Source organism: Periophthalmus magnuspinnatus, chromosome 24 (assembly GCF_009829125.3).
Source record: "Periophthalmus magnuspinnatus isolate fPerMag1 chromosome 24, fPerMag1.2.pri, whole genome shotgun sequence".
Lineage (NCBI taxonomy): Eukaryota > Metazoa > Chordata > Actinopteri > Gobiiformes > Gobiidae > Periophthalmus > Periophthalmus magnuspinnatus.
Genome location: NC_047149.1, coordinates 16,765,092 through 16,999,064, shown reverse-complemented (window position 1 = coordinate 16,999,064; position 233,973 = coordinate 16,765,092). Strand labels below are relative to the sequence as shown.

Genomic DNA, 233,973 nt, shown 5'->3' with positions numbered 1-233,973 from the left:
ATTAGCTTGAGCCGCACTGGTGAAAATGGGTTTTTAATGCTTTAAGGAGATTTACTTTGGGTTACAATTACATTAGTCAGACATAATGCTTTTAAGGCTCTTTTGTCAAAATGTTTAGGTAAAGTTTGGGGGTGGACTACAGTGCCACATTCAACAACAACAAATTAAGGTAAAGATACACCACGTAACTTTTCTGCTGGGGGATCTGACATGCTTGGTTCCGTAGAGATACTATCGCTTTGCCTGGAATGTTATACAGTATGGCTTATCTGTCTTGCATTTATTCATTTACAGGTTTTTATTGCTCAAAAAAACTTGGAAAACATGCATTTAATTACTGTGAGAATCTCAACATTGTGCAGATCTGACTTGTAACTTTGCTTAGTACCCCCTGTTGATTTCTATGGACATACCTGAGTTTATTGCCATATTATAAAACAGACTGTGGAGACAAGCAGGTGACAGACCCTCTGCCAGAAAACTGACACAGGGCCCCTTTAAGAAACAAATTAATGGTTTTAGCTGAAAAATAAAGAAAAATCTGTTAATATACAATTTACACCCAAATTATAGGACTTCAAATTATGTAATAAATCATTTCTACAATGGAGGTCACTCATTTTTCCTAGGGTCTATTTTAGTGGCAGATACACATCGGTATAGAGGACTTGAATTACATAAATTATGAATGAATACTACGCTCATTTTAGGAAGTTCAACGGAATCTCACCACCTTGTTGCTTTGCTGTTCACTCTGATCAGTTGCCCATCCAGTTGCCTTCAGTGTTAATTATATGTCTGTAGCATCTTGCCCTTTGGAAAATCTAACTTGAATCTGTGGGGACCAGGCCAATTTACAGCGGTATTGGATTGGCTGTCCAGCCAACCCCTGCCTTTCACTCAATTGATGTAGGTGACTATCCTGCCAAAATGTTGCCACCAGCTGTCCTGTAGATTGCTTGTTACAGCACCTACACTTTGATTCCAAAAAACTCAATGCTAAGGTACATGACTTTATTCTTGTAAATGAGTAAATGTTTTGTTTCTCGCGTACATTATTGCAACATCTCAAACTGTTTACAGCAATTGTAAAAAAAAAAAAATCGAGAAATTGAAAAAATAAAATAAAAAATATGAATCATTCGCTCAATACTGTATTTGCCTGTAGTGACACAGCAGCTTTTTTGGGTTACTTCGGTGGTCTTCCGTTTACTTTATGACCTTGTTTTCAATAGTATATTTAAGTTTTGCACTATTGCCAGAAACAAGGCTAATTTCAAAGCTCTTTTTAGACATTTCCTGAACTCTATTATGGGTTGAAAATCATCTTTGAGATTAATAATATCTTGATAGATTTATCTATTTAGATATCTCTACCTCTATGTGTGTGTGTGTGTGTGTGTGTGTGTGTGTGTATGTATGTGTATATATACAAACATACATACCCCCCCCCCACACACACACACACACACACCCCACACACACATATGTTTATTACTAAAAGTTAATGAGTGCCTGACACAAATGTCAGAGTGCTGGCCTGTGTATTTTAGATGTAAAGCCAGAGTGGTTTGGGAGCAGAGCCAGGAGGGATGGTGCTGCAGCCCAGTGGAGAAGACTAAAGCATGAAAGTCAAGTCCCACATCAGGAGAGAGGCTGCAGTGTCGCTACACGCTCCACAATATCAGCTGTTCTGCACTTTATTATGGGCTTGTCGCAGATGGAGAATACACAATAAGTTTGCCTGAGAATGTGTGGTTGGGTTTACTCACACCTCCCTGTGACTAAAAGCTTCTCTCCTTTGTAGCATATTTTTCATTTTATTGTGACAGCGACCATGTTGAGGTTAGTAGCAGAATGAATATATATGATTGACAAGAGAGATGAATAATAATGTAATGAGGAGGAGAGTTACAGAAGATTGTTTGCCTTTCCACAGATTTGACCTGTAACTTGGCCGTAGTCAGTATATGGTGGTATACATACTATACTGTGGTACATTCTAGGCAAAACAGCAACATCTCTGTGAAATAAACATGTATTACATCTTTTAATACAAAAAGTAATGATAAGTTAATGTTGGCTCTTATAATACCACTACTACTACTACTGCTGCTGCTACTACTACCATTACTACTACTAGTACTACTATTTCTACTACTACTACTGCTACTACTGTATTACTATGCACGGCGTTTAGACTTTATTGTTCTTGTGGGAAAATTTATCTTCATTTGGATGGGACTCGGAGGATCTTTCAGAGCAATGCCAAGGGACCCATAGATCTTGAGCCAGGATTCTAGCCAGAACTATAGCTAGAGGAAATGCTGACTGTGTAAGTTTGTGGCTTGGTGGGGAAACTACCCAGAGAAAGCCCATCCAGATCTACCCAGTCAAAGAGAACAAGCAAAAGTGTTCAAGAGTCTATCCTACAGTGTCCACCACATCAAACAGCATGACATAATGTGCTCTAGCTACTTTAACTGCTGTTTATTCAGGTCCATATGCTGCATTGTACATGACCACAGTCACAACCACTTACTGAAGTTTTGTAGCCTTATAGCTTTACTCTGCTGGTACAGTGTAGTGTTAGACTCTATGTCTACTGTTAAGTCCTTATCTTGATTTTGATTGTATGCTCTTATTCCCCTGCTGTTCTTAAACTTTTTGTTGAAACACTGTAATTTCCCCATTGTGGGACAAATAAAGGTTTATCTTAAACTATTGAAAAAGAGAGACGCTGTGATGGGATATGAAGAGACAGAATCAGGAAATTTCAGATCATAGATAACTGATTGATTGAACTGCAATAACACCACATGATTCTCACTTTTTATCAGTCGTAGTAGGCACCAACATATTACAACCCTGACCTCATGTTTTCTATGTAATTTTTTTTTTTTTACAGCTCATGCGGCATCAATGAAAAAGTGTGGCATACTCGTATATAAATAGATGTGACGAGGGATGGGGGATAAAGGTTGTGCAGGACAAACAAAGCAGTGAATGGTCAACTCATAATTATATAACCAACAGGCAGATGGAAAGAGTTTCAACAAGAATAACAAAAAAGATGTGGCCAGTATTGTATCTAAAATGAGTCAGAGCAGAGGGACAGCTCATAGATGTTTTTACACCCTCCTCCTCTCATACTGTGAATAAAACCTTCCCACCTTCTCACGATGTCATTTGTGCAACCATATGGAAGCCACAGTCTGATCTAAACTCACTGGCTGAAAATTCATCTTAAAGTGTTACAATCCCTCTTAGCAAACATCTCATAGTGGTAGTATTAGCCGTGGGTTGGGACTACAGCATTGTATTTTCTTTCAGTAATTGCGTGGGAGTGTTGCGGTGATCACTTAACTCTGTGCCTTTTGTGGTTGTATATGTCCATTCTTACATTCCCTCCTTCTCCGCATGATCCGAGCTTCTTAAAGGGAGTACACATGACATCAATCGGCAGGCAGATGTGCTTTGTGTGCTGTGACAGTAAGTCTCGCCTTGTGCCCGCTGGTAGGGGGCGCTGCGTGGGCTGTTGTTGCAGGATAGTGCCTTTGATCACTGCAGAGCCATGGAGAAGCAGATTACCTTTCAGAGCGACTGTGACAGAGGAGGAGAGCAAAACAGGTTCAGGTCCACAAACAGTGAATGGAATAACTGCCACGCAAGCTTCAGGAAGCCAGAGCAGCCATATTGGATTTGTTTGGGAATATTTGACAGTATTGATCCTGATGTTGTGGTTTATGGTTTTACATGTGGATCAAATCTAACAAAAAGAAGTAACGCTTTATAATAACTGCACTTGTAACAGTCATAATAAAGCATGAATGAGTCAGTCCTTAATCAACAAATTGTTTTTTAAGACAAGCTTAATAACAGCGTAATTAAGTAGGTTCTAAGCGTTAATAAGCAACTTTTTTTAATGAATTAAGTCTAAATAATAAAGTATATACAGTTTTCTTCTTCCCACTCCTTTTCGAGCTTAAACAGGAAATATATGTGAAATGTGCATTAGTGTACTGAATACATGTATACTGACTTCTTGTGTTCATTAATCTGCTCGAAATAAATAACTGATTAAAATGAAATCATAAAATGGTACTGTTTATCGTAGAGCGCTGATAAGGAAGCATTTGGATGGATCTTGTTACCATATCAATGGGAATTACCTTGACCAGCATGAAGGCATTTTTGCAATCATAACATACTGACTGTGACCTATTATATGGTCAGTGTTTTATTGTATGAGATTTTTTATTTTTATTTTTATTTTTATTTTATTTTACTTATTTATTTTATCCCTCATTTTATTGCATTTATAGTAATCCCAAATGAAATTTGCCCAATATGCATGGTCCAGATCCACTACAGCCATTTGAAGATCTACTCACAACAAAGTCACAATAATGCGTATAGTCACCGCACATTTTAAGTATGTTTCAAACTTCAACCTTACAAGTGAAACTAGAACAAAACTTATCAAACTTGAGAAACCAAATCCCCAAATAACGACAGCAGATTTCCAAAAGTTGCTGCTACAAACTGTAACCTTTATTTTCTGTTCTTTTAAAATCTTCCCAAACACCTGCTGCGACTGGAATAATGGACTACCTTTGTGCTAGACAGTACTGCACATATAATCCTTTTCTAGTGCTATATTCCTTGAGTTGAGTGCACTACTTGTACCCAACAGAAGTATATGCAGGCTGCTTTCATCAAGTGTAAACATGAGCAAATAGCTAGGACATGAAAGCCACAGCACTCGCAGTGATCTGGGCTTAAGGCGACTGAGATGTGTGTCTTTGGAGGGGTTGCTGTCTCCACTCTCTGAATTAAACATCCACACATGCAGCGGGCTCCGGGCTGGTAATGGGACACACAAATACGCCTTATACTGAAGGGAAGATCTCAATAACAAAAGATGAACTCCAAAACGTGTTGCATCAGAAATCTAACTTCAGATTGTGGCTCATTAGTGGGTTGGAAAAACAAGTCTTACGCTGCGATTTTCTATTGACTGCTTGAACACATGAAATACATACTCCACTACTGAAGGCAAGGAATGTGGAGTGTCTTGCCCAAGGACACAACAATAGGCCGTGTTAGGAGTAGGGATCAAACCAATAACCTTTGGGTTAAATGACACTTTACCATCTGAGCTACTGCTGCCCCATCAATCCATAATGTTGAGTGCTTTAACATTTGAGTGAGTGATTTAAGATGTATTTTTGGGTGGAGGGTACAGTACTTGCTTGTCTTATGGAGATGTTTTTACTTTGCCTGGAATGTTCCACAGTATGGCATTAAACTTCTATCTTGCATTATATTATATAGGTGTTTTTTATTAGTTACAAATAGCTTAACAAACATCATTCTTACTGTCTCTTTGCAAATTTAACCAGTAACTTGGCTTAGTGACATCTTCTCTTGGTTTCCTTGGAGATAGATAAGTCAAATGCCTTATTGTGAAACATTCAAGGCAAAGCAATAGCATCTCCATGGAGACAAGAAAACTCTGGACCCTTCATTACCAAAGTTACATAGTGCACTTTTAAGAGAGCTAATACAAAAGTCAGTATTTTGTTCAAACTCTTGTTCAATCCTTGAAGTAAAAAAGCTCCGTCCTATGTTCAGTGTGAATCAAGCATCACAGGAAGAAGCAGCTTGTCCATGGCTTTATCACTGCATATTTAATGCTTTCTTTGTCACTATGTGAGAAGAACACTGTGGTATTTGCATAAAAACATATGAGCATAAATATTTTCACTTTAGACTCCATGTCCCTCACTGACTTCTTGCTGTCAGTCCCAGTTTATAAAAGTGTGCATCTCTTCGTAAACCATTCACCTCTGTACAGCCCTCCTTGCCCCAGGGCCGAGATTGCCAGGTTGTGTAAATAAATTAAAGCAACAAATTATGTGTAAAAGCTTCTTCCCCAGGCTAGGAAAAACGACAATGCATTATTCATGGCTTTCACTTCTGGGAATCTTGATCCAGGTATGTGTTTGTGCGTCAGTTTTTTTCTATTTGCCAATTACTCAAAGATTAAGCGCACAATTCAATCGCATTAGGCTCTTGATGAATTTGAATGCCATTTCCATCTCCAGCGTTAATGAAATCTACAACAATGGAGGCTGACTGTACTGTGGTTTGAAATGGAGAGATAGAAACTGTAACTACAAACAGAAGTCCTTGAGAGTAAAATTAAGCAAAATAAATGAAAAATCTAGGTTTCACAAATTTCTGTTTGTGTTTTCATCTGTTTTTTTTCTGCAAGAACATGTTATCCACCGATATTTTCTGCTAAACAAAACAAGGATTGTACACCACTGTAATTACAAGCTGTGACCTTAAATATAATGCTTAAAATGAAAAAAAAGATCTTGCATTGTAACATCGACAAAGCTAAGAAGGTATAAGTTCCATGAGCCTGGAGTTCAATGCTGTGCAGTCATTGTGCAGTCTATTCAGAGATCACAATTATAGCTTATACACTTTTGCTTTCTGCTTTACTTTACTTTCATGCAGTCTCTTGACCTGTACGGTTTATTCAAGTTAACATTTCCTTCATCGACCGCAACTGGGTTACAAAACAAAACCACTTAGCAACTATTAAATGATTTACGTCCCTGTTTACCCTTTCCCCGTTGAACAATTGGTGCTACTTCATATGCAGCAGCAGGTATTTTCTGGGTCAGTTGAAGTGCATATGACACCCATTTCACTAACAACGTAATTACATTTAAGATATTGCTTGCTAGGTGTTCTTGAGTTTGACAGCTTTGATGAAGTTTATAATTTCACTTCCTGGTTGAACGTGGGCAGCAGATGTGACATAGAGGTAATTTCATCACTGTAACTAACTAATACAGTAAACAGGGGCCAAAGCTAATTTAATTTACGTAATGGTTATGATTTGACAAATGAAAATCTGTAACGACATATTTATTTTCTTAACTGCATGTTTAAACTGCCTGAAAATGTGTTTTTGGGTGTTGTCCCTGCATTTTGGATGGACTTTTTTCATCTTTTGGGTGGGTCTGACCTCTCAACCATTGATGTTTATGTTGAGAGCGGGATTCGAACCACCGACCTTCAGTGAACAAACACTCTACCATCTAAGCTACTGTCCCCCCGCTATCGCATACTGCTTAATCAAACAAAATCATAACTGCAAAAACATGGAAACTGTCATACGCACTTATAAATCACAGTTCTAAATCTGACCACTAGAAGGGCCCGTCCCGCTGCTTGAGAAACTAATTCCATCTTCATCTATATCACTAATGGAAAAATTCACATTCACTTTAACCACGTCCAGTACTTAAGCTCAATTTCATAATATCATATCAAGTTATTAAGGATTTCCGCTCCTCTGCTGGTTAGCTCCTGTGTGTCCATTAGCGCTGTAATAAAGTTATGATTTCATTTTAATTCCATTACTGCGTACCCTGGAAGCAGATCGCGGGACAGGCCATTTTAATTAAACATGAATGTAACCTTATTTATATTTGCACTAATGTCGGCGTCAGACAATGAGCTCCAATGAAGATGCTTTCATGTGCCGTGGGAAATTGCATGGCTGAATAATGTAATAGCCGTAATGAGATAAGAGTGATGAGAACGCCGCCCTATGCTGGAAAAGTATGACCCTTAATGACATAAAGAATTCTGGGCATGTGCGGAAAATAATGAATGCATAAATTGTTTGTTAAAGACCATTGATTTTATAATTTCATGCGCACCAGTAAAGCGAGGTCTTAAAGGGCTTTAATGACAATCTGCTATGCTGGAAAATGTAAGGTAAACAAAGCAGAACTGTTTGTACAGAAGCCTGGAAGGACAACTCAAAAACACATAGCAAGGTTGTTATAGCAGGTGACACAACCCATCAGAACAGTATACACTTTGAATTTTAATCAAGGACAATAATGAATAGTAATACATTTTCTGCATGTATTGACACTGTCTTGTCACCTTATAAGTCTACATTTACAAAAATAAATCCAGAATATGGCTTATTTTATGACTTGGTGTTGAAATTGTCTGCAAAATATTTCTTAAAATGTATGTGTTTTTTGTTTGAGTTAATTAGTAATGGGTAATGATTGGATTATGTGGAGCATGAAGTCCTAAAAATAGGTTGCAGGTTTGAATCTTTCTTTCCTGCTGTTTATAATTACAATATATGCAAGATACTTCTGCCACCTTCTATTTTCAGTTACATTGCTGCACAGGAGTGTAACAGTGGGTGTGCTTGCATAGCCTAAAAAAAACCTGCTATATTTTTTACTGTTATTACTCAAACATACACAATGTAACTTTTCTGGCATAGTTTTCCACCTGCATTAATGCTTTTCCAAGAGTGACCCCCAGTACGGCATTAAAAGTACATTGCATTTATTTCATTACGGGTGTTTTTATTGCCAATGCGCATAAAAATACCTTGAAAAAAAATGCTTTCTTACCATGACCTAGGTTGCTTCTCTCCGTTAACCTTTAATGCCGTACTGTGGAACATGCCGGCAAAGCTATAACATCTCCATGGAGACAAGCAACAAGCAGGTGAGGGACTTTTCTTCAGCAAAGTTGCATAGTGTGCCTTCAATTGGTACCGTAGTGTGGTAACTTTTTACGCAGCTGTCAGAACAGAAAGTAGCTCAAAGAGTATAATTCTTGCCTTTACAAAATTGGACCAAAGTATGTTTTTTTTCTCATAGCATGTACTGTACGCAAGATAGTACTTAAATGTGTCTTATGACGTGCGCCGTTTGGTTCATATTCCCTATTCTCAAATGTATCCAGGGCTGTTTTTTTCTTTAACCGAACGCCGGGTCCTCTTTATCTCCAACAGTATGATGAATTTTCAGATTTGGTATTTTCTCCTTGTCTCCTCCACACTCAGGGTCCCTCTGGAGTCACGCGGCAGGCTGATATGAGACAGACTTGCCGTGGGGTATCGTTTCTTATCTGCGTAATGTCTGCATCCTCCGGGCATCAATGTTCATCTTTTCTACAAGATACCTGTTATTACTTTATAACTCTGCAAATGTCAGGGTGAGCGGTCACGTTAGCAAAAAAACACATTCTACAAGGACGGATGAGAAATATGACTTCAGAATGAGCAGGTGAGTTTGCTTAAAAGAAAGTGAAATTTGGAATCAAAAGGCTTCAGATTAAAATACTTTTTAAGCTTTATAAAATATTTTCGGCCTTGGCAGCATCACACGTCCCTTAACATTTTATATTACGCCCACTATTTTCGCAAACTGTTTTACTTCCATGCTTTCCTATGGTTTTTCAATGCTGCTTTAAAGGTACACGATGTAACTTTTCTGATGGCGGTTCGCTACCTGCTTGTCTCTACGGGCATGTTTTTACTTTGCCAGGTTTTTACAAAAATTGACTTTGAAAAACATGCATTGTGTCAGCGGGCCGGGAGATCTGACCTTTAACTTTGCCTGCTGCTTGTCACCATGGGGATAGATAAGGTTAATGCCATACTGTGGAAAGTGATAACATCATGGAGACAAGCAAGTGGTGGACCCTGAACACAAAAGTTACATATTGTACCTACTGCGGTTGTGGTTAAAACTGGAGTATCCAACTTTTTTGTATACGAGTCTTTTTTGTGGTTTCCCCCAGAGTATGTTGTTAAAGCAGCACTTTTGACAAATGAGACGGCTGTGCGCTGTCTGCAGCTAATAATAAAGGATTTTTATTTCTTGTCAAGCCGGAAGTAATGGCATTGTTGACATTTTTAGACTCTTTTATGGTTTAGTAGTTTAAATGTGACAGTTGCCAAAAACAGGCACAGTATAAATAAACCTCGTAGTCCATTTTTTATTTTATTTTCACATAGTTTAATCAACAAAAGTTACATACATAGATTTTTCACAGTGTCCTATTGGCTTTCAAAATGGCTCTTTATTCAAAACAGACACAGAAACATAGCGGTCATATAAACTACAGTACATCATTTCTTTTGTCTCCTGTCACCTATGTCCTTGTCCACTCTTCTCCTTCTCTCCTTCTCTCCTTCTCTCTTTCTCCGCTTCCCTCTCTTTTTCTTCCCTCTCAGAGCTCCTCGCTGTGAAAAGCTGAACAAGAACATTGCCGTGTTTATTGGATTCCCTTTTACAATAGTGTTTTGCAGCAAAGGCTATATTATTCAAATTGCAAAAGCAGCTCTGTAGCGCATAACGACTGGAGTTTTTCAATATATTTCTAAGATGTACCAGGCCTGAACTTTCATCTGTTCATGTTTATCTAATTACCTCAATCATTACTCTAATAATCGCCGTGGGTGTATTGCTAAATAGGATGCACAGTCGGTTATGCAAAGATCTATGGTTTGAATCTGGAAGTTTTTAGTTTTACTTAGGACTTTGACAAAAAAAAGAAGAAAAAAAAAAGATAATTTCTGATTGGCACTAAAATGTCTGAATATTGATAAGACAAGACAATAACCCTTTTAAGTGTAATTATGCAAATGGAGACTTTGGAATATGAGGCATTACAGGCCAAATGCATTAGTGTCAGATATGTGGGTGACACTGAGAACCTGAATCTAAATCTAATTGAGAGTCTATTTTGCAAGACTGAAGAATAAACCGACCAAAGCATCATGTCATTCATTTGACATGTTTAAGCGTTATCTGGCATCAGTGTAAACACAGAACATGTTAGCTTTGACATTAGCACTATGTATATACAGTGTAGACAGACAGATATAGATACGAGGGTCATTCAATAAATAAGGTGAATTTTTCGGTATAAGGACTTTTAATACACATAGAAGTTTACTTTTTTTTTTTTTTTTTTTTTTTTTAATTTTTTTTTTTTCACATGGATTTAATTTCTTTTGCAGATAAAAAAAAACAAAACACTTTGAGAGTTTTGGCAATTAACAAAGATGGCCAACCAAGTAGCATGCTCCAGGATTGAACAGCAATCAGTTATCAAGTTTTTGGTTGCTGTAGGGTGCAAACCCATTGAAATTCATAAGAGAATGTCACTGTGTATGGTTTGATCACCTCAGGAGACCTCACTTCTGTAGGCCTCCCAGGCCTGCCTTCATCCTCAACACTGCTCTGTCCTTCTTTAAACAATTTAGCCCACTTGTAGACATTTTTTTGTCTGAAACATGTGGCACCATACACAGTTGACATTCTCCTATGAATATGGGTTTGCACCCTTCCGCAACCAAAAACTTGATAACTGACCGCTGTTTAATCCTGGAGCATGTTTCTTGGTCAGCCATCTTTGTTAATCGCCAAAACTCTGAAAGTTTTTTTTTTATCTGTAAAAGAAATTAAATCCATGTGAAAAACAAGTAAAACAAATAAAAAAAATTTAAAAAGTAAGTTTCTATGTATATTAAAAGTCCTTATACCGAAAAATTCACCTTATTTATTGAATGACCCTCGTAGATATACAACTGAATCAATATATCTAAAAATGAATGAAAGAAAAAATAAATAAATCTCTCCACAAGTGATATTGTTCAAAAGGTGTTTAAGTAATTAGGAGATCTATTGTTAGGCCATATTTCATTTATTTTAGAGCAAAAACATGTCATGTGCTGCTAACTCTTACAATGACTCCTTTGGCCATCATCGCAGTGGTGTTATAGATCAGTGAGTTCTAGTGTTTAGAGCTATGAGGGATGCTGTCTTACATGTGAAGGGGTCAGTTAGCTGGTGAATACCTTCCTCCTCATCTTCAGGAGCTACCAGCCTGGCCACCAGCGACCACAGACTCTGCAGCCAATCAGAGCTCTCCTCGGATGCCACCGCACTCGCCGCTGCCGCCGCCACTGCAGCTTTCAGTGGACGAGCAGCTAAATACAGAAGAGAGTCATGTAAGGGTGCAATTACAATCTCCAAGTGACAGTATGAAAGACCTTTTTATTTATGTACAGTAGTAAATGAGGTTTTCTTCCACAGGGCCACTGTAGAGGTACAATAGGTTAGAGGGACAGTGTGGTGTGCTGACATCGAGTCTGATACAAACCAATTAAATGGAGCATTGACATTGTTGCCATAGCAGACACAATTTATAGACAATGGTAGCCTGTGACCTTAAGCTTATTATTATACTAGTGTGCTTAGAAAGCAATGAAAAGGTAATTAATTGCAAATGGCGAGTGGCTTTGTTGGATAATGTAACTTTTCAGATGGAGGGTCAGCCACCTTGTCTCCATGGAGATGTTACTGCTGCACTTCCAGTGTAGAGCACTGAATTAATGTACCAAGTAGCATCACAGGCCAGATAAATGGTAAGAACTGTGGAGAGGGGAGCCTGCTCAAAACAATAATGCATGTTTTTGAGAAATAAAAACACCTGCTGTGAATAAATCCCAGATGGAAAGGTGAAATGCCATATTGTGGAACATCAGGAAAAGCACAACATGTTCAAAGAGATGAGCAAGTGACACAACCCCCCCAGACAAGTTAAACAGAGCACCTTTAACCAAGCACTTTTCTTCTATAACTGAAATGGATGAGTTCAAGTTATGAAGCCTGAGAGAGCAGTAAACTTTAACAACAGGCGTAATATTTAATAGCTGTTTGAATGAGAAGAGAGAGAGAGCACTTGCCTCGAGCCTTCATTCCTCTTTTTCCGATGGACGAGGGAGGGGGCAGACCTGCACCACATAAAACATCATATCAATACAGGGACAACATGTAGGGTTCAAATGGACCAGACAGGATCAGAGAGGGTGGGCGAATGGAGCACACAGGTTTTCAGAAAAGACAAAAATCATGCAATCACCCGTAATCACCACACATTCGGAGGTCAATTTGCAACTCAAAAGAAGGCCGTAACAAAGCCAGCATCACTGCAGTCATAATCACACAGGTCATGCACAGGACATGCAGATCCAAAACAGCCCACAAAACACAAGCTTTCAGCCAATCTTCTGTCCAATCATGAAAATTATCTCATGCAGTAATTTCAGTCAGATGAAATGTTTAAAATTCAAAGTATAAGAAAGAAGAAACATCAACATCAGCTTCGGGCCTGTTTATAGTTATTTTTAGTTATGGAGTAAATGCTCTGTCCTTTTGCTGTCACATATAATCTTTGCAAATGCAGATACGTGGACTCAAACTGTGTCATTTCTAAGGATGTAGCTGTCGTTGAGGAAATTCTTGGTTGACTGAAGACATGTCCCGTGCATCAATTAATCATAGCATGCATGGCCCTGGCAAAAGGTCTCTAGGATCCTGCACAAAAACGATTATGTGAAGAGGCAAAGATTACGCTGTCAAGTTACTCCCAAAAACTCTAGCTAACTCTCCATGTTTTCTCCCTTCTGCTGTGGTATTTATCAACCTGTATGCTATTAAATCTTAAGTATACGTTCGGAAGATGACTACAATATGGCACCAGAGCAAATCTAAAATTATGTAACACATGTAATGTCTGTGTAATCTCTCAGTCGAGCCATAGCAACGAAAATGAAACCCTGTCAACTGGACTAGACAGCAGTGAAACGAGCCACACATATCTTCACTTTAAAACTTTTGCCCAGTCAAGAGAATTGAATTTTTCTTTTGCTAATCCATATTTGCCTCCAACTAAAGCAGAAATGAGTTCTTTATGCTGCAATGGATCAATCATAGACGGGCCACTTAGCGCTAACTGTGGCTGTTACAGAGAGAAGGGACCTATCAAAGAATCTGTGGATGTCTTTCCAATTAACGCTGACAAGAGAGCAGAGAACTAAAACCAATAATGTTTTAAGATGATGCTAAAACACTAATTGCTGTCATACACCGAGACATAATATAACCTGAGAAAACCCCAATAATGACTTCAAATCTGCACTATTCAAGTTTATTTGATGATTTGCAAACAATTCCACCTAAATTTTAAGCTTTTTCCTCAAAGTTCTCGCTCTGCCACTATCAAAATTAGTTGGTATCTCATATTTTACTACATTTTTTCTTTTGTTTTTATATTTTCTGATGTTTTTCAGAATAGCTCAGACATAGAGGTAAGGCTGGGAGATTGCTAGTCGAGTTTGCTGTATGTGATCGCACCAAGATACAAGAGGAAAAAAAATAATAATACACGGTGCATTATGGGCTGGCACCTTTTTGTTTCCATTAGATGCTGTTACTTTGCCTGAAAGGTTCCACTCTATGGCATTAAACTGAAGGCACCAGGCAAGATAACAAGACAAATCTGTGGAGATTGACCTTAAAAATAGATGAAAGATTGGACTTTTTCAACCATCCTAAACAGAGGGATGGGTCAAATGCACACAAAATTTTTCAGAGGACAATTAAGTGCACCTTAACCTAGAACTACACTTTACATTTAGTCTGCAATATAGGCAAGGCAAAGTAGAAATAAATGCATTTAAATGACAACTCCAGACACATTGTACTTCAATCTAGTCCATTATAATGGGGTCTATTTTTCTCTTTTATATCACATTAGATGTTCTTTCAGTTTATGATGTATGCAGTCACCATGGTAACATAATTAATGCTGTTCATTCACTATTATAATGGTTTGTCTGATGTGAGTGTTGAAGACATAGCCTATACAACTCAGCATCATAATGTTACATTTACACCAAACTGTTGCCAAGGTAATATGAATACGAGCCAATTGTGTCAGAATCAATATAGTTTAGAAGACATTTTTTGGCCTTTGTTGCTTTTTTAATTTATTTGCTATTTATAACATCGCACTGAAGAAATTTCTGTATTTCTGAAACAAAACAAAATCAAAATTCTTGTTCTTTCTGGCTTTTCTGGAACAAATAATTGGGCACAAGGTCTACAGTGTCTCTGCCGAATTTGAAATGTGAATGTAATAAGTGACAAAACCGGTAGTGCTATTTTGGTTTGACCCTCTCTGACTCAAGCTCCCACTATCTTCATACTCACCTACTGGTATTAAAAATGACAAACAGAAGTCATAGGGACAAGTACATGGACAACCAGTTCTCCTGCACTCAGAGCCAGTTGGCAAACGCTTGGGTGATAAGACTTGAATCTAATGTCTAAGTAATTCCCCTTGAGTCTGCATTTAGGATATGATCTGCATTTAGGATATGACCTGCATTTAGGATATGATTTGTGATGTTTTTCATCTTTTTTTTTTTTCTATATCAGACAATTATAGGTAAAATATTTATCAATTACAGGCACACTGTCTGATAAATATTATGAACAGCAAAAATATAATCTCAAAATGAATATCCCTACACTATTGGTTGGTTAAATGTTTATTTATCATTATACTGTGTACACAAGCTGTAAAGCAATTTGAAACAATCAGATGGATGTTTTCATGGATGCTTTTGGAGATAGTGGACAGGAAGACACACGAAGAAAATGCAAACTCCACACAGAAATGCCTCATCCAATCTGGGAATTAAACCTATGATCTTGTTGCTATAGGGATTAACTGCTATGCTACACAGAGCTTCTCATTTCTTAGTCAAATGATTACAATGATTGGTGACTATAATGTTTTGCAAAGGTTCTCATTCAATTCACAATTGCATTGACACTTGTTTTGGTTTTTGGACCTTGTTGCATTCATACTTTCTCTGATTTGGACCTGTTTCATACTGGTTTAGTCCTGATACACACATTTTTTTGTCTAACGCAGGTCCAACTCCCAATTTAGTCCCAATTTGTATTTGTTTTAATGCAAACCAGCCTTACAGAGCAATTGTTTATCAAAGTGAAAGGCTGGCTGGCATTAAAATGTAGAAATAATTAACAAATGCCATGAAAATTCGTTGTGTTTTCCAGAAATGCCTGTGTAATCCTCCTCTCCTCTCATTATTTACACTCTCTGTCATTTGTCTCCATAGGCTGCAGCGTGCGTCAGATCTTCCCGCTCTCTGTGTTCCAGCGCAGGTGTCTCTGGTCTCTCTGAGGAGCGTGTGAATTAGCACATGGATGGGCGTGTTGTGAGAAAGGTGGGCTCAAAAGTGCTAAAACCATTGTTCTGCTCCATCTCTCCGGATCTCTCTAATTTGGCCTCCCCTGAGCTGCGCGGGTGTGAGTCTATGGGATGCTATCATACATCCTAGTCGTAAACGGCTCATTAATACTTTGACATTTCTGTGATTGGCAGTACACAAGGAGCGCCAAAAATGCCAGAAATAGACAGGTTAGACTATTCATTTCATTAAAACATGGTTAACGAGAATAGGTTTAAGATTTTACTAAAAAGTCTGCCTTGTTTTGTTTGATACTTTTAGATATGTTTAGAACTGTACCTCCTGGTTGGACATTAGCAGATATGAAATATATAGAAATAATATATACTATAGCAATCATACTGTAAGCAAAAATATTTGACATCTGCTCGAAGAATGACTTCCTTGTGCATAAAATGTCCCTGTATTTTGGATGGAATTCTCAGTGTTGTTGACATAGGTCACTGGTGGAAGAAGGGCTCATATTTGTTACTCAAGTAAAAGTACAGCGATACCGGAGGAAAAAAATTGTAAAAAAGTAAAGTATCAAATGAAAACATCGACTTAAGTCAAAATATTAAAGTACCCATTTAAAAATATACTTCAAGAGTAAAAAAGAAAAAGTATTTTGCACAGAGTTTGAGATTTAATAAAGCTTCAAATGTATTGATTTTGATAAAGATTTGTTCTGAGTTTGGTTCAACTTAAACAATTGAATCAATTGTTCTTTCCTAACAGTTTTGATTTCTATATTTTTGATTGCTCAAATTATAAACTTGGTGAAAAGTCCAGTTAAAAAAATGTAGTGGAGTAGAATGTATAGATGTCTGCTCTCAAATGTAGTGAAGTAAAAGTAAAAAGCACCCACTTTAATACATACTGAAGTAAAGTACAGATACCTAAAATGTGTGCTAAAGTACACTCCTTTAATACTTTTACTTTGTTAAGTTCCTCCATTGACATAGGCAGAGGTATTCTGTTTTAGAACTCAGTGGGATCTCCTGTATTTTTGTACTTTTTCTCTCAACTTTTCCACATACTGCCAATTAACTGATGTAAAAGTACGATAAATATTTACCACAGGCACTATCCCACCAAACCTGACTAGAAAAACATTAAAACCAGTCATATGTAGCTTCTCAAAACTATTCTCTATTCCTCCATAAAACATATTTCAATTCTTCAAATCTCTTTTAAGTTTTAAGTTGTCTTCTCTTCTTCTGACTAGCTCTCTTAACATTTTTGAGGTTGTTTTTCGAGTGTGTAGCGTATAGCAGACACATCAAAATGACAAAGCACAAAGGACACAGATGAAAAATCCAAATTTCGCAGCTGGGATGAAACGGAGAAGCCCATGGGATTGTGGGTAAGCTCTGGGCGGAACAGAAGGCAAACAAGTGGATAGAGACGGATCTGAGCTGGAGAGCCATGATAACAGGCAGATGCTATTTCCTACCCTCAACCCATCTCGCTTTCTTTTTTCTCATTTTCATCACTTTGTTTAGATTCGTTCTATTCTTTCATCTAGATTTCTACTGTATCTCTGTAAAAAAAAAAAAAACACTCACAAAAAAGATTCCGTTATTTAGCTTAAGTATGATTTTACTACCTAAATTGAGGTATCATTATATAAAAAGATCTAAATATAAGTACAACCAATTACTGCCTCTTCAATCTGCTATTTCATTCTTCCATAAAAAATCCACAAACCTTGAACATGATAACAACAAAAGTACTTCACTCGCATTTCAATTAATTATACGTCAATATATAGATGTTGTGATATCATTTAAACCCAGCAGCACATTAACTCATTTCTACCCAGCTAATTAGATTTATAAGTTTATCATTTGCATTTGAAGTTCAGCATGAATATTTAAAAAAAAAAAAGAAGATTTCTTGGCAACTGAAAAGAGGAAACATAGCTGGGTGTTGCGTTAACTTTACCAAATTAATTCCTGAGAGTTCAAGAGCTGTTTTTATAAGACATAATACAATGTAATTGTAATTGTAAATACATTCTCCTCCTTGTTTTCATAGTCTTTGCTTCCTTAAGTAGCCGTCTATTCTAGTGTTTATCTCCTCCTATTTATAGTATCTGTATCTGCACATTGTCAGCCAACACAAAGGGAAAATCCACACCAGTATTCTTCTTTTGTACACAACCACTTCTTTCTGCTCATTTACAAATATTACCCTTTATTGAAATGTCACCGTTTGAGAAAAGCTTGTGATTAAAAATTCAGTCTGGCTTTCTGTCATTGTCAGTTTGGAAATATTTACTCCACCAAATGACCCATAATTCCATCGCACAAGTCTTTCCATGGACTTCCGACGTAAATTTAGTGAGATGCTGCTGCTGCTGCTCTCTCCACTCAGGAAATTGACTGGTAATGTGTCCTGCAGACTGCGATAGAAATGATAAATTTGTTTCATATGGCTTTTGATTCTGTTAAAATGTTTCCGAGTAGATCGCGTTAACAAAATATGCTATCGTTCAATGTCAATAGTCTTAGCTTATATAAAACGATACTGCTTTTTCACACTCTTACTGTGGTAGCCTTCGTCCCACAAACTTCTCAGTAATACAGTATTTTCTTCTGCAGTGGAATGCTCCTCAAAGAATGTGGTCCCATACAACCATTGGGTAAACACTTGAAATACACTAGAGCCACTTCAGCTCATTAAACAGTGAAAGCCTCAGAGCTGTACAGAGATCAGCTCTACAAACACGAAGTCAAGTTAACTATTACTCCGGGTTTACTCACTCTGCTGCTAAAAGGCATTCAAATTACGGATGGGAGTATCAATATTCACGTATCGATATATTGATACTGAGTCAGCGCAAATGTGGGGATCGATATTGTTGCTCAAATATCGCTGCTAACAAAATTTTCTGTCAGTGTTTTGGGTCAAAACACCTCCAGCAGCATTTTGGACTGATCCGTCTGTGTCAGGTATTGTGCTTGTCCTTCAGAGTCTATTTGAAACCCTTTTTTAATACATGTAATCACCCATAAAGTTAGACCAGTATCGAATATCTGTATCAAAAAATTACTCCCAAAGAATTTCGTATTGTATCAAAATTACACGCTGGTATCACCGCCTCCCAAATTCAAATAGGTCTCCAACGATATAAGCAGTAACATTGAAAGGACCTAGGGCTTTTAGACCATGTTATATAATGAATTCTCATCAAAGGAACAGTTGAATTGGAATTTTCTTATGGAGGTATTACAGTCCCAGAAATGTGAGTGTGTGTAAAATGAATTTCTCTGTTATGAGACATGGTCATGTCAAGTTGTCCCAAGTCTGTCTTTATGTAAAATTTGAAATGGAAATTTAAAAACTTGTGGTGAACTTGCATGCATCAGTTTGTCTCATTAATATCCATTTCACTACATTATATCAGCCTGTTTTACGGTTTGGTAATACAACCAAAAATGAACAAAAAACAGCCTTTTTGCCCTAATAATCTATAGCCTTTTCAACAATGTCAAAATGGAAGCAAAAGCAAAACAACACAGACTTAATTTGAATGAAATGGATTTTAAAAACTTAAGACAATTTGATTTCATGCTTGCAAATGATTCTTAATTTTGTCAGCTTCTTGAACAGGACATCAGATCACAAGCATGAATTAATTGACAAGATTACAAATGTTCGTTATAACTTCAAACCAAAAGCAAATGACAAACAATGAAACAACAATGCTATGACAAGTCAGGCCTGATTCACAGCATGTCACACATGCTAATGAGCTAATGCTAGTAACCATTTTAGTCAAGGAGCAGGTGGTATTTGTGTTCCCAAATCCTCAAACACAGTCGTCGCCCACCGAGTGACAGGGAGTCATTTGTTCTTTTGACAACCACATCATCAGCCCGCTGCGATCATACTAATTGCATTATCGAGCTTAGTCATTTTCTCATTTCAGGTAATTCAGTCTCGACAAAATAAGCTGCGTTCACATTTGGGAAATAGATGTCATAATTTTAGATACAGGACAAATGGATGGAGTGACGCTGTTGCTCTGTTAGCATGCTAGTTGTTGTTAGCAATGCGATGACAATAAAAATATACTTTTCTGAAAGTTGTGAAAACATGTATGAATAAATGCAGTGAATAACTAGGAATGCGAGTACAAATTGAGGAATACATTTGGAACACTTTGCAAACTGTTTAAAATCAATTAGTTCTGTTTTTCACATTTTTCAGGTTTTAAAATATAACTTTATGCGAGATTGGCTATTTTTTGTGAATTTTGTGGAATTTTTTTTATTTATTATTTTTTTGTTTTTTTAATTACATAGACATTAACCATAAACCAGGACAACAAATTTGCAATTTGACAGTTAAACAGCAAATTTTACCATATTTTGACCTTCCCTCCAGCTCAGTTTTAAACAATAAGACATAACAAGACACATGCACTTTTGAAATCATGCTAAAAATATATATTTATGTTAGAAGTAGTTGATTTTTTACCAGGCGATAAACATTTTGGGTCGTCACAGTATGAAGTATACTCTTTGGATGGGATGGTTGATGGTTGGAGATGAAGGAAAAGAAGTATGGGTAGAGGAGGGAGGACAGGAGTTAGCAGATGAGTGAGAAAAATGGCCTATCCGTGTAATAGAGGAGGATAGACCAGAGATGTGGCGATGTGAGGGTTGTGGTGACAGTTGGTATATGGCTGTGATAAAGGTCATCATTATATAAAATCAACTAATGCTATGCTGCAGAAAACGCCAATAGTGTAAAAGTCACACCGACAGCTTTCCCCGCAGTGGTTCATTAGTAAGGGATCTTTGTGTCCAGACTGATGCATTTTACAAGCGCATCTAGGGTGACAATACTTCAGTCTGGGAAACTTAAAGTGGCTGTTCCCGATAGAGTAAATCTGTTTTGCCCCAATACACATAGGCAATATTAAAAGCGGCTCTTAGGGTAAAAATGAGACCACTGTGGACTGTCTGCGTCTAAGCATTTATCCACGTAAAAGCATGCTGTAAAGCTGTTGTGCTGTTACCATGTTAGTTGTTTTTAGCAGTGCCACGACAATGAAATCTGCTTTTCTGAAAGTTGTGAAAAGCATGTATAACTAATTACACTGAATAATTAGGATGCTGGGAATGCGAGTACAAATTGAGGAATACATTTGGAACAGTGCAAAACTGTTTAAAATGAACTAGTTCTGTATTTTGCATTTTTTCCATGTTTTAAAATCTGGAACAGCTCCTTTAAATAATGCATGAACGTATGAATTATTATATTGTATGGCCACAGTGCATTTGAAGAATCAGACACAACTCACTTCAACCCATTTGATTGTCTAAAATCTGCTATAAATTAGATTACAGATTACATCTTTATTATTGTTAGCATCCATCAATGAGAATTTTCCTTATTATATTGTAAGAAGAAATCAGTTGATCTTGGTGCTTCTTTGAGTCATGCAAAATATTATTTTATATTTTTGCTCTAGATACTTAAGCACATGTTGCAATGAAAGCAAGTCTTGTGACAAAAATGCCATCTGTGCCGGTTTTAATGTGTCAACCTGCCAACTATTGTGATAAAACACTGTTTTAAATTTCAAGGCGTGCTGTTCTTTTGCTAGTGGGAGTTTAAATTTAGAATATTTGAATAACATTGTGTAAGTGAGACAAAAGGCTAACAGTATAATCAATAAGATCAGTGCAATCACATTAAGAGTATAACCATTTTCGTACTGCAAAGATTCACAGTTTAACACAGGTCAAAACTGCAGAATTTCTGGCACTATGTTGAATTTGAGGAATATCTGTGTGTCTTTGACCAAGGTCATCTTTCAAGTTAACTTTTACTCAGGAACATTTTATCCTTCCCACTAGCATGAAATAAAACTAGGTGTGCCTCAAAGGCTACATCATTTGTAAGGTTAGTAAAATGTGCTCAGGCTAACTGTTGAAATTATCTTAACACGCTACACCTAAATTTGACTAAAAATATCAATAATTTCCTTCATATCTGCATTTAACAAGTCCCACAAAGCTGTTACAATGACACAAATGCACTAAGGCTAATAGCTATAACATTCAAGTTGCATTTGAGTCATTTCAATCAATAATACCCCTTTCATCAAATGTCAACAAAAACAACAGGGTCAGAATTGAACCAATCAGTTCATACGCAAAATATTGATCAGGACTCACTTATGGCTGTAATCCAATTTGACTGCCTGAAATCTGATAGAAATGTGATTATAGCATGTTTATTGTTGGTATTTATTGAAGTAGATTTGGTTTACAGACTAATCCAATTTACAAAGCTGAAGAAGCAGTGTTTATTTCTGTGACAAAATCAAAACAAATTTAGTTACACCAAAATAAATTAGTGGCGGTTTAGCACCGGGGAATCTGTTGATCATGTTATGCAGAAAGCAAAAAGGCATGGCTTGTCTTAACATTCAGATGAGCGAGTTGTCAATCATAATTGGAACTGCTAGATTGAAAAACAAGGGTGTTTGATGGGAGATCTACACACACTTCAATCAGTGATATACGGCTGTAATCTTGAGAAAAAAATAATTTCCTCTTATCTTATGACAATGAAGTAATTAAACTCTGATCACACAAAATGAAATTTGATCAGTGAAGCCAATTAAGTCGTGAGCTGCAGATAAGCGGATTGGGCTGTAAGACGAAATGGATAGGCTATAAGTTTCTGTAGAGTCTGGCTGCATTTAGGAGAATGATATAATTATAGGATAAAAAGACAAAATTTCAAGTGTTTTGTCTAATTAGCTACTGAAGTGTGTGGACCTATATTATCTTGTGTATGATCCAAAGAGGAGATCTCACAAGGTGAATGCATGCGGCTTTCAGCAGACTCTGCATCCAAATCAGGAAGTCATTTGATGTAACATGATTGGCTTTTAACTAAGGCAGAGTGATGATCAGTGCAGGTTATCGAGGTCTTCTTCAGCTTAAAGGTTTATTATGTAACTTTTCTGGTGGAGGGACTGCAATTTTTCGTCAGCATAGCATTAAACTTTACTATTTCGACCACCAGACCAAGTTACAAGTCAGATCTGTGAATTAGCAACCCTACTCCCAGTAAAAATGTTGCATGTTTTTAAGGTATTTGTAGCAATTTCGAGTAATTCAAAACTTACAATTGAATTAAAATAGTTATGTTTAAGGCCATACTGTGAGACATTCCAGGAAAAGCAATAACATCTTAATAGAAACAGAATAGTGGCAGATCCTCCGCTAGAAAAGTTACAAAGTGCTTCTCTAAGTTTTTCTGACATGTAGTTGGTAAGTATAGGCTAGATGGGAATTTGATTAAATGCATGCAAAATCATATCTGGAGGTGTCTGTAAATGTTTTAAATTTAAATTACTTCATACTATATAGTTTCTAAATGATATTAACTACTGGTCTAAAGTGCAGTTAGCAACAATGCATTCTGAACAGTTTTGTCAGCATTGCCTTCTACAGAAATTTGAGCTATATTAGATTGGATGTTTGGGGCCAGATTTTACTCAACCCAACAAAAGCTGTGCTTCTGACACATTTATTTTTAATACTTTTTTCTTGCGTCTAAGTGTCAACTTTAAGCACAAAATGTTCACTTGCACCTATAAAATATATCCATCAAAACAGGATGAGAATGGGAATATAAAATGTCTCACTCAGTTGTCCAGGTATGATCCATAGTAAAAGAAAAATACAAAATCTGTCAACTGGACAAAAATTGTAGGAGTTTTGCTGCTCATCCAAGCCACTTCTTCAGTTTGGGTCAGATTACTGGTGGATAGACACTGCCTTATGTCTCCACTGAAGCTAAAACACCTATTGTTTACAGTTCAAAACCACCAAATATGAGGCACAGTGCACACTTGGTGTAGCTCAGCAGACCGAGCCTACAAACAGAAACTATAAACAATGTATGTTTTTATTTTCAGTGTTATTAGTTCCTCCCCTCAGACATATATAAGGCAGTGTCCAGCAGTAATCTGACCAGAACTGAAGAAATGGCTTGGATGAGCAGCGAAACGTCTCCACTCCTATAACTTTTTATCCAGTTGACAGATTTTATTTTACATTTTTTACGATGGGAATATAACCAAATGCAAATGCGCAGTTGGCCACATATTCCTTTAATGTGTTGTTACATAATATATTTTAATAAGTCTGAAGGGAGATAAGTTTGAAACCCCTGGGACTGATCCAGACAAGAAGACGACCATAGTTACTGACCAATGAAGCACCAAGGACCATAATGAACCATCTGAATGGTTCTATCTTCTGCATAGCTGGCATTGCATACTGAAATGATGACCTTCACAAGATACTGTCACTTGTAAATTATGAGCCATAAATGTTGGATGTGAAATGGTGTTTAAATATGAATGATGTATAGATGTCTGGAGTAAAGAATGAAAAACTGGTAATGCATAAGTGAAGAGTCAACAATGTTATAATCACAATACAATGGGAACTTCAGTTATGTCATTACTGAATGGTAGAATTATGAAATGAATTGTAAAGTAACAGATATATGAATCTAACTCACTGCTTGTACCTGCCAGAGTAGTGTAGTCGAGGAGGTCAAAGAGGACGATGGCGACCCCGGCCCATGTGATGATGAGAGCGATCATGAGGAGCCAGGCCATGGGGGAGCTGAAGGTAACAATCAAGTCCTCCATGAAGGTCCTCTGAGGGCTTTGGGGGGCGGAGTCTGAGTCTTTGGTCTGGCTGCCCATTGGTACAGTAATCTGGAAATCAAAATACATGTTCAAAACAGGGAGAGGCAAACAGTTATATCAGTTGCTATCAAACCTTTTACATTAAGTACCGCCAAAGAAAAGATTTGGCTCTCTGAGTACCACCAGATCTAAATCAAGTGTATAACAGGACTATTCCAGGTCTAATTTAAGGCTAAACCAGGTCTAAAAGTGGACTACATCATTTTTACTGTAGTTCTAAACAAGAAATTATATTAAAAATGAGCTCTAAATTAAGCAAACCCACTAGAGGTATCCAAGTACCAACGAAGGAGCTTGCACCACCACAGTTTGAGAAGCACTGCATTATATCATATATTGTCTTTGTTATAATATTGTAGAGTGTGAGCTACTGTGTCCAGTAATCCCTGTGGATCAATAAAGTTTGTGAAGTGTAAGTCTAAACAAGGCAATAGGAGGTTTTGAAAATACAGGCCTGAAAACATAAATGCATTTATGCTAGGCACTATTTCCTCTTATAAACTGCCAAAGCACAAATGACTTGTTAGGATCACATACTAAAAATACATGTAGGTGTCATAGGATGAGTATGCATGGTGCACTTTGTAGTGATTTGCACGTTTGTATTTGTACTGCATGCTTTTATTTTACTGTGTGGAGTGCTGTGTGTTGTACTTCCTGTTTTAAATCACTGTATACCTAGCATTGTTTTACCCATAGATTGTATAAAGAAATGGGCTAAATGAGTGTGACGTCACTCATAGTGCTCGGCTCCAGCCAAATGAAGCTGGTCAAGGCTGGCAGTTGGAGCCAATTTGGAGACACGTTCCATATTTGATATTCCAACTGCAAGAAGCATAGCAACCAAAGAGCCAATCCGGAGCAAGGGTGTTGAAGTTAATGCTCTTTCCCGTCTGCACCACTAGTTTAGCTGGGAGTGGGTGCTTAGCAATGCTGTCAATCAAACCTGTTGCTAACTCTAGGGGGTGCAACCTTGGGGAAGAAGGTGCTGCGTTGGCCTTGATTTAGGGACAAAATAGCTAAATGAAAACACCAGTAGCACAGATTAATACAAACATTTTAAGACCATAATGATGAGCCTGACAGCACCAGTTACAAAAGAAATTACAAACAGTCATAGAGGACGGGTGTCAACATGTATGAAGACATAGACATAGACAAACCAAACAACTTTTACAACAATTTCTGTGGAACAATCTAAATTGTCCATATAAAATAAAATGTGAGAAATCTTGAATGTAGGGATTCTCATTTTTAGATGTAGCCAACTTATGACATCTGAACAAAAAACCTGGGAGTGAGAACATTCAAAACAAATTATCTCAGTTCATCTTGTGCTGCCAAAAATACAAAATTCAACCTCAAATTGAAATCTTCTTTTAAGAAGCAGGTCTACAGGGTAGATATTGTTTATCATTTTAAAATCTCCTTTAGAAGAGAGAAGTAACTTAACAAATGTAGAGTATATCTTCATGTTCACAGAATGATCTGGGCATGTCCTTAAAAGAAGTTCTACTAAAGTCCTTAAAAATTGTTTGTCTCATACCCTCATTAAAAAACTTATTGTTACATTTAAAATCAATTAAGTTACAATCACCTTCAGAATGGGTAAGGGTATCCTAACAGATGAATACTGAAGTGTACTATTAATAAATTAATCAATGGTGTTGTGATTGCTTTGCAGACTTTATAGAAAACTTTCTACTCACATGTAAAAGTATATTTTTCTCCAAATGATGAGAAGTTTAGAATATTACCATCACAATACATTAGATCCTTAACAAACATAATGCTTTTGTCAAACCTATCAAATTTGAACATTGACTTTGTTCCTCTCAGTGTTGCTCTGTTATTCCATAAAGTTGACCCATGGTGAGAAAAATTACAGTTAAATATAATTTTCCAAAACTGAAAGTTCTGCCTGTGAAACCTAAGCAATATAATTGGAATTTTGTTGATCTCATAATCACCACAAAATAGAAATTCAATTCCTCCAAGTTGCCTAAAAATTATCTTTGGAATATGGTACCACATAGAAGTTTGTCATGACAAGAAGGTTTTTAACCATTTTATTTTAAAAGTACAGATCACTGCCTCCCTTCCCGCATTAATCCACCTTTATCATACACTTTAACAAGTTGGGACCTTTTAACATAATGATTTTGTTTTTCCACAAAAATTGAAAAATGATTGAGTTGGCTTTTTTAGTGTTATGTGGTGATGTACACATGGAACCTTCTGTTTTAGTCAAAAGGTTTCACCTAAAAATAGTCAGGTTTTCTCTTAACCAATGACTAAGACTTTTTTATATATATATACATGCGTTGATCATTTTGAAATGTTGACATCTTCTCTTTTGATTGTGTTTTTAAAGATCGACATTCCCAAATATTTAACTTCATTTTCAATTCTAATTGATCAGATTTTTTGTTTTTATGTTGACACGAATGAAGCAGAAGAATTTCACATTTATTCATATTTAATTTTAAGAATAATGCTGTTTCATCAACAAATTCACTTATTTTATATTGTCTGTCAAAAACACATATTCCATGTAAATCTGGATAGCCCTAATGCCATACTGTGCCTTGAATCTGGAAGTGAGACCTGGGTTTAAGGACACAGAACTATAAATATTGTTATGCAATATTACAAATAAATAAATAAATAAAACAAATAATAAATCCAAAACCAAACATCTTGAAGGCTTCAAAAAGGAGTGTTATAGTGTATCAGATACCTAGTAGAAATCTAAAAATAACACTCACTGTCAATATACTGTTATAATCCAACATGTCAAGTATCAATGTAATGTGACTTCTAGTTCTACCTTTAACAAAGCCAGACTGACTCATTACATGATAAGGTAATTGGTCTCCAATTATCCAACTGTAGAGGATCTTTTTTGGTTTTGGGATTAAGGTAATAATTCCTTGTTTCATTGTGTTACCTGTTGAAACCCAATCCAAGAGAGCTCAATGGAGCAACCCTCTAATATCTTTCTAAAAGAACTGATACAACTCGGAGGTTAATATATGGCATTATTTAATTCTTCAATTTGTGACATCTCCTTCATACATTTTTTGAAACATAAGTAAATTGGGGTGATAAATGTCCTTAAAGCATTAAGTTAAACTTGGTAGTCTGATTCAGAATGCTGTAATTGGATTTGTATGATTTGGAGTAAAAGTGATGTATTTCACTATAAACTAAATTGGGGGTCCTCAGTGACAGTTCCATCTATGGATAATTTGATCATTTTCTTTTTTATTTGCCTTTGTTTTACAAGGTTGAAGAAATAAGAGGTATTTTTTCCCCTTCTTCTATCCAGCAGCTCGAGAGCTCACAAATGCACTTTTCACTTTATCCATATAGAGAGCATCCAATTCACACTGCAGTTTATGTAATCCATCAGTTTCATCATTTGATCATTGTGTCTTTTCACATAAAAAGTTCATATTATCAACAAGGCCTAGTTGCTTTTGTCTTTTCAAATTTGAACTTGCTTGTCTAGATGGAAAGCTCTCTTACTTTGTTTTTCAGCCATCCCCATTTACTTACAGCAGCCATTTTTAAAGAATCAGTTTCTAAAATTACTTGCTTAACATTTTTACCTATCATTGTGCCCATCAACACAAACCAGAACATTTACATAATTGAATTCAGTATTATTATGACCCAGTGACCATTAGAATAATTTATTTGGTTGATAATTTTACCTGGAAATCTATTAATCAGGATCATTACCCCAGCAGAGTGTGAAGTCCCAATGGCTAAAATAAACAGAATCTCCCCATTGTAGCTTTAACAATTTCACATCGTCCTGATTAGAATGACTTTCCTGTAAACAGACAAAATTAGCTTTTTACTCCTTACTAAATAAGAAAATTAGCATAGCGTTCAATAAAATAAAATAAAAAACATCATACATGATGCATTAAAAGCTTCTCAAACAAATAACAAGACAAAGGAGAACGTGTTGGGCTGTGCCTAGTCCAGATCCACGTGTTGGTTTTATCAGGAGCGCTCTCTGCCCTCTTCTTGCATCCTGGACAAGTGGCCACTGCTTTGCGCATGCTGCTCTATCGTCCCAGGAGAAATCTTCTTTAAAGTGGATGCACATGTCCTTACACACCCGGGCATCTCTGGATCATTTCCACACGTCGTCTTGGACAGTCCTCGACATGAACTGCATAATGATTGACCACAGTGCTGTTTGAAGTTGCCGCACTGCCAGTTTTGCCAAGTCGATGAACCGTATCCACTGTCTCACAAAGCCGCTCCACAGACAGGGGCACTACTCTGGTCAGGATGCCAATGACAAGCTCTCTGTTGTCGTCACCCTCCTTCTTGGGCAGACCGTTTATCTTCAAGTTCCAAAGCCGTTTATAATGGGCTTGTTCAGGGACCGCTTCCCTGAGATTCTTGTTTTCCCTTTAGAGCTTACTCATTTTCTGCTGCAAAATGTCGACGTTCTGTTTGTTCTCCTGGATCTTAACAGTGTTGGCTTCCAATTTGGCCTCTTTTTTCAAGAACTCAGTTTGAGAATCCAACTTTCCCGATGTTTGTCGAGAGTTGCCTTTACCTTGATCACAACTTTCAAAATAGACTCGACTGCGTTGTTTTCATAGGTTGTGTGTCTTCTTTTCTTTTTTGGGGTTGGGTGCTTTCAGAGGAGTGTGTTCCAGGTTAATGGGCTTTTCTTGGGGGAGCTAAGTCATCAATCTCCATGTTAGTATCAAGAACTTGTTCATCGCACACTTCTTTGAAGATCAGATTGTAGTGTAGATTGTGTCTTCCACTGTGGTTAGTTTAGCTAGTATAACTTTTGATTACAGAAAAGGGAGCTCAATTGACTATAGACTCAGTTTACAACTGTAACTTGCCACAGGCGTCTTGTTCTGATTCATTAACTACACAGAAATCACATTCAAGAACAAAAATTATAAATTTTAACGCTGAAATCTGCAAAGTGCAACAACACACTCCACCATCTTGGTTCCTCCAGCAAAGAGAGACAAGGAGTGATACGACTATATGACTGAGCCAGTTATATCTAACTGTGAAGAATGTTTGACTGCCTCTGCTTCCCTTGTTTTAGAGAACTGACTGCACCCCTGGAACCCCCACCATTTTAATGCACTTTTAGTATTTTATTGCTGGGCCCAACTGTTTTATTTATTCTATTCTACCTTTTGTAATTATTTTTTAGGCATTCTGGTGTTAGTCTCTTAGTTGTTTTTTTTTACACTGTTCACCTTGTTTTAGACCTTTAAGCCTTTTAATTGGTTTTATTCCACTGTATTTTAATAGTTTCTAGTCTATTTTAACCAAAAATTAGGTGGCGTTGCTCATTATAATAATAATAATTTAATCTCGCTCGGCCACACAGGAATGCCCCCAGACTCCCTATGGTTTCTTAAAATGAAAAATGAAGGATTGCAAGTACTTTAAATAAAGTTTATCAAACAGGGCAACAAACTCCAAATTTAAAATACCAGTTATGTCCAAAACACTTAGGATAAACTGAAAACTGAAGTAAACTGAACTACGTTCCAAAAGCTGATCCAAAATTAATGTGGATGCAATCAACCGACAAAAAGTAAAAGCTTTTGCTGTTTTCATTTTCTGTTATTGTGTCTCTGGGCAAGACATTTCACACATGTTGCCAGCTCCAGTTCTGTTTAAAGTTGACCCCGTAACAATGAAAATAGTACATAAAAATTACAGACCAAGCCATGTGTAAAAACATAGATTTTTGCATTTGTGCATAGCTATACAATCAAGAATCATGGGATACTACAGCACATAACAAATTGCCTTGTTCAAAACCACTACAGAGCAAAAATGTAGATGTATAGCAACCTAGCCACTTCAACTCTGAGCTAATAAAGCGATCTTTAAATGTCCTTTTTATTCTAAGTGCCAGTGCCCTGTAACCATTTTCCTAGCGTGTGCCCTTTTGATTAGTGACATAATGATATAGATCCCTGTGTGCACAGTTATTGCTGATCATGCAAGATTTGTGCAGCCTCAGAACTGCTGACCTCACCTTTTTAAAAACCCATGAGGTGAAAAAAAATAGATATTAAAATCTATCCGTTAAACACATTACCATCAAGAGTGATTACGTGGGAGTATGGTCTTTTAATTGCAAAGACTGATGCAAACACAGCAGGCTAAGATGCTGAATTAAATGGACACGCTATAAGATGCTAGTCCATTTAGCTCACCATATTGGATTGTATTGAGAGAGCCTCCCACTATGCGACGCATGTGATTCGAATCTCTACTTGACAGAGAGTAATTGCCAAAACAGCATGAAAGTGGCACATCTTTGAGCGCGTATATGGCTTGAAAAATGACTGCATGCATGTAAGCTACTGTTCTGATTAATACACACAGCGTTTTATGCACTCGGTGAATAATTCAGGTTTGTGTGCAGAAAAAAAAAAAAAAAAAAAAACAAGACGGAGAGGAGACGAGCAAACCCAGATTACCCCAGGTGATGAGGAGATTAAATTCCATCAAAGTTTGAAAAATCCATTCAACAAGACAAATGGCTTCTCTAAAGAAATTCCTCATTGTTGTATGGCTGCGGTGAAGGGGTGCAGTAATGTCATTATAGTCGGTGTTGGGTTGTTTGTGTTCATTATGCACGATGAGAGTGCAAAAGAAGATTTATTTTCACGTGTACATCTCCAAAGTGATAGCCACAACAGGATGATAGACAGACCTGTTATTTATGAGCCCCAGTGGAATACGCCCCAAACCCACTTTACAATACATTCCTAACAAGCTGTGATTTAGACCGACACATTATAATCAACACATTATATATTACAGAGTAATGCGGCCAAGATGATGCTGATAAATGGACTGGGGTTTTATATGGACATGCCATGAAATACCATTATTACCATTGCACTACAAATGTGCATATTCATTTAAAGGTGCACTATGTAACTTTTCTGCTAGGGGTCTGCCACTTGCTTGTCGCTATGGAAATGTTTTTGCTTTGCCAGGGAATGTTTCACAGCAAGGCATTAAGCTCATCTGTCAGATCAGACCTGTAACTTGGATTGATGATGTCACCTGCTTATCTCGAGACAAATATTTTTAATGCCATATTGTTGAACATTTTATTTTTTATTTTATTGTTTATTTGAATAGAGACAACTCAATAACATGTGCACAGAGACAATCAGATGGCAGACGCTCCACTAGAGTTACAAAGTACACCTTTAAAAGAAAATATATATATTTTTAGTAATTTATTTAGGAACACTTCTAGCAGGAAGCATATGTTTTTATGTGTTTACATGTCCTCAGATGCAGGTACAGTACTTGCAAACACTCAGTCTGTCAGCGTGTCTGCTTCAATGCAAAGCATCATTCAAACCAACCATCAGAGCAGATAACTGGATATGATTGGTCAGTACCAAAGGACCAGAATATCATCCTTTATTGGTTCAGGTCATTGCCATCAACAGCGTCTGCGTCACCCATCACACTTTTAACAGTTATTTCGAGTTGTCAGTAATACAAATATTTCTATGGGTCTGGAGTCATATAACGAACAGCATTGACGTGTTTTGATTCAGGAGCAGGTCTCAGGCTGACCTTTCTGTTGTAGCATTCAGATAACAAACTACAAAATCAATTTAACATAATTCTACCCACTCAGTGCACTATTGTGTGTTTGTATTGGCGTGCACACAACTCACCATTGATTTGGCGGAGCTGGCGTAAGTATCATTGTACTGAATTGTTGTGTGTGGAGGGAAAGAAAGAGCGTGATATAAAACCTGACCATTGATCTACTGAAGGCCTGACAACAAGCGAGCTGAGCCGACATATTGATCCAAAGCAGGTAAAACAGTCACCATTTTACAATGACAGAGTTCAAATGTCCTCAGGCGCACTGAGGGGAAAACCATCCTCTTCACTACTGGTAAATTTAAAACAAATTCTGAAAGTGTTTGCACAATGTGTGATAATGACCGAAAAATACAATCCAATGACTAGCAAATCTCATTGTCAATGCAGTGAGGGACAGACCAGTGTCATCCAGTATAACTGGCATCATTGGCAGCCATGAGCAAGGAATATCTCTTTGCAAAAGGCATGGCAATATATTACAAAAATTTTGGATGGATATTTGTATTGTTGTCTATATTTTTGTAATAATGTGCTATCCAAAGGACATTACCACCAAATACCTGTTTTGAATCAGGACAGAAAAGGCCATGCCAATCTTAGGAGCTTGTTCTAGTGTTCCATCTCTTTGGACCGCAGCAGGTCCTGGGGGTCATAAAGTCTATACAAAACAAAGTTATCTTCACTTCCAGAAATGTTATTATAGGTGCCAGAGTCAAAGTCATTTTGGCCAAAGGAATATCTTGTTTTTCTCACTCAAGATTTGATTTATTGATACTTTGCAGTTGATGTCATCAACATTCTCTTGGGGAGTGAAGCCAACTAAGGGCAATGCTCTGTCTGAAGATCTGTTACTAAAGTTAGACTTCAATCTGAGCTTTGTTTTAACACAAACTGACCATTAAGTACTGATTTAGCTGAACTATAACAGGTGAGCTGATGCTGTACTGTTACACAAGACCCTCTTAAATGTCACAAGCTAGGCTTTATGAGCCAGCAGTTTTTCAGTAAGTTACTCTTTTTTTGTGAAAAATCAAACATGGGCCATAAACACCCATAGTGATCACAGGCTCCAGAAAATTTGTTGTTTAAATCCTTTTTTTTTTTTTTTTTTTCTTTTTTGGAGTTTTTAGACAATCTAAAAACGTATTAGGCTATGTTTGCTAATGTGTGCATTGTGTTCCTCATAGGCACACATGCAAAAGTGATGTCGCTGCAGTATCAATACATAAGGTTTAGTTGAATGAGCTTTTTAGACTCTCCAAACTCTGTTCAGCATTAGTTACTCTATTCTATGACTCATGAAGTTTGCATATGTACCTTATGCTTGTGTGCTGTTTTGAAAACCTAGTGACCTGCCCACCTGTTGTTAGATTCAAGTGCTGAACTTCACACGGCACAAAAGGACACCAACTGCGCCTGCACTCTCCACCTCTGCGCTCAAGGAATGAACAGAATTAGAACCATGTGGGCTGCGGGCCGCTAACTGCACCGAAGGGCAAATGAAAGGCGACAACAGCACGGGGAAGCTGAAGTGAGTCATTAAATGCAGCTTTTAGTACAGGAATGACAATTAGGCTAAACATATTATTGTGTAGAGTTATATAGAATAATAGAAAATGTGGTAGGTTTTGAAATATGTTTTTTATGTTTATTTGAAATCCTAGAAAACATTTGATGAGTCACAATTGTTAGTAGAAGCCAACGGATACAAGCTCTCATATCATATTACATAAACACTGTGTAAGCTAGCTAGCTAACAAAATTACCCAAGCATTTCAACAGCCCCATTAAATAACGTTACAGTAATAGTTTACAGTTTGAACTCTGCTGCCACTACAGCTTTATGCAAGTTTTAGATTTTGTATGCTATGTTGAAACAGAAATAGAGTTTTGATAATAGTTTCTTTTTTAACTTTTTCGTTATCGCCTTAGGTTACGGTATAAGTAATACATTTAAAAAATAGTACATCAGGGGTGTTCATTACGTTGATCGCGATCTACCAGTCGATCGCGGAGGCATTTTGGGTAGATCACGTCCCGTCATCCATCCAGTCACACGACTAATATACAGGACAACCAGTCAGATTACACCTTACCCTAGGTCACATCATGGGCGCTGCACACGCATAAACAAGCACGAGTTAGCTTAACCCTATAGCGTCGGATCCTATCGTCACCGATAGGATTCAAATGGTGACATCTAAATATTTTACCGTCATTACGGTAATCTGCCTCTGTTGTCCCTCGAAGGTGACGAATGAGAGCGCGGGTGCTGCGGGGATTTTCCCAGTCATTTATTCGATGCATCAAAGAAAAAATACGGATGGATGTGTAAAATAGAAGTAGTTGTGTGAAAAAATGCAGTAAATTCTAATACTTCGTTTAACATGATTTTTATGGCTATAAAAAAGACAAAACCGTAATCAGCAAGATTAGCTCTGTTATCGCTTTCAAACGAAAAATGCAATTTTACTCCTGGCTGGCTGTCAGAAGCTACTGCCCGAACTATGCATCCCTCACTGATTCCATTCAGAGCAGTAATCATCATACAAGTAATTACGAACATGTAAGAAGTTCAGTTGTGTTGTACTGTATTATCTCATGACGTTGTGCAAGGTACATCAAAATGCACTGTACATGTAAGAATTCATAATACATTTACAAATAAATATATGTTTAACATTTTTGTATTAGGTGGTAGATCTTTCAGACACGATCATTTTAAAAGTAGCTCACATACTGACAAAGTCTGAGCACCCCTGTAGTACATGCTTTTTCCTTTCCAATTGCTTTTCTCTTAACATGACACAACATGACACTTGAACCACATGGCGTCACTGTCTTCTCTGAGCTCAAATGTAACAATTACAGAAGCATAAATAAATCCGACAATGACTCAAATCTAAAAATGAAAAAAGGGAATCAAATAAGAAATGTTACTGTACCTTGACCTCTGAGTTTGCTCCGAGCTTTCACAACCTTCAGCCCTTTACTGCTAAAAAGCTTTGTAACCCTAGGAACCTGTGTTTAACTTTTATGTGTAAAGAAATCTGAAGAAAGAAAATCTTGAGTGAAGCAAAACTCAAATCCAGCAACAAAAAAAAGTCCTTGTGCCTTGCTGTAGTTCACACCAAGTCTAAAAATAGTCTTCACAGGAGGAAAAATAGACCACTAATCCATGTATTTTTATGACTACTCCCCTGGGTTTTAACTTGTATCCAATAAATAAAAAAAATCTTCTTTAACTTTTGTTGCTGGAAGTTACAGTCCAAAGGCAGCCAGACTGACAGCAAGAGACATACGGTACGGCGGCCAAAAGGGGGCTGACCTGATCCCTCTAACCCTGCCCCCAATGAGGACTCAGATAAAACTGAAGAGGCAGGACAAACTAAGGGGATGGCTTAAATTAAGATGAGGTTGTGAGAGAGGAACAGAGGTGAGGCCAGTCAGAAGGAGAAAAAGGACAACCGTGTCTACAGCGCATCACAGCAAATTAATCATGTTATAAAGACTAACGCAAGGGTCTAGGGCTCTTGACGTATGTCCAATGTTTGCTCCTCCGAGAGCCTATTACGGTTAACTGTTGTCAGCCCCGGCGCTCTTTGTACCACTTCACTACATTTGTGTAAGATTCAATATCCATCCAATGCTACCAGCTGGAGATTTGAAAGCCTCCCATGAGCTTCACCCAACGTAAAAAGTAAATAATTGAATTGTCGCTTCACCCCCATGTGAGTTTTTTAACGTTTGGTCATAAGTTCTTTCCAAAGAGCCACTTTCAAACCGTGTGCAAGCTGGAAGGAAGGAGTAACCTGACCCCCAGCCCTGCCCTGGGAGCCCGCTGCCGTGGCTATAATTAGAGGTAGACACAGCAGCTGGTGTTAACGCAGGGCTGGTCTGCTTTATGTAGGGCAGTCCGACACACCACTTACACACATACCCATGCAAAAGTCCAGGAAAGCTCTAGAGACCCGGTGCCAGTTTAAATACTTCAACATCCAATCATTACTTGATTGGTACAGTTGACCTTATGCAAATGAAACACAAAGTCAGGCGTGATTTATGCAAAGGTAATCTTGAGCTAACACATCTTCAATTGATTTGTAAGAGTAACCTTCAAGATAGTTGTGGTATTTTACATTTTTTGTGTGTTAAAAAGGTTTTTTTAACAGCCATTTTAAATATGGGGAAACAAATCCTAAGTTCTTCTATTTATTTTGCTATTAGAGTTTTACAATTTCATACAAAACTAAAACATTTGGAAGCATAATGATTACACAACTATCATTTGCTGTCAAACATAACTCATGACATACAGAAGCATCCCCCCCAATGGTGTAATCAAAATTAGGCTACGCTCCACAGTTTATTGAGTTTTTAAAGACCAATTCAAGGTTTTTAGTGTATTATAATGTTGTAAAAATTATTACACAGTTTGAAATTTTACTTCTGCATTTCATCTCATACAACAGGTAAAAAGTCCATCTGTCTCACATAACAGGAATTCAACAACAGGTGTCAGCTGTTAACAACACTCTCCCATCACAGCCACCTTTTCAGAGTCAGCGTACTCACTTCTGCACAGATTTTCACTCCAAAACTAAAGGTAAAGTGGATTTCAGTTCACAAGACATCTACCTGAACATGTGCACTTTGGTTTCTAATTAGATACTTGCTACTAGTCTTTTCTATTATCATCTGCCTTATCTTAGAGGAAGGGAATAGGCAGCAATGGTCAAATTTACACTCACCTGAAGGATTATTAGGAACACCATACTAATACGGTGTTTGACCCCCTTTCGCCTTCAGAACTGCCTTAATTCTATGTGGCATTGATTCAACAAGGTGCTGAAAGCACTCTTTAGAAATGTTGGCCCATATTGATAGGACCATCTTGCAGTTGATGGAGATTTGTGGGATGCACATCCAGGGCACGAAGCTCCCGTTCCACCACATCCCAAAGATGCTCTATCGGGTTGAGATCTGGTGACTGTGGGGGCCATTGTAGTACAGTGAACTCATTGTCATGTTCAAGAAACCCATTTGAAATGATTCGAGCTTTATGACATGGTGTATTATCTTGCTGGAAGTAGCCATCAGAGGATGGGTACATGGTGGTCATGAAGGGATGGACATAGTCAGAAACAATGTTCAGGTAGCCCGTGGCATTTAAACGATGCCCAATTGGCACTAAGGGACCTAAAGAAAAAAATCAAAGGTTTACTGTCAAAACCAGACTTAGACAGACTTATCCATGCATTTGTCTCCAGTAGGTTAGACTACTGTAATGGCCTGCTCACTGGCCTCTCCAAACGAGCCTTAACACAGCTGCAGTACATCCAGAACGCTGCTGCTCGGGTCCTGACTAGAACCAGGACGTACGAGCACATAAGTCCTGTTCTCAAGTCTCTGCACTGGCTTCCTGTAGCTCAAAGAATATACTTTAAAACAGCTCTGCTTGTGTATAAGTCTCTCATGGCCTAGGTCCAAAGTATATCTTCAACATGTTAGTGCCATATGAACCATCTCGCAATTTGGGGACTTCAGGGACCAGCCTCCTGCTGGTGCCCAGAGTCAGGACTAAACATGGGGAATCAGCGTTCCAGTTTTATGCAGCTAAAACTTGGAACAGTCTTCCTGAAGATGTGAGACAGGCCTCTACTTTGACAATATTAAAATGCAGACTCAAAACGGTTCTGTTTAGCTGTGCATACGACTGAAAGGTTTTTATTCTGCACTCTTCTCCTTTAATGGTAATTTTATGATGACAAAAGAAACATGGACTGATGGACTTTTATTAGACATAGTAAAATGACAGGAAAGTATTTGAGAAGTGACAGGAAAGTTTTTTTGCAAAGTAATGGGAAAGTTCTTAAACTGAGCAAGACAGTGTTTAAAGAGTCCTAGAGAGAGTTTTTAAAGGGTGCAAATGATGAGAGAGGGTGAGAGAGTTGCAGATTGGATGATTATTTATGTTTTGATTTATGTGATTTTAATGTCTTTCTTATTCTGTAAAGCACTTTGAATTACCTTGTGTACGAATTGTGCTATACAAATAAACTTGCCTTGCCGTGTTCCAAGAAAACATCCCCCACACCATTACACCACCACCACCAGCCTGCACAGTGGTATCAAGGCATGACGGATCCATGTTCTCATTCTGTTTACGCCAAATTCTGGCTCTACCATTTGAATGTCTCAACAGAAATCGAGACTCATCAGACCAGGCAACATTTTTCCAGTCTTCAACTGTCCAATTTTGGTGAGCTTGTGCAAATTGTAGCCTCTTTTTCCCATTTGTAGTGGAGATGAGTGGTACCCGGTGGGGTCTTCTTCTGTTGTAGCCCATCCGCCTCAAGGTTGTGCGTGTTGTGGCTTCACAAATGCTTTGCTGCATTCCTCGGTTGTAACGAGTGGTTATTTCAGTCAACGTTGCTCTTCTATCGGCTTGAATCACTCGGCCCATTCTCCTCTGACCTCTAGCATCAACAAGGCATTTTCGCCCACAGGACTGCCGCATACTGGATGTTTTTCCCTTTTCACGCCATTCTTTGTAAACCCTAGAAATGGTTGTGCGTGAAAATCCCAGTAACTGAGCAGATTGTGAAATACTCAGACTGGCCCGTCTGGCACCAACAACCATGCCACGCTCAAAATTGCTTAAATCACCTTTCTTTCCCATTCTGACATTCAGTTTGGAGTTCAGGAGATTGTCTTGACCAGAACCACGCCCCTAAATGCAGTGAAGCAACTGCCATGTGATTGGTTGATTAGATAATTGCATTAAGGAGAAATTGAACAGGTGTTCCTAATAATCCTTTAGGTGAGTGTATACTGCAATATTAACCTATGCGAGAATGGACTTTTTTTTCTTTATTGTAAGGTGGTAAGCTTCCATTTATTTTACAATATTATACCAAGATTTTCTAAATTGGGCTAAGCAAAAGATTGAAAAACCTTCTCCTTCAAATATGACTGTACTTTCCACTAAGGACTAAGGTGTTAAATAATTTCTTGCCGTTAGCAACATTAGCATTTCAGCCTGGCCGGTTCTGGCTGCAAAGGTCAAAAGAAAGTGCTTGAGGTTATGAGTTATGAGAACAGTTCAAATCCCAATGAAGAATGTGGGTGGAAGACAAAACTTTTATGTTTAAAAATGTGTTAAGTCTTACTACTTCACATTTGAAGAGCATATATTCAACATGCATCTGCAACATTCTAACCACAAAAAAAGGAAACGGACAGCACATAGAGAGACAGACCAGTGTGTCCATTCAAATAAACAATAATGCTTGCTTTGGTATAGGTGTGAAAATGCATAGATGATTGCTATTTGTTGCCCACGGGGCTACATCAGCCAGTGCATAAAATTACCACCACCAAGAAGAGGAAGGTGGTCACATGTTATGCCTGGCAGCGCAATCCCATAGAGCTTCCTTCATAGTAACAGCACCTCTGTCGCCTTAACCGTATTTACATGGCTTCATTGCCACACCTAATAAATGTTTATGTTTAGCCTCGTTTGGTTGGTTTGGCTTTTAGTTATTTATCTGTCATTTCATTTATTTCTGTTAGATCAGTGCACGGTGCACGCTCGCAGCTCGCACCCATGAGAAATGCTGTGATGAAATCAGCCATCCAAAGTAATTCTGATGAAACTAAACGCAATGAACAAGAACAACGCTCATGTCTCTCTGTATCGGGAAAGACACAGTGCTGTTGCCTGGGAAATAAAAATGATCTGAAATAAGCCTCCTTTCACTTGATATTAAACATAATCGACTGCTGCAGACTGCCCATTTGGAAGTGAAAAAGTGAAGGACAAGTACAAGGAGAGATTTGCTTGTTTGCTCCCGGTGCTGGCCTTAGTTCAGAGCATCTGTGAGGAGCAGTGACTCCGGAGACAGTGCCTTGGCCGATGGAGAAACCCAACATGCACCTGTGGCTGCTGGAGCGTTCTCTTGTGTGGGGCTATGACCAGGGCAACTCCACAGACTGCTGCGCAACTCCCTCATCTGCACAAACAAACTTGATTTTATGTTACTAACAGAGGGACTCTCAGGCATTATTGCTCTGTCAAATATTCTTGTACAGCATAACATCATATTACTTTTATGGTGCACTATGGGACTTTAATGGAGAAGGTACATAGCCCACATGTTAGTACCATATAAACCATCTCGCACTCTGAGGACTTCAGGGACCGGCCTCCTGCAGGTGCCCAGAGTCAGGACTAAACATGGGGAATCAGCGTTTTAATGTCTTTCTTATTCCGTAAAGCATTTGAATTACTTTGAGTACAAATTGTGCTATACAAGTAAACCTGCCATGCCTTGCCTTGAGGTTATGCCACCTGCTTATCTCCATGAAGATGTTATTATTTTGCCTGGAGTGTTTCACAGTATGATATTAAACTTGTCTATCTCTATAAAGACTCATTGCACAAAGGTAATCTATGTGGAGTTTGCATGTTCTCCTGATGTCTGAGTGGGTTTCCTCAGTACTCCAGTTTCCAACATCGACCAAAACACATGCAAAAGTCAAATCTTCCATATTGGTATTCCTAATCTAAATCTTGGCTCGCAATCTCGAGATGGGTAGCCGGATGCTGCACTGCGGTCACACACTGCTCCTGGCATACCATACCACCTGCCACTTTCAACTCAGTATTCAAACCGTGTTAATTAACTTTATTTTACAACATGGGTGAGATCCACTTTGCCATTGGTTTTGAAACTGAAAGCTGACATTGTTCCATCATTTGTACGTGCATCACTATTCCTGTTGCTTTAATCTCAAAATATGTGCAGCGATTACATTTACGGATTTGGAAAAACAAGTGTAGCAAGTTGTGGATGACCCAAACTTTGACAGCCAGCTGATGAGTGGTATTGGTCGGAAATACATCTTCGTAGTTGAACTAGTGCTGTGTTCATACAATTATTTTTATTGTGATCTATCTCTTTGAAAAACATCTTAGGACATATTATTCAGAGATCAACAAGCACCTTTAAAAATCATGAAAGCTCTCCTCTGGGTAAGTGCGTCCTTTATTATTAATGAGTGTCAGCGAACCTTACTAAATTATTACCATATTTTTCATGGTCGCAAGCTGTGTAGCTGCATTTAGGGTGATTTAAATTTCAAATCAGTCACAACAAAAACAGGTCCCTCTTATTTCTAACTTTGAAACATGTTTTCCCTTGTGTCTATTGTGCATTGGGGAGTAAAATGTATGTGGGCTGCTCTTTGGTACAATTAGGTAATTAGCCGGCGGTAACCTTAAGAATAGACCGAGTTTGTGCTGGGCTGTATATGGCTGTATAAGATATCCATTAGAAGAAAAGGGGCATGTAGGGTCAGAGCTGACTGCAGTGGGCTTTATCACCTGCAGACTTCACAGAATCAGGTTGGAATCAACTAAAAGCCCTATTCTGAGCAAGCAATATGTCTTTGTAAGGGATATATATGGTCCAAGTAAAAAACGAAGATTTTCTCACATATTGCCTAACTATACGTCTATTTATGGTATTAATATGTGTTTTAGGGAAATGTTTTGATGTCTGTAGCACTCATAGGCTTGATTAGACAGCAGCAGAATAAGCAGTATGAAATTGGGGTAAAGAGTGGGGAGAGACATCCACAATGCTACATATTCAGAATTTGGGTCAGAAATGGATGGACTCCTGGTGGCTATTTTAAAGGAACGTTATGTAACTTTTCAGGTAGATGGTCCATCATCCTCCTGTCGTCATGGAGATACAGTATTATTGCTTTGTCAGGAAATTTCCATGGACCAAAAGTGGGTCCAAAGTATTGTTTTAGCATTAGGAACACCTGTAATTATAAATGCAGGATTTAATGGCATACTGTGGAATATTTCAAACAAACTAATAGCATCTATGGAGACAAGCAGGTGGTGGACCCCCTCATCAGAAAAGATTGCATGAAATAGATTTGCGGAATACGCTGCAATGCATTCTGGGTACTTTCTGCACATGCACATTCTCTATCTAAAAAGCATATCACCACTCTCCCATCACAGGCCCATGCATAGCTGATACCGGAAAACCCATTAAACTTTTTTTTTCTCTGTACACTGCATTTAACATTTGAACATTTCCATAGAGTGCGTAGCATAGATATATCTGAAGGCATAGATATATATCCATTTACATTTGCTAGCCCGTGTATGGCTGCAGGGCTGTAGCAAGAGGACACTGAGGAAGCTGTGATTAAAACACAAGTGAACATCTCTCATCAGCCATGCATTTTGTGTCGCCATGGTATCACACCTTCTGCACCACTTCTTCACTTTTCATTTCACACACACGCACTCGCTTACACGCACGCGCAAAAGTTCTGTCTTTTAAACTTCATGTCCTCCGATCACCTTTACCCCCTTGTTTACCACCATATACCATTCCTGCCTTGTCTGTTCTTATATCACACTTTGGCTACCTTTTGATCCCCCCATCCATCTTGGTTTGGTGTCTCCATGCACGCACCCAAGCTTCTTATTAAATTAGTAATAATGTTGCCATGCACGCTCCAGGGAGGCTGCTGTTATTGACTTCATTATGCAAATGTAAACCAGCCTAAGGATACCACTGATGGGATAACACTTAGACACACAGTTTGGAGGAGGGTTTGGAAACATATCTGGTGCTGTTTTGAAATAATTATGTCAAACTAGTAGAGATGAAATGTGTATTAAGTATAAATGATAAATCAACAGCTGTATAGTTTTAATCAGAAATGCACATGTTATTTTAGGTGCCCCTTTAACAGATGGTGAAAAAGTAATATTGGTAATGATAATAACGCTAAACAGAAAATACCCTCATCATAATTTTTCAAAATAAATGCGAGCTTTGTAATAGTTTAGAGCGATGGTTGACTAACTTTTCACACCAAGTACCAGATCTAGGTTAGGTCTAAACCAGGGGTAAAATAGAAAGAAATTCAGATTAGATTCAAAAGTATAGTTTTAAACAAACGCCAGACCAGCAAGGTTGAAAAGTTTAGTCAAAATTAACATGTAAACCTGTGTACAACCAGTTACAAGTGCCACAAGAGGTCGCAGCTCGTTCTGGATCAATATGCTGAATGTCTCTCCTCCCTCTTCTCTCCATTTCACTCTTATCTATGAGGCTAGAGAGAGATTAAAAGATACTGTAACTTTTGTATGCAGAGTATATGTTCCTAGACTTTTGTTTGGTTTGTTTTCAAGAAGCAAATACAGCTTGTTTATTTTTGGTAATTGTGTTTTTAACTACGACAACGCATACTCTGGAGGTGGCAAGATTTTGTTGGCCAATAAATCCTGCCTGTTGCATTTTTAAATAGATCATGAAAATGGTGTACACATAATCTCATACTGGGAAAACTCACTTGTTTATTGCCAACAGATTTTTCTTTTCACCTTGAGAAGCAAATTTTAACACTTAAAAATCTCACCCAATGATGTTACATCTGCCACAAGTAAAACACTGAAATTTGTCTGTTACTATTTTGACTAGGGATGGTCTGATAACTAAATCAGATTTTTTTTTTTTTTGTCTTGCTGTTGTGGCTGATAACCGTTATTACTTCCTGATCCCAATATTAAGCTTTTTAAATGTGTCATCCATAGACTGGATCAAACATTTATGCTAAGTTAAAAAAATTCACATTTCTTAAAAAAAGTATTTATCTGTGAAATAATAAAATAATTTGTTGCATGATTGTGTACATACAGCTATATTTACTCATTAGTTTGATCAAAAATGCAAAGGACAAACTAAGAATGACAAATGAGCACTGACAGACTGGGGTAATGCAGAAAAAATTATCAGTGCCAAAAATGTTCAATATTGGCCCAATACCAATACTACAGATAAACTATTCCTAATTTTAACTCTTGGTCTAGGTGGTTGTCCAAAGGCAGCAGCGCAAGCACCGCTCTCTAAGCTTCAGGTCGTGTAGTGCACTTTTAAAGTTTAAGTTTCAACATCAAAAGTCCAATCCGCTTTTGTGTTTTGAATTTGTTTTCATCTTCTTGGGACCTCGCTCCGTTTTGACCAGCCAAAGCATGCTGCGCCTTGTTACGAGTTCACAGGCCTGGATGAGTTGTGGCAGATCAGAGGAGCATGTACGTACACACAAACCAATCGTACTGTTGGCAGGGACAGCACACAGATGGAGACGCGGCGGAGAGCAAGAGGCATGGAGAAATTAAAGTCACAGTGTCGAGAATTACAATTAATGATCAGGGACTAATGTCATCCTCTATTGGGGTAATGAAGGACACATCCACACGTAAACAGGCTGATTGGACACACAAGGCTGCCCACTAAACTAAAGTCTGACAGTGCTATTTTAAGAGCGTCACAGTGGTAGGTGTTAGTGAAGGTGGATCAGCATGGGGTGTGTTTGTGGATAGTGTTTCAATCATTGTCCTTGAGGCAAGAAATAAAGGCTTTTCTCAGCCAATGACCCCAAAGACAAATGCTTGCAGTTGAATTGTCTTAAAGTACAGGAGTTTAGTGTCATACTGTGGAACATTCCAGGCTAAGTATAAACTTCTCCATGGAGACAAGTTCCGGGCAATCAGAAAAGTTATATAATGCACCTTTAAGAGTAAAAAAATCGTAAATTAGAAGTATTTTGCGCAGATCTTGAGCACTATAAAGAGTCATTTGTAATGATCTCGATAAAGAATTGTGCTGATTTTGGTCAATGCCTTTTTTTTTTCTAGTTCACAGTGTTGCAGAAATTACAGATAGCTGCTCTTACAAGTAGTGTAGAAAAATCTGCAACATCTGCATTGTAAAAGGTCCTGTATTTCACAAAACTAAATCTTTTGAGGTGTGTTTTGTTTCATTCACACATGTTTGAGTAACCCCTTATTTTTAGTCTGTCTACATCTCCAGAGCTCAAAATGCTCTGTTCCACCTTGTGATGTCATGAAGTGGTAGTTTTCAAGTTAACAGCTACCTTTTACCATAAGTTCAATAGAGATAGGCATTTCCAGGGCTGAAATAATTCAAATAATTCTAGTGAAGGTGCATGGAGTTTAACAACACAGCTGCTCACTTCCTGTATTACCACAGGACATTAAAAGGGGGAAAGGAGTGTTTTCTGTTTGAGAGAAGAACACAGCCTAAATATACAGGGTTTGAGGGTTAAACATGTGTGAATGAAACAAAACACAACTCCAGGTATGTTTGTGATAAGGAAACAGCATTATAACATAAACTAGAAAATAGCCTAATGTGGGCCTTGAGAATAGTAAATAATAATTCTACAATGTGAACAGAGGGATTAATTCATCTGTTAATTAACCAAATAAGATTCCAATCCTTCCAAGGAGGTGGACTGAACCCTGCCTAAGGCTCATAGTTGTCCCCGTGGGCCACGTGCAGCTCAAATTATCAGAAGAGAGAAATCAGTATATATATTTTTTCAAACTGTAATTACTTCTCTCACATTTCTAAAAGGTTAAACGGTTACAAGATGTTGTTCACTAACCCCAAACAACCTCCGTGCTGTTGGCTGCTTTACAAGACTCTCTCAGTTTGAAAAGATGAATCCAGTCTTAATATGCACACTTTTATATGGACTATACAAAGTGAATGATCCCAGATTGTGCACCACTTTTGCTGCAGTCTGAGGAGCAGCTTCCTAATTAACATGTAGCTTGTTACTGTGCTGCCTGTGCATAAAATGCTCCTTTAAAGCCCCATTACAGAGAGTTAACTATCGTGTTCGGATCGCTCTCTCTCAGCTTTTTGCACAAAGCTTTTTTGTATTTATTCCCTAAAGAAAGCAAATGTGCTAATAATGCATTTAAATAGTAAACACTGGCCCAAAGCTGTATCTTCATTTAAGCCTCAGGCGCCGGAAACCTTACTAAGCCCACAGACAGTACTTCTCTCTGTCTGATGAACACTACAGTCAAAGTGATGTAATGAATATTTTTGGGGTCAGTGGATTTGCGTCAACAAGCATTTAAATTTTAAGACTGTATAAAGAAGTGAAGTACAGGAGTGTGACGTCATCTGTAGCGTTTGGCTCCAGTCAAATGAAGCTCATCAAGATTAGCAGTTATAGGGCGAATTTGGAGCCGGGTTCCAAAGAGTCAATCCGGAGCGAGGCTGTTGACCACCGCACCACTGGTTTAACAGGGAACGGACGCTTAGCAACTCTATCAAACCTGTTGCTAACGCTAGCAGCAGCGACTTGGGGGAAAGAAGGCGCCCGATTTGTCTGTTATTAATGTTCATATCTTGATTTATGGACCCAATAGGCAAATAAAACTACCAGGATTATGTAGAGCGGGTTAATACGAACATTTTAAGACCAAAATGACGAGCCTGACAACAGCAGTTATGGGAGAGGGATGACAGTTTATCAATACAAAGTGAATTGGAGCCAGAGTCAATGGAGCAGGAAGCGTGCATATGCTCACTTCCTATTTGGAAGCAGGTTAGCTATGTCATTTATATATACAGTCTATGATTTCAATATATTATATTTTATGCTGAGATAAGATCCAACAAGACACTGCAGTAAAGGCGCACCAAGAAACTTTTTCTGGAGGGTTGGGTCTGGGTCTGCTCTTCTCCATGGAGAGGTTATTGCTTTGCCATATTTATCCCACAGTATGTCATTAAACTCATCTATCTGTCATTTATTCAAGTTGAGGCTCTAGTTGTGTTATTATTGTTTAAAAATACCTTGAAAAACATGCACTTTTACCGTCAGCAGATCCTTTCTCCACAGATCTAAGCTATAACTTGACCTGGTGACTCCACCTAGTAAAAAAATACATTTAATGGCATACTGGGGAACAATCTATTCTAAGCAATAAGAAGCAGGTGGAGAACCCATCACCAGAAAAGCTGCATAGTACACCTGTTACTTACTTAACGCGATATGAATCTTTGTTTAGAGAAATGGACATCTCAAGAATAGCCCAAGTGTTAAATAATAATAACAAATACATCTTCTCACCAGACAGCTCTCCCCAAAGACTCTATTCTCTCAAAGTTACAATCCAGACACCATACTTTTTCATCTGCTTCCCTCTCACATCAACCCCAAAAAAGCTCTTTAGCACATCGGGAACTAACCACCATTTATTTTTACATCTAAAAATACCAGATAAGTACACTAAATTGCTTATTGCCTGTCTGACTATGTATTCCACTCAAATCACATTATGTCTGTTTTAGCACGCACACACACACACACAAACACACACAAACGTCCATGTGGATTCCAGCCCCAGACAGTTCATGTATTTTTAAACAATCAATGCCCTCTATTCAAAGTCCTCTTTCACTTCGATCCACCCACCGTCAATCTACTTCGTTAAGTCCTTAATAAGTACAGCTAATAGCCTCGTCCCATTTGCCAAACTTTGGGAACATTTTGGCCTGGTTTAATTTAGTCTTAATTAGATAAACTGGAATCATTTGTGGTTCATGCACTGTTGTTATGAATAGGAAAACTCATATATTACCAAACATATTCATTTTGTGAAGCCATGCAGATATGAGATATGAGCTGGTGATAGCGTTGTTATTAGCACAATAAACAGCAGCCGGGTGTCATTTTCTTTTTGTATTGGAAAATAGGACAACATTGTGTATTATTTGTTGTGTTCTTTCGATATTAAGATAAACAAGTTTTGCAGAAATAGTCCCATTGTTAAGTTTAGAACAAGTCGGTGCTTTGAAATAGAGAAAATGAAATGAGGAACCAAACCATAAATTATAATGTGTCATGTGTTACTAGCTGCTATTTTTCAACATATTAATAACTAGCTCCCATTCTGTCACCAAAATTACATTACATTCTTGGCACCTTAACTTAGTAACTAAAACTGAAAACAGCTTTTGGAATTTTATGTGGTATAATTATATGTTGTAACTGTTTCTGAAAAATATAATCTGAAGCCAAGGTTATTCTTTTATTTAATGTCAGGTGAATGGGACAGTGCTGCTAGATTTCATTTCTGATATATTTCATTATAAGCTATGGCACAGGTATGTTTGTGGTGTGATGTGAATAGTCCTCTAAAAAAACATTGCCTTTTATAGTGTGTATAAAAATTCTAAAAGCTTATTTGGTGTAGAATGTGTGGGAGTAAACAGGTTTAGAAATGTGTGTAATTCATCATATATTGTCCCACCAATTATTAGCACACATATAAAAAGTTTATTACCTAGTCTGCATTGGCAAATGTTTGATTAGAGGACATGGTTCTTATACATGGAGGACGGTGGAAGCTCAGTCAGGAAAGAAATAAAAATAAAAAGATTGCAAAGTTCATTGGCAAGCTTGCCCTCCAAAGCTCGTGATGTATTTATACCATACTTAAATCACCACAATAAATCACTTTTCCCTCGCCTGGCAAGGAGGTTATCAGTCTGGTCACTCGTTCCGACGCGCCTCGAACCACGCTCATGAACAGTTATGCAATCCAATTTGTTTATTTCAATGATGCATGTGAAACAAAGGAACTCATTGGTCACTCATCACTTTGAATAAAAAGACATTTCTCTCACCTAACAGTATTTAGTGCTATGTTCATTGATTCTGCAGAAATCCATGATGTTTTTTAGTCCCTTGTAATAGTTTTTTCCTTGTATTTGTTTTGATGTGGACAGATCATGCATGTCTCTGATTGGCTAATCCCCCTGTCAATAGTGGCCATCTGAAAACAGGGAGATTCATCATTGACCAGACTGACATATTTGTAAAGTATTGAAGAAGTGTGTATTCTAGATCCCAGACAACCTTTTCCCAGAGTTTGGCTTAGTGTTAATCAATGCCAACTTACAAAGAGCGTCTAACATTTAGTGGTAGCATTGTGTCTTGGTCCATTTTCATAGTTGTATTCTTGTATTGAAGGTCGGTAGTACGAAAAATACATAGTGATATTAAAGAAGTTCACAGTGATTCAGAAAGAGGCTAATATCAGCACTGCCTGATTTGTAATCATCAGCGACTCCAGTTTTACATAAACAATTTGACAGCGATCTATGGCCTATGAAAGTAATACAAGTGTTTTTACAAATTAGAAAACCAGCAATCATCGCGGCCTCGCATTCCATCTGATTGCACAGGCAGAGATCAATGTGTGGTTTGAAATGAATGCTCAGAAGTGCTGAGTTGCATATATTGAATAGAAACTGACCCAGAGCGAGATCCAATAATGGGGATTAAAGCTCACTGTGATTTACATTACGTGTTTAAGCCACGCACTTGATAAAAATGACGCATTGAATTGTATTGAGCCCCGTGAGCTACTGCTGCAATCTCCGCGTCTAATAGCACTCAGTGAAAAGCCTGCGGGCCCTTACCCATGACTGACTACATGCACTTGTACAAGCCAGGCCCCGCACACCAATACAGTATTATAAGAGCATCGCTTCTGCAGACAAGGATCACAAATAAAAGTGAATTAGCCTCTGTTTCATGACGTAAACCCTATTTCTACACACCACCATAAATCATTTTCTTTGTACCTACGGACTGGTTCTACAGTATCATATTTCACGCCTGCCCAGGAAAAGGACCCATATTGAACTCTATGGCTATACAAAAATAATAGTAGCGCTCAGTTGGTGGTTGGATGGTTTTATTCTGTTAGTTCTGTTAATGACTACCGCCACTGCAGGGAGGAAGAATCTAAGAGACTCAGTGCCAGTCCCGAAGGTTAAAAAATCTACTTACAATGACCTACGGAAAAATTTAAATTCAGAGTTCAGTTACATACTAAAAAACAAGACAAAAAAATTGGGCATTCTGTGTTTTGTTTTTACACTGGTATTTTTAGCTGCAACATGGCACTGGTGAAGACAGGTGGACATGACCACACTTGCTGGACACCTGATTTAATTGAATACAGTGACCAAAACAACACTGGGTACATGCCCTCAAAACAATGTTATTTAAGACCTTACCTTAAGTGAAAATCTGAAAATCATACAACATTTAATTGAGCAAAACAGTACAAGTACAGATCAGTTACCTCACCCTCAGGTTAGAATTCACTTGTAACTTGTATTAACTTGTATTTCCATTTGCAGCATTGGCCTTATTGTTTATCAATTTTACTACTATTGCAAACACCGCGAGAATTGTGCCACGGAAAAGGATGAACAATCTCTAATTGCAAAACTAATGACAACCATTAGTCAAAGCCTGCAGCCTCCGATAAGATTTGAAAAAGTTTCAAACAAGGTCAATTAGCTCCTGTTTCAAGTGTAAAACAAGAAGGGACTGTTTATGTCTATAGTTTCAGTTTACAGTGCAGTTAAATGCGCTACTCTCACACACCATACACACAAAGTTACCTGAAGATAAGGCATTGTGAAGTATTTTACTGTCAGCCACTAAAGATTTGGCTCTAAATCTTACATTACATTACACTAGGACAGATATAGCTCTGGTTAGAACTACATGCATTGATCGTGACAGTTTTATCCAAAGCTGCGGGCCACACGCAAGCTAACGGTGATTGTAGTGTCCTGTTTGAAGAGCTTTGTAAGTGATTTGTAACAGCTTAAAGTGCAATAGTTCAATTTCAAAAAGCAATTAGGTTTGGACAACTCGAGTCGGGGTAATTATTTTATTCACCTTGAGTTATTACTCCAATCAAAAAAAAGCCTTGAGGTTTGCAACTAAGGTTTTTATGTTTTATCCACAATGATTATCTAAGACTTAATGGGTATTATTGTGTTCTCAGAATGCCGGAGCCTAAAGTTTTGTCCTTGTGAAGTTGACCCAAACTATAACAAATGAGACTAATATTAGGCAAGCCCTGCACACACAGATTAGACTAATTGTTTACTGTACCGGATCATACCAAGACGATCCTACCTGTGCCAAACTACTTTTCTGTTTGTCCATATTCCAAAAAATAAATGAAACATGTACACACTTCAAGGTACTGTGAAACTTTTGCTTGCTGTTTTTGCTTTGAATCTTCCATGGCATGAACTACCTTAAAAGAGAGATATACTGGGACTACGACTGAGGAGACTAAAGATTCAGACTCGGGTAAAAAGTTTGAGTAAAGTTTATTTACAGACACGGAAATGTAAATGAAGGTTGACAGAGCAGACAGTTGAGAGCGGTGTCGTATGCCGTAGTCTTTGAGCAGGTCGTGGGTAGCTGGGTCGGAGGCTGAGGTGTTCGTACCGATCGTGGAGAGCTGGGTCGGAGGCGGAGGTACAGAGTAATTCCAAGGAGCAGGATCTGGCAAAGAATGAAAAATAACCAACTGAGTATCAGGATCATACATGCAAAAACTAGACTGAGCCAAGCTGAACAGTACCATGGAGGATACGCGGACGATCTGGCGTTGAGTGTCGGATCCTCAGCCCTTTTGTCCTCACAGGTGCAGCTTGATTGATGATGAGTTGCAGGTGGTGTGGGAGGAACCAGAATCTCCGCCCAGCTCCAGGCGAGACACAGAAGGGAGGGGGAAGGACAGCACAAACACACAGGGCAGACTGGGATCTAAACATACTTACTTTGAACAGGGGTCACCACGCATATCTGACCTGCAACTTTGCCTAATCGTGCAGGTTTTCATTGAAATAAGTAAATGCCATACTTTGGACACTACAGGTAAAGCAACATCTCCATTGACCTTATTCCACCCCGCCCACTTTTCCCGTGAATGCGACTAAACCGCACTTCCTTTGTGGCGGCACTTCCAATTAAGTGGGAGTCCTGTTTCTTTCAATGGAGAACTTGGGAAAAGTTTTGCCGCTGAAGTGTGATATAAAATAGGTTGATTTGTGTCAAATGCTCAATGTTTATGTACAGCAACAAGTCAACACTGCACCGATTCTCTGGGAAGCTTCAAAGTGGCTCTGTAGTCAGTATAGAACTTATTTATTGTCAAGATCAGCAGCCCCATGCAAAATAATACAAACCGAATGACGATGGCGGCGCCCATGGCAACTTCCAGAATAAAGTGAATTGAAACAAAAGCCTGACGCACTCTCTGCCAGAAAAGTCCCATACTGCAGCTTTAAACGCACTTTTATGGTTAAATACAAAGAAAATTCCAATGGTCTAGAGTCAAAATATGCAATGTGTTAAACCGTATTTGTGGTATTCAGCGCTTAAACACTGAAACCATACAATACTGTCAGAAGTCAAGTGTGTCCAATACTGCAAGATCAACAAGTGCATTATATAGCAATGCCTTGTACTCTATATAATAAAAAGTAGTTTTTCATTACAAGTGTGTTCATATTCCTGCAGAACAGCCAAGGTCAGTTTTCAGTGTGCTAGAGATCCTGCGTGTGATTGGATAAAAAGTGCTACCTTGAAAACGGCTGGAGCACATCACAGATTATGAGATGTTATCCTCAGCCTTGTTAAAACTGGACCTGTACCTCTGCGCCGCTGGCACCCAGATACAACCAAGATAAAGTCCAACAGCTAAATGAGCTAAAGGGACATACCTGTGCTGTTTCATCTGTGTGTGAAGGCATGTTTAAGAATATTTTTAGTGAATATTGACATCTTTTTCTTTGATTTGTGTACGGTTACATGCCTAAAATGTACTTTAAGCATGTATGTTCCATCACAAGTGCTCAGGAGAGATTCCATAAAAAGGCTATAAAATTGCGTATGAGAAAAAAATGAAACATAAATGAATATATGCTAGTATTTGAGCCATATAAAGTTTTAGTGGAGTGCCGCGGGCCAAATTATCCTCCAGATTTGCTTTGAGTTGTTTATTCCGCCAAATGACACACTAATGGGAGGCATAATCTCCCAAATTCACATAAACGATATTGTATATGTAAATGCGTGTAATTCTTGGTGTAACAATCACTCTAATGATTTTGATATTAAGCGATTATTGTTTTTTAAGAAGGTTTGGGACTGTAAGTGTATATTCTGGATCCTAGGCACTATACAATACCTTTTTTTTTTGCTACTAATATACTGTAGGCGTTAGTGGTGAAGTATACATACAAGTCAATTGTGTAAATGGTAAATGGTCACATATTTATAAAGCACTAGTATGTGTAGATACTGAACCACCAACCTTAAGATCCTTGGACAAACAGTAGATCAGTGGACAAACCGATCTATAAATATTTCAGTTGTTGTTTAGATGGGGTCCAGTCAGCCAAGTTCGGTCAAGCTGAATTTTTATAGTATGTTGCGGTGAATTTCCTTCTCTAATACTAATAATTGGTCCAAGTATTGTTGAAGTGACTTGTGGCAGTATGCAAAACTTGGGATCTGTAATAATATTCAAAAGTATTCATTCTCAGTGGTGACCTTTGAAATCAGCGACTGCCTTCAGATGGAGTTTTCATTCCATTTCCTTGAAGTTACTGATGACTGAGCATGACAAATAAAGACACTATTTCAACGTCGAGTCTTTCTCACAGCCTAACAAGTGCATCCACCCATGTGTGCAAACTTCCTGTGCGTGTCAAAATACATTTCTATTTATATGAATTCACTGTAAAATCCTGTCAAGATGTGCACAGCAAATCAGGTTCACTTCTACAATCTGTTGCTCTATTTCCATCGAACTTGATTTCAGCGTGACGGAGGTACTTCTGCCGACACTTACGTTAATTTGCCTTTCCTTGTCTGTTCATGCTTTAATTTGCACTCATCTTATAACCACCTCTCATATCAATCCGTTTTTAGATTTCACTTATTTGATCCCAATTTAACTTCTTCTTTTTGTTCTGCCATCTGGCTCCTGTCTTTGCTTCTCCTCCATCTCGCCCCCAACGTCAAAATAAATCGGAATTCTGCCCATCTCAATATCTCAAGGTGTAAACAGCGGATAGAACTTTTAGTGGTTTGAAAATGTTTTATAATTCGCCTCTCGCAGAAGTATTGCTTCAGTTATACAGAAGGATGAAAAGGATGAACATTGTGTTAGTTTTAATATCAAAATCAGCTGATATGTGGGATTTATAATGTTCTGTTCGATGTGGTATCCTTGATGATAAGCACATTTTTTTCCTACGGTGTCCCTAACTGTGTGTTCCAATGGGCCATTCCTGGATTATCCTTAGTACATCATATGTGTTTTAGATTTGAATAAACATAGAAATAGGAGAAGTTAAAGGGGTAGCTATATGTTTACCCAGTCCTAAACATACAACAAAGTTCTTAAATATTGCAATTATGAAAAGTGAAAAGTTAATTTGTGAACTTTTTACAATTTGTGGACCTTGCTTTATAAATTTTAAAGCAACGATATCAGCTTCAATATATCAACAAGATAACCATCAGTGGTGGATGGTAAGGTAAGTACTGTACTTTAACAGATTTTTTAGGTATCTGTATTGTAGTTAAGTGCAATTTACAGTGCATACTTTTTACTTCTACTTCACTATATTTGAGAACAGGTATCTGTACTTTCTACTCCACTACATTTTGGAACAGGATTGAAAAGTAAAAAGTAGTTTTCATATGATTTGAGGGTTTATTTTGACTATGTTCATGGTAACATCCTGACTAAAGTTTTTGAGTTCAAGCTTCAGCTCTGTGCAAACAAAAATAAATACACAAAATTCACAAGAAAAATTAAGAAATAAATTCGTATTGTTACGGGTGACCAAAATATGAATCATTTTTAATCTATATCACTACATTTACACTTTAACAAATTAACAAGACTTGGGTGAAATATTTTTACTTTTTACTCTTAAAGCACATTTTTAAACGGGTACTTACATACTTTTATTTAAATAGATTTTTTTCGTGACAATTTTACTTTTACTAGACTAACTTTTTACCTCTGTATCTGTACATTTTACTTAAGTTGAGTACTTCATCCACCACTGCTATCAGATGTAAAAATCTATTTCACGACCATCTATAATAACTTTAAAATAGAAAATAACATTATTGTCACTTTTATTACTCTTTTTATTGGTTTAGGTAGGCTATACTTTTCTTCTTAGCTCAACGTCAAATTAAATCTTAACTCTGCCCGTTTCCATTTCCCTCACCGCCTTCGCCACTATACCACTGATATTTCACATTTACGCTCCATATTTTCCGGTGTGCTCTTAGATGATGGCGAGATAGGCCGTGGTGTGGGAGGTGCGCCGTGTCACAGTGTTGTCGTGCCACATGTTTTTGTGTATATGCACGCGGATGTGTGTGTGAGTGGGCAGACGACGCTGACATCTGCTTCCGACAGATAAAGTCATACTCACCTACTATCTCCATATCTGAAGGCGCTGCTGCTGCTGCCGAGCCCGCGCCTATCTCTGTGGCTGTGCGTCTGTCACTTCAGCTCCCGTCAAAATCACATTCAAATGGGCCCTATTGATCCTAAAGCACGAGGCGGCTGAGTGGAGTCAGGCAGTCCATTGGTGCGAGCGGGAAAGCAAGCAGTCTGTAACAGAGAACATGGATGTTACTACATTACTGACAGCATGGTAATATTTGATTTGTATGTTCAGTTTTTCTGCTGTGATTGGTTATTTTTAAGACACACAGCAATTTTGATGGTTTTGAAAATAATGCTCTACAGGCTAGGGCTATTCAAGACACTCGAAGTGCTGTACATTGCATTATTCATTCAACTCATACTTAGTGGTTGTAAGTTATTACTGCCTCAGCCGCCCCGGGGTAAGACGGCAGCGACTTGGACAGTCCGCACCTTCGGCCCGCTCAGATTTGACCTGTGTGGCCTTATAAACATATATAGTGACCAAACATATATAGTGGGCTACAGTTTGAAAGCTGGGAGCTCCTTATATGTCCCGTAGTCATTCAATCAACCAAACATTTTAAGAATATGTGTATACTCTGTTAATTTCTATGTAAAGTTTTAGGTTTTGTGGTCATTAGTTACAACATAGCTGATTATCCTCGAGCAAGTTTTTGAATTTTCAGTATACATTTTTTTGGAAAGTCCATGAGAAAAATGAATGGGAAATTTAGTTCCCGGACAGTCACTATTGAGCTCTACAGCCCACACATTCTCGCGTTCTCGTGTAAGATATGGTTGATCAGCCTGTAGTCTTTTTCTTTTTTTTTCAAATTTACATACACACATTTATTACGCATTTGTAGGAAACTCTCTTCTATATCCATCTACTATCGTCTACTTTTGGAAGCCTCGACTATGCTGAGAGACAAGTAATCAATGCCACCCTCACCCTCAGGTCTATACTTATTGTACCAGTCAGGCCTATTGGACAAGGCTTGATCTTTATATCCATCACTGTCACTTTTGTTCAATTCCCAATATTCACCTGCAAAGGCACAGAGCAATTTCAAGACTGAACTAAAGTCTAGCAAAAAGGGTCACTGTAACTGAGAGTGGCATAATAAAAAGTTACTTCAAATAGTTTAGTTAGTTTTGTATGTATGTGGGTGGGTTTTTTCCTGGTGTAGGCTACCCTTACGAGCCGAATGCATGGACAGTTGGCTAATCCTCCAGCTATTTCTTAACAAGATCCAAGCTCCAGATCTGAAGCTGTTCCCTAGCCTCAGGCACTGCACTGTGGTTGCGCTCTGATCCTGACAGGTTACCACAGTTTGTTTTTTTTCTTCTTTTGGTTAATTATTATGGCTTGGTCTAAAATTTGATATTTCTTCAACTAAATTTTATACATATTTTTGTCTTATCTTAGCCTTGAATCAATCTGACCTCATTTATAAATCCAGTGAATAATCAGAAAACTTTGAGCATGATGTGTGTTTCTCGTTACATTTGTTTACATTAGCAATTAGAACCAGTATGGCAGCAGAAGGTGTTTTTGTCACGTGTCAAAAAACGATCAGTTGACAGTTTTGATTTTTTGTAGATACCAACTGAACCGGCGAATGCTCTTACCTTGCTGCCAGTTTATATGAAGCGCTATTAAATGTAACAATCAAAACTTACAATGTTGTTAGATCTTTCAAAAACATATTCTTCTAGATCACTTCCTGCAAAACGGTGGAGACAGACGGGTTATTTGAGCTCTGCAAGTCGGTGAACTAGACAGGTGGCTATTCTGGTATCTAATTCTACAAAGTTTGATTTGGAAAAAGAGATGAAGTAAAATAACAGGTGATGCATTAGAGTAGTAGGAAGGTTGGAGAATTACAGTAATTAATGTGTATGCGCCTCCTCAAAGTGACACTTCTTCAAGTCTTTCTTCAGTGTAATTGCAAAAGAGGGTCTGTTTGGGAGGGGGGGCATTTTAATGTAGTCTTGAATCATAGATTGAACACAACCAGTGTCCATAAAAACAAAAAGAGTGTAACTAAATTTGTCAAACTATCCCTTGAGGAACTATGAATTCCTTCGAGAAAGAATTTACGCCATATTCTGCAGGTCATAAAGTACATTCATGGATAGATTATTTCTTTACTAATAAATTGAAAGGACATAGAGTTGAAGAATGGAAAATTGGATGTGCAGATGTATTTGACCATAATGCTTTACACATGAAAATCAATACTTCTAATAAAAAACAGACTTTGTGGAGAATGAATGTGGGCATTCTGAATAATGAAGCAATTGTGGAGGACATAAAAAGGAAAGTAAAACGATACATCGAGGAGAACGACAATGCAGAGTTAGACCCAACAGTGGTGTGGGACGCCCTGAAAGCAGTTGTTCAGTGAAAGCTAATAGCTACAAAAGTAGAAAGTAGTAAGTAGAAAAGAAGAAATGAAGTATGTTCTGGAAGACTCAAAGAACTTGAAGTACAGTTTGTGTAAACAAACATAACAGAAATTTGTCAACAGATCCAAGATACAAAAGACAAATTAACGCTATTCTAATAGAAATGAAAACAATAAAATAATACAAATTTAAACCAAGCTATTACGAAATGGGTCCTAGATCTACCAAATTGTCAGCCAAAAGAAAAAAAAAACAGCAAGCATTAAATATAATTTATGAAATCAAAGATCCAGATCACTACAAATTGTCTCATACACAGGGTCATATAGGGACGGCACACACAACATTAGGAGAACCCCACATGTAACAGAAAGAGCCCAAAGACCACAACAGTACTGTTGAACATAGATGCAGAAAAGGCCTTTGACTCTGTCTGTTGGAATTTTTTATACGTGACTCTGGAGAGAAAGAGATTCAACATCAAATCTGTAGAAATTATAGATAAATAGAAATCTGAATGGAAGAATCCATTTAGAAAGGTCAACAAGACAGGGATGTGGGCTCTGTCCATCCCTTTTCGCTCTTTTTATCGAAGCCTTGGCACAGACTGTGAGGCCAAATCCTGTCATAAGATAAATAATTCAGAGAGTCAGATTTTAATATTCAATTACACTTCCTCCTAACATAAAAAAAAGCATTTGAATTTAACTGGAAAATGCAATCCATTCAGTATTTAGGGCTGAAATAAAGTGAGATTTTATAGATCTGAATTCTAATTATTTGCAAGTGCAGGAAAAGATACTGAAAGATGCTTTACGCTTCATTTAGACTAGCTCTAGAATGGATATTGTAAAAACAAACGTCTTGCCCAGGTTTTTAATTTTTATTTAAGGCCCTACCAGTAGAGGTCACTAATATGCAACTCACAACTTGAAATAGGATTGTGTCTAGATTTACTTAGGATAACAACGAGACACCCAGAGTAAGATCTAAAACTTTATAACTGCCCAAAGAAAAGGGTGAGATGGGTTTACCTAAGTTAAATACAATTTTACCTCACAAAAGACACTTGTACTGCTGGTGTAATACATATTATACTGTGAAATTGAAAGGTATTGAAAGTGGTAGTCTGGAGGGGCCAATTCAAAATAAGAATGGAGATAAAGAGTTATATGAAGAAAATGAATCATATTTAGATGTTATAACAAATCATACATTAAATATATGGTTCAAAATACTTTAAATACACCAGATTCAAAAGTGTGCAACAAAATTAAAACTGATATCATATGACAGTCAATTCAAACCAGCCAAATATAACTAAAATGATAAATACTGGACAAAAAATGACTGCCCGGTGTGTTTTGGAGAAGCTGGAGAGCTTTTAAAATTTCACAAAGCAATATCAACTTGGAAAACATGATTTATTCAGGTATCTGCAAATGAGAGATTTTCACACAACAGAAATACAAAGGAACTCCTCCATAGAAGAGAAGGGTGTGATTCAAACAATAACTAAAGCCTATAAAGATAGTAATCTCAGAATAATTACAGCATTATATAAAGCTCTGACAAGTAATGATTAAAAACACTCTAAAGGTGAAGGGGAATTGGGAAAAAGAATTGAACATAAAAATTGATGACAAAGCCTGGTTGACTATGTGGAGGTATCATCACTCCACCACTAGCTCTTGGGCATGAGGGGAGTTTGCCTGGAAGAACCTAATTAGATTTTTTATTACACCTAAACTAAAGAGTAAACAATTAAAAATGCATCAGATTTATTGGTGGGAATGCAGAGAAATTGATGTGGACCATTCTCATATATTTTGGAAATGTTCATGGTTTGTGATGTACTGGGGCAGGTGCTATACACTATACAGTATATACACTTTGAACAAATATATATTTTGTTGTCATTAACTGACCAAAAACTCAACTTGCCCTCAAAGGATCAGTGGACATCAACAATAAAGGACATCTATCTAATAAAAAACTAAAAACTAAAAACTAACAGACTGAGATTACAAGATGCACAAATGAAAAAAAAATGTACACTGATATTATATGCAAAAGTAGAATATCCAAGTGTCACAGAGGCTTCTGTTTTTTGCTTTAGCTTTTGTTATATTCTTATTATGCCTGTACAATTGACAAGATCCTATAAAAGTGACAAAAATAGTTTTCTAACAATATTCTTTAAAATGCTTTTCTCAAAAGGCTGCACACTGCAGATCCAATGCTTTAACGGACATATATCAAATCATCCAAGCATCATTTTCACTGATGACTGCCTGTGTCCACCGGGGATCTTCGCCTGAGGAGGACCATTTCCATGCCTGCTTGGTCCGAGCCCTCTGGACGCTGGTCAATAACTCTTATTAAAAAGCATGTGATGGATGACAGCAAAACAATGAAGAGGGGGAGAAATTGCCAGGAGGACAGTAGAAAATAGTGGAATATGACGGCGATATTACGATAGGAGAAGGTCTAGGAGAGATGGGCGGATGCATTGACACGTAGCCCATGGGAGTCTACCATTATACATGCTTCTGTCAGTCAAGATTAGCGGTATAATTAAACTCCTGTTGTGTTGTGTGTCTTTTTGTGTGTCCTGGTGTGTGTTGTTTTCCTGCGTGTGTGTGGGAGGGGTCCGTGGTGACAGAGATTGATGTAGAAGGGAAAGCGGGCCATTATGGGGTAGAGCCAAAGCACTGATAGCCTCCACACCTCTCTATGTCTTCAAAGTACTAGCCATTTCATAGGCGTGGCAACATGGACCCCCAACATTCATGCATATAGTAGTCTATAAATGCACCATATTGGTATTTGTTTATTTGGACAGAAACATCGACATATGAAATTATAGCCAACTTAAATATTTGTGGAAATGAAGTAAAAAGTCCTCAAAATGTTGTATAAAACAGCTGAAATGCATGACTAAACAGAAAGGCTAACCCCATTTGTTTTGAGTGACAATGGTCTTTTTAAAAATAAATTCCCATTAAATTTATCTTACCGTACTTCTACCTTTAGGCCTACTTGTTCAATACAATACACATTTTATCTGGCGTATAGTAATGAAGATTTGAGACATCCAGGTATTTTCAGTCACCCACCTAATTTTCCATGTTTTGTTCTTGTGCATTGTCTAATATTGTGTTGCCCTAAAGTGGTTTTAATTGGTCGGAAACATTGTGGTGGACTAATTTGCCTGAGCCCAGCCCCAGTCACAGTGGGATCAACAGAGAGTGAGGCTAAATTACGTGTCACTCATAAAAGGGGCCAATCACCTCTGAAGCGTTTGACTCCAGGACTTTTTTTATTTTTAATTTTTATTCTGCCTCGTAATTGACGGATAGTTGAAAGAAATGTTTAAAACGCTACATGATTTTTTAAACGCACTCTGTCCACTTTCAAATTACTCTGACTTAATAGCGAGCCCGCAGCTTTTAATTAATCAATGGGAATATAATGATTATCTTGACAAGTCAGACAGGCTCCCGCTGTGAATGGAGAGTGAGAGAGGAGAAGGCAGAACAGAGAGGAGAGAGTGACACTGATGATTACCGATGGTTAAAGGCCACGGTCTGGAGCAGCTGCCGCACATCGACCTTCTGCCGCTGTTTGTGCGCCGCTCTCAGTGAAAAGAGCCTCGCCGCTCCCCTGCCGAGCACCGCACCAGCGACGTCAAGGCGCACGCACGCAGCCACGACGGCCCCGGAGACTCCAACTGAGTACTTTCAAGATAAGACCAATACAATCAGATAACTACGAACGTAAATTGTATCAGCATCTCATCTCCACGCTGTTTTGAGTGACTTCACATGCTGATGCTGATGCGCAATTACATCCTTGTGTCTGTTATATTGAAAGTAACGACTAATATGTCTGGTTTGAACTAGCCATTTGAGTAGTTTTAACATTAATTAAATGATCAGGTTCAACATTTGTCACTTGTCCCCCATCTGAGGGTGTAACTCATCTGAAAACCACCACTGTTTCAGATTTTTATCACTATTGTCTGATTATTTGAGGACAGGGCAGACAAATTCAGATGATAAAATGTTGCAGGCTATTACATGATGAAAGATCCTTGCTTTGAAAAGACAAAAAGAGCTGAAATTCTGAATAATTACTTACCAGACCCCAATAGCGTTCCCATCTCTGTGCGTAATTTGTCCTATGCCTTCCCATCTCTGCGCGTAATTTGTCCTGTGGCTTATTAGCACAGTTATTATTAGTACCCACACAAGCTCCCAACACCAGCCCTCAGAGACTTCACAATCCAGCTTCAAAATCGCAGCATTTCACGTGGCTTTTATATTGAAGAGTCCGTCCGGAAAGGGCGCTGCGCACTGTCCCGTTTGACTTGACAGCTGGCAGGCGGGAGACGCTCCTCTCGGCTGTCTCTCTCGGTCCGTTGGTCCATCCCGGTTCCCATTGTCTTTCCTCGTCTCTCCTTCTCCACTCCCTTGAAGACACAACACGGGGAGCACTCAGTCAACTTCACCGCTGTTTTTCCTCTCATTTCGCTTTTCCGGACATTTACTTTGAGTTATATTTCCACCCTGACCCCGTCTCCTCCATCCCGCAGAGTGGACTAAGCCTCCGAGTGTTTACCCCCGACTGTGGTGGAGGTTTTACCCGGGGAAAAGGAGGCAGTGGATGGGGCTGGGAAGCTGAACGAAGACGGGCGTGTGTCGTGGAGCTAATTTAAGAAGGATGAGCTGAGAAGGACTTAAAAGAGGGGGAACAGTGTGCCAGTTTTTCTCCGGAGAGTGCGCATTCAAACAATTTTACGCGCGGTATTACACGTGGAGAAACGTAGCATAAAATGACCGAAATACAACTTTAAAGTGTGGCTTAAAACAGCTCTTTTTGTCACTGAATTGTCGTGGATGTACCCCAAAAGGATGCCACTGTGACTTCCCCTGAGAGAAGAGGGAAAAAAGGAAAAAGAGGAGGCGAGAGGAGCCAGCTTATGAAAGAACGAAGCAACACTTACACTCTTGTTTTTTCGCGTTCATTTCAAAATTAATCCCTTTAAAATAGCTGGTGAATAACATTTATAGCGTGATTTAAGTTAGTGGGCATGTACAACAAAACGTGATCATCCAAACTCCTCTGTTTTAAGTTATCTGTTTCAGAACGTGCTGTCAAGGATGCAAGTGGACATGAAGTGGACTTTAAGTGACAATTAAGGCTTTGTAGAAGGTAACAGAGGTGGGATTTTTGCTCCAGAGTGCAGTTCATGCTTTTGTGTGTTGCAGAGTTAATCAAAATGCACACCACTTGATCAAATTGGATTGCCTGGGAAGCCAACCAAGTCTGATTTTGGACCACAATCATCCCCTTAGTCCATTTTTGATCTCCGACTTTTTGCCAGCGGGAAACCAGGTGCCCACCTACCAAGCGTTTTACCTGTCACAGTCCCTTGAATTTGGAGGAGTTTTTCTCTAGACAGGAGCAGTGCTGTGTCTTCTGTATTTGTGCTCCAAGTCCCCCTCACTGGGCTGACAGCCAAGCAGACATCCCTTTGGGGGGTGCCTCTCTTTGTTTTGTTTTTTTTTCCTGCCTATCTTTTTTGGGATTCAAGGGTCCAGCTGGAGATCGGGGAGTTAGTTTCGACCGCGCCTGAACCACTGGGGAGAAGGAGGCGGACGCCATGGGGTGCTGTAGTGGCAGGTGTACTCTCGCCTTCATCTGTGGAATGCAGCTGGTAAGTGCAAGATCAATCACACCGAAAAAAAAAAAAAATTCAAAAATGTCAAATTGCTGACTTTTTTTGCTGCCAACATGAAAGCAAGTTATCATGGTAAATCAGTTCTGAAGCACGGACTCTTGAGTGATTAAAAGCTTGTTATTCTCGGTTCTATGACTTGGAACAAAAGTGGATTGATAGTTTGGTGGAGAAGGAAAGATGAATTGTCTGCAGGTCTTGTATTAGAAGTTAACAGATGCGTAAAAGGTCATGATACAAGGTCTGATGTGGTTTTAGTGATGTATAGCTATTGGCTGGAGACTGTAGCCGCGAAACTGGTTCAAAGGATTGATGGAAGGAGCAGAGGACAACCTGGGGCAGATGGATGAAAGGACGGAGCAGGTACATCATGTGATTTATGGAGATACGTGAAAGGAGACGAGACGCCGATTTGACAGAAAACTAACGGAGCCACTCCCCTCCCAGTCTGCCTTTGTATGCCTCTTCCCTTCATCACCATCTGTGTCAATGCAAACCAGTGCCAGGCCAGACAACAGGGTGGCTCTGCTCATGTCTGCTAATAATTTCACTTGTCTGTAAGGTTGACTAGTGCTATGGAAAGTTGCTATGAAGTCCCAGCATGAATAAATGATAAAGCTGGTGGGTTTGTTCCAAGAATTGTCTTGGAATGTATGATGTTGTTTTTCTGTGGCATTGTTCAGATGATGATTAAAGCAGCATAGCTTTTAGGCAAAAGTTGATGATGTCTTAGTAGATGAAATATTTTATTTCTTTAGTCCACTACACCCTCATTGTTCAGATACCGGTATTGAAAAACAATCAGGTCTCATACAGATTTTTTTCAGCGACCCCCATCTCTACAGACTATTCTTCCCCTCAAATTGCATTCAAGTTTATTGTAGTTACAGGCAAAGTAAGGATAGAGGTTTCAGATCAAAAAGTCAGTTTTGTTCCAGTCATGCCTTGTTTCTCAACTCTACTTTAACATTGCCTGAATGGACTTTAAGGATGAAATTGCGATGGTCATTTGCTCCCAATTTGAAGCTGAATAACAGGGTTATCAGCTGCATTTCAGAGAAAAAGTCCACTCCGTATTTGTTTTTTCAGTCACAGTGCAAAATTGCCTCAGCTCTGGCTTCAATAATCCAATTTATTTTTAGATATTTTAGAGGAGTTTTTAGTGAAGTTCAACAAGGCTATTCGTTTATCGGTAATCTCTATTTCTAACACTACCACTGATGGAACTAGAACAACTAGGTGTACTAGAAAAATATATAGTTGAGGTTCTAACTAGTGTGATTATTGACATTATGTGGTCATTCAGATGTCAGTTAGATACATTTTCTTACTTCCAACATTATTTATTTTCTCAGATTGACAGATTTTTGCTTCAACCAATATGTCGTAATTTCCTCAGATTAAAAACTAAATTTCAAGTAGATATAAACACGTTGCTTGATAGTGATTGGTTTTGATGAAATGCCATTGGATTTTGCTATTTTTAAACCCTCCAAAAATTGTCAAAATGGGTCTATTTTTGTCTTTAAAAGTTGTATTTGTTCTAGTGTCTTCAAGGAAATTTTGTCCTGACCCGCACTGACAGCATGAGTCAGGCTTTGTCCAGACAGCCAATCAGCATTGAGAATCTCTGCACTATGGTCACTTCTTCAAGGATGTGATTGGATTAGTGTCCGCACATTAAGGACCTATTTGTATCATGATCTGTAATTATAGATGTGCCGCTGCCGTATAATGGTCAGCTTTGTATACTTTGCTTGTGTGTGCATGTTTTAGCTCTAGATCAGTACTAAAGATAATGTATTCTACTGTTCAGATCCACTGAATGATCCTAATGTTGTCCCCAGAGTATTCTTAATGGGCAGTGTGGGCTTTATGGATTTGACTTTGTTTACACATTGCCAACATTTTGAACAGTGACAGAGATTCCTTCTTTTAAAGTTGTTCGCAAAGAATAAGTCAGATGAATATTTTGTTTCTTTAATATAACATGCACTAAACATCATTTGACATTTGCCTTTATTGACTATGTAGTAATTATATCTGGCAAAGATGTGCTATCAGAGCATTGGGGTTGTTTGTTTTAGAAGAAAGTGTACATTTTAGGTTTAAATGTACACTTTCTTCTAAAACAAACAACAACCCCAATGCTGTGATAGAAGAAGAAAGTGTACATTTTAGGTTTAAATGTGCAAAAAGTAAGATAATAGTAGTATTATCTCTTTGAAAAAAGATAGTTTTGGATTAGCATCATGTAAAAGATTGTGTTTTATTGTGAGATAAGGAAAAAACAAGTTTGGCTCAAGGTGTAGTTTTAGTGCATTCTTTACCATTTTGAGATAAGGCACAGTGAATGAATGACTACTAATTCTGCCGTCACAATGAGAAGGTCTTGGGTTTAATTCCCAGGCCAGGTTGGGTATTTCTGTGCACCTGCATGCTCTGCGTAGATTTTTTTTTTTTTTTTTTTTGCCCCCATTAACCTAAAATGTTCACAATTGGCAAATCCTCCAGCCAGGTACTCCTTACCATTAACTGAGATCTGAGTGACATTGAAGGATGTGTCAAATTTACAGGACAAATTTCCCCATGCCTGTAGGGACCGTAGCCTAACCTAGAAACTTGACTAGAAATATAGAGCATTTATCAATTAGCTTCTGTTACAAGAGTCAAGGCTTTTGTAAAACTGAGTTCTTCTGGTGTTTTTAATTAATTAAATTCTACTCTATTTCTGTGATGGGAACTATTTTGTAATTTTTTATAAAAACAAATCTGGAATCTCTGAATCGCTGAAAAAGTCAAAGCCAGTAGTCAATGTGTTTTCTTTATCAGCTTGGGAAATATCTTTAGTCTTAGATCATTTTGGCTTTGTGAATAGCATTTTTCCCTTTCAGCACATATGTCACATAGAGAATCTTTTGTGATCTACTGTACAGCATTGTATTGTTCACTCCCGTGCCCTTGTGGATTAAACTTGCGATGGGAAATTCTTGTCTCACGGTTTTGTCTACCGGTCTTGTACAGTGAATATGTGTAACTAAAGTCCTATTGTTACGGTAGCTGTTACCATTGAGCTGTTTGTGTTGACACATCAAGTGCATAAAAGAAAGTAATTTTCTACGCCATATTAACGTACATGACCCTTGTTTGTGGCCTTGCTATGAATGATCTATTGTAGTACACGCTCGTATCAAAAGAGGAATGACGGCTGGCATATAGAAGACAGTGAAGCGTTGCATTGTGGGACAAATGAGTGCTGTGTCTGTCGGAGGTGAGGGAGAGAGAGTGGAGATGCTGTCACAGTGATAGTCATTGTCTCTAATGCGCTGGAACTAATGCTATGCCATAGTCAACAACATGTTTTGCTCTGTTAACCCTTGTAATAGGGATGCCAGCTGATAGTACCACAAGCAGCGCTGGAAGTTCTTAAAACTCCACTCTCCCAAAACTTACACGTCTGTCCAGGAACTAGTGCATGTTGAACAAAAATAGTCTGACTGTAAACGAAAAGACATTTTGAAGTGCGATATATTGCTAAATTAAATATAGACAACAAACAATAATATGGAAACTAATTTATGCCACTGAAGCAATAACCCAAGAGCAGATTTAAACCACCAAACTATTCTACATCTACAGTATTGTTAAAAAATTCAAGAGCTGCAATATATAAATAAACAGGTGAATTAAACACTTCAGTACTTTGTTTGCATCTGTAATGGGTCAGAGAAGTTATTAATTCAACTTTGCACTTCTTAAATCTTATTGTATCACCAAAAAATAACCACAGATTTTCCAATAGCACAAAGAAATTGAACGATAAGTTTATAGCAATTATAGTGATAAGGCTATAAATTTAAATATTTGTTTTAAAGTATTTGTATGTGGCTTATAGGGATGGTATGAGAGATAACATGTCTGTTGTCTGTAATGTAGTGACCAAAAAAAAGAAAAAAAAAAAAATGAGAACATTATTCTCAAAGGAATATCTTGTGGCTGTTTTATTTTGCAGTGGCTTGTGTCATCAAATGTAATGATTTATTTGCTTAATTAAATAATATGTAATGTTAGTAAGTGGTTGAAGTTGTAGAAATTATAACTGACACCAGAATAACACCTATAGTCCCAGTATAGGAGTAATCATAATATTAGTCGCACTATACATACTGGTGTTAAATAGGTTACTGTATTAAGTGGTGCTATTTCTATTTTCAACACCATTTTTTAAATGTAACATATAATCTAACACAAATGCATTAGTTTTAGTGGGTCAGAATACAGCAAGATTTCCTCAGCATGCATAGGCGTTGTAATTTATAGACAGAGCATTTCCCTTAGGACTATGGGTATATTCTGTTGCCATATATTTTCCTTTTAATACCACAAGCTGATAGCATCACCAACCTCAAAACCGTACTCTGCAAACTCCCAAGTTCAGCCACGCTTAGTTAGCTCTGGAACAAAAGCATCCTGACAGTAAAATCCATGTTTGTTCATGCGGAGAAGTGGATTTTTTCCTGTTTTAGGAGTTTTAATAATCTAGCAGCTTGTGTCAGGACTGCGGTTACCCACGGCTACAACCGCACTGCAAACAGCCCCTTTTATTTAAGTGAGCTAATTGACCACAAATTAAAAGACAACCCCATTTCCACTCTTCACTTCGCCCCATCGAGGGGTAATTGCTTTTGGTTATGTTTGCATCTACTTAATACTTGACCTCGCGGGCAAGTAAAAACAATGCAGGGCGAAGTGTGCTTTATGCGCTGGAACGGATGTCTTTGTTGAATTGCTAATGACAGTTTCTTCATTAGCAGGGTAATTAGTAAGAGAAGTCGCCCTACTACAGATGAGCAGAAAAGCAATGGTGCGTTTCACAGTTTTGACATCTTTGGAGCTGAACTGTGGAGACATGGATCAGCATCAGTCACACTAGAGGAATTTTGTCAGCATGTAGTTAAGATTTACAGTAGATTCAACATTAAAATGGTAAGAGGTTGCCAGTTTAGGGAATAAATTGTGGTTATTAAAATATTTGTCATTTTACTATAAGGGAGAAAAAACTTGTATACATATGATTCACTTTGATACAAGCTGTATCTGTAATACTTCACAGAATATTCCTTTTGTTCAGTAGGAGATAAGGAGATTTGAAACTAATCCATAGTGTTTCTCTATTTTCTTCTATCAGGAGTATATACAGAAATAATTATTCAGTAGAGAATTAATTCAAGCTAATCATTTTTTCTGGCAAAGGGTCTGCCACTTTCTTGTCTCTATGGAGATGTTCTTGCTCTGCCATGAATGGTGCACAGTGTATATATATATATATATATATATATATATATATATATATATATATATATATATATATATATATATATATATATATATATATATATATATATATATATATATATATATATATATATATATATATATATATATATATATATATATATATATATATATATATATATATATATATATATATATATATATATATATATATATATATATGTAAAATACTATTTAACAAATAATGTTTCCTCTTTCCTCTTTGATGTGTAATCAAATTGAGTTGCCTTAGATTTCTATTCTCGAAGCCATTATTAAAACTCTCTAGCTACGAATATTGCAAGTACATGTATTTCAGTTTTCCATTCTGCCTTTCTCTGTGTAGTGCTGTTGAAAAAGTTTGAAGTAAAGAAGATAAAAGTCGAAAAAGACACCCAAGAGGTTCCAAACTGTCTCCCTCAAAACAGGTTTGAGGATAAAACATTTGAACAAATCAATATAAAGCTGACGTCGGCAAGGCTTTACTAACATATTTATGTTATTTTTTTTGTTTTTTTTCTTTCATTTTTTTCCATTGTGTTTTGGCATTAGCAAATCCATCCAGGGAAGATTTGATATGCTACTCCAGATGCCCTTCCACAACGACATATATTTAATTTATGCAGCCTTAGGTTGGGCAAAGGGTCACCAGCATCCTGACTGGATTGACATTTAGCATTTTTACAAAAGCTGTAATCAGAAATTTGTCATAAACATTCAACAATGGAATGATTCTGGTCGAGTGGCTGCTTCTTATCACTTCTGCTTTCTAGCCCAGTAATGAAAAGTAAAAACACAACCAAATAATAGTAATATTTTTTTGTGCATTTTCACAATATTAATATGAGGTGGCATTGTTGGTATAAGTATTGTCCTGGATTGAATTTGTAGTTTTTACGGAGCATATCTACACTCTAGTCCAATACTTTTTCACAAAGCTAAGTCAGTTGTACATTGTTGTGACACACAATTACACTTTAGTCTAGTAACTATTATTTCCTGTCATGGCACAGTTTCCATCTGTGAAACGTGGTTATACTAGTTATACATAGTTTCACATTTTATCTCGTCTTAACAAGGAGGATGACCTTTAGATGACAAAGCGGCCTTTAGGTCCAATTTTTCTAAAGTTTGCAGCGATCATAGACACAAGAGCCTTGTCTGGAGGAAATGAAAATAAGATATGAATGGAGCTGCACAGTTTTGGAAAATTTTGATTAGATTTGTGATATATGCTTAAAAAATAGGATTCTTTTCAGAGTGGACATTGTAAACAACTCCAGGAGCAATAACATTTGAGAGAAGAAATATGAACCTGTAAACTAACACAAGTATCACGTGCAATTCAGAAGGTTTGTAGAGGCCAAACCTACAGGTAGAACAATATTTTTCTATGCAAAGACAGGATATTTTTTGTTTTCTATTATCTATATTGTGTGACCATAATATGAAATTAAACTTATAAAGAGGCTAGAACAACAAATGCCATCATGTTTACCGGTAGCCTCGTGTACACTCATGCAGACAAGGCCACATATGTTACTGGTGACTCACTGTGGGATGCTCTCATTGCTACTATATCTGTCCAGGCCACCCACCAGCTGCTGTCACATACATGATGACTAAATCGGCCAATGGCGTGATAGGTTTCGGGAATGCTGCCACCGCCCTCGCGTGATTGGACGATCCGTTGGAGCGTGTTGCTAGTGATTGGTGGGTGTTTGTGTTGATAGACCCTTAATTGTGTTGGCGGTGTGTGTAATTGAATGGAGTGATGGGAATTACAGCTTTTGCAATCAGATGTAGTGTACAATTAAAATAGGATAGTGATTTACGGGCTGATGCACTGGGGAGGCTGTCAACAATGATACAGACTGTGGGTAATCTATACAGTCTTCCCTTGTAAATAACAACGTGGAGAAGAGTAGATTTTGGAGCGGGTGGGGGGGCACAGTAAGGCTTATTGTACGGTGGCTATAGAGGCCATAGTGACATAGTGTTTGTCTGTCTGTGGCAGTCCATTATGGTGACATTTCCACCACTGAAAGACAAAATGAATAATTTACCACCTGGAAGATCCAACGTGAATACAGAACACTGTTGTCACTGTGCCTCAGCCCTGTGTGTAACCCAATGGTAGAATGTTGAATTTACTTTTCCATACTTTTTCATACATATGTTATTTTGTGTTTAAATATATGTATGTGCTGTATAGGTAAATAACAGTTTTTAGAGGGTTAGGATTGGTGTAGAAATCCTGAATTCTCTTCTTACGAATGCATTGCGAGTGGTTTGTTCTCCAAGTGATGCATGTAAATTTGCCCATTGTTAACCTTTCCATGCCATCTTCGTGTCTCCATGCAAATGTTATTGATTTCCCTGAATAATCTGCAATATAGCATTAAACATATGTACCTTTCACTTTTATTTATCATTGAGGAAATAAAAATGAAAAAACACGCAGATACAGTATGATTTATTACTTAGTCTCGTGTCGTCGGCATCTTGTCTCCGAGATGTCTCCCAAGTCTCAAGTTTAATGTCATACTGTGGAACATTTCAAAGTAGTAACATCTCCACGGAGACAAGCAGGTGGCAGAACCTCTACCAGAAAAGTTACTTAGAAAGTTTTTACAAAGAAAGTTAGTAAAATATGACATATGACAATGCTTCATCACTCCAGTTTCTTTCCATTTCTTATATTTAAACAAAGATCATTAGACCGTGACACATTTTTTATTTTTCACACTTATCTCCACCACAATTATGTAAAAACAGATTTCCTTCACTTCCAATAGAACCCCCATTTCCTGGCTATTCAATTATTCCAAATGCTGTGGGGGAAATTGCTTGCTAAATAGAGATAAATTGTTCATGTAGAAATAAACATACTTTTGCTCAGTCAGCGTCCAGTCCAGTTCATCTCAATTTTCAATGTATTATTAGAGCTTTCACTGGGCTGCCGCCTCCATAAGCACCTAACTCTTCAGTATATGCTGTGTTTTATTTGAAATCCACTGAGGACAAGTCATCACATTGATAAAAATAGTTCCTCTGTGTCTATTCACTGGACCCCACACCATCTCTCTTCATGGCCTATAGATTTTCTGTCGTAAAGCAGGATTCTGAGTCTCTTTATGTATGCCCACACTTATATCTGACCTCCTTTCTCTCTATCCTTTTTCTCTCCCATCTCTAAAGCCATCATCGCACCTTGGCCTTTGGCAGTGACACCAATATGAAATAGGCACACGCAATAAGGTTTTAGCCCGCGGCCCTCTTAAGTTCGTCCCATTGAGGCCAAGTCTTTTAAAGTTGCAGACATCAATGCTGGGGTCAGTGCGGGGTGCAGTGGTCGTGCAGGTGAATCTGACAGTGTGCTCCAAGCTGCTGTAAAAGTACTATTAGTGTTATGTGATAGAAGGGAGTTCATTTCTGTCTCGGATTATCGTAGGTTGAAAACGGGAATATCTTTATGACTGCAACCATAAATTCAGGGAAGTCAATTACTATGCTTGCATAACAAATTCAACTCTGAAATGGGGTGGTCGATATTGCAAAAACAAACAAATGGAACAAGCTAAGAAATCGAACCTTTGCTAAATCCAGTCTAGAGTAAGTTCACAAATGTGCAAAACACTTCCCTCTGCACATTTTTTATAAACAAAATAGTCCTCCTGCTAAAATTGGCACAAGAGTGTCCGTTGGCGTTGCTGCATGTTTGTTTTGGTTCGTTTGGATGCTTAACCTTTGACCTCTGCCCAAACCGCAATGCTGCCCTGTGATTGGTGTGAACCGCTGATCGCACTTGCGGGAGCCTGACCTGATATCACAAGCATTCATCTTGCTGCCAAGGTTACAGGGCAATCACTCCATACCTCTATTTGAAAGACCACATTGCAGGTTTGTTTTATTTTTATTTTCTCAATACAGCTGAAATATACTGAGGGACAATCAGTGAAGACAAAGAGTGCGGATTGTGAGCAGTTCTGCAGAAGTAATATCAGCAGCAGGTGAGGTTTGTGAGCCTCTCCCAGAGCAATTACTGTGTTATTGACAGTCAACTGAACACTTTAGTTAGCTGTGGGCTCTGCTGCCTTCTACGTGCACTTTGTCATAGCTATAAAATGGATAGCTCTGGTCGTAATGTTAATAAGTCTACTTTGAATTTTCAGTAAGAGCAAACTCAGCCAAGTCCTGCTCAATATTTATTAATAGGAGAGCAACAGCGAGCCAGCGTGTGATAATGTGTGATTAATAATGAAGTGTTTTGGACTCAGATGATCTCAGAGAAAATGTTGTACCACTTTATTACCTGGAATTTTAAGTGAAGCGCCCAACCTCCACTCTGGATTTATACATCAGCTTATTATCACACTAAAAAGATTCAATCAAGTCTTGGCACTTTAAAGTCTAACCAAAGTCAGAGGTGTACTATTACTTTTTAATGCCATTATTCTTGTAAGCCCGATGCAGTTACCTTGGTGTTCCTTTTATCTTAAATAGATCAGATAGACAGAAGTTATTCGAAAAATCTGGATGCTCATTTAAACATGTATTGATTTGTGAAAAAAGACATTATTTTACCTTTCCTGAATAGATTTAGAACAGTTTTCAAACTAGAAAACGACCACATGATAGTATTAAAGAAAAAGCAATATTGTTTTTTGTTGAAAAGCCTTTTAATTTTCACTGTGGCATCAAAATCTGTAATGATTATTCAGTCTTTTCCTAAGTAGCAAAATTGGGTTTTAAGTTTAGGTCTCATGACAAAAACAGAATCAGACTTGCACCATTTTGTTTTCTCCAGAGTTTCAAAAAGCGTCAAAATGTATTCAAAGCAAAGTGTGTAGTTACTTTTATTTTGTATTACCGCAGTGTTTTTTTGAAAGAAGTGTTGAAGGATTTAAATTATATGTGAAGCAGTCCACATGTCACCATATTGCTTGTAGACTGATTGAAATGCAATATCTGAAGGGTACTTGTGATGAAACCAAGTCTGAAAATTGCCAACACTGATGCATGTCCAAAATAGCTTTCCCCTGCTTTTAACACAGGCTAAATGTCTAAATATCCGCTGGTTTGTTGACATGGCAAACCATTATCCCTAGAGTCACCCGGAATCCCAGTTTGATGAAAAGTGTCTGCGAATTTCACATCTAAATAGAATCACTAATGAAATCTCCCAACATTATTTACAAGCACCCTCCAGATGTTCCTGTGTTGCATCTAATTTGATTTGAAGCTGTCAGAGATAACCAATTTTACACTGGGAACATCTGCTAGACCACGCACAAATCACTATATGCAAGTCCCTACTATAGCGCAAAAAAATCTGGTTTATTATGATGGTAAACGTGGTGTTGGCTGCTCAGGAAAGCCAGAGATGCCAGGTCCAAAAGTGTCAGCATAAAGTACATAATTCTGCACAGCGCAGTCAATACATTAGGGCTTGGAACGGACCCAAGCGGTGAAATGGAAAATGGTTGGGAACGTGTTTTTTTTAAATGTTGGAATGTGTCCAGAGGGCGAGAGGAAAGCAGTTTGAATCTGGCAGCCTGACGGTCGTGGTGCGTCACAGAACTACAGGAGGTGGCAGGCTCACATCTACCCATGATACTCGGCGCATTGATCTTTTAAAACCTTGGTATTTTGCGAAGAGGGGAAGAAATTGCAACCTGTTTTCCTAGTTAACCTGTCTTCCACACTAAATCAGTCTGGGTTTTTCTTCTCTAAATGAAGCAAAGACGTAAAAACACCCAATCACTTGGTTATATAAACAGCCCATATTGCGCATAACATTAGCAGAGTGTGTATTATGGTAACAGAAGATAAGCCGTGTGCAGTATATTTTCTAAAAGGGCAAAGGCCTCGCTGAATGTGGGAAATGGGATGTGCATAAACAAGATGATTTTTGGGAAATTGTAATTGACCTGCTGTGCTGTCAGTGTGTAGGTAGAAAACAAGTCTGTTTATCTGTAATCAAGGTAAATGCAGGGGTTATCATCCATTACTTACATAAAGGCACAATGCAGGTAGGGAGTCATAATACTAATGGTTTATTCATAAATAAATAATTCAATATATTCAATAGAGAAGTTACATAACACGTAAAAAATTGCCTTTGCTTTAGTGACAACAGGCACATTATAGGGGGCAGATGCATTTGCCATAAGATTGCGCACACATGAGGGATTTTATTTATTATTTATCCTTGTGTTTCTATATAACTAAAAAAAAAGTTATGCACTGAGTGTGTTGAGTGCTTATCCACTGATGCAAAGGTTGGCGGATCAAATCCCGCTCTTGACATAAACATTATTGGTAGAGTGGTCAGATCCACTGACCCACAAGTTGATGGTGCGATTCAAGCTCCCACAGATGAACGCTGTTGTTGTGTCCTTGGGCAAGACACATAACCTGTCTCAACCCCAGTCTCTAAGGTACACTGGCGTATGAATGTGTGTGTGAATGGGTGAGTGATACCTTAATGTGAGACACTTTGAGTGCCTTGAAAGCTGAAAAAGCTCTTTATAAAAATATGACCATTTACCATTAGTTCCTTAATCGATTAATTGGTCAATGGTGCCTTAATCGTCCAAAAAATGTTTCAGTTGGCTTAGATTATAAGGGTTTATATGGAACAACAGTGAGTTGGTTGTTATTTATATGCATTAATTGATTCACAAGTTTAATCTATTTTTATATAAATATGTTGTTTCTTAGTATTTTTTTCTCTCCGTCTGCTTGTGAGTGCAGTTTGGGTCAAACACATAGAGATTTTGTCACATTCCCTTTTTAGTTGTCTACAGCCCTGAAGTGTGGTGTTTTGTGAAGCTGTTTCAAAAAACCTGAAAGAATTACAGAAAAGACAAAATAAAAAAGCAAGGCCATATTTGTCAACTGTATTGTATTATTTATCATCAAAATCTTGTTTCTTGTTTTCTCTTGCAGAAAATGTTTCATCCAACCCCTACTTCCAGCATTATATTTACCTGAATACTCTGCTGTTCAGTGTTATACAAACTAAATATCTCCACTGCCAGTATAAAACGTATTCTGCTGGTATGTTGACCTAAGACTTGATAAATATTAGCAGTTTTATTACCATTTTCAACACAATGCAGCCAATCCATACAATAGAAGTGAACTGAACCTTTGCGAAGAGCCTAATTTAATGTCTTTAACGTTGTGCCCATAAATTTGAATGATCACTGCTTTTGTTGCTGATGGCACGGCCTGTAAAACGCTCTATAGACGCTGACCTTTCATGATGCCTTCCGTGTGTATATTACATTGACGCTCTGCTTACTGCACCTACCGCGTCTCGCTTCCTTACTTTGGAAAGCTTTCCCATAAACCACAATTTTCCACAAGGCTTGTTTTTATTGTAACAAAACTACATGGCTTCTTCTCTGCAGCCAGGATCCTGCCTCGTCTTGTAAAAGCGTCCCGACACTCATATACAGGGAGTAAATCCGTGATACAGAATCAAAATACGCTGTCATCACAAAAACAGAGTCTGGAAGTGCGGAAGGAGTGGAACGAGAAGGTTAAAAAACGTATTCTTTCTGTAGGCTCGGAAAAGCTGACTCAATCTATATTCCTGCACAGCTCAGTGGAGGCTTTAAATTGAACTCTTACACAGTCGGATTATTTGTTCTAAAGTCTCAGTGATTCTGACACCTATACTATGAAATCACATCCACTGCCTGTACTACTGTGGCACCCTTTCAATGCAGCAGTGTACTACCAGGGGCGCTCTGTTTAGTGCACCAATGGAACTTAATGGTTGGTGGTGGTAACATTGTCTGTTATTTAACCTGTTTTTATCAGTTTAAATCAACCTGTTAATTAGTAGAAATGTATGAACAACAATTAACAAGTGCATAATTAGGCCTGTCACAATAAATACTATATCGATTAATATAATAATATTTTTTGGGGGTCAATATTTATCGTGTGCACATTTTCTTTGCACTACCGAAATTTTTGGTTATTTTTTTGGCTATTTAAGACATAAAAAGTTGAATTAATAACTTCTATGACCCATTACAGATGCAAACTAAGTACTGAACTGTTTCATTCACCTATTTATTTATTGCAGCTCAGGGTTTTTTAACAGTATTGTAGATTTAGAATAGTTTTTGTGGTTTAAATCTGCTCTTGGGTTATTGCATCAGTGGCATACATTTTTTCCAATATTATCATTTATTATCTATATTTTCTTCAGCAATAAATCACACTTCAAAATGTGTTATCGTGGCAGGTCTATGGATATTTCAAAACATCAAGTTGAGCTCCAATTTTTCATATTTGTTTGTTGCAGGGCTTGGTGATATGGCAAAAAAGTATGCAAAATCACAATATTAATCCTTTTATTGATTGACAATTTCCCATGTAATTTGATTGGTTTTCATAAAAAAAAAGAAAAAAAAGGGCTTTAAATATTTCTTTCAGTTTTAATTTCATGAACATAAACTTGACTTTTGCTCATTGCCATTTAACCTAAAATAGTCTAATTTATTCCTCCAAAGTGTGACCTCTGCTCCTCACATGCTTTTGCTTAACGGAGAATTAGCTCTAGACTTCTCGAATAAAAAAATCTCATAGCATATTATTGAAATGTTCAAATCGTATTAGATCATGATTTCATTAAAAAGTGTTTAATTGCACAGAAACAAACAGAACTTTCCTCAACGCCCCTGGTGCTATTGATACTTTATCTGATCAGTGTCACTATATTTTTCACAACCAACTCCAACTGTTATATTTGTTATATTAGAGGACAATCTGCATTTTCTGTCTTATCATGCCAGTAAATTAGGTACCACTGCAAGTATCGTTGAAGCCAGGACCTACAAGATATTTGTCTATTAACTTGAAACTGGATTGTTTGACTTGACCTTGTCTGTTGGATGTTCCTGCAGGGCTATTGTAGGTGTTCAAATAAGAGTTGGTGCCAAGTTTGTCTGGAAAAATAGTGTCTAAAGCTTACCTGTGGATTAATTTTATTAGATGTCACTCATAAACATTAAACTGGAGAAGAAGCCGACATGTCTTTAATACCAAAGAAAGAATTTATGACCTGTAAGATGTAGGTTTAGACTTAAATTTAAATCGGCTTATTGGTATATAAAAGTTTTTGAGGCTGTCAATCTTGGGAATCTTCACTGAATTAAATTTGTATATCTACTAAGACTGAATAAAAAACAATCCAAACAAAAACATTTAAGCAGTACAGTTGTGATTATTTACTTGTTTAATAGAAGGCTCCTTTTCAAAGTTCGCATTTAAACACAACAAGCGTCAGTCCCTCCTACTTTCTGTTTGAATGCAGGTGGGTCTGGAACCAGATAAGGTGCAGCAAACAACCGTCCTAACTTGGGACGTGACAATCACAGCTAATTTGTGCCACATGTCTCTCAAATGAGGTCAAAGGTCTCCTCTGAATATTCTTGTATAATTCGAAATGAAATATTTAACTTTTTACAGTTACTTCTTCAGATTAACAGATGTCTGTGTAATCCCTCAGTCATCCAAGTATGATCCATAGTAAAAGAAAAAATCTGTTTTGTCAACTGGACAAAAACATTGTAGGAGCTTCTTCAATTCTGTTCACTCCTACAATCTTTAGTTCAGTTGACAAAATTGAACTTTGAACAGATTAACAGAGTTTAATGCTTTGTTTGTTGATTCTGCAGAAGCATGCTGTTTCTGTCCTCTGTGTTATTTTGTTCTTACTTACTCACTCGTAAGCCACTAGACAGGATGTGGTTCCAGTATATTGTAAAAGCGTGTGGTCTTGGCTGGCTGAAGGTAACTAAACTACAAGGTTAACACTAGTTCTTAACATTATAGGACAGGACATTTGGTTGTTGGCAAATTAAATTAGGTATGCTCATTGTGACCCTTAAAATTGCATTTTTTATTAGACTTTGATATATCTTGCAGCCTCATTTCTACCATGGTGAAATCATACCCCTGCTTGGCCAAATGAGTACAAATTTGAGAGTTTTGCCTGTAACTCACACACACTCCATCGACAAACAGCAGATGGGAGTGAGGCAAATGACCCAGACTGGCTTTTGAACCCAGGCCACTTCATCCAAGACTGCTCCTCCAGATGTGCTGTCGTTTGGAAGATCCCTAGCGCATCTTAAACTTGAAATCATGGATAGAATGTTAAATAGAAATTCTGAATACCATACATTTTGAAAGCTTCTCATCACAAATGCTGGTATTTACCAAATAAACAGATTTATATCAGTTTAAATGCCAAGACATTTCTAAGCCTTGCACAGTAATCCCCATTTACTGATGCAGCCTTTCCAAGAAATGTTCCACCGTTTTGCAAAAGGGTCATGATCAAAAGCCAGCACCAGTTCATTTTGGTTTTAATCACATCAACCTTTAACATTTAGGGTAATCTCCAAGCCATCATATTATCCCACATACTTTTCCCTGTGTTTAACATTCAATTAGTTAAACTGAAAAAGCTACTCTGACTGCATTATTTTGCTATTGCATAATTTGAACAATCCATAAATAATTTCCAGACTCGAAACCGTGCATTCTCCCCCACTGCAGAATTTTATGTTTGTTTGTTTATGTGCTATGTTGGTTCATTGCTACATTATAGGCGTGCCATGATTATTACTATATCCACTCGTTCAGCACATGAAAGATTATTATTTTTGAGGGTCTGTATTTATCGCGGGTACTTTTCCTGGTACTAGTGGGGAACGTTTTGTTATTTTTCTGTACTACAATGAAATTTGAGCTGTAGAGGGTTGAATAAATGACTCATTAAGTGTTTCATTTAACCATTAATTTTTTTCTGCTTATCCGGGGCTGGGTCACGGAGGCAGTAGTCTAAGCAGGGACTCCCAGACTTCCCCCACCGCAGACACTCCGGTGGGACCCCGAGGTGTTCCCAGGCCATTTATTTATCGTCTATATTTTCTTCAGCAATATATCATACTTCAAAATGTGTTACCGTGACAGGCCTACTGCTTGATAGACCTGTATCATGGTTGTGCATTTGAGATAGAAGTGTCTGAGCTGTCATTCACTTACCTGTCATAATAACTTTGATTCAACTGAGGGAAAAATGTGAACTATGCAGGCTATTTTTATCATATGTTCAAAAAAATGAGCTACAGTCAGTTCATCTGGTTTTATCTTGAAATACTTGAGTGTTACCCATTCTCTATAATTATTATGGAACCCAAGAGTCTTTACGGTTTTTACTGAGATTCGTTTGGCAGCCTACTTTGTTTGAGTGACAAGATAATGATGGCTAGCTTAGTCTCAATTTGTCTTTTCAGTGATATTCTTTAACCAAATACCTTAGTACTACCTTAGTCACTTACAGAGAATTATCTACACAAAATTACAACTTTCTGTTTAAATTCTCCAAGGCATTTGGATTAGTGCTTCTAATCTGCACCTTACAAGATAATCACTGCTTTTCCCAACTGTTTCCGACAGCAGCTTGTGGCTAAACACAAACTTTGGCGTCAATGGGCTCAATGAGTTTATTCGGTAATGCAGTTAGCGCAACAGTTCATGCTTAAAAATAAGTTATCATCTCTTTTTTTCATCCTATGTAATACGTTTTTCTGTTTGGTTAGTTAGAATAATATTGTCTTCTAAAAGTAGATTCGATTTTTTTTATTTCTTTCATTACTTCCTTTTCTTGGGTGGAAGTTTGCTACAAAGTTTTTTCATCTGATGCAATTAAAGTGGGACTGAACACTTAAACTAAACTGGCGAGTACCCTGAGGACTAAAGGGATGAGTGAGGGGTTAGGGTTAGGAGGGGCGGGGTCTGTACATATGAAGAACAGTGCGATTGGTCTAGGTATCCACACTTCAAACTCCAGCCCTACAGGTGCCAGGTGTTTTTAATCAGAAACACCTGGCTGTAATCAGGGCAGCCTTGCATGATGTCACATAGTACTTGGTTGTAATGGCCACTGGAGGCACTGAAATTGCTCAAAATGGCTAGAAACTGTAGATAGTGCTATTAAAACACCATATACACAGTTAAGTAGGGAAAAGTGGATTAAGTGGATTCTGTTGCTTTACATTTTTGTCTAAACCTATACTTTTTTGGGACGATTGGCAGCTACACATTCTCATGCCTGAAAAGTAACTGGTCTTTGGTAAAACTATTTGTCTTTCTAAACTTGTTTCTAACATTGTTCTGTTCATCCCCACATTCCCTGACCCCAGCTCCAAAATGTCTGCTAGTTTGTGCCTCCGCTCCCGTAGGACGAGCCAGCAGGGGGAGCTGTTGGAGGGAAAGGTCAGTGGGTGTATTTGGGGCAGATTTGGTGCAGTGTCTGAGATGTGTATCGAGCTCTCCCAGGACGACCTTGGTCCTGCTGGCAGATGTGGTGAAATGTTTGGGCCAAATCATGCTGCCTCAGTAAGTACTGCGGCTGCTCGCTCCTCATTAGAAATACATGCCATTGATTTCAAGAAGACACTTACGCCAAGCTAACCTGTAAAGTGATGTTGTGTGATTTTCAAAGCCGCTGTAGATTAGACAAGAGGCTTTGCTCCACATTTTGAGTGAGCGCATATAATTATGAATAGAATTTAATTACATTTTCAAATTCAACATTTTTGTAATCAATCGTGATTATAAATTAGATGAATCACACAGCCCTACCCCAATGTTCAAAGTTACAGATGGCCAGTGATGTCAGGAAAATTGATTTTGAACAGGTTTGACAAGAAACTGAATAGGTCTAAAGATCTCTGAAACTACAGCTCTTGCAGGGTCTGTAGTGGTGAATATCTGTCAAAAGTAGAATGAAGAAATGACAGGTGATGTATGTGATGAGTGGTGGTCCTGGTTCAATACAGGCAGTATCTGTATCAGTACCATTGAGAGGTAACTTCTGTTCACACAACTGGGATAGTTTAAATCCACAAGTTACTCACCATGAGTCAATCTGACTGAAAGCACTGAATCACATAATATCACCAAAATAGCTTATTATCACAGGGACTAGATCACGACTAGATTTTTGTTGCTTTATTTCCATATCACCCAGCCCTACCATCAGTAATACAGGCTGAACTACCAAAACTAACTCTAACCTATCAGACAAATGTGTTACAGCTTTTACAAAAGATTGCTGTTATAGGTGAGCATTTGTTTGATATAGTCTGCACTTAAATCACATCTGCAGTGACTTTGCTGTGAATAAGTCACCCACCCACTCCTGCTTTCTGAAAGTAAGTAGGGGCTTGCTTTCTATAGGCTGCCAATAATAGTTAATCATGACATTATTCCAGACTGCTGCATTCTGTCTGATGGATAAAAACATTGTAACACTTAATGTTGGTGGTCAATTCTAAGTCATACATTTGCCCTATACTTCAGAAGCCTCCATAGAGCACAGAATCATCTTCACACTTCTAAAACTCTTGTTCTCTCCGTCCTCTCCTCCTCGCGTTGTTATTTACCCCTGAAGCTGCAGCTCTCCTCCATTGTTCTGGGAGAGTGACTTCCTGTTTATGCGCGTGTTTCTATTGTTGTTTGTGCACTTGGATCCTGATCATGCCGCCTGCGCACTGGTTTTGATCTTATTACATCAAAGAGGAGCTGAAATTATAACTGCACGGGCCTGGTAAGCGTCGCCCGCAGCGTCATTTCAGATCATTATAAGACAGAGATGTGACTTTGGATGCGTTTGTGAAGCACTATTTGGTAATGAGGCTTAGATTGGGTGTAATAGATATTAGCTAATAAGAGATCAGGTGTGGAAGGTAGATAGAAATGGAGATAAAAAATGAGAGGAGAGATTAAATGTGTGCACCAATTAGGAGTTTTGTGCATAATCCTTTTCACAAGCTGCTCTGTATATAGTGAGAGTTGAATGAGTTTACAAGTTAGTTACAGTTTTAGGTGCCAGATTTAACCAAGCTTCTGTATGATCTTTTGTATAACATAATGACATAAATTGTGAAATTTCTGTACTGACTTTTATGTCTACAATTATTTTTATATCCAAGGAATACCAATTAGTTCAGATCTCTTTGAATTCAGCCAAGCTTCAATAAAACGTGGTAGCGGAACTTTATTATTTCTTACAGTTTCGATTTGAATAATATCTTGTCTCATTTAATTTATGGTGAATACATGTTAACGATGTATTTTCTGAGCTGTCGTGGCATGATGGGTAATTCTCTTGAGACAGCGATATCAAGTAATGATTGTACTACATTTTAAAACCACCGATTATACCAGAGAGAAATCTGAAGTGATAGCGATGTATATCTGTAAATGACTCTGTTCTGTTTCTAGGCACATCATAACAATAATAACTATGCTTTAATAGCCTTAGCAGAGCATAAACGACTTAGTAACTACATGAAAACATAAAACACAGAAGTACTTCAGTGTTAGATGTCTAATCCCTCAATCGTTCAGGTATGATCCATAGTAAAAGAAAAATTCAAATCTGTCAACTGGACAAAAAATTGTAGGAGTGAAGACGTTTCTCTGCTCATCCAAGCCGCTTCTTCAGTTCTCGTCAGATTACTGGGGGGCACTGCCTTATATTTGTCTGAAGGGAGGAGCTAACTACACTGAAACTAGCACACCTTTTTGCAGTTTCTGTTTGTAGGCTTTTTTCTTTTACAAAATGATTCCTTATACATTTTGAGCATCTAATTATTCACTGCAATGAATTTATAAGCACTTTTCACAACTTACAACAGGGACCAATGTGGAGTTGATAGTAAACAACTAGCATGCTAATGTGCGACTAGGATGTGCGCTTCCAGAATATATCTGTACTGGGGCAAGACAAATTTTGCTTAAATGCAGGTGCAGGACCTTCAATTAGGTCATTACTAAACCTGGATTATTAACTATTTGTGATTTATTGAGGCTAATTAAGGCACAGTTTTTATAAAATGCTTGATCTTGACCCACTGATATGCGCATTTATACTTTTTTACAATTTAAAAGTGATTCTATTCAGATGTATTATCCTCTTTGTCACTTTGTACTGAACTGTATGTATGCCATTTTCGTGTATCATTGTTACTTGAATCACTACCATTTCTCTCTCTTCTCCTGCCACAGCCTGCCCAGCTCTGCTCCATCTCTCCCCTGTCATTTGTACCGTTCGGGGAGCTGTGAAAACCATGTCTTTGAGCTTTGATTCCCTATCCTGTGGGGATTGCTGTTGTGTGGGCACGGAGGAGGGAGCAGAGCATGTACACTGGCTGGGGAAAGAGAAGAAAGAATATGGTTTAGGTACATTTAGGGTGGATGGATATGTTTGGATCGATAACAGAATGGAAGATTGGAGATTTGGAAAAGCAGACGGGGGCAGGAGGAGGGCTGGAGGATAACGAGAGGGGAGCGGTCGATGACGGAAAGATAGTGAGATGAATAGTGGGACAGATGATAAATGGGTGAATCAGTTGTTTAACACAGCTGAGGTTTGTGTAATGACTGGAAATGGCAGCCAAATATGATGGGCGGTAACTCAGTCAGGCAAATGGAAATCTGAAGGAATCACTTTTGACTCTATAGCAAGTATTTTTTGGTAGCATAAAATCCTTGTTGCCCAACTTGCAAATCAAATCATCAAGTTATAAAAAATAAGCAATGAAGCAACGTGTTGTAAACGTGATTAATTATAAAAAATAGTTTATAGCTGCCATGTGTGACCTGTTTCTGTGCATAGATGTTATTGCTCTGCCTAGTATGTTCCACAGTATGGCATTAATTTTTATCTCAATGAAGACAAGCAGGTGACTCCAAAAGTTACACATCAGATCTGTGGAGAGGCGGGCATACTTGCTTCTTTGTTTGTTTTTGTGGTATTTCTGAGCAATGAAATCACCCTCATGAAATACAGTGGTTACGGAAAGTGTTCAGACCCCTTAAATTTTTCACCCTTTGTTATATTGCAGCCATTTGCTAAAATCATTTAAGTTATTTTTTTCCCCTCATTAATGTACACACGGCACCTCCATTGACAGAGAAACATGAAATAGTTGAATTTTTTGCACATTTATTAAAAAAAGAAAAACTGAAATGCCACACTGCCATAAGTATTCAGACCCTTTGCTGTGGCCCACATGTATTTAACTCGGGTGCTGTCCATTTCTTCTGATGTTCTTGAGATGGTTCTACACCTTCATTGGAGTCCAGCTGTGTTTGATTATACTGATTGGACTTGATTAGGAAAGCCACACACCTGTCAGAGCAAATGAGAATCATGACGTCAAAGGAACTTCCTGAAGAGCTCAGAGACAGAATTGTGGCAAGGCGCAGATCTGGCCAAGACCAAATAAAGGGGGGTCTGAATACTTTCCGTACCCACTGTAAATGCTATATATTTAAAGGCATGCCGTTGAACAGAAACATCGTGCACCTCCAATTATAAAATAATATAACCATTGGATAATTGATTTCACAATATGGGGGCTTGTTCTGCCAGGTTAAATTTAGAAAAAAAATACCAGCTTTACTTTCATACTTTCTCTACACGCAAACCTTTGACAATACATTATCTCTTCAGTTATGTGAATCTAGTGCAGTATGAGTGGATGTGACACAGAGTGTGTATTGACGCATTCAGTGGACCCCTAATGATGTCAATAGTTGCTAGGAGATAGGCTTGAGCGACTGAAAACTCTTTATAGAAATGACAAGAACGGAGAAATGATTGCTGCCAAGTTAGGTTAAATTGAATGACTCAATGTCTTGTTTCCTAAAACACTATAGTTATGTCTTTTTTTTTCGGAAATACAGTTTCATTCAAAGCTTAATCCAATGACTTTCAAAGGTTAAGTACCACCAAAGAAAAGATTCTGCTTTTGGAGTACTACCAGATCTAAACCAAGTCTATAACAAGACTAGGACTAACTCCGGGGCTAATTTAAAGGTTAAACCAGGTCTTTAAACAGGACTAAACCATTGTCACAGTAATTCTAATTAATTCTAATCTAATTAATTAAGAAATAACCAGAAGAAGAGCAAACATTAGGATATAAAATGTAATTATACTGCTATAGTTCTACTAGATTAATCAGAATGTCAATGGGTGCGATTAGCAAATAGAAAAGGCTGCAGTTTTCAAAGCAACATTTCCTCCACATACAACAAAATATCCTGTCTTATTCTGCCTAAAAATGCCTAACCCTGTAGTTTAGATCTATACAAACATGTTCTGAAATGTGATTCTTGCATTTGTCTTGTGTTGTATTATTAATCTATTCTTCTCGATGTGTTTAATATGTGAACTTTGAACAGAATCTTAGTATTAAAACATAACTAGCTAATCTTTATTGCAATGTTTGTCAGTTTTATAATTTTATTTTATTTTTTCACAAATCACCCTACTATAACTAAAGAGGTGTGTGTGTACCTCTGGAAGATGTTTGACTGGCCTAATCCATTGATAGCTTGTTGTTGTGGCTCACAGGGGCATTTTTATTCAATATTCTTCATGACTGGCCTAGCTGTTAGCATTATGAATCCTAATTTATAAAATAGTTATTTGGTTATTTCCCTGTAAATCACAGTATCCATAGAAACCTCAGCTGACCTGTTTTGATCTCTAATTGGTTACTTTCAGTTTCTGCTTTGTTCATTTCATTATGTAGATAGGGATACTGGAAAATTGGTTGTGCTTTTCAAAAACATTTCTTTTATAAGATTTTGAATAAAAGAGATGGGTAATGGAACTGGAAAAAAACACAAATATTAAGCTGGAAATGAGTGATGCTGCAGGCTAAAAGGCTCTGTGGTCAGGCCAGGCTAGAAGGCAGTTTAACTTAAGCCTTTTCCTTTTAAGCAAACAACTCCGTCCATTTTGATCAAATACTGCACTACTCACACTCTAAAAAAGTGTTATTGTTTTTTTTTTTCTATTTAAAAGTCCCATTTTGGCTCGATCATATTGTGTAAATGAGCTGCAAATGTAGAGTTGTCATTAAATATTGTTCAATGTAGCTTAAAAAACAAAACACAATTCACTTAACATGACACTATGACCAAACAAGAGTAAAACAGCAAAAAAACAAAAGAAAAAATACAAAAATACTTTATATTTAGGTTTACTTTGTACTATACTTTGTACTATAGATGCCTTGAGTTTGATCTGAAGATTTGTTTTTCCGTTTTGATTATCTCGTACATTTTCACAATTAGCAATTAAGCGTAGAATCTTGAGTTTATAATGAAAGTAGGGCTACACCAGTCACGAGAACACATTTCGAGGCACGATATATTGCTACAGAGAAATATCACGATCAACCAATAATATTGAAACTACTTTATGTCAGTAATTAAGATTTAAATAATACAAGATAATCCCAGTGAATTCAATAACCTGTTAGACCTGCAACAAATAAAAATCCATAAAAGGGATAAATTCACCCCTCCACAGCTCAAATCTTATCGTATTACAACAAAAGCACCCAAAATCTCCCCACTTTTGCCAAGAAAAAGTGCTCAATAAATACTGAGGCCCAAAATATATAGTTCCAGGTCAATATACTATCATGACAGGCCTAAGTAGGGCTGTACACCAATTGCTATTCGATTTGCGATTTATGTATAAAAAGTAGGTTTCTGTTCAGTTCTGAGTGCACGTTCAGGATTCTTAACACTTGAGCGAGGACTGAAATCTGAACTGATAAGAGTCCCATGCATTTCAGAAGATATTTGTTGAAAAGTTGAAAAAGTAAAGGGATGGCTTTTTATTTATCATTTTGTTTTGTTTACAGTGAAATGATAATCGCGGTCTTTGTGATTTGATAACTGCAAATTACAATTTTGATTCGATCGCACTACACCACCCTATCAAACTTTGGTACCTCTCTTGCAGCCCTTCTCACAGTCAGCTCTAAAAGTAAAACGGCAGCGACAGGAGCAGAGGTTACCTGTCCCTGTTGTCCGCGCGACCTTTATTGATTTATCTGCTAAATATTTACCATCCGTGGGTCAATAGACGCTGCACCCACTTCTCTCTGTGGCCAAAAGAGTCATTTTAACGCTCTCTATCCCCTATATGCTCCCTGCTTCTTCTCTGCTCCTGTCGGGACTGGCAAACTCACAACTCAGAGCGCCTCTCTGAATTATTCCATTTATGCCTTCCCTTTCCAACGCACCATGTTCTGTTCTAGTGCAAACAAAGTATTAAGAATTGCATGAAGGAACAAGTCTTATTACTTTCGCCGCTACCAATGACTTAATGAGCACTAGATAACATGGAAAGGTGGTTGTCACGGGCAACACATGCTGCGTATTTCCAATGTAATTTTGCCTATAAAAGGATCATTTACAGATGTTTCCTTGATTATTGGTGATTTTGTATACACATCAGTTAGAATGATTTTGGGTCACAAATGAAGTTGATGAAAACGCAGCAGATGGTGTGTCATGTTTCAGATTTAATCACAAAGAAGTAATGTCTGTGGGTATAATGATGCCACAGATTTGGCACCTTTAACTCTGTCATTTTTCATGCTCCAAATTGCTGTTTTGAAATTGAGTTTTTTGTGAACCTCACCTGCAGGATATGAGAAAAAGCAGGGGCTGTGATCCCGAAGTGGTTAAAAGAAATCATTGTTGTTGTTTTTTTTGTGTCAAAACCACGTGACACCAAATATCTTATTGTTCCATAGAATTAACATGTTTTTTATTAGGATTAAAACTGTCTTTGTTCTCTGTACATAGTGTTTTGTACACAAAATAGTAGGTTTGGGTGATGCAATGCATGAGAAATGTATTAAATTGTACCTGTAAATATATGGCTGTGTGGTTTAATCAAGTCAAGATTCAGTCATTCCTAATCGTCAATGATCAGCTTGGATTGTTTTAAATATGGTTATATTTATCCTATCACCCAGCCCACCCTCTAAATGTTTTTGGTGAGGTTCAAGTTACAAACCAAAAGTGGTTGAATTGTAGTAATTGACTACAATAGCACATTAATATCACCTCATAACCTATTTACCCTAGATATCACTATAAACCATCATCCAAAAATTGTCCATGGTAGAAAAGATTTGATCTGGAGAATGTTTTTGACATTTCGACTGCTGCCAGGAAGCCATTTTCAATCTGAAGGTGGTCTGTGAGTTATCACTGAGAGTTTATTTTAATTTGATTTTAATTTGATTAGATATTTTGCCATTACTCTATATAAGATACTTTATATATGTATAAAATGTACATACATACACAATCCTACAAACCAACTTGTGCCATGCAAATCTAATCTCTTTGGCTGAAGTAGTAGGTAAACTCCTCAATCGTTGAACATTTCCGTGCCAAAGAGGTTTTTGTGTTTGACAGCACTTTATAGAAGCCTTTGAAATCAGAGCCTGTAGTCTCAGTAGGTTTGGCCTGAGAGCGTGGCAGTAGTGGGTATCCCAGTGAACTTGTCATAATTAGGCCAAAAAGACCCCGCAGTGACACTGGAGATGAATTATAAAGTGCTGAGCCGGGTCGCGTTCCAAACGCTTTTGGACCTCTGGCACCAACTCACAGGAACTGTGACACACAACTGATTCGTCTATTGTTGTATAACTTTCTTCAAAAATCAGCTGTGTTGGTGTTAAAGCTTTGAAGTTAAATCGAATGGTTCTCTTTATCAATAGTTTGTTAGTGATTCATGCTGCTTTGAGTAATCTTGTTTTATCCTCCATTAGAAGCATCAGAGCTCAGAAAATGTCCATCAGCACATATCCCATAGCCCCGCCCTCAGTCCTGTACTCCCACCAGTGTTAATAAATGTTGCATATATAGCCACGTATAGAGACAGGGCCAGTAGCATGATACAGCATCGTGCCTTGAAGACGTACAGTGTAAAGATACAGGTGAGAATAAATGTTGGTATTTTAAATGGAAAGTCAATGAGCCGTTTCTATTATTAAGTTGTTTTAGATCAATATTTTGGCTTTACCAAGCCAATCACATCTCTTTATCTAAAATTGTTATCAACAGCCCAGTCGTTTTTAGAATTGATCGCTTCAAAACCACATTTATTTGTTTGAATAGTTTTATTTTGGGAAACCAACCAACAAGCTCACATTGACCAAAGTAATTCTTTTTTATCAAAAAGAACATTTGGACATGCCAAATTATGTGTTGCTTGGGTATAATATTAGCCTCAAGTATGTACCACATTACTATCAGGCATAACTTGTTGCCATGGCACCAAATAATATATTTTAATAGTGCAATTTAGTTATGTCAGAAGCAGGAAAAATGTCTGGTTTCTCCACAGGGTATTGTCAACTATATTTCATGCATTCAGTGTTATTCACAGCTGATTTGATTTGAAATTACTGTATTATTTAAGAAGAATTATAACTACATTTATTTGAATTAAATCATGATTATTTGAAACAATTATTCATGTACATGTTCAAATACGTCATTATTTGTTAGTTGTGTTTTATGATTGTGATTTTACAAGCTGCTTTATATTAGATGTTTGGCTGTGCTACAGGTTTTGAGGGGAAATACTAGCGCCCATAAATTTACTCAGAACAGAACAGAATTAATGAATAATGTTACATCATTTGTTTGGGGCAATAATTGTGTTCACGGTAAAATGTGATTAATTGCACAGCTCTATATTGAGAACAGCATGAAGATTATCTAGCCTATCTATTAGAATTATCTATGGTAAATACAATACTAGACATAGCTCATGTTGTCTTAGCATGTCTCATCTTCCCAAAAGTTCCCTTGACTTTCACAGGGTCATGTTGTTGGTATGTGGTGTGCTGTTTCAGGTCTACCCTTCTCACAGCCCAGAGTGGTGCAAACAAGGACAAGCGCTAAACTGGCAACTCTGCATCTTTGTGAGGAGCTGGACGAGCCCTAGGGAGCCAACTCGATAAGCTAACTGGACTTAAAGGATCTGCGGCTAACGTCCTGGTGCCGAATGGAGCTAGTCTAGTGGGGCTGAGTCCAGGCAGGGTGCATCCTAGATAATGGGCCGTTAAGACTTCGAGACAATCCCATTCATTATTATTATTGGCAATTCAGAGTCACTAATTCACACAGGGTAATGCATGAGGGCTTTACCCACCCAGTGGTCTCATTTATAAAGCAGCTGTTACATATGTGATTTTTCATGTTAAGTTTGTGATCTATAAAAAAACAACTTGACATGAGTGTCTGGTCTAAAAACAGGAGATGACACTGAAGACATCAGTGCTCAGAGAGAGGAAACGTGAGCAGGTTCGAGGACGTGTGTGGAAATTTGTGTTTTGTCCGTACATACACTTTTAGTAAAAATTATATGTGATTTTATACATGAGACCCCAGATCAGTAGCATGTAAACACCTTGCTAATCAAGCTGATCACTGAGATGAGATCCACTTGTTAACAAAGAAAAACTGAAATAAATAAATAAATAAATAAATAAATAAATAAATAAATAAATAAATGTTTGGAAAGGTGCACGTTTGCACTGAATTTCAATCTCTCCTGAAGAAGAGCTGTCTGATGCCACAGTACTGAACAATTACTGACCCATCTCAAATCTGCTGTTTTTAGGCAAAATCCTTGAAAAAGTTGTTTACCAACAGCTTATTAACTTTCTCCAAATTAACAACTCCTTTGATGTTTTCTACTCAGGTTTTAGACCCCTCCACAGCACTAAGACTGCTCTTATCAAGGCGACAAATAACATCCACCTGAACACTGATGTAGGCAAAGTCTCAGTCTTGATCCTGTTAGATCTGAGTTCCTTTTGGGATCATGGGCTCCTCCTACAGAGACGAGAGGACTGGGTGGGCATCTCTGGTACTGTGCTAAACTGGTTCAAGTCTTATCTAGAAGACAGGAAGTACTTTGTTGAGACTAGAAACTGTGTCTCAGATCACATGTCCCTGACCTGTGGGGTGCCCCAGGGGTCAATCCTGGGACCCATTTTGTTCAATGTCCACATCCTGCCATTAGGCCAATTAATATGCAGCAATAATGTGTCCTACCACAATTATGCAAATGACACTCAGATCTATGTCTCACTGGCAGCAGGTGAATATGGACCAGTGGATTCACTCTGCCACTGCATCCAACAGATCAGTGTGTGGATGCAAAACGACTTTCTCCAGCTAAACTCAGACAAGACTGAAGTCATAGTCTTTGGCCCACAGAAACATAGAAAGTGTAAGCAGTCACCTCCAGTCTCTGTCTTCAAAACCTTCAAATCAGGCTAGAAATCTAGGGGTAATAATGGACTCAGACTGGAACACTAAAAGCCATATCAAATCAATAACATCTGCAGTATTCTACCGTCTAAAAACACTGCAAAAATCTAAGTCTAAACCAGACTTGCAGAGACATGGATTTACATTCCGTGCATTTGTCTCCAGGAGGTTAGCCTACTTGTAAGCCTAGCCTAGCCTAGCCTACTGAGCTCACTGGGCTCTCCAAACAAGCATTAAGATGGCTGCAATGCATCCAGACTTACTTCCTGGTTCTAGTGAGAAGTACATCCTGACTAGAACCAGGAAGTTAGAGCTTATAAGTACTGTGCTCAGGTCTCTACACTGGCTTCCTGTGACTCACAGAACAGACAGACTCTCCATTCAGACTCTCCAGTCTCTCCATGGCCTAGCACCAAGTACTACTACTTTGACAATGGCTTTGGAAATATTTAAATCTTGGGTCAAAATAGTTCTGTTTAGCTGTGTGTTTTGTGCTATATAAATAAACTTGCCTTACCTTGAACTAGTACTGCCTGGTTGGTCTTCACTGGCTACACTTGGTTTATAATATAGAGAAAATATCTTTGGTATAATTATACAAAATGATCTTGTATAATTGTTATTTTTTGATACATTTCTTCAGGGATGTTTTTAACACTATTTAATATTTTGTAATAAAAAATAAGACCCTGTAGTGCTTTAATTATTTGTAACATTGGTTGCCGCATTGGCAAAGAGATAGAGGGACAATTTGGGCTAGTGTAGCTTAAATTTCTCATGCAAAACCAATCAATACAAGTGTGACCAATGTGAACCGCAGCCTGCAGTCTTTTCTCATATCAGATCCTCTCACCAACAGCGCTTATTTTACACCCAATCTTCGTTAGCCTCGCAGCGATTGTCATGAGTCATAAGCAAATAAAAGCACATAAATGTGTTTTGACAGGAGCCCCCTCATCTGTGATCAGATTTCCAGAGCCGCCTGCCAAGGTCTACTGTCGCTGCGTTCAGAAAGTGCCATTATTTTGCTCTATAAATATATTATTGGGCTGTTTCTTCTCGCACATATAACTGAACACACATTTGGCAACCAGAGCAGTGATTCCTCCACGCACTGGCAAGCATGTATGTTCAAGGGTGCATTTTCTCGCTCACATCTTGAAATATGGATACTGATGATCTTGTAAGGGTGCTAAAGACAGTTTTGTCTCAGTCTTAAATGCCTGTTAGAGAAAAATCGGTTCATCGGACAGAATATTAGGTACAAGACAAGTTGATGGGACTTTATTTGCAACTAGAAGCATTGGGACAGATGTTCAGGGACAATAGTGGCTATGTAACCCAATGCATACTGCTGTTATGTCTTTGGTCAAGGTACTTCACCTTGGTTATGAATGTGAAGTTGTGGATGGATGGGTCCTTGGCATGCATTGGCAAACTCGATTAGGTCAGTCAACACCAGGGCAGTTGTAGCTTCAGACGTAACCTGTAAATTGGAAAAGAAATTGCAAAGCATCCAAAAAACTATTATAGATCATAAAGTTCGTAGTCAGTGTGAATTACTGCCAACTTTTATCTGATCTGCTACTGCTAAAGTTTTTTTTTGTTTGTTTTTTATTTTATTTTATTTTATTTTATTTACCTAAAAGCGCGCTAAGAATCTTTTCTAGTGAAAGGAAAGGTATTATTTTGCCTGGAATTTTCCACAGTATGACATTAAACATATCTATCTTGCAAAAACGTTAACACTAAATACTGTGTCTGACAATGCAATAGCATCTCCATGGAGACAAGCAACAGACCCCCCCACACCAGAAAAGTTACATATTGCACCTCTAAGAATGCATTTGATTCTAGATGTGATGCCTTTTTCCACAATTCTACTCCACGACTATCGGTCTTGAAAGGTTGCCTCAAAAGGAGCATTATGTAAGTATGGAATAGAGTGATATTGTATTTGTAATGTTTTTCCACAATTGTATGCAAAGTGTTAGCCATTACACTTTCATCTGTACGTTTTAGCTGTTCTTTTATGATCCCTAATGCCCCCTTCTCCTTCTCCTGCTCTGTATGAATTGATTTAGTCTCATTACGTCCCACACCTGCCCTCTGCTTGCTCTTATCTCCCCTCACGTAGACACTTAGGCCCGGCGTTCCCTCCATGGCGCACACACATTCATACACAGTGTAATCAGATCTGGCAATCTCTTGTATTTTTGAATACGGCAGCTAAGGGGAGATATGAATGCGCTCTCAGCTTTCAGTCCCGGGTTCACTATCAGCCTCGATCAGCCAAACTGTAGACGCAAAGCACCAAAACAGAAGCTCGCTGTGTTGCTAGCAGATGAAGTCGAACCTCAGCCACAGCCAGAGCCTTGGTACAGAGTGGGCACTATGCATACATACACTATAGTGGTTTGTGTTGCAGCCTGAGGAATAACCAGCAGGAAAACATGAGCGAAGGTTTATGCCAGTGTTTGCATTCTTAGCTTGTACCTCTGCAATGTAATTTTGAAGAGTCAATAGTTGTTTTCATGAAGAGTTTGCTGAATTGAAAATGAAATATATGCAGTGTATGTAACCACTAAATTAAAGGTGCACTATTTAACTTTTCAGGTAAACGGTCTACCGCCACACACAGAAACATCTACAAAAGTTATTCAGTACACTTTGGACAGCAACATGATAAAAATGTAATGATTGATATCTAATCTACCGTAAAATAAATAAATTGCAAACACCTTCATTGTATAAGGTAAGAAGTGCTGCATATAGCAACTTCTCACTTACAGAAGATAATTAGACAACTTTGCATTAAAAGGATACCTGCCACATCAAGAATAGTCACGAATGTACTTACAAGAAAAATGAGACGTGCATGCTGTTATTGGTCAGTAGGGAATAGAGTTATCTGAAAAATAATATAATTGGCACTTTACAGTGAGCTGCAAAATTAATCACATTTAAATCCAAATTTATATTTCAAGGGTTGTAAAGTGCAACGTTACAATGATTTTGGCGATGTACTATTCTTCCCACACATTAAAATATCTTGTCTCTTTTTGTGCATAAATTTGTAGTTTGGACCTTTACAAACAAGTTCCTGAATGCATGAAAGTAGTAAAAATTTGCTCTTTGACAATGTGCACTCTGAACAAAATCAGATTTTTAAAAGATAAAATGCAAATCTGTAATACTTTCCTGAAAAATTGCGATGAATTATTTTATCAAAGTCGTGCAGCCCCGACTATATAGTGCACAATCCAGAACAGATCTCCACAGGTTATGTGTGTGCAGTGGCCATCTTCCAGCTCCATTTACCGTCCAAAGTTTCACACAGCACCCTCTCCAACTTTTAAAACTCTAGTGTGAATCCAACATAATCACTCACTAAGTCCAATGAAAGCCAGCCAATATCATTTGGCAATTGGTCGGCCATTCTTTCTTCCCTCTGTCGCTGGTACATGATTGATTGAAATAAAGGGAGACGATGCGTAATGCCCACACTGTCAGCTGTCCAATCGGCAGAAAGGATTTTATGATTGATGTGGGACCGGAGCGGTAGTTTGGAAGTGGCACACCTCCGCGGCTCTCAGCACTCAGCGTGATTACATCTCCGCAGTGTCACAGGGAACAAGAGGAGGGCGCTGGTCTGTGAGCGCGCATGGTAGGGCTTGATTACAGAGACAGCCTTCTCCCACCATTTAACATGAAGAGAATGGCATTTGTCCATTTTTACTGTTTTTATCCGTGATACAGCCGCCAGACAATTGCAAGGTAAAGTGGAGTTACGATACTTACTGATTATATGTCCAACCCGTTCTCTCTCCTGAAAAGGGTTTAGAACTACTTCCTATTCTGTTGTGGAGATTGCTTCGGACAAACACTGATTTAAATTATAATAAATATTGTTCTATATAATATTCCATTGACATTATAATGTTTAATCTAAGAAAAGAAGAGAAAGAATTGTGTGTTTACATCAAAGTTGTTGTGGACAGGGCAGTTGTCCTCATAAGTTGAAGTCGGGTCAGTTCACCCTATGTTCAGTATTGAGAAACATGAGAGAAACATGATCCCCACCCACTCTCACTCCAATGTTGTACCGTCAGAGAGAAACAAATGTTGAATATTTACTTGATCATATAATTGCAGACTTTATATATCTGTTCCCATACCTTTCGTCACTGCTAAAACCCTAAAATTACTAAAAACTTTGTCTTCCCCTTCTATTGGCTTGACAAATTAGCCATTTAAAACATTTACATATCACTGATTAGATATTGCACTTTTCATGGCTGATATGAGTTTGGAGTTTCTGAGTAATGGTGCGTTCCAAGCTGCTCAAACTGGTAATTCCCATTTACAAACTGAGAGGTGATCGGAGGACTCACACTTTACATACGAGTTAAACTGTGACGTGTTACAACAATGCTACTCATCGCAAAGAGTGGATTTGAGTCATTAACCACCACATACACAATGTAAACATTTGATAATTGATACAGCTTAAATTTGACGATATTCTATTATTTAACATGTTGCAGACATTAGTTTGGCATTTAGATTTCTTTAGTCATGTTGTTTATATACAAGTTATTTCAGCTGGAATGTTCTGAGGTCAGAACTTGTAACGTTCAAGTTGGAAAGATCCCAGTTAGTTGCCTGGAACGCAGCATAAATGAAACTGTTGTAAAGTTCCTAATGTATTCTGGGGGAGTGAGGGAAAAAAAAAAAAAAAAAAAAAAAAAAAAAAATATATATATATATATATATATATATATATATATATATATATATATATATATATATATATATATATATATATATATATATATATATATATATAATTTTTTTTTTTTTTAATTCAGTCCTAAAAATGTCACCTATAAACAGGAAACTATAACCATATAAATAATTGTGAAGCGGTCAAGGTTCAAGGAAGCATCAGAAGGATGGATGGACTGTTAAATAAAGCTGTAGCACAAAGGGGACGTAGATACAAGGTGGTATGAAGGAGAGGACATAGTGTGAACATATATCTTTGACTATAGACTGACCTGGGAAAACTGTTAGCATGAGAAAGACAGCGGAGCACATGTTAAGAGTGCCAAAGGGGAGCGTAGAGGTGAGCTGTCGGACATGCTTTACACACGCCTCTGTCTACGCCAATGTGAGATTTTCAGTTGCGATCTTTGGGCTTGACTGAGCAGAATGATGTCTGGGTCCCGTCCGGTGCTGTCAGCTTGTTTTGCCATTACTTTGCTCAAGGGGGAAAGTTGGTGGTAAGGTCATGCAACTTTTCAGTGGACGGGCTATTATCTCAATCATAGTTATTACACCAGGTGGAGAGGGATTAGGGGGATTCAGCGAGCAGAGGGGCGATGTCCAGCAGTAGCCCCAGAACTACAATTTGCTTTTTATTAAGTTGCACCCATTATAAAACTTTTAGGAAGTTGCCCATTCAAAAGGTAATTTTGAGTATATATTTCACACATAGATACCATAACTGTTATTACGGGATCTTTTGGTTAAGGTTTATGCACATTTTTATAGTATGGGCGGAATAATGCACTATGGTAAGGCTAGTCAACTATTAACATACCACACAAATATACAAGATTGTAAAACACATGTTGAAAGACCTGTTATTAGGCCTGCCATGGGAAGAAATTTTGAAGTGTGATATATTGATGAACTAAATAAAGACAATAAACGATAAAGCAGAATTATCTCCAAAAAAGTATTCTAAATGTACAAAATTGTAAAAAAAAAAAGAAATCTACTGCAATGTAGTAATAAATAACAAAATGCAACACTTAAGTAGTTAATTTTTGTGTAGTTCAACCTTCTACAGCTCAGATCTCATCGTTTTACTGAAAATATACCAAATATTTCCCACTAGTACAAAGAAAAACTACCCAAAATGATTGTTGCATTATTAAACCAATTTATTTTTATTATACTCTTAATTCATATTATATATCTAGAAGCCTTCATTCACTATATTTCAACCTTTATCTGTCTAAAATATGTATTAAAACATCTGTACAGTAGAAATAATCATTTGAGTTGGTAATTTAAAAATAAATAAATTAATTAATTACTGTCTACTCCATTACTAGTTGCAGCCATTCGGTGCCTGCCTGATCTGGGGCATTACAAGAAGAATATGCATGTTTACTCTTTTTAAATCTAATCTACTCCCTAAACAGCAGGTTAAGTCAGGACAGCATCAGGCTAGGCTAGCGACCTGATGCTACGTCTGATTGTGATTCACAGACCAGAAGCAAATCAATGGCGGCTCCCCTCCAGAGCAACAGCTATGTGAGAATTGTGAGATGTGCCATCAGACACATCAGAGAAATACAGCGCCACGAGTAAATCATCCTAGCATTTAAAAAGATAGAGATTTATTGCCATAGAGAACATATGAGAGTAACTAGATAGGCTCTGTTGTGTTTTCATACTGATAATAGCTCACATCATTTATTTTGTCAGTGGTTAGTGCGACGGATCAGATATTTTATCTGTGATACTGCTGCACCGTTGTATGAACTGGAAGAGGCACTCAACTGAAGTTAATATGAATATTTAATTGAAAAAGGTCTGACCAGTAGGGTTTTCGTTCTTCAGTCAAACTCAATTTCGATCCTAAAGAGTAGATTCAATACTCAGCACAGATTCTGATACCACAATGATAATAAAACTCTTTATTTAGACAGTGGAGTGTCATTTTCAACTTTAGATAGTAGTACTTTCTTTAATATTACCATGTGGTCTTATATCCGTGTACTCCCTCAGTCGTCCAGGTATATGTTGTCTTATATTAGTTTTGATACAGCTCAAGATCATTCTAAAGCTACGAAAGGTTAAGATATGCCTTTATTAGTCCCACAGTGGGGAAATTCCAGTATTGCACCGCACAGTTCAAGAACAGCAGGAAAATGGTAACATGCAATAAAACAAGATAATAGATAATTAATTTCTGCCCTGCTTTTTTAATATCGATACTTGTTCAGATGATTCTCTGGCTTTGATACTAGTTTTAGTATCGATTAGTGTCAGATTTTTTTTATTATTTGACTAATCCTTTATTGTAATAGTATTATAGGATTACATGGACAACAGCAGAAAGCATGGGGTGAGTTAACAGCTTACCGGTATTTACTTTTAAATGTTCTATCCAAACCATTTACATATTCCTGTATACGTATTTGGTTGTTTTCATTCACCAGAGCCATTTTGTTTAACATCTTATTACCATACCAGTGTCAGTGGTAATAACAGCATGCCTTTTCTTGTTATTAACACCATAGGCAATTTATTTACACATTGTGAACAATTGTGTCACATATCCAAGCGCAAAGTTGAACAAATGTTTGCAAAATGAAGCATAATTCCTCGTGGAGGCGATGGCAGGTAGTGATTCATGCCTCATCAGTGCGATCTGTGAGCATTAGCCAGCTATAACTGGGTACATAAGAGCTAGCTGCTAGTGTGTGCAGCGGTGTCCAGGTGTGTGGTGAATAATAGGACACACTGGTGGCTAATAGAAACCAGTGTGATGGTCTGTGAGCTGAGAGGAGGACACAGCGGGCGAGGTGCAATGCCACTTAACCAGTGTGTGCGTGCTGTAGAGCTCCCCAGGTTCAAACACGCAGGTGTTTAAGCCATCTGGATCTCCTCTGTGCAGCCCAGTGCAACCTGTAAGGTCATATCCTCTGTATGGAAGACAAAATCAATGAGGGAGATTAGAGTCGGGTTGGGGCAAGGGCTGGACAATTTGTACCTAATTATCTATGTCAGAAGCAGCTACTTGTGTGGCTATATTGTTGTTGTTAGCAGTAAGATGAATTGGTAAAGTTTTTCATAAATAGTTGTCCGTTCCAAGCCTTGAATCAAATCGTAGTAAAATATATGGACCATCAACCTTCTGCCCTATATATCGGCGATGTCTGCATTGTACTTGCTCCATATTTAATGAATGAAAGATCACATTTATCTTAAGGTAAGGTAAGGTAAACTTTATTGTCCTTGTAGGGAAATTTGTCCTCTGCATTTGTTGTTATCCCTCTATTTCAAAAAGCCCCTCTACAATAATCGTATACGTTTCCCCCTTTTTCGAAGACTATATGTACGAACATAATGATGTATTGTGATGTGAAGTCACCAGCCAATTCACTGTTGTTTTCTTGCCAAACCATTTTGTAGAATATAAATGGAGACTGCATTTGGTTGACGTTTCGCTGAGAGTGGAATCGTAAATTGAACTTGATATGTATATCCCACATAGTCTGTGACAAGTCCTGTCTGTCATGTTTAAATAACCCATTTAGATAAGGTTAGTTTCAATTTAAAATCACAGTTAGGGATGGACAACAAATAGCGCTAATGTCAATATCTTGTCATAGTTCTTAGTGCATCAAAAATCTTTTAAGCTAAAGAGGTAGCTGTATTTACACAATCATCATAAAATACAAGGAATTAAGATTCACTTTGTACTTTTCACATTTTGTTTAACAGAGATAAAACATTAGTGTGATGGAGTGGCGATTGAGATATATTAAAATATATATTATATATATTAACATGGGCAAATATTGGTTATCAAGACATATATTGGTTATAGTAAAGGCTAAAAAAATCCATATCAGACCATCCCTAATTGCACTGAGGAGTACATACGTAACAATATGCTAGTACTGCAGTGGTTTGATAAGTAGATCAGAGCTTCCTTAAAAAAGCTAAAGCTAAAAGAGGTAAACACTTTGGAGAGACATTGTAAAAATGATGATTAAGTAATTTCTACGCATTTTTCACTGCATTAGCTTCACATTCTTTCCCAAACGGCCACTAAACTCAAGTGCTGACTCCCTTGTCATGCCATTAGGTTAATGAAAAACAAGCACGTACTGTAGGGAACCCAGTGCACCCCACCACACACATAGAATAACATCCTAGTGTGCCTCTTTCTCTGCATGAGATAGGAATCTGAAAACAGCTTGCTAAATCTTTTGTTTGTTACAGTAACTCAAAGCTGCAGCAGTTGGATTCTTGTTTCCTCAGGCTTAAGACGGCACATATCTCAAGGAGTGGCTTGTTGGCTTTGTAGAAGGATGGACTCATATGTATAACTGATGGATTGAAGTGACTGGTAAATCACATTACACTCCGAGCATTTAGAGCGGCCACACACACAAGCGGTATTATTAGACTGGCTTAAGTGCGCACATACTGGCACGCAATGTCTCTTAAAATGGTTATTGATAAGGCTTTTTGGAGGATGTTGTTAGCTTGGGGCTAGCTCTATACTTCAAACAGATGGTATTTTTAGAACGCTAGATACATCTATGCAATACAACTAGGAAGACAATGCATTTTACTTGATAAATACAAGTCAAAAACCAGTGTATCCAGGAAGTGGACGCTATAGGAGTGGGTGATATGGAAAAGGTTCATATAATCACTTTTAAATTATTTTTTTGTTTTTATTATTTTTTTATTATAATTCTTTACAGCTTTCTACTGCCATATGATGTATTTAAAACCAATAAGTGTCCACGCTTATTGAAAGCATGACAAAAACTGACCAAAGGAAGAGTTGGTGAGAAAAGGTAAGGCTGAGGTATACTATACTAGTGTCCCCAGGGAAATTTGTTCTCTGCATTTGACCCATCCTTCAATGCTGGTAGGGCAACCTGTCAAGAGCAGTGGGTGCCACAGCACATTTCCCATCGCCAGATCTTCTTCTTGGCTTGATCAGGACTACCTTAGCTGGAGAATTTGTTGGTTTGATTGGGGGAAATTCATCTAGACATGGAAAGGAACATGCAAATTCCACACAGAGAGCCCATACGTCCAACCGGACCATCTTGTAACGCCAAACTATAGTGCATATCTATCCAAATATTTTTCTCTAATTACGTGAGTGCCATGTGTGTTTGTACACCAGCTGGGCAAAATACCATGCATATTTAATTTAAAAAATAAATTTGTGACCAATCTAATTAGTGCTTTAAAAGAGCTATTGAATTTATCCTTACTCTCTCAAAGTCGTATAATGTGGAAAGGTACTTGATTGATATGAAATCTATTTGTTTAATTTTGTTGCCAATGTCAGCTTTTGATTTGAGGTGGCAGGAAACCAAGTTCTAAAGGATTGTTGGCAAAATCATTTGCTCCCACTTTGGCCTTAATCCTTTGCCAATGCCATTCCGTGTACTCTTTAATCAATTACACTTATGAGTCATAGACCTAATGAATGAGAGAAGACTGAAAAAAAAAAAAAAAACTGCTTTAGTTTGTGTGTTTTTGTCCCATTGTAACACAGCCACTGCACAGCCTCTCATAGATTTATAGCTTCATAAATGGCTTAAGTGCAATCTGCTTGTAGGCGTTTCTGCACTGTAAACACAAGTACCAGAGGCAAAGGCCCGATGTGCTCCACTGCGGCCAATGGCACAGCACTAGGAGTAATATTATGGAAATACAGCCCCATTCTCTGGCTCATAACTGCAGTGAACAGGAGCGAAGTAAACCGTCTGGCTCCCATTGATGCTATGAGCACTTTGAGCACAATGAAGCCCATTTAAATAAGGTGACAAAGTTTGGCAGCGGCCGCATTGTCAGCCGGGACACCACAGGTTCTTTTCATGTCCCCCATTCAAGCCCAAGACACAAAGATAATTTAGTCTTGGCCCCAAACCCAGACACAGTAAACCTGAACTAATTCCATTGTTTCCTGAATTACACCGGGAGAGGAGGCAGAGCTGAGGGTATTTAGAAAGTTGACGGCTTCTGTTTAGAGTCAGGTCCGTATGTGGGCCTGACAAGAATAACAATGGATACTTTCTATGTGCATACATTTAGGGAGACATGGTTTAAAACAGGACTGTTGCATTTTGCATTCAAGTTTTTGTATAATTTGGCATAGTAGGGTTGGGAATTGGTGTGAATCACTTGGACAGGCAAAATCAAGTCTGAAATTTTGCTACATGTTAGGGTTGTGATAAGTGTATACCTAGATTAAAAATTCTGACAATGTTGATCTTTGCATAAATTAAACCATATTGCCTATCATTCAGCTTTTATCACACTATGTAAAACTGCCAGTTGCAATGTCATTCCACTAAACTTCTCTTATTAGAGCATGCAAACTAGTATGGTAGCCCTGCTGGGACATGCTGTTGTCTTGATTTTGGTCTAGATTAGAAACTTGAATAAACTAAAATGGAAGTGGTACAGTATTCTAAGGTAGGCCAAATAAAACTGACTTAAATCTGCAGTGTAAATTGGTAAGTGGATTGACCGATCTTTGGCAAGGCAAGGCACAAGATTGTACTATATAACATGTATGCACTTAAAAGCCCTAGACCTGATTTCCCATGCATTTGAGCATAATTTGTCTTACCCCAGACAGTACATATATATAGTAGCTCTTGAGGGATATGTCGCGTTGTCCAGTTGTTGTTACCTTCATCATGATGGCAAAACACTTATCTGAAAGCTGTGAAAAGCATATAAAGTCATTGCAGTGAATAATTAGGATGCTCGGAATTCAAGAAGTAAGAGTTCTAGTTCTGTTTTTCACGTTTTAAGTAAAAATCCGAGCGTCTTTAATATCATATTTTATAAACCAATACACTTTTTGCGTAGTTGCTGCTGCGTGACCCAAACACTAGTTAAAGACCTTGGTTTGACTCATTTTCTATTTTTACCACCTTAAATAATTGACCAGTGGTGTCATTTCCCCTCATTTTGTCAATTCTATTAGCCAAGTTTGGTCTTCCATTTACTCCATTTACTCCCACATGTATAATTTATTTTTTCTAATACGTCCATTATGCAGCGGTGGAGCTCCCATTGTGCCTTTGTGTGTGTGGATGGAGTGCCGCGTACACATATAAAATGATTTGCTTCGTTGCAGTCTCCCTTGAGTTTCTATAGAGCTTCATCAGTTTGTGTGTGTGTATGTGTGAGTCCAGTGTTGGTGTGTGCGATTCTAATGTGGTCGACCCGCTGCGTGTCCATCTGTGGCTTTGTCTGGTGTCACTTCCTCTCATATCTCACCAACAAAACTACTTTGTCGCTCATGGAAAATAATGGGCAAACTCATAAAGGATGCTTTGTTAAGAAGGTTTGGATGCAATCTGGAAGAGAATAACAGAGATCATTATTTTTTTTTTGTTTTATTCACAAATATTAATCTCTTGTTATTTTATATTTAAATTATCCTTGTGATAATATTCAGACAATACTATAACAATTCATGAGGAAAGCGATTACAATGTGCCCTTAAATTTCTTGACTGTGGTTCAAATATCGCACAAAACGTGAATGGACTCTAAAATTATAAACAACACTGGAAATTCCACTATATACTTTCTGTTTTTTAATCAGTTCTCTTTCAATATATATAAAGAATACAAGGTCTCCACAAGGTCAACTAACTGAGTAATTAGTTCCTATCTATTTTAGTACCAAGCTGTTAGCTCTGGACTCCTGAGAAGGTTTGTTGCTTCCATTAAGTCCAATATTTACTTTACACCTGCAATAATGCGGAGTACGCTTTATTTGATTGGAGAATGCATTACCAATCCACACAGAGCTTCAAATTTATTGCAATTTGTGTCATGGTAACACATTGTGCACGGACAAAAATGCACCAACGACTTTACTTAACACACAAGTGAACGCCTTTGGGTGCAATTTAGGCTCTTCCTCAGACCCCCTATTTGTCATGCGGCATTCGATACCCCCTCCCACACACACACCCGCGCCCACACGCAATCCCACCCTCCTCATAAAAGCACTGCCCGCATAGATCGGCCATTAAGATACCATAAGAGGACGGAAAGCCATTGGCGGGCCTGATAATTCATTTACAAGCTCGCCGAGGAAGAGGATGCTGCGATGTGTGTGTGTGCGAATAGCAACACAGCAGGTAGGTAATAGAGGGAGGGGACATGAGGTAAGCAGAGATAGGCCAAATGGAAAGACAGCGAGGGGAAAGTGTGCAACTGAAACGGGAATTGGAATTAAGGAGAATTAGTGTAGAGGAGATAGTGGCTAAGAGGAAAAACTATATGCCACTGATATACCACAGTGAACCAAGAGCTTAGAATACAAGCCCTCCAAATGATTAAAACTTTACTACAATCACAGGAACCTGGGATGCCAATAGTTGCTGTACTTTGAGGAATGAGGAGTCACAGATCTGGGAACCCAAAGCAATGACCGGCTTGAGTACCAGTTGTGATTAAATCAACATCTCAGCTTTTTCTTCAGTAAACTGAAGAAAAAGTTTTTCTTCAGTTTTTTTGTAGTAGTAAAAAAAGTTTACTGAAGAACTTACATTATGTTTAAATGTGCTCAGAACTTTTGTGGTTGGGGGTTCACCATCTGCATGTCTCATTTTATTGCTCAAAAATACTTTCAATATGCATTTTACTGTGAAGACGCTCGCCTCTCCACAGGGCTGATCTGTAACATCCCAGTGGTGTCATCTGCTCATCTCTCTGGAGCTAGGTTTAATGTAATTCTGTGGAACTTGCAGGCAAAGCATAAAAACTCCCTAAGAGACAAGCAGGTGGTGGACCAGATTGTTTAGTGCACCTTTAAGTGAGCCTATATTACTGTTTCTGCCTGTATACTCCAAAAACATTCAATTTCTTGTACCTCAAGGTTCCTCTGCTCTAGTCGAAGATGAGAAATAGAACATCCCCTTTCAGCACAAACCTAAATTAAAAAGATGCTACAAAACAACAAAGAAACTCACAAATCAGGTAATCCGCTTTCTTCCCCTGAAGGCAACAGCCGGAAGGGCCCTACTTCAAATGCAAAACTTAGCAGCAAGATATATTTCTGATTTTAGACTGTGTATGTACTAATTTTCACAGCAGGCACTGGAAAGTAGAGCCTTTTCAAGAATGAAATCTGCCAACACGTAGCATGCACAATAGTATTTATTTGGCTGGGCTGAGACAAAGGATACATAGGCAGACCTGGTGTGCAATCAACCCATGTATTTATATTTAAAATGTAGCAAAATGTGAATTAACTACTGACCTTATTCTGTCCTGCCCACTTTTGCCGTAAATGGGACTATACTGCACTGTTCTGTTTTTGTGGTGGCACTTGTGGTTAAACGGGAAGCCCATTCACTTCAATGGAGAATTTGGGAAAAGTTTTGCAGCTAAAATATGATATAACACCAACAAGTCAACACTGCACCATTTCTCTGGGAAGCTTTAAAACAGCTTTGTAGTCCGTATGGAACTTATTTACTGTCAAGAAATAATACAACAAAATAATACAACCAATGACAATTGCAGTGCCCACAGCAACTTCCAGAATAAGGTGAATACAGATGATGGTTGGGGGTAAAGGTACACTAGGTAACTTTTTACGTAAAGTGTCCTTCACCTGTTTGTTTCAATTGAGATGTTGCTGTTTTGCCTGTGATGTGACTCTGCTCACAACAAGAATGCATGTGTTGCAATGTATTTTTTTAGCAATTAAAACACATTAAAACACAGTAATTGAACAAGATAGATATGTTTAATGCCATACTGTGAAACATTCTTGGCAAAATAACAACATTTCTGTATCTCCCCTTGAGAAAAGTTACATAGTGGTCCTTTTGGCTCTACAGTATTTGAGTGACTCATAGAACAGACAGCACTTCTGCTTTTATCTTTGTGAAGGCTATGAATCAAATTTAAAAAAATTGCTAATGTCTATCCAAAAAAATTTGTATATACACAAATTCAATTTCATGTAACAAAGAAAATGACCCAGATAAGAGATACTGAACAGCATCCAAACATCCTTGTTTGCTTTTTTCACTGTTCTTTTTGGTCTGGAAAGATCAGACAGAGTATGTGATGGACACGTTTTGAATGGTAGCTCTCAAAGCACACGGAGAGGACAAGCAGATGGACAAGGCCTTTCCATCAAAGCCATTCAATTTGCTGCTACACAGTTTGATGAAGCTAACCCAGATCACACTTCAGAGGATGAGGATGAGGAGGGGAGGGCAGGTGCAGAGTTTGTTGTATCGTAATATCACGGTTGTTCATGGTAAATAACTGGAAAAAACGGCATCTCCTGCAACCTGTAATTATTAATAATGACACATCAGGGTCATTATCAGCCTACTCGTTAGGATCGTAGCACGCACAAGCAAAATTAGTAGCTAATCATGTGTGATTGATGGTTTGCCAAGAGACTGTCCTCCAGCTTTGGGTTAGAGTGTGTTTCTGATCAAATGTGTGCATGTGGGTGAGAGTGTGTGTGTGTATGTGTGCATATATGTGTGTCTGTGTGCGGATGCTACTCGGAGCCTTGTCTATAAATAGCACTTTATATTTGGGAAGGGGACATGCCATCAATTGTGCCTCTTTCTCAAGGTTCTGTGCACATTTCCTTATTCAGTCTCAGCCAATTTAACAAAATGCAAGCTCCATTATTATTCATAATGAAATTCAGATTGGTCTTTGTTGCTGGTCATTCAATCAGAAAAATTGTCCTTTTCCTACAAAATACCAAAATAGTTTTTAAGCTCTGTTAGTAAATACAAAAAATCATTTGGCATTTAAAAATTATTCATTTTACTATTATGAATGCCATTACATTAACTTTAATAGGTTGTGTTCATGTGACGCCAAAGCATTCTTTATTTGAGATGAAGGGGAGGACAGAATTCAATTGTTAAATTTTCCTTTTAATATATTTTGAACTTGTTTACGGCCAATATATGTGTCTAGAGTTTCTAAATCTCTATATCTATGTACAGATTAGCAGGTCAACAGGTACAATCTTGTAATTTTAATCTGGCTCCTGTTTAATCCTAATCCCATATTCGGCCTGCGCTCTGTTCATATAGTCCCTTCATTCACTCGTATGAATATGAAGCCATGAATCTGTGTGCCTGAGATAATGAGGGGTAGTTGTTTCCACATGGTTCTCTTTCAACAATATGCCTGACTAGATGAACGCTCTTGGCTCACTCCATATGGTTCACATCCAACAAAATACTTTTTTTATAATCATGGGTGATATCCGTGAATCTCATTTTATTTCACAAATAGCTGCTTTTACAACACACTTCAGAATGGCGTCTTCCGGAGCTTCAGGTACACAGCCTTAATAAACTGTTTTAATAATACCTCCTCTGAAAACTTTAAATGCAGAATTGCCTCAAAAGACAGCGGTCTAAATATAGAGAGTGACTAGTGGACAGGCCCAGACAGTGAAGGGACAAAATACCAAACTGATTAGCTGATGGTTCTGACATTTAAATGCCACGTTTACATACAGAAATGTTGCCCAGGAATATTAATCATTTGAGTTAATTCACAAGGCAATGATCCAAAGTGCTCATGGTGGGAGCGACAGACAGGCAAAACGCTGTGTAACAATTCAATAGAAAGTACTTGTCGACACTAGAGACATATGATTTCCAAATTGCCCATATTCATGCCTTGAATGGGTTTAAATGGACCGAAATAAAACGTGCTAGCGCTTTAGGCTAACTTATATAGGCTGCAATTGTAAGTTCCAAGTTGTGCCCTGAGGAAAACTGCCTGATAACCTTAATTCACCCCACGCCTCACTTTTAAAAGTGTTCATTAACGCCACCAAAAGCACATTAGATTAAAGTCAATTTACACAGCAGCAGCTGTACATTGATGACATAATTAAGTAGAGTCTGCTGTTGAGAAGGTCATTTTTTTTTTTGCTTAAATATCACCTGTGCTCATGAATGGAAGAGACAAATTAAGTTAAACAGTACTCGAGTAAGAATACTGTTGATCAAGTAAATTAAGAACATTTAAAAATATTTAGAAATGTCAAATTTAGGTATTTTGTTATTATCACTGTTTTTACTACTACTACTACGAGTACTACTTCTACTACTAGAACTATTACTGCTACCAGTGTTGGGAAGTAACAGAATACATGTACCTAGAATACGTATTGAGAATACTAATTATTCTGTATCAGCTGTATTCCCGTACAATTATTCTTTCATTTGGTGGTATTCAGAATACAGTGTACTAAAATCAAAGGAATAGATGGCGGTACTTGATCTCACAATTTAGACTTCAAAGAAAAACATAAAACACTGCTCTTGTGGTTGATGCAAACGGTGAAACAAATAAACTGTTTTTAATCCTATGATGCGTCTTTACACTATAATTTAAATGCAACGCTGTGTGAAAAATTCTAAGTCTATACAGTACTTTGATTGGACAGTACTTTGCATGGACCATGTATCAGAATACAGTACAAGAGACATTTTAATGCAGCTATTCAGTATTCTGTAACTAACTAAATATATTTTCAAAGTATTCTTCCCATCACTGACTGCTACTACTACTTCTACTACTGCCACTACTACTACTACTACTACAACTGCTGCTTTTATCTAATGCTACAAAACTGTTACAGTTTTAGCTCTATGCATACCACTATTCTACTGCACTTTTTAACTACTGGTACTCTTAAAGCAACAACAGCAATTGTTATCACCCACTTTGCAACTGAGGTCAAAACTTACTTTTATTCATTCAAGTGGCACTTTGAAGTGGTACTTAATTTTTTAAATATAAGAAAACACTAGTGTTTTAACAACACCAAAAATCATTGCTTAACACGCAACACCAGCCCAGGCTCGATAGGATTTTTCCAAGTAGCAGCAGCACTTTTAGTATACCGCAAGCTAAGTTCAATGTAAAACAACACAGCTGGCGGCATTATCTGTTAGCTCAACGGTCCAAACATGCTGCGGATCATTGCCTTGATAGGTGAAGTGAAGTGTTACCTACCTTTTAAAAGATCCTCAGCCTTGATTTGCAGGGCTGTAACTCCACATTAAAGCTTGTCTTTAAGTGAGCAGTAGACCCAAAGTGCTCCGTATTTGACATTCCTACAAGGTGAGAGTGAATAACAGCATTCTTATGTGAAAGCCACCAGACAAGTGTGAGTCTTTATACAGTGTCTGCTCTTTGCTTTTATAGAGATTTCTGTTCAAAGTGCTCTATAACTTTCTGGTGTGGGAGTTTGTCACCTGCTAGTCTCCATGAAGATGTTATGGCTTTGTCTGGAATGTTCCACCGTATTGCTTTATCATCTATTATTTATCCTAGGTGTACGTTCATTTACAGGTGTTTTTTATTGCTCAAAAATACAGTCAAAACATGCATTCTTAGTGCCAGTGTGATTGAACCCATACTGAAGTTTTAGCCCAATTTGGATCCAAATATAGACTTGTTTTGGTCTTGTTCTAGCCCTGGTCTAGTTCAGATTTAGTTTAGGGTTTAGTCCCAATTTTGATGCAGTGATTGTGCAAGTTTAAATGCACCCTCTTTGTCACACTGTGGAATGATAAGCAAAGCAATAACATCTCTATGGTGACAAGCTGAAGACAGACTCTCCACAGGAAAAGTTACATAGCACAAACAAACTTTTATCTATTTTCCCTCTGTCTGTGGGCCCTCCATTTTGTTATACAATTTGTATGAAAAATAACAAAAGAAGTATTGCTTTGCTAAGAAATGTCATTTTCCTGTGGTTATATGGGGTTTGGTCAATTTTTTACAACAAAAAGAACAAGTTGTGAGTATTTCGGTGCCGACTGCAGGGTTAACACATCTGACCTTCTGTAGTTTGGCTTCCATTACTGTGTAGCTCCCTCGTCAGCATTTTGAGAACCACAGCGTGCCTGGTGCAAATTCAACTGGACAAGTGCGTCGCATTATGTAACCTCTGTCGTTTTCAGCAACATCTCTTTTAAGCATCGCCGGCATATGTTGGATCTATATTGAAGATCCAATTTGTTCAGGTGCTAAGGGTGATTGTTACAAATTAGACATTTTTCGCCTGTGGGCCGGCAGTAGCTCTTAGCAGTCTAGTCTATCTGCAGCCCCAGTATGGAGATGAGTGACCGTAATGACAACCTCCAAGTGCTCCTCTCCACACTGTTTCATTAACACCATGCCATCTTTATCCATGGTACTGCGCATCAGGGGACTTACTACTTGTCACTAACTGGCTCGTTCCATCTGTTGACAGCTATGGATGGCAGGGCACCCGAGGAATTAAACAAATGGAGCATATGCATGGATGTTAAATGGAGGTTTATGAGAGGTGGCAGAAGCTTGGCTGGGTTTGAATTGTTTGGGTTTGATAATGGCTGCAGTATAGTGAGATGTGCCTCGTTATTGTTTTTGTGACCTATTGTAGCTGTTTTAAAAGTTTAATAATGCGTGTATGTTTTATATGTTTTTTTACGTATTCTTTTTTGAGATTGAGCTTACTTGGGGTTTGCCATTAACCTTTTAGAGGCACGCACTTAATATGTATCTCGCTGAGACAATGTTTATTATTTTCCTATATATTTGTATGCCTTCTATGTTTTATTGTCTTCTATATTGGGACTAGATATGAAACTATTGAAACTATATACTGATTTTAACAAGTAGCCTATTGATACTAGAAAAATAAATTACACAAATTGGTTCAAATGGGACATTTCTTGAGCAGTTTTAGTTTTGAAAATTACATTCTATCGAGTTTGAAGTGTACAAGGGACACATTTCAGTACACCATTATCCAGATTTTGTTACAGTTCTTTTTGCTTTTTAATGGAGTTTTATTTTAATGCTGTGGCCCAGTGATTTTCCGTGGCCCACTAAAGAAAGCCTAGTACACTATATTCTAACGCTTGAAAACACTAGCAAGCAAAATCAAATATTAATATATATAACATTTGAATTGACATTCAAAATTCACATTGTGAGGAGTCGAACAGGAGTCGAACACAGTTTTGAACCTTGCAGTATGTTTTGTTTCGTGGGACCAGTGAGGAGAGCACTTTTCATAACCCTGGTCTGGTCCAAGCAGCAGCCTGCAGGCGATCCAACACCTCTGTGCAACTATTTTCTATACCTGCCTGTGTCCATCAATCTGACCTGTCAAAGATATGGTGGGAGGGCAGTGCAGTCATGTCAGTTACTTGTATATAGGTATTTGGTTGTTTATGTAATGGATTTAACTTTATCAGACAGAAGGTTTGATTCATAGAGCTGTTGAATGGTGATCTATTACACAATAAGATAGGAAAACCTTTATTTGTACCACAGTGAGGAAATTCCAGTGTTGATATTGGTTCTCATAATAATCATGTCAGTATTTTTTTAAGTACCGGTAGAGTACATGACTTTTGGTTACTTAAAGGCTAATTTCAATGGGTTTGTTGCACGTTATTGATCAGCCGTTATCTCTAATCTATGTGTTTTTCATTGACAAACACTTTAATTCATTCATTTTTCAGTAGTATTGCACCTCAGGCCCAAAGTTATGATCTAATAGTTTCTGTAAGTAAGTTGTTAAAAATAGATTGGTTGTCTTGTCTTCCCTATTTAATAAAGCAGTACGTGTCTTGTCAGAGAACATTATTGGCAAATGTGATATTGATGTGTGGTCGTGTCTCCCAGGTGTACTTTTGCATTTGAGCCGTGGATAAAAAGGCAGACGGAACTAAATATTGGACTGGGCAATTAATCAGAGCTCTCCCTGGGTCTCTGAGAGCTTGTAGATCAGGAAATTGCTGTTTTTCTCCACCTGAGGAGACTATTCAAGCTTAACACAGCACTCCACGGAAACTTCAGTGAACTCAAGCCGTGCTAACACTCCAACTGAAATGAGTCACGGTTCGCGCTTATTGCCACTGAAGCACTGCTGTATGTTTTATGGCTACAGTCTTTAAGTATACGAGCCTAATGGCCATCTTGTAATGTTAATTTAAGTGGGACTTGGTTGTTGCAGGGTCTGCTATAGTTAAGACATTAGGGATCTTCCACATGTGATGGAGAGGCAGCGATGACAATGAGCGCAGGAAATTGGATATTTAATAGAGAGATTTTCACCTTAGGATCATTATTGTCTTTTCCCATTTTTATCCCAGCTCCATTTGCTTTGCTTCACCTTTCATCTTGTGCAGCACTCAGGCCGTCAGTCCTCTCCGGCTTCTTCCTCCAGGTCTAAGTAGCCACAAATGGTCCCTAATAGCTTCCAATGGAGATGAATTGATCGGCGTGTGAAAGTGAATCAATAGAAGATTGCTCTTGCAGTACACAGCGGGATGGCGCGTAGGCAGGCGGGCCTTAATTAAGTTAACAGTAAACCATGATGGCTTTCCCACTTTTATTAGGAGAATAAAGTTTATGATGATAACCCAAAGAAAATGTGCTTTATGTTTAAATACTGCAGGGAGCTGGTGGATAGGCCCATCTCAGACTTGCTGTGTTGGAGGCTATTATGTTGTTAGTCAAGTAGAAGTACTTTTGATTTTATCACTACTCTTACTTAGGTTTATATTCCCGTAAGAGGTAATTAAAACTAACTGTCTTCTGAGAGTTCAAGCCTCAGTGAAGACGGCATGTGTCGGTGTTTGACCACAGAGCTGCATTTAACAGAACCAACCACCAAATCCTGTTGTAACCATATCTCCAAGTAGTAGATTATCACATGGACATGTCACTATTTGATGCATTATTTATTTGTTTATTTATCATGTTAAACCCATTGTAGCCTGATGTGTTTTCTGAGGGTGACGTGGCCTCCAGCACATGTCAAAACACAAGTTATAAAGTACACTTGGACTTTAATAATTTTACTATTGTTACTACTATTGCTATTCTTGCAATTATTAGCAACAAGTCCTGCTAGGACTATTGTTACTGATACTACTGATACTACCACTACTACCATTTGGCTGTTTGTACTGCTGTTACTAATGTTGCTACAGTTACTTGACTACTATCCCTAAAATCACAGATAGAGATGCATTAGTAATGTACTGCTTGAGTAAAAGTGTACATTCTTCCTCACACTGCTAAATCACTTCACTTTCCCCAAGTGCTTTTCTCCTTTCAATATCCCGGCGAGCTACCCCCATCTGACCCCGCCCCTCCCTCCTCCCCCTCTCTTATAATGGGATGAGCAGTAGAATTTGATCAGCAGTTTCTTAAAGGTCACACAAGCGAGCGAAACTCTGAGCCGAAGCGTCGGGGGAGCCGGCCATGGAGAATGAAGCGCTTGAAATCAGGAGGCGGTAGACTGAGGAGAACTACAGCCATGGGACCAGGCCATGCAACTGTGACACTCCGAGGGGGGAGGGGTCAAGATGGGATTAGGAGGATGATGCATGAGAAAGTGGATATTGTGTTTAACCAGTGAGCAATAGAACAGCAATTTAGCCGAAAAGTCAACCCAAGGTTTCAGCAAATCTCTCCCAGGCCAATAATGAAAAATAAAACTTACTAGCTGTCATTTTAGATGATAGAATAGTGTTATATGGATAACACCTTCACGTTTTGGTACACTGACGTTGAAATATGCTCTGTAGCAATACAGTTATATTAGATCTAGATAATTGACCCGTTTCTATCTTTGCCATTGAGTTCAGTTATTTAACAGGTGTACACATCAAAACTATGGTCCGATAAGTGTTGCCTTGAATGTTTCACTGCAATAAACTTTATCCATCTCTATAGTAAGAATGTTTTTCAAAGTGTTTTAGAGCAATAAAAGGTGAGTTATTTGCATTGAGAGTGGCTGCCTTTTCATGCCAATAATAAAAGTGTTGCAGTGTTGAAAAGTAACTGTAAATACCTTGATGGTGCCTCGATGCTCGTACCAGACTCTTGACAGTATGCTTCCTGTCTTCTCTGTGGGCGAGGTGTTGAGTGAGACCAGTTGTTTTATGAGCTCTGAACCAGTAGATGAGAGTGTATTAAGTATGTAAGACAGAGATGTGCCGTAATGGTGAGCAGGTGATATAGTGAGGCAGAAGACAGGAAATGAAGCCTCAGACACTAGGGAGCAGAGTGTCAGAGGAATAGAGGACTCAGAGACATTCTCATTGGACTCAGCCACAACAGCGTTCATTGTAACTGTGGGATCTTAATCACCTCACCATCTTTTCATCACATCTCCACCAGGAGCGTTCTCTCCTCTCTCCTTCCTCTCTCTCCAGTCTCCATCCTTCCCCCCAGTCTCCATCCTCCTCCTCTCTGCCCTATCTCTTCTCGCTTCTGCCTCCCTCTACTTCCTCCTCTCTCCTCTCCCATCATCCTCTCTCCTTCCTCTCTCCTCTCTCCCTCCTCCTTTCTTCAGTCCTGTCCCCCCCTCTCTCGCCTCCTCTCTCCTCTCCTCACTTCTCTTTCTTCTCTCCTTCCTCCTCTCTCCTCTCCCTCCTCCCTCCTCTTTCCTCTCTCCCGTCTCTCCCCCTCTCTCTCCTTTCTCCTCTCCCTCCTCTCGTGTTTAGGATAAAAGAGACTTTTATGGCTCTGTGGTGTCTCATAATAGTGGCCCAGTGCAGCTGCCTCTCTGTCTGGAGCAATAATCATTCTTTGATATGCTTCTATCGCTTATTATCAAGTGGAGACAAAGGCCTCTCTGAGCTCTCACACAGCACAGTGGTTTGTCTCTATGTCTTCTTTAACACCTTCTCCCCAGTTTTAGTTTTATGTGTCAGCGAACTCTCCACTGTGCTTCAATTAGCTCTCTGAATGTTCGCAACTTTCGCACCAACTTTGCCTTCATTTTGTCATTTTTTGTAATTACAGACACTGTTTCACGTTTTCTGCGTGCTTTCATTCAATAAAGAATATGAATACATTGGATTTACAGTATAACCCCAGGCTCAGATTGTATGCGGTTCAGCTCTGTTAGCTGCAAGTATTCCGGAGAATTCAAAGTCACGAGAGCAGCTCAGCCCGAGCACCGTGGAGTGCAGTGGAGCCGACGGAGGAGCCGGGTCCGGATTCATCTCATTGGAAGTCCGTTTTTTGCCGGACGCTGGAGCCAACCGCAGTCTTTTCTCTTAATAAGTAAATACATGCTTATTAATTGCTGCACAACAGTGCAGCAGAACTCCGGTCCCTGTGTGAGTGTCACACTGCAATAAGACCAGTCCCACACAGGAGTCGCATCTGGAGCGGTTGCAGTCTAAGAGAGGCATAATAATATTACATTAACTTGCACACCTGATGGTTGTTATCTATAGCGTAGCCACATCTAGAGTGGGTTCCTTTCAGTTTTTTTCAGGCATATATTGGTTTTCAATGCCAGTTCCTGAACAATCCTTTTTTCGTATTCTTGTATTAATTATCATCTAGAATGACAAAACAGAACTACAATGTGCATACATTCTATGTAATGTTATTTTGGGGAAAGTAGTTGTTTTTATTGTTAACAGTACAGTAGCTCAGTTGGTAGTGTCAGATCCACTGATCCAAAGGTTAGTGGTTAAAATCCCAGTCCAGACATAAACATCATCAGTAGAGATGTCTGATATACTGACCCACAGGTTGGTGATGCGATTCCAGCTCCAGCAGACTGCTGTTGTTGTTGTGTCCTTGGGCAAGACACTTAACCCACTTTGCCACCAGTGTCTGTATACACTGGTTTATGAATGTGAGTGAATGGGTGAGTGGTTCCTTGATGTAAAACAGTTGCCTTAAAGGTGGAAAAGCACTATATAAAAATGTGACCATTTACCATTTAATATAAGGTGATACTGCCTTTTAATGTTCTATAGTGCTCTCCTAGGACCCATTTGGCATCAGAACGTGTTATTAAAAGAAAAAACATTCTTTCAGTATGAGGTCTTGGGTCCAATTCTTTTTTTTCAATACCAGCAGCAGTGCCCACACCTTTTTATTTGGTACTATATACTGGTCTCTTAAAAAGGTACCCAGTCATACACACAGCTACCCTGGGAATGTGGTTGCAAATTTGTGCCAGTCGCCTCTCTGACTACCACTGTCATTCATACCCTACATCCATACATTAGCAAGGTGTCGGAGCTGGCATTAAACCGCTAACCTTCCATTTATAAGACTCTACTGTACCATGAACCACTTTCAGCCATACATTATAAGGTTTAAATCAACAAAAATGTGCTATACAACCAAGAATTAAAAATGTACTCTTCATAGACTTAATTGTCTGATCAATAAAGGCACAAAAAGCTCCAAGACTTAAATTATATTCATTCATCTTAGCTGGAATGATTTTCACTTAGCAGCAGAAAATATCCAAACACTTAAGTAAACCATCTTTTAGAACAAAATACGCAATTTGATTTTGAAACCCCTCAATTAGCCCAGGCAAAACAAGTCATTATCATTTTCAAAGCTTTATATGGTTTTACATTCATTTTTTCCTTCCAAATTGCGACAGCACTTGGCTGAAAACGCAAAGACTGGACTCTATTGTAGACTGACAGTGATGGATGCACAGATGCAAAGTTTCAGGCACTCAGTGAAACAGTACATAGGGGAGAGTGGTTCTAACAAGAGCGCGGGTATGCTAGATGCTCACAAAACAGTAGGTGGAATAAACATTTTTGGTCCCAAGGGGGATTCGGAGCTGGCATTAACAGCCTGACAGACGGCTGCTTATCAACTTGTTTTCTGCACAACACGCTCATATGCACAAGAACATGCAAAACTATGCCAGGTAGGATGGCAGAATGATAAATCCATATTTGCTCCAGAACGGTCTGTTTTCTCAAGTGGAAAAGTGTAAACATAAGAAAGAACAGGGGAAATGCATACTTTGAGTTGCAAATGTTTACATTATATAAGATAAGAATAAGATCGGAAGAAGTTGTATCAGAATATAGTTGGCTTTGAGGGCTTTTCAAAGGGCAGTACAAAAGAAAGTAGATGAAAAGTGCTCAAGAAACGCAATTGAATCAACAAATCTATAATATTATAAATATTATAACACACAATGAACAGTGTATTACCCGAAACAAAACACTGCATATATTTGGATTGTTTTCAATTAGGACTGGATGATATGCCAGATGTGATTTTGATGAAAATTATTTACACTCGTTGTTTGCAATGAAAGCAAATGTGTCAGGCTGAATTTGCATCAGGGAACTTTTCTGGTAGAGAGTCTGCTACCTGCTTTTCTTCATGGAGATGTTTTTGTTTTGTCTGAAATACTTCACAGAATGGCATTAAACATATCCATCTTCGTGGTTCGTATAGGTCAGATCTGTGGAGAGGCAAGGCCACCTACACTAAGAATGCATGATTAAGTGTGTGTTTGTTTTTCTAGCAATCAATGACATACAACTGAACACATGCAAGCTAGATACGTTTAATGCCATACTGTGGAACAAACAGGTGAGGAATTTCCATCTCAAAAAATGACAGTGCACATTTATGGGAATTATGACACAATTATTTGATACAAATAAATATATATATATTTTTTTAATCTATCCTTTTGTTGTGCAAAACTTGTACTCTTTTGAGCGCTTTTGAAAGAGAGGTAAGTATACAGTCCTGTTAGTAAAAAATACAGTCTCTCAGTAAACAAGTCAAGAATTTATGAGTCTGTATGACAGTAGTGGCTCATGCTAATCCAAAAGTGCAGTGGTTTACCTCCTGTTTCAGTTCCTGCTGTTGGGGTGACCTTGGACATGACACTTCTCCCCCATTGTCCCCTCTGCACTGAGTGTGTGTGTGTGGGTGTGTGTGTGTGTGTGTGGGTGTGTGTGTGGGGGTGTGGGTGTGTGTGTGTGGGTGCGCGTGTGCGTGTGTATGTATATGTGTGTCTGTGTGTGTGAATTTGTTTTTTGAAGCAGCTGTTGTCATGGTGACTGCCAACTCAGATTGCCCCGGGGCAGCTATGGTTGACGAAGCTTGCCATGAGCTGAGTGTGACAATGATGAATGAATATTGGACTCAGGTGTGAAAAGCTTTGAATAAAATTCAAGTTGCTACAGATAAAAAAACAAAAACACAAAACAACACCAACTTTCCACATTGTTATATAAATTAGGGTTAGGCTCTCTCCCCACAATGATAATCACATTTTTACAATCCATCCATGGGTTTCAGAATGATGGAAAGTTACAAAACATTATATCTTTTGAATGGCCAACCATCCTCAATATGGCACCTCGTATCAGGCGGAAACCCTTGAATAAAATACTTTTAGTATTACATTCGATAAAATGTAACTGTGCCGTATCATCATCACCTTTTTCATTAATCGACTCTACATAGCCTTTTGAAAATGTACTTTATATAAACCATACAATAAATCTGATATTGTAATTTTGCATACCTTCAGTTTAACAAGTTTGATATTATCTTTAGACAATATACAGACCACCTCTTCTTTAAGCCATGCAATCCTATTTTAGACTGAATCTTCCTAGTTGGCATCTCCTTATCTTCCAAGCTTGACTCTCGCCTCATATCTTGAAATGAACATCTCTTGTCTGCAGCATCAAAGCGTGTCGCGGTAGATCCCGTAGGACCCGGCTCGCCTGCTCCAAGCTGCACCTGCACTCCGGCGACGCTTTCATCAAACGCACCCATCACAGAAGTGCCACATCTCCGAACGCGGGTGCTGCTGCTCGCCCTGCGCTCCCTCCACCTCTGCCTGTCTTACGGCCCTTCCCCAGAGCCTGAACCGCTGAAAGGCTTGGGCCCATTTCACACCTCGCCTATAGCCTCTGTTATCTGACAAAGAAAATAAGGAGGGGGAATTTCACAGTAAGATGCTGCATAGTGCTAATTCAAAATGCGGTAAAAATGTAAATAGAAAGAAAATAAGTTTTAGGCGAGAGAATGTTTTACAAGATTAGTAAAAGCTTAGATTTAATAACAGCAACACACCTCAAAATGCACAAAGAAAGGCAACAAAACACTATTTCATAACATGTATCTTTTCTATTTCATTGTGGTTTGTTTTTGAATTATGCTAAACCTTCAATTTGCAAAAAGTACACAGACAACAATAAAAACACAAGAACTTGAAAACTAGGCATACACATAATTTATATACCATTTAGTAATTATATTTACTTTCAGCTAAGCCTGTCGCAATAATGACTTTGAGCCATGTTATAATGCTGTTACTGTCTCAAAAACATTCCCGGAGCTGTGTTTTGTTTCTTTCCCACATGCTTCAGTAACCCTTTTTTATTAGGCTGATGACATCCCCAAAGCTCAGAATGCTCTGTTCCACCTTGTGATGTCATGAAGCAAGCAGCAGTTTCTAAGTTTACAGCTACTGTTTGTCTTTTGTTCAGTAGAGATAGGCAATTCCAGGGCTGAAATCATCCAAATGATTCTAGTGAAGGTGTATGGATACAGTGGAGCAGTTTCTGTATTACCAAATGACATCACAGAGTTTTTTCCATTTGAGAGAAGAACTCAGCCTAAGTATGCAGGGTTTGAATGAAACAAAACACAACTCCAGGTTTGCTTGTAATGACGAAACAACATTATAACTTAGATAAGAAAATAGTTTAATATAGGCTCTTTAGGGGTATTGTCAGTGGCACAAGGATCTGATTATCTTGATGTCAGCCTTTTGTAGCTCTAATTTAACCTGTAGGAGATGACTGAGCTGGCCTTACATTGAACACATTTATTTAACATAATGCCATTCACAACATCTGCTTGTCTGTAATCCAGCGTGATAGGATAACGCATTCGCAAATGATCCCAAACAGCTTTACCCAGCACCCTAACTTTATTTTTCTCCTCGAATTCGACTTGTCTATGTATACTTTGTCTTCCCTTTGTCAGGAGTACTCAGTGACTTAATTACAAAGAGTGATGTACTGACTGGCGGTTCGGAGTTGGTTGAGCCACAGCTGAGGAGCACAATGGGAATTTCACATAAAAAAGAAGAAAGACGGCAGCATGGGAACAGATGGTCTGGTTTGAATATTGCTCTTTAGTGGCTCCCATATTAACCCAACTTATAACAATAAAAGCAGCGAGAAGAATGGGCCTGTGCCGACTGACCCTTAAGGATGTGGCTATAATGACCACAAGAAATCAATACATGCTCTTACAATGTGCGCACCTCCTCTTTGTTGTGTGTGTGCGTGTGTGTGCGTGTGTGCGCGTGTGTTTGGGGTAATGTCCGGGCCCCCAGCTGGACTGAAGACTGTTTATATTATTGCTGATGAAAGAGCGGTCCCTAAGGAGCCTCTATAATGTGCAAGGAGGCCTCTCTGACTCCTATTAAAATCCTATGTGTGCGCGTGTGTGTGCTGGTAAAGAGTGCACAATGGAACAGCTATATAATTGTCAAAGGAATGACACACTTTTAACATAATAAAATGAATGTGATACACAAGGGGGCAGACACGTGAATGCATGAAAGCCTGCCCTGATCATAAAGACCGCCGCAGACAAAGAGACACTGTCCCGGGACACAGGGGGGCGCCAGCTGAGCCCGGAGTGACCAGGAACAGCAGGTGCCGTCAAGTACTGGCCACTCACTGCGACACGGAGACGTACTACACACACGGGCTAACATTTGTCAGAGCGCTATAGGAACAAGGGGGGTCGAGTTGTTTTTACTATAATCTTACTCAGAGAATACAAGGGCATAGATGAAGGTGCACTTTATTGTCTCCGCAGGGAAATTTCCCCACTGCATTTGACCCATCCCATTATGCAATTGGGCATCCTGTCAGACGCAGTCATCACCACAGTGCAACGCTCAGGGACCCATGTCCAGATCTTGAGCTTGTCTTGGTCAGGACTTGCTTAGCTGGAGGATTTTATCTATGGTGCATGTTTTGGGTTGATAGAGGAAAACAGTGCCTGAAGGAAACCCACCCACATGAGGAGAAACATGCAAACTGCAGACAGAAAGACTTGAACCGGTAACCTTAGTGTGAGGCTGAAGCGCTATCCACTCTTAATAGAGGAGGCAGTGTAAGTTTTGTTCACTCATGGTGTTAAATTGTTGCAGAGAGTCAACAAACTTTAACTCTAGACATTGCTTGACTGAACCAGAAAAAACATTAAAATACATAAATAAACAATGCACTTAATGTTATACCTGGAACAAACCTGATTAAAAACACAAGTATGCATAGAGATACCATGCAGTTGTACATTTCCAGTCTCCAAGTTATTATGTTGTAAACAGAGCCAAAGGTATGGGCAAGGGAACCAAACTGGCAAACTATTACCTCTTTTTGAAGGCTATCAAATTCAGCGGCTTTTCCCTTGCCTGGCAAATCCAGAATGATATCTCTCTGTATTTTTTTATACAGATTCATATCAGTCTGGTCCTCATGTCCTCTGTTGTGTCTGAAGCCCGGTCAAACCTGATCGTGCAATCAGATTTGTTTTTTTCAGTGACACGCGAAACGAAAGAGCTCACTGATCACTTGCTTTACACATAAAATCAAACTTATCTCACCTCGGATTAACAGAATTAAGTGCTTCTCTCATTGATTCTGCAGAAATCCACGATGCTTTTCAGCTCCCTGTTATTTTTTTTTTTTCCTTTTCCGATATCTCCCTGATTCGCTAAACCACCTGTCAGTCAAGGCCATTTGAAAACAGGGAGATTCACTGATGACTAGACTCACATCTTCATAAAGTATTGAAAAAGTGTGTATTTTGGATCTCAGGCAAGCTTTTCCCTATACTCATGTATGGATTTGTTCAATATTTCAGATTTTGAAATGTAGCAATTGTTTCAAAAAATGTTTGTAACACTACTTTTGTGTATCCCACCACACAAAAGTACCCTTATGTTAGCTCACCAAACTATCAATGAGGCTATGTAGCATATCTTATGGCCTGTATGTCGGCATCTCTTATTTAAAGCTTAATAGGGACATTAGCAAGCTGTAAAGGGCTGCAGTTTGTGTCCCCGCGCCTCTCTACCTCTCCGCGGGATGCCTAACCTGCTATTTGGCTGCAGAAGTCATTGGTGTTGCCATATGGTGTCCCATTAGGGCCCTCTAAAGCCAGCCATCCAGAAGTGCCTCACTGCGTGGATGTGTGTGCGTGAGTGTGTGTGCGTGAGTGAGTGTGTGTGTGAGTGAGAGGGGAAGAGCAAATAAGGGCTGGTGTGATAGAGCTGCTGTTTAAACACTCCAAACCGATTGTGTGGAAAACGTGGACGCACTCCGCTTTGGGCCCAGTCTTATCAAATCCAATCCCAGGCTTCTTCTATTGTTGCTTTTGTTTTGGGTGTCCACCTTTTTTGTTCTCATGATTTGTTTTTGTGTGAATATCCAAGTTATTTTTGAACGCTGTGTTCTGAGGATATCAAGGTGCTGGAGAAATGTGTGAAAATTGCAAACAGCATATTATTTTATAAATGGGGCGTGTTGTCATTTCTACTGAAACATTTTGTTGGGAAAAAGCTGGTGGAAATAAAACACTTGACACTAAGTACACTCTGGACAGATTATGTGGCACAGTGGCAGCATAATGTTTGTAGATACGATAATTTAAATTGGCTTGATAAATGACATTTTAAGACTGTTATTATGCTAAGGCAGAACAGTGGTGCAGTGGATTAAGAGTATGCCCATTAAGGGAATTGTCAGTGGTTCAAACCTTTTCTGAGCTCCAAATTGCTATGCCTGGTTCACTATGACCTTTTTACAGCCCGCCCATTTGTGCTTCTTGCTGCACTTCTATTGTCATTTAAGTGTCTGTTTAAGTGGGAATGCCATTCATGTCAATAGAGAACTAGAAAAAAAGCCACTTAAAATATCAAATGGGGGTTGGTTGGTATGTTGATTTGCGTAAAATGTTCAAAGTTTGTGTGTACCAACAACTACTGTCTCTCTGGGTGGCTTGAAAACAGCTTTGTAGTCTGTTTATAACTCATTTTCTAGCAAACCCGGCAGCCCTATGCAAAATCATACAAGAAAGATACCAGCTCCCATGGCAACTTCCTGAATAAGGTCAATAATTTCATGAAAACCACCACCAATTAAAGAACTAATTGAACTTGGCCTTAGTCAATGTAATGGCCCATCGACAAAAACACTAATTATCCTGACCTAAATGCCAAAATAAAACTTGTTAGTTTTCATTACTGACCCCTTGTGGCTGAAGGCAGTATCTGATAATAATTGATATCTCATCCTATTACTAATAATCTTTTTGAGTTTGCTTTATGCTCTTATTAAAGTCTGACGTTTATTTATTTGCTCCTTTGTTTCCTCCTCTCTGTCTCGAGCTTCCTCCCTGTCTGTCCCTGATGCATGTGTTAATATATTTAGCAGTGCCATATCATACGCTGTGCTGACTTCATTAACTATCTCAGCATGAAGCTACACTGTTTGAATGATAATAACCCGACACACACGCACACACACACAGACGCACACACACTAACGCATAGATTACTGATTACACTTTGCTTCATTATGATAAAAGCTGCTCATTTCAAAATACATCCTCTTAACCCCTCTATCCCGTTAGCGCATTTGTCATTTAGCAAGCCCCAGCTATTATTTATATTCTAATCAGGAATCAACCTCCTATAAAGACAATGGAAAATCATTCACTCTGGCTTTAACCCAGGGGAATTGCTTCATAAATTAAATCCCTTCTGGAAATGCACAATATTTGGGGAGCATGTGGTGTACTGTACTGTTACTAAATATTGTAATGGAATAGTAATTAGCACTATTTGGAGAAGTATCCCGTGGGTTTGGAGGATAAAAAATTGTACTATGTAACTTTTCTGTCTTCCGTGGAGGTGTTATCGCTTGCCTGGAATGTTCCACAGTATGATAATAAACTTTTCTATCTCCATGGAGACAAGCAGATTACTCCACCAGGGTAAGTTACAGTTATATATGCGGAGAAGCCCACTCCCTCTAAGAAAATAATGTCTTTCAAGTAAAAAGTTAATGCAAGATAGAAAAGTTTAATGCTCCTCTATGGGACATTCCAGCCAAAGCAATAATAAGGAGGAATGAGGAATGCAGGCGGTGAAGCTTCCTCCATAGTAGTAGTTGTAGAAGTTGCAGTAGCTGTAGTATTAGTTGTAGTAGTAGTAATAATAGTAGTAGTAGTAGTAGTAATAGTAGTGTGATTCTTTGGTGACATCTTCAACATAACCCATATTAAATCATCTCCATGTTTTACATTACCAGCTGCAGTTACCCAGTAGGGACATATGACTGTGTAACACATCTTATAGCACTACAGAAAAATATGTTTGTTTCAGCTCGCAGAACAGGTGGCAACAGTAGAAAGGTAAATCCATTCAGGTGTTGTGATCAAGCAGCTACATTCAGAATTCTAAATAAAAATGTGTTACCTTCATGTTTAGTGCATAGTTTTGAATTCTGAATATTAGGAAATAACATTTGTAAGTTTTATTGATCACAAGGAAGTAATAAATCAAACAATGTGCAAGAAAATAAGTAACAGGTACTAAGTTGTTTTTGTGTAACTTAATCAAATATCTTAATTTAATAATTTTTTAGACAGAAGCATGTCCCATCAGGGCCACCATGAATAGCTACCAACAACATGACCCCTAACGACAATTGCAAGTCCTGTCCCAGTTTTTTATTTTTGGATCAAATTTAGAAATTGATTGACTTGGTCGTTGTGTTGTGCCCTACTTTGTAACTCAGCCTTGTAATTGATGGTAATCCTACACTGTTCAGTAGTGCATGTACGTCATGAAATGTATACCCTACATCCACTGCTTGTAACGTGAGTCTTTATACACAAATAGTAATGTTACCTCTTACTCAGAATTTAGGCTGGGAGCTGGTGCAGTCTATTGAATGTGTGTGGACTGGGACAAATTAACAGCACGCCGCAATAGTCCATGCTCAGTGCTTCAAATGACTCAATAGAGGATTTGAAGAGCACTTGAGGGCTTTAGACTGTGGTCGTAAAAAGGGCGCCATGACATTTTGTTGCTGCACCTGTCCGCTGCATTAGACAAATCCAAGCTGGGTCTGCAGATGACTTTTGAATAACGTGGAGATTTGAAGAATGTCATATGCAGGTACTAACTGTGCTTCTTGTATCTTCTCACGTAGGTCACGGTGTTGGAGCGACAGGTGATCGACTTCCTGGGATATCAGTGGGCTCCCATCCTCACAAACTTCCTCCACATCATTGTTGTCATCCTGGGCCTATTCGGGACCATCCAGTTCAGACCCAGATATGTGACTGGGGTAAGTTAACTTGTACTTTAAAGGTGCACAGCATAACTTTTCTGGTGGAGGCTGCTTGTCTCTATCATAGACTGAGTGAGTCTGACGTTACCCATAGCGTTCGGCTCCAGTCAAATAAACTTCATCATGGCTCGCAGTTGCAGGGGTGAATTTGGTGCCAAGTTCCATATTTGGAATTCTGACTTTACAAATATTTCGTTTTAAATTGTTAACTGCTATGGCAACTGTGCTGCTCCGCTCCCACAAATGAATTTTTATGTTTTATTTTGAGCAATAAGAACGTGTAATTGCACAAATGAAAATGCCATACTGTGAAACATTCCAATCACGGCAATGGCATCTGGTTTGGAGTTGTGGACCCTCTACTGGAGAAATTACAGAGTGAATCTTTAAGCCAATATGTCAAGGCTACATTCCCACTTCCCAGTTTTGATCTGATGCATGTGTAAATGTTAAAACTGTGACAGAAAAAAAAAAATCACATTTGAGTATTAAAACCATGAATGAAAATCGCACCTAGCTTGAATTTCAAACTTGCTCAGATTTTCCCAAGCAGCATATTGCCTTCATAAATTGGATTAGCAAGAGACTTGAAGCAGATTGCTGTTCCACCTTATTTGGAGATCTTGTCTGCAGTGATCCTCCGGGGAGAAGTTCAAACCCAGTGTCAACAGTTCACTTTGAGGTCACTTTAAAAATGTATTAACAAATCCATTTATTTATGACACTCAGATGAATGCCCGAAGCTTTCCAAATACAGCTTGTGTTCGCACAGAAACATCACCTGTCTGATTCTGCTGGAGATGAAAGAATCGGGATGTCTGTTGTGTTCAAAATTCTAAATGTTTTACACAACTTTGCCACATCTTTTCTTTTTTCTTTTTTTTTTTTAAACAAACAACCAAGACTTCTGCCAGGAATCATGGGCATAATAAAAGAGACAAGATTCCCAAAATAATGAGATCACGCCGTAATCAGGTCTGATTTTTGGTGTGTGGTTACATGCACAACAAAAACGATCATCAAAAACATGTATTCTTTCTTTTATTTCGAAGACAAAATACAATGAATCTTAAAATAACTTTCAATCTTTTGTCCTCGTCAAAACTTACAAAGGTATGAATCAGAAAGAAATCAGATCACTCACATCAGATGGAACCGTTTATATTTTAATAATCTGATAACTCCAGAAATCAGATCATTGTATTGTCACATAGAGTCTAATTCAGAGACACGTTAGGTCTGTTATTCCTTTTAGTATCCATGTTACTTCAGATAGTCGATCATCACTACTAAGACTTTTCTGAAATGATGCATTGGTTCATAAACAAAACCTTCACCCACACCACCTCCTCGTGAGTCAGAGCTGAAGGAGTTATGTCCAAGTTCAAAACACAAATCTGTGTCTCTCTCCAACTACCTACCAACGCTGAAAACGCTCTACAGCTACAAAGTTCATACTGTAAAAACACTTTGTAATAAGGATACGTAATCAAATGAGTCTCAGTGCCCAACCATGAGTACACATAATAGTTACAATGTTAAGTTGTACTTGTATATGTAGCGCTAAAGGAAAATGTTAAACGTTCTATGTGGCTTTACTGTCACTTATCTATCTACATGAACACAAGCAGATAGCTCCATTTGCTGAGAGGCTAACCCCGTTTTACTGTCAGAAAGTATTTTTTGAATAGTTAAAACACCTGTAATTGAATAAATTAAGAGCTATATTTTTTTTTCTTTTTTTTTTTTTCTTTTTTCTTTTTTTCTCATAGCCATGCAGCCCTAAGCTTCAATTGATTCAAGTTTTGTTCCTGGTTGAGTTCAGTCCATCCATGTTTTAATAATCTATTGCTATATCCATAACAACTTATGCACAAAATTACAAAATAGGGCCAAAAAAACCCTCCATACTGTATATTTTCCTGTTTTGTTGTTTGGCTCTTCTCATAGCAGAATACCCCGGTGAAGTGTTTTATTTTATTTTTGTGAGCGGTGATAGGAGCAGCCCGGGCCATTGTGGGTGCTCTGAATAAATTGTGAGCTTGAGCCGCAGAAAAGACAGAATGTGTGCATATTACATTAGCCTGGCTTTTGACTGGTCATGGTTTTATGTGAGAGTGGCACAGGGAAACCGAATAAATCTAGTGATAAAAGAACACCACTTCTGCACTTGACTGTGGAATTTCAGACAAGATTTTGGCTAATTAACCCTGACAGAATTATTGTCGAAATAATGACAGGCCATTATAAAGGGCTAAGGTTTGTGTTGGACGATTGGGAACTAACTGGTCGGCACAAATAACATTTCCTTCCTGTAATGAATGTGCCCTGTCTTACAACTTAATGCTACACAGCTTCATGTCAATGAAGTGTGTTTGAACTGAATACTGCATTAGTAAGGCTATGGCGGTAGTAATGTGATTTTTGTACTTGTAGTAGTTGTCAATGGGGGGCTTCACTTCTCTGGCTTTGATGCTTGAAAGTGCAGATCAGTCAGGGTTCTGCACACTGATGTTTCTTATACATGAATAGCCTGTACCATCATAAATACTTAAATTACCATTTTGGGAAATACTGTATCCAGCAGTTTCTTGTTATCATCTATAATTATGTTAAAGGCGTGCTGTGTAACTTTTCAGGTGAAGTTAATTGCTTTGCTTAGAATGTTCTAGAGTATGACATTTAACTTATCTATCTTGTATTTATTATTATTGTAAAGAAACATTAAATAAAAACGTATTTAAGCTGCGCTGTGAGTGGGTTCACCTTTTCCACAGATCAGACTTGTAACTTGGCTTGGTACACCTCCAGGAGATATAGGCCTGATCTTGTTTGTTTCCATGTAGATTTAAAAGAAAAATGTTAAATGCCATATTGGGGAAAATACTAAAGCAATAACATGTCCACGTAGCCTCCACTAGAAAAGTTCCATTGTGCACCTTCAGGTTGTTACAAAAACAACAAAAGCATAAGATATGTTTATAAATGTGGTTGTCTCTTTTTCATCACTATACTGTTTGAAACATCAGATTTTACAAAATGTGATTTGCTTCAAGAGGGTTTCCAAATGTATTCTGACATTATCAGATTTGCCATAATTGTAATTTCACAGTGTGCTCCCGTTTTATATCCTTTATTTCTACCCTGAAGGGACAACAAGGAAATCAGATCGTTTTTCTGCATTAAAGAGACAAAAATCTACTTAAACTTGTAAATACTGTTACATTTGATTCCAATATAAATTATCGTCTACATATTCCCATTCGAGGCTGTGAATGACTGAGCCTATCCCGGCAACTATGGGCCTTAAGTGGACAAAGCAGCATGGACATTCTCTTGTGTAGTGCACCTCTTCATTTATTTTCAACAGGCAAATTTAAAATCACCAAAACACTAATAATATGAGTGAGCAGCACTTGTTGGAAAGATGGGAAATTGTCTTGCCCATGGACACAACGGTATCTCAACAGTGTATGTGGCATATTTTACCCCATGTAGTATTTTTATGTGTCTGACTCAGTGCAATATTATTCTTTGAGGGCTTTTTAGTGTTGTGTTTATATTTGCAATCTATGTTTTTAAATCAGGATTAAGTTCACAGAGCACATGAGCACATTTTCAACACATCCTGGAGCATTAACATTTGAGAGAATATGAACTACCAAACTAAAAGTCCTATCAATTTCAGGAGATGTCTGTAGAGGCCTAAAGTTAAGGGTTAACAAGATTTGCATAGATGCTGTTGTTTGCAGAGGACATTCTTTTACCTTATTAATCGTAGTCTTTTTGATTTGTTTATTGCCCCATTTCAAACTGATATTTCGATTTGATTGCAAAATATTATGCAGCCCCATCCTTGATAAATAGATGCCACATGTGTTGAAACATATGTTGATGGTGAAATAGCTTAAAAGCATTGGCCATTAAAACATATGCTGCTATTTGCACTTCAAGCTCTTAGAAAAACTCTAAATATGTATAGGCTGCAAACAAGTCTTCATACATTATTCATTCAAAACATTCCCTTGCAGATTCTGTGTAGTAAAGCAAGGTTATGTGTATTTGACATATGATAACGTTTATAGTAAATCAATGCGTTTTAGAAGAATCAGCCATTCATAAACCTAAGCTGGTTTCCCATAGGGCTCTTCTATACTACTCCCACACACTTGTAACCATAGCAGCATCCCTCCCATTGACCCTGCACTGTCACACACACTGTTTACATCCTCATAGTAAAAGTCAAGCAAAGTTTTGTTAAGCTTAATACATTCAGCCCTCTTAATCCTTTATTTATTTTTGCAGTCTTTAAGTACACTTTGAAAACGCCAGCGCTGCCTGTTTGTTTATGGACCCGTCTGCTATTATTCAGGTGATTTGTGCATGTTGATTTTGTGCCTCTGCATCTTAAAAACATCAAAAGTGAAGTGTCGCATTGCCTTTTCCTCCTCTATTTATCTCAGAGTAATGCTGTGTATTAATTCACAAACTATAGCTTGCCACATCAGGGGGATAGTTCAGTTGACAATACCAATTAAAAATTCTTAATAACTTTACGAAGCACATGAACTACAAAAGATGCACAGAGGTATGCAAATGCAACAGATATCAGGTTTGTTGGAAGTAATTTTTCTGTCATGTAAATTAACACAATTGAGGATGCAATGCATACTTTTTCTGACTTGGTTTACTGCTTTGCCTGTAATGTTCTACAATATATCATTACACTTTTTACTGCTCATCCATCCATTGATTTTATTCCGCTTCTCTGAGGCTGGGTCACAGGGGCAGCAGTCTAAGCAGGGACTCCTACTGCTCAAACATTGTAAAAAAAAAATGCATTCTTACTGTGATCAGAGCCATCTCTCCACAAAGTAGACCTTTAACTTGGTCTGGTTGTGTCACCTACTTGACTTCATGGATAGAAATACGCCATAACTACCACCTGCTTTTCTCCATTTCTCCCCCAGGAAAGTTACATAATGTACCTTTAAGCACATCTGTAAGTCCACATTTATAAGAGAGTTGTAGTTTTTTTCCTCACTGCTGATTGGTCCATTTGTTTAATTTCCTCAGTCTTCAACATACACTAATAAATTCATAAAAGTGTGTGTCATTTTGCATTTTGCTCAGCTGATGGTTTCATTTGTTCAATTCTCTAAAACCCAACACAATACAAAGTTAGAAAACAACATAAACTTTATATTTACAAGTGCTGTCCACACCAAGAGAGCTTCTCACTGCTGTCTTGTGTTGTTGTTTGCAGTACGCGGCCTGGCTGGTGGTGTGGATGACCTGGAACGTCTTTATCATCTGTTTTTACCTGGAGGTTGGCGATCTGTCCCGGGTAAGGCCACGGGGTTTTTATTTTGGTTTTACACTCTAGTCATGTATCTGCTCCTCTAGCACAGTCAGCACAGTCAACACAGCCACATCACTCATACTTAGAGAGGCTTTATGTAGTAAGCGCAGCAAGACACCCATTTAAATGCAACCAAAATCCTCTCAATTTATATGATAATGCTGGATTCCTATCGGATTCGCTGTTTTATTTTAAGCAGTATCAGAAATACTGATCTTGGTCTGGTACATTTTAAACATGCATTGCAAGTTTTCATGGTATAGGTTTGACCAAGAGGTACAGAGTAAAGCTTATATATATGCTAGCTGTTGTGTACATATGGACAGATTTGGACATCAAAAAGAAAGCACTTGAAATTAAAGATTAAATACTTATCTGGTACAACATATGAGCAGGTAAGGTTCATTTTTACCTACTTTTCTGTCTTTTCTCATATTCATTCAGTCCATAGTCATCCTATCTTTAAGAATAAAATAGACTTTTGAAAGAGATTAGAGTTTCTAAGCGGGTAACCATAGACAATACGCTACTGGCATAACTTGGCTTTTTTTTTTTTTTTTTTATCTACATTTTATTCTGTTCTTTTCCACTCCATTTAATAAACGATGGTAAGGATATTTTATTTTAGATTGTACCTAGTTACATATTACATAGTGTTTTAACTTCCCCAAGGCTACTCTGCCATATTATTACGTTTTGATTTCATTACATTTATTTTATTTCACATACAAACATATTATATCTCCGCAAACCTTACTCAAATGTTGCTTCATGTTTCCATGCAAATGTTGTTCCTTTGGTTATAATCTTCCACAGTATAACAATAAACTTATCTATCCTCACAGAGAATGTTCCAAAGTATGGTTTTAACTTTCTTTTTCCATCATGCAGTTGCCGTGACCCCTTCAGAAAGTTACACAGTGTTACTTTAATAGTAAAGTGCCCCTTAATATAGGATATAGTAAAGAGCAAACATTTCAGAGCATTTAACTTCCATTGTAAAGTTCATATAGTTATCTAGAGTATTAAGAAGATGTGTTATAATTGTAATGGCACTAATACCTCACAATCCAATTTACAGTATTTGGTGATTTATGGCTGTGGTCTTGTAGAGTAATATCAGCAATGAGTAATGCAGAAATGAAACTTATAAACTATACAGATACTCCTAAAAATAACAAGTTCATAAAGTGAGAAGGGGCAACATGATGCCACATGTGTTTTTAAAAGGAAGCAGGCAGCAACAGTAGGTATTTTGGTACATATTGGTAGTGTTGAAGTAGAGTGCCCTAGATACACTTTATAAATTGAAGTTGGAAAGCAATAAAAAAGTTCTAACTGGAAAAAAGTTATCAAAGAAGAGGACTACAGTAATTTTGGTCTTAAAAGTACATTTTGATTGCTTTATATAGCTACGGCTTATGTTAAAACTTCAAAAACGATGTATATTTTAATGCACAACTGGCCCTGCTAAATCTCACATCTTAATATCATCTACTCATTTGAGTGTTTAATTTGACAAGCTATGAAATATTATTATTAAAAGTGATTAAACTGCACTCACTAAATATTTACCGAAAGAGATGTGGTGCTGCAATAAATTTCAAATGCGGATAATCAACTTGGACAATTAATTAGGGCCAATCAGTGCTTTCATAAACAGAACAAATCAGTTGATGGAAATGTTGATTATTGCTGATTACAGACTGTCGCACGGCGCTTTGGGAAAAAACGGAATAAAAACAGAAATGTAAATTATTCATTGATAGTTACACAAGATAACGCTACTTTTACATTTAGTTATTTATGTAGTGCTATGTTCAATATACAGTATAATTTATATTATATTACATGAAGGTCTTAGGGTTGTAAAAAAAAACAAAAAACCATTCATTTGCTTGATACGTAAACTAGTATTGAAATTAGACTTATTTGAACAAGTGTATAGGTATTAGAGATCAACCGGTATGTTTTTTTTCATGGCTGATGCTGATACCAATTGTTTAGAAACTAGAGCAAACAATAGCCAGTACCCTCTGCCAATATATAGGGGCGGTTTTGGTCATTTCTACCCAAGTTATATGATTTGAAATGGCAACTTATCCATGACCTTATTTCACAGCAAACCCATCAGAGAGCAGTACTATCTTCACATCAAAATGTTCAAATTAAACTGAGGGTCTCTCCTATAGTCAGGTCGTCAACTCAAACAACATATCGGCCCATGTTTTAGCCCATAGCTGATAACTGATATGCTAAAAAGTGCAAATATCGGCCTGATATATCGGGAAACCAATATATCTGTCTATCCCTAATGTGTATGTCCCCACGGGGATACATAAGTTTAATGCCTTCCTTTAGAACATTACTGGCGAAGCAATAACATCTACATTAATTATTAAGTTGAATAAAACTGAGTGATTTTAATCATTATTGTAGTTTGAAATTTAACATTGGGGCTTTTCCTTAGCACAGAAATGAAGTTTGATTTTTCAGTATCGTGACAACAACAAAAGGGATAAAAACTAAACAAGCCGCGAAAGTGCAACTTTAGTACCTCTTTTACACTGCAGTACTCTGCCTAGTGTGTGCATCTTAGTTAACTTTATAATGGCTCAGTTGGATGCACTTCCCACACGCACATATGCAGATGGGAAAGCTTGTTAGTTGAGCTCCATCCCACTGTTTAGCTGTTGAATACCTTCTGTGTTGGAAGCCCACATCACCGTGCATCTCATTTTTATGGCAGAATCAGTTTTGTGCAGCAAGGACAACTTGTGCAATGCTGTTGGCAGGTGAAGGATCAGCTGAAAAGGAGTTTAAAAATGCACATATTTATAAAACTTCTAAAGAATTTTTTTGGTCATTTGTTTAAGAGTTTAAAATGTTAATGTCACCAAATGAAAAGATTAGTTTAGTGTAAAATTAAATAGAGTTGAATATGCAGAGATTTGTAGGCAGTGTCTGTCAACTTTAGTTAAGAGTAACATTTTAGAAAGTTAGTCCAATTAGTGGAATGCATTTGAAGATATTTTACTTAAAAACAACACGATAATTTGGATCTGGATTTGGATTTGGCCTTGTAGGTGACAGGAACCTAACCCACTGACTTTGGGCCTTAGGTGGGGTACACTCTAATGACTGCAATGGTATTACACATAAATGTACTCTTAACACTCATTTAATCATATGAATTTCAGGTATCAATAAAGGTTTTAACTAAAAGCATGTCGTTCCTATGCTATGAGGGACTTCTGGGAATCATTTTCGATGACCCCTTCTGGCTGGAGTTGGTATTTCTAACAATATCTTGCAACTGGAAAAATTTAAAAAAAGAGTTTGAGCCTAACAAGATATCCGATGGCCTGACATCTACAGATAAACAAACCTGTAATAAATTCGGGTTCCTTTTCCCTGCAGTACTGTGAACACAACCTTTCAGTTTTTATGACACACAAGATTTAAGACCCTCTTGCCCTTTTGCAATGATAAAAACCAGCCTAATGGTGTCTCAGGGGTTAATTAGATTGCCTGCTTTCACTGGTCTGTATATATTATCACAGCGCCTTGTAAACTTTATTGTACCGTAATTCTTGTTGCGAAGGAGCACTCCACTTTCTACCCTGACCAAAACTAACACCAGCTGCTGCCCATAACGATCCAGATCCGACCCGTTAATTAGCGCCACCTTGATCAATTACCCACATCGGCCAATCAGGGACCAGCGTACGGTAAAATGGCCACCCGACACATAAACCTGAAGGGTGAAGCAACCTTGACCCAGTTAGCCAGTTAGCGAGTTAGCTGTGGGGAGTCTGCTATCGTCCCACCTCGAGCAGCTGTTGTAGCCCATACAGATCTATCACCTACAATTCTAGGGCTTGTTTACTGACCTGAGGGCTATTATTACACCGGGCCCGGGCACCGCATACAACAAGTGAGTCGACACAGGTGGAGGCAGACTACATTTACAACGCACAGGTGGCTGCTCAGGCCAGACAAAGGCGGGTTTAATGAGGACACAGTGTGGCCGGCCAGTCGCAGCATACAGGCTAAATTACACTGGATGGGCAGTGCAAAACATTGAGGCTCACGAGCTATCCATGAGTTTCGGAATGATGACAAATTTGGACCGTTGCTATAGAAATTAACTATTTAAAACAAACTATTATATCGTTTGAATGGTGTAAAGTCAAATGTTGGCCGTAACAGGAAGCTGAAACCCATGAATTAGGAAAATACAGTATTTCTGAAATTTTGTAGCATATTTTTGGAGTTTGAGAACTGCAAAATATGTAACCCTGTTTACCAGATTTATATGTTATAAATCAAATGTTCTGGGGGTAAATTTGCCATGTTTGTTGTGTGCAGGAAATATTGACACATCAGTTACAAAGATCAATATGTTTTGTGTTATCTTGATAACAATTTTCAGACAGTATTTTAGCAATCAATTGGTCTCTGTTGGTAAATACATCTAACATACCACAACATGAACATTGCATGCAACCTTAAAATCTGCGTTACTATTGACCTTCATTCATTTTAATGGAGAATGGAAAGTTTTGCCAGTAAAATTTGATATAAAGTAGGTTGATTTGTGTAAAATTTTCAATGTTCATGCGCACTAACAAGTCAACACTGCACAGATTCTCTGGGAGGCTTTAAAACGATTCTGTAGTCTCTATAGAACTTATTTTTTGTAAAGAACGGCAGCTCCATGCAAAATAATACAAGCCAAATGACGATGGCGGCGCCTGCAGCAACTTCCGGAGTACGGTGAATACAATCAGGATATTCTCTGTAATGTGACTGCAAAATCCCAAGCTCTATTCTCAGCCATATTTTTTGCAGCCTTTCATTTAGTCACAGGGTTTATTTTCAAGTTATACTGAATCAAAGTTTTTAAGTTCACTCACGGATATACAAGTGATGAAAAAGAGTAATGATTCTGTATGCACTTCAGGAATAGCACTGGAAATCTCCTTTCTGAACATTTTTCTCACTGATCCTTCTTACCCGCTCCCCCCTCATCCCTGCTCCTCCCGCCTCTCGTTCTTCCTCTCTATGTAACTGATCCCTCCTCTTCCTCGGCTCACCCTATAATCAAGTCTATTTCATGTTGTTTTGCTAAGTGCCGTGTCCCATTGCTCTATACTTTTATCCACACTGGGTCCTCATCACCTTCCCTGCTATCTTGAATAAATTTCCTGAGCTCAGAGAAAGTGCGCTAGTCAAGGGCCTACTTCTATGTATTGTATAACGCAATCCACAAAGTAGGTTTTATGCATCTGAACAGCAATTTAGGCCATTACTTTAGGGTCATTTGACTAAAGTGAGTGCGACAGAGTGCATTTTTCTTCATCTTGATCCTGTGTTTATGAAGGAGACGCATAATTTGGGCCATAGCATTGCTGACTTGGATTTGGCTTTGATGTGATTTTCCGCAGCCCACGTCCTATTTTATACATGACTAATCTTGATTTTGCTCGTCCTCACAGTGGAGAAGTAGAGCGCTAACTGGGCTGTCAGGGAGGTGAGGGGATAGACACAGGAGATTAGATGCCTCACCTCCCCTTCTAAATATATACAAGAAAATGCCAGTCTTTCATTAGGTAAAATGTTTTTTACTGGCTGGGGTTGCTATACTTTTACTAAATAGTTATCTTGGTTATCAAGACAAGTGGCTTGGAATTATAGAGGTGCTTTAAGTTTACACAAATTAAAAGTGATATTGCTCTGATTGGAGAAAAAGTTTTGTGTTTCATCCAATCAAGTATCTGTCCTAAACAAATGGTGGAATTCCTTTAGATAGTTGTCTTTCAGACCATGTTACATGTCAAGAATCTCAAGGTTCCTCAACATAACCCTGGTTCTTTGATAACAGAGTGAATATTCATAAATTAATTTGTTTGAAGGTCCTATATTACACAAAATTTACTCATGTGACCTTTAAGCTGCTTTATAATGTTGTTACCTCATCAAAATACACCTGGAGTTGTGTTTTGTTTCATTCACACATGTCTGAGTAATCCTGGTTTATTAGTCTGTCTACTCCAAAGATCAAAATGCCGTTTCACCTTGTGATTTTATGAAACGGTGGTTTTCAACTGGGTGTTATCAGTTTAACATTAGCAATAATCTTTATTTGTTTTGACCTTGTTTACTTCATATTGACAAAGGTATACATGATATTCATGGTGTCTAATCTTGAATACCACCTTTCATGTCATACAGTCAAGTACTGTTCACGTGATTGGGCCAGGTAGTACTTTTCTTCTTCCTCATGCACGTAACCTCAGACCTAGAGAGAAATCTATTTAGGAGGCTTAATGGAGCTCCGGGCACAGTCAAGCTGAGCTGTGCATACAAACTCACTGATTGTTTCAGAAAGAGGAAACATTGAATCGGGTAAACAATCTCATTCAATTCCCCGATCGGTGACAGACTTTTGTTTGTTGAGCACAGCCAAAAGTGTGCACAAAGCATCTAACCGAATACGTTATGTACTGCGTTTGAAGTGCAAATATTTCCCATGTGTCTTTGCAAGAAGCAAGTCAAAAAGATTAGTGCGGTGAAAAGTTGTGAAATTTGCCAAAAGGCCCATGACACTTGTTGTGGATAAGACAGGAGACAGTGAGCAGCTAAAAAGGTAGAGACAGACAAGCTGAGAAGGTGGGAGACATGTCAGCGGTCTTCTAGAGGAGGTTGTGATGTTGGCAAAGACAGGCATTTTCGTAGGAGGACTGGACAGGTGGGTAAGATTAAGGTGAAGGTATAGCATTGGTTTCTGTGGAGATGTCACGGCAACTGGACATTGTTATGACCATTGTGAGTCACTCTGTGGGCCTGGCGGAGTAAGTGATTCCATCAATTATTCTAACGGTGACCAGAGCAGCAGCAGTGGCTAACAGTCTCATGCTCAATTTATATGATAATGTGATATGTCTTCACAGATGATTCAGTGTTATATGAAGACTTCTGTGTAGTGTCTAAGAGGTGCAGCGTTTACTTATTTCACAACTACATTTATTTGATCCTTTTTAGCTTAAACAAAATTGAAATGAGTCTGTCCTTGACTTTTATTCTTCACTTAGTCAAACTTTAGAGTGAATTGTCTGGTAATTTTCTGTGTAAATCTGAATGCATGCTTGTTTATGCTTGTTTAACACTTGTTAGCTTCATACAGCAATATGGCAATGAAAATAAATTCAAGTATTGTGATCAAAAAAGACAAATGAAGAGTTCCATCACTCAGTCTTTACATTCATTGCTACTCATTGCTTCTGTAAATTTCTCAGGGTTAGTTTACGAAATCCCAGAAGACCCCAAATGAAGCCTGACATTTTAGCAAAGATTAAACAACAAGGAGCAGTGCTGTTTAAACTCAGAGGAGACACCCCTCTACTGCACCTAATGGTATTCTATGACTGCATGGAAGCCGCAGCTTCTCATTGTTTAAAGATTACACAAAATTTACTCTTGAGAGCTTTAAGTCATGTTATAATCCTTTTACCTCATAAAAAACATACCTGGAGTTGTATTTTGTTTCATTCACAGATAGCATCCCCAAAGCTCAAAATGCTTTGTTCCACCTTTCATATAAACAGTTTCCTTTTACCTTTTGTTCAGTAGAGATAGGCAATTCCAGGGCTGTTATCAACCAAATGATTCTAGTGAATGCGTATGGAGTTTAAAGACATTGTATTACGACATGACATCACAAGGTGGAACAGAGTGTTTTTAGTTTGAGAAAAGAACTCAGCCAAGTCAACATGTTTGAATGAAACAAAACACAACTCCAGGTATGTTTGTGATGAGTAAACAACATTATAAGAAAATAGAAAATAGCTTAATATGGATCCTTTAATGCTTACTTATGCAACATCACAACATTTCTGTGCAGTATTGTACACAAATTTGTCAGAGATTTAGATGAAGGGTGAGTGAGACCAGTGTGCAAAGTCTTCTCCAGCACACCTCAAATACTCTCAATGGATCAATATTGTCCCTGAACCACTCTTTCACAATTAGGGCTTGATGAGAGCATTGCCATCTTTAAATGATCTTGGTCATCTTGGTTTCATCAGAAAAAAATGGTGGAATAACCTGGTCATTCAGGTAGTCACATGACCTCATTCTAGGCTCATACTGCTGAGCCTGCTTTTAAAGTTCCACTATATAACTATTTAGTAACAGGTCCACCACCTGCTGTAACTTCACATAGATCAGATATGTAACTTGGCATAGGGACGCCAGCTGCTTGTTTCCATGGAGATACTTAATGCCATACTGTGGAACATTCAAAACAAATCAGGTAGCAGATCCTGCTACTTCCAGAAGACACAGTGCAACTTTAAAAGTGGTACAATTTATGAGATCAGGTAGTGTATGTACCAGTGACTAAAACATCTCCCATTAAAAGGTCAAGAAAAGTTGAATTACATAAGGATTCATGGGGAATTCAGTTTGTGCTCTGACTCATCTGCAATATCTTATGGCAAACAGCATTTCCAAATGGACTCTTACATCAGCTGTCGAATACCCAGACATTTTTAGCTCCTTCAGCTCTTTTCGTTTGAAGTCCCCTCTATCAAACATCTTGGGATTCCATTAGACTTCCCCGCAGAGTACAGCATTCAGATAAGGTGTACCTCCTTGTTGTGACAGTAATTTGAGTTTTTACCCCAAAATTCACTGTATATCACTCTGTCACACTCCCCATCTTTCCTCCTATCACTCTGCGGCTCCACTATCTAATATAGCAGGAATGCCAGAAAATTACAAAGTTCGAAAAGATTTGTGATGTGGCATCCTTGACAGAATTCGGCGAGCGAGCCTGTGGAGAGGGGAGACTGGCACCCAAATCGCACACACACAAACAGACCAGATGCACAAATACAGCTCTAGACAGGAAAGTGTCAGTAGTCCATAGAAAAGAATACAGCGAAGCGTCAATCATGCACTTGGAGGGTGGGCTGCTGTTGGGACTCTTATACAACGCTTGTTTATGTACAGTGTGTCAACAAAAGTGTGTAGGTTTATACTGTAAGTGTCTGTTAAGTTTGGAAGGCCTGTCATAGTGGGAGCATTCAAATCTTCTATGTACACTCCAAAAAATGAAATGTTGACCCCATTTAAGGATATTATCCCACTTTTTCTATTGCATTATTTTATGTTGAGCCAAAGCATCTGGATTTTAAGATATTTAAAGCCTCAGGTTGTAACTGGCAAAAAATAAGCTATAATAAAAGCATGTTTTTGGGGGATTTTTTTCATTTTGGTTGAAAAATGTGTTCTTACTGTGAGGGGGCTCTCATCGCTACAAAACTGACTCTTATTTGCCCTGGAGGAGAGCCGCCTCCTGCTCGATGCCATGGAAATGTTGTCCTCCTTGTACAGTATGGCATAAATCTTACCTATCTCCATGGAGAATATTCTGAAGTATTTTGTACTCAATGGAGTGCACAGGAGTACAGTTGACTAGCCGCCTCTAGACATAATATAATCATTTTGGGTCAAAGTTTTTCCCAGTATATCAGATGACCTTCCTGACACAACAGGCTTGGGGTGGGCATATATTCATCACAGCTTGCAGCGTCTTGTATCTTGTTCAAATGAGAGCTGCAAGAAATGATCGAGTATTACCCAATTATAATTATTTGAAATACCAGTATAAGTAGATGACATCTGGAGTGTAGCTCAGGCTAAGTAAAGAGCTTTGTCACCAAGATAGGGCAGTTGTCAAAAAGTACACTCCAACAAATGAAATGTTTGTCCCAAATGAATAAAAATGTTGTCACCTTTTTCTGTTTAGTTATTTTATGTTGACCAAAAGCAACATATCTTGTCTCATGACTCATCTAAACATGCATATTTCAATCTCCTTTGTCTTTCTTTACACTCACAGTTGTCCTTCAAACGTCCACAGAGCACAGTTCAAAAGACACCAATTAAAACCACAAAATTATTCCGCTTCAACACTCACACTACAGTTCTATCGCCAGCCATAAATAACATTAAGACAAGAGCCAGTGCCCTCTACATTCATCAGATGTTTTACAAGACAATCAGACTGCAAGTATTGTCATTGAAGTGTAGTCAGAAAAGGACAAATAGACTTTCCCTCTCGTCTTGAACAGAGCAGTATAAACTTGTCACATTCTACGATCAATCCGGCAGTAAAAACGTCACCCACAGTTGACCTTGATATAAAAGGAATATATCAGTGCTGCTAACTTGGATTCTTGCCAAGTCTTGCTACATTTCTCTTTCCTATGGGCTTTTTTGCTTGCTGCTTCCTTTAATACTTCCTCTCTGGTTGGAGGTGCTCATTTCCATCCCGTAATGTGTCATATCCCATTCTGCTTATCATTTCTTCAGCTGTCCAAACCGCTCAATCTCCTGATCCAAGTATTCAGAATCTTTCACTCTAACCTCCACCTTTTCTCCGCTCGTCATTTTTATCTGCCGCTCCCGTCCCCCGCGGTCTTTTCCTTCCGCAATATTTTCTTGTTTGTGGAGTGGAATTAGGCTCTGGGACAGTTATGGGATTGGAGAAAGGATATACTGGTGACATCTTGGATTTAGTGTGTCTCCAGGAATGGTACAGACAGTGACAGGTTAGCCGAATGGAAGAGGAACAGTTTTCGGATGACGCATTCTGTAAAAAAAAAAAAACACGCCAAGATGGATAAGGGGTCCAAGCCACATAATAGGAAGTCATTTTTCTATATTTACCTAATGACGTGGTTTTTGCTGCCTTGACGCCAAATATCAAATAGTGTTCAAATTGCGGTGGTATGTTTTCTTATTTAACGTGCATTCAATCAAGTGAACCATTGTGAGTCCATTTTTATTCACAATATTGACCTGGCAAAGTGGGAAAATTGACACAGTAACAATATAACATAAACATGAGGTGCTATTTACAAGTGTTGCCGTAAAACATATACTTAAAATGTGATTTCAATGCTAAGGAAAAGGCTTGGCACAACAATCAAACACAGTAAAAGTGAGGGAAATATGGGATACAAGACAGAGGTTTGTAGTAAAGACGGACACGCAACTGTAAAAGTCATAATGATGATGGCAATGGAAAAAAAAAAATAATAATAACAAATGAAACAGAACAACACAACTTCATAATAAGTAGATACATATATACATACAGGCACACACACACAAATGAATATATCATATACACATACATGCATGGCCATTGAACAGTGAATAAATAGTGTTTTTTTTAAAATCATTTTAATGGAGCTTTGGTTCTGACAGATGATCTTATACATTGTAAAAATATATTCAGTAAAAGTAAACTATTTTATGTCCAAATGAGTATCTAGTTTTCGTAGTTTTCATATTGAATTGTGATGGGGTTTCTTTACTTTTTTTGACAACCCTAACAGATATTCAGTTTAACAGTAATGCCATAATAATTCAAAAGCTTCAGTGGTTTCAGCCTATTATAAAATATTATGTTGTAAATATGAGGCATTTTCCTTGTTATTTACCTGTATAGCAATAACAGTTTAGTGTTGCTTCATTATTTCCCATTTTCTCTCACTGGAACCAATGCTATAAAAAAATAATAATAAAGAAATAAGTACATTAATAATAATAATAATAATAATAACAATAACAATAACCATAACAATAATAATATTAATAACAATAACAATAACCATAACAATAATAATAATAATAATAATAATAATAATAATAATAATAATAATAATAATAATAATAACAATAACATAACAACAACAATAATAATAATAATAATAACAATAACAATAACAATAACCATAACAATATGAATAATAATAATAATAATAATAACCATAACAATAATAATAATAATAATAATAATAATAATAATAATAATAATAATAATAATATCTTGAGCAAGAATAATTAATCAATGCCATCTGATTTGAATCTATATATCACATGTTGCCTCAAGACACATCCATGTACTTGATTTTAAATGTAAGATTACCAAAATAGAAGTAAACTTTTCTGCAAAAGGCTAGTGCTTAGCTTCAAGTTTAAATATTTAATGTGGCTTATACACCAATAAAGTGAAGTTTGCATTTGTGCTGATACCGTTGACCATGTAGTCAATGATATGGTGCAGTTAATGGACTCTCCGTATCTGCCGCGGAGTAGCTTTCTGTCTCTTAAGTGTAAAGAGTGCCGGAGGATGAAATGAGGTCAGGGTGTAAAAGCAGGGGCGAACCAAAACAAGAAAACCGCTGATAAAACTCCATTTCTCGTGAGCCTCTAACAAACACATTTGTTTGATCCATTTTTAATGTGGGAATATTGATTGTGGAAGCTTTCAAGTGCATTATTCTTGTGGGCAGATTTTGTTCTCTCTTATTTTTATCCAGGTTGAACAACAAAGACAGTCTGTGATTTAATACAACTGCAGTTACAGCAAATATCAATCCCAGGGTATTATTTTATTGTCACATAATATTGTTTTTTGGGGTTTTTTTAAGAGCCTTTCTCTCCAGCTTCTTGTGATTTAGCTAACTGCATCTGTTTCTGTTCAGACAAATCTGATTTTATTTTGTCCCTTCATGTATCATGTATTCATGTCATGGGGACTGGTGATGTCATCAGGTAACCAGGTAACTGATCAGATCTGTGGAGAGCTGACCCTGTTCACAGTAAGAATGAACCTTTTAATGCTTTGCTGTGGATGTTTTCAGGCAACCACCACCATCAGAAGGGCTAGGCTGTGCACCTTTAAGCCAAAATATATACACAGACAACGCAGACTGATTTCATGTTATATTTTAGCCTTTATAGTCGTGGTAATTTCAGTACAAGCATATGTTTCATAGGGTCCATATGTTCACATTTTGTACTGGCATTTGGATTCATTATACAGCAGTTGTTAACTTCATAACGTCTATCTTAAATCCATCTTCAATCTCTGAAATATTTATAATTAGAGCCTGTCATATGTAAGCTACTGCCTATTCTCTGCTATAAAACATTCAGAAGGCACAAATCTAAAAAGTGGTTTGTCTTCATTATGAGATTTAATAGTAATGATTTCACTTCCCGTGTACATTTGCATTAATTTATAATGTTCAGCACATGCTTTGCTTCCAAGAAATCTAAAATTAGCAACAATCATTCTTTATGCAACCAAGCGTCTCACCTGGGAGACCATCCAAGCCCTCTGATTGGCCGACAGATGTTACAGCCCGCAGCGGCTAATGTTGTTATGTTAAGAGTAGCATGAACGCTAATGGTCATGGTCAGGATTTTAAACCTAGCCAATTTTCTCCCCCCAAACACAATCTAACGCTATAGTCCAATGTGTTAACAGTGAAGAGCTCTAGGCATTATGGGTTACGGCCCCTGTCTGGCGCCCCAGGGAAATCACACCAAAACAATGTAGGGAGATGCTCCGTGACTGATGATACTGGTGTGGAAAAACAAGCGGAGGGGCATAGAGAGGACGAGGCTGCGAGAGACAAAAACACTAAACAAGAACGAGGTCGGGATAACCCCCTTAACTGGGTCAAGAATTAATCCAAAAGTTTCTGCTAATATTTTCAGTCCAAATATCCATCTCTCATCTTTTGATTTCATTAATTTGACTTTTCTTCAAGATTTAATCAGATGAGGAATGGATTTATATCAATATCAACATTTTCTTTTTGTATTTTTAACCCACAATTTCAGTTTTATTTGAAGATTATTTGCCTTGTCAAATCTAATTTTTCCAAGCCATTTTTCAATCTAACTATAGTTCAAAAATGGTTTCTTTAATTTCCCTCACTGGAGCTAATATAAACACTCAATTATACAAATTAACAACACATTTCGGTTAAAGTTATGTTCTATTTCTTTTGATATTTTAAACTATAGTCAGAAAAATTCATAAACAGTATATATTTATGTTTGACTAAAAATAAGTCTGTGCTTTTAAGCTTAGGTCATCTTGAAAATTGACTTGGTGCTAATATAGTCTGATTGTTAGCCCTAAAGTTAGATTCTCAGTCTAGACTCCTATGACTTAGTGGTTATTGTAGTTGAGGATAAAAGGTGTGGGTGTGCTGGCTGGCTCTGTTGTATTATTGGTGCGTGCATGTCCTTAGGGGTTTGGAGTGACAGAGGGGAGCAGATGCTGAAGCACTCATGGGGAAAATCTGGGACTCCTTTCCTTACTCGTACTGTCCAAACAATATACACACATGCATCCAGCCAGCCGGTGTTGGAAAATACACTCCCAGGGTATATATTTTAGAGAAAATAAATGACTATGTTAAAATGTAATGTTATTGCTATTTTGAGAAGAAACATTGCAATTTTATGATAACACTAGTGTGATCGCTTTTCACTTTCATTGACATTTGTCCAGCATCTTTCACGAGTATTTCTCTATTGTGTGACCAACTTTATGAAACCAAACTGTCAGAATGGTAAAATCAAGATAATATGAAATAAACAAAGGGACTAAAAAGCACTTTATATTTGTGTTTACTTTTACTTGAGTGTAGATTGAATTAAAATGATTTCTGTTTCTTAATATATCATAATTTAAAAAAGTGTAATAAGTACAATAATAGGATGTTGGTATGATGTTTTGAGCTCTCTCTATCTCACCGACCTCCTCCAGCCGCACTGTCCCAACACCTCAGATCAGCCGACCCCAGCCTCCTCACTCCTCTCATCAGGACAAAGCACTGAACTTTAGGGGCCCGAGCCTTCGCTGCCACTCCTGCTTTCTGAGACTCCCATAACCCATCAGGAACTCAGGCTCATTGCAGCACTTCAGATCACTACTAAAAATTCTCCTGTTCAATCTGGCGTCCCCCCATGATGTCCACTGTCGTCTTCTACAGTTTTATTATTGTTTGTGAAGCGTCTTTGAGTGTCCTATATAAGTCCGACATATTATTATTAGGACCGAGTGCCAAAAGCTGGTGATGGGCCTATTAGTATCGTGAGGCCATACAAAGCATCACTGCACTGACAGGAAGCTCCAGTAGTGACTCACACCATGATGTAGCATTGTGCCAGTGCTTTCGGGAAATGTATAGTTTATTTAAAAAAAAAAAAAAAAAAAATAGAACATTGATTTTGCACTGGAATGTTATTTCTCCTTTCCTATTATTTTTCTCCTAACCTTTCCCCCCAAATATTTGCCCAAAATTCAAAATTGTGTCTCTCTAATCTATGACTATTTCCAATTTCTGAAAATAAAAAAGACATGTCAGAGCCCCCACAAACACAAAAAAATTGAATTACAAGATAGGAACAATGCCCAAAAAATGTAACCGTAGAATCATGAAATTTGGTACAGAGATTGATAATAACAAGAGAAGTAAAAAACATTATTCACTCAGCAGTTGTAAACTTACTTTTACAAATTGCTCCCATTTACACATACAAATCCCGATTGCTGTGAAATTTTTAAATCAGTTTTTAAACTTCCTGTCTTAAAGTTAACTTCGACAAGTGATAATTCTCTCATAGTTTTGGAGATTTCATTCAAATTCTAATCATTGGTGGCCCTGAACCAACTGATATAAGAAAATAATAAATAATAATAAGTAATAATAAATAACAATAATAAAATTTTACTTTGTCGTAAACCTATACAATTTGGTACTCATATTTCTGACATGATCAAAACAGTCAATAACACCCACATCATGTTGCCACGGCTATGCATTTAGTGTGCATTTTAACAATTTAGGAAAATCCTGATGATGATGTCATGTCTTTGGAAGCTTCTGAGGTTTATTGACAACATCTGAGTCAATAAGAGACACATCTGTGGGATGTATTTGAAGGCACCCCTGAAACACACTGCTTCTTTATGTAACATCATGGGAAAGTCAAAAGAAATCAACCAAGGTATTGGGAAGAGAACTGTGGCCTTGCACAAGTCTGGTTCATCCTTCGGTGCAATATCCAGATGACTGAAGGTGCCACTTTCATCTGTTCAAACAATTATATGCAAGTATAAAGACCATGGGAATGTCCAGCCATTATACCAAGACTGGTTCAGTGCCCCAAAGATGAATGTGCTTTTGTCCAAAATGTGCATATCAACCCAAAACAAACAAAAGACCTTGTGGAGATGCTGCTGAAGCTGTTATGAGTGTGTCATTATCCACAGTGAAACGAGTACTGTACCAACATGGACTGAAAGGCCACTCTGCCAGGAAGTAGCCATTACTCCAGAAGAAACATAAAAAAGCCAGATTACAGTTTGCAAATGCACACAGAGACGAAGACCTTTTTGGAGACATGTCCTGTGGTCTGATGAAACTGAAATTGAACTGTTTGGCCATAATGGGCATCGTTACATTTGGAAGAAAAAGGGGAAGCTTGCAAGCCTGAGAACACCATCCCAACTGTGAAATACGGGGGTGGCAGCATCATGTTGTGGGGTTGTTTTGCTGCAGGAGGGACTGGTGCACTTCTTAAAATAGGTAACATCATGAGGAAAGAACATTATGTGGAAATACTGAAGCAACATCTCAAGCCAGGAAGTTAGAACTTGGGCACAAATGGGTCTTCCAAATGGACAATGACGCAAAGCATTGGTGACAAAGTGGTTTAAGGAGAACAAAATCAGTGTTTTGGAGTGGCCATCACAAAGCTCTGATCGCAGTCCAATTAAAAATGTATGGGCAGACCTGAAAAGGCAGGTGCGAGCAAGGCAGCCTACAAATTTGGAGCAGTTACACCAGTTCTGTCAGGAGGAATGGGCCAAAATTCCTGCCAACTATTGTGACAAGCTTGTGGAAGGATATCCAAAATGTTTGACCCGAGTCATACAGTTCAAAGGTAATGATACCAAATACTATGAAATGTATGTAAACTTTTGACTTTGAAAAAAGGAATGAAAAATTGTCTGAAAAAAAAGTATTGCCAGTAGAAATAATTGTGGTAATCCTAATTGACCTAAAACAGGAAATGTTTAGTCTGATTTCATGTCGGACATTTTTTTTTATTTATTTCAAGCACATGTATCGAGTACACTTAAAGCCCATTTCACAAATTAATCCTTACATAAGGTCGAAAAGGTGTGGGAAGAAGAAAACATCTTAAATCCCACCCATATCTTCATTTAAGACATAAATTAAATGCTGTTTTTGCTTCCAACATGACATGAAATCAGAAAAAATAGCCTTTGTGTCTTTTTTATATAGTTTATGCAAATGTCTGGTTTCAGCTGTATGTCATAATATAATCCTATGGAGACATTGAATTCTGCCACATTTTCATTTTTTTATTTATTATTTAAAACAAGTAGGCCCTTTAATGTTGGGAAATGTTCAAAAAAGGGCATCTCCAGCTGGGTGAAAGATGAGGTACACATAAAAATGATAGTGGTCATAATGCACCCAACAAAGGAATAGAGTGTTTGTGACACTGCACCACAGGATAAACTGTTCTCTTTATACTTTTACCAATCTAGCTGGCTTGGAAAAAAAGGGATAAAATGGGGTGCATTAGCATCCTCTGCAAGTGCTCTGGGTGGCGAGGGCTGATCATTTCCACTTTTGGCTCTATTGATTATTATTATTATTATTACTGTTGCTGTTGTTGTTGTTGTTGTTGTTGTTATTGTTATTGTTATTGCTATTATTATTAATGATTTATTTATTTTTTGAGGTATTAAAAAGGTGAAAATATCTGACAACTTCTAGTCATAAAATCGCACATACAACATAATTTCACATGGATTTATTAATGATCATTTTCCTCTTAAGGCTATTGTCACTGTAAACAGTCTCTTAGTTCTGGTGAAAGCTATTGGCAATCTGTATGGCTTTATTTTTTACTGTGGACATTTTACCATTTCAACATGTCAAAAAGTGATAAGGCTCAGTTGAAATGGCAGACTCCTGGTAAACCAAATACTGAGAAAGGCACCATGCTAAAAATTATGTTAGGAGGTTTTCAAGAGCGGAAAGAAGTCGCACACATCCTAGGCATTCATTTCACTAATAATCTTGCGTATCTTATGAGCAGAAAATCCACTCTACTTAGCAACATCTGTCTCATTTTAAGAACTTGTAATCATGGTTGGCTCTTATCAAGGACAAACATAATTGATGTGAATGAATGAGTGTTTGGTTGCCCTTCAGTATGTATTTCTCATGCTTAAGTGTCCAATATGTGTACTTTGCCCAAGGCCTGATATTGGGTCTTCTTTAAAAGAGATATTTTATTTCAAGAGACTTCCTTGGAAAATAAAGGTATATTAAAAAGATTATTTCAAATTCTAATGGAGTTGAAGCTTCAGATTCAAGTATGGAGATTGCAGCTATATTGGTATTTACTGTATGTTTTTCAAATCAGGATTCACTTCACAATGTCCTTTAAAAAAAAAAAAAAAAAAAAAATCCAAAGCATTACCGGTTGAAAGAAACTAATAATTTTGCAGGGTTAGCAAGTTTTTTATTTTGTATTTATTTATTTATTAATTTTTTCCATTTCGACTTCACAACAAAACAACTGTAATTTTGTAATTGAGTTATTTTCTTATTCTTGCTCCTGAATACCAGTTATTTAGTGTTTGGTGTATTTTTTAGCTTTATATGAGCAAAAATCCCCCTTCCCAACTTTAAACCTCGATATCTCAGAACTACTCAGAATGCAGACAGAACTCTATACATGATCGCATGTAATTGTGCAGCCCTAGTTATTATTTTGTATATTTGATCCAAAAGTTATAAAGCTGACAGTGAAGTATGATTTTATCCTGTCTCAATGAATAGCTCTACCAAATAATAAGCTACAGGAAGTTATGTAAAACCCAAAAGCATTTCAAAAAACATTCAAACTTTCCCCTACGTAATTCTCAACATATTCTCATCTCATTGCACCTTCCCATTCAAACCTATTTAGCTTTAAAAACTCCATTACCTCCCCTCTATTCTGTCAGGCTACATCATATTGAGGTCCTGATCATACCTCTCTTTGCTCCTTCTCAGGGGAGCGGAAGACAAAAGCAGAACAGAGCGCTGGTAAATTGCGGAGAAGGCCTTGGAGGGGGGTTGTTCGGGGTTGGAGCAGAGGGCAGGATGGCGTTGTGGAGGCAGGACTCGAGGCAGCGGGCCAACAGATGTGGTTCAGTGGAGCGGCACCAGCCCACAGCCAGAGACAAAGACCTAGGAGTAGGAGTGCATGATCCTCCACAGAGCACTCCAAATCAGCCACTTTGTTTGTGTGTAAGAGTGTGTGCGTATTACAGTAAAAGGCAGGAGACATCGAGGTGTACAATGGTGCTTGAGCCAGATGGTTAGAAGTGCTTTTGCCATTGAAAGCAAGCGAGGATTTCTCTTGCAATATGACAACTTAAAAAGCAAGGGGTGTTCAATGTGAGAATGCATATGTCAAATCTTTGCATTAATATGGCAGGTTTTTGTCACTATAGGTGCTGTGTACAATATTAAGTAAAACAGAAACAACGCATTATACCAGGTGATAGATATTATCCACCTGTAGTCCCTGGACTGGTTCATGCTTCTACTAAGGTAACACTTTATAATAACTAAACCTTTAATAACCTTAATAAAAGCATTAACAAAGATGTAGTGCATAATGAACAAATTGTTTTTAAGAAAGTTCAGGCTCAGTAACTACTTAATTAATACTCTAAAACTACCCCCCTTAATGAAGTAGATATACAGTGAGCTTATTTGTTCATTGTGAATAAAGTCTATTTTTTTACTCGGGCTAATTAGAGTGTAGTTATTATAAAGTGGTTCCCGTATGAGATGAGCCAACTTTTTTCAGTTCACTAAGAATTATTCTCTTTGTAAAACAGGATAAATGGAGAGCACGAGTCTGGAAGGCTGAAATGGGAGATAAACTTGGTCTTAGAACATACACTATATCAGAACCAACACTGCCACCGCCATGCTGTAGATGAATAAATGAATATTGTGTTGGAGATTGCAATAATTAAAATAAGATAATTTTGTTGTAGTATTTGTAAATAATATATAAACCTATTTGATACTTCCTATATCTTTTCTATATCCATAATTCGCTTAACAGCCTACGGCTTCAACTGGATAAAAAGTTTTACTACCCCATGAAAGCCACAAGTTTCTAAGTAATGACCAAATTTCAAATGCCACCCTGAAAGCACAGAGCCATTATTAGTCTATTGTTTGAAGTTTACATGGGGGAGCGTTCAATTTTAGGCCTGACAGAACAACAATGGTGTGGAGCCAAAGCTCATAAAGAGAACATCAATAGTTAGACATTGACACATGAGGCTGGTGATTTCAAAGTCACTTTAAAATGTTAAATGTTGGCCCATTGTTCCCTGTATTAGCTGAACAGAAGTCCAAGTAGTGTTTCTGCTGCGAGAACTGGTTGGATACATATTTTTGTCAGATTTATTAAATTTTATTATGAAAAAGCATGAAGATATTTGTCATAATTAAAGGTGCACTGGGTAACTTTTCTGTTTGCCTCCATGGAGGTATTAATGATTTACCTGATACATTTCACAGTATGGTATTACACATACAGTTGATACAAGAAATTTATGTACACTATATGAAAAGACACATATGCTTTTTTTCTCGCTGTCTGACATGACTAAACCTTTCCTGTTTTAGGTCAGTTAGGATTACCAAAATTATTTCTATTTGCTAAATGCCAGAATAATGAGAGAAGCATTTTTTTAAGACATTTTTTCATTACTTTCTTCCAAGTCAGAAATATAGATCAGTAAGTTACTATACCTTGAAACAATTTGGGAAAACCCAGATGATGATGACATGTCTTTGGAAGCCTCTGATTGGTTTATTGACAATATAAATATAATAATAATAAAATTGTCTTTTCTCATTACTCTGGCATTTACTAAATATAAATAATGTTGGTAATCCTAACTGATCTAAAAGAGGAAAAGTTTAGTCTGATTTCATGTCAGACAGTGAAAAAAGCCTGTGTGTCTTTTTATATAGTGTATGTAAACTTCTGGTTTCAACTGTATCTATTTAGTTATATCATACACGTTGCATATATCATGGCTTTTAGCTTCCTGTTAAATCCAACATTTTGAGTGCTTTCTTCCATTCAAAAGATGAATGCTTGGGATTCTTCATTATTTATGTTTAAAATCTTAAATCTTAAAAAATAATAAATTAACCAAAAAAGCAACAGCAATTAAATATGCCACGGCAAATAAGGGATGAATGATTTTGGTATTAGCTAGCACATGACAGTTCTGTTATCGTCGGCTTGGTCTGTCCAGAACACTTTATCACGTGTTATTTTTTGATACAACATCTGGCATTTTCTATTTTCTCAAATCTGATTCACACCTCTATCTGTCTCTCAGCGTGAGTCTTATTTTTCCCTGAATGATTTATTACCATATTTTTATACTCCAGATTATTTTCAGCAGTATAACTTTATTTCCACTTCTCGGACAGACTTTGACAGCACTGTGCAATAGCCGCGAGCCAATTTTAATGACCATCACAATTTTGAGTCTTAAACACAAGGAGTTTGTGTGGTCAGTTTAGAGAATACCTTGATCAGACTGGACACGTTCTCCAGTGCCTGACAGTTCCAGTGTCACATTTTTGGCGGTTCAGTTTGGGTACACCTTTCTTAAACAATTTATCTTTTTTCCCATTGATATCTATTACTAAACGGGGAATGCCATACAGTATCCATAAAGTGTTTGAGGAAATTGTTTGTTGTAAAATGCCATAATAATGACAGCTTCTTTCTTCAATCAGTAGTGCTATAATTTTAAAGTGAAACTGAACACAAAATCAACTTTTTCTGTTACTGAACTGTGTATGTGGTGTTTTAATAGCACTGTCTACTTTTTCTAGTCATTTTTTTGGCAATTGTTGTGCATATGTTGGCAAATTTGCATAGTCCAAATAGTCCAAAAATGTGTTGTGCGCTTTCTCCACTAGCCACTGCAATCTCAAGTACTACGTAACATCACACATGACCGCTCTGATTACAGCGAGGTGTTTTTGATTACAAACACCCAGCTGCAGGGGCGGAGCTTGTTCTTATCGTACAGTTCTTATACCCCCCACATCTCCCCTCATTCTCCCCTTTAGTCCTCTAGGCACTGCACATGTTAGCAGCTCTATGTGAAATATGGTTGTGGGCGGAGATTAGCTTAGTTCCACTTTAGTTCTACTTTAAGTTACATATCTGAAGTCACAAACAACTCCAGCCACAAGGGAGCAAAACAAGTGACAAAACAAATGTGTACAGCAAACTGCAGCAGTTACAGAGAGAGGGGTGACAATTTTTCAATGTAAAGTGAATTGGAGCCGGAAGCACGCCCATGCTCTCTTCCTATTTGGAACGCTGGTCTGAAATAGCGTAGAATGAGGCAATTGGTTGGCCTGTTTGTAGAATTTCTTAAAACATTTATTGCAGACAGAAGGCAACCTCAAAAAACAACTCTACATAAAAAATCAAGTTATCCACTAAATGTTTTGCAATTGTGTTTTATATTGGTCGAACACTGATCCAGTTTGCAGTGTAGCCCGATATGTACAATAATATACTTTGCTAATCTTAACGGCCTACTTTTCAATGTGTAAGAATAGTGCCTTTTGCATTGGTCTTGGAGAGATGTTGTAAGTTTTTCATATTTGAAACCACATCATATGTCATGCTGACCCAGTTACTGTGCTTCCCACCCTGGAGTGTGGCAGGAATAGTGTAAGATCAAGTGAATACTCTAAATATTCCCTGTGTTGCCAGCTTCCACCACTACCACTTTCTTTTATAGATTTAATGAAGTCGAAACCTATTTAGTTCCAATGATCCACAAGTGGCAGTTCACACTATCAGCTTGACCTTTATGCTAAGTACCTTTTTAATAAAGTCAAGGAAATGGGTTTTCCAATAAGAATTACTTTTGTATTTATGTGTGCGTCTTTAAGTGCCCATTAGAAAGATAGAGACACTATAGTGAAATAATGGTTGCTTAAAATAAGATGGGGAGGAAGAAAAGGTTTGAGAATAAAATGTGTCTTCTTTTGGGGCAGGGCGCTGACAGACAGGCGGAAATATGGAGAGATTTAACACATTAAAAAGGGCCAAAGGAAGATGGTATTAATCAGAGCTCGCTGCTAATTAGACATTTACTCATTACACCAAAACAGAGAGAGGGCAGGAGCGGTTAAGGAGGAGCTGTGTGGGTAAAATGAACAGCGATATGAAGAATTTACACAATAGTGTCTGTGAGGAAAAATTTGCAGTTTAGGAGGAATGATGCAGCATTGAAAGTATGGGTCAGAGGTCTGCAACCTTTAACAGCAAAAGAGCCTCATCGGCCCATTTCAAACCAAATGAAAGCAGAAAGACCCATGTTTTTTTTTACAATTAACGAGACAAAGTCATTACAAATTAATTTAAAAGAAGCATGTCAACTGTTTGCTGCTATTAATACATTATAAAGTATTATTTTTTCCAATTGTGTGCATGCTCAGATGAATAGTAAAAATACATAAATAAATACAAATAATTTGAATACTCTTTGGTATGCCACAAACACTGTTAAATACAAACTCACTAAAAAAAGAGATACCCAAAAAATCTTTTCCTAAACTTTTTTTTTTTTTCTCAATCAAAGTGCAAAGAGGCGCATTGGAGGCTTTAAAGAGAGTGGTTGCAGACCCCTGGTATGGGTGGAATATGCATTTAAATGGTTTTGAAATTCTATTCCTTTCTAAGTATGTAGATTCAGATACCAAGAAAATGGCACAATACTTAAATTTTGATGCCACAATGAGAACTAAACACAATTTTTATACAATTGAATGCAATCTTCAACACAAAATAACAGTAGTTTCTTTAATATTACCATATGTTCAAATACCCTCATAAAAGCACACAGGAAAGGCCTAAAGTTGTTCTGTTTTCTGTTGGTTTTTCAGTACTGATACTAGTTTTAGCATCAATGAATATCTGTGTATAGATTTTTTGACAATCCTTGTATGTACGTTACCCTGTTAGTGAAGTCAGACGATCAATACTTTTACTTATAAGAGCACTTGTAATGCTGAAAGCCACTGACATGCCATATATACCAGAAAGTAAGTACAGAATCTCATCAGAACCATTCACACAGGAGCTCATATACAGGCGCTATATGTCGAGGTGAATAGTGCTGGGAGCAAAACAATTTCTCAAAAACATCAATTTGAGAAAAGCTATACTGAGAATATTTTCACAGCTTTACTTTGCCATCAAACAGTCTTCTTCAACTGGGAATTGGAGCCCTGAAGCGCTCTTCAAAGCCACCAGACTCTATTGACAAAAACGTCAATTTCACCTGGCAGGAGACTTGAGGTTTATTGCTGCCACAATAGTCTCATTTTTTGTCACTGTGTTGCTTTGGTGTTTTAACACATAATTCCTAGTCCAAGCAAAAGAAAAATATGGAGCTAAAACTTGTGTTGGCAGTTGGCTAACACTTTCACTTTTATTTAGTGTCTGGTGCTTTTGAAAACGGGTTGGGTTTGATGTGTCTACTCTTTCCTGAAATAAAATATAAGGAAATGTAACTTTTCAATTTTCTGAGCAGACCCACAGGTTTTATTGGTACAACACTCTTTTTGTAAATCATTTTATACAGTATTTTTGCTCACAGCTGGGTGTTCACTGTCTGTGATAGTTCAGTAATCCGCACCACACCAATGGCCCAGTTTCCTCCTACAGTTTGAACTCTCCCTATAAAACGATATATGACGACTCACATGTGACTGATGCACTCTGTGAACTAATAACATATATATTTGATGCATTTTATCCATATACAGCCTGATGATTTAAGAATTCCCTTATTGTATGACTTTTTTTCATTTTTAGTTAAAGTTACAGCCAGACCTGGTTTAGTTCTACCATATACTCGGGTTAGACCTGCTTTAGTCCTAGTTTGGTCCCAGTACTGGTTTAGTCCTGGTTTGCTTTTCCAGTGATCGTCCTCATCTTCAGTTAGACCTGCTTTAGGCCTTGCTTGGACCTATTTCAGTCCAAATTCAGGTTTATTTTGTAGCTGCTAGTGATGGGACGATATTGAAATTTGATATCACAATGATCATGGCCAAAATAATTGTGATTAACGATAATACCACGATAATTACTAAAGTTGCTGATAAGTGTTCTGGATATGAAGAATTATAATATTAATATTATGAATAAGTTCCATATTTAAACAGTTATAGTATTGTACTTTGTTATAAGAGATCAGGGAGAAGTAGTTTTTTTCTGGACATTCTGGTGATATTATGATGATTCTCTTTGTTAATGATTATCACGATTATATAAAACGATAAACAATATGAATGTTTATTGTTCCATCCCCAGTGCACCAACCTCAACCACTCACTCACACTGATAAAAGTGTCTTGCCCATAGACACAGAAACTTAGTCTTCTTATTCAGGAAGTTACCATAGACACGACATTATTGTACCCAATTCCGCTTGTATGATTTTGCTTAGGGCCGCCAAACTCAACAGCATATAGAAATATACAGACAGAAATATTCTTATGGGTAATAATTATATAATGATTTCATGTTTCACAAATACCAGCATCAACAAAGTCAGTCTGTCTTTTACCACAGTAGTTTCGAGTGTATTTTTCCTTTGGCTCGCAGCATTTCCAGCCCAGTAAGTTTGAAAGTGTGTGTGTGCTTTGGAGCCAGTGTAGTTTGGCTGTGTGTCATTAGCCCAGCTGTCTCTCAGATGATCTATGTGCGTCCTTGCTAAGTGGAGCCGTTAATATGTGCATTATTTACACCAAGGCGAATATCACAGTGAGAGGGTGGGTGGGGTGAGGTTGGGGGAGTGTTGAAGGGGATGGGGGGACAGAACAGGACTTCAGCTGCATTACACCTGCAGTGGTCAGGGCTGCACACGCCTACCATACTGCACGAAGAAACTCAACTGCATAAATATTTTTGTGTTTGATTTTGCTATACTTACTTTCGCTACAATTTCTCAGGGATGTAATACCAATATAAACATCTTCAAATAGAAAACATTAAACAAATTAAACAGGTCAGCCAGAAATAGAACCATCAAATACTCATTACTCAAAAAAAATCCTCAGCTTGCTATACTTGCAATTGGTGATAATTTTGATAAATACAAGTACAACTACAGCAACTACAGCAAAATTACTTACTGTAGCCAAAACAAGGCTAAAACAGCATTGACAAAAACATTTAAAAAGTATATATATATATATATATATATATATATATATATATATATATATATATATATATATATATATATACATATTCAGGTTTTATGTTGGATTCCCCAATGCAATCTATTCCATGTATCCAGGCTGAGTGCTGCCAAAAAGAGGACATACAATTTGCACAATTCCTTGTTTCCATAGAATTCCAGAGCCTTTGCTGATACAGTGGACATAAAATATACAATATTCAGCCCTACAAATCATGATCCTTGCAGCTTCTCCTTTCCCACATCTTCAATCTTCAAACCCTTCCATGCTATGATTAAAATCTAATCAGACTTATCCAGAATCATTAAAATTATAAATGTGTGAAGTATTTTTAGCTCTAGCACTCACCCCCTCCCATTTTCCCCTCATCCCCTCCTTCCCTCTTCCCTCACCCCTGTCCAACGCCCAGGCTCAGTTATGACATGTGGTTCACATTTAATTAAAACGTGGTGAAAGCTGCTTGGACTGTTGGCCTGGCTCTCATTCTTGTCCAACCTTTTGTTCACAAGTTTAATTCAGAGGCTAATATCGTCCTTTGGCATGTCTCCACAGGACTCCGACTTGGTGCTGACATTTAACCTGTCCATGCACCGTTCCTGGTGGATGGAGAACGGGCCGGGATGCAAGGTGACACCCATCACCCCTCCTCCCTCCTGGGCACCTGAGGACCACCGCTACATCTCTATATCGGGATGTCTGCTGGACTTCCAGTTCATAGAGGTGGCCCATTCCTCACTGCAGATACTACTGGCTGTAAGTAGATTAGTTTTTACTAGTATACATTAATTGAAGGAGCACAATGTAACTTTTTGGGTGGAGGGTCCACAACCTGTTTGACTGAATGGAGATGTTGATGTTGTGCTTGCAATGTTCAACAGTATTGTATTAAACCATCTCGCTTTTTTGTTGCCTTGAAAACATAAGTCTTGACAGAAGTTTTGACTGTTAACGTGCTTGCCTCTCCAAAGATCTGAGCTGTAACTTGGCCTGGTGGCATTATGCTTTTCTCCATGGCTATAGATACGTTCAGTGCTATGTTGTGCAACATTCCAGGCAAAAGCTGGCAGCAAACCGTCCACCAGAACTTTCTGTATTATTACTATGCCATCTTTCTTACATTAAGGGAAATTTGAAAGCATTAATCAGGTGATTATTTATGTGGAACCTGTCGAAAAAATGGCAGATTGCAATTGATCACAGGGAATGCCTTTTTTGTAGAACCCTGATGGTGACTGTGAAAGGACACCCTAAAAATCCTGATACAAAAATGACCAAAAAACATGAATATACATTGCCCCAACACTGCTCACATTGCTCATACGTAGCAGATTTTTCTTTGATACAAAACCTCATATAACCTTGCCTTAATAAAGCTACAAAGACTTATTTCATAATGAACAGTTTCAGGCTTAGTACTTTACTAATGGGTTAGAAGTATTCATTAAGTACTTACTAAGCCTGAATCATTTAAACTATTTGGCCGTTATTAATTAAGCCCATGTTCAGTGTAGTTATTACCACAAGTACCAAGTGTTACCACAACTTGTAAGAATTTCTCAGCTTTCTAGAAAATACCCAAAGAAACAGAACTATGATACTTTCATTCTCATAACTGAGTGTAGTTTTTGTGCATCCATTCCACAACTTTTAAAACTTTTATAGTGACATTTTGAATAATGGCTGCTGCGTCTGTGTAGTTGTAAAAGTGTTTATACAGCATACAGATTGTAAATATAAGACAACCTCCCTGCTGTGTTATGGTGATAAACACACTTTGTCTTTTGTTGGGAGGAAAGTTGTTATTCATCTAAAAATATCTTTTGGAGTCAATATTAGCAGTGAGGACAGCTGTGACTGGGTTTATGATCTTGATTGTCTGTAGGCCCATCTGTTCCTTTCACTTTGGGGGAAGCAAATATTCTGGTCCTCTCCTCCTCCTTCATCTTCTCTCTCAATTATGGACTGGAATGTCATATTTTCTGTTCAAATATATTGTTCGCATTTGTTACATTCAGTTTTTCAATTTTTCATTTTCCATTGTATGCACACATTCAATTCAATTCAAGATACATAGGACAGGAACAATAAAACACTAAGATATCCTGTTTAACTAGTATACCATGGAGAAGAGGTGGGTTTTCAGTCTAGTCTTCAACTGCGCTAAAGACTGAGAGGATTTGACAGGCAAAGGGAGGCTGTTCCATAGTCTGGGCACTGCCACAGAAAAGGCTCTGTCACCTCTGGTCTTGAGCCTGGCTTTGGGCACAGCCAACAGGAGCTGGTCAGCTGACCTCAGGGCTCTGAATAGAGTATAGGGCTGCAGTAACTCCCTCAAATAAAGAGGACCAATAGACTGCAGACATTTAAATACTATCAATAACATTTTGAATTGTACCTGATATGAAATAGGAGACAGTGCAGGATGCACATCACATGTCAGCAGACAAGCTGCAGCATTCTGGACATTCTGTAAACGCTGCAGGGAGCCCACATACAAAGAACTACAATAATCCAGACAGAACGTTACAAATGCGTGGATTGCTTTTTCAAAAATCTGCCTGTGGAAGATAGAGCTTTACTTTAGCAAGAAGACTCAACTGGAAGTATTGTCCAACCCACCAGCTATACACAGACAATGTGAGAGAATTCATTTTTACTCTGTTTCCAATTGATTGTAAGAGTATACACGAAGGCGTTCACTTTGGCAGCTGTATAGGGCACAGGAGTGACTGCACCACATGTTGACCTATCTTTTCATATAATGTTCCTATTTTTCACTAACCTTATGTTGCTAATTACCAGGGCTGTGCAGGTAATTTCATTTAAAAAAGTGATTTAAATCATCCAAATCAATTACAGATATGCTGCAATCAAAAATACAATCAATTAAACTAAATCTGCAATGATGTGTGGGCTTTTTCTACCCTTTAAAACTTCTAAACTTTATATGCTTTCAAAACTTAAAAGTAACAAACATTACTAATTTCTAATGTCAGTACTTTTTCTATGGTAAATTTTGATAGAAGTAATTGTTTTAAGTAATCGTTATTTAAAATATAAGCTAAATGATTATGATTTTTGCCATGATTGAGTAGCTCTACTAATTTGATTTATTTCTTTGCTAACTAATTAAGCTGGTAAGCAGTTGTTGTTAACCCTCATGACCAGTTATATCAATGTATTATGGTATTTATGCCAAAACTCGTTTCCCTTCTACATAGTTAAAATTGCATGTTTAGTTCAGTTTTTTCCTTCCTTCACAGCACAGAAAATAGAGAGTAAACCTTTTGGCTCATAGAGGAGACATAAGCCCTCCAAGTTCTTTCTAGCTACTTAAAGCTATACATCCTCATTAGGTGAATTGTCTGTAAAAGCCTGCTTTAAAACTCTGCTTCTGGCTTCTCCTGTCTCCTTTCATTGCTGCTGAAACGCTTTTCCCTCTTGCCTTGTCTTGTGACCTGAGCCCTCCGTGCTTCCTCCTCTCGACACTGTCAAACTGTGATAATTAGCTGGATCAGAAGAGACAGGAGAGGAGGATATACACAGCCCGAATGAGGGAGGTCTGTCACTTTCATCTCATGGTTGTTTGCTTCTAAACACAAACACTTTTGAATTTAGACTCCACTACAAACCCTTACGCCAGCAGTACTATCAAGTAAGCAACAGCATTTTCTATTCATTTGTACAGCTTAAACCCACAGAGCTGGACATGCAAGAGAAGTAGAAAAATGTGTTGCTACTTGTAATATGTCTAGTGCACTATTGAAGTAAATATATGTTGTATATTTCTGTAGCACGTCCCAGAGATATATGTGGGTTGTTGATACTCATATTCGCTTTTTCAATTTATAAACAGAATGGATGGACATGTAGAGCTGCATATTGAGTACTGTTAACGCACAAACTGACAGCTCACAATTTTATTTACTTGACTGCCTTTTTGACAAAGTATCTGAGTTGATTTCCTGTAGTAATTTGGCAAGTTAGAGCAATCTCTTTTGTAAAGTGTAATTTATATGGACAGTTTACTACATATGTCCCATACCAATTCAAAGTCAGACTTATAATGCCTGACTCATATTATTTAACTCCTATGATCCATGGAAATATGTAGACAGGAAAACAATATTCAATGATTTACAGTATTAAAAGTACCTTAACAAAGATAACATGCCATAACTAACTACTGATGGTATAACTTTAACTAGTTTAGATTTGCGAAAACCAAAATATTCCAAATGTTTGGCTACTGTTTACTTTCCCAGTCTAAGTGTTTTTCAGGCAACCTAACTTTAGTTCCCAAAACATGCATTTAGTGTGACTCCTGCTGCTTAAAATTGTGTGAAATATTCATGGAACTAACTGTTAACTTTTGGGGTTTTGTATTCTGTATCTCCCTCTCTCCCTGTCTTCTCCCTCTCTCTCTCTGTCCTCACTGTTTTCAGGTGTCTCTCCATCAGTCGATACTGGTCCTTAAAGTGTGGCTGAGTGCCATTTTGACAAAGTAATTAGAGTTGATTTCCTTTTGTAGCTTGGCAAGTGTAATTTATATGGATTTAAGTTTATTAAGTGCATTCTATACCAATGCAAAATCAGACTTATAACTTGTATTATTTAGCCTGTTTTAACACCTATGAACTAAAACATGTGTAAACAGGGAAAAAAATAATTAACTGATTGAAGAAAGTAATAATACCTCACCAAGATAATATGCTATAACTATTTACTGACTGGTAAACATTTAATTACTTTATTTTTACCAAAAACAAAAGATTCCGAATTTTGAGCTACTGTTTCCTTCCTCCAATTTAAGTGTTTTGCAGACAACCTAACTTTAGTTCTCAAAACATGCAGTTAGTATCGCTCCTGCTGCCTGCTGCTTAAAACTGTGAAACACCACTGGGAAGAAATATTAACCATGCTAACTGTAACTTTTGGGTTTTGGGTTTTGTATTCCGCATCCCTCTCCCTCTCTTTCTCTCTCACTTTCTCTATGTCCTCACTGTTTTCGGGTGTCTCTCCGTCAATCGATACTGGTACTTATAGTGTGGCTGAGTGCCAAGCCAGTGCGCAGCTGTAGCACTGTCTGACTGTAATTGGTGTGTGGAAACAGTGTCACGCTTCATGAGCACACACTCCACAATGTGACTATGGCCCGGGCCGGCGCGCTCGGGCTGCTAGCTGCTGGCTGCTCTTCTATAATTGGTGGAAACGCTGTCAGGGTCCTTAATAATAACATCCATTCAACCAGCAGACCGGGTGACTAAGTAGGCTATGTGGTCGAGGTCGTGCTTGTATTCTTGCGGTTTACCTAGTTAGATGCTACAGTAACAGATTCGTCAAAATATACTCCCATTTTAGATTGGCGGTATATATATATAAGCCGCCTTACATGTCAGCTGCCAAGAGTTGTTTTTCTCCAGTGAATATGAGATGGACTTGTCAAAATAGCTCAGTCAATGTCTGGTTTGTTGGAGGTGTGTTGTAGGGGTCAAGGTACATCTTGTAATATTTTCACAGGATTGCGGCAGGTTTGTCATTTGAATTTTCCAAGTGTTTTCAAAGGGTTAAAGGCCTGTTTATAGCAATGTAGAATAGAATAAAAACTCAACACAAGTGCTATGTTTTTTTCTTTCTGAAAAGACAGTAATGAAAGCACTATTTATATGTGTAGCCAAGAACACAAGGTCAGGTCACAGTCAATGTGTGAATCAGTAATCCAATAGGGAGATGGGTGAGTGTTCATACCTATAGGAGAGTGCATTATACAGAAGGTAATGTATGTACCATGATGAATGTAAAAAGAGGTGTCCAGTAAGACCTTCATGAAATATGCTTAAGGTTAAAATATACTTTATTGTCCCTGTAGGGAAATTAGTCCTCTGCATTTGACCCATCCTTCACTGTGGCTGGGACAATCTGTCAGGAGCAGTGGGAGACTTTCCTGACCAGCCAGACCCTCCTACGCTCTATTTGAATGCAGAAGAGTCTGGAATAAGAAAGTTACATAGTCTAAATGTAGAAGTGGACTGAGGGAGTGTGACATCATAGCGTTTGGTGGCAATCAAAAGAAGCCAATTGAGCCTAGCAGTTATAGTGGCTAATCTGCAGCTAAGTCCCATATTTAGAAATCTGTGAAGCTGAAGGTACTTGCCCATTCGTACCTAGCAATGAGCCATGAAAGATGTCAATCAAACCTGTTATTAATGTTCATACCTTGATTTATGGAAAAAATAGTAAAATAAAACACCAGGATCATGTAGAGCAGGTTAAAAGAAACATTTTAAAGCCAGAATGACAAGCCTGACAGCAGCAGTTACAGAGAGAGGGACGAAGATTTTTCAATAGAAGTCAATTGGCACTAGACCTCAAAAGAAGCACTTTGCTCCCTGCTCACTTCCTACTTGCAGCAGCTAGAGGGCTAGCAATGTCCATCTATACATTGTGTAAGTGTGACAAACTACTGTCCTGCTAATTTGATCTAATGTGTTGCTGTGGAATACATCCCCACCCAAATATTACCATATCATTCAGAATAAAATGTATAACTTTTTTTTACCTCAAATATTTGAGAGTTTAGTGCTTTGTTTATTGATTTGGCAGAATTTTGTGCTGTTGTGCCTCTGTGATATTTAGTTTTTTCTTCCTTTTTTACTTATAAGCCACCATGTTTGTGCATTTCTCTGATTGGTTAATCTGCTTATCAATCACTCCAAATGGAAATTGGGGACATTGGATATGGTTGTAGACCAAAGATCAAAGCTTGTGGTTTTGGCAATAGGGAGACTAAATTGCAGCATCTAGGGACCTTCCCCTGATCTTGAGCTAGGCTTTGTCAGTACATAGCTGGAGGATTAGCCTATGACCATGTTTATCGGTTGATAGGTATAACTGGAGCACCCGGAGGAAACCCACCCACACATAAGGCCCTACCCAGCTCAGGACCTTCTTGCTGTGAGGTGAAAGTGCTAGCCGCTCACTCTTCCACTTACTTACAGATGCGCCCTGTTTAGTATAACCATTGATACAAATTGCTTAATTGCTATGGATTGAGAGACTAAAATATTGAAAAATGTGATTGATTGAAATTCTGTAAATTGATTCTGAAAGAGAAAAACAACAAGTTTCCTTTTGTGTTCAGCCTTGCCTAGTGAATAATAACCTATTCTTTTCATGGACTCAGCTGGGTCTGTATATAAACAACAATATGTCCCTTCTGGGCTACCATAGGCGGAAATGAAATATGATTGGGGTAAACTAAGTAGATGATTGATTTATTATAACATAAAAACGGAGGCAGGAGACAGGAAGACGAAGTGAGAAGAAAAGTGCATGAAATTGTGATAAAAAGCCAGCACAAACGTCTCCGTGACACGTTGCTTGGGCACATTATAAAGATCTGAGCAGCCGCAGAACAGACGGTTTCTCTTGGGAGCCGAGAAAGAGAGAGAGAGAGAGGTTTCTGTGTGGGCTAGCATCTTCCCCTGCTGCCAGACTGTGCGAAATACAAGCTCCTCCAATCATATACGCTCTCCTCTACCCTGCCCCCTAATAGTCCTGCCATGCAACAAATCTCATCTTCAAAAGGTCCCGATATAACTTGGGAGATACAGAGTCCTGCTGGTGATAGCCTGCGGTGCCGTCTGGAAAATAATACAAGTGATTAGCATAAGCAGAATGGAGGAAGGAATTAATCAATGGCATTACTTAACTGTTGTTTTTAGTCAGAACACTCCTCACAAAGTATGGCTGAACCAGCCTTTTATCACAAGGGGAAATGAGCTTTAACCATGCTTGTCTTCATGTCACAGTTAGTACCAAGCAGCTGTCAAACTCAAATCAAGGAGTTGTGTAATGTAGACTACTGAGTAAACAGAGAAGAACATCTAAATATTTCTGACATCATTATCTATGTATATGTAATATATTTGGGTCCCCTCAAAAGAAACATTTAACACAATAGTGTAGAATTAACTTACATTTTGATCAATGCACTGAGTATGAATTACAATAATCTTGTACTTTTTGTGGCTTGTTTTTCTAATCAATTGAAAACATTTTAGAATGTACAACTTTTACTTGAAAAGTACATTATTTCTATGCCTGGAAATAATACACCATAAGGTAACACTCCATAGACCAAGCTTCAGTCTAAAAAGATGTGACCCTGGTCACAGTAAGAATGTATTTTTAAGCAATAAAACATCTATAATTGAATAAATTAAATGCCGTGTGAATCATTCCAGGCAAAGCAACAACATCTCCATAGAAACAAGATGATGCTCCACACCACAGTAGTTAAATTGAGCAATTATGGTGGGTTATAGGGGTTATATATGAGTAACAAGAAGAACTCTAATACAGCAACCAAGTTTACATTTGATATAGAAAAGGCTGAGGTGACATAAGGCTCGGACATACAAAGATTCTAAAATGAATTAGTGCTCATATTTGATGTAGTATTATCGAGATTATTGATTCAAGCTCTGGCTAAATATATTAATCTCTTTTGATTTGCATAGCAATTTAGAACTGTTTGTTTAGGATACCATCACGAACTCATCTGCATAGCCATAATTACATGTATTCAGTAACCTCTCCATACTCAAAGTGCTCTTAACGGTGTGGACATAGAGCTATCATTGCAAAACCTTTAGGGAAATAATGGTCTCAGTGTCAGCTCTCTCTACTCCCTCTCTCTCGTTCTCTCTCTTTCTGTTAGCTCTCCTCTCCCTCTCTCTCCCTTCTTCTCTCTCTCTCTCTCTCTCTCTCTCTTTATTTCTCTGTCTCCCTCCTGCCCCCTCTCTCTTTCGTTTGGCCTCTCCTTGCTCCCTGGCAGAGGGCAAGCTTCGCTGGTTGGTAGGAGTGTGACCTATAAAAGCAGTTGCGTGGGCGTCTGTCCTTGCTCTAAGTAAAGGTCTTCTCCCCTGTGTCCCGCCCGGAGAGATGGGCCGAAGCCATGCAGAACAAACCGGTTTTCCTTATTGAACTCCAGCTGTTTGACATTCCGCTAATTTCTCCCCGAGCTATTTCTGAAATGCCGCAGTGGTTCAGGTGTTTCTGGGTAGAGGAGTGTTCATTGTTTTTGAATGGCTGAAATTAATGAGCCAGTTTATGCATTTTAAGTTTTGTGTTATTAGCCTTTTATGTTTGAGGAATGTGTTTAATGCATTTGTCTAGGTCACGCAAAAATGAGTGAAATTATGCTTTCATTTTATTTATGTTGCCCTGTGGTCTTATACTAGTTCTGAGAAAGCTCAAGATCATTCTAAAACAGCCCTTTATCTGTGTGTATATATATATATATATATAATATTTTATTTATTTATTTATATTGCTACTTTTTCAAATGAGTATCTAGTTACAAATTATGAGTCTCACAGAATGGCGGAGGGTGGAGGATTTGAACTGGCAACCTTGTGGTTATACGACAACTGTTTGCAAAATTTGCAAAATACTTCAGAACAGTACAATATAAACAAAATAAGTCATTATTTCTCATCAACTCAGTTTGTAAAGCCTATGGCTGCGTCTAGGCTGAGTTTGATTGTACTAGTCTTGGTTTCGTCCAGTTTTCATTACAGTGACTGTGAATATTTTTTAAAGTATTTGCTCATACCTTAACAATTCCTCTATGTTCAGACAACATGCAAAACTACATAAATTCCTAACCCTCATATTGTGTGTCTTACTTTGGAGGCCCCTAAAAATGATCTTTGCCTTTGTCATAGTCCCTCAATTATTACATTTCATCCTGTACTTAATTATAGTGGGCACTGACCTCATCTGACTGAATTACACTGATACTTTAATCACTCTTTGATTTAAACAGCTCATGCTAAAACACTGGACATGGGAGCTGTAACCCTGCTTTAAAAGTCACTTTTAAACTTGAGTTGGGAGAGTGCATTTTGCCTCCGAGCCAAATTCCTGCAGCAGGTTGCTTGGTGGAGCACTTTTGTGTCATTATCATAGCAAACATTTGATGGGAACGTTCTGTCCGTGCACTAGAGCGAAATAACGGCCAGAACTAATGTGCAAAGGCAGAACACGGGCAGCAAACAGAATGCATTTTAGTTTTGCCCCATATCAATGTTCATAGCGTTGGATAATGTCACCGGACTCACCAATGCAGAACTAACAGTCACTGTGTTTACCATGGCAACAGGCACCTGCAGAATATTGTGGAAATGATTGTTTTCAGGCATTTGGGATTGTTCTGTGCAGCCATGTGGAGCAGGAAAGTGACACGTCGTCTGAAGTACAGGTGGGAGATAAACCAAAAAATGAATAATACTGCAAAAGTTGGTTTGAAGATATACAAAGTTAGAGCCACTTTTTATTTTAGATATTAATATCTTGTGTTGTGCCTTATTAGCAGAGTAATAAGGTTATGCAGAATACCAGACGCTGATAAGGCCAAGTAAATACTAATTAACACCAAATTAACCACTTACAAGTATGCAAATTACCAGCTTGTTGAGTGATGTGCATCATAAAATATAGAGAATACTGAATATATTGAGTACATAGTCTCTAATAAGATCTATTTGAAAAACTGCTTAAAAGTAAGAAGGGAAACTTGCAGTAATCTTCCAAACAAGGGTAGAAAGTGATATTTCTGAAATTTTGTGGTTCATTCACTGTTCATTCACAGTTGATGTGATTACTGAGATGTTTGAACCTTAACCATGGCCTTAATACAGTCCATTACCTATACTCCTCATTCTTTCGAAAATCTTGTTACCATAACAATTGACAATCAAAAATAGAATCTTCTTCTGTCTTCTCTGCCTTTTGAATGGGCAAAAGTCCTGAAGATGTCACCTTGAAACTGAGCTAAAACCCACAAATCAGAGCCAAAGTACTCTGAGTGAGTGACAGCAGCAAGCTTGAATTAAGCCAATACAAAGCTACTGAACACAGTAACCATGATAAAAATGTAAATTGTTAGTTAAGACAGCAATTTACATAGTAATTATTTTCATATCCCCCACTCTGTGTAGTTGTAGTAGAAATAATTTGTTGTTGTAGTAGTTCATATAGTGTCAGTAACAATAGCAGCAAACCACCTTTTTTACTTTTACTGAAATATTGGCAGTTTTAATGTAGTTGAAAGTTACCTGAAGTAATTAGTCTGTAACTTGCATTGTAGATACTTTTACTTCCAGATATTGAGCTGTTCCAAACCTTCTCTCACCACGATGCACAAAACCCCATCCAAATCCCTCCTTGTCTCATTGCGCTCCGTGTCAGCCAGGTGAAATGTCCGTGTTGTACCAGTTATTGGTTGTCAGGACGATCACAGGATGGCGCTGCTCCGACCTCCATCTCACTCGCGTCCAACCATTTCCATTCCCGCTCATCAAATACAGCGTCCTGCCTTCTCCGCCAGTAACTAGGTAACTCTAATCCTCTGCCAAAATGAAAAGAGAAGCCTTGTCTCTCCTCCCCACACCGCCATTGGATCAGGGTAATTCGATTCAGGCAAACGGCGGCCGCACAAAGAACAGAGGAGCAGATAGGAACTTGGTCATTATTTCTCTAGAGTGCACAAACTCTGCAACTGTCTCCTCAGCGATGTCATCTTCAATTATTCATGGGGTCATTAAAAATAGTTCCAAGTGCCTGCAGCTCATTTGTGCAAGTTAATTCCTCAATGACCTTTGACATTTTACACACTATTACATTTCGCCGTGCTGCAGACTAAGATTCAGAACGTTACATTAATTGGACATAATTCACATTCACGTCTCATTTTGGTGCCATCGAAGGTTTAACATATGTTGTAATAAATCCCCATGTTCTACTTCTCTGGTTGGAATGGCAGAAACTTGAATTTGGACTAACAAAAGTGCAAGTTCTGGAAGTAGTTCTCAATGACAGTGTTTATTATGTTCAATTTATCCTGTGTACGAACATTTTACAAAAACACCTAAAGTCTTAAAGTGCATATGGGTTAGACTACATACTTCACTAAAAATGTATATTTTTCATTAAGTTTTTTCTCCAGCTTGAATATTTTGGTGAAGTTTATCATTTTACTTCCTGGTTGCACATCTGCCATCTGTTGGTGTATACACAAACAGCTCAGATAAATGATGACTTGTTTTCCATGCAAATTTAAAATAGCTTAGACCTTTAAGACCGTATATATATCTAAATTGAGTGATTTTGTTGTCTTGGAAATAATATATTTATTTTCTCTCTATAGAGATCTAGACTGGTAGTGGAGAGGAAACGGAGAGGCTGGGGTGACTGATGGCCCTGCTGCTGTGGTGAAGATGGGTCAAGGAGGGTGGCTTAACTTAAACTGCAGAAAGAGGATTAAAAATATAACCCAAAAGGCCTGTGTGTCTGTTAAGTTTCCATTTAGTTGTGGTCATTTAACTTGTAGTAGTAGCATTCATTTTACAAGCTAAATGAATGAAACATCTAAACGTAAACAGAAGGTTGTGCATACTGTGGTTTGCTCCTATTAGCAGATATAATCCGAGTATTGTAAACAGGATATTATGTTTACATACTCTGACGTCTGATCTGAACGTGAACAGGATATTGATATGCGGTCCGCTCTGATGCAAGGCTGATCTGGAGAGAGGCCCTGTGCACCGTGTCTGTGTTGGTACAAAACTCATCCTCAGTCGTTTTCTGAGGCAATGAGCCCTCACAAGACAAAGAGCTGTGCCTGCTGCTGCCTTTAGTGAAAGTCAAAGGAAACTCTCTCTGGTAGCACCACAACAAACAAATCCCGAATCTGTTCTGGCTGTTGTTTGTAGTTTAGATATATCAGAGCAATGCTTTTTGTATGTAATGGTCAAGTTGTTTATGTTGTCATTGGATGTTTTGGCTCTCAAGATGATTTTCCAGTCTGGAGGCTCTGACGATATACTTTTTGAATGTAACTTTTTTCCGGCAGAGAGTCGGCCACCTGCTTGTCTTGTTGAAGATGCTATTGCTTTCCCTTGAATGTCTCTCAGTAGGTCATTATATGTATCTATCTCCATGGGGACAGGCAGGTGAAGTTGTCAGGGAGAGTTACGGATACAGGCGACTGACCCACAGGTTGGCGATGCGATTCCAGCTCCCACGGATGAATGCTGTCATTGTGTCCTTGGGCAAGACACTTAACCCGCTTTGCCCCTAGTGTCTACGTACACTGCCGTATGAATGTCTGTGGTTCCTTGATGTAAAGCGCTTTGAGTGCCTTGAAGGTGGAAAAAAACGCCATATAAAAATGTGACCATACTTAAAGACGCCCCCACTCACAGTCAGATGTCAGACATGTTTTTGCTATTTCCTGCAATTAAAAAACGCCAGTAACTGAATAGATAAATTTAATGACATATTGAGGACATTCCAGCCAAAGCACTAACATCTCTACGAAGACAAACCCCTTTAAGACTAACAAAAAGTCAACTAATGAATGCCATGCACCAACCAACCATCTTTTTTCATTCAATTTAGCTGAAGTCTGTGTCTTCGGTCACAATAGTTGACATTTCCAATTTCTTCTGACACTCAGCTGAATGATTTGAACAGTATTGTTACAACTATGCATTTTGTTGCCATCTCAAAAATTGATGGAGAAGGTGTACCATGCTCCAAATCACCAACATACAAGCAACAAATCTTCATTTTAAAAGTGTTTCTCTAAACTGACACTACGTCCGGTACTAGCTGTACTTTGTTGAGACTATTATTGCTACATAAAGCCTAGTGCGTTATCCAAATTGATTTCCCCATTGCCGTTTATCCTTACAACACCAGCTGCATTGTCTAGCATTTGGCTCAACTTGAAATAAAAAAAATCATTGCTCCACTGAGAAATGCACTATATTTTTATGACTCATTTAGTGACAGGGCTGCGAAGGGAGACGAATTGAAGATAAGGATGCAAAGAGTGGAGAGGATGGAATGAGGAAGCAGGACAGGGAGTAGGGAAGGGATGAGGGGTAGGAAAGGAAACAAGGGACTTAGGGAGCTGCACATTATTTAGACTAAATGGGGTCAGGACCTTGAGATATCCACTGAATGGTAAATGCATTGGCTCATGTTTGCAGCTGTTCGAGGCATGTATATGTCCTCATTATAAGTCTATGGTGGCACGTGGCTTATAGGTTGAATACGGGTTAATGTAACTTTCCTCTTGGTAAATTGCTGTTTATGTATACATGCATTCAGGTGGTAATTGTGTCTGTACATATTGTAGACACAGTTGCTACACAGCCAACTATCAGTGAATTCCAGAGAGATGGGAATTTGGTATTGTTGCCATAGCAATTAACAATTTAAAGGTCCTTTATTACCCAAAATTGACTCTTATGAGCCTTTAGCCATCTTAGAGAGTTATATAATCTAAAACATACCTGTAGTTGTGTTTTGTTTCATTTACACATGTTAGAGTAATCCTGCATTATTAGTTTGTCTACATCTCCAAAGTTTAAAATGCTCTGTTCCACCTTGTGATGTCATTAAGCTGTAGTTTTCAAGTTAACAGTTTCTTTTACCTTTAGTTCAGTAGAGATTGGCAATTCCAGAGCTGAAATCATCCAAATGATTCTACTGAAGCTTAAAAACACAGTGGAGCACTTACTGTACTACCACATGACATCACAAAGTGGAACAGAGTGTTTTCAGTAAAAAAAATAAAAAAAAATAAATAAATAAATAAAACTCAGAGTTAAATATTCAGAGTTTGTGTGTTAGAACACAACACAACTCTGGGTATGTTTGTGATGAGTAAACAACATTAACAAACTTAGATCAGAAAATAATATTAACCCAGTGCAGTATTGTCCCTTTTAAAAACATGTTTTTGAATGATAAAAAGTACTTAAAATGGCATCCTTAAAAAGAAGCTGAATCCCATTAATACCATGTTTGGCTGTATTTTGATTGATAATGTGATCCAAAATATAATTATTTACAGTTTTAAATCTGACATCCGACTACTAGTGTTGGGACAATATAGACAAATACAAATACTGTACCAAATTTCATTCCAAAATTCCATAAGCTTAAGGATATACTTAATTGTTAAGATATTTATTCCTTGTATAGTTCCCATCCTTCAGTGACCCGCTGGTTAATGTGAAAACCCAGTGGAACAAGATAACTGTAAAGAAATAAGCCTACATTTTGTACTTGTGCATACACTTATCAGAAAACAATAGAGTTGGCAAAACAAAACTTGGTTTCTTAAGTGAATGAAAACTTATCTCTAAAGCTGAAGAAATACAAAGAAATAGTAAAAAGGATTTCTCTGTTTGAGGATTAATGATAAATCCCTTATTGCACCTCTAAAACCATTCCTCACACACTTTTTCTTTCTTGTTTCAACATTTATATTTATCTTGTGTCATTCTATTACTGCCAGATAATAAGGTCACTAAAACAGTGACCTTATGTTGACAGTGTCTTCCTGCTCCCATGTGTCGCCTTGGAAACGGGCAGCCAATGGGAGCATGGATAAGAGAAAAAGGTGCACTTCTGGCCTTTACTGCTACATCACTGTCTAAACACTGCACAATATCAATATATTGTTTTATCCAGAAAATCCCAAAGCTATACAAGCGTTCTGTTAGGTCAGTGGTTGTCAACAAATAGACCAAAAAGATGTTTCATTTTCCAATAGTTTTAGAGTTAGTATCTTTGGAAAACTGACTTGATTTTGAAAGCAGTGTTTAATACATGTTGTGGCAAAGAAGAATTTTCAGTTACAATTTTTTGCCTTACAATATTGCAACATGTTATTTTCAGTTGTAATGACTTAAGTTGAGTTGCAATCCACACACTGTGAAACCCTGTGAAAAGTGATACTGATGTTAAAGACAAATCTGAACTATGTGGCGTGACATTGTAATATAAAAGCTATAGTCGCTTCTGCAAATTCAATTTTCAGCGATCGCTATCTTGCTTTACTCACCGCACAATAAGGCGGACATGGAGGTGACATATTTTTATTTGAGTTATGAGCCTCAGGGTTATGTACTAAACCGGAGTTAATGCAGCCTAACCTTGCTCTTGTCATTGAAGATGCCAACAATGTCAGATTTGTTTTTTTGTGTGCTGTACATGAATGCTAACGTCTGTGTCGTACTAACTTAAAAATGTTAGATGGAACAATACTTTGGGGGCCGTGGGTACTTTTTCTTTGTACTACTAGGAGAATTTGGTTTATTTTTCTGTATTATGATGACATTTGAGCTGTAACGGTTGAACTTCTATGACTCATTCTATAACTAATTTTAATTTATTTTATTTATTTAACCTTTATTTAACCAGGAAGGTCCCATTGAGATTAAAAACCTCTTTTTCAAGGGAGCCCTGGCCAAGCGGCAGCAGCAAATAAAAAAAATACAGTTACATAATTAAAAAGACAAGATAAGTGGAAAAGACAAACTGATTATGAAAAACAAGTGCATGTTATGGAGTCAGCCTCGAGACCTCTCAGTTTGGATTTAAAAGCATTAATTAGTGTTGCACTCAGCTCTTTTTTTTTTTTTTTTTTTTTCACAATTTTGTAGATTAAGAATACTTTTAAGGGATAATTTCGCTTTATTATTTGGTTTCAGTATTAGCTTTTATCGTCTATATTTACTTAAGCAACACACCTAGTGACAGTAAAAGTCCACTCTGGTCTCTGAAAGTTGTAAAATGTCCTTAAAAACTCAACGTGGTGAATAATTAGGATGCTCGGAATGCATAAGTGAGGGATAACTTTGGACCACTGCAAACTGTAAAATAAACTTGTTGTGTATTTCATGTTTTGAAGACTGTAAAAGTCCGGTACAGTGCCTTATATCACCTCTGCTGCCTTCTCTTCTGGTTAGGGCCCTTTCTCCAACTTGATGCATTTACCTCCAAACTGCTGTTGCTATCTGTGTATTGTTCCAGGGCATTGGTTGATTTATGTGTTTGTCTTTCTCTCTCTTCAGTTGGTGGGCTTCATCTACGCCTGCTATGTGGTCAAGCTCATCTCAGAGGAAGAAGACAGCTGTAAGTACCAATGACACTGAATACACACATACGGTCACGTAGTTGTTAAAGAAGATATATTTGATAATTATTATACTGATCAGTATGTATTTTGTTCATTGTCAGTGGTTTAAAATTATAACAGAAACAGGCCCACTGACATCTTGTTCAAAAACCGTAGAACTGATTCAGAGTGGCATTTTTCAGCAAGCAGCAGATTTTCATTTACTCTTTCATTTTTGCTATTGCATTGTTTTTAGTTTTTATTTTGCATTTTTAACCATATTTGAATGACTCGGAACAAAAATTTTCGAAAGAATTGCAAGTAAATACCAGGCTGTTAGGCAGGGATCGAAGAAACCTGAGGTTTTCTGATCACTCAAGCCTAAAAAGCAGGACAATACAGGATTACGCAAACATACATGAATTAATTAACATAAAACTTTGAGCAAGTGACCTTGTGATGAGGGAACACTAGTATATATCTGCATCTTGGTTAAAAGCTCGTAAAAGTCCAGCTTGGTATTCATTTTATTGCAGAGGTTTCCGTGGGCACTGCCATTGCCATTCGGGTTGTATTATTTTGCAAAAGGCGACCAACCTTGACAGCAAATAAGTTCTATATGGACTACAGAGCTGTTTTAAAGCCTCTCAGAAAACAAACATAGATAGAAGTGCTATATATATATATATATATATATATATATATATATATATATATATATATATATATATATATATATATATATATATATATATATATATAGATATAGATATAGATAGATAGATAGATAGATATAGATATATATAGATATATATAGATATAGATATATATAGATATATATAGATATATATATATATATAGATATATATATATATAGATATATATATATATATATAGATATAGATAGATAGATAGATAGATAGATAGATAGATAGATAGATAGATAGATAGATAGATAGATAGATAGATATTTACTTAAGGATACAATAATGTAAGATAATCCCTTGTAATGACAGTATCATTAAAAGGTATGAGCTGCAACACACATTATTATTATTAGTTGATACTTAGCCATAGAAGTCACTTATTCAACCTTTTACAGCTCAAATGTAATTGTACTAAAACTAAAATACTCAAAATCTTCCCACTTTTACAAAGAAAATGTAAACATGATAAATATTGAGCCCCCAAAATATATTGTTCCAGCTTTCATATATTGAATGATAAGTTCAATATATAGTATTTGTGACAGACCTAGTTTTATATAAATCAACCTACTTTATATGATATTTGAACTTTTTTTTCAAAATCTTTATTGAAATGAATGGGATTCCCTCTTAACCAAAGCGTCACCACAAAGAAAGTTAGGCCAATATAGCCTGGTCATAATTTTTCATGTATGTGTTTTGCCTTGCTGTGTTGTCTGTTTGTTGTCAATGAATAAGTTACTTTTTTTGGATAAACTATTTCAAGATCAGGTATTTTTTTTAGTTCAGCATGATACACACAAGCATTTATACATTGTGAAAATATCTTAATCTGCAAACATATCCAAATATTGTTAGATTCTTAATTCCTATTTAAAATTTTGCCGTAATGAAAACGATCAAGAAGAACACCTCGGAATTAGCTTGAATTTGGATGGATGCCTGCTTCCCAGCGGCTACGGCTGAACTATAGCTGTTGACATTAGGTTGAGCCAGCAGTCAATTTGGAGAAGAGTTTGTAAAGTGGTTGTGGGCGGTTGTGTTGAGTTGTGAGGCGTGTGAAATGAAAAGTGTGAACTAAATCAAATCTGTTCCTGAGTTTTCTCCTGCTTTCCTCTCCTCGTCTCCTCGTGTCCTTTTAGCGTCTCTCTGATGTTGACGGAGTGACTGTGAATGAAGCCATTTTTGAGGCAGGACCGTGACTGACAGGAAGACAGCTCCAGCAGCCCAACTTGGATCTTTTGAAATTACCCAGAAAGGAGGAGGACATGTTTTTAGGGGACGCGCTGAGTCATAGGTAGATACAGCTGGTTCAAATTGAAATTTCTCATGTAGAGTTGTAGATGGTTGTACGTCAGTCAACAAATTTAATAAGTATTTTGCAAACTTGTGTCAGAAAGTATTTGAACATAGTCTTTATGCATTCACTTGTGGTGTATTCTGTCTGTCCAAATAAAATTATCTAGCATGAAATATCAAATGTATGCTTTGAGCTAAAAACATATATTTGTCCAAAGCAATAGGAACTTAAAGTGCCAAGATGTAAGAGTGGAAAATTATTGCTGTTAAAAAATGGACCAAAAACTTTCTTTGCCTTTCAGTGCTGTTAAAATGTTCAGTAAAGAGAATGGAAACATTTAGGCAAAGAGACCTATTGTGCTGTGACAACTGGATCATTATGTTGTAATTTGCTCCGATGGATAGCTGCAGATCACGCTAGCAAGCAGCGGATTATTATTTTTTTTTTTCCCATTTGTACCAAAATGACTACGCAGCGCTGTGGAATCCTGCACGTATCGCCGATTAAGAAAATAAAATTGGAGAAGTAAGTACAGAGCAGTGGGCATATGCTGGTGGTGGTGAAAATGGGGATTGAACAGCAATATGGCGTCTTGAAAATAAGTGATTAAAGATGGCTGAAGTATGCACAAATCACTCCAAATACAACTTCGGGTGAGTACATGGTGAGAGGAAACAACTATATAAATGGTTATAAAGGTTAAAAGCTCTTAAAAGTAGATTATTTTTCAGAATAGGTCTACTTTAAATTATAATAAATGTAACTTTGCTTTTTTCTTTGGCTGTTAGTTTTCCAAAGACAGTGCACTGTAAATATAGAGCTAAGTTCAGAGATTGATAGAATACGCTATAAAATCCACTACTATATGACAGTAAATATTGAATAAAACATATATCTAAACAACACTCAAATGAAATGAGTCAAATCAATGTGATAACCTTGTACTTATTGCTGCGGCTCTGTCAACATTACCATGATTGAGATGTGCACCTGGGGCCATGACTTGAGTTATTCCATTAAAGCAGACTAGACTATCACTGAGATCAATATCCAAGCATGTCTTATTCAGCACAGGAATCAGCATGCTCTTTGCCCCACGCATTAATATTAATAGCTTATAAATGCGTTCTGAATCCAGGGAACGATCTACCAATCCAACAAGTTCTCCGCTCTGGGAAAGGGACAGAGACTATAATACTGAAATTCTAATGTTAAATGTGAAATTCTGCAGTTTGCTCTTGGACGACAATTCACAGTCTTAATCACGGGCGTTCAAGGAGTTCACGTGGCTTGATTTCGGAGCTAAAGGAAATTCAGTGTGTTCCCGTTCTAGTTCTGGTTATGTCTTGGACTAGTGCTGGTTTAATCCTGTTCTACTTTAGGTCCAGTGGCGGAATAAGTACTCGATTTTGTTACTTGCGTGAAAGTGCAGATACCTAAGCAAAAAAAAGCAAAAATAAAAATATTGCATGAAAAAATCTAGTCAAGTAAAAGTATTAAATTACCCATTTAAAAATGTACTTAAAGAGTAAAAAATATTTCACACAGATTTTGAGTTCTATTAAAGCTTTAAATGTAAGGATTTCAATAAAGATTTCTGCTGCATTTTGTTTAATAGAAACTATTGAATTGAAAATGTAGTAGAGTAGACACCTGCTCTCAAATGTAGTGAAGTAAAAGTAAAAAGCATCCACTTAAAAATGTACTTACCTTAAATTTTTACTTAAGTATAGTACTTTATTACATGTACTTCGTTACGTTCCATCGCTGTCCAGGTTTATTCCCAGTTTAGTCCCAATTTTGATGTGCAGATTGTGCCATTGTAAAGCACCTTATTAAGCAGCATTTGTAGTTAGTCCACCCTTTAACCACCATATAATTTAACTTGAGTGGATACACTTTGAGAAATCTGAACCTACTAATTAAAATTTCACAGTTATTTTGTTTTTTAACATCAAAGGAACAAAACATGGTGTTGTATTCATGACTATAATTAACATGAACCTTTCAAAAGTCCTCTTCATTGCATATTTTAGAATGGAAACAAGCACACATGGTCTCTATTTATTCTTTGATTTTTGATCAAAAGTTGAGGGGATCACAGAAGTGGTTTTGATCCACAAGTCTTAACTGTCCACAGAAAAGCACTGGGTTAACAAGTGTAAAAGTATAATGCATAAATGAGTGGTGCTCCCTTTAATATAACAAACTAAAACAAATTATGACTATCAAAGCTAAAACAAATATGAAATTCACTGTTGAGAAGACAGATATTTTGCGATAACAACCAGTAACGTGAGAGACCCTAAAGGAAAGAAGATAATAGCTAATAAATGATTGGCAATATAAGCTTAAGTTAATTACTACAGAACACAGTTAAAAGTGTGTATATTATTAATGAGCATATCCATTAGTACTATAGACACAGATGCAAGTTCTTTTGAGTGACCATTAAGATAAAACATACCTGCAGGCTCGCAATTTGGCAGCAATTGCAATGTGGCGTCCAATTATCTGCCTAATTAACTCAAGTGTTACAATATGATGAAAAGTAAAGACAATTTGAATCCTTGTAATCTCGCTGCAAACATTAAAAACTCACTATCACAGGCTCATCTTTTAGCAACAAATCTAATTCCCTTCTTTTTCGATTGTAACTACTGCAGCTTAAACCGCGGCTGTAGAAAAGCTGCTATAATGCATTCCTGTGGACTGAACAAGGACGTGTGTGTGGTGTGTATGGGTGAAGGAGCTTGAACCCACAGAGGAGCCATGAAGATTGTGAGTTGCTGAGAAAGCTAATTACGGTGATAATTATTCCGTCCGTGTGTGCGCTTGTGCAGGAGAGCGGTGTGGAGTGGCAGAGAGGGGGAGATTAATCATCATTTTCACTGCTGTGTCTGTCTCAGGGCTGCAGACAAGTCCCTATCAAATACACAGGTGCATAATCGGGGAACAAACAACACACACAGAGCTGAGCGGGAGGTAGATGCAGCACAATATAAAGGCATGGTATGAGGAGTATGCAATAGCTGTGGTGGCTTATAGACACTAAATATGCTATTAAATATGTATATGTTGTTGTTGTCTGTTTGATACCAAATTTTAGTTTTACTCTTGATCTTTTCACAAAAATGGTTTGTAGTTTTTTTGGAATATTTAATTCTACATCTTAGAAAATATGCCGATACTGGTACAGTTTTAAGTCATGGCAATGTAAACATAAAATACTATCAAAGTTTCAACCATCATTATTTTTAGACATTTGGCTATGCTAGCATTGGATCTGCTATACTTTTGAACTTGTGCAGTGTAGATGTAGCTTTATATTCAGAGAATCATCAGCTCAATCCTTAGCAAGTGAAAGCCAGGACCCTCTCATTAAAATCTTTTTCCCCCATACATTACTCAGAAGTGGCAAAAAGAAATGTTACCCATGTACCCATGGAATTGGAATTAGAAGAAAAGATTGTGGTTTTAAATTTCATAAACTTGGCCCATCTGTATCCCCAAATATGAGTTAAACATGTTACACTGGATCAAAACATTGGACCTGATGTCCCATTTATCCATGTTATAATTTGGTGTTTTGGTTTGATAATTATCCAATCAGAAAGCAGAATGAGTCTCATGAGTCTCTCATTTGGATCGCCAGTTTCAGTTAAATCCAGTTGGTTTAAACCTGAAAGGTTTTTCTCTGATCTGAAATTCTGGAAGTTCTGAGCTTTCACATGAGGAAATGAGGAATGAGGAAAAACTTGCATGTATCCCCTATGCATGTTAAGGCACCGGCAACGCAGGTTCAGCTGGGATTGTTGTACCCTTTTTAAAACAGCATGAGTGCAAGTTACATACAGCTCCTTTAAGATACAAGCACGAAAAATGACATCAGACAGAAAAGTAGTTTTCTGGCTCTTTGTGCATCAGACATTTACGAGTAATTTAAACAATGATGCATAGTTTGTAGATTAACTTGACCAAAGAGTTAGAAAAATGTTTACAGCAATAGACTAATAGGTTGGAAAGTTAACATCTAATGAATGAGAATTGCCTTTGTCATCTCTCAAGTCTACTGGGTAGAATACAAACATTGAAAGTGCTATTTTTGTAACATTTCAGACATCGAATATGCTAATGAATAGTGAAATTGAAAATGCATTATGAGCATATTTTAATGAATCGGGCATAATTCAAAAGCACAAAGCCAAATTCCCAAATTCCCAGATTGTGCATTTTGGCCCATTGTCATTTTACGACTTGTCATTAGTTCTTCCCTCTGGAGAAGAACATCCCTCCCAAGCCATTCCTGAACAACACGTTTCCCTTCTTTAATGCATCTGTTCTCAGCGGAGGCGCGTTTTGGGGGGCTCCATTTTCTCTTGTTCAAAGGGTCGAGAGGGGGCTGTGCTCAGACTATTTGACTGCAGCATGAATCAGCAGGAAAACTCTTTGCGCTCACACCGGGCTACAATCTTAACAAAAGGATTCGCACAAAGACAGGAAGTATATCAAGCGTGGCCAATAGCTGGGTTTTGTCTGGTGGGAAAAACTGTAATGAAGCGAATGATCCTAAAACACAGCGCTGGTTAAACAGACAGACAGAGATGGGCTGTGTTGTCCCGGTGAGTTCTGTAATGGAGATTTCACTCGCATACATTAAGAGGATAAAGCAGGAGAGATATGTGAGCTTTACTGGGAGGTGACAACAAAGAACTCTGAGGAAAGTTTAAGCCTCCATCATTATGTCCATTTGACTTTTCAGAGCTTTTAACCAACTTCTAATGATGTTTGCTCTTCAACAGCAACATAATTTGAGCACTGTTTAGTTTCATTCATGCCTAAGTGTGTAATTATTTACAGTGTCTCCTTGGGAACATAAAATTCTCTGTTTTAGCTGTGTTGTAACCAAGTACACCATTACCTAAATTGTTCTGTCTATCTGTCGTGTCTATCTGTCATGGTAATTAGCTATGCCACTAATTAGCCTTTTCAACAGTTATTACTAGCCATTGTTGCCAGAAGAGGGCAGCAGATATCAATTAGCAAACATCAGTTAAATGAAAATAAAAGCTTTTTGAGGTTAAAGTTAGCTATTATTGTCCCCGTATAGAGAAATTTGTAATCTGCATTTGACCTATACTTTAGTGCCGTTTGGGGTAACCAGTCTAGAGGAGTGGGTGCTACAGTTCTCCAGATCTTGAGTTTGGCTTGGTCAGGATTATCTTAGCTGGAGGATTTTACATATGGTGCATGTTTTGGGTTGATGGGCGAAACCACGAGGGAGTGCACGGAGGAAACTGACCCAAACATGCAAACTCTACACAGAACTTTCTATCAACTCCACCGTGCTGAGTGCCAAAATATTTAGTTACAAAATACCATGGTAAAGGGTTCCCGCGATGTCTTTCATAAAGCTTGAAAAGAGTATAATAAGAACTTGAAATATGTAGTCTGACTAACCATTAAGAATACTTCAATACTACTGCAGTGTCTCTACTGAAAGGGTTTTTGGCCTGAACTCCAAAGCACATTAGACTATGTAACAAATTAACACACTTTACTTTAAGCATATCCAACTGTTTGTACCTCAGATGCATTTTATTGGCAGGAGAAATATACTTGAGAAGACACAATCTCTGTATTGTAAGCTTTATGACTAAGATTGCTGCCAGTGGAGAGCAATTAAGGTGTACTATAAATGAAACTCAAGATTTATATGGAGGACATCCTTATTGCTGTTCTTTGCATTTCGTCAACAACGTACAATTTTATTCGTGACTCCTCCATGTATTTGCCAAATGTTCATTATCTACAGTCCCTATGGGGGAATGTCCTTATATGGCTGCGGACTTTGACTGTCACTCTGCGGTTAATCTTGGACAGTGACTTGCATATTCTCTATATTAATTGAACGCACACTGACTGCATATAGGAGGTCCTTTATAATACAAAATCTGTAATGTCTTCTAAATCTATTGGGTGCCACTGTATAATAACTACACATTAATTAGCCTTAATAAACATGAAGAAAGACTTAATTCAAATTGAACAAATTGTTTATTAAGAATTAGTAACGACTCATTAGATCTTTAGGAATAAAGTCTTTCGTTGATACTTCATTAAGGCTGATTAAAGTGTAGTAATTAGAAAATGTTACCAACTATTGCTTTAAGGATTGCTGTATAATCTATATAGTCATTTGCTTGTATTTGTTGTTGTGATCTATATGTCTCTTCTAAACTGCAGCAGTGTGCATATCTTCTCACTAAAAGAAATTCAAACCGCCTGGCAGCATTAATTCTCCAAATTACCCACAATACAGTGCTTTTTACTGCGAGCTTGCTTAGTAGTAATTCAAGCGAACCATGTTTGCTTACTAAGGTGTATATTTTAATTAGCCGGCATATTTTTGCCCATATCACCTTCTTCAAGCCCAGCCTAAGATCTAAGGAATCCATAAGAGCCCAATTATATTTTCACCACAACTCATCGCCATGGTAATACCCCTCAATCTGAACTGTTTCCTTCTTGTTTACCAGCATCACCGTAATGTATAGCGACTTTTATCTCGGCGATGACAGTTCCCACATTGTTCTTGATGTTACAAAATCTGGCTGAATAAATAAGGAAAAGTATGCCACTGATCAAGGCTAGGAAGTACCCTTTTATGAGGCGATGTGACATCAAAGTAAGGGGGAAGAAATGGTTTCCCAGCTTCAAAAGTCCACGTTAGCTGTCTGAAAATCTGGAAGGCAAACCACCTGCTGGCAGCTCACGGCGCGCAAACGTGTAGAGGCCTCCTAGATAATTTAGCAGTTAACAGTGTTCTGGGGGCTTAAATATATTGCTGCAAATGTCTCTGCTAAAAATAGAGCGGCGGCGATGTCTTCACTGATTGAAATAGAGATTGGGTACTAACTATGGGTACATTTACTACACAGCCAGTAAAATCAGATGACTAGAATAATCATAATCAAACACGATGATTCTATCCCATTTTTATGCCGTGTGTTTATATCCCCAAGAGAAACCTGATTATCAAAAACACCTGGTGATATGTGACAGTTAATAGATTTTTAGAGTAACTGTAACATTTTAATATAATTCATTTAGTCTTTAACATTTTCCTCATCAAAATTTGTACAGGTGTGAACAATCAGAAAGAAATCCGATTACACACATCAGTTTATACATAACTGTTTCGTAATCGGACAACTCCAGAAATCAGTTAACGATCAGATTTTTGGTGTGCGTGTGAACAGAAACAGTATTGTAGAAATTGCAGTTGTATCAGGACACAGTCTAATGTGTGCTGTTTTGTCTTTGTGTTTTTGTGCAGTTGATTTTATAGGAGGCTTCGATTCGTACGGGTACCAGGGGCCCCAGAAGACTTCCCATCTGCAGCTACAGCCCATGTACATGTAAGTATTCATCGGTGTAATTATGCCATATAACACTGGCTCAGATCAATGGGTTTGCGTTTGAAGTGAGGGTAAGGTAAGGTTAGTGGAGTAGGGAAGAGAGAAAATGCATGCGAGAAAAATACAATGAATTAAAACACTTCATTGCTGGCATTAATAAAAGCCTCAAAATAAATGTACTTATATTTGACATTTAGTATAAGCCATGGCAGAGTACAGTTCTAGAGATTGACCGATATGGGTTTTTTTCATGGCTGGCGGCGATACCAATTGTTTAGAATCCAGAGCAACCGATGGCTGATAAGCTCTGTCGATATTTTGGGACCAATATGCAGAGCAGATATTGATTATTTTCCTCAAATCATGTCATTTAAATTTGCTGCCTCAAACCTATAAGAGAGCTGTGTAGTCGCATTTTGTGCAGCTGTCTCTTCATATTAAAGTGTTAATATAATGCTTTGTGTGTATTTTTTAGGCAACAGATTGAACAAAACAAAATATCGGCCTGTGCTGGAGATCTAAGGTTGATACCCGATACTCTAAAAAGTGCAAATCTCAGTTTATCTCTATACAGTAACCCTATTCATACACTCAAAAGATTCATGCATACATGGCTATAAATACCTACTTCCTCTTAGGACATCAATGCAATCAAGAACTGCATTGATGTACAAGAGTGTCAAGTGTGTCATACCATATTCTATTTATTTGGCACAGAACTCTTGTCCAGCAATATGTGGACCTACATATAAATAGCTTTTGACACATATCACTGTTGTTATTGCTGCAAAACATGTACAGTGCAACAGTGCAATGTCCTTGTAACAGTTATTTTGGAGTAAGGCCCTGATTTCAGTCTGAAATAGAAGGGAGAGGGGCAGGTGATGTGGGAGGTGACGCCAGTACTGATGCAAGTGCTGGTGTCGCCTAGTCACTTCATTTCTGTGCAACATTAAATCATCTGAACTTTAAGAAGAATTTGGCATTAGCAATTAAGGGAAAAGAAAAACTCATAATGGGGGTCAAAAATTCAACAGACTCTTGCATAGGGAGGGTTTTTGTCTGCCATAACCCCATCTATAAGCCAAGACAAAGATACCACCTAATAATTATAACAATATCACCAGCACTGATTACAAATGGTGCTCAAGAGTAGATTTGACCTTCTGGTACATGAATTTCATTTGCTGCTCATTTTCCCCACATCATTTGCAAATAAATTGAATATTTTATGTTTAAACGTTTGATAAAGGAATAATACGTTGTAAGACGAGATAAGTACCTTCATTTGTCCCACAATGGGGAATTTACAGTGTTGCAACTCAGGAATCAAAACCATAGATAAATAACTATTAAAAGACTTAAAAAAAAAATATATATACATAAAGGGGCTGCATTATATAATTAAAAATATTTACATTTGAAATATATTTTTGAAACCTAAATTGCAAAGTTAGATACATTTTTACTTATATTTTACATATTTTACTTTTACTTATTGAATAGTGAAAATGGTTCTAATCAATGCTCCCATGGTTAGTTACCTTATCATATTTTATTGCATAGTAAAACAATTGTCATGTTTTAATTTAGTTAATTTCTAAATAGTGCTTCCTGTTCTTTCTTCCATCATATATAAACTTCCTCCTGTGTAATCGCTGCACTGAATTAAATCAACAGCGCTGATATTTAAAATGGAGATCAACTTCCTTTTAATCCTATGTAATTGTCATAGAGCCATAGAGCATTTAAGGACTACAACAACGGGGCTGAGACTATATTGTGAATTATGTAAGGTTTAAGGAGTGTGGTTGTGTCTGCATCTGGTTTGGCGTGCATTACTTATCTGCTCAAGGTCTCATCAGTGGTGACTTCTCAAGCATTATAGAAGGATCCTTCACAAGTTAAGTTGAAAAAGTGCTTTATCCTTGGCGGTTGTTGTTGAAACTGAAATGGATTTTGTAGTTTGCATCCTACAGTGGTACACGGTAGATCCTCGCTCGTCATGTAGTGATTTCCGAGACTGGAGGCATGGATTTCAATTTCACCGGGGGCTATTCTTAGAGTGGGGACGAGCCAATAGGAAATCGTGAAATGCGCCTTGAGTCCGGGCTTAGGCGTCCCCCGCATCAATCTCACTGTCTGTCCAGAGAGGAGCTGTGCAGCCAGGCCAGATAATGAGCACGCTACTGATGTGCATGGGACAGCTGATCAATATGTGCTCTCATCAAGAGCAGAAGAAGTATCCCGAATCTCTCCACAAGTATTGAATGTGAAGGAATTGGGAGTTGCCATGTGTATACTTTGGGGGGCAGCAGTAGTGCTCATCCCTGCTAACTGCATTGTATATAGTCATTGTATCATTTGGCAAGACATTTCTCCCCATTACCAATATAATTATGACTTTGCAAGACATTGCTTTTGCTTGTATTTTTTGTTGTGAGCTTGAACCTGTGCCTGTATTATTATTATAACCCAACTCTAGAGCACGAATAGGGGGAATACATGTTCCAATCTGTACTCAAGAAGTGGATGTGAAGGAAATGGGGTTGGCAGCAAATACGTCTTTTATTGGAAGGCAACAGTATTGGTTTAATCCCTGTACTGCATACGGCATTGTGTCTTTTGGACACTTCTCCATCTGCCTGTATAATTATGACTTTGTTAGACATTCTTTTGCTTGTAATTTTTGTCTCTTACAAACTGCATTATCATTGTACTCTTTAGAGCAAGCATATCTCCTAAGTGAAAGAAATTCACAATGCAAGGCAATATAAAGGATAAGCAAATTTGTATTCAAGTACTGAATGTGAAGGGACTGGCAGCTGCCCTGTAATACTAACTGTAACTGGGAGGAAACTGACTGGTTCAATTCCTGTTAACTGCATTGCATTGTGTCATTTGGCAAGACATTTCTCTATATGATCATGAGTTTTGCTTGACTTTTTGCTTGGATTTTTGTAGTGAGTTTGAACTGGTTCCTTAAAACTTTTCCCACCAGAATTATTTACTGCCATTTTGTCACACTACATGCATCTTAACCTGGCTTATGCCAGACTCATATGTGTAACATATGTTCTGCACGTTATCAGTCTGGGGTGGCTGTCACTGAAATGTCACAACTGTGGAACAAGCCAAAAAAATCAAACAGCATCTTCCATGTTCACAAATGCACAAAGACGCTTCTCTTCTGCACGTTCTTTTCTTATTGACACTAAAATAGGCTGAAGTACATCTGTCAGAGTTGCTATGCTTGTATTGGTTTGAAGGGGGAGCTTAGCCTTTGGATTCTGCACAAACCTCTACGGTACTCTGTGATTGGTCCACTGCCCGATTAACCTTACATTGGGAGTCTCTCAAGATGGATTCTCGTGAGTTTGTTAACTCACAAATATCATGAGAATCCATCTTGCTGTGTAAGGTTACACACATCTCCCTAGATAGTGTATAGTGTGTTAAAGTAGTATAAATGGAAAGACTACTCACTATTAATATCCTCTAACTTGAGCTGATAAGTATACCATCAAGGTCAAAAGTACAAAGCAAATTTGGCATATTCAACATGAATTAACCACTAAATGATATTACATTTAAAATCATTATAATTTGTTTTAACATTTATTGTAGAAAGTGGTATTACAGCACAAATATAGCACAATTCAATTTGACAGCTGACACGAAATGTTAGGACATACAGAAAAACAGTTGTCACGATAGTAGAATGTGTTTAGTTTCAACCTCTGCTACATTTGTGGTGTTATATTGAATTCACAGCCCATTGCATTTTACACAATAACTTTTGACTTTGTATCAAAAGATTTGTGAATAAGAGAAACTGAGGTCAGAATATAAAGAGCTAAAGGAGAGAAACACGGAGTGATGGATGAACCTTGGGCCTAAACAAAGCCCAATAAAGGGGTGTTGTGTAGTTTTATGTGTCCCCTGTGAAAAACACAACATAGATCATAAATCATATACTCAGTGAGATAATAGACGCACTCTCTCTGCCCACACAAATATGGCCGACCCGACCCGACATGTGATCTGATGGACAGCTTATGTAGCAAACCACACTCTAAAAAATCCCCCAAACACCATCAATATGCTATCATTGTTCCCCAGCTGTTTCCCCCATGCGCTCCTGTTTATTGGCTGAGGCCAGAGGGACCAATAAAAGGCATCAGCTGCACCATCCCAAAGGAGAACGGAAAAGCCTCTGTTACCGAGGCAAACTCACTCCCACCCACACACACGCTACGCACAAAATAACTTCACGACAATTACCGCAGGCAGGATTTGTAACAATATGCACTTGTTTCTCTAGAACATAAAACTCTACTTATTAGTGACCTTAAAGGAAAGTTGCTCTTATAAAAATAAAATAAAATACAGCTACAGAAAAACAGTGCTAAAGAGAAGTGACTCAATTATTTCAGAGAAAACTTTTGCCAGTTTTTATGCCTAATGTTTTTTACTATTGAGAACAATAGCCATGATGTAAATGAGAAGTAGATCCAAAGCATTACAAATATGCCATGCCAATTTTATGTTTAAAGCCCTTCTGTGTAACATTTCAAATAGACAAAAATATTTTCATTATCACATTTTTATTGACAAAGATAACTGTCTTGTCCACATACCTGACTCATAACTTTAAGGTTTAAAGCAGACCTATATGCAAAATTGGCTATGCTGTTTCTCCTTCTCATTTACCCTTTCAAAGTTATATTTGGAGTTATTCGTGCATGTTAGAGCAATCTTAAATCGCTTATTTTCAAGACACCATATTGCCAATCAATTCCTGTTTTCACGGCCACTGGCATATCCCTACTGCTCTATACTTAGTTTGTTCTCCAATTTTATTTTCTCAATCAATGATGCACGTAGGATTCAACAGTGTCGCATAGCTATTTTGGCACAAATGAAAAATAATCTGCTGCTCGCTGATGTTATGTGCAGCTATCCATAGGAGGAGCTGACAACTTCACAGCTCTTTGTTGTGATGACGTTTACGTCAATGTCAGCTCCCATTGGGCACCTCAGTTCTCTAACACTGCAATAAGCAGACTTGCTTCTTTTATTAAGCAATTTTAGATGAATATTGAGATTAAAATGTACATTATAACATAATGATTGACAGGTGTTGTAGATTATAATTATACGGTAGGCTCAAGCACAGTATGTCTTCTTTAAGGTACACTTTATTGCCCCATGGGGAAATTTGTTCTCTGAATTTGACCCATCTCTCAATGCCACTGGGGCATCTCCTCAGGAGCAGTGAGCTCGGCACCTCAGTGCTTGGGGAACCATCTCCATGATCTTGTTGCTAGGCTGGGTCAGGACTACTTTAGCTAGAGGATTTGACATATTATGAATGTTTAAGGCTGGACTGGGGCTTTGCCACTTGCTTGATTCCTTTTCCAACAATGTTCCATTATATAACTTATTTTTTCAAATACACATACAGCATTACTGAGTTAGTGAAGGTCTTAAAATCTCTCATCATACAACATATTGTTATATTTTTATATTATTGTATCCTGTAGAGTAACTGCAGTCTTGTTGGTCTTGTAGGTTATGAATGCATAACTATCCTCAAATAAGTACTACATAATTCTTAGGTACTTTGTTTAGATCATGTTTTGTTTGAATAACTGAACGCTAAACAAGACCCTGCATCCCTTTTTCCTTTAAGACTCTGGAGGCAAACTGTTATCTTTTCTGCATCGTGAAGCAACCATCACAGGCTCATAATTTAGTTCTTGATTGTGACTAATGATTGGCTTCAAATGGTGAAAATGAGTAGGAAATTTTCCCCAATAAGCCCAGTCACTGAGAAAAGACATATTGATGTTGTGTAATTAAATGCTGGGTGAAAGCTAGGCCATCGGTCCCAATAAAACAGCTAGTATTTACAATGTGTCAACAGAGAAATTGGTTGGTTGTAATATTTTCTGCTTTGAATCTTTACGATATGGTGGGCCTCATTATACTAAATGCAATCACACTCTTTCATCTCAGTCAGTCCTTAAGGCATACTGTATGTACTTAAGAGTGCTAGAAGTAGTTTTCTAAAGTAGGCGTTAAAATACACCGTTTACTGATGAGATAAAATGTAAAACAAATGATATTCCTCATTATTTAAGGATGATTTTAATGTAGATCTGTTTCAATTTCAAGTTATATGAAATCAAACACTCAGGGCCCCTTAGGGATTATATTTGAGGTTGATGATACAATATTAGCTTTGGTATTGACTGTAGAAGAACCTAGCTCACTTTTGAAGGTATATCAAAGAAGTAATGTTCTTGTGAGCGTAGTAGGCTTTCTTCAATGGTACCCTTTATGAAATAGCAAAGGAAATTGCTTTTAAGGGAGACAAAAGACACTAGATCAATACGGCTCTCCTTCACACAGAGTGAAAGAAGTTAGAAGTAACTTACATGTAAATGAACCATTGTAGTTTTTACATCAGATATTGTTGCCATTGTTCAAAAGGTATTAGTAATATATTTGTTAATCTGGTGCATATGGGATTTAAAGAAAGAAAGAACTAATAAAGTTTCACTGTAGTCATTATTCATTCACTCAGTTGATCGTAAGCATTATGTAACTTTTCTGGTGTAGGGCCTGCCACTTGCTTGTCTCCATGAGGATTTTATTGCCTTGCTTGGAATATTTCACAGAATACCATTAAACTTATTGATCTCAAACAGGTGATGCCACAAGGCCTTATAGGTCAGATCTGTGGCTGAAAACTCAATTAATGAAGATTAACACAATACTGCTGTATGATCTTGGCAGTAAAAAACATGAAGACAAGCCAGTGACAGACACCTCCACTAGAAAAGTTATATAGTGCACCTTATAGCCATACCTGCCCTGGGGTAGACAGGAAGAAATGAGTTTGCCAATATGTGCCATCGGTTGCTCCGACCAGGACAAACTTGCACACATTTATATTGGCCAAATGAGTGAAGTGTTTTGCCCAAGGACACAACAAGACTATGCACTGGTGAGAGTGGGGTTAGAGTAGTAGTAGTAGTAGTAGTAGTAGTAGTAGTAGTAGTAGTAGTAGTAGTAGTAGTAGTAGTAGTAGTAGTAGTAGTAGTAGTAGTAGTAGTAGTGAGTGGGTGAGTGAAAGTTAAAGTGGAGCAAGGCGATTAGGAGTCAATGAGTTTGTTGACAAACTTGAGCTGACTAACTTGTAACTTGATTTTGAGCGTGCCTCTGTTTGTCTTTGCAGGTCAAAGTAACCCCAGCCTCCCGTTGGACCTTTCAGTCACCACCGCTTAACATCCTGCTTCTGCTCCTTTTTTACCACGAGACTGAACAAAAAGTGAAGTGTACAACCCCCCACAGTGCTGACTTCTTCTGCTCCTCCTTTTGCTCTGTGTGCTGTGTGGTAAACTGGAGTCTGGCTGTATCCTGGTGAAACACTGCCCCCTGTGGCCCAGACCTGGACGTTGCACTTGGAGCCAGACCTGTTTTCTGCATTATGAAGGAGACCAAAGCTGGGAGGACACACATGGATTTTTGAGCTATAAATGTTAGTCAAGCCATCATTCAACAAAGCTTGTGAAATGTACAGTATTGGTATCTTGAGTGCAGATAAGCATGACCAAAGAGTTCAGACCTAACACACATGGACAATAAAAACAATGCTACATTGACAAATTCCTACAGATAAGAACAAATCAAGGAATGTCACCACTTTTCATCGCTGGACAAACTGGACAATATCTTCTGAATGTGAAAACTCATGCATGTACAGAAAGCAGACTCCATTGTTACTAATAATGTGAATCTTAACAATGTTTACACTAGGATTTCTGTCTGTCTTGTGGAAAGGAAACAGAGGAACAGAGGTGTCCCAGGATAGGACAGACCATAGGTTATGTGCTGCAATGTCCCAAAAGCCTTGGGATATTCCCTGCCATATACTACACATTGTTTTCATTCAGTACAGGTACAGTGACAGTCTCAGTAGAGCTGTGGTTTAGTTCACAAGTTAAATTCTCAGCCTCTATACACTACTAACATAATGCAAATAACTAGACCCCTTTGAACAAACTGGTGCAAATAGAAAATACCCTTCCCAAATCGACAATCACAAAGTGGCCTGAAAAATTGTTGACTGGAATCAATGGTGTTAGAGAAAGTTGATTTTAGGGGTGTAATGGTACATGTAGTTTATCTGTCAAACATTTATAAAAATACCCTTTAGAATGAAATTATCTAATACACATATGGGTAAATGTGGACAAACAAAAGTGATAGATATCACAGATAAGCTTATATTGTAGTTCTGCAGTATTTTACAGTTTTTAGGCTAAATCCTAAAAACGTATTTGTGTTTTTTATTTACTCTTGCTTACAACACTTCCGAGAGCTAACCACAATTTGTGCTATGTTGTAGCATTACCATGAATGTAGCTACATGGCTCTTACAATTATTTGTTTTTTTTGTTTTTGTGTATTTAATATAAGTAGTATTTATAATTAATTTATTGTTTTTGCACTTTTACCGTGTTCCATTACATCCCTATTTAATGCTATATGATAGTTGTGATCTTTCTGAACATATTTTAGTAAAATGGCTGCAAATATAAAGAGACTGAGCATCTTCCATTTTTATCCTGATTCCTAACTGTGAAGTGCCAACACCAGAATGACACGCTCTCCAGTATTAAATCCATTCATTGTGCATTCCATGTTTAAACCCATGATTACAATGGCTTCTTGCCTCTTCATTTTTACTCAGCAAAAAACCTCCCAATGTAAAATGTGACTTTAGTTTGTTTTGTGATTATCGGACCAAACATTCGAGGCCTTTTGTTTTTCAGCCACCTATGAAACTTCTTTACTGTGGAGGGAAAATCTATTTGGGACGGACTAAGGCATTTGACAAACTTGATCTCAAAATCCACCTTCCTCCACTCACTGTACGTGGCTTTATTTTATAACAGTTCAACGGGTCACTTCTCTGGAGCAACAATCGACAAAACTATTACCAACGATCCCAAACGGCATTTGTGTGTTTGCATGAGATGTTTGGAAACCTATTTAATCTCATGCGGCGTGTGACTAGATACTAGTTACTAAACGCTCCCTCAATGTGAACTCTGTGACTTTTTCTAGACTATACGTAACAGGAAATGTCTGCAAGAGTTAAAGGAGAAAATAGCTACTGTAAAAATCTGTAACTTTGAACTTCTAGACGTTTTTTAATCCACATGTGGCCGTGTTTACTGTTTTTTCTAGTCGACTAATACCGTACGATGTTGTGTACGTAAGTGGGATGTTTTATTTCTTCTAAGTGTACAGTGCTTTTTGATAGGAGACAAGAAAGAGCAGAGAATTAGATGCACTATAGAAACATGTCATTCTATGTTGGAAGGCTGGAGAACAAACCAGCTGATTAATTTAACATTATTAATTTATATTTAAATTGTCAACAAAGACTGCACATTGCTTTTTAATAAATAAAGTGATTAAAGATGGCGTGTTTTTGGGCTTAATTGCAGTGGAAGAGGGGGTCACACACAGAGTCCATTACACGTTTGCAGGTTTAATTAAAAAACAGTGGTGGCATTATGAGTTTAATTAGAATAAAAGGAACTAATTTACTCGCTATGAATAAAAGGTAAAAGTGAATGAAAATACTGCTGTAGATCTGTGTGCTTCATAAAAATAATATACACATAGGGGATTTATCAGCATTTATTATAAGCTGTTTTGTTTGATTAGGGAAAAAGACAAATCAAGAGCAGTTGCATTATAGAGAATACAGACTTCTGGGAAGCCTATAATTTTGTGCACAAAATTAAGACTAATGTAGCTCTTGAGCTGGACTGGACAGGATCGCTTCTTATTAAGAGAGAACATCTTGTCAGTCAAAAAGATGTTGTGTTTTAGTTTAAAATACACTGCATCTTGTATTGAAAGTTTGACAGTAATCATTGATTTCCCTGAATTTCTGTCAGCGGTCGGGACCAGATTCTTGCAGCTTAGGTTTGTAATACCGTGATATATATGAGTAAATATGTAAATATGGCCAAATTCTGTTAACAACTTTGTTGGTACAATCATTTCTTTATGTGAAATGACATGTTTAAGAGGGACTGCAAGTTTTCTGCTTTGTCTTAAATGCTACACACTATTTCATTTACTTTAACTATCTCCATGGACACAGGCAAGTGCATGCTAATAGACCAAGTTACAGTTCACATTTATGGAGAGGGTACCCCACTCACAGACAGAATGCATGGTTTTCAAGGTATTTTTGAGCAATAAAACAATAGTAATTAAATAAATAATAAATAAATACTATTTATAAATACTTAAGAAATACTAGATAGTATATGTTTAATTCCATACTGTGGAACATGGCAAGACACCTTCATGGACAGCAGCAAGTCAAGAGAAGTTATGCAGTGTACTTTCAAGCTCTTATGAATGAACAGCTGTTAGATGAATGACAAAACTTTAGCCCTTGGACTTTCATAAGGTCTTTAGCGTTCTAGAAAATCTCTACTTTATATAGACCTAAGCTTTTACGAAACAAATCCAGCATGGGAGTATTTACTCTTTTTAGGCAATGTGTCAATAAACATGAAGTCATGCAGTTGTACGGCTGTTCTGAAGTGTGATTACAGCTTACAAAATCTTTGTTAATCTCTTTATTATGAGCCTTTTGAGTTAACACCCAGAGCATACAGACAGCTGAATACGGTGCTGATTAAATGTATAAATAATAGAGATGTCTGTGCCAGTGTCTTTGTAGAAGTGGAAATAGTACATTTTGTAGGACGAGTGCAACATCTGCAGCTTCATTAAATTGATTTGGTTTCAAGTGTTCCAGCTATTCACATTCTCATTTGTATATGTGAACAGCCATTTAAAAAGGGGTTTGTGAAGTCATGCACTATCAATAGTAAGCTTACATTAAAGTCCGTGTTCTCCCTAAGGCTATGGGCTGATTTGTAATTGCTCACCTGTTACTTAAATAGTCTATGTTAGTTTAAAGCTATTTTTATGATGGATTTCCACAGGTGACTGCTTAAAGTAGACCATTGGGAATATGGCAGGGCAGGCAGCTGAGAAGCCTAATTGTGTGTCTTTGCCTGACACATTGCCAACATTATTTCTTATTAAGAGGAAAAGAGGACGCTTCACAGAGAGACAGTGTTCTAGTGGGATTCAGTCTTTCTTGTGAGTCCAACTTCAGGCCTGTGTAGTTAAATTTTAATCAAGATAAGCAAACATTTTTAATAATCCTTTTAACAAGGCTGTGGGTTCAGAAATGTAGTTCTAATATAAAGTTTGATTTCAGCAACTATGGGCCTGCGGTGGCACGTGCATTGCGAGAATCACTGGGCAAACTGGAAACTTTTAATGATTACAAAACACTGTACTTTTAAATTAATAGTTTAAAGTGCATAATGCAACTTCTGCCACCTGCTTGTTTCCATAAAGATGTTATTACATAGCCGATAATGTTGCAAAGTATAGCTTTTAACTTATTTACTTCCATGGAGAAGAGCCGGTGATGCCATCAAGCCAAGTTACAGGTCAGATCTGTGGAGAGGCAACCATGTTCCCAGTAACAATGCATTTTTAATGTATTTTTGAGCAATAAAAACATGTTTAAATGAATCAATTCTATAAGTCTATATAATGCCATACTGAGGAACATTCTAGACGAAGCAATAGCATATTTTAACAGTACATCTCAGACAAATAGCTTGGTAATGTATATGGACTATACTTCACAAGAATGGTCCAAATTTGAAATTGCAATACACGTAGTGAACAATTAACCACCTCTGGCTGTCAGAGAAAAAAGATATTTGCTTGTTGCCAATACACTGTTAAAAAGTAAGAGGAGACGAGTGGGTGGTACCTTAGTGGTGCTTAAAGGGAAATTTGAGAAAAGAAAAAAAAAACTTTAACAAGTGGAAAAGTACACCATCCAAATACTAGGACTAGAAGTGAGAAGTTATACAGCAATAAAGCAACAAAGTAGCTGTAAATTATAATTGATATAGGCATACCAGTGTTCTTCCCCCATCTGACCTCTTTTACAACAAATATCTAAGGAGTTGGCTATTCTGGCCTTCAAAGCGCATACTGTTCATGTTGGCATTCTTCATGAAAAACCAATTGAGCTGAGCCAGGACGAGAGAACTAATTACAGTTTGCCTGGCGCTCGTGTCATTAATGAGGAATTGTAACACAGCTAACAAGGCTTTTCACAGGCACTGGCCCAAATAGGCTCATTTGAAACACGCCAGCAGCCCTGAACTAAAAATGTATCCGTCCAATTTAATTTTACTCTGCTTTGTTGGAGTGTCACTTATGAGGTAAAGACTAAATGGGCTCCAGTAAAAAGAAGAGAAAATGGGGGATTCTAAATGGATGTGATCACAACAGGGATGAACAGATATTAGTCTGACATTTGACATTATTAGAACAAATTGCAACAGCAGAATAAATTGTACTATTACTTGATATCCGAAAGACATCATAGCAAATGTTTTAGACTATGCATGTAGACTGCATGTAGTCAAAGAAATACTAACAATCGCTTGATCTAAAATAGTTTATCTAATTTTGAACATTCAAACGGTTACATGTGTCATATAAGGCATTTTTAACCTATTGCAAATAAATAGTAGGCCTATTGAATTATATTGCTACTTTGTGTATGCTAAGAATGGGCAAAGATGTTAATAAATATCCACTTCTGTTCAAATTATAACCTAGGCATTCCCAGAGTCTTCCCCTGATAATAAATTATAGGCCTAGTACTATATCAAAGTAGATACTATTATAGGCTAATAATTTTAAGAGAGAATAATCTACAGCTGACAGGCCAATGGTCACTGCACTTTTGATGTAGCCTGCACTGTTGAATTCCGTGCAGCGCGTGTGCAGTGACTTTCTAATTAGCTTGATTAAATGCAGGTGCCCATCTGCCAGGCAGCACGAGCGCACTCAGCCAGCTGTCTCCCCATTGGTCCGCCGCCACGTACTGCACGTTGACGCCGCACCCGGAAGTTGGCGGCTACCTGCTTTGTTATGTTTTGGTCGGAGTTAAACTAGAGGCAGCGAGAGCGTGGTGAGAGCGGCACAGGACCTCTCGTTAAATGGGGCGAGCTTTCCCGGGCATGGAAGATGAAGGACCCATAGCTGACCAGTCTACAATGCCGAGTTTTATCAGCAGCTTCGAGGACGGGAGGGCCAAATTGTCCCTCAATCTGTCGAGTGAAACTTCCTTCTCCGATGCCAAAGTTGAGCGATCGGTGATTGATTTGACCGGCCGTGTCACCGTGTCGGACTCACAGTTATCCTCCGTAGAGCTGGACGGGGGCACGGAGGAGCGCACAAGCGAGGAGGAGGAGAAGGATGCGGAGGGTAACAACAACAACAACTGCAACAGCGGCGGACCGGGCGGGGAGAGGCGCAGGGCCAGCGCAGTGGAAATAATACTGAGGAGAAATTTCGGAACCGTGTCTAAATCCCCATCACTTTGTCTAAATGTTTGCACTCGGACGCCCTGTGAACCAGAGGATGACAACCACCAAAGAAACACTACAACGAGCGGAGATGGGACTGGGAATGAGAAAAAGTCGAGTCAGGAAACGGGCGAACCGGTGGTTAAAAACGAACACACCCTGAGCGATACAGGGGATGTAAAAGGAGTTGGATTTGTTACAACTGAGTGCCAAAATGTTAGTGATAATGATGGAAGCACATTAAGTTCAGTCGAGTCTATTAATACCAAAGAACACGTGTATTGCACTGTTTACTGCATTGCCAACGATAAAAACTTAAAAGATTATGATTTACCAAACCACTCAAATGAAACTCTGGCTTTTCCTGACAATGAGGTGTATTCTGTTGCTGAAATGGAAATGTACCCCAGTTCGAGCCCAGAGCCGGATTTGTATACTCTGGAAGACCTGGTGGATCCAATCGCAGACTTGTCCCACCGGCTTTCTATGGAGCAGGCTGGTGCAGAGACTACGGCGCAGCTCTGCCGGGTGTGCCTGGAGTCGAAAACCATCCTATCCTTGCCCTGCTGTGGGATGGCAGTGTGCGAAGAGTGCCTGAGACTCTACGTCAGCTCGCAGGTTGGTGATAGGACGGGGCAGGCGTGGCATCCAAAATGCTCTCCCACAATAAAAGCTGGGTCAGTCTCCAGCTGGTGCCAATGTCCTTGCGCAGTTACGCACGTACTGGGTTATCTTGGCCTACCTTGAGACAAGCACATGATGTTCTGAAATACCAACTTCTGAGATTACCGTAACTCTCTGTCTTATTGGATTATATGTGTAACAAACCTCAATACTAAAACTGCAATACTACACTTAACACTTTTGAAGCACCACCCTAAACTATAAAAACTGTAGTTATATGGTTATACAGCCTACAGTTCAAATAAGACGCCATATTTAATCTACTGCACCAGCATTGCACAGTTCTGCATTTTAACAGGAAGTACATTTTAATAAGTATTTTTTTTATTAGGTATAATACAAGAACAATAAATAAAGGTACTAAATTACTCAGCAAAAAGTCATTATCATACCACAACTAACTATTAGGATTATATTATTATTGTATTGACACATTTACGTAGCTTGTCCTCTTGTTTATCCCACAGTTAATCTAAATATAACACCGCCTACATTCCAATAAGCATCAGTCATTGCAGTCACAGCAATTTGACTATGCACAATTTGAAACAATACAGTTTAAATGTATCGCTATATATATATATATATATATTTTAAAAGTCACTTGTCACACCTATCGATTACCTGTCCATCCAGACAAGATAATTAATAATAGATAAAGCTTTTACTGCCATTTATCATCTAGCATAGAACTAAGCACTCTGAGTTTTGGGGCATGTTGCCAAATGCTGTTTCTAACCATTGTGTAAGTGCACTAGGGCGGCCATTTTTCTCCCTAAGTGCCTTGTCATTGAGGTGGTTCAACTCTGCAGTCTTCTGGTCTGAGGGCTTCTTGATGAATGTTCTAAAGTGTGACTAGTTTGAAAGCTGTGCTCTTGCATTTTGTCTAGGGAGGATATAAAGTCACTCTATTGCACCTTTTATCTCATAGTATCTTTATGTCTGATTGCGAGGCTAGAAAAAAGACATGAAACAGTAGACTCTTTAGATAAGCTCTGTGAATGAGATAACACTTAGCGAAACTGTCCTGTGGAGGTGGAATGATTTTATCCCTTAATGTATTTCAATCCTATTTTGGGATAAGCACAGCAGTTGTTAAGAGTCACATTTAAAGACGGATCGTGCAGAGCTGTAATTCTCCACAGATATGGTCGATGTTTTACTATTAAAAGCTTCACTGCAGTGTGATGATGCAGTTCCATCACAAATCAAAGTCAGTCCTACACAAACTGGCTCCAGTTTCCTGTAATATGGGCTCAAATAGGAGGAAGGACAGCAGTGGGTCTGACACGTGCATTCAAAGAGGTTAGGTGCCAGTGGGGCGACCAGTCCAACCAGTCTGCGGTCATCAATGTGTTGTGGCAACAATACTAACGCAGCTCCAGTGTCTGAGCAGCAGGATTCTTTTCAAAATCATGTAATGGCCTTTTACCGAGAGTGTGAATATGTCCTGGGTGTAACTCTATCTGACGGGGATGTGTTCTGCTTTCTTACACTGTGCTATAGATGTGTATGTTTATATGTCGGTGTAACTGGTCCCACTGGCTCTGGTGCACAAAGAATGTCAAAAGGGAAAGTTTGAAAAGAAAAGAAAACTGCATTCCCAAGAGGATGTTAGTGTCCCTAAATATTCTTAAACTCCAAAGTAAGGTAGTTAATTTAAACAAAATACTAAGTAGGACAGGTGGTGGCCTCAATCACACCTCTGTTACTGCAGAATGCATGAGTATGGCTAGAATAAGTAATTGAAAGAAGTGGTGCAGAGGTTGTTGTATGCTTAAAACTTTCAGCCGGTTGTTGTTCACTGTTCACAAGGTGCATAGGCCGTTTGACATTCCCCTAAAGACTAACAAAAAATACACAAACCCTCAATTTAACGTAATATAATTGTAGTTCAAAGGTTTTCCAACACTAAGATGAGCACAGAAATTTACTTTCAAGAAACTAAACTAAATTAAATGGGGTTATACTTCAAATGCATGTATAACACAAGGGACAAAATGCCCTTTCTGTAGCTCAATAATAGAAAACTATTGGCATTTCCTTGTATTTTATTTTATATTGAAGAATCTTCTCAACATTTCAAGCTCAAGTGTCATTCTCTCTCATTGGTAAAATACATCCTATTTCAAGCTGTAAAATGAGCACTAGTTTTATGTTTAACATATAATAAGCCATTTATTTTGTTATTATACTTTATACTTCTACTTGTATTAAATCTCAGGTGCGAATGGCCAAAGCCTTTGTGAGCTGCCCGAGCCCAGAGTGCAGTGGTTTCCTGGAGGAGGGGCTGTTGTTGTCCCTTCTGACCAGTGAGGAAGTAGCCCGGTATCGATACTTTCTGGAACTGAGTCAACTGGACTCTAGCACCAAACCCTGCCCCCAATGCAACCACTTCACATCGCTCAAGAATAACACCCCCAACCGGTCCGAACACAAATACAAGGTATGATTTTGTTTAGTGTAGGTTAGATTGTCTTTCTATTGTGGTTCTAAGGAGCTTTATTACATACACATTTATTTCTTATTCTGTTTATTAACCTCACAGTACAATTTTTAGCACTTTTGTGTGGGAAGACCTGCTGTTTTAGCCCTTAATTCTTAGTTGAATTTTAATCATTATTACAGTTTTTGTTCCAATCAATTGCAAAAATGGTGCGAGAGGAAAGAGGAAATTCTGTATGGCACTTATATGTAAACCCACTCTTATTTCAGTATACATGACTGATAAATGTATAATCTAGTCTTCCTTGGCAAGTTACCTTTTATAATACATAAGTAATTGCTTCAGCCTTACAATCATTACTGTATATTTTTAAAGGTTTTCTCTTGTTTATATAATGTGCTTTTTATATTGCACAGATTCAGTGTGAGAGTTGCCAGTTCTTGTGGTGCTTCAAATGCCACGCTCCTTGGCACAACGGTCTGAAGTGCCGTGAATACAGGAAAGGAGACAAGCTCCTCCGAACATGGGCCAGCGTCATCGAGCACGGCCAGAGAAACGCGCAGAAATGTCCGCAGTGCAAGGTAAGACCAATGCGTATAGACTGTGTAGTGTCGTCTTTCTGTTTGCCCACGAGATTAGCAGGTATAGGTGTGTGGCAATAAGAACGCATGATGAAGATTAGGATCAGTGGAAATGGAGAAATCAATGCGGGTTAGGAGGCCAGAGAGCAGAGATGTGTGATGGATGGAAAAGCAAAGAGAAGCAGAAGGACATACAGGAACAGGCCAGCACAGGTAATAGAAAAATGATGATGATTCCTTCAAAACCATATCGGCTAGCTTTATGAACACAGCCCGCCTCTTTCACTCCCATTATAACCAAGGAGACAATATCTAATTTAACAGGCACAACACGGGAGGAGGAAGACATAAATTACGCTAATTACCGGAATATGGAAACTGTTTGCTCACAGCAGCAAATGTTTCCCATCTGGGTTCATTTTGTAGCTCTGTTCCTCCATAACCTTCTTTTGGAGAGGCACATAGGAGCATGTTGAAGCCAAGAAGCCTGCAAATTGGTGTCACGCTGGGTTTAGCTGAAAAGGGAGAGTTGAACTTAAGGCACGGTCGACAGCAGAGACACAGCAGCAGCCCCGGTGGCAAAGATCTATAGAGTGTAGTGTGGCAGTAGAAGAGCAGCTCAGTATGATTTAGTGTGGAAAAATATGTGAATTTTAAATGGGCTCAAGTGCAGCAAACTCTATTTACTATTTTGTTTACAGAAGCAGCTGCATTCACAGAGTATTTTGTAAAGGAACTGTTAGGAAAGTGTTAATAGGTGCGACATTGACCTAAAGCTACAAGGATCTAGTGATTTGTGAATTTAAAGGTGCACTATGTAACCTTGGAGATGTTATTGCTTTGCCTGGAATGCTCCACATTATAGCATTAAATGTATTGCATCACTATGGACACAACACCAGACCAAGTAAGAAGTCAGTCAGATCAGTGAAGCAGTTAGATATTTTTAGCAATATAAACACCTGCAATTCAATATGTGCAAGATAGATAAGTTTATTCTCATACCGTGAAACATTACAGGCAAAGCAATTACATCTTCAATGAGACAGGAAGGTGGCAAATACCAGAAAATGTACATTGTTCACCTTCACCCACCAACACCAACAGTGTATTTTGATAAACGTTGTATTATTATTTTTTGTTTTTTACGTTTTACTTTACTAAATTTTGTATTAACCATCATTACAACTTTCACCCCCCTACCAAAGGTATCCTAAGTCTTCATGGGCAAGTTTTTACATTGCACAACATTTGAAAGCGATATGACTTATCTTTTCAGCATTAGCATTTAAGTGATAATGATATGAATGGGACCTGTTGTATTTTATCTCTCATATAAAAAGTATCACGCATTTGATCACACACACTTGATGTTTTGTTTTTTTTTGTTTTTTTTTTTATTTGACTGCCCCTCTATAAATGCAAACTAGTCAAAAAGTTACATGTGATGTGGTGCAGTTTCTACTACTGTATGCAAATATATTTGACTCCCATTTTCCTACAAACATTTGGAGCATAGAATTCTTTTCCTGGAAACCTCTTGTATCTAATTCCTTATGTGAAAGACTACCATGGTTTTGTTTTTCTGCAGATCCATATTCAGCGGACAGAGGGATGTGATCACATGACTTGTGCACAATGTAACACAAACTTCTGTTACCGCTGTGGGGAGCGCTATAGACATTTACGGTTGGTTTATTTTACTTAAAGTAAAGTTATTTAGTTCAGTGTTTCTTAGTCTGTGGTATACGCACCATAGCTGTACACTGGGCCCTCTGCAGTATTTGTATTATTTTTATATAGCAACAAACCTAATAATGTTTTTGTCCTTCCTCAGTTTAAACCATGGATAAAATAGTTCCAAATAATGATTAGTCTTATTTTAAGCCATGTCTAACCCAAATGTGTGCCTTGTATACAGAAAGCTTAAATTTAAGGTGGTACTTGAAATTTTTTCAGGGCCCAAATTATGTTATATTTTTGCATTTGTAGATTTTTCGGGGACCACACGTCTAACCTGAGTGTATTTGGCTGCAAGTACCGCTATCTTCCCGGTAAACCCCATCTGAGGCGCTTTGTCAGGGGCTCTGTCTGCGGTGAGTTATTTAATAAGTTTTTCTGTTCTTCTTTCTCTGAATTTGAAGTTCTTGGAAATTGTAAAGAGATAGAAGATGGGTCCTCCTCAAACACATTTTAAATCAAAGGAGGTATTGAAGAACAAAATCTTGTGTTACTGCTCATTAGATTGTATCGCACAATTTTTACTAAATGATTCATGAAAATGAATACACAACAGGAATGCACCAAGGTAAGGTATTATATCTCTACCAAGAATCCACATTCAATTCTAATTGTTGTTCATGTCCTCATCAGTGTTTATAAGTTTTTTTCAATGATGGTTCCAGTATTGTATGATTCTTATAAAACATATTGGATTTCTGGCTTGGTATACCCTGCTCTTATAACTGTAATCTGATGAAGACACTTTGTTTCTGTAATGTCATCTCACTCCCTGAATAGTGAGACAAATGACTTGCCAAACTTGGAGACCTGTGTGTCTTAGCCTTGAGCAGATAGAATTACACAAGAAAAATGGGAAACTACTAAACACAGAAGTCCTTTGATCAGTGATGCATGGCCCTCTTCCTGGACCTCCACCTATCTCTGGACTGCTCTTACATGATGGGTCTGATTAAGAAGTGTTCATGCATTTGATCAGGTTTGGATACAGATTATGTTAAAAGACAGTTATTTGAAATTATAATGCATTACTGTTGATGGAATTGCTTTTCATTTTGTAGCAACAACAATAAAATCCATGTCTGATCATGTGCGTCATAGTGGCACAGCTTTGTAAAGAGGGTAAAGATGCTACAAAAGGGAATGTTCCACTAGCACTAAAACACTTGCCACTTCAGTTATGTAACATTTTGGAATGTTGTAATTTTTTTAAATGCTGAACAACCACTTCAACAACAGAGTGCCTCTTCAAATACATATTTTTTATCATTGAAACCCAATTTTTGTTCCCTTTTTCTGAAACATTTTTCTATATTTACAACAAAATCCTAAAACCATAACTAATATTTGTTAATGTGTTTTGTTTTACAGCTTCTAAGATACTGATAGCACCAGTGGTCATTGTGCTGGTGGTGGTGCTGGGAGCTCTTGCTCTCGTAATAGGTAATTATGTTAATCATCAACTATAGCATATATATATATATATAGCATATAATTAAACTATACAAATAAAGGCATACCACAGACTTTGCAGATGGATAGAAATTCTTAGCTCTACAAAATCAGTTACGGTGTTATATAAAACACACACAACAAAGCATGGAAATTATAGAGTAAAGGAAGTTTTATTTATAAAGTGCATTTAATACAATAAGACCAGTAACTCAAAATTAAGGGATTTTAAAAACAAAAACATAATTCACATTACCATATTAAAATGTCAAAAGAATAAATAAGTTAAAATATTTGAAAGAAAAAGCTGTAATAAAAACTACTTTCTTCTTGCAGGTTTGGTGGTGTTCCCCATCTACTATTTGTCCAAAAAGAAAAAAAAGCAGCACTCTCAGGGTTCTGGACGCTGGATCTGAAACTTGTCTGGTCTCCTGGCTCCTCTCACAGACCATGCCCCCACGCAACAAACCGCACCCCTCACAACAGACCACCCCCCCTTCACAACAGACCACACCCAGACACCTCAGGGAGCTTCCATTCTGAGTCATCTTGAACATCTACAGCGTTCTTGGAAGGTACAGGGTGAATACCGGCCTCTCAGGTAAAAACAGAGGCAGATTATAATTACTACTACTGCACAATTCAAGCCAAAGGGAAAGACTCTGCTATCTCTATACTATACAATGAACATGAATACCACATTGCTGACAGTTTTCAACCAGAGAGATCATCCAAATTACAAGCCAAACTCTGTATCTGATATAACACAGGATTTTATTAGGACATAATGTACTATATTAAACTACAATGAATATCAGATCAGAAGAAGAAACTACCAGAACCTTGAACATCACATGCTTTAGTTGCCGTACAAAAGGAGCTATTTGAATAGTGTTTGCCCAAACGTTTAGAAGAACAATGCAATTTTTATTTTGCGTCTTTCTTTTAAAATCATTTGTCGTTTAAATTTATACAAACTTATTCATCCTTTAACCCTGAGATCCAGCCCATGTTTATCTGAAATAAAAGAGCTACTGTGGCCAATGCAAAACATGTGGCCAGATCGATGTGTAACTATACCAGTGTAGATTTTATATTTGAGAAGGATGGTGGTGCAATTGTGGCTTTTGGAGTTGGCAGAACAAACAAATCCCCACAAAAGACCTTTGTAAGGCACTGGTAAACGTTCTGTGCAAATATGTAAAAGAGCGGTACCTTAAAATAATTGTTACTGATTTTATTTTTGTTTTCAAGTATTTCTACAGGGTCTATTTTTAACTGTAACAGCAGATTAAAATAGATCTGTTGATGGAAAAATTATTTTGCATAATGTATACATGTCAAGCAACTAAGAGCGCTGTGGCTTTTGCAGTGAAAAGAAAAAGTTTAGTTTAGTGCCAGTAGTTTGTAACTCATTTACAGTAGTGAGTAGAGCATCAGTCTGCAGCAGTAAGCCGCAGATTTCTTGGAGCATTAAGGGTCTTGAAAGGTCTGTCTGGCTGCAGTCCACCTGCTGTCCACCATTATCCTCTGACCTCTCTCTGCTGCGTGGCTTCTCTGTCTCTTCCTCTCTGTGCCTTGGCCTCTGCTTCAGTGTGAGTGCTTCAGGACTGGTTCACTGATGACCTCCTTAGAGAGCAGGGGAACACAGGGCTCAGCTCAGAGGCACATCAGCTGCTGGAACCACTGCTGCCACTGTCATGTACTGAGAGCTTGGACCTCCACCAAACACAAGAATGTGCATCTCCGTACATTATGTTTTGCAGTGACATTAAAGACAACAATAGTGATCTTTGGACTGCTTCAATAACAATGCACTTACTTTTTTTCCTGAATCTAATGAGGAAGTACCAAGTTCAAACCAGAACTACAGAAATGGAGGAACAAGCAGTTACTGCATGCATATTGCATATTGCACTTTGCAGTGCCATTAGTTTGCTTTACAAAAAACAGACATTTTACCATGAGCTGGAACACCCAGCGCTCTGCAGAGTCTGTGCTGTGTGAGACGAAATGACTCGGGGATCGAATACTCTCAGGGAGTTAGTGTTCTCTCTCCACAAAGCTCTCCATCTGCATCATTGTGCTGCAAACATGCAGTTTTTAAATGTTTCCCTGTGCTTTTGCCAGAGTTGTGTAATAGCCAGCCCAGGAAGTAAAACTCAGAATCACTGCAGTGTCAAAAATAAGTTTAGTCAACATTTTGTGTGTGCTTATCTCTGCCTAAAATTACTGATCAGGCCAAAATGGGTAAATATGTTATAGTTCCACTCAATATGGTTGCGTGGTTTTATGGAACTTGAACATTTTAAGTATGTTGCTGACCATGTTATGACATGGTGCACTACAGGGTCATGTTTAGCACCACTTTATCGGGATCATAAGTACCATTACACAAATGTGATTTATAATTTTATTGTGTCTATAACCCCAGCCAGGTCAACATAAGATGCTGCTGTTATGCAACCACACAGAATGCCTAAGAAGCTGATCCAAACATCTAATTTTTATGTTACTTCCTTTTGTGAATGTATTACAAAAGCACAGAAAAATGTAGTGCTTAATGCTTTGTACATGGTTAAAATAAATAATTAGTCATCTACAGTCACTGACTAAATGACATACTGTATACCGGTAAGTTACTGGTGTGTTACTGATGAATAATGTCTCTCAACCCTCAGATAATAATTATTTACTGATAAATTTAAATGTCTACATTTGCCAGGCACTATTTTTATTTAACAATGTATGAAAATAAAATATACTAATGTCAAAAACTTAATTTTTCATATTTTTCAATTTTATGTAATTATTAGGAATGCTGAGACATGAAATAAAGACATAAACCCAGATGTTAGTAGAGCCATACTGTTTTACTGTAACTGTGGCTTCTGCAGTTTGTCAGCAGATGTCATAATTGCACAATTTGTTTTCTTTTCCACTGAAACATAAAATTGAAATGAAAGCATATTTAGAACACATATCCTTTATATTTACGTAGAGAAATGCTTAATTCCCATCAGAAGGTGGTATGGCTGTATGGTTTATCATTGGATATAATGAAGATAAATGTTTGACCTGTTTAGATTACTGTAGGCCTAACGGGTTTGTATTGTACACATAAGGAAAACACCCAGGGGGCGCGTTAATAAATTACGGTAAAATTACTGATTGGTCATCGCCGGAAGCCCCGCCCTTGAACTGACCCAGCGCGTGACATCCGAAGAAACCCGAGTAAACCCGGAGCGAGCCGACTGCCCGTGCGGCGCGTGTCATCCACCTTGGCTGTCCCGAGAGACGCACCTGGCCGTTGCTGATGGAAACCCGACAACAAGGTGAGTTATTATCAGATAACGGGATCTCTTTTACTGTACATTTATAGCAATGAGTGTAGTGTACGTGTCTGTTCGGCTACTTGTTCAAACTGCTCCTGGACTGTGTATGAGCTACTGACCGCAAAGCCAATATTGATTCGTGGGAAATAAGTTGAAGAGTGTAGTGTGCGCTTCGCATGCCTGCGCAGAGGGCGGATGCATTGGATTACCTACTTTGTGTGCATTACTTATGGCCACTTTTAATTCGAGTCTCTACTGTAAAAGAAATGGCCATGTTCAGCCTATAGTTGTTTTACAGTTGCAAGACAACAGGGAAACTTGAGTTCTACCTGCGCACTGGATCTAATTTCCTGACCCAATTTAAAAGTCCAAAACATACTAAACTTTGGGCAACTCCCAGAAATAGTGCAATGAAATGTTGTAAAATGATGCCATATGTTGACTGCAGAGTAAAGATAAAAAAAAAAAAAAAAGTGTTTACATAGGTGGATGGATGCTTTAATTTGCATTCCTGGTCTAGTTGCGCTGCGCACCTGTTAAATAGTTAACAAGAAGGCAGTGACGCACGACATAGGCTGTAGCTACTACAACTGCAGTGTGGATTCAGAGAGGCTAGACCTATATGAGTACCTACAGCAAAATGCATATTATGAGATGAAGGCAGTATAGAATAAATGTTTAGGCTAATGTTTATGAATTTATGTCATGGGAGTTATTGTACAGTATTTTTGGTTTAGCCTCAATTGATTTTGCAGCCATATGACCATCCCTGGGGCTCTGATTTAGCATAGGCACATGACCACAGGCCAAATGGAAATCTTGTGACCTGAAGTATTCCAACACTGGACACTAGAAGAAGAGGCACTTTGATGCATAGGTCATACTTATACTAAAGTTATTACAACTATATGAACTCATAAGTGCTGTATCTCTTCCTTATAATGTGCATGAACTACAGCCTGCACCTCAGTACATCCAGATGAGACTGTGTATGTTGTCAACAATGGTGTCTTTGTCCCGGTCCTAAAATAGCACAGGATGGTGTAACGGCATTTCACCACAAACAACCTCAAAGTGCTCTGTGATCCATACTTTTGGGATTACTGGATTCATTGTTTGAAAAATGGCAAAGTTAGTGAGAAGATGTTTAGTAAGCTTTTTGAAAAAAAGGAATGCTGTGTTTCTTGTTCATCTGCCAAGCCATTGTGGGTCAGACGTCAGATATCCTGTTTCTTAAAAGTGCATAGTCAGATAAAACGGCCACGGAAAAACTTGTGTGTATCAGAAGTGGGTAGTACTGGTGTGTTTGCCTCGCTGCAGAGCAGTACTCCAGTGTCCTGAGTGAAGCCGTGCTGGACTGGGCTAGCATGGGTCCCGACGGAGAATGGGTGAACTCTGACCCACACGAGGGACCACAGGGTAAGACTGGACCAAAAGAGTAATGAACCAAATCTACTCTTCCCACCTATCTACTCACCACAGCACAGGGCGGTCCCACTGGTGACAAAAAACATTTTTAATAATCATATTTTTATTCCACGCAGAATTTGTGGGGACAAGTATTTGTTTGATTTGGTTAATTGAGTTATGAGCATAGCTAGGTCATTTACATTTTTTGTATTTCCAAAAGTGAAGAATATTTGTCATATTTGCTCTAGTAGAATTTCGCATGGAATGATTATATTGTAAAATTGAGGTGGAGGAGAGGTCAGAAATGTATTCCCCTCCACAGCCTCACATCACTGAACTCAGTGCCTCAGCGGTGAGAGAGGCTTCATTATTTCAGTCTTTCAAAGTAAATGTGAAAAAGTAGCTAGTAGCTAGTAAAACAAGTAGTTTAGTAAAAAGTTTTTCTTTCCTTCTTATTTTATAGTCACGTGAGTATAGAATTGTGCATTCGTTTTTCAAGTCAGACATGTGAGGACAGTGCTTAATTTGTAAATCAGTAGCTACTGCAACAGTTGGACTGGGGTCATGAGTTGGAGGGACCATTATAATTTCCCAGATAGTTTACAGATTCTTCAGAATCCTTCCAGGTTACTTAATCCCCCCAAAAAATCAAGAAAAGAGAGTTTATGCTCCTGCAAATGAAGGATAAAATTAAGCTCTGTGTGGGGAGCCCCCTGACTTGTGGGACATCTTGTGAAGGCAGAGTAGATTTGGGGACCTGTGTGCTGTGAAGAGTGAAGTGAGCAGGTTTCAGCAGCGCTTTGCATTTTGGGTAATTGTTTCTGGAGGTGTGGATATCAGGAATGATTTTGCTTGGATATGGTCATTAAACATAGCATTCTAAGATACTTGAATCGGGAATGGCATCCGATGGATAAGTCTATAACTAATTTATTTGCACATCTGCTCATGCAAAGAGATGTATGTATTGCTGACATGGCCTGTACAACATGCCTAAACCCTGCCCTGACTAAACCAACTAAATTAATGAATAACATAATGCTTTGCTTGTTCATCTGAATTAACTTTTCTCTTGCATATGTTGCCATCTTTCTTAAAGGTGCACTATGGAACTTTTCTGGTGGAGAGACACCACACTACTGGCACATGCTCATCTCAACTGAGATTGTATTTCTTTCCACAGCATTGCATTAAATTAACCTCTATGGAAACAAGTCAGACAGGTCAGATCTGTGAAGATAAGAATGCATAGTTTTCAGGGTTTTTTTTTTCTCCAGTTTAAACACTATGAATAAATGCAAGATATGTGCTTAATTCAACATTGGGGACTATAACATCTCTATCAGAAAAGATAGTGCACTTTAAAGGTCGCTTGTTTGACACTAAGCATGTTTTAAAACAATGGATTTGCTCAGGATTAAATCACAAGGAGGCAGTTCCCAATGAGGATCTGTGGACAGAGGCAGGTGCAGAGGCAGGTGGAAAGGCAGGTGCAGAGTGGCCGCCGTGGGAACAGACACCACAGCACTGGCACATGTCCTACACTTGGGACATGCAACTGGACAGTCCAGGTGAACAGGGACAGAGGGGACAGATAGAGCCAATGTAGTCCAACCTTTACCAACTACTCCATAATAAACTCTTGGCAGGACATAAACCATTAGCCTATAGAGGAGATGCACAGTTAGAAATGTAGACTAGATTTTACCAAGCTGTGTTTAAAGGAGAACCACTTGTGATTCCCACACTGATTCCATGTTACGCTTTAACTGCCACAACCATGTCCTGTACCTTAGCCATCTCTGTATATCTTTAGTGATGCCAAAGCAGCACATCAAATCAGTTATCTCCTCTCCCACAGTCATTTCAAATATTTCTTGGCTCTGTAAAAAGTTATGTTGAATACAATTAGTCATATCTTTAACACACTGGGCTTTCTGTTAGCATGCATCATGTGACCCCTGGTAGCCCACATATAGAGAAAACATGTTCAGAATATAAGACCTATGTCAAAACTACTATAATCTATTATAACTCATTCTAAAAACATTGCACTTAGTTTTACAGTGTAACCTTTCAAATAATGATATAAAAAAATGTAATTTCTGTAAATAATTGTCTGTATTTATATGTCATTTAACTACAATTCATGTCATTTTACTACAAAATGGGAAAACTACTACTACTCTTAACAATGAAAGCTGTATTTCCCTCACACCATGTGATGTGAGGAATAGTTCCTGCTTTAGCTCTCATGCATGCCCTGCTTATTACATTGCTGTGCTTGTGAATCTAGTCTGCTTGGAGTGACTTAGAAAGGGTTAAACTACATATTGAGTTGTACTAACCTGATTTTGTCTCATTCTGCTGTATGTGAAGACAGAGGACATCTAAGTGCAGGTATGTCCTTGATAACCCATAGTATTTACATTCCTAGTTGGCACATACTGGTACAACTGTTACTGCATATTTAACTTTGAAATACTTCTTTCATTTATTACTCTTGCCTTTTGCCAGATGTGGTAATCAAGGCAACATATTTACTATGTTAACTGCTACTTACTACTACTTACTACTTGATACTTACTGCTTGTTTACTGTCAACTGCTCTATTAATTTCATATGTATCATCCTGTATTACCTAAATTCTTATCTTCTGGTGGCTTTTAGCTTTGTTTCATGTAACTACGTGTTGTACTTTCAGCTTTTATCTTGATCAATGATTTTGATCATTGACCTTGAAAAAAATGGTCCTAATCTCAATTGTAATTTACAGGTCAAAAAAAGGTGAATACTTATTGTACTTATTGTATTAACTAAAAACCCTCACTCTCTTGTGCATTAAATAATCTTTGATATCAGCAGCCAATCTTCACTCTTCCTTTGAGCTTCCTGTAAAATGTGCATTAGATTTAATTTCTTTGAACTGGGGTCCTATCAAAATTTGCACACTTCCCGAGTGCAATAATTGGTATGTGTCTTACACACTGAAACTTCTTTTATTGTTTCGATGTGTTCTGTAAATTGTTATTAATTTGATCTTATTCCGCCCCGCCCACTTTTGCTGTTAAAGTGGTGGCACTTTCAGTTAAGCGGGAATCACATTCATTTCAATGGAGAATTTAGGAAGAATTTGCCACTAAATATGAAATAAAGTAAATTCATTTGTGTAAAATGTTCAGTGTTTGTGCGCACTAAAAAGTCAACAATACACTGACTCTCTGAGTCAGTGTATTGAATTATTGAAACTAATTCATACCATGGCACAATAACCCTAATGCAGGATTATCTCCAAAACCCTATTCTAAATGTACAATATAGTTTAAATAAATGCAATAAATGTTACAATAAACAAGTAGCAGAAATTAAACGCTTTTGGTACTTTGAATCTACAATGAGTTATAGAAGTTATGTATTCAAGCATCAGTTCAGATATAGTTCACATGTTATGGGAATACAGAAAAGTATTTACCCCCCCAAAAATGATCAAATAATTATAGTAATTTTCACGACAAGGCACATGTACAAGTGTTTTCAGTTCATTCATTCATTTTATATTACTGGAGGTTTGTGCTCAGTCAGTACCGGACATTATCACCTGGAAGAGAATCCTGTAATCCAGTCCAACCTCGTACAGTAAAAGTCCCAGAAGGAGCATATTGCCTTGTACGTTTGTGTGTCATTGAGCAGGACCTTATAATCCAATGGTAATCCAGATTAGCACCCTTCACACTGGAACCATACATTACATAACCTTTGGACAGTCGTAAAGGCACTGGCAGACTGTCTGATTCCCAGGCTGTGGCAAAGAGACAAGGCTAATGCAGTGTTTAGACATCCACTCAGCTCAAGGTTGATCTGATAAACTGGAGGAAAGGTGGCAGGAAAATAGCATCATCTAATCTAAAGTAAAGGGACACATATTGCATAAATGATAACATACACCTTACAGTTAAGGTGAATAAAAGGAATTTATAGTAAGGGCTAAAAGTGACATGAATTTGTTCATATTAATCTGGAGTTGAGTAGTTTTGACTCAATTTAGGTTGAGTTAATTGCTTATAAAAACTAGGTTATTCAATTGTTTCATGACATTTTGGGCTGGTTTTGAGATAATTTAGCTGGAAATATAAATAATAATAAATCTGTCAAATGGCCAGTGTCATTTTTCTTACTCCATTGTCAGCCAGGTTATCTTGACCTATGGAACAATGAAACAAGTCATCTACATAGTAAAACAAGTGAAAAGTCTAGCTCCAGCAATTGAATAAATGTTAACGTAATAACTACTTAAGGTTTAGAACTGTACAATCTAGTCTATTTCTGAACTTTGGCTGTGCAGATTATCTCTTCATCATGAAATCTGTAATCTGCAATTTAATATTTTGTCTTAAAAGTGAATGCATTAGAAGTACTTTTCAGTCTGTCAGTGAAAAGTAGCACGAGTAACAGAACAAGGGTGAACCAGAGACTGACCAGAAAACGGGTCTATGGAACAGAAAACAGTCTTACAGAGGTCCTCTTTGTTAACAGGTTCTAATTGCAATTCTGATTTTGTGGTGCCACATATTAGGTAACAAGAGGGTTGTGGCTCATAATGTATTGTCTGGTCTGATGTAGGTCTGGACTCTCAGCCCCTGCGAGAAACTGATGAAGATCTGGCCTCAGAAATCAACCTGAGCAACTCCATCATGACGGAGGAGGAGCGAGAGGAGATACAGCAGGAGCTAGCCAAGGTTCACCCTCACACATTGAAATAGTCTGTCTATATCTGCTCTATAAAACACTAGGTGACCAGTGCTTTTTGTCTCACAGTTAGAAGAGGAGATCAGTACTCTAAAGCAGGTTTTAACATCCAAAGAAAAGCAACACGCTGAGCTGAAAGAGAAACTAGGCCTGACTCCTTTGGGTGAACTACGAAACAATTTCAGTCGTGGATGGCAGGACATGACCAACTCCACAGCGTAAGTGCTTCAGTGTTTTGGGTCGCAACTATGGGATGAATGAGACGCAATTCCAGCAAGATGAAACTTGATTTTGATACTATGGAATAGGCGTCATACTCAATACCAGTTTAGATATAACCATGATCATTTAAAAAATGCTTTTTTTTGGGTGTCATTTTTGTGTCATTTCAACACAAAATAATATTATGTTCTTTGTGTCACTAATACTTAAACTGTAACATTTGTAAAAGGTCAAATTTGTTCCTGTTAATATTATCAATACTTGTTCAAATGAGTACATAGTTTCAATACTAGTTTTAGTATTGATTAGTATCTGATTGTTGATACATTCAACAATGCTTTCATTGTTACACTGTTTGTTTTTTTTGGAACTACAGCTTCTCGTCATCTGTGCAAAATCTTATTTTAAGAAAAGAACGAGCTCTTGTCCCATCCATAGTTCTAGTAACTCAAACCAAATTATTCATCTGTTTTATGTCAACACTGCACTACCTATAGTAAATACAGGGCACCTCAAACTGACCACTGAAATGGGTCTTTATTCTCTAACAGAAATCATATCACTGTAGCTAATGCAGATGTGATACAATCCAATTGGAAAAACATTTTCCTCTGGGCAGACCTGCAAAGCGTGTAATCTTGGTCACGCACGCAAAAGCAGACATCACAAACATGATTATGAACAAAGCAAATGGCTCCCCTCTGCATGACCTCTGCACACTGATAATTACTCCCCCAGGTATTGTTGGGTATTGCGAGGCTTGAAGTTTATATTCTGCCCAAAAAGATGTCAAAAGTGTAGTTGTGTGCAGGCGGCTACTGTTTCATCAAGTTGAGATTTACTAATTGATGATCAGCTTTGAGCTCTTACCCAGTCGCCAAAAACAGAGGAGCAAGTGGAGCGTCTCCTGTGGCCTCTCTTCTTATCCAATTACACCTCAACCTGAAGCTCCCTTGACACACACGTTGTCCTCATCTATAATGAACTAGGCTCGAGTCTTAAGGGCGAGCTGTAACACAGCTCTGAGCTACGGAGCTTCCTGTATCCTGTATGGAGAAAATAAGGAGACTGGAAAAAAATGTAATGGGTAAATTGAAATGTTGAAAGTTATTTTCATTTTGGGTGTTTTAGCCCTCTTCTAGTCCATAAGAGATGTGCTACTATTGGAATATTTTTAACAGAGATTTTAACCTGCACCGGGTTTCAGTGCAGTACAATATGTGTGTGTATATGTTACGCCTTGATGGAGGGTGGGGGGTTCAGGGGAGTGGGTAAGAATGCATATGCTTATGTGTATGGCAATATGTTTTTGTTTTTTTTAATAGTATCTGCACAATGTGACCCTTGGAATATATGTTTAATTTATTTGTGGTCAGTTTATCTATATACGTTGAATCCATATTTTCAGTATTTCCACAAGCCTGCTCAGGGACTACAGGTGTAAACTAGCACTCATTCTATAACCTGGCACCAGCATCTCATGTCATACTATACTTAATACATGTATTAAAAATGTAATACAAATTCCATTTTAGAGTAGTTTACTGTAATGTTTAACTTTACTAACACAGTGACACACTTGGTTTACTTGATGTTATTGTTCCTCAAAAGCTAAGCTCTAGTGGTAGACAACAAGTTAGAATCAGTCATACCTTGCACCAAATAAACAATTCACATCGACCTTAAAGTTTGCCCACTTACATGTTCAGCCTGCTCATCTGAATTCAGAGGGCTAGAACCTGCACATGGCTGTCCACAGTATACACATATTATCCAAAGTTTTAGGCAAGGCAAGGCATTGTATAGCAATTTGTAGAAAAAGTAATTAAATGTGCTTTACAGAATAAGAAAGACATTAAAATCGCATTACAACAAATCAAAATATAATCATAAATAGTCATTTTAAAATTAACATTAAAAGAGAAGAGTGCAGAATAAAAACCTTTTAGTCATATGCACAACTAAACACAACCATTTTGAGCCTGGATTTAAACATGGTCAGAGTAGAGGCCTGTCTCATATCTTCAAGACGACTGTTCCAGATTTTTCAGTGCATATATTTGTTTTACAACGCATATATTTGTTTAGCAGTATCTCAGTACATTGTGTCTTCACTGTAAACAGGTATAAGAAAACTTCAGAGACACTGTCCACAGCTGGACAGAAAACTACAGCCGCCTTCAACACCCTCGGCACAGCCATTACTAGGAAACTTGGAGATATGAGGTAATCATATTAACAATTCTAAATGAACTTAATCAGTGGAATATGCAGCATTACTGGGAATACAATAATTATCTTTGTATGATGGGTTCCTGTCAGAATTATATTCTCTGTATCTCTGTATGAACACTTCAACTTTCTTCATCCTCTCCTAACATATGTTTAAAACTTGTGTTATATAAGACTGCACTAAGATGCTCCTTTGATAGTGAAAAATCCCTCTCTTTCTTTCTCTCTCTCTCTGCTGCTCCCTCTTTCTCTCCGGGCTCTGACTTCTTCCTCTGTCACTCCTGTCTTTGTTCACTAGAGTGCGTCGTGAAGAATGAGTCTTGTCTTGGCTTTGTTCAGCAGCTGCAAAAGGGGCCATTAGTGCTGTGGATGACAAACAAGTGTGCACAAGTGGATACTGACTGTTACATCTTCGTCTAGACATTTTACTTACAGATTTTTTTATATCACGTGCTATGGTTTGTGTTTGTCAGTGCTCTATATGAACATTATGGTTGTTTATTTCAGCCTGGTTGGTCTTGAGTTGCTTTTCCCGCGGAGGTATGTTCTGATGCTGATGTTGAGCATGGCTGAATTGTTTGAGTTGCAGTGCAGGTTTTTAAGGCTGTTTACGTATTTTATTTTGTGTCTGCTAAAGACTCAAATTGGAGGAGTGACCTTGAGCACTTAGACTTTATAGTACAGCAAATGGGGCGAATGGAAATAATTTAAGCACTTATTTGACTATTTGAACCTGGCATTACCTAATAAACCTTTCCAAAGCATTGCCCACATATGACTGAACAAATTAGAGTGTAATGTGGTTTTCAGAAGAGGCCATACAATTCCTCGTTAATGAGTGCATAATTGTTTTTAAGAGATATTATGGTTTTGTGGTTTGTCTTGCAGTGGTGTTTGAAAAGCTGAAAAACTACAACTTAATGTTTTTTGCTTTGAAAATGTATTATTTATTTATTTATTTTTGTCTTCCTCATGCTTCCTAAGGTCTGCATCAATAGGGTAAGGCCCAACCAGCTGCGCAGTGTAACTAACTTAACTATACAGAATCCGGTTTAGAGCGGCTAACATCAGCTGACAGCGCTAAGTGGACAGTACTGAGCCGGTCAGATGACTCTGCTGCCAACGCCTTGAATCAAATAGAGTTTTGTCACGTATATCAAATTCACTTAATATGCCATGGGAACAGGGAAGGGAACATATATAGGAATATCAAGGTGTCTCTTCATCATGATAAACATGTTTATCATGACGAAGAGTACAAAGAGTAACACAGGGTACAGGCAAATTATACAGTACTTTGAACAAGGGTATTTTGTCTGAATAACTAACTGGATTGGAATTTTAAATCCATGATGCCCTTAAATTACATTTGTGATCTATGAAAAGCACTTTTCAAATTCAGCAGCTTTATATCTTATGAATAATGCCTTAGTCTACAAGTAGTTATATTATAGTACTTAGTTTATATTGGCTTAGGTAAATGGAGGTTAAGTTTTCAACAGCTATTTAACATTTATATTGTCCGCCCTCTTAACCTGTTCGGAACACTTCAGTACACTACAGTAGCTTCATATTGTTAAGTAGTATATATTTCTGTATCATTCTAGAATAAAGTATAGTTAATGCTTTCCTTATTGTATGTTCTACATTGTTTTTTGCTAATCATGAACTCCTCTTCCATACGCTCTCGGGACAGCTACTCTATCAGACAGTCTATGAGCATGCCCACTATGAGGTAACCACTCCAAATTTTTACATCTCATACCAAACACTACAGGGCAGAGAAGGAATAAGAAAGAATGGTTTTGATATGGTTCTTTCTAGAGCTGATTGCACATGGTTCTCTGTTCACAGGAACTCTCCCAGTTTCAAATCCTTTGAGGAGAAAGTTGAGACCACAGTGTCCAGTATCAAGGTAATGATACACACAAAACCAATAATGTAGATAGATAAGACAAGAGATAGATAAAGTGGATTATCATGAGCTTTCAATGTAATTATTGTTTACAATACAACGTATTATGTTTATTTCACATAATATAAAAAGGTCACTACTTGTTAACGTAAAAAAAAAAAAAAAAAAAAAATGCCTGCGGTAATGTGTTGACATCAAGGTTGTCAACACAAGGTTATTCATACAACCCCTTATCTTAAAGGTCTTAGATGCTGTGTTTTTAAAGGGTGCAAACGAGTAGGTGAGAGAGTTGCAGATTGGGTGATTATTTATGTTTTGATTTGTGTGATTTTAATGTCTTTCTTATTCTGTAAAGCACTTTGAATTACCTTGTGTACGAATTGTGCTATACAAATAAACTTGCCTTGCCTTGCCTTGCCTGTGTGAATGTAAACAAATACAGAAATAGTGATTGGAACAACGTTTACAATCTTATGAAAAGCTAAAATAGGCAGTACTTAATAAATAAATACATCTTTTCAGCATTTTAATCAAATCAGTTGGCAGTGCCAGAAGGTGTAAATGGGCTTCTACTGTTATTAGTTAAGGATGCATTATACATAATTTTTTTTAATAACATAATATGACTATTTTGCTCCAGAAATAACTGCATGAATCAGAAATATTTGTTGTTCACTTGTTGAAATGGTTAAAAGAGAATAAACATATCAAAATAGTTATGGAAAAAATGAACATCATCACTGTCTAGTTTTCTTTACACATTGTTCTAATAAAAAAAAATAATAAAATAAAATATTTGTGAAGAAAAATTAATGCCTCTTTCTTTTAGACAAAGGTTGGAGGGACAGGACCTGGAGGAAGCTTTGAAGACGTTCTGTCATCTGCAGCAAACGCAAGTAACCAGGACACACCCACCAACAGCATGACGCCTGCACCCGAGGGATCCTGCTAGAGCCAGTGCCACATAGCAGCACTTTGACCTGAGACTGGACTGTTATTCAGTGTTAGACGCCTGTAATCGTCTTCAAGAAATTCACTTATTATGCAATTTAATGTTTGGACCAAAATTAACCACACAATTTTAATGTCAAAGGAGATTAAATATGAATGTGGACTGAATGGTCTTAAACATAATCATCCCCATGTGCCCCCTAGTGGTCTCCACACAACATTACATCACATATCCCCAATGAATCCTAAACAGGAAGCAAATCAGCTGGTTGTAATTTTGTTTTTCTATAAGGCGAACTTTCAGGCTGTAACAGACCTGGAATCATAATTTAAAACACACACAGCTGTATCAGATCAGAGACGCCTGAGGTTAATCATTCCTCTTCATGTAAATGAATGCAGACGTGAGAGGCAACGTTTGAGATGCAGATAGTCTTTGTGACAGGGCTTAGCACATAAATCCAAACTGCTGTTAACCTTTTTACTAAAACTATTACTACAAGCTTTATATGGACTAGCCAACACTATGGCTATATATGTATTTCTGCTAAATTATTATTATGCATTATTATATAAATCTATGTTTTGTGGAAAAAAAAAACAAACAAAACATTTTGATTGCCATTTCACAACTTTGACTGTGTAAGGAATTAGCTAGTCCCATCATCATTGTTGATGTGCAACATTGCAAACATGAGTTGTTACACTATTACATAATGCTGCAGTAACATTGTCCCTGTGCATTTGCAATGATGGCTTTATGTCTGTTGTCTGTTCTAAAATGCATTTCAGGCATGGACACCACAATCTGAATCCAGTCATTTTAACAGATGGTTCGGTGTACAATGATTTTACAGTTTTACATTGATCCAGAAAAATGGAGAAATGTAAGTGTGAATGATGCTGTTGTTAGTTGTATATGCAGCTGTAATCTCACCCAGGACCTAATGTAACAAGTACATGTAAATGATCTTGGTTCATGAGGACAGCTCCTTGATAATGAATTTAAAACTGCTGTGGCGGTGTTGCCATCAAAGTTAGCGCCTACGTTCAATAGATGCATCTGCTACTGGTTATGTGTCATGTTGTCTTTCATATGTTAACTATTTCTTTTTTGTTGTGATGTGAAGGGTGACCAAGATCATCTCATATTTTATTCAAGTGTTTATTAAAATTCATGTTGACATTCAATTACGACAAACCTTTTTTTTTTTCTTATCACTGATTGGCCCTTTCATGCCAAAGCCTCGTGTTGAGTGCTTAATGTTAGTCGACTTGACAAGACTGTAACTGAAGCAATACAACCTTTTAATAAATAAAAACTCTTTGTACAGTAATAACAAACCAGCCACTAGAGAGACAGAGCTGTTTTCACTGAATCACTAATTATTACATAATATGTAGATTCTTTACAGTTACATTGGATTTCAAATTGAAATGTTTGGAGTATAAGAGGTCTGGGGGGTCTACGTGTCTTTATTCAACCATAGTGAAAAGTTTACTGTCAGGAGGTTTGCGATGTACTGTCTGTATTCCCACTCTGAGCTGTTCTCTTCTCAGAGTTTGACTCACCATCACTGGTCATATGAGAATCTCGCTCCTCATTTAGACATTTGACAAACTCCACAACATCTGGATGGTGAAAACGACCTAAGTACAGAAAAGCAGTGCAAGTAATAATGTAGGTGAACATACTTAGTACATAATATGGCCAAAGTCAACTGAAAGTGTAAGTGATATTCACCACTGGTGGAATCGAAGAACTCCTGTAGTCGTCCAGGGGCTGCCTCCTCCTGCTCATACTCGTGGCCCTGAAGGATCATCTCCAGGAGGTCAAACTGTTTGACCAGCCGGGCTTCCGCACTGCTTTGGGTCTCATACTCCTACAGCAGAAACACATGTGAGTGCAAAGAAAGACATATTTTCATATAAATGTAAGCATGTAAGGTCAAATGTTATACCTCCCATAGTGCGTAAATCTCTTGCCTCAGTCCATTTGGCAAAAGACCTGATAAATGTCTCATTGCTTCCTGAGAAACATAAGTATTGCTAGTCTTGCGAAATCACACTGGCTTGTGTCTAAATTTGGAAGTTACTCACCTCTTCTCTCCGATGTTTTTCTTCTTTGCTGACATTATCAGAGGGAGCAATATCTCCTACAATGCACTCTGCCATGTCATGAACCAGAGCAAGCTTTATACACCTTAAGTTGATAATATTAATTAATGAAACACATTAATGTCAAATTAATTAGTACTATGAAGTGTGTGCTTTGCTACCTGTCCCTGTCCACTGTGGGGTCAGTGATGGTCAGAGACATCATGGCCATGCGATACATGTGGTCTGATACACTCTCTGGTTCCTTCACTTTCCTGTACACCCAGCCTGTTCGAGGGACTCTCTGTAAAACATATTTATTATAACGCTGAATTGAGTAATTTCTTATGTAGTTGCTGATGGATTTCCTTACAATAACTTAAGAACTATAAATTACAGTGTTCATAAGCTTAACATAACATTTACATTTCAGAAACGAGGGTCATGTGTGCACTAAATTGGTAGTTTATTTGATAGTTTATTTGACAGTTTAATCCATTAGAACAAAATAAGCAATCCACTGAATGTATGTCCAGGTGTCCACTGGAAATAACTAAGTGCAAAGCACTGGCATATGCAGCAATTGCAGGACGAAGTAATCTTTCAAGAACACAATCTGGAGTTAATAATCATTAGTGTTTTCTTACTTTCAGCTGTCCGATAAGCTTCATAAACTGCAGCATATTTCTCATGCTGTTTGTGCTACTGGTGGCCGCCATGTTGCTCTTTAACCCGGAAAAACAAGAGTGGCGCAGAGACCGTGGGCAGCCGGTAGGGGTCAGGAAACCCTAAGCAAAAAATAGCAAAACAGTTCCAAAAGTATTTTTACTGTTTGCATTAAATTATTACTGTTGATGATAAACATAATCCTATTTCCGGTATATGCAGTCATTATGACTGTAAATGTTGACAACTTGACCGCTAGATGTCAGTCACACGTTGTACGGTTCTGAAATAACTCACGAAGAAGTGTACCCGGAAGTACGAAAGCGGGAGTTTGAAAAATATAAACACTCATTTTTTTCTCTCCTCCGAAAAGCTAAGATCTTTTAACCGTTGCCAAAATGTTGAGAAAGGCTCCCAAACTGAAAAACACTATCAAGAGCAAAGCGACAACTAATATAAATGTTAGACCAGCCTCGGAGGCGATGGTAAGTTTTGTTTCTCATTCATTTTACTGCCTTTGTTTTAACTGAAAATGTATTTACAATGTGATTTTTTTTCCTCTAGATTGAGCTTATAACTCTTATTTTCCTGAACGGACTGGCGGAAGAGGCAAAGGCTAAAGCTTTCGAAGAAAAATCAGCTACAATCCGAGGTCACCATGTGAAAGCAGTGTCCAAGGTCTGTTCATAAGTACCGTACATGGCTTAATTGCTTTGTATTTTTTGCAAACATTCATATTTTATCGATGAATAACTTGGATCAGATATATCCATATAGTAATACAGTGCACGTGTCTCTTTTATAGAAAATGCTGAAAAAGGCCAGAGGATGAAGATTGAATTTAATAAAAAAATATATATTTAGTTTTCATTTTAAATCTTTACTTCCTATCACCCACTATACTTTTCATATGGACTTTTCATTTTGATTTTGGCCTTTTACTGTACATGCTCATTATTTTTATTAAAGCTTTTGTTTTGACTACACTTTTTGCTCTGGTCTTAAACTACAGTTCATTCTTCTCCATCATAACTGTTTAGAGAATAACTATTTAAAGCGAACCATGATTGCTGATAGTAATGCAGTATGACTATGAATATTTGGAGGAAATAATCAAATACATAATTTTCCTATTCTTCTAAAAGCCTTCTCCTTGCTGTTGTCCGTCATGGTGAGCGTGTTAAGTTGCATGCCTCACAGCACCTCTGATGAGCGTAGCCTCGGCCTCCTTCCAAATTCCACAATTCTTCATGCTGCGTAGATTATCTGTGTGTGGAGATGTTATCCTCATCGCCCCTTATCTTTACAGACCACACTGCTGCATTTGTCTTACCGTCCTCCTTTGTCAGTGTATAATGGATGGGGAAAAACAATGCCAGTCTTTGAAACAGTTAGTGTTTGCAACTACAGTATTCTAAAATATATCTTAATAGGAAATATTTGACTTTTTTTTGTTTTGCTGTGTAAAAAAATGTCTAGGGTCTAGAGATTATGTTTGATTTGAGTTAATTAGTCAAATTTGTTCTGTTGTACTCTGAGGGTTTAAAATGTATTTATTATCGGATTAAGGTGTAAATATGCTGCCTGAAGACTTCTAGATAAGGAAAATAACCAAAAAACATTACTGATATAAAGTGTTAATTTTTAAAACCATTTTGCTATAATAACACCGTCTCTGTAAATTTGCAGCTTGTTTTATAGTGTGTTAAGTCCGGATTTAATGATTATTTTAGTAGATTTGTTATATTGATAGTCACAATTACTCTGATAAATATTTGCAACCTTATAAATTACATAACATTAGTCAGTTAATAGTCCAAGTCCCCTCACTCTCCATCCATGTGGTTCATATTCTCCTTTTTTAGCCTTCTTTTTTTATTATTCACTTGGCTTGTTCACTTCATTCTCTCCATCTTTTCGCTCCCTCTTTTCTTCATTTTTTGGCAGCTAAAGCGTTCTTTGGCCTCTGGTGGATATTTTTCTCAAGAATCTGATCTAGCACCCCACTGAGCATAGCCTTGTCATGTTTATGTTCACAGTCAGGTTAGGGCGGGGAACGGGGGAACTCACGCTTGGTCCTACGCCTTACACATTTGATCTTTGAACCGTCAGCACCTTTCTCATTTTTGTTGTCTGTAAAATCCACAACTTTTATGTTTCCTAATCGTTTTTGTCATTCATGTTGACAATTTCCACTTTTTGAGCAATATCTCCAATCTATAAATTTACCACATGCAGATTGATAGATGGATATTGCTTGGCTGCAGCTGGCTGTGCATGTAAGGTACCCTGAGGTGCTGTTTTATTGCCTGCTCTTGGTTTGCTCATATTCTACAGGGATTAGAGCAACATTAACTTTAAAAAATCTAAAGAAGTAGCCTTGTGTGTTTCAATGTGTGTGTCAGAGCACCTGTTGGCAATTTGCACCAGTGTAGCGCTGTCCAGCTTCTCTGCTAGACAAAGCTAAAAGATGTAGCCAGACAAAGATAAATCAACTGTTATGTAAATTCTCATTGCTGATATCTCCTCTGACATGCTTCCAGATAGCTGAGAATCAAAGAAAGTACGGTCCATTTTTTGGCACAAATTTTATTATGGTAACCTAGCGTGCGATTCGTTAATAAATTGCACATGTCTTGCACAGGTTTAAAATTGTGTCACCCCTTACTGTTTTGGTTAGGGAGAAGGGGATCTTCCGTCAGTCCAACAAAGCTTTAAAACATAGATAATTTTGGAATGGAGCAAATCTGCAATCATTTAATGTTTTATTGTGTGTTATATGTCATAAATTTTTAAAGAGCAGAATTATATATTTAAGATGGTGAGGTTTTCTCTAGGGGTGAAGAGGCACAAGGGGAAGGCTGAATGCAGTGCAGTTACAATTTGTTTTGGAGAAGTAGATGAAGAAGCAGAGAGTTCCCAAAACAGGCGATAATACGCGCCGGGATGCCAAATAACAAATCCACTGGAGGACTTGACTTTTCATCGCCTCTGTGTTTTTGTGGGAAAGACAGACCAACCCCAAGCTTGTTGAATCTAAGTTTTGATTTCTTGTTGGGAGGTAGTCATATCATACCACACTTGTTATTTTTTCATTTCCTGATTCCTGTCTAATGAATAAAATACTTCATCTTGGGTGTTTATTAGCCCAAATTTAAGCAAATTTAAAACATTGCTCTTGTGGGAATGGTTTGTTTTTTTATTACTTTTTAAATTAGTGTTTTTATTCTTATATGTGAAAATTGTATTTCCTTAAACCAGAACATAACTTTCCTAGTATGTAATTTCTAAAAAAACACAATCTTATATTCTTGGTTGACTAGTAAACAGAAAACTCACTACAAATCCAGTTGCAGGTTTCCACTTTGGTCTTGGGCAAGATACAAAGTGTTGTCATAATGGGCCAGAAGGAGGGTCGAGAGAGGGGAAGAGCAGAGACGTAGCCAGAGTGTGTGTGGGAAGCAGAGGAAGGAACAGTGCCTTACCCAAACTTTATATTCCATTTGGCTTTGCATCTACTACTATCATATGATGCTTTCTCTTCTGTTTGCATTCTTGGTGGCATTCTGCCGGCTTGAGTGATCTCATGGAATGCACATGGGATTTTCAGCAGAAACCCTTCAACTTTATTCAAAGGCGCTCTTGCTCGGCTTTCCAAAGGGTCACTTTGTATGTGTTTGGAAATTTCTGCTGCCCTTTGAGTCTGACAAGACTTGAGATGTGATCCAAGAAGATTCTGCAAACTGGACCCATGCCGTTTTGAAGGTGAAGGAAAATGCTCATATCATCACTGATTTGGATTCTGCACTTGATGAATCTCACCATAGGTCAAGACAAGATTATGCGCCACAAGCGTAAGTATTATGTTTATTGAAAATATTACTATAACAGTCTTGCTTGATGTGGTAGTAGCCAGTGCTGTGTTTTTATAGTAACGCAGTAAACAGAACATGCAAGCTGCATATGGAGATGATAAGTGTGCTCTCTCCACTTTTAGAAAATAATGTGGTCAGAGATTTCCATTACATACAGCTCTTTGTACACTGTCCCAGACTACTGAAGTCATTAGCTGTTAGGAGGCTGCCCTGTAATTGCCAGTAAATTGGTTAATGTTATTCTTTCAGGCCGTCAAAACCATGTAGTGCAAATGCTGTATGTTTTATACTGTGTGTATATTTAATGGATCTTCTCTTACAGGTAGCTCCACTACAAGTAGCTCCACAGCAGGTAGACTGTGTCCCACAGGGTGTGTGACGTGCTCAGCCCTCAATGGTTGCCTGTCCTGTAAATCTCGCCTCTTCTTTCACCTGGAGGTGGATGGGATGAGGCAGAGAGGAGTTTGTCTGTCCTCCTGCCCCCGGGGGCACTATGGCACAAGATCACCGTACATCAACACCTGCACAAGTGGGTACATATTTTAGCCATATTTGAGAGTTGTTACAACATCATAGAGCCCTAATAGATAAATATAAGGATGCTCTGGCCTAATATTGCAGTTGGGGATGAAGAATATTTGGCAAAAGTTAAAAATTATACTTATATTTTGCAGGATGCAAGGAAGACTGTGCCTCCTGCTTCAGTGAAAGTTTCTGCACCCGATGTCACTCGGATCGCTTCTTGTTCCGGGGAAAATGTGAACGCAGCTGTCCCTTTGGGCTCACAGCCAACCTTGAACTACGCGAATGTATAGGTACATGCATGGATTTATGATTTGTTCATTATTAACAAACAAATCATTGTTTTATAATTTATGTTCTATGGTTCTTTAGAGTGTCCTGCTGGCTGTGAGCTGTGTATGCGGAGGAACATGTGTGCGCGCTGCAGAACAGATTTATACACTCTTCAAGGCCAGTGCTATCTCACCTGCCCAAAAGGGTTTGAGCCGGACGAACAGCTTATGCAGTGCCTCCCGCAAGGTGAGAGGTATTCTAAATTTCAATATTTTTCCCTTCAATAACAATATCAAACACACATGTGAATTCACTGATGCCAACACCATCAATTCACTTTTTTCTACCATGTTTTACTCTTTCCACCTGTGAGTTGTCTTTCTCATCATCACAGTGTCTCTTCCATAGTGCACTGTGAGGTAGGAGAGTGGTCAGACTGGAGCCCATGTGTTCATAAACGCAGCATGAAAATGTACAGAAGAGGAGAGAAGACGCGCACCAGACAAATGTTGAGTCCACCGAGCCGCTTCAGGAAGCCCTGTCCAAAGTTGTTCCAGTTCAGAAAATGTATTTTTAAAAAGAGACAGAGTTTCATATCAAATGTTATGCCATAGTTATTTGTAATGCATTGTTCTTTCTTTTAAACATATGCTTTTGGTATTATTTAACAACTTATACTGTGTAAATATTACTTTAATGGTTGGCATTGATGATTGTAATTAAGCAGTTGATGCCAAATCTGTAAGCACTGTCTCTGTTGAACAAAACTATGTTTTTTGCATAAATTATTTTTTGATTAGTGGAAGGATGAAAATATTGCAATAAAAATCAATGAAAATATATTGGCTGCATTGTTGAAAGAACGATATATCATGAATATAGATCTTTTACATTTATACATGAATCCAACAAATACGTTTCACAAAAGGAATATAATTTGGTACAGAAGCCCACTTCTAACGCTGCGTAAACGCTCTCCAGACGCACGGGGCGCACGTTGGGCCAATCCAGAGGCAGTAAAATCAGGGCTTGGCTCGGACTGAACTGGAGCTGTCACAGAGACTTGAGACAGAACAAACCCACTTATTTAAAACCGAATGTAAATCATTTTTACAACAGTGTGTACTTCAACTTTGAAGACAAATTAGATATACAGCTAGAGTGAGTAACCTGCGTCATATTTTACTAATGCTTTTTAGCTTCTATACTGATAACGCGCAGTGCTAGCATGTTTGAAGGCTAACATCTATACCGTAATGCGAGGCAGCTTTGAGAAGCTAATTTTAGCCTTATATAAATATAGCAAATGTAATTTGGAATTTCAGTGTACTGCCTCACTATGTACTTAAACAATGGTTCGTTTTGTACACTGACTTTTATTTAGCTTAGCAAACATGCTAACATAGCAATTGTGTGAGCGGAAATGTACATACATAGGCACTGTATGACTATACAGGTATATTGTGCATTTCTATTTAGACATTTGTATGTTTTGGATTAGGTAAAAGGTATCAGTAGTAGAGTTTGTAATCTTAGTATTAGCTAAACTCTTGGATGTGACTTCATGGGGGCGTTTCCAAAACTATGTTGAACTGAATAGGCTAATACTCTTTTTTTGTGCCTTCACAGAATGGCAGGCTCTGAAAAGGTGGACTCTCCGTTGAAAAGCCTCTCCCCAAAGTTGCAAGAGGAGGTCGGGGAGGCCCCTGGTCTAGGCACAAACCCGGAGTGTGCCATCTGCCTGCAGAGCTGTGTGCACCCAGTGCAGCTGCCCTGCTGTCATGTCTTCTGTTTCCTCTGCGTGAAGGGGGCATCTTGGCACAGTAAGCGCTGTGCTCTCTGTCGTCAGGAGGTGCCCGAGGACTTCCTAGAGAGGCCAGTTCTTCTGTCCCCTGAAGAGTTGAAGGCTGCTGCGGCAGGACTGAGCCGGGGGGTGGGAGGCAGTGCTCATAAGGACTATGCGTGGTACTACGAGGGGCGCAACGGCTGGTGGCAGTATGATGAAAGAACCAGCAAAGAGCTTGAGGAATCCTTCTCCAAAGGCAAAAGCAGCACAGAGATGCTGATTGCAGGTTTCTTGTATGTGGCCGATCTGGAGAACATGGTGCAGTACCGCCGCAATGAGCACGGACGCAGACGTAAGATCAAGAGAGATGTTGTTGACATCCCTAAAAAGGGGGTTGCTGGATTAAGGTTAGACCCTGAGCCTATACCCAATACACTACCAGCTGAACGAGTACATTTAGCTGATGGCTCAGACACATCAGGCCAGCCCTTACCTGCAGCTTTACGTTTTATGACATCTGTTCCCCCTGTAAGACCCACCACGCTCCTGGGTCATCCTGTGACCAGACTACATACTCCAACACCTACATTAGAAGAGACTTTCTCCCAACTCCTGGTCAGCTCTCCAGAGGAGGACGTAGAAGATGACTCTTCCAGCAGCAGTGAAGAGGAGGCAGACAGAGCCAGAGGAAGAGCACCGTCTCTCAGGCAGAGGCGGCACAGACAGAGGCCGCTCAGTGAGAACCAGCCCCCCAGGCTGCCCCCTAGAGGAGCCCCGCCCATTGCTACACCTGTGCGCTCACGCAGCCCTGATGGACAATGCACTGTGACTGAAGTGTAACCCACAGGTGCATCACATCAGACCTGCCTATTGCTTAAGATTGTGTCACCAAATGGGGAAAAAACTGCTTTTCATTTTCATGCCATGAGTGGGCAAAACTCTCTAATCATAATCTTTACACTTACCTTTTGTGTGTGCAGACATGATTGCAAACTGCCTTCTCTGTTTTTAGTTGTACTGTATCGTATATTGCACTATTTCAGACTCACCCATGTGATGTGAAAATTATTTTTAAAGGATGTTTTAGATTAAATTATCATTTAAGATCCTTATTGAGATATAAGTTCCCTGTGTTAGTCTTAGGGAAAATGTCATGTTTACATTTGTCTTCTCACTGCATTGCAGGCTCAGCTCATTCATAACTTGGCAGATAGTTAAGTGGCTACCAAATTAAATAATGATTGGTTCTTTTTCCTTTATGTGCAAGGCAAATGGAGATTACGTAAGAGGTTTGTTTTTGTAGTGGACTTCTAATTGTGTTGTCATGCATACCGCTTTCTGAAAGCGATTGGCAGAACCACTGGAAAGTAAGGACTAAAATGTAGTGATTCACGTTTAGATCTATTTCTTCTCATATTTTTTGAAAGGCTACCATCAAAGCCCTGGCACGGACACATACTTGGATTTGTCTTCTCTTTTCTTTCTCCAGTTGTTGAACTTGTCATCATTTGCTTAACATGTTAAATTATTTGTGTGTGAAACGACATAATCATCTGATGCTTGTGTTCTGACAGATCATTAAAGCAGTTTTATTTATCATCAGGCATTGCTATTGGACTTTTTGGAGTAGCTAAAGAGCTGTGGAGGGGTTACTAGCAGAAGGAGTGGCACAGATCCACAGGTCTGTTTATAATGTTACACTGGAGGCAGCTGGCCAGAGGGAGGCGCTCTATTCACACTTTCACACACTATAGAATGACGTCTATAAGACTGTGACGAGGATTTTCCTGTTATTTGTTTAGGGTGTAAATCGTTAAAATCACTTTCTCTTCTCACAATAATGGTAACACAAACATTTTATATTGAGTTGCATGTATCATTCAGGTTGGGAATACAAACACATGCAAGCCAAAAACCTTAGTGACTATCTGGACATTTTTTTGAGAACATTATAAACATAGTGTGCATGTGTTGATGGGACAAAATAACACTGAGAGCTTGTGGGTGTCCTTCCACATTACTTTTGGGATTTATTTGCAGTGATTTATCTGCTGTCATCGCTAGCATTACCGACTTTTCCACATCTCTCCTATGCAACAGCAGTTATTTTTACGGTCTTGCGGTTTAGGTCTGTTGTGGTGCTGAGGGGGTGCTCCTGGTGCTGACTTCCTGTTTGATCCTCTGTGTTTAGAGTTGGGAGGGAAAGAAGAGCGTGATAGATCTACCTCTGCTGTCATCATCGGAGCCTCAAGTGTCTGCCAAACCAACACAGAAAATCACACGCTCTGACTGGGAGCTGAAAATGAAGCACCTTTTATTGGCCAGACACTTCCCATCAAAAATATTTTCCTTAACAACAAGTACTGGAATAATTTGAATCACAATAATATTATGATTTGTTTGTATAGTCCTCCTAGCATTGGTTACTCCATTTCAAATTTACTTCATGCTAACATGGAAATACACCAAGCTCTATCATGCAATAACAACTTATAGTCTTCTAAATATTTTGTAAAGTGTGTTTATAAATTGTAATATGAAAAATAGGTGCACTGCTTTTTATTAGGCAAGCATAAAAGTTACATGCTGCAGTTTTAACCACTCTGAATCTGAAAGCTGCACAGATCTATTTACATGTACATAGTCCCATATGGAGCTGTACATTCTCTAACATCACCCAGAGATTTATCTGCCATGGACTGTATTTAGATTTACCGTGTATAGAAGAGTCATCGCCTTAGGGTATACAGGGACAAGCTGTCACCGAATGACTGGAAAACAGACCTTTATAAAGCTTTCAAACGACTACTATGAATTATAGGGCTGCACAATATTGTAACATTGCTTTAAAGCTATCATTTGTAAGTTTATTTGATTTTTTTCACCAATAGATCTACTAAACCTTGCTTTCACCTGGCTGTTGCTTATGCTCAGCTGTGATCTTTGGTCTTCTGTCAGGTCAAAGCTGGCACATTATCAGACAGCAGTAACACAGACAGCATTTAGTGGCAGTAAGTGAGAATACAAGGCAAAGAAGTCATAATGAGTTTAAATACAAGCTTTTAAGTAGAGCGAATTCTACCGTTCTTTTTTCACAGTGCTGACAGGTGCAGGGAGACTATTATAGTACAGCATCACATAACATCTTACACACTGTTATTGTTTCAACAGAGATGAGGAAAATATATCAAGTAGGTCAGAAGCTGTAGGTCTAGACAGTGTATGATGGAATGCATGGAGTGATATGTCCAGACATAGTTTCCCAGTCCAAAACGCAGACAGGAGACAACACTCATACATGCACTCACGCACATACTTTGGTTTTTAACTGCTCAAATGACTAGTGTATAAGCTCCTTCTTCACACTTCACTAAATGTTCAGCCAGTCTCAGATTCTGCTGCAAATAGTCCATAATAGAGCCATCTTTCAACACATCAGGCCTTGCTGTAAAACATTTGTTAGGTCAGTTGCTAAATAAGATGTCTGTGATCTATAAAATGACATAACTGGATTGATTTTAAAGGTAATAGCTGTAGCATATGCTCACTGGTTTAAAAATGGCAATACACTCACAACTCAAGCACCGGGATGTCATTGGGTGTCATACTGAGGACACATCATCAAGAGTGAATTTTTGGGGTTATTGCTAACTGTTTTTATTGACAGCCCAACGTGAGGAGCTCATTCTGCTTCTGATTAGATAATTGACTGGGAAAAAAGATTCACGAGTGTATAAACTTTAAAAATAACCATTCATATGACATAATGTCCAATCTTGTCCCAATTTCAGAAGCTAAGCAAGGCTAGATCTGGCTAGTACTTGGATTGGAGACCACCTACATTGCTTAGTATGAATGTGGTGAGTGGTTGGATGTGGTCAGGAGGACTGACTGTCAGTCTCCTTCTCAGCTGTGGCTATAAAATGCTTTGGGTGTCTTAAAGGTGTTATATAAGGTCAAAGAATTATTAAAGAATTATTATTTAATAAATCATGTTTATGAAATATTTCAGAACAATTTCACATACTTTTAAATTACAGAAGGCTTTTTTTTTTTTTAAACCCATGACTCAGCAAGCGTACATTTACTGTGCAGTATGGTGGGTAAGTTTATCCTATCTGGGTTATGTCTGTCAGCCTTGCATGTTTTGTCTCGGTGTTTCCATAAAGACTGATTTCACAGACCCTGTCACAACCGTAGGAGCCAAGAATGACCTCATGTTCATACTGTAAACCTCATCGAGCTCACACTATTACAGCCTATCAAGTGGCCACTGCTACTGGGCCATTTATAACCACCTCTGATGGGTTGTGTCAATCCTGCACTGACACATATAATAAAGTTTGATACTGTTACATTATATGATATAACATGATATTAATATTCCCTACAACCAACGTAAACATACTCTAGTGATTTCCTAATGCTGTGTTTAAGCCTAGTGCTAAGAATACTGTTGCTTCAGATCCTCGTAAGATATTACTCTTTGTTGCATCACTGAGGCTGCCTATATATTCGTATAACGTGTGGACTGTTAGATCATGTTGATGAAAATGCTTCTTTGCACATACACTATACATTTACACAATATGATGGATTAGCACTGTATGCTTAGAATAAAGCCACTTCTCAATAGTAAGAACTATATAATTAAAGGGGCACTATGTAACTTTTTATGGTGAATTAACTAAAACCTGCTTCTTCTTTTTTTTTTGCCAAATCTCCATTTACAATTCCATCACAATTCATGTACACCTAGAATATCTTTACATTGCAATGAAGAGGTGAATTAAGTCATCTTCTTCTTCAGAAAGCTCACACTTCACTGAGATTGGTTAAATCCAGCTGTCAGTCACGTACAGATGGTGGCCAATAGATGGTGTGGGTGGGAAAAGTTTGTGTATAGAGAGCATGTTGCACTAAACAGAACATGAATCAAGAACAAAACAAAACAAAACAAAAAATATCATCACAGCAATTAGATCACAACAGACTTTTCATACCATATTGCCCAGCCCTGCTTGCCTCACACAGAGATGTTATTGCTTTGCCTGGAAAATTCCACAGTATGGTATTAAAAGTATCTGTGTCCATAGAGATTAGCAGGTATCATTAAAGCAAGTTAGATCTGTGGAGAG

The 233,973-nt window shown here is 37.9% G+C and overlaps 8 protein-coding genes across 20 annotated transcripts; 6 read left to right on the top strand and 2 right to left on the bottom strand.

The window, feature by feature from the left end:
• Positions 1–9,838: 9,838 nt before the first annotated feature.
• trdn (triadin) lies at positions 9,839–35,743 on the bottom strand. 6 transcript variants are annotated; one of them, XM_055232231.1, is made up of 6 exons: positions 35,327–35,743; positions 24,527–24,728; positions 20,450–20,491; positions 12,605–12,652; positions 11,714–11,845; positions 9,839–10,103 (listed from the first exon to the last, which is right to left on the bottom strand). In XM_055232231.1, the coding sequence occupies exons 2-6, from the start codon at positions 24,714–24,716 to the stop codon at positions 10,081–10,083; spliced, it is 435 nt and encodes a 144-aa protein (XP_055088206.1). In that variant the 5' UTR covers positions 24,717–24,728; positions 35,327–35,743; the 3' UTR covers positions 9,839–10,080. The 6 variants fall into 6 exon arrangements, with proteins under 6 accessions (XP_055088206.1, XP_055088205.1, XP_055088201.1 ...); XM_055232230.1 differs by lacking the exon at positions 20,450–20,491 and adding an exon at positions 22,159–22,191 and having other exon boundaries at positions 11,684–11,845; positions 35,327–35,739; XM_055232226.1 differs by having other exon boundaries at positions 11,684–11,845; positions 35,327–35,738.
• Positions 35,744–62,380: 26,637 nt separating this feature from the next.
• Positions 62,381–193,885, top strand: nkain2 (sodium/potassium transporting ATPase interacting 2). Of its 2 annotated transcripts, none has more exons than XM_033991332.2 (7): positions 62,381–63,733; positions 126,204–126,341; positions 131,611–131,691; positions 158,523–158,723; positions 174,911–174,971; positions 184,301–184,382; positions 191,629–193,885. In XM_033991332.2, the coding sequence occupies exons 1-7, from the start codon at positions 63,680–63,682 to the stop codon at positions 191,636–191,638; spliced, it is 627 nt and encodes a 208-aa protein (XP_033847223.1). In that variant the 5' UTR covers positions 62,381–63,679; the 3' UTR covers positions 191,639–193,885. The 2 variants fall into 2 exon arrangements, with proteins under 2 accessions (XP_033847223.1, XP_033847222.1); XM_033991331.1 differs by lacking the exons at positions 62,381–63,733; positions 191,629–193,885 and adding exons at positions 125,359–125,400; positions 150,696–150,878 and having other exon boundaries at positions 184,301–184,386.
• A 3,488-nt stretch (positions 193,886–197,373) lies between these two features.
• rnf217 (ring finger protein 217) lies at positions 197,374–207,587 on the top strand. The gene is made up of 7 exons (XM_033990683.2): positions 197,374–198,520; positions 200,811–201,032; positions 201,449–201,613; positions 203,205–203,302; positions 203,606–203,709; positions 204,725–204,796; positions 205,142–207,587. Exons 1-7 carry the CDS (start codon positions 197,534–197,536, stop codon positions 205,219–205,221), a joined length of 1,728 nt encoding a protein of 575 aa, XP_033846574.1. The 5' UTR covers positions 197,374–197,533; the 3' UTR covers positions 205,222–207,587.
• A 427-nt stretch (positions 207,588–208,014) lies between these two features.
• tpd52l1 (tpd52 like 1) lies at positions 208,015–220,807 on the top strand. Of its 7 annotated transcripts, none has more exons than XM_033990685.1 (8): positions 208,020–208,140; positions 209,461–209,559; positions 211,930–211,950; positions 214,171–214,286; positions 214,366–214,514; positions 216,643–216,744; positions 218,605–218,665; positions 219,495–220,807. In XM_033990685.1, exons 1-8 carry the CDS (start codon positions 208,122–208,124, stop codon positions 219,615–219,617), a joined length of 690 nt encoding a protein of 229 aa, XP_033846576.1. In that variant the 5' UTR covers positions 208,020–208,121; the 3' UTR covers positions 219,618–220,807. The 7 variants fall into 7 exon arrangements, with proteins under 7 accessions (XP_033846578.1, XP_055088109.1, XP_033846576.1 ...); XM_055232132.1 differs by having other exon boundaries at positions 208,118–208,140; positions 209,466–209,559; XM_055232134.1 differs by lacking the exon at positions 218,605–218,665 and having other exon boundaries at positions 208,019–208,140.
• Positions 220,808–220,884: 77 nt separating this feature from the next.
• Positions 220,885–222,451, bottom strand: hddc2 (HD domain containing 2). The gene is made up of 6 exons (XM_033990969.2): positions 222,361–222,451; positions 221,896–222,017; positions 221,717–221,819; positions 221,578–221,646; positions 221,361–221,499; positions 220,885–221,266 (listed from the first exon to the last, which is right to left on the bottom strand). Exons 1-6 carry the CDS (start codon positions 222,430–222,432, stop codon positions 221,121–221,123), a joined length of 651 nt encoding a protein of 216 aa, XP_033846860.1. The 5' UTR covers positions 222,433–222,451; the 3' UTR covers positions 220,885–221,120.
• Positions 222,452–222,677: 226 nt separating this feature from the next.
• Positions 222,678–223,271, top strand: cenpw (centromere protein W). Its single transcript, XM_033990970.2, has 3 exons — positions 222,678–222,864; positions 222,944–223,057; positions 223,185–223,271. The coding sequence occupies exons 1-3, from the start codon at positions 222,778–222,780 to the stop codon at positions 223,209–223,211; spliced, it is 228 nt and encodes a 75-aa protein (XP_033846861.1). The 5' UTR covers positions 222,678–222,777; the 3' UTR covers positions 223,212–223,271.
• Positions 223,272–225,712: 2,441 nt separating this feature from the next.
• Positions 225,713–227,757, top strand: LOC117392510 (R-spondin-3-like). Its single transcript, XM_055232131.1, has 5 exons — positions 225,713–226,233; positions 226,577–226,783; positions 226,929–227,069; positions 227,149–227,295; positions 227,458–227,757. The coding sequence occupies exons 1-5, from the start codon at positions 226,155–226,157 to the stop codon at positions 227,661–227,663; spliced, it is 780 nt and encodes a 259-aa protein (XP_055088106.1). The 5' UTR covers positions 225,713–226,154; the 3' UTR covers positions 227,664–227,757.
• Positions 227,758–228,048: 291 nt separating this feature from the next.
• rnf146 (ring finger protein 146) lies at positions 228,049–230,432 on the top strand. The gene is made up of 2 exons (XM_033991214.2): positions 228,049–228,210; positions 228,679–230,432. The coding sequence occupies exon 2, from the start codon at positions 228,680–228,682 to the stop codon at positions 229,673–229,675; it is 996 nt and encodes a 331-aa protein (XP_033847105.1). The 5' UTR covers positions 228,049–228,210; position 228,679; the 3' UTR covers positions 229,676–230,432.
• The last annotated feature ends 3,541 nt before the right edge of the window (positions 230,433–233,973 follow it).

Bases quoted from the DNA above. Each gene is read 5' to 3' on its own strand.
- cenpw (XM_033990970.2), top strand. From the start codon at position 222,778: ATGTTGAGAAAGGCTCCCAAACTGAAAAACACTATCAAGAGCAAAGCG. The intron at 222,865-222,943 runs GTAAGTTTTGTT...TTTTTCCTCTAG, and splicing joins GACCAGCCTCGGAGGCGATG to ATTGAGCTTATAACTCTTAT. The intron at 223,058-223,184 runs GTCTGTTCATAA...TCTCTTTTATAG, and splicing joins ATGTGAAAGCAGTGTCCAAG to AAAATGCTGAAAAAGGCCAG.
- rnf146 (XM_033991214.2), top strand. From the start codon at position 228,680: ATGGCAGGCTCTGAAAAGGTGGACTCTCCGTTGAAAAGCCTCTCCCCA.
- tpd52l1 (XM_033990685.1), top strand. The intron at 214,287-214,365 runs GTTCACCCTCAC...TTTGTCTCACAG, and splicing joins TACAGCAGGAGCTAGCCAAG to TTAGAAGAGGAGATCAGTAC. The intron at 216,745-218,604 runs GTAATCATATTA...CTCTGTTCACAG, and splicing joins AGGAAACTTGGAGATATGAG to GAACTCTCCCAGTTTCAAAT.
- rnf217 (XM_033990683.2), top strand. From the start codon at position 197,534: ATGGGGCGAGCTTTCCCGGGCATGGAAGATGAAGGACCCATAGCTGAC. The intron at 198,521-200,810 runs GTTGGTGATAGG...ATTAAATCTCAG, and splicing joins GACTCTACGTCAGCTCGCAG to GTGCGAATGGCCAAAGCCTT. The intron at 201,614-203,204 runs GTAAGACCAATG...GTTTTTCTGCAG, and splicing joins AGAAATGTCCGCAGTGCAAG to ATCCATATTCAGCGGACAGA.
- LOC117392510 (XM_055232131.1), top strand. From the start codon at position 226,155: ATGCTCATATCATCACTGATTTGGATTCTGCACTTGATGAATCTCACC. The intron at 226,784-226,928 runs GTGGGTACATAT...TATATTTTGCAG, and splicing joins GTACATCAACACCTGCACAA to GATGCAAGGAAGACTGTGCC. The intron at 227,296-227,457 runs GTGAGAGGTATT...TCTCTTCCATAG, and splicing joins TATGCAGTGCCTCCCGCAAG to TGCACTGTGAGGTAGGAGAG.
- nkain2 (XM_033991331.1), top strand. From the start codon at position 125,359: ATGTTTGTTTCAGCTCGCAGAACAGGTGGCAACAGTAGAAAG. The intron at 125,401-126,203 runs GTAAATCCATTC...CTTCTCACGTAG, and splicing joins CAGGTGGCAACAGTAGAAAG to GTCACGGTGTTGGAGCGACA. The intron at 150,879-158,522 runs GTAGGAGTGCAT...ATGTCTCCACAG, and splicing joins CCAGAGACAAAGACCTAGGA to GACTCCGACTTGGTGCTGAC.
- hddc2 (XM_033990969.2), bottom strand. From the start codon at position 222,432: ATGGCGGCCACCAGTAGCACAAACAGCATGAGAAATATGCTGCAGTTT. The intron at 222,018-222,360 runs GTAAGAAAACAC...TATGTTTTACAG, and splicing joins AGCTTATCGGACAGCTGAAA to AGAGTCCCTCGAACAGGCTG. The intron at 221,647-221,716 runs GTGAGTAACTTC...TATGTTTCTCAG, and splicing joins AAAAACATCGGAGAGAAGAG to GAAGCAATGAGACATTTATC.
- trdn (XM_055232226.1), bottom strand. From the start codon at position 24,716: ATGGGCAGCCAGACCAAAGACTCAGACTCCGCCCCCCAAAGCCCTCAG. The intron at 20,492-24,526 runs GTGAGTTAGATT...TCCCATCCAAAG, and splicing joins TACTCTGGCAGGTACAAGCA to AGTATACTTCATACTGTGAC. The intron at 12,653-20,449 runs GTAAAAAATCAA...TATGTGGTGCAG, and splicing joins CCCAAAATGTTTATCGCCTG to GTCTGCCCCCTCCCTCGTCC.